The sequence below is a fragment of the Crinia signifera genome, chromosome 5 (genome assembly GCF_055691185.1).
Source record: "Crinia signifera chromosome 5, ASM5569118v1, whole genome shotgun sequence".
Lineage (NCBI taxonomy): Eukaryota > Metazoa > Chordata > Amphibia > Anura > Myobatrachidae > Crinia > Crinia signifera.
In genome coordinates, this window is record NC_139221.1 from 232,433,822 (window position 1) to 232,722,179 (window position 288,358).

The 288,358-nt window shown below is 43.6% G+C and overlaps 1 protein-coding gene across 3 annotated transcripts; it reads right to left on the reverse strand.

Moving 5' to 3' along the window:
- Nucleotides 1–1,158: 1,158 nt before the first annotated feature.
- Nucleotides 1,159–243,100, reverse strand: GADL1 (GAD like acidic amino acid decarboxylase 1). 3 transcript variants are annotated; one of them, XM_083188646.1, is made up of 15 exons: nucleotides 242,852–243,100; nucleotides 195,182–195,354; nucleotides 184,686–184,812; nucleotides 165,325–165,415; nucleotides 156,487–156,593; nucleotides 156,185–156,300; nucleotides 144,982–145,061; nucleotides 130,937–130,991; nucleotides 125,006–125,122; nucleotides 118,224–118,288; nucleotides 118,052–118,133; nucleotides 93,182–93,381; nucleotides 66,262–66,313; nucleotides 61,010–61,099; nucleotides 1,159–3,491 (listed from the first exon to the last, which is right to left on the reverse strand). In XM_083188646.1, exons 1-15 carry the CDS (start codon nucleotides 242,892–242,894, stop codon nucleotides 3,318–3,320), a joined length of 1,572 nt encoding a protein of 523 aa, XP_083044772.1. In that variant the 5' UTR covers nucleotides 242,895–243,100; the 3' UTR covers nucleotides 1,159–3,317. The 3 variants fall into 3 exon arrangements, with proteins under 3 accessions (XP_083044772.1, XP_083044773.1, XP_083044774.1); XM_083188647.1 differs by lacking the exons at nucleotides 184,686–184,812; nucleotides 195,182–195,354; nucleotides 242,852–243,100 and adding an exon at nucleotides 178,740–178,847; XM_083188648.1 differs by lacking the exons at nucleotides 144,982–145,061; nucleotides 165,325–165,415; nucleotides 184,686–184,812; nucleotides 195,182–195,354; nucleotides 242,852–243,100.
- Between the last annotated feature and the right edge of the window lie 45,258 nt (nucleotides 243,101–288,358).

A 288,358-nucleotide genomic window follows, 5' to 3' on the forward strand; every position in this document is an offset into this window, starting at 1 on the left:
TATATGCAAATATTTCTCTACACAGTAATATAATTACATGTTACTCAAATGTTCCATCTTCATCAAACAAGGGCCTGATTTAGCTTCATTTGTATTTTTTTGCGAGGACTTGCAAAATTACAACTGCCGGCGGTAGCCTGCGGGAGGCTGTCAAGCACAGGGGAAGGCCGGCCCATATGCCAGGACCTTACCTGCAATGCATTTACAAAATTTAGCAAATGCATACAGTAGTTACTGTGTGAGCTCTTTGGGCCACCATCTGTTGGATTTCTGTGTGTGATATCACACAGCCCCCGTGAACCCCTCCCCCCCCCCCCCCAACATACCTGCATTGTCCGGGCTGTACCCTCGCAGTGCTCCATTAATGCCCAGCAAAAACTAAGTCACCACCCGGTCGACACAACCCGCTGGCCCTTAGACCTCGAGACAATGAGATTGCAGTTTGTCACTCGTGCATGCACCGATTGACAAAAAATATAGATTAGCCATTTTTGGGAATAGTAATTGAAGCTTAATAAGGCCCAATATGCTGTCCTTAGAGACTCTTCTGCTAAATTAAGCTACAGTATAAAGCATTTTATGCAGAAAAACACATAAGAATATTTGTTTTGCCTTTTAACACAAGCTTTAAAGTCATAATTGAAATGATAAACTAGGGAAGCATAAATAGAAAAGTATAGATTACTTTTTGGATATCCATATTCAATGAAAGAATGCTTCCATGTTGGACTGAAATGTAATGTACTGTTGGTATCACAATAACAGGTACTTGTGTATTATCTAGGCGCCCGATTTTTTCATTGCATGCCACTACTTAAGGCATGCGATGGGATGCGATGCGATTTTTCATTGTAAAGACCAGATTTTAATTGTATAGTCACCCATTGGTGATTCATACCCCCACTATCCAACTACGCACGGAGTTGATTTTATATAGTGTGGCGAGCGCAGCGAGCCACCGAGCCCGAAGCGTGGCGAGCGTAGCGATCCCCGCGAGGGGATGCGGATTACTTTACATGTATTCTGCGGCTGCTCGCCACGCTTCGGGCTCGATGGCTCGCTGCGCTCGCCACACTATATAAAATCGACTCCATGCATAGTTGGATAGTGGGGGGATGAAATCACCCATGGGTGACTATACAATTAAAAATTGGGTCTTTACAATGAAAAATCGCATTGCATGAATTGTATGCCACTATATTGCATGCGATGCGATGCAACGAAAACATCGGGCGCCCAGATATTACACAAGTACCCAATAACATATTAATCTTGGTTTCCATTGTCCGCTACTCCTACAAAAAAACTGTATTGTGAATTGACCAATCCTGGCTAAAGTAGAACATCACTGCCCATTCCATAGGGAATTTGAAAAAGTTTATATTCTTTCTCTACACACCCTCTGTTGTTGAGAGGTGGGTGGGTAACTAATTACCTGATGGAGGGGCCCTAGTCTGCCAATAACCCCCTTACCTGTGGTGGTGCAGTGTCTTCCTCGGAGGAAAGTGGGGGGGAGCAATCACACTGAAGTTGTCTCCTCTAGATTTCCCCTGGCTGAGTGGCACAATAGCAACCTCAAATCAACCAGGAGGCCTGGATACGCCACCCACCATTAGGCCACGCCTCTGAAAATTTACCTGGGCCCGCCACAGCTCTCTACATTTATTTATTTATTAACAGTTTCTTATATAGCGCAGCATATTCCGTTGCGCTTTACAAAGGGGACAGTCCCTGTCTACACCCGGACATCACTAAAACCTCTACTCTATTACCCAGTCAATTAAATCAGGTCATCTGACATGTTTGTGTATTCTAGTTGTAACATCAAAACACAATATATAAAACAAGCAGCATTCTGAAGATACACATATATTGTTCTGGGAAAACATTTTAGCTATTCTAGGAAAGGTAATTCATTATTTTTAGAAAATTGTCTTCATAGAAAGCACAATATTAGAAAACAAAAAATTCTGCCTGTAGTTTTCTGAATAAATAACCATATGGACACATTTTTTAATAGACAACATGCTTATACAGTGTGTCCTAATATAGTGGGTAGGATGCAGCCAGCATCCTGATACTCCCGCATGCAAATCAGCTTCTAGTAACGCCACATGCATGAACATTTTAGCAGAGACAGCTCCAGCTGTAAGAATCGTCCTATGCAATAGTTTCAGTCTTATATTTGCGCATGCGCTGTATAGATGCTGGGAGGGATCTGATCGGATCCCTCACAGCCAGGAGAAATAGAATCCCATAGGCTACGCCAATCTCAAGATGGCGTTGCCCACAGAATCCAAGCCCCAAAATCTATTGAATTCTGAGCATTGTGCATACAGTATGTGGAGCATGACTGAACCTCCAAAAACTACATTTTTGGAAGTTTGGCTGATTTTTAAACTTTCCTGCATCTTGCCCTGTGTATTTTTTATGTTATTCTGATTTCTGCCATGCTTGTTCCTTAGCTATTTCCTCTTCACTTCAATAGCAAAAGTATGATAATGATCTAAATTGTATTGGTCACCAGTGAAGCATGAATAGAATACTTGTACGTATTTAATTGTTGCAGTGAATTCCACTCCATCTGTTACTAATGGATATTTCCAAATAGTGTTACAATGTGTTTTGTGAACAGCAAGTAACCTTCAATCCAGCATTAAAAGTGAATAAATAAAATATCTCTTTTGTAGATAGATACATACATTCATTTAGTTAGTTTAATCCTTTCCTTTTCTTTTAAATGACATTAAATGTTTTTCAATTTCCTTTTTGTACTTAAATGTAGCATTAAGATTCAATAGGGTATATGTAATAGGGTTCTAGCTTGCCTTAGGTGGGGGATATCATCCCATAATAGCCATATTTTTAAATTGGCAATCATTTACAAGGCAAAACCAACCTGGTAACTGTCATTTAAATATTTCACTTATTAATGGTGTATGATTGTAAGTTTAACAGCAATAGCAACGGTGCCACTGCTTTACTAACGATGTGTCTGGTGATATTACTAAATACACATGAAACTTAAATAATCTGATGTTAGACATATACATATCATTTTTTCCTATAAGGTAAACTCTTCTGAAAGCTACTGAATCCCTCAGCCAGTGTACTGTTGTTTTTCAGCATTTATGATTCCTGATGATTATGTTTGATTACAATGAAAACATACACATAAGGTATCTGCAAGAGGTTACAGACCCCTAGCTAGTAGTCCTGACTAGATCTATGCTACAGTGGTTTATAAGTAATTAAATCTGAAGTCTCTGTCATGAAGAACTCGTAGAAGAGCAGCACCAAGTGCTGCAATGCCACAGCTACAAGTCTTTGCCAAGTAGTTCGATTTCGTCCAACACAAAGTCCATGTCTTCTCGGCTCACTTGGGGACTGATGATAATTTGCCGGAAGAAGTTAACTTTATCACGGTGAGGCTGATATCCGATCATCATGCTTCCTTTCCTCATCATTTTTTCTTTAACCAGGGGTGCAACCTGACAATAAGATACAAAGAGAATTATGTTAAAGAGTATTGGTTATTGACCATTAGTAGAGAATAAAGTGCAGTTGCAAGGCATTAGAGATCCAGGGTTTAGCATTAGTCAGTAGTTAGCATTGAAGTGTGGTGGGCCTGTAGCTAAAGGTCCCTGCTATTCTTGGTTATGCTCTTATAGAAGTGAAGCCTGTTTAAGATGTACAGTGTACAAACAGATATTGTAGGAACCACTATAAGGAAGCTAATAACCACTGCTATATGCTCCAATCAAAATTAATACAGATATCAGTCAACTACTCTTGGCATTTGGCCCAATCTTCCCCCCTATTAACATGTTAGGAATCCAGTACAATTCCAATGATCTCAGCGGTTCACCAAGCCGGACTCACAGGATGTGTTACTCTACACTAGCTTAAGTGAGCATCTAAAGCAGGGGTGGGGAACCTTTTTTGTGCCAAGGGCCGTTTATTTGGGGAAAAAATCCTTCGGGGGCCATATGTAAAAATTTCTCTTACAAATTGTCCTGCTGCAGCCGTCCCACACTCCGGCGGCTGCCGCTGAATAGGTCTGATCGTCTCCGGCTGCTGTTGATTAAGAGGACTCTCGCGAGAACTACCAACGTCCCGCGAGAATTCCGCTGTACTTGACTCTCGGCAAAGCCGCCGTGCAGGTGGGTGGGCCACCAAGACCGGCTATGGGGGCCGCATATGGCAGCTGGGCCTGAGGTTCCCCACCCCTGATCTAAAGCATAAAACTCTTACCACTGCCCTAATGATAAAAACCTCAGAACACCCATGCACCATCTGTTTTAAGGGGCCGATACTGTAATAACCAAAATGCTACTTCGTCATTTATTAAATGGCAAGGGAAGTGCAAAGCCAGTACGATGATGTAGGGGGGAGCATAGAGCTTCTGAAGAGGTGCAGTAGACAAAAGAGCAAAGGAAGTGGCAGAAAGAAAACAGAAGATGCGTTGGCAAGCAAGAAGTCTCCAGAATGGTTATGGCTGGACGGCAAGGGGGCTCTTACAAAATAACTTATATTGGCTCCCTTGTTGTTCAGGTGATTCAAATACAAACATATCCTCATACATCCTGGCTTTGATGCGCCTGATTCTGGTTTATAACTTGGCTTTTCCAAGTGTCATAAAAATTATATTCTAATAACTGATTTTTGTGCTACAATTTCCGCATGGTTTAATCTCTTTGAGGAGTGTTCTTAGGGGTGTTTTCTGACTTTTATTCATAACAACCTTCTTCATGAGCTTTATTAACTGTAACTGATAATGTCATTCAACCACTGGGTCAGCTTTAGATGTTGTTCATAATTTATTGTTGCTTATACCCTATTATAGGAAATTATTCCAATAATTCAGCATCAATGTAACCAATTTCACCTTAGTATATTTCCTAGACTCTTTAACAGAATACTAAACAATTAGGGCCATATATATCAAGCTTCAAAAATAGTGATAAAATGGAGAGTGATAAAGAGCCATCCAATCAGCTCCTACCTGCCATGTTACAGGCTGAGTTTGAAAAAAGTTGAGCTGATTGGCTGGTTGTTTATCACTCTTCACAAGCTTAGTTCATCTGGCCCTAAGGGAAGTGAGAGGCAGTGTTGTATTGTTACTGTATTTTACGTATCAGTATAATATTTATAAATTAATGGATTATTTTGCTACAACGTATTCACTGACTCTTTTGAGGTGTTACAACTTCTATGCAATTAAAAGTCTAGTGGGGTATCACACCCATTCTCTTCCTATCCTTAGTGATTGGGCAGATGCCCAGCTCACACCACAATAATACTAATACCTAGAAAACTAGCCATAGGCATATACTGAGACACCATACCTAGATTAATAATATCCTTACACACTGAGGCCTGTCAGATAGCTAGGCTAAATACAAGAGGGTTCATCATCTTGTTGTGCAGAAATCATTTCCTCTACCCTGTCGCCAGTCATATGGGTAAATTAACTAAAGGTTCTAAAAATTAAAATATGTGATGTTTGCCATTGCCACCAATCAAACTCTGTCCATCATTTCTTAATCACATCCTATAAAATGATAGAACCTTTTGAAATTATATCCCATACACTGCAGAGATAAACCCAGTGCTAGCCATGTCTAAGGGAATAACCCCTTTCCCCTCACAGAAACAGAATTCAATATTGTAAATGATATTACATTTATAGTCATTACACTGCACAGACAGGTATGTGAGCAAAACTGTTTGGGTATAAAATGAATAATAATACCATAGCAAAAGAAGAAAGAAAACAAATACAACAAATGACTTTGTGAAAGACACACTGTAAGTTATTTATACATGCTACAGTCCATTAAGCAATACACGACATTCACATCCTCTTATACACATAATAGAACAGATGACTATTTATAGAGTGATATATAAATAAATGACTTATACAGTAGTTTGATGGATAGCTACCTGTGTGCGGTTTTTACGTAATGAATCATTCAGGGGAAAACTTGTTCAAGAAGAAAGACTGGCATTACCAACAAGGTTGTGTTTAAAGAGATATCCGGAGAGTGCAGGTTTACAGCTCGGTACTGCAAGCTCAGTCCTCTAATCAGCTTCCAAGTGGAATGTACAGTATTCACATTGGTTATCAGCAAAAGCACTGAGAAATACAAACAGGCCTGCCGCCTAACTGAATTCATGCAAATGGAGCTAGTCCGATTTAATAATTAGATTCTATTATGATTGGTGGTATTTTCTTATTTTTGTGCAATGGGGGTAATTCAGATGGTTGTGAATTCACAGCAGCCAATGATCAGTTAAGCCGCTGTCCTGCTCCAGTGAAATACAACCTTGCAAATTAATGTTCTTGCTGTGCAAATGGATATCGACGGGTGCACATCCATTTGCATCTGTGCGAATATGTCCGAAATCCTTTGTTACAGGCTCACCATCGAATGTTATTTACATAGGGCGTAAGTCATCGCAGCCGCTGCATAGCCTGAGAATTACTTGGCGCTGCGATAAAAAAATGAGCACATCCAGGCTGACGCTGATGTCACAAAGCACTTATTTACGTTATTCGATTTTTTGGGGGGGGTTTTAATTGCAATTTTTGGGATATTTTTGGAAAACCTTTTAGCCAGTTACGTGGTTAAGAACAGGTATTCATTTTCTCAATAGTACGGTGAAAATCATTAACATGGGGTGATAGCATACCCTCCCACTGTTCCCCTTTTAGTGGGACACTCTTGCTTTTTAGGCACTACCCTGTTGTCTGCAGGCCAGTGACCTGGTATGAGGTCATTAGGTCTACAGCCTCTAGGTCAACAGTCAAAAGGTCAACCAATATTGGTCGACAGTCAAAAGGTGGACATATGAAAGGTCAACATGCATTAGGTTGACATGGCCAAAAGGTAGGCACAAAGGAAGAATATAATGGTGTGCCAAGTGCAGCGAGCCATGCAAGGGGATGTGGTAAACTTTTACGGTGTATGTGTCGACCTTTGTCGACATAGACATCAAAAACATGAAAGAAAATCAAAACTTTTTCCATGTCAGCCATGCCAACATTTTGACCATGTCAACCTTTTCATGTGTCAACCTTTTGACTGTCGGTCTAGACATTGTTTACCTAATGATCCATACTCCAATGACCCATGGGGGAGGGAATGTTTTGAATGCACTCTGTCACTGCTGCCCTGCTATGCATACATGCAGTATCCATGCACAGCCTGATTGTGCGGGTTGGCATGCAGGCAATATTGTCTGTACACACTGGGAGTTATTCTGGTCCATTCGCATGGACCAGGACATTCGCACAGGCTAATGGTGGGCGTATGCAGGGCTGGCGCCTCCACTAGACAGCTTTTGGCGTTTGCCTAGGGCGCCGGCCACTGGAGGGCGGCACTGAGTTGCTGGAAAGAAGCTGCACACTGTGCAGGAAAACAGCCGCCACCCGCCCATTTATCATCTCAGCCGGCCGGGGCATGCCGCACTATCTCCAGGGAAAAGTATGTCTCCCGGCCCCAGCCATGAGTTGACCACACCCTTGTGTGTAGCAGGTTGTCGGCGGCTGCCTGCAGCACTCCCCTGCCCCCCCCCCAGCACAGATATCAGGCTCAGCGCCACGGTTGCTGCGGGTTGCTCCCGCATCTCCTCCCCCCACTTGGAGCAGGTCGGCAGTGGCTGTCTGCAGCACTCCCTCCGCATGGATGTCCAGCTCAGTGCTGGCTTCGGGTAGCTCCCGCACTCCCCCCCCCCCCCCCCGTGGAGCAGGTCAGTGGCGGCCGTCTGCAGCACTCCCCCCACAGCATGGACGGCGGCTTCAGCATTTTCTAGTGAGGTGCCAGGTATGGGGGGGGGGGGAGTGGGGGGTGGAGAGAGAGGTACAGTAGGAGATACACTGAAAATTTGCCTAGGGTGCTTAGGGACATGGGACATTGCACAGGCCCTGGGCATATGCGCATGCACAGGGTCATTTCTGCCCATGTGCATATGCCAGGTGCATGCAGCCACAGCGAACAGACAGTTTGCTGGGTGCACACACCCAAGGCTGCGGCTGGGTGGCGTGGGGCGGTGGGGGATAGTCATGCCTATGGGAAAGCCCAGCGTTTCATGGGCGTTCCCATGTAAATGCTGGCCATTCCTATGGTAATCAACCCGTCATGCCCACTTCCTCCTGAGTGTGTGCGCATCTCTAAGTGACCTGAGAGTCACTTAGAAATGTGTGCACGTTCCACATCATTCGATGATCGGCCATTTGCAGCCAGTGCGTGTGAACACACGCTGCAAATGGGTGGCAGCCAGGCCACCATTCGCAAGGTGGGTTTGGTGGACTCCCAATCAACCAGAATAACCCCCACTGGCCAATATGATATTTTTCAGTGACATCACCGGGATCTGCATGTTTGAAAGACATCAATCATCATTAACGACGTGCAGTACCGTGCATAGTTCAATATTGAGTGTACACATACTAGACGATATTGTAAACAATATCGCTCAGAAGCCCCTTTCTGTGCGATATTGTTCTCAATATTGTCTAGTGTGCATGGAGCTTTATAAATATATCCCTTACTGTACATCATACTTGCCTACTTTTGAAAATGAGTTTCAGGGAGAATATAGTTTGTAATATAATTGTGCAAAGTGCCCCATTGAGGGGTCATGTCATGCTCCACCCAAAGGGCGTGTCTAGTTCCATATATGGAGAGATTGTGAAAAGAGATTGTCAATGAGGCATCTAGAATCGTGGGTGCTACATCTGAGAGGACTCTTTTAAAATGACTTATATCTAAATGTAGATGAGCCCCAAAGCAGTTAGTAAGAGCTACTATACTTGGTAAAGTGCTGGGAAATGGTGCTGCTGATTCAATGTAAATGTATCTCTCTCATTACTTTTTCCCCCAAAATATAACAGTGTAATGTGGGATAGGAGAAATGAGGGAGATTGCTAGACTAATGAGGGAGAGTGGGAGATTGCAGTTATTTCAGGGAGTCTCCTGCAGAATGCTGGAGTGTAGGCAACTGTGCTGTACAAGAACAGTTGGCTGAGTCAAGTAGGGTTAACAGTACAAAGAATTAAACTTCACAATCACGCAATCATAATATTATGCTAACCTGCATTTACACCGTACTACATGCTAAGCTGGGTTTCAAGTGTTTGCAGAGAACTGTTGTAAGAACCTTTGACACATGCAGTATCAGAGAGCCATTGAGGCATCAACTGAAGCAGCCTTTGTATTGTGCGTGCTCAGTGAATCTGCAAGCAATAAATACTTGAAAAGAACATTTTATCCAGCATGTGTTAATCTGTGATTTAGAAAAGGACATTTTGTTATGTTTAGCTATAAAATTAGCAGCAGATTCAGATCACTTGCAGAGTTTTGTTATGCTAATTCAAAACAAATGCCATCATTTGTCAGTTGTCATCTGGGACAATGGAATTAGGAATTATCTGCATGTCAGACATGTCTCCTCTTTTGGCTGCTGATTTGTGCAAGTCTGTTAGTGCTAGCCTGCAGCATACATAGGCCTTTAGTATAGTAACAGATGATTCATAGCCCACTGCCCTTCCACAGCAGTGTTATCGGAAAGAGAATGACATAAACTTGCAGCAAACAACTTCCCGCCACATCCACTTTGTATATACTGTTGCTAGCGAAGCGTATCTAAACATAACAGCACACCTGTGCTTGTAAAAACTGTGCAAGAACCTTTGAAAGTTACTTTCCTCATACATTTGCAGAATCCCGAATCACTAAATCAGTTATATATATATATATATATATATATATATAGACAGACTTTTTCATCAAGCGGCACTCCCCTTCAGCAAGTTAGCAAACAGGTGCCCTCCGTGTAGATAGCCTATAGGAGATAGGCGCTGTACAGGATACTGGTGGACGGCGGCACTCACAAATAATGACACAGACTCAGCTGGATAAGTGTCCCAACGTTTCGGAACCTAGTGGTCCCTTTATCAAGGTGCAGAGATTAACAAGTGATACAAACAAACACATACCTTTTTATGCCGTCCTGGAGCCCCCGCCGGCGCACCGAGCGTCCCGCCCGGAATCACAAGATGACGTCATCCAAGATGGACGAACGGTGAAGCCGAAAAGGGCAAACCAGGACTGCCCACACATTACAATAACCTGGAATAAATAACAACAACATTAAAAACGTGCATAATACAAATGTAAGGGCTCAATATGAGCCAATAGGATGCATAAATTGCAAAAGAAAGTGTAAAAGTGAAATATAAGATTAAAAAACACTGATACCCAGGGAGGTCAATCAATAAATGTGACCTCTGGACTAGATTGGAGCACTCTGCAGTGCTACAAACTTTATAATTAAATAAGGCACAAGTCAGGTAAAGTGTAACACACTGTGCACCTTAAGGCAAAAAGGACACAATGAGATGCCAAACAGCGGCACACAAAAATACTAATACATAAAATAAACAGCTGAACCAATAAGGGATTACAGAAACACTGACAATCCTGCATGTTCATTTAACCCCTTAGGGGACAGGGTGTCTAACCGGTGAATCCACCGGCTTTCAGCTCTGCTCAGCATTAACCCTCTGTCACCTCCACGTTTAAGTACGGGGATCTGTTCAATGATTCTATGTCTCAGGGAGGACAAAGAGTGGCGTGCGGCAACAAAATGCCTTGCCACGGGCTGGTCACTGCTGCCTGACAAAAGGGCTTGTTTAATGGCCGATCTATGTGCGGCAGCTCTTTCTTTAAAAGTGCGAATTGTCTTGCCGACATAGTGTCGGCCACAGGGGCAACTGATTAAATACACCACGTAATTGGAACTACATGAGACCCGCTGCCTGATTTTAAAGGGTTTCCCTGAATAAGGGTGGCAAAATGTGTCACCTACAACCATGAAGCCACACGTAGTGCAGCCGGTACACTTAAAACAACCATTTTTTCGAATTCCCAAAAAGGTGGACATAGGAGTAACAGGAATGTCGACCACATCATTTTTAACCAAAAAATCTTTCAAATTCCTGCCTCTTGTGTATGCACACATGAGGGAGGAATTTTTCAAAGACTGCAAGGTCGGATCAGTCCGGACCATGGGCCAGTAAGATTTGGCCATTCTACTGATATCGCTGCTTTTCGGGTGAAAAGCATTAACCCAGATAAATTTTTCTGCTTTCTTTTTAGGGCTAGAGGGAGTCAAGGCTTGTTCTCTGGTAAGAGATAGCACCCTCGATTTAGATTTAAGGAGTCCCTCCAATTGGTAACCCCGTTCTCGGAATTTATTGATCATATTGTCAAGGGTTTGGTCCAACTCACCCGGATCGCTAACGATCCGGTGTACCCTTAACATCTGTGAAAACGGGAGCCCGGCTTTCAATGGGGCCGGGTGATGGCTGGACGCCAAAAGCAGATTATTACGATCAGTGGCCTTGCAGTACAAAGATGTCACAATTTTACCCCCCACCAATCTAATATTTACATCTAAAAAGTTGATGCTATCATTACTGATGACATAAGTAAATTTAATTGGGGAACTGGTGGCATTGTGGACATTGATGAGATCTTCCAACTCGTTTTGGGGACCAGACCACAGGATCAGCAGATCATCTATATACCTAGTATACAGCAACAGGTGACTGCTGACCCCGGGATTGCTGATGAATAACGCATGCTCTACAATGAACATAAAGCTGTTAGCGAGCGATGGGGCCACAGAGGACCCCATCGCACACCCACACAGCTGTAGATAATACTGGTTGTTAGACATAAAAAAATTCCTCTGTAATGTGAGGCCCAACAATGTAATAAACAATTCAATGTCAGGGCCGGTGTACAGAGGGTTGTCTGTAATGAGTGCACGGACCGCCGCGAGCCCCCCATCATGTGGAATACATGTGTAGAGGCTCGCGACGTCCACTGTGCACAACAGACACCCTTCAGGTACTGTGCCCAATTGTTTTAATTTCAGCAGGAGGGCATTGGTGTCCTTTAAATACGTGGCTTGGCCCTGCACACAGGGCTGTAAAAAGCTGTCAAGGTATATGGAAATGGGCTGATACAATGACCCCCGGGCAGAGATGATGGGTCTACCCGGGGGGTCCACCAATCTTTTGTGGACTTTTGGAATGGTGTATAGCAGGGGCACAATAGGGTACGGTGTGACTAATGCATCTCGCGTACTTGCATCAATCAGTGACTCGCGTACCGCGCTGTCCAAAATCAAGTCCAATTCCTTTTTGTAGCCCACTGAGGGGTCTTTAGATAACGGTAAATATACCTCGGGGTCAATCAGTTGTCGCTGGATTTCTTTAAGATAGTCACAAGCATTCTGTATAACAATTCCACCCCCTTTGTCGGCTTGGCGAATTGTAATTGTAGGGTCAGAGCTCAAGGATTTCAGTGCTTTCCACTCAGCCGCAGAGAAATTGGAATCGGCTGTATCAGCAGAAGCAAGAATCGCTGCTGTATCTTGTACAATGAGACGATTAAAAGTCTTAATGGATGGGTTTGAAGATAAGGGGTCAAATTTAGATTTTTTCCGGATCGCTGCAGGTAAAGTTGATGCAGGAACTGCCGGTGATCCCTTATCTTGAAAAAATTCTTTCAATTTCAATTGACGATGCAATTTAAACTGTTCCACCTTTACATTAAAGGGGTCCACTTTATTAGTAGGAATGAAATTGAGTCCCTTGCTTAGCACCTGAGTTTCCTGGGGTGTTAGGGGACGAGAAGACAAATTGAAGATCGGGTTGGTTATTTCTTGTTGGCCGGAGGCTTTGCTTGTCTGGGGCGTCCTTTTGTTTTGGCCTCCACGTCTGGTAAAGCGTCTCCTCCTTTGGCCAATTGTTTGCGGGTGCGCACCCCACCTGGGATGCGACCCTGGGAGTTTTTTGCCCCCTCGACCTCACTGTTAGAAGAACCGTCGTCCCTTGAGGAGTCCGTCTCGCGAATATTACGTTGAAAGCGATTAAACTGCCTCTTTCTGAATGGACGAATGCCAGTGTCTCCCCCTGTCAGCCAGGGGTACACCTGATGGCGTTCATAGTCATTATTGACGCGGTCTTTTTTATTCTTTTTATAGGCAATGAGGTCATTTTTATACTTATCAACCTGGCCCGACAATCTCTCCATCCAATTAGTACTGGCATCGCTCGATAAAGTTGGAAGGTTAGCTCTTTCAAATACCTCAATCTTACTCCGGGTGACAGTGAGTTCTTTTGTCACCTCCTCGATGACCAACAACATGAGGTCAAACGAACATTTGTTGAGTATCGAGGTCCAAGTCTTACAAAAGGGGATGCTGTACCTGCCAAGGGTTGGCACATTGTTGATGCGAAACCCTCGCGGTATTTTTTTCTCCCTGATGTAGTCGGACAGTGTCAGTCCGTGGTAGAAAAAATCCATTTCCTTACGTTTAAGGTTGAGCAGTTCATGGAACACTTGTGTGTTATCCAGGATTGCATGATTAGCCACCGCGTCCTCCTTGAACAATAGTTTTTCATAATCTGTGTCAGAATAACTAAAGGTGGCACCAGGTGTTAACTCCACTCTGGACTGTGCAGAAGCTGCCATACCTGCAGCAAATGATGTTATGTCCAAGTTCAAAGGATCCATGTGTTAGTGGGTGTAGATTCCACCACCTGTGCACTGCGTCCACCGTGTGTGGGGGCAGGGGTAGTTCGTTTGATCTCGCAAAAGAAATGAATGTTGTAAAGTCCAAACGAATTTGGGTGCTCGGGGTGCCCGCAGCAGCAGCCGATGTTCTCACACAGGTTGCAGATATGCAGACTTTTTCATCAAGCGGCACTCCCCTTCAGCAAGTTAGCAAACAGGTGCCCTCCGTGTAGATAGCCTATAGGAGATAGGCGCTGTACAGGATACTGGTGGACGGCGGCACTCACAAATAATGACACAGACTCAGCTGGATAAGTGTCCCAACGTTTCGGAACCTAGTGGTCCCTTTATCAAGGTGCAGAGATTAACAAGTGATACAAACAAACACATACCTTTTTATGCCGTCCTGGAGCCCCCGCCGGCGCACCGAGCGTCCCGCCCGGAATCACAAGATGACGTCATCCAAGATGGACGAACGGTGAAGCCGAAAAGGGCAAACCAGGACTGCCCACACATTACAATAACCTGGAATAAATAACAACAACATTAAAAACGTGCATAATACAAATGTAAGGGCTCAATATGAGCCAATAGGATGCATAAATTGCAAAAGAAAGTGTAAAAGTGAAATATAAGATTAAAAAACACTGATACCCAGGGAGGTCAATCAATAAATGTGACCTCTGGACTAGATTGGAGCACTCTGCAGTGCTACAAACTTTATAATTAAATAAGGCACAAGTCAGGTAAAGTGTAACACACTGTGCACCTTAAGGCAAAAAGGACACAATGAGATGCCAAACAGCGGCACACAAAAATACTAATACATAAAATAAACAGCTGAACCAATAAGGGATTACAGAAACACTGACAATCCTGCATGTTCATTTAACCCCTTAGGGGACAGGGTGTCTAACCAGTGAATCCACCGGCTTTCAGCTCTGCTCAGCATTAACCCTCTGTCACCTCCACGTTTAAGTACGGGGATCTGTTCAATGATTCTATGTCTCAGGGAGGACAAAGAGTGGCGTGCGGCAACAAAATGCCTTGCCACGGGCTGGTCACTGCTGCCTGACAAAAGGGCTTGTTTAATGGTCGATCTATGTGCGGCAGCTCTTTCTTTAAAAGTGAGAATTGTCTTGCCGACATAGTGTCGGCCACAGGGGCAACTGATTAAATACACCACGTAATTGGAACTACATGAGACCCGCTGCCTGATTTTAAAGGGTTTCCCTGAATAAGGGTGGCAAAATGTGTCACCTACAACCATGAAGCCACACGTAGTGCAGCCGGTACACTTAAAACAACAAATGGTTGTTTTAAGTGTACCGGCTGCACTACGTGTGGCTTCATGGTTGTAGGTGACACATTTTGCCACCCTTATTCAGGGAAACCCTTTAAAATCAGGCAGCGGGTCTCATGTAGTTCCAATTACGTGGTGTATTTAATCAGTTGCCCCTGTGGCCGACACTATGTCGGCAAGACAATTCGCACTTTTAAAGAAAGAGCTGCCGCACATAGATCGGCCATTAAACAAGCCCTTTTGTCAGGCAGCAGTGACCAGCCCGTGGCAAGGCATTTTGTTGCCGCACGCCACTCTTTGTCCTCCCTGAGACATAGAATCATTGAACAGATCCCCGTACTTAAACGTGGAGGTGACAGAGGGTTAATGCTGAGCAGAGCTGAAAGCCGGTGGATTCACCGGTTAGACACCCTGTCCCCTAAGGGGTTAAATGAACATGCAGGATTGTCAGTGTTTCTGTAATCCCTTATTGGTTCAGCTGTTTATTTTATGTATTAGTATTTTTGTGTGCCGCTGTTTGGCATCTCATTGTGTCCTTTTTGCCTTAAGGTGCACAGTGTGTTACACTTTACCTGACTTGTGCCTTATTTAATTATAAAGTTTGTAGCACTGCAGAGTGCTCCAATCTAGTCCAGAGGTCACATTTATTGATTGACCTCCCTGGGTATCAGTGTTTTTTAATCTTATATTTCACTTTTACACTTTCTTTTGCAATTTATGCATCCTATTGGCTCATATTGAGCCCTTACATTTGTATTATGCACGTTTTTAATGTTGTTGTTATTTATTCCAGGTTATTGTAATGTGTGGGCAGTCCTGGTTTGCCCTTTTCGGCTTCACCGTTCGTCCATCTTGGATGACGTCATCTTGTGATTCCGGGCGGGACGCTCGGTGCGCCGGCGGGGGCTCCAGGACGGCATAAAAAGGTATGTGTTTGTTTGTATCACTTGTTAATCTCTGCACCTTGATAAAGGGACCACTAGGTTCCGAAACGTTGGGACACTTATCCAGCTGAGTCTGTGTCATTATTTGTGAGTGCCGCCGTCCACCAGTATCCTGTACAGCGCCTATCTCCTATAGGCTATCTACACGGAGGGCACCTGTTTGCTAACTTGCTGAAGGGGAGTGCCGCTTGATGAAAAAGTCTGCATATCTGCAACCTGTGTGAGAACATCGGCTGCTGCTGCGGGCACCCCGAGCACCCAAATTCGTTTGGACTTTACAACATTCATTTCTTTTGCGAGATCAAACGAACTACCCCTGCCCCCACACACGGTGGACGCAGTGCACAGGTGGTGGAATCTACACCCACTAACACATGGATCCTTTGAACTTGGACATAACATCATTTGCTGCAGGTATGGCAGCTTCTGCACAGTCCAGAGTGGAGTTAACACCTGGTGCCACCTTTAGTTATTCTGACACAGATTATGAAAAACTATTGTTCAAGGAGGACGCGGTGGCTAATCATGCAATCCTGGATAACACACAAGTGTTCCATGAACTGCTCAACCTTAAACGTAAGGAAATGGATTTTTTCTACCACGGACTGACACTGTCCGACTACATCAGGGAGAAAAAAATACCGCGAGGGTTTCGCATCAACAATGTGCCAACCCTTGGCAGGTACAGCATCCCCTTTTGTAAGACTTGGACCTCGATACTCAACAAATGTTCGTTTGACCTCATGTTGTTGGTCATCGAGGAGGTGACAAAAGAACTCACTGTCACCCGGAGTAAGATTGAGGTATTTGAAAGAGCTAACCTTCCAACTTTATCGAGCGATGCCAGTACTAATTGGATGGAGAGATTGTCGGGCCAGGTTGATAAGTATAAAAATGACCTCATTGCCTATAAAAAGAATAAAAAAGACCGCGTCAATAATGACTATGAACGACATCAGGTGTACCCCTGGCTGACAGGGGGAGACACTGGCATTCGTCCATTCAGAAAGAGGCAGTTTAATCGCTTTCAATATTCGCGAGACGGACTCCTCAAGGGACGACGGTTCTTCTAACAGTGAGGTCGAGGGGGCAAAAAACTCCCAGGGTCGCATCCCAGGTGGGGTGCGCACCCGCAAACAATTGGCCAAAGGAGGAGACGCTTTACCAGACGTGGAGGCCAAAACAAAAGGACGCCCCAGACAAGCAAAGCCTCCGGCCAACAAGAAATAACCAACCCGATCTTCAATTTGTCTTCTCGTCCCCTAACACCCCAGGAAACTCAGGTGCTAAGCAAGGGACTCAATTTCATTCCTACTAATAAAGTGGACCCCTTTAATGTAAAGGTGGAACAGTTTAAATTGCATCGTCAATTGAAATTGAAAGAATTTTTTCAAGATAAGGGATCACCGGCAGTTCCTGCATCAACTTTACCTGCAGCGATCCGGAAAAAATCTAAATTTGACCCCTTATCTTCAAACCCATCCATTAAGACTTTTAATCGTCTCATTGTACAAGATACAGCAGCGATTCTTGCTTCTGCTGATACAGCCGATTCCAATTTCTCTGCGGCTGAGTGGAAAGCACTGAAATCCTTGAGCTCTGACCCTACAATTACAATTCGCCAAGCCGACAAAGGGGGTGGAATTGTTATACAGAATGCTTGTGACTATCTTAAAGAAATCCAGCGACAACTGATTGACCCCGAGGTATATTTACCGTTATCTAAAGACCCCTCAGTGGGCTACAAAAAGGAATTGGACTTGATTTTGGACAGCGCGGTACGCGAGTCACTGATTGATGCAAGTACGCGAGATGCATTAGTCACACCGTACCCTATTGTGCCCCTGCTATACACCATTCCAAAAGTCCACAAAAGATTGGTGGACCCCCCGGGTAGACCCATCATCTCTGCCCGGGGGTCATTGTATCAGCCCATTTCCATATACCTTGACAGCTTTTTACAGCCCTGTGTGCAGGGCCAAGCCACGTATTTAAAGGACACCAATGCCCTCCTGCTGAAATTAAAACAATTGGGCACAGTACCTGAAGGGTGTCTGTTGTGCACAGTGGACGTCCCGAGCCTCTACACATGTATTCCACATGATGGGGGGCTCGCGGCGGTCCGTGCACTCATCACAGACAACCCTCTGTACACCGGCCCTGACATTGAATTGTTTATTACATTGTTGGGCCTCACATTACAGAGGAATTTTTTTATGTCTAACAACCAGTATTATCTACAGCTGTGTGGGTGTGCGATGGGGTCCTCTGTGGCCCCATCGCTCGCTAACAGCTTTATGTTCATTGTAGAGCATGCGTTATTCATCAGCAATCCCGGGGTCAGCAGTCACCTGTTGCTGTATACTAGGTATATAGATGATCTGCTGATCCTGTGGTCTGGTCCCCAAAACGAGTTGGAAGATCTCATCAATGTCCACAATGCCACCAGTTCCCCAATTAAATTTACTTATGTCATCAGTAATGATAGCATCAACTTTTTAGATGTAAATATTAGATTGGTGGGGGGTAAAATTGTGACATCTTTGTACTGCAAGGCCACTGATCGTAATAATCTGCTTTTGGCGTCCAGCCATCACCCGGCCCCATTGAAAGCCGGGCTCCCGTTTTCACAGATGTTAAGGGTACGCCGGATCGTTAGCGATCCGGGTGAGTTGGACCAAACCCTTGACAATATGATCAATAAATTCCGAGAACGGGGTTACCAATTGGAGGGACTCCTTAAATCTAAATCGAGGGTGCTATCTCTTACCAGAGAACAAGCCTTGACTCCCTCTAGCCCTAAAAAGAAAGCAGAAAAATTTATCTGGGTTAATGCTTTTCACCCGAAAAGCAGCGATATCAGTAGAATGGCCAAATCTTACTGGCCCATGGTCCGGACTGATCCGACCTTGCAGTCTTTGAAAAATTCCTCCCTCATGTGTGCATACACAAGAGGCAGGAATTTGAAAGATTTTTTGGTTAAAAATGATGTGGTCGACATTCCTGTTACTCCTATGTCCACCTTTTTGGGAATTCGAAAAAATGGTTGTTTTAAGTGTACCGGCTGCACTACGTGTGGCTTCATGGTTGTAGGTGACACATTTTGCCACCCTTATTCAGGGAAACCCTTTAAATCAGGCAGCGGGTCTCATGTAGTTCCAATTACGTGGTGTATTTAATCAGTTGCCCCTGTGGCCGACACTATGTCGGCAAGACAATTCGCACTTTTAAAGAAAGAGCTGCCGCACATAGATCGGCCATTAAACAAGCCCTTTTGTCAGGCAGCAGTGACCAGCCCGTGGCAAGGCATTTTGTTGCCGCACGCCACTCTTTGTCCTCCCTGAGACATAGAATCATTGAACAGATCCCCGTACTTAAACGTGGAGGTGACAGAGGGTTAATGCTGAGCAGAGCTGAAAGCCGGTGGATTCACGGTTAGACACCCTGTCCCCTAAGGGGTTAAATGAACATGCAGGATTGTCAGTGTTTCTGTAATCCCTTATTGGTTCAGCTGTTTATTTTATGTATTAGTATTTTTGTGTGCCGCTGTTTGGCATCTCATTGTGTCCTTTTTGCCTTAAGGTGCACAGTGTGTTACACTTTACCTGACTTGTGCCTTATTTAATTATAAAGTTTGTAGCACTGCAGAGTGCTCCAATCTAGTCCAGAGGTCACATTTATTGATTGACCTCCCTGGGTATCAGTGTTTTTTAATCTTATATTTCACTTTTACACTTTCTTTTGCAATTTATGCATCCTATTGGCTCATATTGAGCCCTTACATTTGTATTATGCACGTTTTTAATGTTGTTGTTATTTATTCCAGGTTATTGTAATGTGTGGGCAGTCCTGGTTTGCCCTTTTCGGCTTCACCGTTCGTCCATCTTGGATGACGTCATCTTGTGATTCCGGGCGGGACGCTCGGTGCGCCGGCGGGGGCTCCAGGACGGCATAAAAAGGTATGTGTTTGTTTGTATCACTTGTTAATCTCTGCACCTTGATAAAGGGACCACTAGGTTCCGAAACGTTGGGACACTTATCCAGCTGAGTCTGTGTCATTATTTGTGAGTGCCGCCGTCCACCAGTATCCTATATATATATATATATATATATATATTTAACCAGCTGGCAATCTTTTTGCTTCTCTACAATAGCCACGAGTGCCCCACCGCAAGTCTTTTATATTCGTTTTGTGTTGGCACCGGCGCAGCTGCATTCGTTACAAGGAGTGCCAAACCCCTGCCCTCTATATATATATATGTATATATTAGGATGCGGTCAGTACAGGTGTAAAGTGCAGGTGAAAGAGACAAGCCTGCACTTTTCACCTGTACTGACTGTATCCTGATGAAATGGCCGGTGAGCCATGAAACGTTGATGGAGTCATCTGTAATGTATCACTGAAATTCTTGAAGAAAGTTTTTTATTTGTAAATACCGTCTTTTATTGCTGACTGCAAAAGGAGTGTGCACCATATCGCCGGGTGTGTGCTCCCGTTTTTTCCCCTGTAGTGATCGCTGGTCTGCTCCTGCGATCAGCTGATTTCCACTGCCAGGCTCCCCCCGGCAGTTTCTTTTTCATCAGCGACCATCTCTGGTCGCTGATGAACAGGAGACACAGAGCAATATATTGGCCAGCAATATATTGCTGAGCAATATATCTCCCCTGTGTGTACACAGCTTTATAAGTCTCAAAGGACCATCAATTACAGTTTAACCACTTGATTAACCCAGAGAGGTAATTTTAAAGCAATAGGTCTGTACATGCTTAAGAAAATACTGCAGATTGGATGCAAATCTACCAGCATAATCAGCTACAGATGTTTATTAAAGTTTAACTAATTAAATCCTTTATACCTGGATCTTACGGGGATACTAAAGGGCATACTGTGACAAAACACCACACTACATGTTACACAGAATCTGACTGACTCCTGATACATTACCCATAGGGCATGGCAACAAGTACCAACGTGTCAGTATACAAAGTATCAGTTTCATACTAATCATCTCTAGGCTGTATGCCAACAAAGTGATGAATTAAAACCCCCTATTATAGGGATAGATGACAGTGGCTCCATCTGTACATACACACACACACACACACACACACACACACACACACACTGACACTTGCACCTCCTTTCACAGTCCAGCCAGTCATAGCCTAGTGATAGCAGTGATGTTTTCATGCTGTGTCTAGACTATGAAGGTAGGTCCAGGAAACGTTTTATATTGTAACTGGTCTTGGGGGTGGGGGTGTAGTGAGGCTCATCATCATCATCATCAAAACTTAACAGCATGGTGATATGTGATATGTTTAACTTAGATGATCTCGACATTTGACAATCACCATGCTCGCTCATAACAGGCTTACTTCACTCAGATACTCTGCACCACATACGGGCCCCATCCAAAAGATTCTGGGGGCCCAGAGCAACTCATTTGTGGGATCACTCTTATAGGCTATTGCAGCTCCTCACCTCTATCGGGGGAATTCAAGTAGCAATTCAAGTGTTAATCTTATGTTGTCCCACCATTTTGATGGGTTGGTAACTAGTCAGCAATGAAATGACATTATGGCATACATTGTCTCCTTTTCATCACTCATTAGGCGACACAACATTCACCTAGTATGCAACACAGTGTCTGTTACTATGGCACATGCTGTCCCTTATTATACCCAGTATTGCTACAGTAATGTTAGCCCAGGTGGACTCCTGCTGAATGTGAAACAACAAGCTTGTTACGTCCATGGTCCAGCTGAGGTAACGGCAGTACTATGCACACAGAGATGCCTTCAGCTCCCATAAGCATCACAAATGCTTAAGAGACCAGGTAATTACTGAAGTAGCCACTTTGCCAGCTGCCATGTCTGGGAACAAGTGCCCCTGTTTCATCCCTGATAGTGTTCTGTTCGAACTTGGCTGAAATCCGGTTAATCCAGTTCTGACAATGGGATACTGGCACGGCACACCGGCAGTCGGGATGCTGGTGGTAAGGATACTAAAACCGGCAACACAACTGCCTAAAATCCCTATAGGGGTGCTCAACCCTAAACCACACCCCCCACAGCCTATCCCTCCCCTCTAGCAGCCTAACCCCGCACAGTCTAACCCTAAACCCAGTGAATCCACCTAATCTAACTGCTGCAGTATAATGCTAACACTCCCTGGCATACTTCCATTTGGGATTCCAGCTGTTGGGATTATGACAGAATTCTGGCACCTTTATCTTGACCATCGGTATACTGTCCATCAGGATGCTAACTACAGAACATCCCTAAAGAAGTCACCTAAGAGTAAGCACAACAGTGTACGATTCTACACTTTCAAACTGATTCAAGTCACTTGTATGCAGCTCAAAATATATATATTTTTTAAAACTTGAATATTGCCAAGGGAACTATGTCAAAACTGATTTATCTAACAGTGACAGCAGAGTTTGGCTCTGTACACACAAGCCCATGCTGTGTGTGTGTGCTTTGTTCTGTTTACCCTGGGGCACAAAGGAGCATGGCTACAGATGAGAAGAGATCATTACACCTTCAGGGGGTCAATACATTTACACAAATACTTTTATCATGTGCTTGATGTTCCTTTAAAGCAGAAGGTTCTATTTTTGGTCTGTTAGATGTTTCATAAAATCAGGTTCTTGCCAAGGTTGTCAGTAAGCACTTTATGCTTGGTATATTCACCTTGTGATAGTCAGAGGTCAGGCGAATTGCAATGCACTATGGGAGGTAAATGCCCATACAGTAGCATTGAGACTGTAACATTTGCTTACCACTTCTTTCCTCACATTGCTTATCATGTGGATTTTCCACCAAATATTCTGTGCATTAAATACAGCATCTGCCAGCCAAAAGTACAACATAGCGATTGGCATGGGCACCGTCATTGTTTAAAGTTTATTTCATATAGATCCAATTTCTAAATTCCTTGTTGACAATTTTCTTGTAATGATATGTTTAAAATAATATTACACTCCTGTTCTGCTTTTATCCTAGCAGCCAGGGTTGGACTGACCCACAGGTACACAGGGGAAACTCCTGGTGAGCACCCTTGTCTGGAGGGCCCTTGTCTGGAGGGCCCTCATCCAGTATAGATCATTGTCCAGTCTGTGCTCTTGAATTATACTTATGTGACCTTATACTGAATGGGACTATAATGTATTGTTGTTAATCTGGTACATTACCATGCATACACTAGCAGTATTTAAACAGTACAGTATATATATTTATCAAGGGGCCTAGACCATGCAGACTCTGTTGTGACTGGCCACACCTCTCTGGAGACTGGCCACACCCCTACACATGGGCCACTATCCCTGCATTCCCCTAGTGGGCCCACCATGCCCCAGTCTGACACTGCTGTCAGCATAGTTATAGGTACAGTATAGTGTACGTTAAAAGCAGAATACTGCTATAATCTACTCAAATGACAGTTACTGTCTTGGTATGTTCTAGAGAGCCTGCTAGGAATTAGTTTCCTATGGAGCTGTCTTCCTGCAATCTCTTCAACATCCACAACAGAATATCTATCAATCCTTATCCCAAGAAGTGTCAGCACCTCTTGATGTGGGTGGCAAGTGAAGTAATTGGCCTTTTCATTAGAGTAACTGGAGATGAATGTACAGTAATGTTGTACAAATAGAGTTTTACAGGCAGTTTCCCCAAAGCCTGACGTCCCAGCAATGCAAATTTATATTCTGATTTCATTTGCTCTTCTACATTGTATATAAACGTATATGTACATTTATATTTAATAGAATTCCTAGTGGGACAAAAACGACAACTCGGGGGGGGGGGGGGGGGGGGGGGGGGGGCATATGGGAGTCCCCCTGTCACTCATGGTGAATAGAGGCTTAATGCAATTAAGTATTAGCAATGTAGACTATATTTTAATCTGAATTTAACCCTATATCATGACCTTTTTATAATTTTCAACAAGACAGCTCAAGTCACTTAACAAGCCTGAGGAGGTCATTTACTAACAGGAAAAATGATGATGTACAGATGATACATTGTATTTCTCTGACATAATCGGCCTATTTATATGCATATGTGCCTGTTTTCTTATGAATATGAGCACAGTTTAGCAGAGCAATACAGCACAGATAGTGAGGGAAGCAATTATTGCTCCTAGCGAGATGCTGCCAGATGTGGGAGGATCATGGCGTTCTATAGACAATGTGGGCTAGTACAGTGCCTGCTTCTGTATTGTTCCATTACTGCTAACGGACTGCAGCTTTTCTCTGCACCAAGCAATTCTGTCTGCATTACATCACTGCTCCTTTGTCTCAAATCTATGATACAGATACTATTTGTGAAAACAGTATCCATACGATATCCCAGCACAGGGATGCCGAAGGGCCAAAAGACAGACCCCGTCATTCTAGTACAGAGAATCCCAACAGGGGTTCCATAGACGCCCTAACCCTCTTCCCCAACCCCCTAACCCTCCCTTGTTGCAGCCTCATTCACCCCCGCCTCCCCCGCAGCCTGACCCTAACCCTCCTTGCTAGTGCCTAATGCTTACCCTCAGACCTTGCCACCTAAACCATTTCCCCCAGCCTCATAGGTAAACACCAGAAAACAATAGATCAGTGGTTCTCAAATGGAAAGATTAAAGCTACTGAGCAGGAAATGTTTATCGGAATGGAAATGGAAAGGTTAGGCAACTAATGAGGAAGAGTCTGCGTTCCAGGCTACTAATAATAATTAGCTGCACCCGAGAGACAGCCCAGGGAAGACGAGAATCAGGCTGTATCCTCATGGACCTGTCTAGTTGTCTAGCTATTTCTCATGCCGGTCCATCAATCTCACCAGTCCCATGAATTTGCCCAGTTTACATTTATTCAATCACTTAGGAAAAGGTAGGAAGTTGAGATGATTGGCACACATCGTAAGCCTTTAAATAAAGTCCAACACAGACACAGCTATGCTACACCATAGTAGAGGTATAATAGAGGTTTAAACGTCCTCATTTTTTATAGTAATCATTTGTTTTGTCATCTGCAACAGGGAATTCCTTTGATGAATCAGAAATGTTGATTAAAGTAAATTATTCTGATTTCTTTTTTTTTTAGTTTAGTTTGTTTATTTGTCCTACGCTTTAATTTCAGAGTACAGTGAGACATTAAATTTAGCAAATTCCCCAAAAACTGGAAAGATGTGGTAGGGAGTTTCTAAACCTTTTGATCAGTAGTGTACAGTACATTGGTGCATTCAGTCTGTCAATATTATGGCTTAGTCTCTATCTGCACCTATCTTCAATCTCTGTCTTCACAGCTCCCTGTTAAGAGCCACCTCTGGAGGGTCTGTGTTACTGCAACCTAACTTTCTTATGTGCAGTCTCACCTGCCATAATTAGGCCATTAGCACTCTGCCTGGTTGTTTGCTCCCTACATTACCCTGCCTGCCCTAGGCTCTGTTCTGGTTATACTGCTAGTTTCTATAGCTATTGCAGGTCATACCTAATTACTCCTGTATTCTTTGACTATCTGTTTCTTTGCCTGTAAGTGTTATTGTGCATATCCTATGCACTCCAGCCTGTATGCACAGGATAGCAGCTTGCCAGACTGCCTTAAGCTACATTAGCAACGTAGCGCCTGTTTGAATCCTGGCAGCTCACCAGCTGCCTTACTTCTGTAATCTATGTTATCAGCATCCTACACTGACTCCGCGGCAGCCCAGCGCTGCTACTCCTAAGCTCCTGTCAAGCCTAGTGAGCGCCTCTCACACAGAGCTGGCGCCCGCATGATATCCTCTCTTCTGTGGAGAGGGGATCATGCGGGTGCCGACGGAGAGGCGTTCCATCTGTGTGATACGTAGGAGCGTCTCCGATGCTCCAGCAATCAGACGCTCCTGCCTCTGACCTCTGAGTAGCTATTGCTCAGATGTATGATATGGCAGGTGTGAATGTGTTCCTGAAACACCCCCACTATCCACAGCAGCCCGAAACGTGGTGAGAGGATGCGTGACGCGTCCTCACGACCTTTTCATACCCCCACCATCCACCTCGGCGTGGATTTGATTTTATATAGTGCCGGGCTGCCGTGGATAGTGGGGTTATCAAATGGAGGCATTTTCCAGTATGTAACATGGAACACTGGCAAATGCCTCCTTCATTGTGCATGATACGCAATTGCATCCGCACCCCCTCTTTGGACAGGAGAGGCATTCACTACTCAGATGCATGAGCGTCTCATTGCTGGAGCATCTGAGACGCTCCTACGTATCACAAAGATGGAGCACCTCTCCGCCGACACCCACATGATCCCCTCTCCACAGAAGATAGGATATCGTGCGGGCACCAGCACTGTGTGAGAGGCGCCCACTAGGCTTGACAGGAGCTTAGGAGTACCAGCGCTGGGCTGCCTTAGAGGAGTCAGCGTAGGACGCTGATAACATACATAGTAGAAATAAGGCAGCTGGTGAGCTGCCAGGATTCAAACAGGCGCTACGCTGCTAACGTAGCTTAAGGCAGTCTGGCAAGCTGCCAAGATTCATAGCTAGAGCAGCACGTGCTGCCGCTGTGAAACTAAACAAGTACCATATCATCTACAGCAGTGGCCCATGCCAGTTACCCATGAAAGTGTGCTAAAGTTCTGTTTGTCTCGTTTGTTTGGTTCTTCCTCTTGTAACTCTGTCTAACTCTAGTTCCGTAATTATCTTGAGCAGTCTCCAATAGCAGCCTTGTCCATGGAAAAACCAGGCGGCAAGGCCGGACTGGCCATTTGGCACTTCTGGCAAATTCCACAGGGCCCGATGGCAAGGTGGACCGATTTCTTAGTGCAAGGTGGAGGCTCTGCCTCCTGATCTGTGCACAGAGAGAGCTGCTGGACTTGCGCCGGGTCTGGCGGCTCTCTCTGTATGCCGCTGACGTCCACGAGAGAGGGAGGCATCACACGCCACTATTCCCCTCTCTCCTGCAAGCCAGGAGAGGCAGCGCATGAAAGCGTGTCCAGAAAAAGGTCACACACATGCACAAATGCCAGGGCCGATGCGGTGGCCCAGTCCGTCGCTGCCAGCTGGCATCCAGGATAATTGGTTGACCTAATCCACAGAGGAAAGGGTGCTGTTACGGGCGATGGTTTAGTTAGCACTGTGCAAATGTAACAGCTCCACCTAGTACCATCTGGTGGCAATCACAATGCTACCTCTGTCCATATCCAGGAAGTTTGAAACATATAATTTTGTTTTCACTTTCTGTTAAGGAGTAATTTGGTCTGTCAAGTGGCCTCTAGTGGTCTCTGGTGGTACTTCACCTCAAATGGTAAGAATGTAGCCTTATATATAGGGATTTATATTCATTTGCAAGCCTGCATTTTAACTAAATAATATTTTCAAGTTGTAAAATGTGGAAGAAAAACTGGGGGACATCGAGATATTTGCAGATTGTCACCTTACAACAATGTTTTCTTAACATGTACATTACTATATAATAAAGCCATGCAAAATGGCTTGGCTCACTGGGGCAGATGTATTAAGCCTTAATAAGAGATAAATTCAAGTGTGATTAGGAGAGATAAACATCCAGCCAATCAGCTCCTTACTGACTTTTTTCCAAACACAGGCTGTAACATGGCAATTAGCAGGTGATTGGCTGGGCATTTATCTCTCCTTATCACCCATGCATTTATCTCTTGTTAAGGCTTAATACATCTGCCCACTAGGCCTTGATAACTTTAAATGTCAGGTTAAAAAGAACAGGGAATAAAAAGTAACCAGTTTTGAAGTGGTCAAAATCCATAAAACCTGATTGTGCCTAGCAGATGCAATAAAACGGGTCAGTCTTTTATTTCGGTGTCTTTCATCTGGATGCCTTTAAGCATGAATCAGCTGCATAGTGCAGCATTTAAGAGCACTTTACAAATGAAATGTTATTCCCCGATACTGGTTGCTGACATTCCCATTTGAAGTTGTTTAGCAAGAGACCACTTTTGAAATAAAATATACTGACAATAAAATATAGCACAGCACATTTAGGAAAGTGACCTTTTTATTTATTCAGTTTTTTACAAAACAATAACCAATTGTCTTTTCTTGTAGTCTGGAAATTAATCCAAAAGGGACAAGGTTGAAAAGGAAATAAAAGCCTGGAATCCCGAAAATATATCATTCTTCCAACAGGAATGTAACTGATTTTAAGCATTCCTCAAATATATACTGTATACACAGAGATCAAATGGGCTGGGAGTCTATAGAACCTGATGGTAGATAAGAACCACTTAGCCCAGTGGTTCACAAACTTTTTCGAATCACGGCGCCCTAGAGCATCAGAATATTTTCAAAGCACCCCTAGGGTGAGTTATTTTGTTTCTGTGCAGTATTTTGTTACTGTTCAGTGATTTTGGACTATATTTGGACATGTCTCCTTTCTGCTCACTACCACTGGGTGTACCTATATATCAGAGAGGGATGCAGTTAGAATCCCGGCGGTCAGAATCGCGACACTTTAGTGTAAATTATAAATTAGTGTGCCCCCCCCCCATGTCAGGATTTCCAGGGTCGGGATTCTGGGGCAGGGATTTTGACCGCCTGCATTGGCACATCAAGCAGTGACCTTAGACCAATGGTTCCCAAACTGTGTGCCTAGGCACCCTGGGGGGCCTTGGTAAGCTTGCAAGAGTGCCTTGGGTTGGGGGGTCCATGTCCAAAAAAAAATACTTCTGCTCAAAGTGATAGACAAAACTATTTTATTTATTTATTTATCCACAGTAAACTTTTTTGACTATGGGTGCCTTGAACAGATACTGATAATCTTGGGCACCCTGGTTCAAGAAAAATTGGGAACCACTGCCCTAGACTATGGCTGCTCATAGCAGATCATCAGCCTTCCTGGACCCTCCACAGTCTGTGATTGCCTTCCCAGACACCGCCTATAGGCCTGGGTAAGTAGTATTCCCTGCCCCCCTCTTTGCACCTCTGGGGGTACATGTAGTGGTGGATTTGCCACTAGACATATAAGGCACTTTCTGGGAGCAGTATAATAGCCCCCCCCCCCCCCCCCCCCCAGCAGCTATGCATTGGTAAGCTGATAAACTGATGGAACCTACTGGTGACTGGATGATACCTTTTATCTGTCACTGTGGCTTTTATTTGTTTCACTTTGTAACCAGTAGATGTAGATTGAGGCATGGGGGGCAGGTGGGGTAAGGCGTGGGCTGCCTTCGCTGTTCAGAAGCATCAGGAATAGCTCCATTATAATTTTGTCAGAGTCATAACATGAAATTCAGGGAGGTGGCCAATGTGTGTGTGTGTGAATTGTAAGGCCAATAATGTTGTGCGTAAGGGCAGTTTGACCCTTAAATCCGCTTATACTCTGGGCAGGTGGCTCAGTGATGCAGACCTTTAAACATGACCTCTTGTTAATCAACATTATTTTAAATCGCAAGTCTTTGAACCATCTTCACTTTGTTTACATACCATATGAGAAATTAGAAATAAGGTAGTGTATCAAGTCGCTTTGTGCAAATCGAACATTAGACACTAGTGCTATCTGTCCTGTTAGGACTTAATTCAAAATAATGTAAATATTTATTAGGGAGACAACATTGTCATATTAATTTTGGGTGCAATAATAATATATTGAGGAACCAAAAATAACTTATTATTTAAGTATGGCGGTAATACTGTATTAACGTATTATTAGAGCAATACTGTCTGATTTCTGAAAATGATGGACACTAAGGCAGGATTATAAGGGGGGCGCACACAAGAACTGTTGGGTTACTGGAACTGAGGGACTCCCACAGCTGAGAGTGAAGGTTTATATGTGGGTGTGTATGGCTGTTCATTCGGAGCTCTGTAAGTAATGCATAGCGGTGCACATTCCTTTTCAGAATACTGTAGCTCAAACTGCCTCCCATGCCTGGGATGTGTCTAATCTACTTTTTATCTGGTGTTATTGTCTAACTGCATGTGGTTCGGGACTGTTAACCACTGCTTGTCACATGCAGAGTGAGAACTGCTGTTTCCCTACATGTTTCATAGCAATTTCACTTAATGTAAGGCTACACATAAAGCCTATTGCTATTGTTCATGTAAGCTTTAATACCTAGTCAAGTATTAAATAAGAACCTCATGTTAATAGATAACAGTATAATGGTCCAATTTATTCCGTCACTGTTGTATGTACTGCCTTGTATGTACTGCCTTGTATGGTCATTTACAGGGCCGGCACCACCACTAGGCAGCTCTAGGCATTTGCCTAGGGCGCCGGCACCTGGAGGGCGGCAGTTCGCCCCTCACCCCCAGCGAACTGTGTAAAAAACTTGCGGCCCCGGCGTCTCTGCAGTGCTGGGGTGGTCAGGGGTGTCCGTGCCGTAGGGGTACCTGCGGCGCCGTCATGTGTATAAAGCTGGCTGTGGCCGGGTCCCTGTAGTGAATAGAAAATAACTAGCGCTATGCGCGCGACGGCGCGGGAAGCGCTAGTTATTTTCTATTCACTACAGGGACCCCGCCGGCTGCAGCCAGCTTTATACACATGACGGCGCCGCAGGTACCCCTACGGCACGGACACCCCTGACCGCCTCAGCACTGCAGGGACGCCGGGGCTGCAAGTTTTTTACACAGGTACCACCCCCCCTCCCCCTGGCACCGGGGCGCCCCCACCCCGACTCGCCTGGGGCGCTCCGGTGCCTTGCACCGGCCCTGGTCATTTATTTTGATCCCAGAGTGCTTCAATTATTTCCAGATACATTCTTACTCTGCAAGTTGCAATGCTGCTGTTATAACAAGCCACATGGAACATCCCTTTGCAGTGAGGCTATACAAATTGTTTTTGCTAATCAATGTTAACTTATTTTTTTTTTTGTCTGGAACAATCTGCAGCCTCAGAAAACTGCACGCACTAGAGACGGTTCTCAGCCTGTGTCCTCAGAGAGCTGTGCTTGAGCATACGTGAAATCTCAAGCTTTTTCCATTGGAACTGATTTGTTGTAAGCATGGAACAGCGGGGGTAATAATAATAATAATAATAATAATTTACTTGACCTTGATATCCACAAACAAATGTTTTTTAAAGGTTTGACCTTTTTTACAGTATATGCTTAAGGATTTGTTCCACTAGAACAGCCCATGACAAACCCATAATACTCCCATGAGTTGGCCTTTTGTTAATATATATAAACCATATTGCTCTATTTATAAAGCTTTTTCACTGTATCCCCCCTGCTGAGTAATGAAATGCCTAAACTTCAGTTGGGCTGCACATTCCCAATAGTCTCAACCCCCTCACTTATCACAAAACGCCCGCATATCAGCCAGTTGGGCAGGTGTATTAAGCCTGGAGAAGTGATAAAGTAGAAGGTCATAATACACCAGCCAATCAGCTCCTATCTGCCAAGATACAGATTGGGTTTGAAAAATAACAGGACCTGACTGTCTGCTGTGTTATTATTACCTTCCACTTTATTACCGTTTTATCACTTCACCAGGCTTAATACATTTACCCCAGTGAGTCAAACCACACCCATTTGGCCATCAGAACCTCTTTAACCTGCAGGCATCTCTCATACCTTCCACTATTTACATTTCCTCAGTCGCCTTCCTGCAACGTGCATAGGAACTGGAAGTCACGTCATGTAGAGGTTACAGTAGCTGCTCACCAAGAATGAACGTCTTATGCCTTATGCGTCACTCGCTGCCCTGGCTATTATTAGACAGATAAACTAAATTTGAATTTAGGGTGTTGTTAGGTATAAGTACCATGTTTTATTATGTTGCTGCCCAGTTGGTAAAACCAAATGACCGTGGGTTTGTATAATCAGAGTCCTCTAGACTGCAGGGTCCACAGGAGTTTTGCAGGCACATTATAGTTGGCCAGACACATTTCAGAGGTTTTCGGGTCCACACATAGCTGTAATGGGCAACTGCCTGATATCACCCAATTTATTGCTTAGTATGGCTCAAATTCCCCCCCACAGTGGACTGCCATGGCTGCTAACAGAAAGTTTATGAAGAATGAGACTAGTTATTAATAGTAGTAATATAGTACAGTGGTCCCCTGCCCTGGTCCTCAACAGTTCATGTTTACCAGATCACCTGGCAGGTGCACAAGTGCGCTCATTATTCAGATACACTTTAAAAGATCCACAGGTGGAGCTAATTATTTCACTTGTGATTCTGTTGCGCGATCTGGAAAATGTGCTCCGCTGGGGGTCCTTGAGGACCAGGGTTGGGAACCACTGAAGTAGTACATGCTTTGAAAAGCAGCAAGTGGCTGAAAAAGGTAATTCACATTACATAAGATCAGTGAATAAGGTAAATTGCTAAGTTTTGCTCTATAAAAATAATATAATTAATAATAATAACAATAATACAATACACAAAAAGTTTTTAGTTATGAAGATAGAAAAAAAAATTCTATCACAAACTCATACATTTGCTTTCCAAACTTTTTGTCCAAAATAATAAAACCAATAAATGAAATGTATACATTTTGCAGCTTAGCTAGAATGTATGTATGCTGTAAGGGAATGCTCTTTACTTTTCAGATACCATTATTATTGTTGGCAGGATCACCCCTTCAGTATCGGGAAATGAAGGTGTTCCTGCCAAGAAAATGCAGCTTCTGCCTTCGGAACAATGTTTCTTTGGTAGCAAATGCATTTCTACTCTAGATCATAATTCTCTTGTGGACATTTGTCTGAATGAAGATATCTTGTATTATAAAGAAGTCTAGGGCTAGGTCAGAAAACAGTACGCTTTCAGTTGCACCATTTGTTTGCTGAATGGAACTCCTCTAATAAATAATAACAGTTTTTAACATATTCGTCTGCTTTATACACAAACACTATACAGCAGTGATATTTCTTGTGTTACAGCTGTTTAACTCATTGATAGATGGTAAGACCAGGCTCATCTGCAGGAACAGTATTTGAAGAGTTTTTTTTTTTGTGGTACTTGATTTGGCACCCAATTTTTCATTAGTTTGATTAGTTCTAGATGATTATCTGCACACCTATCCAGATTGTGCAAGATACTCAGGGCTGCCATTAGAAATTGTGGCGCTTGGGACTGACAGGATTACTGAAATATTGCCAATGCATGTTGTTCGACAGTCATTAGGTCGACACCATTAGGTCGACATGCATTTAGGTTGACATGAGTTTAGGTCGACATGCAGGAAGGTACCTCCAAGTCTGTCTCTTGTTACCCAGTTTGTTTTATCTCTATTTAGAATTGTACAGCGCAACAGAATCTGCTGCGCTATATAAGAAACCGTAAATAAATAAATAAATAAATAATGAGTCTAGGTCAACATGGGTTAGGTCAACTGGGTCATTAGGTCAACATGGGTTAGGTTGACAGACAAAAGGTCGACATGGGGTTTTTCATATTTTCTTAAACCATGTGTCTAGGGCGTGGTGGGATAATTAAATAGTGTGCCGAGCATAGGGAGGCTTCGTGCCCGAAGCAATGCGAGTGTAGCGAGCCATGCAAGGGGATGCGGTGCTACATTTCAGTGTCCATGTTGACTGTATCGACACCCGGGACAATTTTTTTTGAAAAATCCCATGTCAACCTTTTTTCTGTCGACATAACCCCATGTCGACTTAATGATCCAGTTGACCTAACCCATGTCGACCTAGACTGATGTTGACATTTCTATATGTCGATTTAGACTCATGTCAACCTAATGACTGTCGACCAACATGTTCAAAAATTGGTCAAAAAAATTGTACAGTGTGTATGCACCTTAAGACTCTATGGCTGTCTAAGGGTGCATACACACTGTGCAATTTGTTTGACAAATTTGGTTGAAAGACATTTCCATTGAACCTAGTGTCCTGGACTAAAGATGTTGACTAAAGATATTGACGACAGATGAAAGAAGAAAGATCTAGCTACAGTTTATAGGCTCTTTTTGAAAGATATTGAAATTGAGCTGCATGCACAGTTGACGAACAATCTTGATGAACAACTGGCGGGTATGCGCATCATCATTCATCGTTTGTTTGTTGACAATATCTTTTGTCAACATCTTTCGTCCAGGACACTGGGTTCAATGGAAATGTCTTTCAACCAAATTGGTCAAAAAAATTGTACAGTGTGAATGCACCTTTACAGTGTTTTTTCCTGTAAATTCTAGTTAGATCCCTGATAACCTGGCATACCTAGAACACATCAGAGAGTAATACAATCTTGTTTTGCTCACACCTGCTCTAGGTATGTCAATTGTTAGAAACAGTGCCTTAAAAGATTTATTGGAGGTGGACTTTCTCTAAGAGTTTTTTATTCCTCTTCCTTTTGGGCAGCAAACACTAGCAATTGATTGGACCAGTGGTGGTTTTTTACCTATCGGTTGCAGGGCTGCAGCCCCCCAGGTAATATCCGCCAATGTTATCTGCCTAAGTGAAGCCAGATGCGGACTGTTAGACTGCTCTGGCTTCACTGTGACTGGCAGTGACTTCCTTTTGGAAGTCACTCAAGGCAGTCCCATTGGGAGGTGTTCCCTCCCACCGGGATGCCTCTCTGGGCGGGATGTACTAAGGGAAAAATGCAGTAAAACCCCCATTTTACCGCATTTTCCTATGTATTAAATATGTATTAAATATGTATTAAAACGCCGCCGCGATACCCTTTGCCGCCCGATGCCTCCGCCGTAAACCCGCCACCCCCCCCTGCCCCCCTCCCTCTGGCTTACCTTAGTCCAGGTCCTCCCCTAGTAAAGCAGCCGGATATCCTTCCGGCTGCAGGGGGAGGAGGAGGCGCCAGGGACAGCTAAGCAGGCGTAAGGGGAGAAGCAGGCGGCAGGGAGATGATGGAGAGGCCCTGCACACCACAGTACAGGTATCGCGGGGGGGGTCTCCGTCACCGCACCGCGATGCCAGCCCCATATGTTAGTACATATGCGCTGGCATCGTAGCAGCGAAGGGCGGCGATGTATTTTAATTTATCCCACCCTCTATGCGCAATTTTTTTATTTTTTATTTATTTACAGATTCTGATATAGTGCAGCAGATTCCATTGCGCAATTGTGGGGCAGCCCCAAAAACAGTTTCTGCGCATGCGCAGTACCATGGACGATACTGCGCATGCACCGGACCCGGGACCCTGAATATGCCTCCGGAGGCTGCTGCAAAAGCAGCCTGGGATTTGCGACAGCAGCGGGGACCATGAGCACAGCAGCGGCAGCGGATGGGGGCCCACATAGTAGCAGCCCCCTCCGTAGTAGAGGGAAGAGCTGCTGCTGGGTTGGACTGTTCCTTCAGTGAGGACGCACAGATTCTGCCTTTCGAGGCTCTACTATAAATCTTTTATTAACTTTCATTGGAAAAAAGAACAAGTGATATCTGATGCATCTTGTTCCAGGGACCATATTCATGTTTTATTAATGACATATTAGAACAAATATATATTTTATTTTAACTACAACATTCAAGAAACCCAAGCAAAATAGAAAGATTCTGCATAAAATAACTTTAACACAAATTGCAAAACCTCAGTAATCTTTACCAAGCTTTCATGAACTAGTTTTTCTGATTTAAAGAATAACAAATACCTTTACTTGGAGCCAGAATTTGGATTCTCCGTAATCTGTATCAAATTGTAATTGGCAAGACAAAATTATATCCAGGATTTCTAGATATATTACAGCATCAAATGTGGATGCAGGAACCAAGCGAAACATTTGGCAAGCACTAAGCACTAATGAAGAGCTTGTCATTGAGCCATATATAACTGGTGATTTAGGAGACGGCATATTTCCAAATGTACATTTAAAAACCACATAGTCGGAGCCATGATATCAGTGTCACCATTGGGATCTAGTCTTACTTTCTGGAATGATGTCTCGATTTATATGAATGAAGAATTGTGGTTACAGCAATCGAACACATTTACTATAGGCGCGACCAGTGGGTAAGTAGCCATGATGTCGGTGTTCAGCATGTTCAACAGCAAAAGGTTGACATCAGAAAGGTTGACATTGTCATAATGTTTTTATTATTCATCATTTCTGCATTTGAAGGAGCTCAGAGTTAAGTTACGGTAGAGTTAACGCTATGGTTAGGGTTGCTATTAGGGTTAGATTTAGTGTTGGGTTACCAGCAGGCCTCAGGAAGAATGAGAAGAACCCTATGATGTTACCATGCTAATAATGTTGGTATAACAGCCTTGTCGAAGTGCTGGATGCTGACATTCTCAATGTCTATATTATACGCATGTTAATCATGTACAATGTTGATATTACGACCATGTTGACATTCTCATGTCAATATGATGAATGTCAAAATTATGACCCTTAAAACCAATTATGTACCATACCCAACCAATAAAATACCTTAAACTTTCCTACAGTTCTTTAATAGAGCAATAGTAAAGGGAAAGGTAACAGACCTGGCCATGCTATATAACCCATGTGTCCAACTGATGCAAGATTTCCATTGCAAAAGTTTCCATGTATCTATTATTACCTAAATGGATATGTTTAAACAGTGCTATTTTTCAGCAGGAATTACCAGGAACTCAGCTCCTGAACCTCTTATTAACCCCTTCCCGACATTTGACGTACATGTACGTCATGGTCGGGAAGTACTTCCCGACATTTGACGTACATGTACGTCATGACTTCTAACTGTCACTGCGTCTAGAGACGCAGTGACAGTTAGGTGATGTCTGCTGTCCCTGACAGCAGACATCCCCCCTCGCCGCCCGGGGGGGGCAGGGATGCCCCCACCGGTCGGCGATCGCTGTGATTGGCTGTTCAAATGTGAACAGCCAATCACAGCTATTTCTGTGTTACCGGCGGCTAAGCCGCTCGGTAACACAGGGATCGGCGGTGATCGGTGCTGGCACCGATCACCACCGATCCGCAGCTCACCCTCCCACCCGCCCGGCAGCCGCTCTAGCCCTCCCTCCTACCCGCCCGGCAGCTGCGCTCACTCCGGCAGCAGCTCCCCCTACCTCGCTGGCTCGCTCCCTGTCACTGTGATCAAGGAGCAGCAGCAGCGCTCCCCCCCAGCTCAAACCCCCCCCCGCATGTAAAAAACGTCAAAATGAATAAAATGAAATCATATATATATATATACACATATATATATATATGTATATGTGTATATATATGTATATGTATTTGTGTATATATATGTATATGTATATATATATATATATGTATATATGTATATATATATGTATATATGTATATATATGTATATATATATATGTATATATATATATATATATATATGTATATATATATGTATATGTATGTATGTATATATATATATGTGTATATATATATACACATATATATATATATATATATGTATATATATATATATGTATATATATACACATATATATATATATATATATATATGTATATATATATATATATATATATATATATATATATATATAGACAGATAGATATTCCAGACATATGACGTATATATACGTCATGGTCGGGAGGTACTTCCCGACCGTTGACGTATATATACGTCATGGCTTTGAACTGTCACCGCGTCTATAGACGCGGTGACAGTTTGGAGATGTCTGCTGTCCCTGACAGCAGACATCCCCCCCTCGCCGCCGATCGCTGCGATTGGCTGTTCAAATGTGAACAGCCAATTGCAGCGTTTTCTGTGTTACCGGCGGCTAAGTCGCTCGGTAACACAGTGATCGGTGGTGATCGGTGCTGTTAAGTACAGCACCGATCACCACCGATCGCCAGCCCCCCCCCCTCCCACCCGGCAGCCCCCCCTCCCTCCCACCCGGTAGCCGAAGCGCCAGCACCCCTCCCACCCCCCACCAGTCGCAGCGCCAGCCCCCCTCCCCCACCATTCATTCCACCACCAAATATCACTCCTTCCCTTCTGAGTCCTGCCATGCACCCAACTGGTATTTTTTGGTCACATATGAGGCATTGCCGTACTCGGGAGAAATTGGGGCACAGATTTTGGGGTGCTTTGTCTCCTTCATTCCTTGTGAAAATGAAAACTTTTGAGCCAGATCTGCATTTTTGTGTAAAAAAATTTAATTTTTTACACAAAAATGCAGTACTGGCTCAAAATTTTTCGTTTTCACAAGGAATGAAGGAGACAAAGCACCCCAAAATCTGTGCCCCAATTTCTCCCGAGTACGGCAATGCCTCATATGTGACCAAAAAATACCAGTTGGGTGCATGGCAGGACTCAGAAGGGAAGGAGTGATTTTTGGTGGTGGAATGAATGGTGGGTGCTATGTCGCATTAGCAAGACCCCTGAAGCACCCATACAGTGGAACCCCCCCACAAGTGACCCCATTTTGCAAACTACACCCTTTAGGGAATTCATCAAGGGGTATAGTGTACATTTCAAACCCCCAGGGGTTTCACCAATTTTGATACAACTGAGCTGTGAAAATGAAAAATTAAATTTTTACATTTTCACAGCCCAGTTGTATCAAAATTGGTGAAACCCCTGGGGGTTTGAAATGTACACTATACCCCTAGATGAATTCCCTGAGGGGTGTAGTTTGCAAAATGGGGTCACTTGTGGGGGGGTTCCACTGTATTGGTAATGCAACATAGCACCTACCATTCATTCCACCAAAATCTGTGCTCCAAAATCCAAAAATCACTCCTTCCCTTCTGAGTCCTGCCATGCGCCCAACTGGTATTTTTTGGTCACATGTGAGGCATTGCCGTACTCGGGAGAAATTGGGGCACAGACTTTGGGGTGCTTTGTCTCCTTCATTCCTTGTGAAAATGAAAAATTTTGAGCCAGAACTGCATTTTTGTGTAAAAAAATGTAATTTTCCATTTTCACATCCCAGTTGTACCAAAATTGGTGAAACCCCTGGGGGTTTGAAATGTACACTATACCCCTAGATGAATTCCCTGAGGGGTGTAGATTGCAAAATGGGGTCACTTGTGGGGGGGTTCCACTGTATTGGTGCTTTGGGAGTCTTGCTAATGCAACATAGCACCCACCATTCATTCCACCAAAATCTGTGCTGCAAAATCCAAAAATCACTCCTTCCCTTCTGAGTCCTGCCATGCGCCCAACTGGTATTTTTTGGTCACATGTGAGGCATTGCCGTACTCGGGAGAAATTGGGGCACAGATTTTGGGGTGCTTTGTCTCTTTCATTCCTTGTGAAAATGAAAAATTTTGAGCCAGAACTGCATGTTTGTGTAAAAAAATGTAATTTTCCATTTTCACATCCCAGTTGTACCAAAATTGGTGAAACCCCTGGGGGTTTGAAATGTACACTATACCCCTAGATGAATTCCCTGAGGGGTGTAGATTGCAAAATGGGGTCACTTGTGGGGGGGTTCCACTGTATTGGTGCTTTGGGAGTCTTGCTAATGCAACATAGCACCCACCATTCATTCCACCAAAATCTGTGCTGCAAAATCCAAAAAACACTCCTTCCCTTCTGAGTCCTGCCATGCACCCAACTGGTATTTTTTGGTCACATGTGAGGCATTGCCGTACTCGGGAGAAATTGGGGCACAGATTTTGGGGTGCTTTGTCTCCTTCATTCCTTGTGAAAATGAAAAATTTTGAGCCAGAACTGCATGTTTGTGTAAAAAAATGTAATTTTCCATTTTCACATCCCAGTTGTACCAAAATTGGTGAAACCCCTGGGGGTTTGAAATGTACACTATACCCCTAGATGAATTCCCTGAGGGGTGTAGATTGCAAAATGGGGTGACTTGTGGGGGGGTTCCACTGTATTGGTGCAACATAGCACCCACCATTCATTCCACCAAAATCTGTGCTGCAAAATCCAAAAAACACTCCTTCCCTTCTGAGTCCTGCCATGCACCCAACTGGTATTTTTTGGTCACATGTGAGGCATTGCCGTACTCGGGAGAAATTGGGGCACAGATTTTGGGGTGCTTTGTCTCCTTCATTCCTTGTGAAAATGAAAAATTTTGAGCCAGAACTGCATGTTTGTGTAAAAAAATGTAATTTTCCATTTTCACATCCCAGTTGTACCAAAATTGGTGAAACCCCTGGGGGTTTGAAATGTACACTATACCCCTAGATGAATTCCCTGAGGGGTGTAGATTGCAAAATGGGGTGACTTGTGGGGGGGTTCCACTGTATTGGTGCAACATAGCACCCACCATTCATTCCACCAAAATCTGTGCTGCAAAATCCAAAAAACACTCCTTCCCTTCTGAGTCCTGCCATGCACCCAACTGGTATTTTTTGGTCACATGTGAGGCATTGCCGTACTCGGGAGAAATTGGGGCACAGATTTTGGGGTGCTTTGTCTCCTTCATTCCTTGTGAAAATGAAAAATTTTGAGCCAGAACTGCATGTTTGTGTAAAAAAATGTAATTTTCCATTTTCACATCCCAGTTGTACCAAAATTGGTGAAACCCCTGGGGGTTTGAAATGTACACTATACCCCTAGATGAATTCCCTGAGGGGTGTAGATTGCAAAATGGGGTGACTTGTGGGGGAGGTTCCTAACTTTTAGCACTTATGGTGCCTAGAAACCTACATGGTGCCTAAAAAAAAATCTCATAAAAAGGAGGCTCCAAAATCAAGTAGGTGCTCCTTCTATTATGAAGCCTGTGGTTTGGTCAACGTGCACACTAGGGCCACATATAGGATATTTTTGAAAACAAAAGAATTGGGGGAATCAATTTTTAGTCACATTTCTCTAGTAAAATCTACTGTATTCGTTAGAAAAATGTATTAAAATTGAAACTCTGCAAAAAAAAAGAAATTTTGAAATTCCACCTACACTTTGTTTTAATTCCTGTGAAACACCTAAAGGGTTAACAAACTTCCAAAATGCTGTTTTGAATACTGTGAGGGGTGCAGTTTTTGAAATGGCATCATTTATGGGGGTGTCTCACATACAAGTCCCTCAAAGTCACATCAGAACTGAACTGGTCCCTAAAAAAATCAGTGTTTGAAATTTTCTTGAAAATTTGAGAATTTGCTATTCATATTGTAAGCCTCCTAGTGTCCAAAAAAATTAAAAGGAAGTTGAAATAATGATGGAAATATAAAGTAGACATATGGTCTATGTTAGTTATTAACTATTTTGAGTGGTATGATTATTTGTCTCACAAGCAGAAAATTTAACATTTTGCAAATTGCTAAATTTTCCATTTTTTCACGACATTTTGGTATTTTTCACAAAAAAACACAGACTGTATCGACCCAAATTTACCACTAATTTGAAGTACAATGTGTCACGAAAAAACAATCTCAAAATCACTGGGATAAGTAAAAGCAAAAAAAAGTTATCCCCACTTAAGTGAGACATGTCAGATTTGAAAAAAATGGCTCTGTCAGGAACGCCAAAACTAGCTCTGTCAGGAAGGGGTTAAGGGCGGGATGTATTACAATACATCGTCGCCCACCCGCCGCAATGCCAGCACATATGTAGTAACATATGCGGCTGACATCGCCATGCGGTGACGGAGCCCGCCCCCCCACGATACCTGTACTGTGGTGTGCGGGGGCTCTCCATCATCTCCCTGCTGCCTGCTTCTCCCCTTGCGCCTGCTTAGCTGTCCTCGGCGCCTCCTCCCCCCCCTGCAGCCGGAAAGGACGTCCGGTTGCTTTACTAGGGGGAGGAAAGGCTTACCTTCCGGGTCCAGGAGGACCTGGACTAAGGTAAGCCAGAGGGAGGGGGACAGGGGGGTCGGCGGGTTTGCAGCGGAGGCGTCGGGCGCGAAAAGAAGCCCATAGGCTTCTATAGGGTATCGCGGCGGCAGCGTTTTAATACATAGGATACATCACACTGGCGTACGCCAATTTATATATAGAGTATTATGAGTGTATTCATAATGCACACATCTTGTCCTACAATATATATAAGTGATGTAAAAAAGAAAAAAAGAAAAGAATAACAGACTGACTTTTCTAAGCATGAAGTTTGCTTTGTATGTCTCGCCTACCATGGTAAGATGACCTTTTTCAAATGGAAAACTACACTAACACTTTTTATTTTTAATATGGGACTTTCCATATTTTGGACGTGTGAAATAAGAGTTACTGTATGGTAAATGGTTATTTATTGGTGCAACCTTTTACTTTCTTGTGTTTTTACAGTATGAAAAGTATTGTATTTTAAAGCTGATGCACTAGATTTCAACACCATCTAGTGAGTATATATGCAAACTGCATGCAATATTCAGATTTATTTTTTATATTTTTGTTACAATGCAAAATTGTAATTCAGGCATTGGGGGTTATTCGGAGTTTATCTCTGTTGTGCGAATTCGCATGGAATTTGATTATCGAATGACTGCATATGCATAAGGATCAAAGCACATATACGCAAGGTTAAGCAGCAAAAGAAAACTAGACAAAAATCTTATCGTAATCCCCTCACAACTTGACTGAAATGAAACCCCCCATTATGGGCAACAACCTGCCATTTTCTGGGAGTGTCTGAAAAAAACTCAGTCAAAAACCACAGACATTTTTTGCTTTGCCAGTTGTATGTGTGTTTTTTGTAAACCATGATATTTAGTACCAATTCTAAAACTGTGCATGAAATCTCATGCTGCCAAATGTAATAGCCTCTGAGTTTGATGACCGTGGGGGATACAGTCCAGGTAGGACTGCCATAAAAGGCATTTTATTACTTGGTGAAATACTAAATTGACAGCTATCTTGCCCATTTGTAGCATACGGGGGATTTACTAGGGTGTGAACCCTGACATTAAATGGGAGGCAGACAGTCAATTTATCGACAGTCAAAATATCAACGGCCAAAATACTGACAACCATTGGCAGGCAGTCAAAATACCGACATGGTCAAAATGTCAAAGTCAAAGTCGAAATGCGTTTTTCATGATTTTTTTCTTTGAAACCGACTTATTCTTACTTTACGATCCAAGTGGGCATAGAGCTAGACTACAATAGTGAGCCAAGCGCAGCATGGCGAGCACTGCGGGCCATGTGAGGGGATACGGCATAGTTATACGGTCTCCATGTTGACCTTTGTCAACATAGACAACAATAAAGCCACATTTTTGACACATCAACATTTTAAATGATGCACTATTGACCAAGTTGACATTTTGACCGTGTCAGCATAATGAATGTTGACCTATTGAACCTATCGGTATTTTGACTGTCTAACAAAGCTTGTTGGTTTTTTGGACGTCACTATTTTGAATGTCGGGAAATCATACTGACTCCCATTAAATATGGTGGAAATAGTTACTTATGAAGCAGTCAATATTATTTAATGGTATAAATGTATTGTTTTATAACTCAGGCAATATTTCTTTATTATCAAATAATGGACAATATAAATGTATTACTATATAATGGAAGCAAAATAAACCCGTTATTTAATGATGAGAGCAGAAAAAATGTATACATTTATAATGCGATATATAAAGTATTATTTTACAGCAGAAGAAAAATCAATGCATTAGAGTATATAAATATGAGGCAATACTATATATTACAGGTGCAATAACAATGCATTTATCATAAGGGATATAATCATTATTTTAAAACAGGATCACTAATGATATTGTACACTTGTGGCCCTACAAGTAATGCATGCACATGGGCTGCTCTGTAAATCTTCCCCAACGGCTTTTGCTTTATATTTTCGATAATGACAATAGTAAGCAGTACACCCAATTATTGAGTAGTAAGCTAATAGAAATAATCTGCAGGTTGTTACTTGAATATAATGTTCCATGTAATGGGTGCTGGTGCATCCTGAAACTGAGAATCCTGATGGTTTACGCCAACCATCTGCCCCAATGCCTCCCTTGAAATTTTTTTTTTTATAGTCTTGTAGTGAAATCTACAACCTGGCTCTTTCAAGTAGCCACATAATGCTTTTATACATTGAATGTGTGTAGCTTTATTGAAAAATGCGTCACTTAAACTACATTCTACATTGTCCATACTGCAAAACTGTCCCACTTTCCGCGGGAATGTCCCATTTTTTGGGGACGTTCCCACATCCCGCCCAGGGCGAGCAGTGTCCTGTGGTGGTGTGGGGGCAGTTGGGAGTCGCCACTGCCACCTGCTGGGCATCAGTGAGTAGCTGCTGTGCACATGCACACTGCGTCTATTCCCCGCAAGCAGAGGGGCAGCAGTGGCAAAACTGGGCAGTGGCTTCGTGCGAATGATGCGATATGAAGGCCACGTCCCGTGCCACATCCCAAAATCTTGGGTGCACGGCTACGCCACTACAACCACCATTGTCTCATTATACTACACCACATATAAACACACAGGTATGACAGCTGCCAATTGCTATTTCAGTATCAGCAGCTTATAGCACCCTAGCCAATCTGGTGCCCTAGGCAAGATTTTGGCTGGTGCCCCCTAGTAAACTCTTCCAGCTGTCCCCTGCCGTGCTGACACACCAAAAATGTGTGCATCCCGGGAACCCCTAACTTTATAAATTTGGGGTCCTACTGAACTGTTTCTGGGTCCCACCAAATAATAATCTTTTGAGCTACCCGGTCCCATTGGTCGGGGTTTGCGCATGAACGAATACGCACATGTGCAAACCCCCGGAGTGAATGCTTACTAGCGGGCATGCAGGGTTCCAACAAAGAAAGGAGACCACAAAAAGGGTGGGTGCGCCCATGAATATGCTGGGCAGGCACCTGCGATCGCAGGCATGCCGATGCCTGCTTGGGACAGATGGCTTGCGTCATGACGTCAGCATCCTCCCCGAATTTGGCGGTTAGCGGGCATCTGAAGAGTGAGTATAAACTTACTTTTCATAGCGAAGGCTAGAGAAATCATTCGATGGTGAGCAACCATCAAAAGATTTCTCCTCCTTGCGACCACATGCAAGGGGATGTGTTAGTGTACAGGAAGACAGCAGGAGAGAAAGAGGGGGGCAAGGGGAGAGTGATGGAGCAAGGTGACAGAAAAAAGATGAGAGAGAGAGAGAGAGGGTGACACATTTGGTCAGAGTACAGGAGACAAAAAGAGAGCAGAGAGAAAAGGGAGGAGAGAGGAGAGAGCGAAAAAGAGGAAAGAGAGAAAGAGAAAGAGAGGGGTGATGTGTTGGTGGAGCAAAAGGGAGGGGGTAAAAGAGGGGGTAAGGTGATGGGGCTGGAGAGGGAGGAGGTGACAGGGGAGGTAAGGTGACGGGCAACAGAAAGGGTGGTGAGGGGGCAGCAGAGGGGTGAGGTGATGGGGCTAGAGAGGGGGAGTGATGTGATAGGGCGGGAGAGGGAAGAGGACAAGGTGACAGTGGTGACAGGGGGTGTGAGGGGACAGGGTGAGAAGACAGAGAGTGTGGAGAGGAGGCAGGTCTGCTCACCAGCATTGGCGGGTCTTCTGCTCCCTGGTCACCAATCCATACTTGCCTTCTTTTGAAAATGAGTTTCAGGGAGATTATAGTTGGTAATGAAATTTTGCACAGTGTCCCATTATGGGGGCGTGTCATGATCCACCCAAAGGGTGTGTCTAATTCCATTTTTGGGCAGATTGTGAAAATAGATTGTGAACGTGGCACCTAGACTCGGGGTGTACTGCTACATCTGAGAGGAATCTTTTGAAATGACTTATATCCAAATGTAGATGAGCCCCAAAGCAGTAAGCAAGAGCTACTATACTTGCTAAAGTGCTGGGAAATGGTGAAGATGATTCATTGTAAATGTATCGATCACTCATTCCGTGTTTCCCCAAACATGTAAGTGTAAAGTGGGCTAGGTGAAATAAGGGAGATTGCTAGACTAATGAGGGAGAGAGGGAGATTGCTGCTATTTCAGGGAGGTAGCTATCCACCAATCACCTACTGCTCTCCAGCCGCCTGCTGCTCCCCAGCTGATGACTGCCTCCTACTCCCCTCCAGGCAGGTCCCACTCCCTGGCTGGTGAGCGTCTGCTGTTTACCTGGCTGGTCCTGCATCCAAAGCCACCAGGCATCTGCTGCTCCATGAGCGGCTCTTGCTGTACTGCAGCCGGCCATCCACTGCGGGGTCCAAGAGCGTATTTGCTGCTCGGAGCGACATGTTTGTTACTGCAGCAAATGGAGCTTCGCCACTAGCTCAGGGAGATGTTGGTGCAGAGGCTCCACTCACTGCAGTAATAATCATGTCGTTCAGAGCAGGTTGGTCGCCAGAAGTGCGGCGGAGCTGACTGCTCAGGGATCATGGGAGGAAAGGTGTAGAGACTTGACTGCACAGTGTGAGCTGTGTGCGTCCCCTGATCACAGCTCAGGCAGGCAGCGCCAGCAGGTGCTCCACAAACCACCAATGTAAACATGAGTCGCCCCTAGGCCTTGCAGACGCCCTAGGCAGTTGCCTAGTTTGCCTTTGCCTAGGGCCGCCTCTGCCTACAATTGTAATTCTATTACAGTAAGTATCAATTGCTTCCCACAAATGTAATACTGTATGTTTGTATTACGATCCTATGAATTTTCACTGCTGCATAAAATGTCAGAGCTTTATTAATAAAGGATAGTGGTTAAAAATATTTATAATGATAATTAAAATGATAAAAATATAACATCATTAGTATAAAATCAACTCCTTGTTTGAAGAATACTGTACTTTGCTCTATTATTTTGCTTTAAAAATGTACTGTACCACAACTGTTAGCAATAAAAGTTCTTTCATTTATCATATATACTATATCACCCAGACTTTCTTGTACTCGAGAGGTATTTTTTGTTGGAAGAGAGTAAATAAAAAATATGCCAGAACTCTGTTATCAAGAAAAAAAAATAACGTTCTATATTTCTGAAATCAAAAATTCAATCTAAACTACTACCAGGTTTATATCTTCAGAGTTCCTCAGGCAAAACTATTTGACTTCAAACAACACATTATTTTCTAAGGGAAATGCAGTACAAAGTTCACGTAGAAGTACATCTGATAGAACTAAAAAAAAGTTTTTTACTTTTTGAGAACACAATGCTTTGGAATTACTGTAGTACTATATTTAATTCTGTATGTCATTAAACAGATAGGAACAAAAAAGGTTGTTTATTATTTCTGTGCAGAAACTACAAAGGGCAAGTTGAACCTTACAACAAGTATCTGCAATTATTCAATTTACATGTAGTAAAGCTTGGCAGTGAATGGCACATTTAAATGTTGTTTCTCTCTAATTTTATATCTATATATTTTATTTAATATAATATTTTACAGATTTTTTAGCGGTTTGGAAAGGTCGATGCTGCCTTGAATCTAAGGGGGTTATTCTGGTTCACTCTTTCTGACAAAGACGGACAAATCCATGTGCACTGCAGGGGGGCAGATGAAAAAGGTGCAGAGGGAATTAGATTTTGGGGGAGTTATTTTGTTTCTGTGCAGGGAAAATACGGACTGCTTTATTTTTACACTGCAATATAGGTCTCACTTTGAAGTAAAACCTCACCCAAATCTAATTCTATCTGCACAGGATGCGTATTTTCAGATAGGAATCGAGTGTTCTTAGCCCCGCCTTCCATATGGATCACTCACACTGTCCGAATGCGATAAGATGCCAACCGAATGTACCGCAAGTGGATTTTTCATGTGAACACCTCCTCCATTTGTGGGAACCTCCCCCATCATTCGATGGTCGCCGACCATCGAATGCTGGACCGAGTGGTCAGGCAGCATTGAGTGCTCCAGACCACTCGGGCATTTCTCCGTGCAAAAGCAGGAATATGGGCAGGCAGCTGGCATCCGGCTATGTCATATGTCTACCCACCACACGTGCATCACGGCCGTATTACCATACGTACGTCCAGCGTTTTCACGGGAACGCCCATAAAATGCGGGGTGTACGCATATGGTAATGAGCCCAAACAGCCCTTCACGCCCCTCTCCACCCCCTGTTCGGATAGTTTTCTGTACATAATTCACGCCGTATTCGGACGTGCGTGGTGTTCGCACATGTGCATATACGCCTCTGCACATGCGCAAACACCAACCATCGGCCATCCATCCGCATTCGGAGCCATCCGACTCAGAGTAAGGGCCATGGTTTTGTCCATCTAAGAAGGAATTTGTCAGAAAGAGTGAACCAAAATAACCCCTATATCCTCTTGCAAAGAGTATCCTGTATATATACAGGTGCACCACCGATTTTCTGTCATCCTCGGTTCCATTGCCACAATGGATTACTGATTTGCGGGATTATGGGTGGTACCATTTTAAAGCAGGGAGCCCCCCTGCAGCATGACCCCCACGCAGGCGCGTCGCAGTTGTGTGACATCATGAGGACTGGACAGAAGGTGTGTGGCAGGCACTAAGGCCCTTATTCAGAATCGTGCGGTACGGCCCGCGTGCGGCCGTACCGCCGATGTTTTTTGTCTGCACATGCGCAGAGGTCATTCTGCGCATGTGCAGCCCCCTTCGCCGCAGACGGATTTCGTCCGCCGCAAAGGGGGCGGATAGGGGCGTGAGGGGCTTCAGCCCCTCATTTCCCTATGTGTACGCCCCGCGTTTCATGGGCGTTCCCATGCAAACGCGGGGCGTATGCATGGTAATGAGGGCATGACGCCCTCATTACCATGACATGGGGGCGGAAAGCTGACGTCGCCGGATGTCAGCTTTCAGCCCCCTTACAAGCTCCCACACGGACGATTGTCCGTGTGGTCTGAGCTTGCGGGAGCTGCCGCGGCGTGCGGGCCTGCCTTCGATGGTCGTCGACCATCGAAGGCAGGGGGCAGCTCCCACCATGGTGGAGGCGTAGCCTCCACCATTTTTGAGCGGATCGCCAGCCGTCCGTGTATGGACGGCCGTGGCGATCCGTCTGGTGGGCGGCCCTTGGTTTGTGTGGTCGGAGCCCCGTGTGCGGCTCTGACCGCACCAACCAGAATAAGGGCCCTGGTCTTGTTGGTGGCGGGGGTATATAGGTAAGCTTTTTTCATATTTTTATTGTTCAATCTGATGAAGGTCCAATAAAGACCGAAACATAATTGCAGTAGACAGTCTAATCTATCATTTTTTTATGCTGAGTAAGCCCTTGGAGTGCCGCCTCCATCCCCCATGCTATACATTGTGCTACACCACGGAAGGCACCCATGCAATATACAGTATTGAACCAGTGGAGTGCCGGTGTATATATATATATATATATATATATATATATATATATATATATATATATATACATACACACACACACCTCCCAACATGAATTCCATGAGAAAATAATATTTTTTCCTTCTTCTCTTGCACTTACAAAAGGGTGTACAAGTGTTTATGGTAATAGGGGAGTGCTACATATTTTTCATATTAATTCTGGGTACTTGTGAATTTGCAGGGCGCCAAATTTACATACGTACGGCACCGTAGGAAAATCGCATTGCATGCAATTTTGCGGTCCAATGCGATGCAATGCAATTTTCCTTAGTTAATGTTTAGTGCCCGCGGATCGCATTGCATTGCATGCCATTTGCGGTGCGATGCGATTTCGCATCCTCTCGGTTACATGTCCTCCCGACTTTTTCATACCCACACTATCCATGTCGGCGTGGAGTTGATTTTTTAAAGTGAGGCGAGCGCATCGAGCGACCAAGCCTGAAGCGCGGAGAGCGCGGAATACATATAAAGTAATCCGCATCCCCTCGTGGGGCTTGCTGCGCTCGCCACGCTTTGGGCTCGGTGGCTTGCTGCGCTTGCCACACTTTATATAATCAACTCCACGTCGACGTGGATAGTGAGGGTATGAAAAGGTCGGGAGGAGGCGTAACTGCGTTCCCTCGTGGGGCTCGCTATGCTCGCCACGCTTCGGGGTGACGTAGAGAGTGGGGGTGTGCTAAATGTATACTGAGGGTGTTGTGCTAAAATTTTGTGTGCAATGTGATGGCATGTGATTTTGCGTGCAATGCGATCCGCGGCCAGGGTGCAGTGAATAAATGATCTAGTGAGATCGCAATGCGATTTCACTAAGCAGAATAGCCCACTAAGCAAATAGCTTAGTGTGCGCCCTGCTAATACACAAGTACCTAATTATGTTTTGGCTACACTGTAGGAGGAGACACTGATCACAGACGGTCACCATGGCCAGGTCGCATCTCCCATGCCCCTAGAGTGCTGATAATTGTGGTCCAGGCAGTAAAGACACATCCCTACTTGTGAGGTCATGCCCATACTACCGAGGCCATACCTTCTATTCATGTGGTCACATCCCCATTTTGCCTTGGGTGCACAAATGGCATATCCAGCTACACCGGGAAACCACTGCCATACCCAGTGGCATATTTTTAATGGGTGCAGTGTGCGTAGTGCATACATTCTCCTGAGTCCCAGGGGGGTCATATTGCCCACTCTGCACCCATTTTAGTAATACTTACTCTCCAGAGTCACGCAGCAGTAGCAGCAGCAGGAGTGCTGCAGAAATTGCCAGAAAAATGGTGCAATGACCATTTTCCTGGCGAGCTGCCCATGCACAATGGAGTCTGAGCACTAGAGCACTCAGACCCTACTGTTCCCGATGCCAATCCTGGCAGAGAGGAGGGCGCCCGGCCGAGGAGGCTTCACACAGGCCTCCTCCTCTCTTAAGATGTCCCTGGCCATACCATTTTCCTGCGCTCATCAAACTTTATAAAATCAACTCCACGCCGACATGGATAGTGGGGGTATGAACAGGTCGGGAGGACACATACTGCGTTCCCTCACGGGGCTCGCTGCGCTCGCCATGCTTTGGGATGACGTGGAGAGTGGGGTGTGCTAAATCGCATCGCAGATCGTATACGATTGCATTCGATCCGCTAGTAAGTGCCGCCGTGAAACTATACAGATACCCAGCATTCCTACTTGTATTTTATGATCAGTAACTGTAACTATTGCTGCATAAATTAATAAAAGTGATCCAATCAATAGAGCAGTATTTACTATCCCACACAGGGGCAAACGCAGGATTTTCAGAAGGGGGTTTCCAGAGGGGCGGAGCAAAGCACGGAGATGGACACTTAGGTGACCCAGTTGTATATATATATATATATATATATATATATATATATACATACATACAGGGGTGTCAACAGCAGTGTAGACCCCTGGGCATAGCAATGTATTGGGGCCCCTACTGAACCTCCAGCGGTAGGGGTGGGGGAAGCTTTGATGTCCCGTGGGTGGTAGGGGGTATTATATCAACCGCTCAGCATGTAGGGCCTGTATCAGTAATTTCCACTAATTACCCCTTTACTGCACAGATGGTGGGAGATGGGGTGGGAGAAGGGGGCATTGGGCTGAATGAAGGGGTCCTGATACATAACTTCCAGGGTGGTAGAGGATGTTTAATACACAGAGGAGGGGTGTATAGTGGAGTGGGCTTATTATTCATAATTTTCTGGTGGGAGGACACCTTGCTTGACTGCAGATATCTCCAGTTTCCAGAAACAGATTTCTTAGATTGTAATGGAATTAAAAACTAGAGAATCCCACCTACCAAATTATATTGGGGACTGGGGGATCAGAGTTCAGGAGGCAGAGCAATTTGCCAACGAGAATATAAAACTACATACCAGGTGTGTGTAGCTGGAGCAGTAACCAGCAGCTGGAAGGCTGATATCTCTGGTTCTGGGAAAAGTAGAGACAAGCTACTAGTGTCCATTAAAGGGGGAGAGTCCCAGCTTTTGGAATATACCCTCAGAAAAACTCCAAGTCAGACAGAACCTGAAATATCTGACTGGGAAGAGCAATTAACAGGCTTGGATGGGGACCACTGCTTTGAAGTCAGATATCTCAGGTTCCCAAGGGCCGATTTTTGAAATTATTGTACCCATGGAAAGAGGGGACACTCAGCTTTCAGCATAGGGCCCCTAGACTCCTGGGGGGGTTTCTGGGTACTCAGAAACCCCCCCTGCGTGCGCTACTGCCACAATATGAAGATTTGAGTAGGATACAGTAGCAATTGCATCACTATATGACTGCCAAATCCATTGGAAGTCATATATATAAGATATATTGTAGATTTTGTGCTATCCATTGCAGACAAAGAGCCAACACATAGTTGTTTGTCATCTCATTGCCTATTTTCTGTCATATTTCAGCAATCTGGACCTTGAACAAGCTCCCAATGACATCATATCCCACCTCAATTATGTCTTATCCACTATTTGCTACTTGGCGATGCTCCAAATCTATTATCTTGTGAGAGAATTATAACACATGAAGAAGATTGATAAGGAGCTTTAGGAGGAGATAAAGAGGTTATAAGGTCATGCAAACATAAAAAGAATGTCCACTGAGAATTCCTATATGAGCATCATTATAGAGCTAGCTGCAAATGTCTTCATTAGACAAACACAGCAGGAAAATTCAGTAAAGGTGCCCATACACGGCGCTCCCGTGGGCATCGCAACGCACAGTACAAAAAGTATATGCTGCACATACTATTTGTACTGTCTTCTGACCGCAGCGCATCGCATTGCATGCAAAACGCATGCGTTGCGATGCGATCCAGCCCATAACGGGTGCGATCATCGCACCGTGTATGGGCACCTTAAGTCGAGATAATTCAGAAAGTCTAGATTGAGGCACTTTTAATTGTGCATTTTGCATAGTGAGCACTTTTTTAAATGTATAAAATATGGTTTATATTTTCCATCCCCAAAATTTGCTTTAAAAAATGTACATTTTAAATCCCATGACACAAATTGCTGAAAATCAGCTATTATAACGAACCTTACTTCAATAAATAAACACCTTAGCTGCCTTTGTGTAAGATCTGAACATGATATAAATAATTTACATTGTGAAATCTCCAGCAGTACATCTATAACTGCTGAGAGCCACTTCCCTTAACGCCTTGAAAGCAGATACAGTATACCAGGTTTTTTTATTTAGTATTTTTAAATATTTAGATTTAAATTGCAAAAATAGGAGGTCAAAATAACTGAAAATGCTGAAATACTGTATGTTCAGATTTACACTGAAAGGGCACAAATGACTAGAGTGGCTGAATGAAGGGGAAGCAGTCATCTATTAGAATGAACTTAGGTCTACAGTCATTAGGTCGACCCCACTAGGTTGACTGGCAGGAAGGTCGACCTGACTTAAGGTCGACATAGGCCAAGGTCGACATGACTTAAGGTCGAATTTGCATAAAGGTCGACATGAGGAAGGTCGACTGGTCATAAGGTCGACATGGGTTTTTCACTGTTTTTTGAGCCGACATGTGCCGATAGGCGGTATTTCATGCCCTACCATCCACTAGGGCGTGGAGGAGGTTATTAAAGCTGTGGCGAGCGAAGCGAGCCACCGTGCCCGAAGCATTGCGAGCGAAGCGAGCGATGCGAGGGTCCGATTCTCATTGCCAACTGTGTCCATGTCGACTGTGTCGACATTCGGGTCAAAAAACGGTGAAAAACCCATGTCAACCTTATGACCAGTCGACCTTCCTCATGTCGACATTTATGCAAATTCGACCTTAAGTCATGTCGACCTTGGCCCATGTCGACCTCAAGTCAGGTCGACCTTCCTGCCAGTCAACCTAGTGGGGTCGACCTATTGACTGTAGACCTAAGCGTGGTCTGACAGATATACCGATTCCGAATGAAGATGCGTGTCTGAGAGAAGTGAGTGCAGTGCACTTTTGAATAGCATGGTCACTCTTTTTTACGCTGCAAACTTTTAAAATTTTGAACCCCTTAACTGATGGGATGCGCACGGGATGCGACTGCGCCCAGTGAGAATTTCACTGACATAGTGGAATCCCATGCAACTATGCCATCCATGTCCTTCTGCAATTTGTACTGTATCTAAAATAAATTTGTCCTGCACATGTGCAAAATGTATCTTTTCCTGCTGCTGAGGGCCAATGACAGTGCTTTATAAGGTCTTTGACTGCCAAAATTATTGCCAAAATCACTCCCAGAATGCTATGCAAATTGTGCTCTGGGGCATATGTGCTGGGAACATGGTTCCAACCCAGCACTCTTATGGAAGGTATATACAGTGAGATATGCACTATTTTTCTATCTGATTTTGTTTATAGAAGCAAAATCAAATCGGAATTGAATAGAAAATTGAATGAGCATCGAATGGTTTTTCTACATCCGATGCAGATTTAAATAGGAAAATAGTCTGGGCTGATTTCTGCATGTGCACAGATCAGCTTTAGCAGAGAGGACTGACCAGCACCTCCCAACTTATGCCCCACTGTGCTTTTTTATAAGGGTCCTGGCAATCCACAGGGTGGAGGGACACAATAGGAGGAAGGCGGTGTTCTTTTGGCATTTGTAGAATAGTAGGTGGATGATAGCCAACAAAAACATGTATTTGCCTTGGAGGTAGGTAATACTAGAAAGATAGATATAGACAGTGATCCAAATGGGTAGGAATGCGGCATTATGGAATACTACCACCTTGATATGGTAATTTAATTGTGCTCCAGCTGCAGAGGAAGGGGTTAGGAAACCAATGAGAGTGTGCTGCAGGAGTCCAGGGAATACACACCAGAGCCAAGGGCGGATGGCTATCAGCAGATTACACAGTAAAGCTGGGTACACACGGAACGATTGGAAGCCCAATGTGGGTGTTCCCGATCGATTGGAACGACCAATCGATCAAATCGTTCCATGCATTGTTAACGTACCCGCGAATCGTTAACGAGGGTCTATGATCTTTCCTGCATTCAGAAAGATCATTTGTCAAGTGTAGCAAATCTATATATACCATGTGGTTAAATGCAATTACCCGAATGAACTTTATTCCAAACACATGCCATATTGCTGAGAGTCCCATTTATTCCTGCAAGTGTGGAACCTGCATAATTCCATTCCTATTTCTATTTTAACTATGTGTCTGTTTATGTCTTTTTGAAGTTAGTAAAATATTTATTTATAACATTCACTTGATCACTATTATTATTATCAAGTGCCAGGTACACATTTACCGGGATGCGGTCATCTATTAGAATGAACTTAGGTCTACAGTCATTAGGTCGACCCCACTAGGTCGACTGGCAGGAAGGTCGACCTGACTTAAGGTCGACATGGGCCAAGGTCGACATGACTTAAGGTCGAATTTGCATAAAGGTCGACATGAGGAAGGTCGACTGGTCATAAGGTCGACATGGGTTTTTCACTGTTTTTTGAGCCGACATGTGCCGACAGGCGGTATTTCATGCCCTACCATCCACTAGGGCGTGGTGGGAGAATAAAATAGTGTGCCGAGCGCAGCGAGGCACCGTGCCCGAAGCATTGCGAGCGAAGCGAGTGATGCGAGGGTCCGATTCTCATTGCCAACTGTGTCCATGTCGACTGTGTCGACATTCGGATCAAAAAATAGTGAAAAACCCCATGTCGACCTTATGACCAGTCGACCTTCCTCATGTCGACCTTTATGCAAATTCGACCTTAAGTCATGTCGACCTTGGCCCATGCCGACCTTAAGTCAGGTCGACCTTCCTGCCAGTCGACCTAGTGGGGTAGACCTAATGACTGTAGACCTAAATGCAGTCTGACGAATGATCCCATTCCCATTTACCATGGTCTTCATGGAAGAATTGTAGTCAAAAAGCCATACCTTTTGATGTGGAAACAAGGCCAAGCAACTCAAATACATATGCAAAAACATAGGAACTGGGGTGCAGAAAAAAGGCAGCAGATACTCTGGACTAATGAGATAAAATGTGAAATATTTGGCTGTAACAGAAGGACCCTTTGTTCATTGGAGAGTGGTACAATAATGAATGTATACAGGCACCAGCAAACTGAGTTGGGCATTTGGTCAGCATTAATGGTGTCCTCAATGCTGAGAAATACCACTTCATCATGGTAAGCATGTGATTGACTCCAAATTTATTCTGCAACAGGGCAATCACTGCAAACATACAGCCAATGTCATTAAGAATTATCTTTTGCATAAAGGAGAACAGGAACTCCTGGAAGTCATGATATGACCCTCAACGAGCTCTGATCTCAACATCATCAAGTCTGTCTGGGATTACAAGAAGAGACAGAAGAATTTGAGCAAGCCTACCTTGTGAAAGTCTAGGTGCACACACGCCATTTTGTGATAGTATGGCCGCCATTTATGTTCGCAGAGTTGCGCAAATAAAGTTTCCATACCCGAGTATGTGTGACAATGTGGACCAGAAGAGTAGACATACTATCACACATAAATTCATAATAACACACTTACACGAAATGAAATATAGTTAAAAGGTTTAGAACGCCACACATAGCTTAGTTAGCCCTGCACACACCTGTCTGTATCGTGTTTAGTACCGTTCCGCTCAGTTCATTATGCGAAGTATTCCGGTCATTGCGAATATGTCGCAATGTACATTGCCCGATAGTTATGGACATAATCCATATTCCAGAGACAGTTTCTGTTGTAAGTAGTTAACAAAGGAAACTAGCTCAAACCGGTTCTTATCCTTGCTGACGCCGAAACCACCAAACAAAGGACTCTTAAAGTTCACTCCCCTGCACCTGGTCAGACCAGGTACAGCGTCTAACCTCCAATCACAGTGGACCGGACATATGATCTCTGACCAATGAGAATGGCCTTTGACCTCCCCCTTCTGACCCTATAAGATAGGCGACCCGGAGCAGGCTCGGTCTCTTCGGCACATCTACTTTCCCTGGACCTTCCTACCGGACTATAGTTCATTCCTGAACGATAGTGAGCTCTGACCGGACTGCGCTTCGCTTACTAGATGACCACGGTAAACGGTTGCATTTTCACGGTATTTATTCTTATAAGTATTGTTGGCTGATTGTGTCTTGTAACTGTATTCTTTCCCCTTAGTAGAGTCTGTTTAGTATTCATTGTTAGTATATTGTATTACCTGTTATACCTGTTTATTCTTATTTCTGTAACCCCCTTTTTGTCCGTTAGGGACTTAAATACAAACCTTTTTATGGAGTTCTAATCTCCTTATTCCTATTCTGTGGTCGTGACTGTTTATTCGCATAGTAGCGATAAGGTACATTGCGGACTCTGTCCTTTAAGGTATATTCGCAGATTAGAGACAAAGTACTGCGAAAGGATCTCGTATTAAGGTATTGGTTCTTGGTGCAAAATACACAATAAAAGGTACGCTACGCTGCGCTACGTTTTGTTCGCACGTAGTTAGGTATAAAGGGTAAGCAGGTTACGGACACATTACGTAACCTGCACTTTTCACTCATTGTCTCTCTGGTCATATGTAATGCACTTTAACAACCTCCTCAGAAGTTCTGTGGTTAGTGCTCTAAGATGTATGGACAGAGGCAGATTTAAACTTAATGGGGCTCTAGGCAAGATACCAGTTTGGAGCCCTCCTCCATCCAACAATCAATAGCACTATATTTTTGCTGCTGATTGCATGTGGCATTGATAGAGTACCTTGATGCGTGCGCAGTCTACTGATAAATGCTCAACTACGTAAACATCGGCATTGTGTACAAATCTGAATCAGGTTCTAGGAAGTAGGGTACACACGCAGCCCAGAAGCAATTCTCTGCAGTGAGCATGCCCAGACTTCAGTGAGTCAGTGTGATGCAGCTGAAGGAAGGTATGCATTGCATCAGAGAGGTGCATGGAAGTTTATTTTATTTTAATTATATTTGTGTGTAAATCTTTATTAAGAGTATCATTTTGTGTACTTTAATTAATATTAAAGTTATTAAAAGTGTGTATTTTCCTCTGTACCTGTGTTTGTATGCATATAAGTACATCATGTATTTACAGTAAATGCACACAAACACTGGTACAGAGCAAATCAAACTAATAACCTGCAAATAACTAATGACCATTTGCAATGAGCAGTACCCAGGAAATTGCAGACCACCTTAAGTTTAAAGGCAGGAGCCACCACTGTGTCTATCTATCTATCTATCTATCTATCTATCTATCTATCTATCTATCTATCTATTAGCCCTTATGAAATGGTGCACTGACTGACATAATGATATCTTTCACCATTTATTGAGGATCCGATGACAAAGTTTGGTGAAGACGTAATGCTGCGGTTTAAACTTTTCAGTACAATCCTTTATTATAATAGGTTAATGCTGCTCCTACATTGCAGTGAACGGGTCCCGGATCGCATCGACCTTGGTTACCTGTTTCCACTGCTTCTGGAACCGGGAGCATCCCGGGTCCGACCCTGGTAACTACCCAGATTGGAGCCCCAGGATTTCTCCTTTGGACGCATTTCCACGAGAATCGACCCAGGGTATTTTTGCTAGTGGAAAAGAGGTATTGCATTTGATTTGGTATATAAAATGACCACTGTTTACACTTTTGAATAGGTTATAAATTCTCAACTCCTAGTCTAAAGTTACACTAGCATATCATGTTTTCAGGATTTCTGTCTGTGGAAGCAGGTGGGTTCCTGACTGCAGCGGTGTAGCCAGGTGCCACGGTGCACAAAGCAAGGGCATGTCCCCCCCCTGATTTGTAGTAGGCGGGGCTCTTGCGTGGTGAAAAGGGGACGCGGCCTAACATTACACCACACACCGTAATGCCCATTGCACATAAAGCCACATGCTGTAATGCCAATTACACATAAGGTCACAAGATACCCATTACATACTATATAACAAACCATAATGGGTATTACACATCTGTCACATAGGTTCCACTTACCTACATGCTCATTGTTAGGAACTTGATGCTCGATGCTAGGGGCTTCATGCTCGATGCCAAGGAGCTTCATGCTCGTTGCCCAGGGGGACTAAAATTGCTCATTGCCCAGGGGGACTAAAATTGCCCGTTGCCAAGGGGGACTAAAATTGCTCTTTGTCAAGGGGGGGGGGGTAAAATTGCTCATTGCCTAGGGCAGGCATTCCCAGCCATGGTCCTCAAGGCACACCAACAGTACAGGTTTTAGTGATATCCAGGCTTCAGCACAGGTGACTTAATTAGTACCTGAGTGATTCTGATTAAATCATCTGTGCTGAAGCCTGGATATCACTAAAACCTGCACTGTTGGTGTGCCTTGAGGACCGTGGTTGGGAATGCCTGGCCTAGGGGGACTAAAATTGCTCGTTGCCTAGGGGGATTAATATTGCTTGTTGCCAAAGGGGGACTAATATTGTTGCCAAGGTGAACTTGTTGCTTGTTGACAAGGGGGACTAATATTGTTGCCAAGGGGAACTTATTGCCAAGGGGGACTGAAATTGCTAGCAGGGAGGGAAGGTGGGAGTAATAGTGCAGATCAGGGAGGGTGCGAGTGATAGTGCAGAGCAGGGACAGAGGGAGTAGTGTGGAAGAGGGGAGGAGGGAGGGAGTAGTTTGGAACAGGGGGGTAGGGTGGGAGTAGTAGTGTGGAGTGAGGGTGGGAGGGAGTAGTGTAGAGAAGTGTGCCGTCGGCACCCCCGCCCGCTCAGGAGAAGTGTGTGGTCGGCACCCCCACCCGCTCCCTGCTCCCCGCTGTACCTGCTGGGAGACATGCACTGTGCGCTGCTATTTAAAATTTACATCTCCCGCTGGCCCCCGCTAGCCAATAGGCGCTCGCGGTCCAGCAGCCACGAGTTGATTGGCTGCTGGACTGCAAGAGCCTATTGGCTAGCAGTCCAGCGGGAGATGTGATTTTTAAATAGCACCACGTCTCCCATACACAGCGGGGAGCCGGGAGCTAGTGGGGGAGATGGAGTGGGCGGCACCGCGGCAGAGGGCAGACGAGTGCAGGGGAGCAGGCGAGCTGGTGGTGCCGGAACGACTCCGGCACCATGATAGCTTCTAGCTCCCGGAGCTGATGCTCCACCGACACCGCCCTCACTATGCATCTGCCTGATTGAGCATAACAGATAAACTCACCTGTACACAATCAAATACAATTTTGAACACATAACTTAATAGTAAGTATGAATTGAAACAGAGTTATCATTATCTTTATCATGAGTGCTTACTACATATATAAAAATTAACATTCATCTAAAAACCAATAGCAAAAGAAATTATGGTATGTGTTCATTTTCAAACTGTCTTTGCTTAGTACCTATTCCCTTGAGCCTGACATACTGTAAGTGGTGGATAACCACTTGTGATAGTTATGAAACCACTGGTGGCAGAGTCATTAATTTTATATAGCTTTTGAATGAATAATGCGGAGCATCAAATGTGATGCTGTCTCTTCAACTAAATCAGCTCAGACAAGGACGTGAGTAGCTATCAATGAATGATTTAGCAAACACTATCTTTTCTTAGTTCATTTCACACTACAAAGATTATCAAGTATCTCCTTTATTACGTTTACTACTATTTCTCTCCCAGGAAACTGATGCTGGAGGTAAAGTAACCAGGGCTGGCAACAGAAATCTTGGGGCCCTGTACAATGATATTTCTGGCGCCCCCCTCCTAATCCCAAATCCACACAACCCTCTTCTGGATGAACCTCATTCAACCTTTCGCTGCTCCAGATCCTGTTTTCAGGTGGGGACTTCTCTCGTTCTCAGTCCTACTGGCCTGGTTTCTGGCTGCTGCTTCCTGCTGGCTCCCGGGTACTGCTGGCCTGTCACTTTTACCAAATAATGCCAAGTACAGGAGCCAGAGACTGAGGCCACAGTGCCAGCAGCGGGTATGTCTGTGCGCCTGTGGCCCCAGGCCATATGCACACACAGAGTAGATGGCTGAGCGCCGAGCAGCAGGGCGCACACACAGTAGACAGCAGTGGCACACAGTGAGTCAGTCAGACTCAGCCACACACAGATGGCGCAAAGTAGACGGCCGGCCGTGAGTGTTACTGATAGGACAGCTAGTACAGGCTGTGGTGTTAGGGCATGGAGGCTCTGGGGCCCTTCGGATCACTGAGGCCCATCACACTTGTCCCCCTTAACCCCCCCCTGTCGCCTGCCCTGAAAGTAACACCACATAATGCACAAGTCAATAGTAGATGGCCCAGTAATCTGGACCACAAAACTGTTTCTTTATACAACATCCATCTAAGCTGCTAAAAAAATATAAATTTTTGCAAATATTTAGTTCCAGGTAAATCTATATGACATACATACATTAAACTAGCACTATAAGTAAAATACATACAAAATAAAAGAAAAAAGTCATACAGAGGAAGGCTGACATACGGTATGGGTAAAGTACAATCTGTGTATATGACACATATAGTTCATTTGTTTTTAACATTTAAATATAAGTGAATAAAGATCATTTTACTTCCACTGCAGTAACTTGCATTTCCTTATTTAAGTGTAATTTCTTATTGACCACAAGGGGGAGTAAGAAATTTGATCAGCCTTAAACGATGACTAATTTTATAGTTGTTTTAGATCTCACATTTTACTGCAGACGTTTAATGTGGAAACATACAATTAGCAGGCAATTACCATAATAGGTACTGTGAACAGCAATTATTGTTACCTTGTCCAGTTTCTGCCAGTACTCTGGTCCTTTTGCCATGTTTCTTAAACTTGGTGGAATGTACCAAAAGCATATATTTGCATACTCCGGCTAAAAGAGAAAGTCAGTATATTTGAAGCATTTGAAAAAGTGTTTCACAAATGTAATTCCCTATTCATTTTGAAATCTATAGTTGAAATTATTAGATACAAAAATGTGCTACGTGCAAGGTACTATTGTGGCTATGTTAATGGCTTTCATCTACTTCATATCAATGAAAAACAATCTACAGTACATTGATGTTCTGTTTCAGGGGCTATACCACACATGTACTGTACTGGCATATGATTTTCGATATTCAATTTTAAATGTTAGTATTACTCCTTTCACACAGAAAGCAAATTACTGGGTCAAATATTTCTGCCTACTAATTTGCTGTTCAACATTGGCCCTTTACTTGTGAAAGGGTCAACCCGGGTCAAACCTTTTACAAGAGTTGAAGACCTGGGAATTTCAACCCGGGTTGACCCTTTCACAGAGAAAAAAATGGCTGTGTTGATCGGCAATTTAATGGGTAGAAATGCTTGACCAGGTCATTTGCTTTTCTGTGTGAAAGGTGGGTCAGGCTGGGACTGGCAAAACAACCCGGTACTCCAATGCTGGGATAAAAGCCAGGATTTAGGGGCTATTCTGTCTAAAAGTGGTATGTGTGTTTTAGCCCCAGAAATACAACATTGATTTAGATTAATTCAAATCTATTTGAAGTCAATTAAAATCAACCTATAAAAAATATGTATCCTAGTTCTTTGTAAAGAATGTTTTTAACACCAGTGGGCCTTACAGTTGCAGAATAAATAGTTACATTTATATAAAACAACTATATTAATTGCTGCTTCATCTATTCTGTTGATTTTTTCTGACAGCTTCTAAATATAAATAAAACAGTAAATGTGAATTATATCATAGGGATCATCATCCCCAGACAATCTCTTTGGGGCCCATTTATAATTCCATATTTCGAGGCTAGCCAAAAATATAAAGTATCCCCCAATTGCAAGAAGAAGAGACTGCAGCAGGTATCTGATTCTCACGGACAGCCGCACCCCCCATAGATATCTGTGGGGGATGCAATGCCAGATTCCACATTCCAGATATTTGCCCCTGCATAGGGCCTGATTAAAGGTTCCAGGTGCCCTAGGCTAAAACACATGTAGATGTAATACTACTAAAAACATGTGTATGGGTGCTCAGGGACTCTCCATTCATCCGGCCCCTGTGCATGTAACCATGCAACTGGCATGTATGATCTAATGCTTGTGGTGTATGAAGGAAGTTTTGGCTCTAGGCTGCCCAGCTGGCACTGCAGCACAATGTACATTAAATAATGGTTCCATCAATAATTTACATGGTCACATTGGCACAGCCTTTGTCTTAAGTACCCTGGGGCCTTCTGCAGTCTTAGGGGGTTATTCTGGTTGATTAGAAAGGCTGCGAATTTGCAGCCTTGCGAGTCCACCAAACCCCGCCTTGCAAATGGTGGCCTGGCCACCACCCATTTGTAGCGTGTGTTCGCATGCACTGGCTGCGAATGGATGTTTTACATAAACATCCATTCGCAGCCTGCGTGGGAACACCCACATCATTCGATGGTCGCCGACCATCGAATGATGTGGAACATGCACACATAGGTTACTCAGAGCAACCTTATATATGCATGCACATTATCAGGGAGGAGGGCGGGCAACTGACATCCGGTGATCCCACATCACTGACCGATTACCATCGGTCAGTGATGTGGGGCATGAAATGCTGGGCATTCCCATGGGCGAGTACCCCTACCCGCCCTCCCATGCCCCCCGCCCACCAGCCGCATGGTTGGGTGTGTGTACCCAGCAAACAATTTGTTCGCCCAGCGGCTGCACATGTGCAGATGCAAAACATCGCCCCTGTGCGAACGCATACTGCCATCCTTACGGACCTGAATAAGATCCTTAATCCAGGTCTACATGGCTGACCAGTCTGTCTGCTGCCCCAGCAGCGTACATCACAGGGACGATCTCCTTTCAGAGCCCTTTTCCCTGAGTCTGCTTAGTAATACATGCCGACGGTGGGATCGCATATTGCAATGCTATCCTGGGCTGTAAGATCCTGCCAAAATCAAACTGAATATGTGATCCGCAATAAACTGACCCTTTGTCTCCCTATAGCTTCTCTCTTTCTCCTGCTCCACTAATACCCCTTGTAAACAGGGCACTAAAAAAAAAACCAGGTCCATTTTCCATTTAGGGTAGTGGGGCAGTGTAAATGGGTAACCTGATTCAATGCGACCTGGGACTCGTTCACTGCAATGTTAACCTACAAACATCTTATTATACCCCTGGTAGGAGCATCTGATTGACTCAATGCTGCTAAATCCTAGTGATGCTAATATAGTGGCTCTACATTTTTTATTAGAAGTCCTCACTTGGGCTCCACCAAATCAATTTTGCCCATAGTCAACATGAAAATAGGCAAGATTAAAATATCACTACACCTGTGTGGAAGCCTTTGGCAGTCTAGCGGTCCTCAGACCTTTAAGATGCTGTGACAAACCACAACACTTCCCATTTCACATAACTCTGCCTCCCTCCATTGACACTGATTACAGACCCAGAGCCCTCCATTAAACAAACAACTCATTACCATAATCCTCTGAATATTACAAATATCCCCACTCCTCCCAGATATTGTTACAGCCCCACATAGTACCTTCTGTCCCTTTAACTGATTTCACAATGAATAGGTGGGTGCTCGCCTTAGATAAGTGTTTGCAGCATCGAGTACTCCGCTTTTCGAACTGGCAAAGGTTGTTTGTGTGGTAGACAGGAGGGGGATGGGGAGTGAAATGTGCGACGGCCTATCAGGAATCTTCCCTGGGAGGCCTATGGCCAACCCTCCCCTGCCTGTCATCGTGTTAGCAGGATTAAAGTGGAATGAGGAACCAGTTTGCAGTTACAAGATATGTTTCCCAAGACAGCTTGTAGAGGTAAAGGTTACTGATATTGTTATTACTGTGTACAAACATAATGTTGTATTGCATCTTGTTCGATTTTCATTTGATACGCTCCCTGCAACTTTATTACATATGAATTACACTGGCCATGTATTATAATGCATTATGTACTGATTTTTAAGTATTCTTTACTACCACTGTAAGGCCTGTTGTGCTGCATCTGCTCCTGCTGTCTGCTGGAGATTGCTAGGGTACTATATCAGGGCCGTAACTAGGGGGGGGCTGGGGGGTCACGCGCACCGGGCGCTGGAGGTGAGGGGCGCTGTGAGGTCCGGTCAGTGGCGTAACTACCGAGGGTGCAGGGGATGCAACTGCTATGGGGCCCGGTGGCTTGGGGGGCCCCATGGTCCAGCAGGCTATCCCCTGCACCCTTTAGAACTGTAATGGAGCCAGCGTTAGTGTGTGGTGAAGGTACGGAAGCAGGGGCTGGGAAGCGCTGCTGGAGAAAGGGAGACGGAGAGAGGAGCCGCTGGCGCTGCGGCTGAATGGAGGCACTCACTGATGACGGCACTGTGGGAGGACCAGACGCAGTGCTGCATGAAGATGCTCCATGGTGCTGGGGAGGAGAGCCCCCTATACTGCCACGGAGCCACTCTGTGCAGTCAGTGACGGGACCTGCATTCTCTCTCCCTTCCTAGCTTCTCTGTGGAGGGGGAAGGAGTGTGGATGCACTACTGGAGCCGCTCCGTGTAGGGCGGGCACTGGGGCAGCAACATGCCGCCCATGTTGCTTGGTGGAGGAGGGACCCCCTGCTGCTGCCCCGAGCCGCTCGGCTCCGATGTGGTGGGGAAAATCGCGAAGAGGAGACGATACCTGAAAGGAGAAGGTGCTGCTGTTGCCACTGCTCTGAGCCAAGGCATAAAGTAGAGGAAGGAAGGTGTACACTGTTCTTGGCAGACCTGGGGAAGGTAAGCAACCACCACCTTCCTCTTAGTCTGTACCATCATATGCTGCTATGTTCTCTCTCTCTCTCTCTCTCTCTCTCTCTCTCTCTCTCTCTCTCTCTTCTCTTGCTTTCATTCCCTTTTTTCCCATGAAGCCTTCTCTTTCTCCCTGACCACCCCTATCTCCTGTTTTTTCCATTCCTCACTTTTGTCTTTATTTGCCTAAGACCCTGGTTGTCTCTCACTCTCCTTACACTTTTCTTCACTGTCCATTGCATTGACAGTGGTGGGATGGTGGGGGGCCCTTTCAGTATTTTGCTATGGGGCCCACAGACATCTAGTTACGCCCCTGGGTCCGGTTTATGTGGACGCTGTAGTGTAGCGGCGGGCATGTTACTTTGACTCCGTCGGAGTCCGTCCATCTCCTACTAGCGCGGCTGCAGGAAGCTCTGATGACTTCGAAAAGACTTGCCGGACGCTGATTGGCTGAATTCAGCCAATCAGCGTCCGGCAAGTCTTTTTGAAGTCATCAGCGCTTCCTGCAGCCGCGCTAGTAGGAGATGGACGGTGAGAGGACTGTGCGGGGAGGGGGGGGGTCTCCGGCTGTGCGGGGAGGGGGGGGTCTCCGGCGCCAGGGACAAGGCGTCATTTGGTCGGTCCCCCCTGTCAGCTGCTAACTAAGCAGCGGGGAATAAACGCTGTGCGCATGCGCACAGCGGCTATTCCCGCAGCCAGGGGGCTGGGGGCATGGCTAGAGGCTCACAGAGCCTCTGGGTCATGCCCCCATAGCGGCAAAATGGGGGCGTGGCCTCGCGGGAGAGCAACGATTATAGGCCACGCCCCCAAATTAGGCCACGCCCCCCCCCCCCCCCCCCCCCCCCCGAAAAATTTCGGCGCACCTCCGGCGCGCAGCAGCATCGCTGGGGGGGCACCAAAAGACTGCCTTGCCCCGGGCGCCGGAAACCCTAGTTTCGGCCCTGACTATATGCCTGCATGGATAGCAAAAATTAGATTAGCTTCAGAGCACATTTTACATTTGTGATGACACTATACACCTTATTGTCTGCGATTTATTGCATGTAAAAATGGCACATCAAGTGCCAAATCGCAGGTGAGACTAAGGGTAAATTGGTCCTAAGGACAAGTCAAACAAGTATATGGTGGCCTTAAGCAATCTTACTAGATGGCTTAGAAAATGCTCTTCCATCGCTCTGTGTGTAGGGGCTATAGCGACAGCTGTGCAGCGCTGTGTGCTGAGCGATCTACATTGCCCGGTGTGTAGCCCCCTTAGGTGTGTTATAATGAACATAGTAGAAGTAAAGAGTGAGATAACATACCTCCCAGAGAAGTTCAAACCCGTCTCTTTTCTTAATTTCATTTGCTAGGTATCTGCAGGATAAAAGTGACATTTTATGCATGATAGCCGGAGGTACAGAGTATTATGTTCCCCTGTAATGGAAGTCATGTAAAGGTTAAGGAGTAAATGGAATCCTAAGGCATTCATATGGCGTTATCTATAAGCAGTACAGCAACAAATGGAAAATTCGGCACATATTATATTATATCATTTGCTGTGAATTGGGAAAATAAACATGCAGTCTATTATAACACCGTATAAAAGCATTTCCATATCTGTTAAAGTGTGTCTATGGTAAATATGTGGACTTTATTACCAATGTATATATTACCTGAATGTACCAGTGCTATTTCTATACAGGTTGCATTATGTCTTGCAAATAGTAACTGGCTAAAAGCAAACTCACCGCTGTAAATGATTGCTGATATTGAAAGTCACCTTGGAACTCTATTACTTATATGAAAGCAATCAGAACTCTTTTACTGACTTGTAAGATCCTGAGAACGTACAGAATATTATCTTGCGTTATTGTTTCTTATGCTAATGCCCCTGTGACAGAGGATTCCTGTAAAACAGTTATTTTATATTCATAGATTTCATCTATAATATTCTGCACAGGGAATTTAGCAAAAGATCTAACCCTAGAATAATCCATTAACCTGAATTGGTGTAATAAATTGCAAGAAGCAGGGCTTAAAGATGTAGGTGATGGAGGTACAATGGATTATGTTGTGGTAGATGGCCCCGGATATATGGTTCTGGCCCAATCAACTGTTACATTAGAGACAAATTATTGGCAACAAAATATACGTTTTTGAGCCAATGGTTCCTAATGATCACCATACCCTCCAGGCTGTTCACGTATAATTGGCTTTTGTTTGTTCAGCCTATGGTGCCCATATGGTCATACCCTTCCACACCGTGCATGCAGTCTAGGTTACTCATAATGTGGCCTTATTGGGGTCTGAACTTACTTATGGCTTTGGTTATAGGAGCAAGAAGCACTAGCTCCTTGCCCTAATTACCAGGAAATCCTTAGAAACAGGGTTTTTACCACATTTCCCCATGCACGATTGTCAGTTTTTCGCAATGTAGACTAACGCCAGCAAAATGGTGTTACCCTATAGAAGCCTAGGACCTACTGGTTGAAGCACTGGTTGAAGGATCCATCACGGATTCTTTACAGCATGCCCCGAAACCTCCGCTGTCACTCTGCGCATGCACTGAAGGACTCATGGCTCTCAGACCCGGAAGTCCATCGACAAATTTGCTGTGCCGCATTGGAAGAGTTGTCATTTGCGATAATAATCGAATTGTTAGTGCATATGCCATTATTAAAAATGGCAGAAGATGTTAGTGCATCCAACCCATAGTCTTACTCTGCACTCCCACCTATGCTTATACGACCCACTTTGGTTTACTCCTGTTGCCAAGTGGGATAAAAACATGACCTATGGGTAATCCAAAAAAGGCCATTACATTTTTACCTATACAGTATCTGCTGGTGATGTCCAAATGTCTTTTATTCTGCACCCAAGTGAGCTAGTTCTAGCTAGTGTAGCAGGTCCAAATTCTGGTCTTGTTTGTCCCTGGATAAGCTGTATGGAATGTAACATGTTATCCTGGTGCAAGATTCTGTTTATATCTAACAACTATTTCTCTGCATGAATTTAAGTGACTCAATGGGTGAGATTTAATAGGATGAGAGATTCAGAAAGTGAGAGATTTGGTGAGAAATCTCCAGGTTTTTTTAAAGCGGCAATCATTTACACTGCAAAATCAAACTGGTTTTGCAGTGTAAATGATTGCCGCTTTAAAAAAACTGGAGATTTCTCACCAAATCTCTCACTTTCTGAATCTCTCATCCTATTAAATCTCATCCTATATGTTAGTGTTTTACCAATTAGGATGTTTGGGTCAACCATAACTTGGTTGATAATCCATAGGCTGACCACATATGTTTAACATGCCAAGGTTGACAGGGTCAAAAGGTCAACAGGACAACAGGATCAATATGTTGACATATGAAAGGTAGACACATGAAAAGTTTGACATGAAAAAGATCGAAACAAAAAAGGTCATCCATGTTTTTTTTCCCAATCGTAGTCCACATGGATGGTAAATGATGAAAAAGTTTGAAAGGGGCCTAATTGTGTTGGGGCATTAAATGGTGTCAGGAGCATAACTGTGTGGCATAATGTTTAATGGGCATAACTGTGTTTGGCATATTGCGTAAAGGGCATTACATACATTATGTAGAATCATGTATAATGCGAAGAAAAGAAAAATGGGTAGCAGCACTTAAAAATATGGAAAGTAATCCTAAAAAAATTATTGTACTGATTTTACAAGGTAGATACATTTAATAAAGCTTTATAAAGCTGTTCTGAGATGGCAAAATGCGTCAAAATATTGCCCCACAGTGATCCTGGACTGATATACTACATTCCAGCTCTACATTAATTTGTAACTGATCCAGACCAGCCCCAGATAACCTCCATGTGCCCTCCATCTTCAGGAGTAGAAATTTCCTCCACCTGATTTCTTTCCAACCACCAAGCATATCCTCCATGGTAGACTGGACTCCTTGTTTGGCCTAGCTTGAAATACCAACATTAGGAGGCGAACAGAATTGCGGGACTGCTTATTCTACATTGGTGGACGGTATTTAACACTACTCTATTCCATTCAATTCAGGCACAGTATATACACTAAAGGGAATATAATAGGAATAGACAGATTTCTTATTATACTCAACAGGAACTGTGTGGACCATTTCATCTATGCTTTACATTTAACTGTGTTTTATATATGCATAATATTGATTGGTCACTTGTGTTATTAACTGTATTTTTATTAAATGTATCTACCTTTGTAAAATCAGTCCAATTGATTTTTTTAGGATTACTTTCCATATTTGTAAGCGCTGCTTTGCATTTTTTCTTTTATTCTGAGTTCTTGCGATAGACTGTCCCACTTCCAGCGGCTGCTGGTAGATGCGCTCCTGTCACAGCGCCACTATCACCCTCGAGAGGGCCCCAGATAATCCATAATGTATAATGGGCATTACAGTTTGTGGCATAATGTGCAATGGACATATCAGTGTGTTAAAAAATGTATGGGGCATTACTATCAGGAGGAATAATAACAAATAATGTAATGCCCCTTTCCCACTGCAGCCTTAAAACGGTATATTGACGATTTTTGAGGGCAAAATACCGTTTAAGGCTGCAGTGGGAAAGCGCCAGAGTTGAAATACCGTTTAAAGTTAAACGGTATTTCAACCCGTTTTCCAAGCAGGGTTTTAGCCGGTAATCTACCGTTTAAGAGGCAATGGGAATGCATCTTAAACGGTATTCTTTGGTTTTACCAGCACGTCTGGCGATGAAGGCTCATATTTGAGCCATCATCGCCAGGTGTGTATGGCAGCCGGGCTGAAAGATCAGAGACTTTCAGCCCAGCTGACCGGCTGCTCCCTCCCCCGGCTGACACCCGCCCCCCCCGCCGTCCACACCCCCCGTCGCCCCGCCGTCCACACCCCCCGTCGCCCCCACTAGTGCATATACTCACCCCGCCGCCGTGCCCACGCTGCCGCTCATCGGATCTGCTGCGTCTCCCCGGCCAGGCCATACAGCCCGGCGGAGCGCCCCGCCCCCGGCAGAACGCCCCGCCCCCGGCTGGCTGCTCTGCTAGTGTGGAGTGACTCGGAGCATGTAAACTCCACTGGCCACCAATGCGTTTTTTAAGCAAGTAATATATAGATTGCTGGCATATGCCAGCAATCTATATATTACTGATACCACTGGGCACCAATGTGTATATATATATGACATTAATATATACATTGCTGGCACATGCCAGCAATGTATATAATCACTGGCACCACTGGGCACCAATGTGTTTTTTTAAGCCAGTAATATATAGATTGCTGGCACATGCCAACAATCTATATATTATTGATACCACTGGGCACCAATGTAATATATTTAAGCCAGTACATATATACATTGCTGGCACAGACCAGCAATGTATATATTATTTGCACCACTGCCCACCAATGTTTATATTTTGATATGCCCACTGCCACCAATGTAGTGAATATATACTGTATATACTGGCTAGCACCAACTATATAAATATATATATATATATATATATATATATATAGGCAGTTTGCATTTAAATATACATTGGTGGCAGTGGGCATATAAATATAATAAGCAATCAGGGCCGGCACTTGGGAGCAGGTCAGTGGCGTGGAGCAAGGTGACTGGCACCCGCACCCCGTCCCCCCTAAAGCCAGTTGAGCCACACTGCACCACAGCTGACTTGCTCCGGCACCCGCACCCCCCACCCATGGACCGTTCACCGCGCCACGCTGTCGGAGCGGCGAGGCTGCACACACATCACCCCCCCCCTCTGTGGAACTACTCGCTGGCGGCTGCATACTCCCTACCCCCGTGTCACTGCCAGTAACGTAAATATGGAACCAATGGAATTCAAACCCAGCCCATTATGTAAATAGCCTTTTATAATGAAAGATTTTCAGCAAAGTCTTTCACCTCCTGAAAATCTCTTGCTCTTTGGGGAAAATAGCTCAGTGTGTACGCACTACTTTGGTGAAAGATATATGTAACAGAGATTTTGGCCCATTAAAGCCCATTAAAGTCACAGGCACTCATTTGTGCTGTAAAAACGTTTTGAAGAGCTAAAACATTTTACCTGCAATGGGAATGGTACTTAAATGGCATTTAAAACTGTAATCTGCTGCAGTGGGAATGCTAAATACCGTTTAAGATTACCCGTAACTTAAACGGGTCTGCAATGGGAAAGCAGCATTAGGGGCATGAATACTGGGGTAGAAGGATAGATTTTCTGGCAAGGTCATGCCCCAAATACCAAAATGCCATGGGGGCATTATTTTATTACATCAATATGAAAGTGTAATGTCTGCATTGAATTTTATGAGTTGTTTAAGAAAATGATATTTAGTTCCTTGTAAAACACTTTCCAGTGAATATGTTATAGTGTGGCACATTCTCTGAATGACTTCTTTTCATGTCAGACAGACAATTTATTTCAGCTAAAGCACTCCGTTAGAGGCTCCTGTAGTACACAATTCCATACCACATGAGGGCGTGTGAGAGGGCTTCAGCTTATCAAAAGATACTTGCAACACTTTGACAATTTAATTGCTTTCATGTGACAAGGAGACAGCTTTACCAATTTAATGCTGCATGTCAGAAAGAAAGGCTGTAGGCAATTTTAAAACACAGTATATTCTCGGATGAAAACACCACAAGTTTCCTGCATTCGTATGGTAGGAGCCTCAAAGCATTACTCTGTGCTATTGTTATCTTACAAAGACGGTTTGAATTAACTAAATTTTAGGTCCTCCCACAACATGTCTGCATACAGGGATAGATGTAATCTTTAAAACGAATAAAGTGAAGAGAAATAAAATCAGCTCCGGTTCTTGTGTAGTTTCACGGCGCCAGCATGGGTTCTGGGTTCTACGCTCACCAAACTATCTAAAATAAAGTAACTTAATTCCATGCCAACGTGGATAGTTCATACCCCCACTATCCACGTTGGCATGGAGTTAATTTTAGATAGCGTGGCGAGCGTAGCCACCGAGCCCGCACCGTGGGTGCCGTGAAACTACACAAGTACCTCAGCTCCTAACTGCCATGTTGCAGACTGTATGAAAAATAACAGAAGCTGGTTTGTTGGTACTTTATCTTCACTTTGGGCCAGATGCACTAAGCTTCAAAAGTGATCAAATAGAGAGTGATAAACAGCCAGCTGGCCCTTTATCACTCTCCAAGACTTAATACATCTGGCCCACAGGGCATTAATATTATGTGTGCAAGTGGTACTGCTTCCCAGGTGCATGGATGGTGGGACAGTTAATGTACAGTACATAATATCAACATTGTAACTGTGGGAATTTATAATAACAACATAATGACCACGTGGGCATTATATCCATTTTTACATTGAGAATGCTGTCATATTCAGTAAAAACAATGGGCCTGATTCAGACCTGATTGCTCATCTGCAGTTTGCAGTTTTGAATGTGGGTCAGACAGGGACAGGCTGATCGAGGCCGGCATTGAAGTCACACACCCTCCCTGAAATTACCTGGGCTAGCCTGCCTTTTTTCTCACACTCACGAAAAACCACCATTTACCACCCCCAAATGCCGGTTTCCTGTCAGTCAAATTGTGAGGGAATTGCGATTACATCCATATGCTATTTCTGTCACTATTTTGGCTCACGCATGAGCGCTATAATCCATAATCATGCGCAGTCATTCGATAATAGCTTGTTGTGCAAATTTGCACATCATTCACCAACTCAATATTGGTGCCAGATGACCTGACAACATTCGGGATTCCGATGGTCAGTATACCGAGATCGGAACCCCGACTGTAAAATGACCAACAGTCGGGATCCCGACTTACAGGGGCTATTCTCCATCATGGGGATCCACGACCCTCCTAGAGGGAGAATAGAACCTGTGGCAAGAGTAGCAAGCCACATAGCCTGCAACGGGCTTTGAAGCACTCGCCCGCTGTCTGAGTATCGGCATCCTGGCTGTTGGACCGGCATACCATACCCCTCTGAATAACCCCAATGTCCATTTTGTAACAACAGTTTGATTGTTGAAAATGATGACTGCTTTCCTCAAAGCTGTACATACAGTACTGCTTATGGGTCCCTGAGAACTGGCTACATTGATTACTCTGCATATACCTGTAGGAGTTCAGTGAAGGGAAAAGGGTGCTGCTAATTTGGCACCTCTGGCTGCACGTCCCAATGCAACCACTTCTGAAGATAAATAAATACCACAGCTGTTTTGACCCTAGCAGCTTGTCCCTAAAATGATACAATGCTGATAACAAGAAAACTAAATGTACATATTTACACATGAAAAAGCTGAAGCAGTTATGCCCAACATGAATTTAATTAAACTGTTACAATTTTCAGAACATGCGCACAACTGAGGCACCCAGACAAAGTATAAATAGTTTTCCATCTTAAGAAAAAAGTTTACACACACATCGTTACTGAGCTGCACAAAATGCAGTGAAATCCAGGGATTTACAATTTGAGAAAAATGGACTTGTTCCTCTTAAGCTTGACAGGCAAAGATTATATATCTCCCGATGGGCCTTAAACATAAATTCAACTAATAATATGTAATTGATGTAACCAAACCTTTGGTGGGATAACTTGCTCGAATGAGTCAGTGAAAAAATGACACTTATGACAACTTTAACACCTCAGAGCTTGCGTCTCGCAGAAAAGAACTCTCCTTAAGTTATAAGGTCAGTAGACGGGCTCTGAAAGCCAAATCTATTTTCAGAAACTGAGGCACATTAGTTCTGTATCCTTCAAGTAATCCCTAAAGTAATATATCAGCAAGACGCGCACAGTTCAGATAGCCAAAACAGCTGAAAACTTGGATGAAAGAAATCGAAAAATAAAACAGACAGTTGGCAGATACAGTAGCACCCTATCAAATCTCATCATCTCAATGGTCTTCAAAAGCAAATCGGAGTATTTTGTGGAACTGCATCAGATAACACTATTGCTATTAAAGCCTTGACTGATGCAATAATCTCATTAGCTCTGCAAGTTTCCGTAGAACTAAGCTGAAGTAATGACAGCGACAAGTTATAACCAGTAGACAAGTGGACAAGAAGTATTGCTAAGTGTTTGCTAAAAGCCTTATCACTGTATCTTGTTTTCAATTAGAGGGTAAAGTCTGATAGTTCGACTTTATTCATTCCACTTCACTAATAGCTTAGTGGATTGATGGAGACATCAATGCAAAATATTAATGAGTGTAATGTCGAGAAAATTCAGCAATTGGAAAAAAAGCCCAATAAATAAACAAAAAACAAATCCTATTGAACTGAAATAGTCACCATGCACATCTAGCTCCACTAAGTGCTGAGGCCTTGTTACTTCACTGTCATCAGTCGGGAAAAGATTGCAGATACAACACATACAGTACGAGCCCTTATTCAGATCTGATTGTAGTACAAATTTGTTCTCAAAATTGGTAAAACCATGTGCACTGCAGGGGGGGCATGACAGTTAAATTTGGGCAGGCGTGGCAGAGAGTTAAATTTGGGTGGGGTGTGTTGAAACTGAAATCTAAATTGCAGTGTAAAAATAATGCAGCCAGTATTTATTCTGCACAGAAACAAAATAACTCACACAAATCTAACTCTCTCTGCACATGTTACATCTTTGAAAGTGCCGCCAAGGGGATTGCTGCATGTGACCTGCAAGCAGATCACATGCAGGAATCCCCTTGGCGGCACTTTAAAGGTGGAGGAATGTTGTTAGGGTATGCTGGTTCTACGAAGGTTGTGTCACAAAAAAATAAAATCTACTATTACCCCAGTACCTCCCCCATTCCACCTATATAGATGCAAATCAGGCATATGAACATTGTGTATTAAGGTAGCAAGAATATGCCAGCAGCACTCTGGGAGCTGCTGGCTATGCACCCTGATCCCCTGAATAGATGATGTGTGCATACACATGTATCCTGTCATGGGGAAGTAGGGTTGCCATCCCGGAGCATTTTTTCAATCATGGAATTCGGGATTGAAAAATGCCCAATCCCGGGATTCTCTGTATCCCGGGATTGGCTTCCCTAATTAAATAAAACCCGCCCCGGCCGCCCCGCATATTTACTTAAATATGCGGTGTGGCCGGGAAGGTGGGAGGCTGATTACTGATGCCGGAAGGCGAGCGGGTGAGTGAGCGGCCACATAGTGAAGCTGCGGGTAGGCAGGCGGGCGGGCGGTGGGGGTCGATGAAGTCATGCTGCGCACCCAGGATGGGTCTGTGCAGCTGCTTGGCCTGTGCAGCGTGACCTCTGGCCTCGTCACGCTGCACAGAGCCACACTGCCAGGGAAGGGAGAAGCCGGGCAGCTGCTGAGCACCCGCTCAGTCACTGCCCGGCATTAGACTGCGCATGCACAGTCTAATCCAATCCCGGGATTGAAATCCCGGCATTTTAGGGGCCAAATCCCGGGATCCCGCCGATCCCGATCCCGGTATTGGCCTCCCTAGAGGGAAGGGTGATCAGCTTTAGGCCTTAGCGGGTGAAGTTAGGGTTTGGCTGCTGAGGTGATGGGGATAGGGTTAGGCTGGGGGAATGGGGGTTAGGCACTAGCAGGGAGGATTAGGGTCAGGCTGCTTGGGGAGGGGAAAGGTTAGGGTTTGGCTACTACAAGGGAGGGTTAGGTTTAGGAGGGGGGAAGGAGCGGGTAAGTGTTCTTACCTGACCCCTGTCAAGTATTCCCTCCTTCAGTCATCTGTATGAGATGCGTGGCTAGTATCCATTCTGCTATGGGTCGTGATTTGCAGATTTTTTTTTTACTTTTTCCTGAATTAAGCATCTTATTTGCATTGTAGCTCTATACAAAGTTGCTTATAGTGTCCTAGGCACTTAGAATGAGTATATTTATCAATTGGTATAAAATAGTTGAACAATGCATTCATGCATTATGTATATATATATATATATGTACATATCTATCTATAAATGTGCACATACCTGTAATAGAGCCTTTTTTACTCCATCTGCACTTTTGAGAAAAATTCATCCATCGCTAAATTAACCTAATTATTTCAAAGTATGTGTAGTACTAGGAACTCATCTGCAGTCTCAGCATGTTTAGCCAATAAAAGTAAAACGGCCATAAAAAGTTAAATGTTTTCATAAGCAAAATAATTTTCTAAATAATACATTTGGTTTGGATATAGAAGAGATTTGACTTTGACAATGAGAATTTGTTTTACAATGCTAATATGTTTACAAACTTTCACATAACCCATTAACAAACTCTATATCAGCTTTTATTTCAACAACTTAATTGGTTATTAGACAGAATAATGGTTTAGGAATATATAACTACCACTGTTGTAAGACAAAAGGAGGTCTATTGTTCTGGGCAATACTCAGGAAATTGGAAGCCAACTGCATTTCTTTTCCTCGACACAATTGCCCCTAAGGGGCTAAACTAATGGAATACTCTGAATGTTTTCAATGTTAAGCATTCATTAAATTTAAGTTATGTCTTTACACACTTCAATTGTAGATCTTTTTGAATCGGTATGCAGTTAAGATCCCGGCGGTCGGGATCCCGGCGTTCAGAATCCCGACACCGGAATCCCGACCGTCGAAATCCCAACACATTCTCCCTCCGTGGGTGTCCACGACACCCCTGGAGGGAAAATCAATTAGTGTGCCAAGCGTAGCGAGGCACCGGGCCCGCTGCGTGGCGAGCGCGGCGAGCCCGCAAGGGGGGGCGATCCCCGTCCCCCCCTTGTCGGGATTTTGGCGGTCGGGATTCCGGCGTCGGGATTCTGAACGCCGGGATCCCGACCACCGGGATTCAGTACTGAATCCTTTGAATATACTTTTTACATTCCTTATGATATTTTTTTCTAATAAAATAGATTATTAATGTTTGGTGTAGAGCTCAGAGGCACCGTATTCAATGCGGCTGGCGAGGATCGCCGAAAACAAGAGATCCTCGCGGTTTAACCCCCATGCCGGCCCCTCACTCTGTCAGAGGACAGCGAGGATTCCCCCAAACAGTGAGGCTCGAGGATAATGCAGGGAGCCGGCTGCATTTAGCTGCGAGCCTCGTTGTTTTAGCAGCCCCACGCGCCGTTTCTCCATTGCTACAAAAACCTAGCGATGGGGAAATGGCGTGTGCAGGGGGTCAGGTAAATACTGACCCTGTGAGCTGTGGCAGCGAGCAGTCAGCACTGCTTGCTGTCACAGCTCACAAAAATCATTGAATACACCCCTTTGTCTCCCTAGTGCCAGTGTTTCTGATATTATGGTCCAAATGTAATAGGGTGTGAGAATCAGAAAGAGAGATTTTGAGAGAGTTTTCCCATTTTTTTAAAGCGGCAATCAATTACATTATCAATACAACTAAATCCACCGCACTAATTTAAACAAAAATATTGCCATGGAAGAATACAAAATATATTTCTTTAGTCTAAATTAGACCTTTTTTTATTTTATCAATTACAATTACATAATTCATATAATCAAATTTATACACGAGTTGTGTGAAAAAAGCATAAAAATAAATAAATAAAGTATACATACAATAACCAAATTACTCATATAAAAATGTGAATATATATATATATATATATATATATATATATATATATAATAGATAGATGACCCGGCACTGTGTAAGATAGGGGATACTTGATCCGGTGCCCCCACTTCCAAACAGGATAGATAGATAATAGCAATCGAGTGGCACTCTGGATACTTTCTTGTAAATAAACGGCAGACACTATAGTCAGTTTCAACGTTTCATTTCTTTATAGAAATTTCGTCAGGATACCTGACGAAATTTCTATAAAGAAATGAAACGTTGAAACTAGAGATGTGCACCGGACACTTTTTCGCGTTTTGGGTTTTGGGTTTTGGGTTCTGATTACCTTCAGGTTTTGGGTTCTAATGGGTTTTGCCAAAACACCCCCTAAAGGTTTTGGGTTTTGGGTTTTGGGTTTTGGGTTCTGATTTTTTTGAAAAAAGCATAAAAATGGTTAACATTGCATAATTTAGGTGTTTTTTTGCTCCTATGCTATTATTAACCCCATCAGCTTTCTTCTCCACTCATTTACAGTCTATTCTGAAGACCTCACACCTCACAATATTGTTTTTAGGCCAAAATGTTGCACCGAGGTAGCTGGATGACTATGATAAGCAAGACAAATGGGCGGCACAAACACGTGGCCCATCTAGGAGTGGCACTGCAGTGGCAGATAGAAAAACTAGGCCCCAAAGAGCACATTATTCAAAAGAAAAAAAGAGGTGCAAGATGGAATTGTCCAAGGGCCCTCCCACCCAAACTAGGCCCCAAAGAGCACATCATTCAAAAGACAAAAAAGAGGTGCAAGATGGAATTGTCCTACGGCACTCCCACCCAAACTAGGCCCCAAAGAGCACATTATTCAAAAGACAAAAAAGAGGTGCAAGATGGAAGTGTCCAAGGGCACTCCCACCCAAACTAGGCCCCAAAGAGCACATTATTCAAAAGACAAAAAAGAGGTGCAAGATGGAAGTGTCCAAGGGCACTCCCACCCAAACTAGGCCCCAAAGAGCACATTATTCAAAAGACAAAAAAGAGGTGCAAGATGGAATTGTCCTACGGCACTCCCACCCAAACTAGGCCCCAAAGAGCACATTATTCAAAAGATAAAAAAGAGGTGCAAGATGGAAGTGTCCAAGGGCACTCCCACCCAAACTAGGCCCCAAAGAGCACATTATTCAAAAGACAAAAAAGAGGTGCAAGATGGAATTGTCCTACGGCACTCCCACCCAAACTAGGCCCCAAAGAGCACATTATTCAAAAGACAAAAAAGAGGTGCAAGATGGAATTGTCCTACGGCACTCCCACCCAAACTAGGCCCCAAAGAGCACATTATTCAAAAGACAAAAAAGAGGTGCAAGATGGAAGTGTCCAAGGGCACTCCCACCCAAACTAGGCCCCAAAGAGCACATTATTCAAAAGACAAAAAAGAGGTGCAAGATGGAATTGTCCTACGGCACTCCCACCCAAACTAGGCCCCAAAGAGCACATTATTCAAAAGACAAAAAAGAGGTGCAAGATGGAATTGTCCTTGGGCCCTCCCACCCACCCTTATGTTGTATAAACAGGACACGCACACTTTAACAAACCAATCATTTCAGCCACAGGGTCTGCCACACGACTGTGGCTGAAATGATTGGTTCGTTTGGGCCCCCACATCACAAGCTGCCATTTAATATGTCCCTGCACAAACTGGCTCTACAGAGGCAAAAGGTCGTCCTCATCCTCATCCAGCGATTCCTCACCACCATCAGTATCTTGTTCTTCCTCACCCTCACAGAGTATTAATTCGTCCCCGCTGGAATCCACCACCACAGGTTCCTGTGTACTTTGTGGACGCTGGTCTTTCTCGTAGAATTGATAATTCATTTTTATGAACATCATCTTCTCCACATTTTTTGGAAGCAACCTCCTACGCTTATTGCTGACAAGGTTCCCAGCTGCACTAAAAACTCTTTCGGAGTACACACTGGAGGAAGGGCAACTGAGGTAATATAGAGCCAGTTTGTACAGGGGCTTCCAAATTTCCTTTTTTTTCTGCCAGTACTGGTAAGGACTCTCTGACATGCCTACTTGGGTGCTGTCACCCATATAATCCTCCACCATTCTGTCAATGGTGATAGCATCATAGGCAGTGGAAGTAGACATGTCAGAAATTGTTGGAAGGTCCTTCAGCCCAGACCAAATGTCCAAACTTGGTCCTTTATCACCACCAGCGGGGGGTTTAGGAAATCGCAGTTGTTTCCTTGCAGAACCAGTTGCTGGAGAAAATGAAGGAGAAGGTGCTGCTGAGTCACTTTCCACTTCAGAAGATGACAGTTTTCTAACCAGCAGTTCTTTGCACTTCTGCAGGCTTGTGTCCGCCGGAAAGAGTGACACCACGTAGGCTTTAAACCGAGGATCGAGCACGGTGGCCAAAATGTACTCCTCTGATTTCAAAATTTGTACCACCCTCGAATCCTGGCAAAGCGTATGAAGGACTTCATCCACAAGTCCCACATGCTTAGAGGACTCGCTCCGTCTCAGCTCCTCCTTCACTTTCTCCAACTGTTTCTGCAAAAGCCTGATGAGGGGAATGACCTGACTCAAGCTGGCAGTGTCTGAACTGACTTCACGTGTGGCAAGTTCGAAGGGTTGGAGAATCTTGCACAACACTGAAATCATTCTCCACTGTGCTTGAGTCAGGTGCATACCCCCTCCTTTGCCTATGTCATAGGTGGATGTATAGGCTTGAATGGCCCTTTGCTGCTCCTCCATCCTCTGAAGCATATAGAGGGTTGAGTTCCACCGCGTTACGACCTCTTGCTTCAGCTGATGGAGGGGCAGGTTCAACAGTGTTTGCTGCCGCTCCAGTCTTTGGCATGCAGCCGCCGAATGACGAAAGTGGCCACAAATTTTTCGGGCCACCGAAAGAGTCCCCTGCACAGCTCTGTTGTCTCTTAGAAAACTCTGGACCACCAAATTTATCGTGTGAGCAAAACAGGGCACATGCTGGAATTTGCCCAGCTTTAATGCCCGCACGATATTGCAGGCATTGTCTGACACCACAAATCCCCAGGAGAGTCTAAGAGGGGTAAGCCATTGCCCAATGATTACCCTCAGTTTCTGTAAGAGGTTATCGGCGGTGTGCCTCTTACGGAAAGCGGTTACACACAACGTAGCCTGCCTAGGAAGGAGCTGGCATTTCCCAGGTCCTACTACTGGTGCTGCTGCTGTTGTTGCTGCTGGACAAGGTGATTCATCTACCCAGTGGGCTGTCACGGTCATGTAATCCCTAGTCTGCCCTTTTCCACTTGTCCACATGTCCGTTGTTAAGTGGACAGTGGGTATGACCGCATTTTTCAGGGCACTGAGAACACTTTTATGCACTTTACTGTACAGCTTCGGTATCGCCTGTCTAGCGAAGTGGAATCTTGACGGTATTTTGTAACGGGGACACACTAAGTCCATCAATCGTCTAAATCCTACTCCAGCAGTTATGGACACCGGAAGCACATCTAATACAATCAGATCTGCTAAGGCCTCAGTTACCTGCTTTGCCATTGGATGACTGCTGTCATACTTCATCTTCATGGCAAAGGACTGTTGGACAGTCAATTGCTTAGTGAAATAAGTGTTCCGACTTCCCCTCCGGGATGATGAATGACTCCCAGCAGCAACAGCAGCAGCGGCAGCAGTAGGAGGCGTAGCAATGCAGGATCCTCCAGAAGAATCCCGGATAGGAGAGGAGTCAGTCAGGCAAGTAACATGGCCTATAGGACTACTCCCAATCCTCATTGAGGAAGAAATTGACAAGGAGGGACTTTGCGGTGTAGTTGGGCACGTGGACACAACAGGACAAAGGGATTTAGTTGTCCCTGGACTGTGTACATTCTTAGCCACAGTTTCTGAACTAAACAGCAACTTATGAACGCTCTTCAAGTGACGTAGAAGGGAGGATGTCCCTAGGTGGGAAACGTCCTTACCCCTGCTTATTTGAGCTTTGCATAAGCTACATATGGCAAAACAATTGTTGGACGGTTTGGGATAAAAATAATTCCAGACCGAAGAGGTGGATTTATTGGTCTTCTGTCCAGGCATGGTGATGCCCTTTGGGATCTCACGGACAACAACTGTCTTGCCCGGTGCCTCATTTAAGCAAACCGCATCAGCATCGTCCTCCTCGTCAATTTCTCCCTCAGCACCAGCTTCATCAATATCCTCCTCCTGGTGTACAACACTGACACCTTCATTATCGACATCTGCAACTGCACTGTCTGTGATCCTTCCAGCACATGCAGAGGGTGTGCTGCGAATGCTGAAAGGAGCATCCTCTTCCCGTACAGTGATGAGAAGGTCAGGCATCGCAACCACCAACACCCTTGGACTCTCCACTGGGATTTGTGATACCATGTCTTCTTTGGAAGGCAGAGTTGTTTGCTGGATTTTTGTTGGTGACACCTTAAATCTCTTAAATTTTAAAGTGGGAGAAGGAGGAGGAGGAGGAGGAGGAGGAGGAGGACTTTGATCATCTTGTGAAGCTGAGCCACTAGTCATGAACATAGGCCATGGCCGTAGCCGTTCCTTGCCACTCCGCGTTGTAAATGGCACACTGGCAACTTTAAGTTTCTCCTCCAATGATTTGCTTTTTCTTTTTAAGGGCCTTTTACTCAACTTTGGCTTTTTGGATTTTACATGCCCTCTACTTTGACACTGGGCATCGGCCTTGGCAGACGACGTCGATGGCATTTCATCGCCTATGTCATGATGACTAGTGGCATCAGCTTCAGAAGCACGACGAAGTGGCTCCTCATCTTTTCCTTTTTTTTTATCCTCCATATTTTGGATATCTAACGGTAGGCAGCGGTGTCAGCAAACTGGATACCGAGATATCAGCTGGTTGTTGTCACTATCCAGTGACAACAGCAGCAAGATACAAAAGTGGATATATATCAGTAACACAACAAGTGGCGTCAGCAAACCAGAGTTATGTACTGCGATATCTAACGGTAGGCAGCGGTGGCAGCAAACTGGATACCGAGATATCAGCTGGTTGTTGTCACTAGCCAGTGACAACAGCAGCAAGATACAATATTTATTTTGTGGATAGTTACACTGGTAGGTAACACAACAAGTGGCGTCAGCAAACCGGAGTTATTTACTGCGATATATGTAACGGCAGCGGTGGCAGCAAACTGGATACCCAGATATCAGCTGGTTGTTGTCACTAGCCAGTGACAACAGCAGCAAGATACAATATTTATTTTGTGGATACACTGGTAGGTAACACAACAAGTGGCGTCAGCAAACCGGAGTTATTTACTGCGATATATGTAACGGCAGCAGTGGCAGCAAACTGGATACCCAGATATCAGCTGGTTGTTGTCACTAGCCAGTGACAACAGCAGCAAGATACAAAAGTGGATACACTGGTAGGTAACACAACAAGTGGCGTCAGCAAACCGGAGTTATTTACTGCGATATATGTAACGGCAGCAGTGGCAGCAAACTGGATACCCAGATATCAGCTGGTTGTTGTCACTAGCCAGTGACAACAGCAGCAAGATACAATATTTATTTTGTGGATAGTTACACTGGTAGGTAACACAACAAGTGGCGTCAGCAAACCGGAGTTATTTACTGCGATATATGTAACGGCAGCAGTGGCAGCAAACTGGATACCCAGATATCAGCTGGTTGTTGTCACTAGCCAGTGACAACAGCAGCAAGATACAATATTTATTTTGTGGATACACTGGTAGGTAACACAACAAGTGGCGTCAGCAAACCGGAGTTATTTACTGCGATATATGTAACGGCAGCAGTGGCAGCAAACTGGATACCCAGATATCAGCTGGTTGTTGTCACTAGCCAGTGACAACAGCAGCAAGATACAAAAGTGGATACACTGGTAGGTAACACAACAAGTGGCGTCAGCAAACCGGAGTTATTTACTGCGATATATGTAACGGCAGCAGTGGCAGCAAACTGGATACCCAGATATCAGCTGGTTGTTGTCACTAGCCAGTGACAACAGCAGCAAGATACAATATTTATTTTGTGGATAGTTACACTGGTAGGTAACACAACAGGTGGCGTCAGCAAACCGGAGTTATTTACTGCGATATATGTAACGGCAGCGGTGGCAGCAAACTGGATACCCAGATATCAGCTGGTTGTTGTCACTAGCCAGTGACAACAGCAGCAAGATACAATATTTATTTTGTGGATAGTTACACTGGTAGGTAACACAACAAGTGGCGTCAGCAAACCGGAGTTATTTACTGCGATATATGTAACGGCAGCGGTGGCAGCAAACTGGATACCCAGATATCAGCTGGTTGTTGTCACTAGCCAGTGACAACAGCAGCAAGATACAATATTTATTTTGTGGATAGTTACACTGGTAGGTAACACAACAAGTGGCGTCAGCAAACCGGAGTTATTTACTGCGATATATGTAACGGCAGCGGTGGCAGCAAACTGGATACCCAGATATCAGCTGGTTGTTGTCACTAGCCAGTGACAACAGCAGCAAGATACAATATTTATTTTGTGGATACACTGGTAGGTAACACAACAAGTGGCGTCAGCAAACCGGAGTTATTTACTGCGATATATGTAACGGCAGCAGTGGCAGCAAACTGGATACCCAGATATCAGCTGGTTGTTGTCACTAGCCAGTGACAACAGCAGCAAGATACAAAAGTGGATACACTGGTAGGTAACACAACAAGTGGCGTCAGCAAACCGGAGTTATTTACTGCGATATATGTAACGGCAGCAGTGGCAGCAAACTGGATACCCAGATATCAGCTGGTTGTTGTCACTAGCCAGTGACAACAGCAGCAAGATACAATATTTATTTTGTGGATAGTTACACTGGTAGGTAACACAACAGGTGGCGTCAGCAAACCGGAGTTATTTACTGCGATATATGTAACGGCAGCGGTGGCAGCAAACTGGATACCCAGATATCAGCTGGTTGTTGTCACTAGCCAGTGACAACAGTAGCAAGATACAATATTTATTTTGTGGATAGTTACACTGGTAGGTAACACAACAGGTGGCGTCAGCAAACCGGAGTTATTTACTGCGATATATGTAACGGCAGCGGTGGCAGCAAACTGGATACCCAGATATCAGCTGGTTGTTGTCACTAGCCAGTGACAACAGCAGCAAGATACAATATTTATTTTGTGGATAGTTACACTGGTAGGTAACACAACAAGTGGCGTCAGCAAACCGGAGTTATTTACTGCGATATATGTAACGGCAGCGGTGGCAGCAAACTGGATACCCAGATATCAGCTGGTTGTTGTCACTAGCCAGTGACAACAGCAGCAAGATACAATATTTATTTTGTGGATACACTGGTAGGTAACACAACAAGTGGCGTCAGCAAACCGGAGTTATTTACTGCGATATATGTAACGGCAGCAGTGGCAGCAAACTGGATACCCAGATATCAGCTGGTTGTTGTCACTAGCCAGTGACAACAGCAGCAAGATACAAAAGTGGATACACTGGTAGGTAACACAACAAGTGGCGTCAGCAAACCGGAGTTATTTACTGCGATATATGTAACGGCAGCAGTGGCAGCAAACTGGATACCCAGATATCAGCTGGTTGTTGTCACTAGCCAGTGACAACAGCAGCAAGATACAATATTTATTTTGTGGATAGTTACACTGGTAGGTAACACAACAGGTGGCGTCAGCAAACCGGAGTTATTTACTGCGATATATGTAACGGCAGCGGTGGCAGCAAACTGGATACCCAGATATCAGCTGGTTGTTGTCACTAGCCAGTGACAACAGCAGCAAGATACAATATTTATTTTGTGGATAGTTACACTGGTAGGTAACACAACAGGTGGCGTCAGCAAACCGGAGTTATTTACTGCGATATATGTAACGGCAGCGGTGGCAGCAAACTGGATACCCAGATATCAGCTGGTTGTCACTAGCCAGTGACAACAGCAGCAAGATACAATATTTATTTTGTGGATAGTTACACTGGTAGGTAACACAACAAGTGGCGTCAGCAAACCGGAGTTATTTACTGCGATATATGTAACGGCAGCAGTGGCAGCAAACTGGATACCCAGATATCAGCTGGTTGTTGTCACTAGCCAGTGACAACAGCAGCAAGATACAATTTTTATTTTGTGGATAGTTACACTGGTAGGTAACACAACAAGTGGCGTCAGCAAACCGGAGTTATTTACTGCGATATATGTAACGGCAGCAGTGGCAGCAAACTGGATACCCAGATATCAGCTGGTTGTCACTAGCCAGTGACAACAGCAGCAAGATACAATATTTATTTTGTGGATAGTTACACTGGTAGGTAACACAACAAGTGGCGTCAGCAAACCGGAGTTATTTACTGCGATATATGTAACGGCAGCGGTGGCAGCAAACTGGATACCCAGATATCAGCTGGTTGTCACTAGCCAGTGACAACAGCAGCAAGATACAATATTTATTTTGTGGATAGTTACACTGGTAGGTAACACAACAAGTGGCGTCAGCAAACCGGAGTTATTTACTGCGATATATGTAACGGCAGCGGTGGCAGCAAACTGGATACCCAGATATCAGCTGGTTGTCACTAGCCAGTGACAACAGCAGCAAGATACAATATTTATTTTGTGGATACACTGGTAGGTAACACAACAAGTGGCGTCAGCAAACCGGAGTTATTTACTGCGATATATGTAACGGCAGCGGTGGCAGCAAACTGGATACCCAGATATCAGCTGGTTGTTGTCACTAGCCAGTGACAACAGCAGCAAGATACAAAAGTGGATACACTGGTAGGTAACACAACAAGTGGCGTCAGCAAACCACAGTTAAAAATTTAATTACTGAGTCTGCGATATCTAACGGCAGCCAGTGGTGTCAGCAACAACAACAACTTAATTATTTTTTTTTATATTTTTATATATTTTTAATTTTTTTTTTATTTTTTTTTATATACTCTGAGAGGTAGGTACAAGGTAGTGGCACTGGCAACAACAGAGGTGACTGCCTGGTAGGTGTTTACAACCATATAACAGGTAGCCAGGCAGCACAAAAACCCTCTCTGGCAGCACAATAAAAATTATTAAACCCCCCTCTGTCTGTAGTATTCTGTAGCAGGCTAGCAGCAGCAGTGACACAATTAGAGATGAGCAGGCTATAGCAATATAGAAAGAAAACCCCCTCTGCGGCAGTACAATAAACCCCCCTCTGTCTGTAGTATTCTGTAGCAGCAGCAGTGACACAAATTACAGATGAGCAGGCTACAGCAATATAGAAAAAAAAATCACTCACCAGCAGCACAATAAAAATGATTAAATCCCCTCTGTACTTGCAGCTCTTTAGCAGCAAGCAGCACAGTGACACACACAACGCTCCAGCAAACCCCCCTCACGGAGCAATAAATAAAACCCCCCTCTCTGGCAGCACTGCTGCCTGCTCTGCGTCGCCCCACAGAATGAAGATGGCGGCGGCGGGTCCCGGCTTTTATGTAATCCGGATCTCGCGAGAATCCGACGTCACCAATGTGACGTCGGGCCTCGATTTCGGCTCCGGGCCTGCGCGGGAGTCCGCGGACGTCCTGGATCCGGATTCGGATTCAGGACGTCCGTGCGGATCCGGATCTCGGAGATCCGGACCCGCTCATCACTAGTTGAAACTGACTATAGTGTCTGCCGTTTATTTACAAGAAAGTATCCAGAGTGCCACTCGATTGCTATTATCTATATATATATATATATATATATATATATATATATATATATATATATATATATATATATAAATAAAAAAACCAAATGAATCTCCTTTGAATAGATACTGGATACTGGAATATCTTTCTATATATTATATTTCTATATGTTGATTTCCAGACATAGATAAATGTTGTAACCAAGAAAAAAAGAGAAGTGCAGCCCTAATGAAAAATATTAGTGTACAATTGGATGATCTTTACATAAATATTCTAATAGTAATATATGATAAGATTAAAAATGAATGGCCATATTAAAAGAAAATATTTAAGAACAAATACAATAACAATGCCTGCTTCCTATAGATATAATAATCCTTATTTATTGCACTTAGGCCCCGATTCAGGACCACTCGCTAAGCAGCGGTCGTTTGCTGCTTAGTGAGCGACTAAACGGCTTCTGCCGCCCTCTCTGCTTCGGGAGCAGCCCATAGAAGCTAAATCGCGGTCCTATTGGAAGTATGACCTGCCTGTACACTGCAGATGATAGGCACCAGGACCAGCGCATGCAAAGTATCGGATGCTCATGCTCAGATGTGCATGCTCAAAGCTCGGAATCGATGGGCTGCAGCCAAAGCAGCCCATACAGGCATCCCAGAGGGAGGGAGGGAACAACAGGGAATCCAGTCACAGACTGCATTTAGCCTCACTTGTCAGAGCACAGTGGCTGATTTTTCCTGGAGGGTGGGGGGGGGGGGGGGGGGGCGGCTGCCACTGGATACAATGATTGCACTAATCCCGGAATAGCAGCATATATTGGCAGCAGAATATTACGCAGAGTTGTGTTAATTATGTGACTGTTGTCACTTGGCTCTATCAATGAAATTGGGAGCCGGAGATGTATTGCTATACTCACAGAGCTCCTGACCCTATGCCTAAATTGGCGGTGGCGGACATATTGTAAGCAGTGTCCGAACAGCATGTCCGTACACACAGTGTGCTGGCAGTAGCCGCTATGGCCTAAGGATAATCAGCCCGGCATTGACTCCAGGGATCTCTGCTGATGCAGTGATGAATTCTGCCTTCAGAATAATAGTGTAGGTTCGGTCTCTTCAATCAATTACATGGCAAAATGAACCTGGTTTGTTAGTGTAAATGATTGGCGCTTTAAAAAAATGGGAAAACTCTCCTAAAATCTCTAATTTTCTGATTCGCACACCATATTACATTTGGCCCCAGCCAGCTTAGGGGATTCCCTGAGCTGGCGCAGTCTGGCGGAAATGCGCTCCATCTGATCGGGAGGCGCCAAGATGGTGATTCTATTGCCAGGAGCAGCTCAAATGAGAACTGTTCCATCTATATGTTTAATCATATCTTATAGTGCACCAATGGCTGTTGCACCAATGCTAGTTTCATGTAACAGTGATGTGTTCCATTGTGTAGCTCATTTCAATGTCTGACATCTGATATGTGCATTCCATTGTAGTGCACACTGTATTGTATCAATAAAGTTTGTTGATGTTCCAGTCACGTTGTGTGCACGTGACAACCCTAAACATTAAAATACAGATGCTTCCCCACATCTTATGCTTGTGACAGGTCGTTTGTCTGCCTTGACAGCATTGTTTCATGTGTTTATGGATCTACAATGCACAATAAGGCACAGCAAATCCAACACGCTATGCGCAGACCGACAATTAGTTTGTGCTGTACTGGGATATTTTGTGTCCAAACTATCTTCAGCTGTATTCTGTTCCTGAGCCTCTTGAGAAAAGTCCTGAAAACCTTGGACTGAAACTTTGAGCTTTTGCCTCTGAATGGCCCTTATTCTGGTTGGTGCGGTAATATCTGTTCGTGCCGCCGATGTTTTGTGTCTGCGCATGTGCAGAGGCGTCTCTGCGCATGTGCGAGCGGGGCGTACGGCCAAATCCCGCACGAAATGTGAACACTCCGAACAGGGGGTGGAGTGGGGCGTGAAGGGCTATTTGGGCTCATTACCATATGCATTCGCCCCGCGTTTCATGGGCGTTCCCATGCAAACGCTGGGCGTACGTATGGTAAAGCAGCCGTGACGCACGTGTAGGGGGCGGACATATGACATCGCCGGATGTCAGCTGCCCGCCCAGATCCCTGCTTTTGCACGGAAAAATGTCCGTGTGGTCTGAGGTTGTGGAAGCTGGCGGACCACTCGGTCCTGCATTCGATGGTCTGCGACCATCGAATGATGGGGGAGGTTCCCTGAGATGGAGGAGGCGTATTCCGTGAAAAATACACGTGCGGTCCGTTCGGCCAGCTTCTTACCGCGTACGGACGGAGTTGGCGATCCGTATGGAAGGCGGGGTTTTCGCACGCACGGTCCTGGCCGCATATTCGGATCCGGCCGCACCGATCAGAATAAGGGCCAATATGTAACGATTAAACCCATTTATTTATTTTTTAACAGTTTCTTATATAGCGCAGCATATTCCGTTGCGCTTTACAAAGGAGACAGTGATACAACAAACTGGGTATTTACAAACATTCAAAGGTATGAGGGCCCTCATTTTGCAGCTTTATAGGCATACAGTACTTGTGCATACTCATAGTCATTTATTTTGCCATGGAGATTGGTTGTTACAATATCTATCTATCTAGCAGCTCCTGTCATCTTTCAAAAGGGATACAGTCATTGGGTCTACAGCAACTAGGTTGACAAGCATTAAGCCAACACCACTAGGTCGACAGGCAACTCATGTGAACCTAATGCTTGTGTCGACCTAATGTCCTGTCGACCTAAGCTCCTGTTGACCTAGACCCATGTCGACATTGACCCATGTCGACGTAGAACCATGTTGACCTTGACCCATGTCAACCTAGACCCATGACGACCTTGCTGCCTGTCGACCTAGTGGTGTCGACCTAATGCTTGTCGACCTAGTTGTTGTAGACCAAATTATCCCAATCCAACCTTGCCGGACCCTGAACCTAGATATAGCCCCCAATACTCAGAGAGGCCTTGACGATTGTCTTGGGGGCTTCCCATGTCTTTGCAAATATATGTAACCAAGATCTCAAAAACTGATTGTACATGATAATATAATTCAGATATCACACATTGTTGCTGGGGAACCAAATGAGCTTTTATTTACTTAAGATTACCCCCCCCCCCCCCCAGCGAGCACTGTGTGATATCGCTTAACTAATTAAGCATATGCCAGTATATATATCTCTTAAAAACAGTCTGTTAAATGACAGTTAGGAGCTGAGCGATGGGCACTTTGTGTCTCTCTGCTTTATCTCTCTGTACACTACGACGGTGTCCATGTTGACCTACAGTATGGGCCATTACGTATGGGCGAGCGCTCTGGACTTGCCACCCAGCTAGCCCCTGGTAATCGCACAATTGTAGGTGTGTATGACATCACAGAACAGTACATGTATGTGTGTCTGTGTGTATCTAAAGTTTGCTTTGGCAAATTGCATTTTTTTTTATGAAAGTAATTATAAATGTTACATGTATAATTTTGTTTACACACTGCTTATTTCTATGTAAGCCGGCATATTAATATGCTGATCGAAGATCTCCATTCAAATTAAAAACTCACCCAACATTCGTTCATGACTCTATTGCTGCCTTATTACTTTGGTTTTTATTTTTAATTACCTATCCAGCAATACAGCCTGATCTAGTGGCTTATACAATCTATATGCCACTCAGTTCTCTGTTCCAGTCTGCAAGGCAATGGATTTCATTGATTTGTACAACTACATTTCCATGCAATGCGCTGCAATAAGTTATATTTGAAATAATACTGTAAATTACATATTTTGCCCACAACCAAAGACCACAAAATACGTCTAAGCAATATACGAGTCAGTGTTATAGTAGTAGATTACAGATGTCATGCTTAACTAAAGACGAAAAATATGTTTAAGCTGCTATACCTTGCTAACATGCATTTCACTCAACATTCCTTATTTCCTAAAGATAATACTTGGAATAAAAATGTCTATGTTCTAGTGGCAGATTTTCCACAAGGCAACTTAGGTGCCTGTAGCTGTCTCCCGCTCCCTGCCCATGACCACTGCTCACTGCCCGCTCCCTGCCCATCTCCCTGAATCGGAGACAGGCAAGAAAGAATCCTGTCCCTGCTGCTCAGATGAGTGCTACGTGCATCCCCCCCATCCCCCAGCTCCGCCAGAAACTGTGCCATGGCGAGCTGGCTGAGAGGGGCTACATCTGTACTTCCAACAGACCAAGAGCCTGATTCAGATTTGTACACAATCCCGAAATTCACACAGCTGAGCATTTATCAGTAGAATGTGCACACGCCAAGGTACTCTATCAATGCCACCTACAATCAGCAGAAAAAAATATAGTGCTATGGATTGTATGAGGAGGGCCCAAAACCAGCATCTTGTCTAGGGCCCCATGAGGTTCAAATCTGCTTCTGCTATCTTCTGGATGTGGACAGGGCATTAGAGAGCCTGGCCAGGCCAAGGTACTTTTCAGGGGGCATGGCCTAATCACAGGAGGAGTGGCCATGCACCCAAAGCAGCATCTGATGGGTTGAAAAGAGCTGCTGCTGCCAGGAAAAGGGGGACCCCACTGGGCCCCTCCGTCAGACCTGGACCTAGATAATTAGTAGACTCTCCTTATGCAACCCTGCCTTTAAGTCACCTGAATTAGGGCCTCCTAGATTTCTTTCCCCCTCGATAGTTTCCAGTACAGTGCCATTAATATTATATTTAGCCTTTGGATTTTTTAGACCCAAGTGCATGGTTTTAAATTTTTGGGCAATTAACTCTATTTGCCATGCTCCTGACCATTACTCTACATATATCATCTATACTTTGTTTTACCCATCCTGGCCTTTCTACCCTGTTGCATACCTTTGTGTCATTTGCAAAAAGGCATACTTTCCCTTGAAAACCATTTGCAATGTCACATTAAAGATATTAAAAAGGCACTGGTCCAAGTTCAGAAACCTGGGGTACCCCACTGGTAATATATTCCCATCCTGTCAATGCACTCCATTTACTAAAACTCTGTTTTCTATGTTTAAACCAAGATGTTATAAATTCAACCATCTAAGTATGCAATCCCACGCTTCTGAATTTTTTAGCAGTCTCCGAGACTTACTAAAGTCTAGATAAGCTATATCTATGCCCCCTCCTTTATCTATTACTTTAGTTCCCCAGTCCAAAAAGTCAATAAGGTTTGTTTGATATGATCTCTCCTGAGTAAATCCCCAAAAAATTATTAGTAGCTAAACAAAAATGGCAGGTTTTCGCTGTGGGGGTATCGCCAGCAAAAACTGGCGATACCCCATAGAAGCCTATGGGCTTCTTAACTCCACCCACACCTCCTTGCACGGACCCATGCCGCCTCGTACCGACCCCCCCTCACCTGTGTATGGGCAGCACAGCGCTGCGTTGCCCGGACCAGTGACCTCCTCCTCCCTGCACGGTAAATCCTCTTCCGCGTACAGGGAGGAGGAGGAGAGCCTGTCCGCAGCAGCAGCATCCGGCCAAGTAAGGGAGGGAGCCACTGGGACCCGCTGCACATTGCCGTCCACATGTGCGGCAAAGTGGGGGCGCGGATGTTAGTGCATCCCGCCCCCAGTCTTAGGGCCAGATGTATCAAGCTTCAAAAAGTGAGAGTGATAAACAACCAGCCAATCAGCACCCACCTATCATTTTTCAAACCCAGCCTGTAACATGACAGATAGAAGCTGATTGGCTAGTTGTTTATCACTTTCCATTTTTTCACTGTTTGAAGCTTGATCCATATGGCCCTTAGACCCCTAGTCTCAGTCAGACTTGAAACCGCAATATTAAGATAAAAGGATCTCCCTGTGCTAGAGACTGAATAAGACACTGAATAGATCTTTCTGGAAGATCACTGGAAGACACTGGAAGATCTACAAATAGATCTTTCCTCGTTGAAAATGTACAAACACATGATTAATAAGTACACAGGCAATATGAAATAGAAGGCCTATTTTGAACACACAAAATGAAGATGATTTGATTTTAAGGTGAAGAGTTATATAATGATCTTACCTTGATAACGCAAGGGCACGGTTTACCCTTTCCTCAAGTCCTATGGTCCCTAGAGCTTTCCACATCATCCAGAATTTGAAGGCATCTGGTCGTCTACTGCACTGAATAGATTTGTCCCCAGTGTCATACTGAACATCGTAGAATTTATCCTGCTGGAAGAGATAGGAGGCTTCCGCTGAATGACATCTCTTAAGCAAGTCCTGCAAAAGACAAAAGGCCATAAATATTCAGACACTGACATAGTGACAGTGAATGGTGTCTTATTGTGAAGGATATAGAGAGAACTGTGTCATGCTTATGTACACTGATAACAAATCGGTAACAATTTGTATTGTACAAATACTTATGGATTTTTAATGCTTAAAAGTGAAAACAACAGTATTATCTTATATTAAGAATTAATCTAGCACTCAATCATTTGCTACATTTACTATTGTACTAAAATAACTACCAGGGCTGGTTTAAGAAAGGCGAGGGCTCTGTGTGCCCCCTCCTCTCTGGCAGCGCACTAGACTCTGGATTTGTACCCTGTATGTGCAAGTCTTTGGGAACATGGTGCCCTTTCCACCATCCCAGTCACTTCTCTATCGTGATTGTGCTAGTCACTGTGATGATACCTGTTATGCCTTTTCCCAGTGATTTTCTGCTGCTTTGCAGCTAAGATGTGGAACACTAGAGAGAAGCATTCCCCTGTCCATCTCTCTCAGTGAATAAGCAGAGCAGCTAGTGACAGGAGGATTTCCATCTGCCCTTCCCCCCACCACTGAACACTGCTACCCATGGGCAGGACAGTTAGGAGGAATGCCTTTTTTTCAAACTTGCGTTTATGGTGGGGATCAGACAGCAGTCACAGTTCCGTATACACAATTGGGGTACAGACAGCAGTAACAGTATGGTATACACACACTAAGGGGGTATTCGATGTTGTCCTTAGCAGAAGTCCACACATGGGAAATCAATACATGCCTCCACCTCTTAAAAAATTATTGACTAAGACTAAGATATGATTCTATTGAAGCTGGGATGTTGCCTATAGCAACCAATCAGAATTTACTTCTTAATTATTTAGCACCTTCTACAAGATAGTAGATAGAATTTGGTTGCCCAAATAACATCCCATCTTCAATAGAATAGCCACAGTTATAGACACACAGGTACAGAAATACACACACACACACACACACACACACACACACACACACACACACACAGAAGAAAAAGTTGCACTTGCATAATAGAAGATTTCAAAACTAATTTTTAAATGTTTTTTACTTTGTATCTACAGTTTTACTGTCCAAATAGTTTTTTTTTATTGACCATTTATTTGATTGCTTAGATCCAATATGTATATACTGTTGTAGCCTATATTTTGAATATGAAAACTTGACAGATAATAATCTTACACTGCAGTTAAACTAAAGGGGCCTACACACGGGGAGATGTTGCAGAGCAATCTGAGCAACCCTCAGGATCAGTGGCGGTTTTTACCTATGGGCTGCAGGGCTGCAACCCTCCCCCAGGTAAAATCTGCCACTGTCTCTGCCTAAAGTGATGCCAGATGCAGTCTGTAAGACTGCTCTGGCTTCACTGTGACTGGCGGTGACTTCCTATTGGAAGTCCGACCTGCCAGTCAATCAAGGCATCCCATCGGGAGGTGTTCCCTCCCTCCGGGATGCCTCTCTGTGCGCAAATGCGCAGCAGCCCTCAATACGGGTTCTGCACATGCGCAGTACAGTGGACCATACTGCGCATGCTCATGTGGCCGGGAACTTGATTTAGCCTCCGGGGGCTGCTGCAAAGGCAGCCCCCAGTGGCTTGGGCCAGCGCATGCGCAGTATGTATGAAGCTACTGCGCATGCGCTGGCCCTGTGCAGGGGAGCAGCGGCAGTGGAGCGTGGCGGCAGTGAAAGTGGCAGCAGAGGGGGGGGGGGGGGAACACATTGCGGCAGCCTCCCTCCTCCAAAACAGTAAGATCCGCTTCCGCTCAGGATTACTCAGCAATATTGCTCAGCACACAGCATTGCACAGCAATTTTTCAGCGATGTGTCAGTGCTATATGATCTGACAGGACCTGTGTTCTCTGCGAATCTGCTGACCGGTGAATAACTACATTTATCCATCATGGTGGTTCTTAATCACCGGGCAATAGTGATGTCGCGGGGCCTTGCATTGCTATCACTATAGCCCAGGGCTGGTCAATTGCGGCCCTCCAGATGTTAATGAACTACACATCCCAGGATGCTTTGCATTAGTTTTGCTATGTGGCCATGCTGAAACTGATGCAATGCAAGGCATGCTGGGATGTGTAGTTCATCAACATCTGGAGGGCCACAATTGCCCAGCCCTGCTATAGCCCCTACACACGGAGTGGTGCAGGGGCATTTTCTAAGCAACCTAGTAAGATCGCTTACAAAATGTCCTGACATCATCCCATGTGCAGGCCCCATAAGGTTCTCAGAAACCTGTTCACACAATTATTTTGGCGTCAGTGCCCTTCATTATCTACCTAACTTTGTATTGGGTATGAAATATACAAATATGTTAAGCCCTATTCCTCTTCATCATACTTTCAGAGCAGCTGCTGCCGGCTTTAATGATCATATACTGTAGATGGCATTTACCGAAATGATAAAGCAGACACAATTTCTTGCATTAATCATAGTTTTATGAATAATGAGAAATGCAGCAAATCATATTGGGCCATGATAGGAAATTCTTTCACTCGGCATAATGCAAACCAATCCAATCTCAGTAATGATTGCTGTAGTCCCCAAAGAAATGCCATCTGTTTTGTAAGCCTTTGTTTTATGCTATAAGTTGGCGGTTCTGTACATTTCTGCTGTAAAAATTGACAGCATTTCAACAGTACATTAAATACAGACAGAAAAAAAAATTAAAACAATTCAATCTTCTTCGAGGATTGCGCAGATTACATTTTGCTGTGTTTCAGCTGAAGAAACGACAGACTTTAATTTTCTTAATAACACGCTCCTGAAATGACACCTTGTGTGTTGTAAAATAGAAATGGAAAGGTCGCAGCAATGGAAGTGTAATGGAAATATTTAGATATATAAGATCTTTTATTGAACATTCTTTTTGCTTGTTATTCTTATTTATACTAGACAATAAATACACAAATAAACAAATAACTTAGCAAACCTACACATTTGCCAAATGCACCAAATAGTTATGGTATACGATTGTTGGCTGGACACATATTCGGTCGACAGATGTAGTGCCTCTCAGCCAGCCCAGGGAATTGCCAGAGCCTCTCACATGCATGCGCGTCCCCAAAACTCAGGGCTGCCACTAGGAATTTTGGCCTTGGGACTGATTTCCAGTCCGGACCCTCCCCGGGAGCTGTTAGTGCGCTCCCATCCCCCCCTCTTCACCGGGAGCAGTCAGTGCACTTCCATCCCGCCCCCCCCCCTCATCCCCCCCTTCCCTTAACTTACTGCTAGACTCCGTCCTCACTCAGCAGGACCCGAAGCACATGCTTCTTCAATGCAGGATGCTGGTGACCAATTAAAATGCAGCACCTGCAGAGCTCATGTACCGGCAGCCACTCTGATTGGCTCAAAAGTCGGTGCAGCATTTTAATTGGCCGCCGGCGTCCTCCATTGAAGAAGCCTGTGCTTCGGGACATGCTGAGTGAGGACTGAGCGCAGTGCAGGCAGCATACAGTGGAGGGTTGCTGTGGACAAAATGAGCTGCAGGAGACCGGGACAACTGTATCCACAGCACCCCCTGTCAGCGGCCCTGCCTACATTTGGCAGGTGTCAGAATCCCTGCCCGTCTCCCCTTCAGGGAGACGGGCAGGGTTAGGAAGGGGGTGCAGGCAGTGGCGGGGGAGTGGCGGAGAGGTGGCAGCAGGCTCCGTCAGAACGGGGCATGCATGGGTCTAATGCATGCGTGCCGCTTCTGGCAGCTGATGGCAACGGATGGCGATAGAATTTCCAGGAGCAGCTCTAATGAGAGCTGCTCCATCTGTACATTGGGTCGACCACTTAAGGTCGACATGTCTTAGGTTGACACCTGAAATAGGTCAAAATGCCTAAGTTCGACATGGTTGGAAGGTCGACAATGGCTAGGTCAAAATGGCGGTATATCATGCCCTACCAATCACTAGGGCGTGGAGGGAGAATAGAATAGTGTGACGAGGCACCCTTGCAGAAGCATGGCAAGTGCGCGAGCCATGCGAGGGGACGCGGTACACCGATACGGTGTCCATGTCGACATTCAGGACAAAAAAAGTGAAAAACTTATGTTGACCTAGCTATTGTCGACCTTCCAACCATGTCGACCTTAGGCATGTAGACCCATTTCAGCTTTTTACACGGTTCTCCTAAAACAGCAGTGACAAGTACCTCTTGGAGCACTTATGTCAGGTGAGGACAAGAAGATACGTATAGAAAAAGACAGACACGAAAACGCTGAGTGGCACATTGACTAAGAGCCTGAAAATGAGAAAGCCTGTACTGATTATACGGAAGAACAGACTTGCTAAAGATAATGAATTCATACAAGTGACGTTTTTTTTTCTCACTGTGATAGTCACAGGTTGATCCAGGTAGAAAATTACTTTTTGATTGCAGAACTGCAGTTCTTTAAACGACAGGTAAATCGATTCGTTTATCCTACAATGGAGAAAGCGCTATGGTTCCTTAAACCAAAAAATTAGATGGCAACAATTCTATTCCCGGCTGCAACAAGACCGGTGTTTTTTTTTTTTTTTTAAAGATAAACATGGTCATAAACCAGAACTAAGAGATCAGATTAGAGCGTCAAAATATTGTACAGATAAAAAATATATATATTATAGGCCCGACTCGCAATGCAGATGTTCACTGATTCTATATCTTACTAACGCTTATTAAGCGTTCACAAAAATACCAAGACATTTGTACAGCACGTGTGTTCACAAAGGCGTAGTTGGGAATGAGACAAACGGTATCGGAAATATCTTGGAAAAGTGCTGGGTATTGCTTGGCAGTTACTGGGAAGTGGATATTAAGACATGAATAATGGTCCGTTATATGGTCATGTTATGGAAGTATCACAGGTGTGTTGTTAGTAGTGTTAGTATACACAGTAACACATGTCATTGTTCCCACTGGAGGCCATACTCAGATGGCTAGTCTGCACCTGCCATAGTACTAGTGGATCTGGATCTGAAAGTGAGGGCTACTTTTACCAAAGTGATGGCTGGGGCAACAATTTTTGTCTTTTTTCTTAACAGTTTCTTATATAGCGCATAAATATTTTGCAGCACTTTACAGAGAATATTTGAACATTCACATCAGACTCGGCCCCAGTGCAGCTAGACTATATTTCCTACCACATGAACATGCACACACATTCACTCTGTACCTGGAGAAAACCTACGCAAAAACAGGGAGAATATACAAACTCCGCACAGTTAGGGCCATGGTGGGAATTGAACCAATGAGCTCAGCACTGTGAGGCAGTAATGCTAACCATTACACCATCCATACTGCCACAACAATGTCCTTTCCATTATTATATCCCCAGTCTGCTGCTTCTGTGGATTTATGCTTTCACTTTCTGGAAAATCAAGAGGTTCTTCTCTGCAAGGCATGGGCCGCTGTGTAGTATTAAATCCTTACCCATAGGTGATGCTTTGCCACCATTGTTACAGTTGTTTAGTGAACGTATAAAGCTACAAGCTCACAGGCTTTTGTTTTGGTCAGAGAACTCCTAGGTGACTTCTGGTATTCTTAATGTTTAAAGAAGAATGACTAACCCTAACCATCCTCCTTAGTGCCTAAACCCAACCACCCTTTTTAGTGCCAAACCCTTAATCTCCTTCCCCGCAGCCTAACCCTAAAAGTCCCCTCCCCCCACCTCCAGTGCCTAAACCTGAGCTCCCTCCTTTTGTTTAGCCTAACGGCCCTAACCCTAACATTCCCCGGCATACTTATGATCGGGATAGACCTTTTGACCAGGTCAATCTATTGACTGTCGACCATCTGGTGTCAACCTATTGACTATATGCTGACATTCATTTAATCCAATGGGAAAAAAGAGGGATATCCAAGGGAGGATATCAAAAAGTCTCCCGGGTGGGGCACAGCCTTCTAAAGATGATTGATAATTGTTAAGATTAAATTTTATTATTTCTAAAATTGATCCTTGGGTATAGGATCAGACAAGACGTAGGACAGAGACAAACAAACAACATTTACAAAAACATGTATTAGAGAAAGTAGTGAAAATATAACTTTCTTAAGTGTCTGTAAGTTTAAGGAAAATAGTATTTTATACCTTAAAAGAGTCAATAACCAATATGAGGATTATATTTAAGGTATTTCAGACACATAAGCCGTCAAATAATTTCTAATAATGGATAGAATGTCAGTTCACATAATGATATTACATGGGTTGCCCCCTGCAAATAACGACACAGCTATTTACACCTGCTAAGTATTAGAGGCCTAATAGACTATAAAAGTGTACAATATCGCTGCTTGATAGTTCTACTGAAGCTTAAATTATTTGGACAGAGTAAAAATAGATGATATAATGAAATACTTGAGTTAATGGTGCTAAGGGAGTGGCTGCTGCCTGTGCATGTGACGATTGTCAGTGAATGCGCAGTTGAGCGGACCCCAAGAGCGTCACAAGTATTGGAATACAGAAAAGAAGGTTTCTGCTGTTGCCAGGGGTAACCTAGCTGGCTCTGTTATACACCTCCACAACCATATCATATATTTAAATTTAATTTTGTTGATTGGAGAACGCCTTCACCCCCATCGTCAAATTAGTCCAGTGCCCTTGGCCTCCTTCCCACCCCCCCTCCCCATCTTTCATATATTAATTTAATCCCAAATCCACATCCATTTTCAACTGCCGCCCGGAAATTGTGCGGGAAGTGGTTCAGGATCAATTCCAGACCTGTTAGCAAAGCACATTTTTTTCTCAAATGGACAAAACCATGCTGCACTGCAGGTGAGGAAAATGTAATGTGCAGAGAGAGTTAGACTTGGGGGAGTTATTTCGTTTCTGTGCGGGGTAAATACTTGTTGCTTTAATTTTCTGAACCGGTCAGGGCCCACTCTGCAAACAAATAGCAACACTCCACTTAGCCAACATGCATGGCACACGCAACGCCTGTCACTTAGCGCATCCTACCAATCAAGATGACCAGGAATGGCGGTGGGCCATAGAAATGAGAGAAGGACTGATATCAGGAAGGAAGGAGAGAGATTGAGGAGTAGAACAGCCACAGAGCGAGCAACATGAAGACAACCAAAGTCCGTAACCAACAGTATATGTGTGTGTGTGTGTGTGTGTGTGTGTGTGTGTGTGTGTGTGTGTACCTATATACACACAGGGATAGATGCCTTTTGGGCAATTCAATTGCCACCTGTTTTTTTCACACTAAAATTGACCTGTGTTTGTGTGAAAACATGTCAGCTATCTGGGATTATATTTTTGGCTGACTCTGCACAGGTGATAAAAAATCCCAGATAGTGTGTAGTCCCAGGGGATCAATTAACTGTGGTAATTTTGCCTCAGCTACATTAATTCCCCCCTTAGTGTGGTCTCTTTAGTTTTCCAATTAATTAAAAACTCTGGTGTGCATTATTCAGGTAGTCCATTATTAAATAAAGAATAAAGAAGTAAAATAATTACTTTTTTATATAGTGTATGTTTCAGAATACTCACACATCCATGTCACCTAAGTAGAATTTATGACACCTTACAGTAAGTCACCGATTTGTTCATTGCTTATTATTTGGAATGTCTGACAAATGGACCAACCAATATCTATCACACATTCTCATCAGAGGCGATTAGGATTCTAGACCACTTTCTGGAGTACAGGAGATAAGGGAGTTTTTCCTCCCTATTATTGTGTTACTTATCTGACTGCAGACTAGTTATTACAGATGATACTAATGTGAAATGAGTCCCAGACGTGGTCGTAGCCCGCTGTTATAAAAATTGATGTCAGTATCTCTGTCACAGCAGAATGCACAAGAACTCCCTTCAATCTCTGCTATGTTTATTAAATGCATTTTGCATTTCAAACAAAAATAGGCTGCTTTCATCAAAAGTGTTAAGCCATTTCCGTGAAGTAAATATAAATACTCACGCATTATCTAGCTTAAATCTGTCTTCAGTAGCTTTTGTTTTAACAATATTGTAGCTTATACATATTAAATAAAACAATATACTGTTATGTTGAAGAAATACTAACTACAAAAATAGAAAGATTTAACTTATACTGTATACAGTATATGAAATGATTGTATGATCAGCCCGAGAGTGCCACCATCTACCATGGGAAGGCACCCGGCAGAATTGTGAATATACGAACACTAGGAGTGCCAAGACCATCTCTAGCTACCGATATACTGTATAGTATGAGCACACTCTACTTTCTCTTACTATATACAGTGTATATAGTAAGAGAAAGTAGAGTGCGCTCATACAATACCTACTGTAGAATACTGTTTAGGCACTATGGGGCAGATTTATTAAGCTTGGAGAAGAGATAAACTGGAGATAAAGCGGAGAAAAGGTAAAAGGAGATAAAGCACCAGCCAATCAGCTGTGTTTGAAAAAGACAGTTGGCAGTTGATTGGCTGGTGCCTTTTACCTTTTCTCTGCTTTATCTTCAGTTTATCTCTTCTCCAAGCTTTATAATTCTGCCCCTATGTTGGGCTGTACAGAAAGAAAAACCTTCATACAGTAATATAAAAAAAAAAATTCACAGACTTTGTAGCTTAATATATACAGTATAAAGGATTCTTCCTAGTATATATAGCCATTAGCAGTTGTTTACTGATCAAGAAATGTAAATATTGATTCCAAACTCTACATGTTTCGTCTAAGCAGACTTTATCAGGGGCTTTATCTAGGTGGCAAAAAAAAAAAATACCATTAAAATTGATGGATATTCCATTAATTCACGTTAGAATTTATGAACATTACAGATCCTCAGAAGGAATGTATATCACACCTCATATGATATTCACCCTCCAAATAATGGGGGAATATCCATCAATTTTAATGGCATATTTTTTCATAAGCTTTTCTAAGCTGGGTTATGTTGACTTTTTGGGGTGCTGTACAGATATAGTGCTAGGGACCCCCAATACACAGAGAAGCCTTGCTTTAGGGATTATTCATACATTTCTGCAAATATATGTAACCAAGATCTCTGAATTATGTTACCATATAGATTGATATATTGTTACTGGTATCATTGAGGTTGCTGGGGGAAACAATGGGCCAAATGTAATAGGGTGAGAGTTTCAGAAAGTGATAGATTTTGGGAGAGTTTTCCCATGTTTTTTAAAGCAGCAATCAATTACATGGCAAAATCAACCTGGTTTTGCAGTGTAATTGATTGCTGCTTTAAAAAAAAGGGGAAAACTCTTCCAAAATCTCTCACTTTCTGAAACTCTCACCCTATTACATTTGGCCCAATGTGTGTTTTTCCTATATAGCCAAAATAACCTGCACGTTAAGCAGAAAGCAAGGCTCATTAATGACATTGTCAACGATATTGAGTGTACACATTAGATGATAATGTGAAGATATTAAGAAGGACCATTCACAATATCCTCTAGTGTGCATGTGATCTTACAGTTCAAGAAAGTACAGGACAAGTACAGGGTATATAAATATATCTGCATCAGCAGACGATACTGAAATAAGTATTAGGATGGCGTAAAAACGAGGGATTAGTTGCCATTGAAGGAAGTACAGTATAGAGGTGGTTTAGGTAAAAGAAAGAAAGGCACATGAGTAAAGAGGACCATGTTCAGGAGAGCTTACATTCTAAAGGAGGTATACATACACTTTATAGAGCATCACGGACGGTGTAATGGTTAGCATTACTGTCTCACAGTACAGAGGTTATGGGTTTATTTCCCACCATGGCCCTAACTGTGCAGAGTTTGTATATTCTCCCCATACTTGCATGGGTTTCCTCCGGGTACTCCGGTTTCCTCCTACAATTTCAAAAATATACTGGTAGGCTAATTGGTTCTCAACAAATGAACCCTAAAATGTCTGTGTGTGCGTGTACATGTGGTAGGAAATATAGATTGTAAGCTCCACTGGGGCAGGGACTGATGTGAATGTTTAAATATTCTCTGTAAAGAGCTGCAGACTATGTGTGCGCTATATACTGTATGAAACTGTTAATAAATAAAAAATAAAATGTTACCTTTGTTAGTTGCGCTTGTTAAAGCATAAATAAATATAATCAGCCAGTCATGTGGTACAACTCATTGCATAAAATCATAGCGACATGAGAAAATTCATTATTGAAGAACAGGAAAATATGGGACATAAAAAAAGAAATAACCTAAGTCTGGCAATAGGAGTAAATACAAATATATATATATATATATATATATATATATATATATATATATATATATATATATATATATATATATATATATATATATCTGTAGAATGCTAAAAAGTTTTAAAAATAAAATAGAAGCTGCGGTGGCCAAGAAAACCATACTTTCAAGATGGATTCATAATGATACATTGACCTCACAGTTTATGCTTCCAAGACTGCAATTTCTAATTCAAATGGACTGGATTGAATGTTCAGTTTACATAGAATCAAGGGCATTGAAATTCTTTCATGTCTGAGTACCGTGTATTCTTTCACTAACAGACTTTGTAAAAGAACCGTATTTGTATGACTACTGTATCTACTTGGTATAATGGGGCAGATGTATTAAGCCTGGTGAAGAGATAAACTGGAGATAAAGTGGGAGATAACGCACCAGCCAATCAGATCCCAACTGTCATATTTCAAACACAGCTGATTGGCTGGTGCGTTATCTCTTCCATGTTATCTCCACTTTATCTCCAGTTTATCTCTTCTTCAGGCTTAATACATCTGCCCCAATATATCTACTTTAGAACAGGGATCTCCTCACTTTTGAGGAAGGTCTTCCTATACTGTAGTTTTTTTTCAAGATGTCATATATTGTTTGCCTCACTGTAACAAGAAATGCCATTTTATTGTTCCTGGCTGTTCTTCAGTAACCATACTGCCTTACCATGCATGTACCTACTTTGTGACTATTCATTTCTATCAATGTACCATTTTTTTCTTTTCAATAAAAATATAAAAAAATAAAATAAAATAGAAAGACACAGGATGATGGAACATTTATAAATCCTTGAGAACAAACCCAACAGAAAACTTAAAAAAAATTGTTATCTCATGTAATCAACAAGGATTTTAGATACGGTAATACAAGAAAAACTTACATTTATAAAAAAAAATCCATCTACATCTGTTATCTGTGTTCTTTAAAAAGTAAAAAGAGCTCCCCAGGTCATTATATAAATTGTATATAAATTGCAGGTGGTAATAGTGTAACCAGTAGTTGAACGGCTTTGATTGACCATGACCTCCAACTGTTCCATCATACATAAAAGATACTAATGACTTTACATTGTATCACATAGAAGCACTGCACAGATCTCACTGAACTATTCAGGCTTTGGCAGAACACACAGCTCGCAGGCAGGTCTTTTGAAATCGGGCACAATACACCTCAACTTGCACATGACTGAACATGATTGCATAGACCATCTACAAACACAATTCTTCCAAACATGATTCTTAGTAAATTTGAGTGTTTGATCTTGCAAAAACTCTAAAGCGTTGCTGCAATGCCCAGCAGGTTTAGTAAATTTACACTGAGGAGTTTATATTTTCAGGAAACACAAAGCATTCTGTAAAAAATAAAAGGGTACTTGTTTCCTAGCACGGCACCCATCGTATGCCATCGCATACCACTAATTAAGGATCAGCACACACATGTAACTGTTGTCTCCAATTGTAAAGTGCAACGGAATATGCTGCGCCATATAAGAAACTGTAAATAAATACTGTGGGCCAAATGTAATAGGGTGAGAGTTTCAGAAAGTGAGAGATTTTGGGAAAGTTTTCCCATTTTTTTTAAAGCAGCAATCAATTACATGGCAAAATCAACCTGGTTTTGCAGTGTAATTGATTGCTGCTTTAAAAAACATGGGAAAACTCTCCCAAAATCTCTCACTTTTTGAAACTCTCACCCTATTACATTTGGCCCTTTTGTTTTTGCATGACATGAGCCCCACAGTAGCTACCAGAAGTGACTTTTTCCCCTTTTTGAATATTGTTTTTGATTTTTTTTTTTATAAATCTCCCTGCTACTTCTTACACTGTTGACCATACTCTTCTCCTACAAAAACTGCAATCCCTATAGGTCTTAAGGATACAACTCTTTCTTGGTTTCTTATACTACCTATCTAACTGCTCCTCAGGGCTTAGTTTTAGGTCCTCTTCTTTTCCCAATCTATACCTCATCTCTTGGCAAACTAATCAGCGCTTTTGGATTTCAGTATCATCTGTATGCAGATAATACTCAAATCTACCTACATGTATTCTCCCCAGACCTATCACAATCTGTATTGGGCAATGTCACCGAATGCCTTTCTGTCATTTCATCTTGGATTTTATCTTACAACCTCAAACTGAATATAAAAAAAACAGAATTAATTGTATTTCCTCCAACCAATAGTAGTTAACAACCTGATATCTCTATCAATGTTGAAATTATGACATTTAATCCTACCCCACAAGCTCGCTGCCTAGAGGTCATCCTTGACTCTGAACTGTCCTTTGTTCCCCAAATTCAATCTGTCTCAATATCATGTTACATGCATCTAAATATATACCAAAGATAACCCTACCATACACAAGACACTGCTAAAACTGTTATCCATGATATCATCATCTCCCGCATTTACTATTGCAATAGTCTCCTTACTGGCCTTCCCCAATACAGACTCATCACTACAATCCATCATGAATGCAGCTGTGAGGCTAATCTTCCTCGTTAGATGTTCATCGTCTGCAAAACGACTCTGTCAGTTCCTCCATTTGTTTCCTATTTGTACCGTATTCAATTTAAAATACTTTTACTTACAAACAAGGCCATAAGCCAAACTACACCAGGATACATATATTCGCTTAATTCAAAATATCTCATAACTCTACCTCTTCCCATGATCTTCATCTCTCATCCACACGCATTACTCGCTCCCATTCACCATTGCAGGGTTTTTTCGGGCTGAACCCACTCTTTGGAATACTCTTCCAAACACAATAAGACTAGCTTTCAAACATTCAAGCATTGCCTGAAAACTCACCTCTTCAGGCAATCTTATCATATTCCAAAACCGTCCACACAACCTTTGTAAACCTTTTCTATCCAATTACTTCCCCACTGTACAGTACAAACAAATCCTCACTTATATTCTCTCTCATCTTTCCATCCTCATGACTCCTGTCTTACTTTGGTGGGCACCTTATCATACAGCCCACCAAGAACCTTTGCAATCTAGTGGACCATTATGCAATAGATAACTATCCATGTGTATCCTTTCCCACATAGATTGTAAGCTTGCGAGCAGGGCCTTCCTACCATTTTGACTGTATGTTACTACCCAGTTTGTTTTATCCCTATTTTCAGTTGTAAAGCACCTTGGAACTTGCTGCGCTGTTTAAGAAACAGATGATAAGTAAATTATGTAAGAAAATGTGAAAACAAGATGGATTTATTTAGCAAAAAATAACTCCTAGATTTTTTTTTTCATACTGTATATTCTATTTTTGTTTTGCTTTTTGGTGGATGGAATGTACAATGTAATACTGTTTTGATATTTAAATATGGTCATCGCTAGAGCCTTAATTCTCATCCATGGAGACTTCATTTTCCAAAAATGACAGGCAGCAATCACTGAGTTACTATAAATTCTTATTGATACATGTATAGATAAATTCAATACAGAACTCATTAAATTAGACAACAGTAACTGGGATTACAGATGACAAGGGAGATGTTTTGGTGTGGTATCACCGTCGCCAGGAGCATCACACCGGAACAGCTGTCGGGCATCAGTGACCTGGCCCTGGACCATCATGTTTTTCCATATTTGGATGTGGTAACTAGCTGACAACTTTATAATGGACTATGTGATATCTGACGGTTTTTTTATTCACTGATGTGTCCAAGTCATTGTTCCCTTGAATGGGTTGAAAATGTCTTTACCTATATAAAGAACCTCTTGGCTTTAATTGAATGTGCTGGCTTCCAATATTTCGCATATATATATATATATATATATATATATATATATATATATATATATATATATATATTTATTTATATATATAGAGAGAGTGTGAGTGAGTGAGATAGAGTAGTGTATATATATACTGTAGATATGTAAGTGTGTGTCTATATACAGATGGAGAAAGGTATGCCAGCGCTGGCTGTGAGCAATAAATTAAGAAGGTTCTCATAGATAAATAATAGTTATTAACTCTAATAATATAAAATGTAAAAAGCAATATAATATGACTAAGGCAATGCAAAACACAATATATAAAAATTAAGGTACTTATGTAATATCTGGGCTCCCGTTTTTCTTATGAGACCACGTCCCCGCGCGGGGCTCGCTGCGCTCGCCACGCTTCGGGCACCGTTGCTCGCTGCGCTCGCCACACTATATAAAATCAACTCCATGGGCGAAATGTAATAGGTTGCGATTTTTGGACGAGTTCCAAACTCGCCAGAAATCGCACCTTTAAAAATCGCGTTTTTTGCCGCGAATTCGCATATGTAATGAGATGCGAATTAGCGGCAAAAAATGCGATTTGCCGCGATTTCGGGCGATTTTCAGTCATGAAAATGTGCGCATTTTCATATATGCGATTTTGGGTAAAAAAATAAAATAAAATAAAAAAACGGCGTGGGGTCCCCCCTCCAGAGCATTACCAGCCCCGGGCTGAAAGAGCCGGTCCTGGTTTCATAAAATCACAGGAACAAACAAGTTGGGGTTCCGTGCATTTTATAAAACCAGCACCAGGCTCAAGGGCCGGTCCTGGTTCCCAAAATACGGGGGACAAAATGACTAGGGGTCCCCCGTATTTCAAGAACCAGCACCGGGCCCAACCAGCCAGCAGGGTAATGCCACAGCCGGGGGGAGACTTTTTATACAAGTCCCCCCGGCCAAAGCATTCAGCCCTCTGACCGGTCAGCATGGGCAGGGGTCCTGGGGGAGTGGGGACCCCCCCAAAGAAGGGGTCCCCCCCCTCCAGAACTTACCAGCCCATGCTGAAGCCCGGGGCTGTCCTCGATGCCCCTGGGCTGTGGGCATCGAGCTGATTAATTGTGTAAAAAAATAGAGAAAATCCTATTGTGTATTGCTGTGGAACTATGAGTCCCAGCAAGCCTGCACCACATGCAGGGACTTGGAGAACCACAAGTCCCAGCATGTGGGGCAATAAAGGGCCCGCTGGGACTAGTAGTCCCACAGTACTACAAATAGTTAAAAAAGTACACAAACACACATTCTACTGGACAAGCTTCGGTCCCCTTGTCCAGTAGAATCCAGAGGGGAGGCTGTGGAGAGAAATCATACTCACCACAGACGTCTTCAGCGCTTCTCCGGGTGCCCAGCAGCATTCTTCCAACGGTCCGGTGTTCTGTTGACATCTGAGGCTCCGCCCCCCGACCGGGACTTAGGCCCGCCCATCAGCCAATCGTGGTCCTGGAAAACCGGCATGCCGGTTTTCCAGGACCATGATTGGCTGATGGGCGGGCCTAAGTCCCGGTCGGGGGGCGGAGCCCCAGATGTCAACAGAACACCGGAGGACGGTGATCGTGGGAAGAATGCTGCTGGGCACCCGGAGAAGCGCTGAAGACGTCTGTGGTGAGTATGATTTCTCTCCACAGCCTCCCCTCTGGATTCTACTGGACAAGGGGACCGAAGCTTTGTGTCAACATAGGTGAGTATGGATGAATGGGCTTGGTGTGTATTAAACTTGTACTGTCAGTGTGTTTGTGTACTTTTTTAACTATTTGTAGTACTGTGGGACTACTAGTCCCAGCGGGCCCTTTATTGCCCCACATGCTGGGACTTGTGGTCCTCCAAGTCCCTGCATGTGGTGCAGGCTTGCTGGTACTCATAGTTCCACAGCAATACACAATAGGATTTTCTCTATTTTTTTACACAATTAATCAGCTCGATGCCCACAGCCCAGGGGCATCGAGGACAGCCCCGGGCTTCAGCATGGGCTGGTAAGTTCTGGAGGGGGGGGACCCCTTCTTTGGGGGGGTCCCCACTCCCCCAGGACCCCTGCCCATGCTGACCGGTCAGAGGACTGAATGTTTGGCCGGGGGGACTTGTATAAAAAGTCTCCCCCCGGCTGTGGCATTACCCTGCTGGCTGGTTGGGCCCGGTGCTGGTTCTTGAAATACGGGGGACCCCTAGTCATTTTGTCCCCCGTATTTTGGGAACCAGGACCGGCCCTTGAGCCTGGTGCTGGTTTTATAAAATGCACGGAACCCCAACTTGTTTGTTCCTGTGATTTTATGAAACCAGGACCGGCTCTTTCAGCCCGGGGCTGGTTATGCTCTGGAGGGGGGACCCCACGCCTTTTTTTTTTTTACTTTAACTTTTAGCCTTTTTTTGGACAGAACCATGCACAGATCACACAGATTTGTGCATGGTTCTGTAAAAATCGCCAGCAAGAAGCTGGTCTATTTTTTTTGCGTTTTTTGGTAAGGTCCCATATGCGACTTTAGAACTCGCATCCTATTACATATGCGAGTTCTATAGTTTACAATGGGAAAACATCTGGATGCGATTTTCAGTGTGACTGAAAATCGCATCTTTAAAATGTGCGATTTCGCGGTAAAAAGTGCGCTTTTTACCGCGATTTTGAACCTATTAAATGTGCGATTTTCGGAAAATGTGCGATTTCGGCCGTTTTTGACCAAAAATCGCACATGTCCAAAAATCACACCCTGGCCTATTACATTTCGCCCCATGCGTAGTTGGATAGTAGGGGTATGAAAAAATGGGGTGCATTTAACATGGGAGCCCAGATAATACATAAGTACCCAAATTAAAAACCTAATACTTAGTCACATTTGTGTGGGTGGTATATTCAATAAAAAGATTTTTGTTGAAATGAGTCACTCATTAGTAAAAAGCTGGGTAGGAATTTTTACATATTACCATTGATAAGGTCTCCATATATTTTGAGGAGTATTGAAGAGAGCAAGTGAGGAAGCCAGAGGTCACCATTATCCGGGGAAATGCATTAAGCTTTTTAACCTATTTACTGCACTGGGACTCTATCATCTACCATGAATTGTCTTTCATCTACCACCATCTGATACCTGAATCTATAGAGCGCCATCTGAAAAACTGGTAAAGTGATCCTACAGACATCTGGGATACCTAGCCCAATTCCTAAATACACATACCAGAGGACAAGTGGCTGCCATCAGGATACCATATTATACACAGACATTGAATTGAACATTTATCCTTTCACGATTAACAAAGGAAACTTCATCATTCTCTTCGATACTCCTCAAAATATATGGAGACCTTATTAATGGTAATATGTAAAAATTCTTACCCAGCTTTTTACTAATGATTGACTCATTTCAACAAAAATCTTTTTATTGCATATATCACCCATGGTGTCACAAATGTGAATAAGTATTAGGTTTTTTTCACTTTTATATATTGTGTTGTGCATTGCCTTAGTTATATTATATTGCTTTTTACATTTTATATTTTTTGAGTTAATAAATATTATTTATCTACTGTCTAAATGTATTGCTCACAGCCAGAGCTGGCATACCTCTCTCTGTTTTATTGCCATTTGGGGACCAACCACCCTCTGCAAGCTGCTGATAGTTGCGCACCACACACTTTCTTTTTATTCCTATATACAGATGGAGCAGCTCCCATTGGAGATAAAATCACCATTTGCCAGCCGTCACCAGCTGATGGAAGGGGACTTACACAGGAGATGCTCATGCGCCCCGTTCTGTCGGACCCCTCTGCCGCCCTCAGCAGCTCCCCTGCAGCTCCCTCCCCCCAGTTGCCCTCAGCCCCCCGATCCCCGACCATCTCCCTGAAGCGGAGACAGGCAGGGAAACCGCTTCCTGCCGCCGTGCTGGCGAGGATGCGCCTGTGAGACACTCATGCATCCCCATAAGATGGCGTGCCTCTACGCCAGCCTGCGCCAGATTAGGGAATCTGGCGATTCCCTGAGCTGGCTTGGAGGTGCTTCATCTGTATGCGTGTGTCATTTATATAAATTAAATAATAATTAATATACATGAAATAATCAATAATGTACTGTATGGTGACAAAGACAGGATGTCAAGTTGTCTGAGCAAATCCTATGCAACAGCAAATGCAGTGACGGCAATGACTTCCTTTGGTGCCTTTTAACAAAATAAATGGGCTTCCAACTCACATTTAAACAAGAAACCAACTTGCATACTCTTAAGGTGACATAGTATTCATTGTAAGGTGAAAATGCTTTTGTATGTAAGTTCACCTAAATGAACAAAACACTACTCTCTAAGCTGGTGATCTGCTGTTCTCTCCAGCCACAGCACGGTTCTGCTTACAGAACCACAGCACTGCCACCTTACACCAACCTAAACCACCACAGAATTGCCTTTTAACTGAAATTATTAAGATGCAATGGAAGTAGACAAAGTACCATATCAATATTCACCTTCGACATAACGGTGCCCACATTCTGGACCCTTACCAAATCCAAGAACCCCACTCTATAGGAATGGCATCGCAAACATGGGCAAGAGAACTACTGAACTGCTTTTATTTCCTAGTTATTTTTTTTAAATTTCCTACTGGAGAAAACACTAAGGGATGAATTTATTAAATTGAATAATTATTAACGCCGCAAATTATGGCAATAAGCAGGGGAGGCTCCAGAGGGAGGGTGCTGCGCAGTTCAAAATTCAAAAAGGGAAGGCACAGCAACTGCCACCAACTGCCATTCCAAACTGACTCATTGGCAGCTGGTATTGCTCCCCTCTTTGAATTTTGGACTGTGCTGCAACCCCTCTGCTGGAGCCGATACTGGCTAAAAGGATTCCTGATACGCTTAAATGCATACATTTTAATTGCTGGGAGAAAGGCTATATTAAGAGATATGGATGAAGTAAAGTGATTGCAATCATGATCTACAGAAACCTTGCGGCTTCTGCGCATGCTAGTCTTTTAGGCTGTACATGTACATGCTGCAAAAGCCACAAAGCACTTTGGGACGTACTGCAGCCCACTGGAGAGGGTTTTCAGGATCTCTTTCTGGCAGAGCAGCCCCATTGCAAGTAATGGGCTAACGCCATCTGAAGATGTAATATCAAATCTGTTTGGGTTTCTTCTGTATAAGGAAACACATGAATGATATTATACATGGCTACCCGGATTTGGGGTAGGTAGTGAACCATTTCACAAATAAACAGCTCCACTCTTTAAAAAAACTTTTGCCTAAGTTTTTGAAAGTGCTATCAAAGCTAGGGAATCTATAAACCATTGTAATGTGTTATCATGCTGTATTCTCATAGCTATAATATATTTTCTGTCTTTCTGCTTTGGCTAAATAAGTAAAAATGATCTATGGTTAGGGAGCATTCAGTATGCTTGGTGTCAGCACGGCTTAAGTGGAAATATATCATGGTGGTGGCATAAAAAAACGAAATGCCTTAATGATGAAGAAAGTTAGAGCTTATAAAAAAAAAAAAAAAAACATATCGTAACACAATACAGAGTGTGTTTGCTACAATAGTCAAATAGAAATGTAGCACAATACAGAGTGTGTTTGCTACACTAGTCAAATAGAAATGTAACACAATACAGAGTGTTTTTGCTACACTAGTCAAATATAAATGTAGCACAATACAGAGTGTGTTTGCTACACTAGTCAAATAGAAATGTAGCACAATACAGAGTGTGTTTGCTACACTAGTCAAATATAGTTGTGCAAAGAGTAAACTGTCAAATACAGTGATCAGATGTGAACTTTTCCACTGTGAGCAACCTTTTTGGGCAGCACTAAAAATGGGCGGACATAGGAGCCTATTCTAGGCTAATACTGTAGTCATTTATGCGCATGTGCAGCCGCTGTGTGCGAGCGGCCATGGCAAATAGATTATTTCAACAACAGTGCGGGCGTGGGGTGGTGGTCCGGAGGGCATTCTCATGGTAATTCCCCAATGATGCCAGTATGGGGGGTGGGCAGCTGATGTCAGCTGCCCACCCTCTTCCACCACAGAGGTGTCTCAGATCTGTGAGCGCTTGCAAAATAATTCCATAGTCGCCGAGCATGGAATGATATTGTCCCCGCACGCAAGGCTGCAAATGGATGTTTATGCAAAACATCTATTCCCATGCCTGTGGGGGATCGCGACATGCAAAGGGGGGGCGGACAGCCATGTGAGTGGTGGGCGGCGTCTGGTGGTCCCGCAAGGCTGCGAAATTCACAGCCTTGCAAGTCAAAATAACATTAGCAACTGGCTAATAGCGAATTGCAAAGTGTTGGAGTCCCAGACATCCTGTCTCATTGTAACTGAGGGGATGGGTAAACATTGAAGAATGTGACTGACAAAATAACTAATCTGTAACAAGTCAGATTGAAATTAGGGGGTTCTCGCACTCTGTAGCAAATAGAGATATGAGACGGAGCTTATAATGCAGCAATATGTATCACGGAACCATGTAATTGTCATAATAAGATACTGTACTAAGTAATTAACTATATCATGATAGGCAGTGAAAGATACAATTACATACTTAAAACCACTCATTTGAAACAAAGGAGCAATCTTTTCTATGCTACTCGTCTTATAGTGATAAAACAATGATTAACTCGATCATCGATTTAACAAAAAAAAAGACATTTTGAGAAAATATAACTTATCTTAGGCAGGTTGATTTGCACAGCACATTTGGTTTGCTAATGGACAAAACCATGTGTACTGCAGGTGGGGCAATTTTGTTTCTGTGCTGGGTAAATACTGGCTCCCTTATTTTTACACTGCAATATAGATATCAATTTGAAGTACACACCCCACCCAAATCTAACTCTCTGCACATGTTACATCAGCCCCACCTGCAGTGCACATGGTTTTGTCCATAAGCAAACCAAATGTGCTTTGCACACCGACCTGAATTAGACCTTTAATCATAAAAAAACCTGCAAGTGCTGTTTCCTGTACAAAATCATAAATTCCCCCTCTCCGGACAATGGGACTTACCGTTTGTGAGTGGGCTAATACCCCATTCACACCAAAAGCAAATTACCGGATTTAAGCTTTTCAACCGGGATCTTGCTGAAAAACCCAGGGTTTTCTTTGGTTTGAAAGGGTCAACCCGGGTCTTATATTCAGGGTCGCTGACCCTGCTCTTTACCAGGGTCAGCAACCTGGTATTTAAGACCCAGGTTGGCCTTTTAACACCAAAGAAAACACCTGGGTTTTTCAGCAAGATCCCGGGTTGAAAAGCTTTAAACCAGTAATTTGCTTCTGGTGTGAATTTGAGTCAGATTGCACCTGGCAAAATGACCCAGCACTCAAAAATGCTGGGTAATTTCCGGGTCGGCGGTATAAAAGGGATATCAGTCATGATATGTATGGAATTCGGAATATGTGGCTTTGGCTTCTATTTGTTTTATTAAGATAGTTATCTTGGTGGAGTTTCTAATCGAATAAGTATAGAATACTTACTTGTCCAGGGGTTTGCTAATGGTGCTGTTGGGCTGATTCCTTACTTCTTGATGGCTGTGCTGAGCCTTGTGCACATAACTGGTTTACCATTAGACAAACCTTAAAGGTTTAAGAATGCCTAAAACAATGAAGGAGTAACGTAGTGTCACTCATCCAATGCTTTTAATGCCAATACAGTGCACCCACAAATAATTCTAACAAAAGCAAAACCATCCAGCAGGAGTTTTGTACATGCTGCTCCTCAATGCCACTATTGAATTGGGAGCTTTGCGATATCACAGCCAAGAGCCACATTCCCGGTATAAGAAACCACATTATTCACAATATGTTTAGGCTTCCTAATATTAATGCTATTGGTTGGATTGTAGTTTTGTGCCAGATATTCCATCCAACTTTTCTACCTTGATGTTCCACTACTTTGTTGTGTTTGACCTCAATGAGGCCTGCCTGACCTCATTTGATTTTTATTGCCCGATGTCTATGCGTGTGGTGTAGAAGATCTACAGTAATTAGATAGGCAGTCTAAAAGTCAACATGATCAAAAGGTCGAGATGGAGAGGGTAGACAATAGAGAAGGTATACACAACTTTTTTACATTTTTTTTGTGTAATTTTCAATCTTTCATCATATGCAACCACAATTAGTGCAAATGTATAACCTTATGGGCTCACTTTGATCAAAGCGCCTCATTCCACTAATACTGTGCTTAGCACAGGTTACTATTCCCAATCCTAGTCCAATGGATATAAAATCAAGCAAAAGTTAAAATATATGTGAAGACCCTCAAACAACTTGTGTCAACTATATATGTAAGATGTAATATAGTTGTCATATCAACTTTTTTAAACTGTCAACCTTTTGTACCTGTCGACATTAAGTACTGTGTACCTTTACCTTCTGACCATGTTGTGCTAATGCATGTCTACATATTGACTGTCTGTCTATACACTGCTACACGTTGGAAACCAAAGTCCATACTGGTGATTGACATAAGCAATGCATACAAAAGTAGGCACCAAACATTGGGGCAGATGTATTAAGCCTTAACAAGAGATAAATGCAAGGGTGATAAAGAGAGATAAATGTCCAGCCAATCAGCTCCTTACTGACTTTTTTCAAACACAGCCTGTAACATGACAGTTGGCAGGTGATTGGCTGGACAATAATCTCTCCTTATCACCCTTGCATTTATCTCTTGTTAAGGCTTAATTCATCTGCCCCATTGAGTGCTGTTGGAAAGAGGACTGACAAAAGACCACTATTAGCTGGGCTATAATGTTTTGTCTACAGTGTCTGCCCTTTGTGATAATTGTAAATATATTTAGTGTAGGCTTGTACATATATCTGAATAGCATATGAATGTGTCTGTACTTATTATCATAGCTGGTCTTTGAGTACTTTGGTATTTAGGCTCCACATGTTATTTTTAGTTCATGTAATGAAATCTCAGGTGAGTCATTACTTTAAAAACATTGTGTTCATGTCTGCTACTTTGCATAAATGTTTCTGAATCTTCATCACACAAGATAAACTAGCATCTTCTGCACTAAATCACAAAATCACACGAATGAGCATCCCATTACAGTCAATAGATGCCATTACTTTATGCAACACAATTGCGGCAGTATTATGCTACACAATATAAAAAATCAATTGCATAACTCACCCTAATGGAGAATCTGCAGCAAATAGGTGATTGTTGGTTAGCAACTAATTGCCCCAATCAGATGAAGATTTTACTTCAGCTTAAATTGTTTATTTGTCCTCATATAAGGTGTGCCAAATGAAAAGGAGACTAAGGGTGAGATTTAATTGGATGAGAGATTCAGAAAGTGAGAGATTTGGGAAGAAATCTCCAGTTTTTTTAAAGCGGCAATCATTTACACTGCAACACCATTTTGATTTTGCAGTGTAAAGGATTGCCGCTTTAAAAAACTGGAGATTTCTTCCCAAATCTCTCACTTTCTGAATCTCTCATCCTATTAAATCTCACTCTATGGCTGTGTGTAAAGAATCATTTAATTAAATAATATTTAATCACAGTTCATGTGTAACATTATTGGTGAGATGTACTAAGGTAAAAATGTACTTATACCTGGCTGCCGCGTTTTCGCAGGGCAGGGTATCGCCTATGGGCTTCTATCGCCGCCCAATGCCCGCCGAAGACGGCAGACAACTGCCCCCTCCCCAACCTCCATCAAACTTCTCCTCCCCCTAGCAGAATGTCACAGCCAGATGTCCTTCCAGCTGCAGGGGGAACGAGGTGGCTCCGGTGACAGCCGCTGATCTGGGGATGTGATGGAGACTCCCCGCACACCACATAATAGGTATCGCCCGGGCCTCCGTCACCGCTTTGCGATGCTAGATGTATATGTTAATACATATGCGCTAGCATCGCTGTGGCAGCATGGCAAGGGGCGGCGATGTATTTTAATACACCCCGCCCTATAACTGCACATAATTGCCATTCATATTGATGCACTGATCCCAGTGCGTAGGAAGGGAGTGGATGGCTTCAGTGTTGAAACTCCTGGTTTGCTGACGGATCCAGTTTTCCATGGTGTCCTGCACCTCCTTGTCACAGGTGAACCATTGACCTTTGAGTTTTTTTTTATGGGGCCGAAGATATGGGAGTAACATAGGGAGATATCGGGGCTGTATGGAGGATGTTTCAGGACCTCTCATAAAAATTTTGCCAGCTGGTCAAGGGTCTTATTGGCCACATGTGGCCTAGCGTTGTCCTAGGGTAGCACTATCCCTTTCAAGAGCTTGTTTTTGATGGCCTCAGCAATGTCTTGCAGTACCGTTCAGCGGTAACTATTCCACACCATTGCAGCCAGTCATTCTGCGATAAATTCCTGAAGCATGCTCACCTTCCGCATGAAGAAATTGTATAACAAGTCTTTGAGCTGATCTGGAGGAATCCATCATGCATCCGACCGGGCAAAACAACTTTCCAGGAATGAAGAAACTTAGGCAAAGCCGTTCACTACACATTCGCAACTAGGGAAAAATGCCACGCCATCTATCGGCAAACACATGAACCCACTGTGATTAGATACAACGCCGCTACAGCAAAAGTCTACTTTTCATTTGGGCACACCTTATAATAAATTGGATATGGCAAATAATGACATATGAATCTATCTGATTTTCTTTCAGAAATTGTCTGTATGTTTGATGATTCATAGTGAATGGATGTTGTAGTGCAGCAAAAATGATACTTTATTGTTAAACTCACAGAATTGTCTTTCACCAGCAGGGCGCAGCACTGGATCCCAGCCATTAACATTTTATGAGGATTCCATGCAACTGAATCAGCCCTAGTTAAAAAGAGATATGTCTGCTATCAAATGAACTGCAATGCAGCCAAAATACTTCATACAATATGTGATGAACAGATCTGCACTTACTTGTTAATGCCATGCAACAGTTTCCTATATTTTCTTGACATTAATGCTGATCCTCCCCATGATGCCTATAAAAATAAGAAACAACCAAGGTAGTATGTATTGTATGACATATGTGTACAGGAAATAAACTGTTTAATTATTCAATAAGTATTACTTTTTTCTGAATAAATTTTTTGTGAAGCCAATGCATTAAAAACAATACTAACGGGTTGACTTCAAAATGACCCTTTATTAGAGATACATGTTGTCATTGGTTAAATCTATAAATTACCTGGAAATCACTCTATTAGAAAGAAATTAACAGAGAGATAGCAGTAGTGTGAATGGAATTATGTGGGAGAACAGGTTTTCTCAGAATAGTTTGAAGTCAGGAGACGACTCTCCACTTTATTCAATTCTTTATCATGGTCTTCCTAGATAACTTCTCTTCCTGGTTTTCCCACCTTCTTTACTCTGACCCTCTTATACTAAGTGTAGTACATAGTTTCTATTTTATTGTTTCTATTATACCATTCTGCCCTCTGTTTTGGTGATGTCAACACTGTTATCCAGGGGCGGATTAAGGTCTGTGGGGGCCCTGGACAACAAAATTGTGGGGGACCCCACAGAACCCCCCCCCCCCCCGGGAGGCTGGCACCTGGGCAGTGCAGGGGGGCAAGGGGTCTGGGCAGTCAGCGCTGGGTTCCCTGCAGTGTATGAGAATTTAGTAGATGTATTGGCTACTAGTTCCCTTCTGCCACAGGGACCCCGCTGCTGACTTCCCATCCATGGCAGGGACTCCGGCGCTGACTGCCCAGCCCACTGCAGGGACCCACTGCCGCCTGCATTGTGCCGCCCGTCTTCGCTGCCCAACCCTGCTGCCTGAGCACGGGGTGACAGGAGCCCCACACCAGCAGCAGTGCCTGTGTGGGGGCCCCTTATGTGTGGGGGCCCCAGGGCGTCCACCTCTGTCGTCCCGTGCTTAATCTACCTCTGCTGTTACTTCTAACGCTCATAACCACTGCATGTTTGCCATTATCAACTTTGCTCTTCCTATATCCATGCTTTCAATCCTGCTGCTTCCACCTCCACAATAATTCTTGTATCCAGCACTTCTGTGTAACCACCAAAACTCTCATCATAATTTTCATCATCTCCTGTTTATACTAATTTAACCACTTCCTTGCTGGCCTCCCTTGTACTCACTCCTCTCCACTTCTGTGTTTAATGCTGCTTATCTTATTTTCCTTTTTTAATCATATAGCAGTAGTCTCCCCTATTCAACCAGCTACAGTGGCTCCCTATATCTTTCTGGATCCAGAAGAAACCCCTTTCTCTCACATATAATACGGGGGTCCCTGCCGCGAATGGGAAATAGCAGAGCCGTTCATTATATATGTGCATATTTAATTAGTGGCTCATTAGATATGCACATATGTAATTTCCGGGCCCGCTATTTCCCATTCGCGGCAGGGACCCCTGCCGATGAAATGACAATCTCCTAATGGACCTTCCTCCGCTTCCTCCTCCTGAGCACGGACCTGCCCACATCCCCCAGTGCCCCCGCTGTCTGTGCACCAGCTGCAGCCTCCTCCTGAATCATGCTCCTGCATCAGTGGGGGACCTGCCGACTAGGAGCCCTGGCATGCCGCTGCCTACTGCACTGCCCCGCTGCCCGGGTGCTGCCAGTTACCAGGGGAGGGGGGGAGCAAGGTACCAGGGCAGGGGGGTACCAGGTACCAGGGCAGGGGGGGTACCAGGGCCGGCAGGGGGAAGCGAGGGTACCAGCTGGCAGGTACGGGAGGGGAGGGGAGGCAGGACAGCTACCAGGGGACACGAGGGGATTAAACGGCATGTGCAATGTACTTAAACGGTATTTAAAATGGTAATCTACTGCAATGTGAAAGCTAATACCGTTTTAAATACCGTTTAAAAATACGGGTTCTTTAAACGGCTTGGCAGTGGGAAAGCAGCATTGGTCGCAGTATATGCCTGTGCACATTTGTGGGCACACTAATCATGGCAAATGAGTTGTGTTCAGAGTAACTTGTTTGCAAGCTGAGGGTAGCCACATATTTAGTTTTCCAAGTTTTAAACATGTCTTAAAGACACACATATATATTACTGTTTACCAGCCATCTTCCTCAGGGATGTGGAGAGTGCTGGTGGGCCTGGCTGCTGGTAGGGGGCATGATCACTAGAGGAGGTATGGCTACACTTCCTTAATTATCTTAACTATATATGCAAGGCTGTCACAACTGAAGGGCTGGATGAAGTCGTGTGGTGTGTAGCAACCGGAGACGGACCAGAGGAGGAAGGATTAAATCGTGCAGGTTTAATAATAGAATTCATAAATAGAACAATACACGCTTGAATACTTTGTTAAGTGGCAGTTTAGCAGTAATAAGAATTGAGCCGGCACGGCACTTTGTAAAGAAGAAAAAGTTCATTTAAATAATGACAGTTCAAGCACTGCGGACTGCAGGTTGGGGTCTTGGGAAATGAAGAAATCCGGAAAGAGAATGCACTTGATGGTAATGAGGGATCCTTGAAGACTGAAAGAAGATGGATGATGACAGAAGAATGGGAAGTAGCTTGGAAGCAGACGACTTGAAGAACTTAGGCCAGGAAGCTCAGGGATGCAGGCAGAGACCAGACTGTGGAGAGATCTGGCAGCGATGGGGTTAAGCTGAATCGAGACCAACACAGAGCACTGAAGCAAGGCACCAAGTCAGGAGAGGTGAGTCAGAGAGCCGGAGTCAGCTGGGAGCTGTGAACGCCTCTGGAGACTCTTTGTACTGACACTGAACAGGCCTAGGCAGATCCCCTATATCCCTAGAGGGCGGCTGCCATTGGCTGTCAGGTCAGTATGGGCGGAAACCTCAGACAAGGACCAATCTGCTATTTGCCCTTAATCAAGATGGCGGCGCCGGCCTCCCGGCGCCCCTACAGCACATACCGCTACACTTGCTGGCGTCCCACGCTGCCTGCTGCCCACCAGACTGCCACTGCCTGCTGCCGCTGACCTGGAGACCACTACACGCTAGCCGACGGCGGGCGCGAACGGGTGAGTAGTAAGCCCGCCGCGCACCGCCGCGGCTGCGTGTGACACAAGGCTATGGCATAGCGTGTCAAGGCTATGGTTCCCTGCAATTTTAGGCCCTTTCATAGACCCAGGCTTAGATAATCACTACCTTCTATTCCCTCCCTCTCATTACCCGTGATCCTCATAATGGTCTTACCTCTGCTACTCCTCAACAATGTATCTTTCCCACCCTCCTACCCTCCCACCCTCCCACTGCTCAATTCTTCCCCTTTGTATGGAAGCTCTCATGAACTGGGCCATCACACTACTTGTTCTCTTCCTTGTACTAGCCATGTCACTATGCTCCCCTCATGTGACTCCTACTGTTTGCTAGGTTGGGTACACAATCATACTCCCTCTTTTATTCACCAATGCATGTTCCTAGCAACAGTATCAGTGCCCTTGTTATTCAGCCTCCACACTCTGTGATGGTATAGTAGTATTTGGTTCTTATGTACAGTATGTTACACAATGGCTACCTACTGTATTGTATACAGATGTGTCCTCATACATTTAGCCTCAATACATCATGCAGTGTGAGATGTCTGGCAAGAGAGTCACCAGGTCCTGTGCAACACTGCTTGCATCAGGTGTCTTTTTTTTTGCTTCTTAGTCACAATAAGAGGCATCTACGACACATCAGGAGATTGCCCTGAATTATTTGATGTAAAACACTTGTATATTGTTTGTGTTTGAGTTGGTATATGTAGCTGGACAAAACATGTATTGGAAAGAAGTAGAGATGTGCGGGTTTGGATTAACTCGGATATTAAAGTGGGATTTTATTGGTTATTGGCTGTCACATGTTTGGATAGCCAATAAGAACAGTTTGGATAAATCTAAACATACCCGAATTTGGCAGTTAGAACCTAGTAAATCTGAACTCGGGCACTAGAAAAAGCAGTGGACAGATTCAGAGACTCAGTTGCACATAGATATAGTCCTATAGATTGTAAGCTTGCGAGCAGGGCCCTCCTACCTCCACAGATGGAGCAGCTACCATTGGAGCTGCTCCTGGTGATCGAATCGCCAGCCTCTGCCATCCACCGGAAGTGGGCATGCGTGCACAAGATGCTCGTGTGCCCTGTTCTGACTGAGCCCTCCTCCGCCCTCTGCAACTCCCCCGCTGCCCCCCCCCCCCAGATGACCCCCCCCCTGATCCCTTTCAATCTTCCTGAAAGCGCACCTCTCTGCTATGGTGACGGGTACATGTGGGGCAAATTTAAAGGATGATAATATTATTATTAATAATAATAATAATAATAATAGTAATGTGAAACCCAGGGTGGTGTAAATAAAAGTGACAACAAGGAGAATAAATACAATCAAATAAAACTGTTGAGAATGAAGTGGATACTGAGCATTGTTAAAGTTGTAAGGATAACAGCAGCTGAAATATGGATCTGATCTTTGTAGAAGTAGAAAGTAGAAGAAAATGTGAATCTCAGATCTGCACCTACTGTGTCTTGTGAATGAGGAGAACAAGAGGTGAAGCTTTCCATCCTCCTTCTTTAAAGGTGCCAGATTTGGAAATAAATTGAGCTGGCACAACCACCACATTAACAATACATGTGACAGAATTGTAACTGACCGAGTAACTGAGTGGGAATATTCTCAGAAGCTGGAAGTTCAGATCACAATCCTTTGTGATAGTCTAAGCCTAATATTATAAATAAATAAGTGGGAATATATAAAAACGTTGCTTGGGAGTTGTGACTATGCTTTGGAATAAGATGTGATCATTTTGTGACTTTTGTGAGGTAAAATAATCATTACTGCGCTGTGGGTGGAGGGCTGGGACAACGATATACAATGATGATGATGACTACAGGCAGCATAATTAGCAACTTCTAATTGGCTGATTTCAGAATGACTCCCCGAAGTTAAACCATTAGTACTACCGGTACTCTTTACCTAGAAGGGCGCCCGTCGCGGGCATCGCGGGTACATTTATGTCTGGCCGCGACGCGACCGACGCGATGCCCGCGATTTCCCATTGAAACCCATGTTAAACATGGAAATCGTGTCGGTCGCGTCGCGGCCGGCCATAAATGTACCCGCGATGCCCGCGACGCGATGCTCCCGATTTCCCATAGGAATCAATGTTAAAAGGCGCGATGGACCCGATTTTACTGTTAAATGGCTCAATGGACCCGATTTGGCCATAGAAATCAATGTTAAATGGGCCACAGAGCCCATTAACCCTTAAATGTCCCCCCCAATTTTTAACGCCACCCCACGATCCACGCGAACCCGAAGCGTGGCGAGCACAGCGAGCCCGCGAGGGGCGGCGGTACGCGTCCTCCGACCTTTTCATGCCCTACTATCCACTAGGGCGTGGAGTGAGAATATAATAGTGTGGCGAGCGCAGCGAGCCACCGAGCCCGAAGCATGGCGAGCGCAGCGAGCCCCGCGAGGGGACGCGGATACCTTCACAGTTATACGCGTCCCCTCGCGGGCTTCACAGGTGTCCGTGGCGACGCCGACACCTGTGAAGCCCGCGAGGGGACGCGTATAACTGTGAAGGTATCCGCGTCCCCTCGCGGGGCTCGCTGCGCTCGCCACGCTTCAGGCTCGGTGGCTCGCTGCGCTCGCCACACTATTATATTCTCACTCCACGCCCTAGTGGATAGTAGGGCATGAAAAGGTCGGAGGACGCGTACCGCCGCCCCTCGCGGGCTCGCTGCGCTCACCACGCTTCGGGTTCCCGTAGATCGTGGGGTGGCGTTAAAAATTGGGGGGGACATTTAAGGGTTAATTGTGCTTATTTGGGCTCTGTGGCCCATTTAACATTGATTCCTAGGGCCAAATCGGGTCCATTGAGGCATTTAACAGTCAAATCGCGGTCAATCAGCCTTTTTAACATTGTTCCCTATGGGAAAATCGCGGTCATCGCGGGCATCGCGGCCATCCCGATTTACCCGCGATGACCGCGATTTTTACCCCCGACGACCGCGATTTCAATCGCTGGCGCCCTTCTAGGTAAAGAGTACCGTACTACCAACTATATTATATATATTAGCTGGTTTACATTAACTCTTTGAGTGCCAAAACCTCTGTGAGAGATGTGCAAAATGTCTGCGAAAATTGCCAGCATTGCTCAGGTTTGATACATAAATTAAAAAAAAAATGTTGTGTAAAAAACGATTTTTTTTTTTTTTATATAAGATAAACATTACAGGTCATTACGATGAATAAAAATGTTTTCTTGCCAATTTTCACACCTATTTTGACAAATTCACTTGATCGTTATCATCGCTGGGGGGAAAGCTGCTTAGTGCATACACGCTGAGCAACTTTCCCCCTGCCCGGTGCTGTCAGTGGGGGGCGGATGGCTTTGCATAGTGCAGCGCTATGGAAAGCCGTCCACAAAGCCGCTCATCTGCTGGTAATACCTACATGCAAAAGTAGCCAGTATTTACCCAGCACAAAAAAATATAAATGTATTTGCACTTCTTACTTTGTATCATGAACAAATCATGTTGAAAAGTGCATTTTTTGCTTAACATCCAAATCTGATCAGGTCGTATCTCTATGCTAGTAAGGGGAGAAAGTATGCACACTTTTCCGGCATACAATTAGTTAAAATGATACTGTTTATATCATCATGAGTTGACTGCCACATGTGTTTCCTTTGGACATACAGTGCCCAAGCGTCCAACGCTAAATGAGCCTCTTTAGTTAGTCTGACCAGATATTGCATTGTTTAGTAACTTACATCCACATGGAACCAAAGTTTATGCTTCTCACAAATGTTCCCAATATCATCCAGTGGATCAAATGCTCCTAACACTGTAGTGCCAGATGTGGCAACGACAAGGAAAGGAACAGCTCCCTGCAAGATAAAAGGATACAAATTCAAAATAAACAGAGACACATATCATTTGCTTTGCTCATTTCTATGGAAGTTGACATTTTATAATGGGATTTATTTCTTCATATGAACAATTGTTTTTCATCATGCCTACTAATTGATAATAGTTTTAAGCTATTGTTTTTCTTTGTTACAGCCATCACCTATAGCTGCCGTTATTTCCCAGTATGATTTATGGCATTCTCCATACATATAGTCCTAATCCACACAAACCCCTGACTTTCATGGGATGGTATATATGTAGATGATGTTCTAGGAAAGCATCTCAGGGCAAAAATGGAAGCTACCATTAAAACATGTAGAACCTTAAGTAATCATTGGACTGTTCTTCTCTGATACCTTGGTTTCCATTATCTTAAAGAGGTTTACACTTCATGCACACAGAAAAGGCTATCTATTCACTACAACCAGACACTACCTACTTTTCACTTCTTTCTTTGTCATACACTTTTCCTATGAAGAATCCCACCCTCTCCAGTTTTTTTGTACATAACCAGGTATTCAAAAATCTCAGGCCACATTATGGTCTTATCTTCGGTTTCTACAGAAGTAGTACTATAGGTAGTAGGGTTGTGACCAAAAACATTAGAGAACTATTACTCTTTGCCAATGGTTCCCAAAGTGTTTGTTTAGGCACCCTGGGGTGCCTTAGGACACTTTTAGGAATGCCTTGGGTTATTGGTCCAGGACCAATTCAAATTATGTATGGTCAATGTAACAGGCAAACCCAGTGCTGGTAGCTGTCAGTAACATATGTGTACAAGTAGAAGCAAATTCTGTCCCTTGTCACATATCTGACCCTAAAGGGGAGTACGCATGGTGCCATTGCCTTGCTATTAAATCTCGATTCGATTGGGATCAAATCGGGATTGCATCACACGGCAAGGCCAACACATATTTTTGGACTACAGATCTATACCATATAACCTTGCCTATCTTTCGATTTGATTTTTATGCCAAAGGGCCACGCATCGGGATTGAATCAAAATGCATTTGATTTCCGTTATATTTCAATTAGATTTTGCTTATATAAACAAAATTTTGCAGAAAAATACAGTAGATCAAATTGAACTGTGTGTACAGGGCATAAGGTTGATATTATAAATGCTATTTACTTAATTAAATATTTATTTCTGAATTTCTCAATAAGAAAAGTTTGGCACACTGTAAGGGTGCTTTGAAAAAATGTTGATGCTCTAGGGTGCCATGATTCATAAAAAGGTTTGGGAACCACTGGTCTATGCAGTCACTTTTGCTAATGGCTCACCAATGCATAACAAAATTAAAAGCCAAACTATCTAGTTACTTATGTGAAAATTGATGGCAAAATTTTAATGAGTATTATGAACTACTTAGTTTGAAAATATATATTTAACATATCAGGAATCCATTTTTCAAAATTTGTAATTTAACGAAGCTTCAGTCAAAGATACAATGAATTTAGTTACCAAAAACTATAATTGAGCTTAAAAAAATGTTTACATTACATTTGGCAGTGCTCAATAATGAGCACACTTGGTAATGAGATGCTTTCTTGCTGATGGATTCTCTGCATGATCTGTACCTCTGTCAGTAAGACATTATTCAGATTAACTTTTCTTTCCCTGTATAATAAATCTTGTGGAATTGCACTGAAATTTGTGATTGGCATTTTCAGCTACTCAGTACTGAAAGCTTGCAGCTTTTGGTGAAGTAAATATGGTAATGGATACATTTTTTTACTTTCATTATATTACTAATGAATTCTGAATTGTGTTATTTTAATTTGAGCTAAATGTATTGTCAACAGTGCACGAGTACAGCAATAAGTATATTTATATAATAAAAAATAAGAAAAAAAAATTAACAGAAACTAAAAACAAAAACTAACAATAATTATAAACAGAATAATGATACATCTATAACCATAAACGATAATAAACAGTGAAACACAGATATTAGTACATAACATTAATTTATTTATTAGAAATAGATTTCCCCACAGTGTGGCGAGGCTGATATGACACGATCACCATCCATTAATTTCCCTAATTGAATAATTAGATTAATTTCCCCGATTATAGGTTGTTACCATTTACCCGATTGTACATATCATACTTAGTCATCCTGCACTTCGATTGTGGATTGTAGATTATCCATCAATTAGCCCCCGTATATATTATATTACAGTTTGCAGGTTAAAATCCGGTTGCTGAACTTCCAGTATAACCGGAAGTCACTCAGCGCGTCACAGGTGCCGGAGATCTGGTCCTGTGCGCTAATAGACACTAACAGCCCATTAACACAGGTATATACAGTATATTGGGTCCCAGGAGCAGCCCAATTGGTAAGTTGAAACGAACCCTCACTGGGTTACATGCGACACTGACTGATTATACCACTGATGGCTAAGTAATTTAATTTCTTTACTGCGTTTGATGTTCACTTAGTTCTCTGAGACTGGGTGCATTTACAATACTACATTTTTTTTGTATGTTGTATGCTCCTTGATAAAGGTCCATGATAAAGGTCCATGATTGGGGACCGAAACATTGTGGCATGCATACCTAAATAAGCTGTCTATGCTGGATATGCTGGCAATTCATTGGCTGAAATAAAACGCTTTACAATTTATCACAAAGCTTGTTTGTGATACTAGAGAGTGCTCTTCACTCCTCACCTTTTGGTATGGAGACCAAGGACTATATATATATATATATATATATATATATATATATATATATATATATATATATATATATATATATATATATATGAAATAGAGGTGTAGGCCTGGCACTCCTTCAGCAATGATGATAACCCAGGTGCCTTCAGGAACAGGTAAATGCAGGTAGGTGAAGAAACAACAGCGGCACTCTGGGGATTTTTGAAACAGGTATATTACAGCTTATTTTTGCTGAAATATACCTGTTTCAAAAATCCCCAGAGTGCCGCTGTTGTTTCTTCACCTACCTACTGTATATATTATATATATATATATATATATATAAACATACAGAGATTGTGACCCTTGTGTTGCACTGAATATGGCAGCACTTCTATAGAACCTCGCTGTTAGTTGAGGAGCAAGGGAGTATATAGAAAACAAAAAGATATAGAAGTGCGCTCTATACAATGTTCACCACATTATAATTAATAAAATAATAGATAAAAATGTAAACACATATAACAAAAATGATTTAATCCATTTTATAGCAGATTAAAATATTCACTTTTCACAGAATTTAGATCCAACACCTGTATGGCTTCATTTCAGCTGAGAAACCCTACGCGTTTCTTTCCAAACATGGACTTCATCAGGGGTAGTAGGAAGAACGTTATTCTTTCTATTGTCTATTCTGTATCCTTCATTAAGACCCATATAGGGGCTAATCCTTCCACCTCTGTGGTTACATATACCACACCCATGCATCGAATGAACAGATTGCTGAGGCCATGAACTTGGTTTTCAAGTAGTGGTTCGATGGTCTTCCTACATCTTGTGTTTTACCTGCAACAGTCTTGCCTGATTAGTTTTTCTCTGTCTGGGTATAGTTTACATAATGTATGTTTGATCCCTACATTTTACAATGCTTGCTCTGGACTCCTGACCCTGATATGCTCCATCAACCTCCTTACAGTATGTGACTCTTTCCCTTGGTTACAATGTTAGCCTTGGTATGTATAGTACTTAAAGTCATACATCTTTGCATAATATACTAAATGAATTGTTATATGTATTTATGTCACTTCCTGCACTGAGATACCATTGTCTCTCCTTTCTGATCATTAATATCCAGTTGATAGCTACATTTGCTGCATAGGTTAATCTGCCAATCTGATTTGTTTTATTATTTACAAAACATTGCAGATATACTTTTTTCAGCATAATACTACAGGTTTGGGATAATTTGGTCTACACCATGATTGTTGACAGTCATTAGGTCGACACCATTAGGTCGACATGGGAAAATGTCGACATATGTCTAGATAGACATGAGAAAAGGTCGACATGGTTATAGGTCGAAAGGTGATTAGTTCGACAGGTTGTTAGTTTGACCGGTCATTAGTTCGACAATGTCTAGGTCGACAGTCAAAAGGTCGACATGGGGGTTTTCACTGTTTTTTTAGCTAAATGTCAACACAGTCGACATGGACACAGTTTAAAGTGCACCGCATCCCGTCGCATCGCTCACTATATGTCGGGCACACTATTTTATTCTCCCAACACGCCCTAGTGGATGGTATGATATACCGCCTGTCGGCACATGTCGGCTCACAAAACAGTGAAAAACCCTATGCCGACCTTTTGACCGTCGTCCTAGGCACTGTCGAACTAATGACCTGTCGAACTAACGACTTGTCGAATTAATGATCTTTCGCCCTAGAACCGTGTTGACATTCTCCCATGTCGAACTAGACCCATATCGACCTTTTCCCATGTCGACCTAATGGTGTCGACCTAATGACTGTCAACCATCATGCTGTAGACCAAATTGCAGCATCCCAAACTACAATAGGTTTCTATTGTTGCAAATTCCATTACATAAACTATAACGTTATTGTGCTGGTTGACCAATGAGGAAGATTAAATAATTCTATAAATATGGAAGTAATTTATATTATTCAAAAATAAATCTGTGTATTCATCAAGTCATTTGTCAATGTAATAAATGCTTAGAGATTTTAAATTTTTTTTGACATTGTATTTTTTTATTCAATATTTGTTAATTATTAATTTCTTAACAGTTTCAGCGCTTTACAATGATAAATGAGGATAAAACAAACTGAGTTGTTACAGTCAAATGGTAGGAGGGCCCTGCTCACAAGCTTAATTAAAATGTATTAAGTTATAAGTTACATTTAGGCCCTTATTCTGGTTGACTCGCTCTGGCACGAATTTGCAAGGGGGACCAATGTTTTGCGTATGTGCATGCACAGCAGCATTTCTCCACATGTGTATACGTTAGGTGTACGCCCCTAACCTTTCGAGCGGGGGTGGGGTGAAGAGGGACCATTAGCATATGTGAACGCCAAGTGTTTCATGGGCATTCACATGAAAAAGCTGGGGGTACTCATGCTAATGCGTTCATGGTGCCTGTGCGAGGGGCGGACAGATAACCAGATGTCAGCTGCCCGCCCAATTCCCTGGAAATCTACATGCATATGTTTGAGTGGTCTGGACCACCCTTACATATGCGTGCGCTTTCAGCATCATGCGATGGTCGGCGACCATCGAACCATGGGGGAGGTTCTGACTGGCATGCGAATGGATGTTCAGGTTAAACATACGTTCGCAAGCAAGAATGCATCCCTCGTGCGAATGGGTGGCCCCTGCTAACCATTCCCTAGGTGGATTTAGAGGGACTTGCCAGGATGCGAATTCGCATCCGAGCGAGTCAGACAGAATAAGGGCCTTAATTCTAAACAATTAATTACTTTTTATTTATTTTCTATTGTTGATTCACTAGGAATTGCTTATTCATTTTTTTTACTAAATAAACTCGCCACCTGCATTCTGTGTTCTGAACATGCAGACAAAATACAAATTAAAATAGGGAACACTACATTATGTGAAATATATTCTTAGGATTATATAGTGGTTGCCACTTGTCATTTATCGTTTCTGCATTTTTTTTGTGCTTTTCTTTTTTAACAGAAGTGACAAAAAAAAAATACAATTTGAATAACCTGCATTACATTAAAAATATATTGCAGAAATTGTACTCTGTTTCATAAACTATTGAAGCAAGTCAACAAAAGCTCTTTTAGAATTTAAAAATTTGGCCCACTAACCTCTTCCTTTGCTTTCTGCACCTGCTTCTCCAGCTCATCTGGTATCATCTTGCCTCTAAATAAAAAAAAGAGAGAGATATTAAAAATCAGACATACAGTACAGTACCTGTAATACATGAGAAACTGCATAAATGAACGAATGTACAAAATAAATAAATACAAAATCTTTCTTGAAAAACACATTACTAAACCTAAAAAAGGTGCTAAAATACAATAAAAGGTAAAAAAATAAAACAACGTTATAATGCTTTAAAAATTAGCAATTAATCAGATTCAATTGCAAAAGAACCTGATAGAACATAATGTAGATACTCTGGGTGAGATTTAATAGGATGAGAGTTTTAGAAAGTGAAAAATTTGGTAAGAAATCTCCAGTTTTTTTAAAGCGGCAATCATTTACACTGCAAAACCAGTTTGATTTTGCAGTGTGAATAATTGCCACTTTAAAAAAACTGGAGATTTCTTACCAAATCTCTCACTTTCTGATTCTCTCATCCTATTAAATCTCACCCTATATCTCTATGTATTTATTGGCCATATTTGATCATACAGAAACAGAAATTATAGAAAAGTCATATATAACAACATTTTATTGATTCATTTAATGATTGTAAAGGATCACATTAATATTCAACAGTTACACTTGAAAGAATGCCCACCTAGAGTGATGTTCATAAAATATGTATGGTTATTAATTTAGAGAATATAAATATGGATATGTAATAGTTGAAAATTACACACACACACACACACACACACACACACACACACACACACACACACACACACACACACACACTTGATCTTTTATATGTATATATGCAGGAAAAAACCCAGAGAAGCACACATGAAAGCATAAGTCCGCGTCACTGTTTGGTCCCTGACTGCTGCCGCCTGGGTTAATATTAACTTCTACCGCATGTTTGCTGTTTTAAACTTACATGTATGTGAGCTTTATTATTTCAGTAAAGTGTTAACTACCCTTATGCTTACATGAGCGCTTCTCTGGTTTCTTTCCTGCATGTTCTCTCTCGGAGGCGTTGGTGAGCCTCACTCTGGAGTTATAGCTGCACTACATGATAATTCATTTATCTACGGACGGATCCTTATCCCAAATTGGACTGTGCGCCATTATTGGACTTCTTGTATGTATATATACGAACATTAATTACATATACTGTACAGTGTAATACTATCACAGTCCAGCACCAAAATACCAGTCGGAGGAGCAGAAGATGCCTTCCCACCACTAACCAGTTAAAGTAAGAAGCATAGCTTGCTGGGGATCTATCAGTTCCTGAACTGGAGAGGAATGCTGCTTCTGAATAGATGCCACATAAGGCGCTCACAGAGTTTTCACACATCTTTTCATGCCAATCAGCCTGCGCTGTGAATTCTAAAGCTTGAATCACTTTTTGGGGGTCTAGGGGTTTTATTTTTTTGCCTTAATTTGCCTCATTTGCTACAAAAGTCTTTATTTAATATGTAATTACAATTTATTTGCTTATTATACAGACTGTATGAAATCATTATATAGCATAGCAAAATGTACAAATTAGACAAGATTTAAAAAAAAAAAAAGTTGAAAAAAAAGAGTTGCTCGTGGTGACACAAAGGGTGAGATTTAATAGGATGAGAGATTCAGAAAGTGAGAGATTTGGGAAGAAATCTCCAGGTTTTTTTAAAGCGGCAATCATTTACACTGCAAAACCAGTTTGATTTTGCAGTGTAAATGATTGCCGCTTAAAAAACCCCTGGAGATTTCTTCATAAATCTCTCACTTTCTGAATCTCTCATCCTATTAAATCTCACCCAAAATCTCAAAACCTGGTAGTTACCTGGGCTGCACCCGGGACACTTCTGGGTCCAGGGGCAGTGGAAATGGATAACTCGAGTAGACATGATCCGAGTGCCGTTCAATGCACCAAAAAGGCAACACTGGGAAATGCTCTCATCTCCCAGCGCCGCCCCGGCCCCACCTCTCGATGACGTCACTCACCTGGCTCAATGCCGGGTTGGGCTTCTAATGGGAAAGCATTTGCAATCAAAATCCCGGGTGTGACCCAGCTTGCTAGTGGAAAAGGGGTATTAATGAGAATTTTATTCCATTTGTTCATGACATTTTGGCATTGTTTGTTTATTCAAATACAATTTGAGAGTCTGAATAAACCACCATAACTTGTTCTCCTTTGTTGCTAGTTTTTTTTTTTTAGTTGTTTATACAGTATCTGGTGAGGAAGTTGTTTGGGAGAAAACCTGTTCTGCCCTTTATTCCCTTACATGTTTGTCACTCAATCATCCCATATGTGTTGGTGGTATGCATCTCTTGATGCAGGTGTTTTAACAATTTAAAGATCAAAATGGTTCACAAAGACTTTTCATAATAAGCATAATTAATATGCTATGTATTTCTTACAGTCTGTATAATAAGCAAATAAACTGTATTTACTTGCAACACTCACAATAACATTATTGATGTTTTTACCTTTTTCCTAATAAATATATCTAGATATAATATGTGATTACACTTATATACTAAACAACTCAAAGTGCCATCAACATATACAAATAGAGGCATAGAGCGCAGTTTCAACTTTTCTTTATTTACAGTTTACAAGTCGAACAACCTAGATATACTCGCAGCACGCCTTGTACAAATAGAAACATTCTCAGGGCGCAGGTAACTGTAAAACTTTGTGTACATATGTACAGTATAAATGTACAGTATAAATGTTGTACAGTCTGCATATGTGATCTAATGATTTTAGATACAATTCTCAGATACACTTCTAAAACACTTTGATTCAACTATCCTTCTGCTTTCTTATTGGTTATTTACGTATCGATCCCATCCACTAATAGCCCCTCATTTATGGGTATATTAAATCAAGTCACAGCTGTAAATTCACAGTATTTGTGCTCTAATTTCCATTTGGACTATGGCAGATTTCTTAATGTAGTAAATATGGGTGTGTTTGTATTACTTTACTTGGAAAATGTACTGTAACTTTTTCATTTAGAAAAACAACAGTATTTCAGGAGAAAGAAAAACAGAATGAATGAATTATATAGGGCCCAAGTATTATCTTAAAAGACTTTGAATTGAAGTTTTAACTTTTTCTGAAAAACATTTCTATCTTGCTCAGAAAAATTTACTGAAAGTTAAAGTATGTGTCTACAATGGAAGTGGATATGCCTCTGGGTGGGGTAGGCTAGGGTTGGCTACAGGAGGGTGGGTTAGGTTTAGGCTCTGGGTGGGGTTGGGGTTAAACTGCATGAAAGGGATGTCAGGGTTAGGCTGCAGGAGTGGTGTGTTAGGATAGGGATTAGGGGTAAGATATAAAATACGTAATGGGATGTTTCTGGATTTTGACCATCAGGATCCCGTTGGCAGTGTTCGGGCTGTATTTTATCCTCTTCCCTTGTTGACACATACATTCCCTTTCAGATAAATTTCTTTAGTCTTATCACAGTTGGGAACCCAAGTGACAGAATTTCGTAGCCAATCTGCCCACAAATAAGTACATTATTCCAATATCAAATGTGTTGTACTTTTGCACAATTTTGCATATAGTAAGTGACTGAGAAAGTGTGTAAAGAACATTGCGTGAGAACAGGTAACTGCTAGTTAAACTGTCCTTTGACATGTATTCTCTGGGGTACATTTCATAAAAAAGGAAAGAGATTTAATTGAACATGCCTAGAAAGTAGGTATGCTCTGGAAAATTCATTCCTCTTAATGTCCAAGATTCTCATCACCAAGTGACACAGAGACAATCTGAACACATTACTAAAGGTAAGTAGCACATTACATACTGTAATTGTGCTTGTGTATTATGCCTGAGGATTGGTAAAAAAAAAAAAACAAACATGTAAGGATGTAGTAGAGGCTGCTGGTGATTTTAATCGCTTACAAGGAAGTCCATTGAGAACCATTATTTGAGTGCCATTATTTGGATATGTATTGACTTTGGGTGCACTATGGCATAAAAGCAGCTGGTGGAGGTTGCTGTCTATCTATCTATCTATCTATCTATCTATCTATATATATATATATATATATATATATATATATATATATATATATATATATATATATATATATGGCCAGTTTTGTTGACTCTGTGCATGTGCATGGGACTCATTATAAACCCTACATATTGCAAAAAGGTTTTCCCTGAAATAATCTGGATGTTTCTACAAAAGCAAATGGCTTTTCCTGAAGTTGGAATAAAGTGAGATAACGTTGAACTCCAGCATGGAAGTTCATTAACAACCCATATAATGAGCACAAGCTTTTTTTTTTACATTGCAGGTGTCAATTTTGGAGTTTTGGTTGTAAAACTGGAACAATCTCAATGAAATACTTTTAATCCCCTCAGAAGGAAAGTATCTATTATAAATACTTAGATAAATAGTGGTAATAATATAGGGATATATTGAGTTAAACCTTGGTTATTGAATACCAGAGGACAGAGGATGTAATCAGCAAGAGCTAAACAGTATAATCATTGTTACGATTATACAGCACCTTTGTTGAGTATGTACATTTTTCTCTGACATGTAGTTGAAGTTGTTATCTGAGTAACTGCATACGAACTGCCAGTAAAATACAAATCCCCTTAAGCCTGGCTTCTAAAAAATATACAAATCTTTAGAAATAAAAAAAAAAAAGATTTTTTTATTGTCAACTCAAAGACCTGTCCATTCTTAGCACAACATACATATGACTGTATGTGGTCTAACACCATATTGGCTTTACACATAAACGTGTCTTCATCAGCACCCAGCACAAGAAAATGAAAATGACTCAGTTGCTGTCAGTGCAAGCCTTAAAGGTCATTTGAATGATAGATATGCATTGTAACCATATTACATGGCAGATTTTCACAGCTATTGGAAACAGTTGCTACAGAATATAATAAGCAGTTATGCTTAGATGTTATTGTCAAGAGAAGTATGGAAAGTTGGCAACATGCTACCCAGGGGTGTAACTTCCAGAGACACGGAAGGCATTGGCTACAAGGCTCCAGTTGTCAGAGGGCACCAAGAAAGAAAGACCAGCCGGGGGTGGGGTGGGGGGGGGGAGTGGGGCTGCTGAACAAGTCAGTTTTGTCTTTAATCATTTCAGGGAGATATTCTACAGACACTCACAAATCCCCTTTGCAGCCCTCTTTAGCTGATAAGTTTTTAGAATGTGTGATAACAGAACAAAGTGTGTATATCAGTTCAAACTTTTAGGAATCACAGCACCCTATAGTGCAATGGTTCCCAAACTGTGTGCCTAGGCACCCTGGGGTACCTCAGGACACTTGCAGGGAGGGGTGCCTTGGGTTGGTGGACCAAGATCAATTCATATTATTTATGGTCAATGTACCAGGCAAAACCAGCGCTGGTGGCTGCCAATCATAATATATGTGGACAAACAGGAGCAAATCCTGTCCCTCACCAGATAACTGTGACATACTGTATAAACACAATGCACTTAATTAAATTTTTTTTTTCTGAATTTCTCGATAAGAAGCATTTGGCCTAGGGGTGCCTTGAAAATATGTTGATGCAAAAGGGTGCCATGATTCAAAAAAGTTTGGGAACCACTGCTATAGTGTCATGATTTTTTTCATGGTACCGCTAGGCCAAAAGTTTCCAATGGAGACATTTAGAAACAAAATCTACAATTAAGTAAATTGTGTTTATACAACATATTTAGCTCCAATTATGTAGTGATGGATAGGATTGATATATATTTTTCTATATATTTTATTATTTGCACAAACAAGTACTGGTTTTTTTTCTGTTAGTTTGACCATGAATAATTTTAATTAGTCATGGACATCCAATCCCAGGGGCGGATTGGCCATTATATTTACCGGGAAGTTTCCCGGGAGGCCGACATCAGTGAGGCCGAATAACAGTAAAAGATAAAGTGACTCCTCCCTGGCCATCCCTCCCCCCGTGTTTCATTCAGCAGCAGCGCTGCACAGTGCCCCGCTGTTGGATGTGGCCTCAAATCCTTCCACCCGCTCTCCATATAATAAGTCCTGCTGCGAGAGCTCCGGGGAGGAGGAAGCAGGACTGCTTTACGCTGCGGAGGTCGGTAGGAGGAAGTGGGGCTGCGCTGTGGTGGGCGCCGGAGGCAGGAGGAAGCAGGACATGTCGGAAGAAGGAAGCGGGGCTGTGGAGGAAGTGTTGCTGCTGCAGCCTCCAGCCTGTCATACTGTACGACAGGCAGCAGCAGCAGCGCTGGCAGCGTTATCTCCTGTGTAAGGAGGCTCCCCCTTCCCTCTCCTCCGCGCTGCCCTGTTGTCATTCTAACAGCTAGATATTACAGACAGGCAGCGTCTCCGGGTTCCCCCTCCTCCCTCCCATCAGTGTAAACACAATGCCACCTGACCTCTGGCTTCCTGAACAGGAAGTCACAGTGTGCAATGGAGGAGCCCAGCAGACTCAGAGCAGCAGCCACACTACAGAAGCACAGACTCGGGCAACAGGGGCTCAGGCAAGTCCTGGTGAGGATACCAGTAATGTTTGTTGGGGGGGGGGGTTGGGTTGTCAGCAATGTTTTGCTGGGGGTGACAGCAATGTTTACTGGGGGGTGGGGTGTCAGTAAATTATATTTGCTGGGTGGTTGTCATTAATGCTTTGCTGGGGGTGACAGCAATGTTTACTGGGGGGTAGGGTGTCAGTAATGTTTTATGGGGGGTTTCAGTAAATGATGTTTGCTGGGGGGTTGTCATTAATGATTTGCTGGGGTGTCAATAATGTTTCATGGGAGGGGGGTTGTCAGTACATGATGTTTGCTGAGGGGGGGTTGTCATTAATGCTTTGCTGGGGGTGTCAGTAATGTTTACTGGTTGTGTTTTACTGTGTGTGTGTTTAAATATGGGTCACTAAGAGGGTGTGGTACAGGGGTCCAACAGTCGGGATCCCGACAGTCATTAGCCCGACGTCGGGATCCCGACTGGCCGGACCCAGACAGCATGGTGAGCGCAACAAAGACCCTTGCGGGCTCGCTGCGCTTGCCACACTGCGGGCACGGTGGCTCGCTACGCTCGCCACCTATTCTATTCTCTCTCTATGGGGGTCGTGGACCCCCACGAGGAAAAATAGCCGCCGGCCATCGGGAACCCGGCTGTCAGTGTTTTGACAGTCGGGATCCCGACGTCAGGTAAATGCCTGTCGGGATCCCTACTGTTGGGACCCTGTCTGGCACCCCACTAAGCGTTGTGTAATGTAAACATGTAATGTAAACATGGGACACCACATGCTGTGTAATATTAATATGGGTCAGTATGTGCTGTGTAATGTGACTATGGGTCACTACGCGCTGTGTAATGTGACTATATGTCAGTATGCGCTGTGTAATGTGACTATATTTCAGTACGCGCTGTGTAATGTGACTAATGGTCAGTACGTGCTGTGTAATGTGACTATGGGTCACTATGTGCTGTGTAATGTGACTATGTGTCACTACGCGCTGTGTAATGTGACTATGGGTCACTACGCGCTGTGTAATGTGACTATATGTCAGTACGCGCTGTGTAATGTGACTATAGGTCACTATGCGCTGTGACATGTGATTATGGGATACTATGCGCTGTGTCATGTGACTGTGGGACACCATGCGCTGTGTAATGTGAATATGGGTAACTACACACTGTGTAATGTTAGTATGGGTAACTAGGCACTGTGTAATGTGACTATGGGTCACTACAGGCTGTGTCATGTGAGTGCAGGACACTATGCGCTATGTCATGTGACTGTGGGGCACTATGCACTGTGTAATGTGAGTATGGGTAACTACGCACTGTGTAATGTGACTATGGGTCACTATGCGCTGTGTCATGTGACTGCGGGACACTATGCTCTGTGTAATGCGAGTATGGGCCACTACGTGCTATGTAATGTGAATATTGGGCAGTATGGATGGTGTAATGGTTAGCATTACTGCCTCAAAGCGCTGAGGTCATGGGTTCATTTCCCACCATGGCCCTAACTGCGTGGCGTTTGTATATTCTCCCAGTACTTGCATGGGTTCCACTGGGTACTCCGGTTTCCTCCCACAATCCAAAAAACTTAACCCTAGAATGTCTGTATGTATGTACATGTCGTAGGGAATATAGATTGTAAGCTCCGCTGGGGCAGGGACTGGTGTGAATGTTCAAATATTCTCTGTAAAGCGCTGCGGAATAAATAATAAAATTAATATGGGTCACAGCGTGTAGTGACCTTTATTTACATTAAACAGCACATAGGGACCCATATTCATATTTCATTCTCCTGGAATTCCTGTCTCCAGGATCATGGTGCCCACACTGCTTGAGGACACCTCTATTGCACATGCATGAATCACCACAAAGCGTCCACAGCGGACATATTCCCAGTGATCTTTACAGCTGTGATGCTGGACCGGGGGAGAGGTGAGTAGAATGAAATAGGTGCAGGGTGTACAGTGTGAGTGGGGCCCCCTGGACCCAGGGGCCCATGTGCACTGCACACCTTGCACCTACAGGTATTATATGTAGATACGCCAGTGGATGGTGAGTGTTGCTGGCTGCTGCTGGGATCTGTGCTGCTGGGTTATGAGTGCCTTGCTGGGTGATGGATGCTGGGTCAGAGGTGGAACTAGCGGCAGTGCTAGGGGGCACCAGGCAAAATTTTGCCTAGGGCATGAAATTGGCTAGGGCTGGCTCTGGCTGTGTTGGGCTGCAGGAGGAAGCAGGGCAGCCACAGCCAGCAGCGGTGACAGAAAGCAGGCGCCCTGCTCCTCCAAGAAGAGCAGGCACAGCAAGCAGCACCAGAGGAAGGAGGACAGGGTGCCCGGGAGAGCCTGAATGCGGATGGTGAGCAAGGCATTCCAGCTTGCCCTGGGTGCTCCCCGACTCCAAGCTGGACACCCTGCACCTAGACTTCAGGTACATGATGCACCTGCGGCCAGTACCATACAGCTAACACCAGTCAGTGACATCCTGTACTGTGTATGCTTTCTGCCTTCATACACTGTACTGTACTGTGCTAATGAGTTCTCCCTATGCCGTGTGTATAAGCCCTATGCTGCATAACTATGCACAATAGCCTGCCGTCTTCATTCACTCTGCCACAATGCAGCTCACCTTCCCACCTAATGTGCTTGACTCCTCCCATTCCAAGGACTAGACCCATCCCTGTCTTCCCCTCTAACAGCCCCAATCCTTCCCCTCTTAAGCCCCTACCCCACTGAAGTCTGTGGAACCCCCACCAGGCAGAATGGTGCTTTGGGCATGACCAGTGGAGAGATTAGAGAGAGTCAGTCCTGCTCGCTGGAGTATTTGGCGCCATGTGAGCAGGTAACTGCCGCCCCCTGTCCCATGAAAGCCCACCTTACGAATCTGTTTGCATGGGCTGTGAATGGATGTGTACAGGTACACATCCATACGCATGTGGCCGTCTAGAGGAAAAATCATTTGATTTTTCACTCTCCTTTGGATGATTTTTTCCTCTGGTCCCTGGTCATCGCAGCCGCCATGTAGCCCAGGACTTACTCAGCGGCTGTGAGCAAAATAGCCGCTTCTTGTCGGGCAACGACGTCATTCGCCCACCGCTAGCAGGCATAAGCTTTCCTGAATTTTCCTGGACACTCCCAGCATTTTGTTGGGCACGCCCACCATGTGCACTGCAGGTGAGGCAGATGTAACATGTGCAGAGAGAATTCGATTTGGGTGGGGTTTTACTTCAAAGTGAGATCTATATTGCAGTGTAAAAATAAACCAGTCAGTATTTACCCTGCACAGAAACAAAATAACTCACCCATATCTAATTCTCTCTGCACGTGTTACATCTGCCCCCCTGCAGTGCACATGGTTTTGTCCATCTAAGAAGGAATTTGCCAGAAGGAGTGAACCAGAATAAGGCCCTTAGTGCAGGGTATAGAGGGATGTAGTGTAGTAATGTAGTGCAATGTATAAGGGGACTGTAGTGCAGTGGCGTAGTATGTAATGTAATACAGCATATAATGGGGGACGTAGTGCAGTGAGGCTGTATATTGGGGAACGTGCTGCTGTGGAGGGAGCATGTTAGTGAGACATTTGGGCAGCATGTGGAGAAATGCTGGGCACTTATTGCAATAACGTACTAACAGTCCTGTTTTCTTTAGTGGGGGGTAGTGGGAACGCCGGTTGGTGAGGGTCCAAAGCATATGTTTGAACCTGCTAGTTCCACCGCTGAATGACACACCAGGAGCTGCTGCACCTCCATGGGACATTGGTTAGTCTAGCCCTTAACAACAAGTTCACCCCTCTTGCTCATGAGCACACCCATCTTTACAAGGAACCGGGGACACAAAGTAGGATGCCCTTGCTTACCGGTAAGACAGTGAATGTGGATCTTGATGCTGCACCCATGCACACTTTACCAATGCTCTCTGTCCCCCACCTATTTCTCACACTCACTCACTCTCCCCCCATTCACCCCCACCCCCACTCTCATCCCCTTGCTCCCCCTTCCATCTCTTTCACTCCCCCTCTCTATCTCCCTTCCCTCTCACTCTTCCACTCTTTCGGTGTCTATCACCCAGTATCTCTTCCCCCCAATTTCCCCGTCACTCACCATCCTCTCCCTCTCACACACTCTCCCTCTCTCTCTTTCCTTTCTCACTCTTTCCCCTCCCCTACTATCCCCACCCCCTCTCTTTCTCTTGCTACCTCTCTCTCACCCCTGCTCACTTACTCACCCATCTCATGCACCCCCCCCTCACTCTCTACATTCTCTGTCTTCCCTCTCTCTCCCCACTATTTTCATGTCTCTTACTCTCGCCCCCTCTCTTTGTCTTACTCACTCTCCCTGTCCCCTCTCTCCCTGCCCATCACTTTTCCCATCTCTATCCCCCTGTCTCTTACACGGTCACCCCCCTCTATCTCACTCTCCCCTTGCTCTCTGTGCTTCACTGACTCACTCCCCTACCTCTCACCCACCTACTCTCTCTCCCGTCCCTCTGTCCACCTTCCCTAGCTACCTCTGTCTCTCCCAATCACCCCCTGCATCACCATCTACCTCTCCCCTGTGGCACTATCTCCCCATTTTTCTCTCTCTCCTGTCACTCAGGCTTTCCAAGACATCACCCTATCACCTGTTCACTGTTACCCACTGACTCTCCTCGTCATTCCCTTTGAGACTATGCTTTTGTTTTGAGGCATGTCAACTGTTTTGGGAACATGCACAACCCCAACCCCCCGCCCCCCCCAATCCATGTTATGGTGCCCCTGTCATTTTGTTCTGAATCCGCCCTTGCCAGGCCATGTATAGCGGCGGCAACACTGCACAGTGTCCTCTTTCTCCCCATACCCTGCAGTAAAAATAAGTCCCAGTGCTGCTGGATGCGGCTCCGCCTACTGTTATGCTGGCTCCACCCATTAATGATTTGCTGCCGCCCACATGAGGCCACTTCCAGAAAATTTCCAGGGCCACTTTCAGACCCCAATCCGTCCCTGTCCAATCCAAGTGCTTTGAGGCACCCCAGTTTGGGATCCACTGGTGTATATAGTAAGCTACAGCTTTGCTGTGGTGTCTGATACAACACAAAAAGTAATGCAAAAGTTGTTTTAAAGAAATGCACAAATTATTACAATAAAATGTTTAGGGTGGGGTTTATCAAAGCTTGGAGTTAAAATTGTGATTGAAAATTACAGAAGCAAATTGGTTGGTAATTATCTAACACAGCTTGTAACATGTCAGGCAAAATCTTATTCCTTGGTACAGTACTTCACCTTTATATCATTTGCAGACACTACCCAAAAATAAAGATTCTTTATTGCCACAATTAGTGATAATAAGGAATCTTTATTCTCCCGGATTTGCCATTGGGGAGTAGCTGGGATGTCAGTAAATGTGCAAGATGGAGCCCACTGGGACATTACTTTCTATTACACAGAAGTTGCTCTTGTGCTGCAGTTTATGGAAATTAGCCTAATGTGGGGTACACACCAGGACGATTTGGCCCAAAATGAGCCAATTTCGATATAATCTCGACCGATTGTATTTAAATTCGCCATGTTTTGGGCCATTTCACTGCCGTTCTGATGCAATCCCCATCCGATGTGTGGCCCCATGGGCCGTTTGGTCTTTTCTGAGATCCTACCTGCAGCAGGTAGGATCTGAGAACGACCATTGAAGTGGGTGTGGGTCACGATCGGATCGCGATCACATCAGGTGCATTTTCTGAGCAGGTCGTAGGCGGGTCCTAGGCACCGTCAGCTCGTGAGCGGGTCGTATGTTCCTGTAATGATGCGCTCACGAGCTGCATCGGGGTGGTGTGTACCCATCATAATAGTGCATTATCCCAACTTAATTTTATAGAAGTAACTCATTATCTTCAATTTTACTATTATAACCACTGGCAAAATTAAAAACATTTAGTCCTTCTTAGTCAGCTATAGTGGTGAGAAAATATTGCATACCCTAAGTAATACCCCTTTCAGACAGAAAAGTCTGAAAATCCTGGCAAATACACAGCATTTCAAATGCCATGTCATTTTGCCGGAAACAGCCTGACCCCCCTTCACACAGAAGAACAAATTACCTGGTTGAAAATTTCTACCCGGGAATTTGCTAAATGACACGGGTATTTCTTCTGTGTGAAAGGGTCAACCTGGGTCATAAATCCCGTGTCCTCGACCCTGGTCATTTCCAGGGTCGGAGACACGGGATATACAACATGGGTGTGCCCTTTCACACAGATAAAGGACTCGTGTTATTCACAAAATTACCGGGTGGAACTGTTTCTCCCGGTAATTTCGTTTTCTGTGTGAAAGGGGTATAACTGTTTTCTTCCAACAATCTACTTTAGGGTATAAAATAAGAGCACATAGGAATGCTATATCATACTTTCAAGGCTAGAAAAAGTCTCTATTTGACATGAGAACTTTGTATAAAAATGCGGTACTTATGTATTATCTGGGCTCCCATGTTAAATGCACCCCATTTTTTCATAACCCTACTATCCAACTACACATGGAGTTGATTTTATATAGTGTGGCGAGCGCAGCGAGCCACCGTGCCCGAAGCGTGGCGAGCGCAGCGAGCCCCGCGAGGGGACGCGTCTCATTAGAAAAACGGGAGCCCAGATATTACATAAGTACCAAAAATGCTGTTCCTTACTGAGCTTAATCATTTACCCTATAGATTGTAAGTTTGCGAGCAGGGCCCTCCTACCTCTATGTCAGTCTGTTATTACCCAGTTTGTGTTATCATTGTTTCCAATTGTAAAGCACAATTGAATATGCTGCGCTATATAAGAAACTGTAAATAAATAAATATACATCAAATAATTGGAGTGACAAACTTAACCAAGTATGTTTATTCTGTTTTTGTTCTGCTTTTCTGCTTCAGACTTTTATGGAATTGCTTCTCTAACAGAAAGGACAAAGTGATTGACAGTTTGACAGACAGGATTTTTAGGAGTGCTCTAATGACTTCATTAGCAGCTTTTTGACCTCCATCACATACATTCCAGTAGGACTTTATCCTAAATATTTGGGAAGATTTTTAACTGTTTGGAAGGAAGAGGGAAAATGGGCTAATATATATGGTTTTAAGCTTTAACCCTTTGCGTGCCAATTGAAATAGTCAATAAAATAGTTTATTCATCCTAGAGATCTGTGATGTTTACTTTGTATAGAATATATAAACTTTTTTTTTTTACACAACATTTTTTATTTTAATTTATATAACAAATGTGAGTGACACTGGCATTTTTAGTGGCTATTTTGTGCATCTCTCACAGAGATGTTGGCACTCAAAGGATTAAATATATTCCGCTTCCCAATTTGTATAAAAGTGCATAAATGTTGTAAACTTTTAGAAGGAATTTAAATTGTAACTTTTTTTTTATGCATTTATCCATAAGAGTCAATGATAATTGAAAATGCAAACTACCATCCAACTCCCATTCTTTTTGAGTCAAGTATCTGTCAAGAATATGCTTATAAAGCATGTGAATGACACTTTGTAAAATTACAAACACTTTGTATAATTAAAAAAAAATGAAGGTTTTAAATTGCATATCCACTTACTGATCATCAGCCTTAACAAAATACACATTGTGTGTGCCAATACCAAGGAAAGCTGCTGCCTTCTTCATAGAGTAGTGACACTGTTGAAAACAAAATAATGACTGTATACACATAAAAAAATAACAATACATTATCAATGTGTCTCATGAAGTAATGATTAATGCAAAATAATATATTTGGCAAATGCAGACTCATCAATGAATAGAAATATAAAAAAGTGGGAAAAAAATGTATATCTACTAAATTAAATTCACCATTTTCCAAAAATTGGGAAAAAATGCAGTATTTTTTTAATACAAAATGCTTCAAGGTACTTTGTGTTAAAAATGTTCATGTAAGCATATCTACAATCTTGACATAAATGTCTGCCCTTGTCAGATAGGAATTTGACCTTGCTGTATTTTGAAGTGAAAACTAGTTTTTAAGATTCTGTTATAATAACAGCACTTTATAAAATAATATTATAAATAATAATAATAATAATAATAATAATAATAACAGTGATAATAATAATACATCATTTTACAATGACTTTTATTTGCTGCATTTTATTAAATTAGACCGCTTTCACACCAAATGTCGGACCTGGGATATTGCCGGGTTGTTAACGTAATGACCCGGGTCGAGGTTCAGTGTGAAAGCACAGGGGGCCAGATTCTCTAAGCTTCAAAAGTGATAAAATAGAGAGTGATAAACAGCCAGCCAATCAGCTCCTACCTGCCATGTCACAGACTGTGTTTGAAAAATCTCAGGCAGGAGCTGATTGGCTGATAACTCGCGTCAAGCAACCTGGCAATTCGACCCAGGTTGTAAGAATGGTTAAAATCGGGTTTCTCTCTTGTGTTTAATGAAAATGTGCAAGACCCGGGTTGGAGCAGGGTCCAAACCGTGAATGAAAGCGGCATAATAAACATTAAGGTACTTGTTTCCTAGCACGGCCACCCCGATTTCCATCGGGGTGGTCGTGTCTGAAAAATTGCGTCGGTCACATCGCATGCGATTTGGTCGCATGCGATGCGACCGACGCGACCGACGCAAATGTGAATAGGGTCCCTGGGACCCGATTTTACATTGGATTCAATGTAAAATATTCCCTAGACCCCCAAATTTAACACCGTAAACCCCACCCCACGATTGACGTGAACCCGAAGCGTGGCAAGCGCAGCGAGCCCGCGAGGGGCGGCGGTGCGCATCCTCCGACCTTTTCATTCCCCTACTATCCACGTCGGCGTGGAGTTGAGAATATAAAGTGTGGCAAGCGCAGCGAGCCACCGAGCCCGAAGCGTGGCGAGCGTAGAGAGCCCCGCGAGGGGACGCGTATAACTTCACAGGTATACGCGGCCCCTCGCGGGGCTCGATGCGCTCGCCACGCTTCAGGCTCGGTGGCTCGCTGCGCTCGCCACACTTTATATTCTCAACTCCACGCCGACGTGGATAGTAGGGGAATGAAAAGGTCGAAGGACGCGCACCGCCGCACCTCGCGGGCTCGCTGAGCTCACCACGCTTCGGGTTCACGTCAATTGTGGGGTGATGACGGGGCCATATATAATGTGAAATGGGTCATATTGGCCCATTTCACATTTTTTTACTATGTGAGATGGACTTAATCAAGTCCATCTCATCTTGTGCCATTATAATGGCACAAGACCGACGCGATGCTCCCGATTTCAATGTTAAAAATTATTTTAACATTGAAGCCATGGCAAAATCGGGGGAATCGCGTCGGTCGCGTCGGGGCCAATGTTAATGGTCCCGACCGACGCGATGCCCGCGATTTTTCCTTTGCCAGCAAAATGGACCTGATTTCAAAGGAAATCGGGTCCATCGTGGGCATCGTGTACCTTAACTTAAAGGTACACGATGCCCAAGATTGTGGCCGTGCTAGGAGACAAGTACCAACATTAACATATAGGTTAATTAAGACAGAATCTAAACTTTTATAGGATGTCGTCTATAAAACAATTTTCATTGGATTTGTTATTAAAAAACCTCTCTCTCTCTCTCTCTCTCTCTATATATATATATATATATATATATATATATATATATATATATAGTATACTGTATATAACTACACAGTTTAGTTAAATGTATTACTGGCTTGAATAGTACAAGCATCTCTTATATTATATGCAAGTAAATACAGAACATAGCATTTGAGAAACAAACAAAACAAGAGGCTGACTGTTCAACTGCAAATTTGGATCCATATACTAGTAGACTACTGATTTTCAAGCACCTGATGGTCCCGAACCTCTTTTAATCCTAACACATCAGGTCCTGTTGGAATTTAGGCTATGAGAGGGTTTAGAGGCTATGGTAAGGAGCCACTGTGCAGGTGGAGAAGCCACCCTGTGGGCAGGGGGAACCACACTGCAGACAGGGAGCCACATAGCAGGAGCATAGGGAACGCAATGGGACGGTCTTTCAGATGGATGGAGGGGAGAAGGTGCAATGTGGCGCATGGGACATGTTTGGAGGGGGGCCAGAGGGGCTGTCAGCTCAAGGGGATACCATTCATAATCCGGAAAAACAGGTTATCCGACACAGTGCTGGAAGACAGAGTGCTGGCTTATCGGTGGTCAACCTGTATTAGCCAATTTTTAGCTAAACAATAAGTTACCTGGCTTGTTTACTAAGATACATATGGCTTCACATCTACAGGATTTAGAGAAAAAAACTGTATCTGGGACAGGGGAAATGGGATAGGTGAACGGAGAGATGCTATGCATTAGGTAATTGAATGTCTAGCAGAGGTAAATTTTGATGGAGAAAGACAGATAAAAAGAAGATAAGCTATACATTTTGTTACACACAGCATGAAAATTGTAATGTGCTGTACTGTATCTTGTCACTTGCTAAAATAGGCAAAAAGTGGACATGCAGTGAAATAAATTGACTTTGAAAAAGTTGACAAAAAAATTGATATTTCATAGTTTAAATAAAACTTCAAATAACTCATATATTCTATAAAATAATATATGAATTCACAAACATGCAAATGAAATAATATACTTTTTTATTATAATAAAAAAAAAAACATTGTGTACAAATTTAAAAATTGCTTATAATTTAGGTATGACTTATTTATTTCACTCTACAATATGCATTTTACATAGCTCGAATTAACTATGTATGCCTATTAGCTATATGTAGATCTATCTGTATATGTAATCAATCACTTCTAACTTGTGAGAGGCAAGCACAATTATGTCATACTTGCCGACTTTTTTAAACTCCTCTCCGGGAGAAGCCCGAAGCAGAGTTAAAGGGGGGCGGGTAGAGGCTTAGTTTTGGGGCAGGGTGCAGCTGATGTCACCAAGCCCTGCCCCCATGACTGGCTGCAGCATCAATTTGCGGGTCTGTGGATGGGGGGAGGGGCTAAAATGACGCAAAATGATGTGAATTGCATCATTTTAGCCCCACCCCTCCCCGGGAACCCGCAAAATCGTAGTTTTAGACCGCGGGGAGAGGGGGAGCAGGGGCTTTGGTTACAAAGCAGGAGACTTGCCCACCTTCCCGAGAGGCCGGGAGGGGGACCCGATTTGCGAGACCCTCCTGGCCATTTCGGGAGGTTAGGCAAGTATGAATTATGTGCATTTACTAATAACAAATAGATGTGAAGGGAAGCAACCACTTCCAATTAATAATGCTTAATTACAAATATATGTATGATCGGAATGTCACAAAGAAACTTTTCACTTGTTGACATCTAACACAATGAAGCATAATAATGTATTGTACAGGGAAATAAAGATTACATACAGTCTATAACAAAATGTATCTTTTCAATATGTTCATTCATGAGCTCATTTAAATACATTTAAATAAAACGAATTCACAACATTGTCTGAACTGTATTTCCCTGGAGTATATATAATTATTTTCTCAAGACAAGCCAATATGTTTTCTGGAAAACCGGTCTCTCCAAATTTATCATAGAACAGGATCATAAAATGTTCATTACAAAGCCATTGTTTGCCTAGCTTTTTGTTGTACTTTTCTCCGAAATGATTATATAAAGTCTGTTTCATAAATATAAAAAATCTCTTTGAATTGCACAGACCAGGCTGTTAGCTGTATGAAATATTTAAAGGATCTGTGTGGCATTCACTGGCATTTTAGAAACACCACTTTAATAATAAATATGTTTCCTTTGAATTCATGCAGTCTCTTTCTGTGTCCTAATTTTATACCCTCTATTCCCGATATTTTTGCTTAGAAAATGTAATTGTTAAAATTATACTGTAACACTAGCATGGGTGTATTTATAATTGGTGCAATGTGTGCTGTGCATATGGGGGAGATCGAGGGGGAGCCACATCACACAAACAGAACCCATTTTTTTAAATACTTACCATCCGGAGTCTGGCTGCAGCGGAGGCTAAATAGAATCAGAATCGGCTTTATTGGCCAGGTATACTTGCATAAGTAAAATTTGGCCTTTTGCCATTGTCCCGGAGATTTACGCATGCGCAGTAGGGTCTGAGTGTTCTAGTGTTCAAACCCTACTACACACTGCACTTCTCACGACAGAGAGGAGGGGGCCCAGTTGGCAGAGGTTGCATACAGGTCTCCTCCTCTCTTAAAATGCCCCTGAACACTAGTAATAGGTTTATTGAAGCTAAATATTTTTCTATTGTTTTGGACTTTTATTTTATATCATACAAGTAAAAATTGGTGTACAATATTCACATTACATTGTACAATAGTGTCCGTTACTCAAATTACACTGCACAGTAGTACCCCATATACACATGATACCACATAGTTGTGCTGCTTATACATGTTATGTCTCACAGTACACACGTTAAAGCGCCTTATACAAGTTACAGCATAATAGGACTCATCCTCATTAATACTCCTCTGCATTTCTCTACCTCCTCATTTCTCATCACCCCAGCTATCCACACCACCACTGGTTGCCTTTAGTAACCAGGTGGCGAGCGAAGTGGAGCGAGCCACCGTGTCCGAAGCGTGGTAAGCGAAGCGAGCCCGCGAGGGTCCATTTGGGACCATTCTTCCAACCTCTCCTCCCCTGTGACGTCAGGAGGTCCCTTAGCCCACTTCAATTTAGACCTAACCCTGGACACATGGCAAGGGTTCTGAATTACTAATTACTTTTAGGGGACTGTTCACTCACCGTGTTCTTATGATTTACTTTAAGCCAGTTATCAAACAATTAATTTACACATATCTGATTCCGATTCATTAGTATATTGAAATCTGCTATACAGTACATTGCCTCTGAGCCAACCCCCTATCCAAAGCATTCTTTATATAACAGAATCAGGTACTTATGAGTTATCCGGGCGCCCGATTTCTAAATCGGGTCGGATCGGGCACATCGCATCGCATCGCATGCGACCATCGGATGCGATGCGATGCAATGCGATGCGATGACCCGATTTTTCCATAGGAATCAATGTTAAAATGGACTGAGTCCATTTTAACATGGAATTCAATGGGAAAAAGGGGTCCTTTTCATACCCCTACTATCCAAGTGGGCATGGAGTTGGATATAAACCTGTGGCGAGCGTAGCGAGCCACCGAGCCCGAAGCGTGGCGAGCGTAGCGAGCCCCGCGAGGGGACATAGAATACCGTCCCCTCGCGGGGCTCGCTTCGCTCGCCACGCTTCGGGCTCGGTGGCTCGCTACGCTCGCCACAGGTTTATATCCAACTCCATGCCCACTTGGATAGTAGGGGTATGAAGAGGACCCCTTTTTCCCATTGAATTCCATGTTAAAATGGACTCTGTCAATTTTAACATTGATTCCTATGGAAAAATCGGGTCATCGCATCCGATGGTCGCATGCGATGCGATGCGATGCGATATCGCATCGCATCGCATCTGATTGTATGCCTTAACTTAAGGCATACAATCAAAAAATCGGGCGCCCAGATAACTCATAAGTACCCAGAATCACTTCTATTATGGTTGGATAATGGGGGAGGCGAAAAGAAGGGACTGCAGGAAAATTCAAGTGTATTCATATTAATAGCATGCCCTTTATCAGAGACGATGTATTCAGCTGATTTTCTAGCTTCATATTTGCTTTGCAGACTCTGTAAAGTTTGAGAGCAGTAATCTCATCTCCCAAATAACTCCATGTACAGCACAAATGTGGACTTCCATTTATTCAGCTCAATGTGTAATGAATATACTATATTCAATCTGTTTTTTTTTTTTTTTTGCAAGTCTTCACTGGAATTATATGTCAAGAAATGAAAATTACCTAATTTAATTCCAGTTTAATGATACATTTTTTTTGCACACAGTATTGGCAATTGGAGAATGTCACCCGGTTGCCTGTAGCTACTGTACTTCTGCTATGTTCTCAGATTTTTGTTTGTGACTCAGAGTAAATCAGAGCAGGTACAGACAGAGATGGATTCAATTATTTCACTAGAGATACAGGTAATATTTTGTGCTGCTGTGGTAGGCAGAGGAGCTGTAACTTATATGTACTGTATAACGGTAGTGGGAGCTTCAAGAATCATTGATTTAGGAGTCAGAATTTAACAGTGACATTCCGTAAAATGTTAAAATAAATGAAATACTCAAATTATGTATTGTTCTATACAGATACTGACAGACAGGTGTGGGGCATTAGTGTTCTGTTTTCAAAGTTATCCATGCAATTCTCTTGGGGTCCCTTTGTATTTCGGTAGATGGGAAAGTATACATATGCTGCCTGTATCTCAGCCAATGCTCTTAAAGGGACATGAGGAATACATTCACAATTTGTTGATATTGTTGGAAAGTGCCTACCCTTGTAAGTGGGATTGTCAAAGGGCATATGGGTATGTAGGTAAGTTGCCGTCAGATGGAATACTGATTGACAAAATCATCACAAATCCCTACAACCAAATTCAGATGGACATTGGCCGTCATTCTGATTTGATGGCTCTCCAGCACGTTCACACAGGGGAGGATGGTTTGCAACTGCGCATGGACATAAGCATTTATGCACACGTGCAGCTGCTTTGTGCGAGCGGGCGTGGTGAATTGATTATTTGACGGCCCGTTCGCACCTAGCAATGCGGGTGGGGGGAGCGTGTGGCTGCACACTGCAGTCGCGCCAAGCATTTCATGGGCGTTCCCATGAAACCGCTGGGTGTTTCCATGGAAATTTACTGGTGACGCAGATGTCAATGGTGGGCAGCTGGCATCAGCAGATGTCAGCTGCCCGCCCTCTTCCCATACAGGGGCACTACAGATCTAAGACACCAGGGAGTGTTTTAGATCTGCGAGCGCTAGAGGAATCATTCAATGGTCGGCGACCATCGAAAGTTTTCTGCGTTTAGATGACCCACAAAGCTGCGAATTTTACAGCTTTGCTGGTGAACCAGAATGACCTCCAATTTACCGACATATACACAACGCCGACAATCGAAACACCGGCAACATGAAAATACCAACAAGTAAAACACCATCAGGAAGAAAACAGCAACGCAACCACAATGCCGCCAAAATAATGATACAAATAATACCGAATAAAGTTTTTCATGATTTTTTTACAACTAGTGGGCTGAGCATAGTAAGGCACTATGGGGCAGATGTATTAAGCCTTAACAAGAGATAAATGCAAGGGTAATAAGGAGAGATAAACTTCCAGCCAATCAGCTCCTTACTGACTTTTTTCAAACACAGCCTGTAACGTGGCAGTTAGAAGGTGATTGGCTGGATATTTATCTCTCCTTATCACCCTTGGATTTATCTCTTGTTAAAGCTTAATACATCTGCCCCATCAGAAGCAGGGCGAGGAGATGTGGTACACTAATACGGTGTCTATGTTGACATTACAATAGTGTCGGTATTTTAACATGTTTGGCATTATGATCATGTCAATATATTGACTGCAGGCATTTAAACAGTCGGCATTATGTATGTGTTGGGATATTGGCCATAGGTATTTACACCCTGCCGGTATAACTGTGTCAGTCAAGTAATTGTCAGTTATTCAGTTGTAGGTAAACTGATCCCAGTGTGTGTGTATTTATAATTACCAAAGATGTATTATCAGTACATATCGCAGCTGGTAGTCAGGGGCGCATCAAGAGAGGAGGAGGCCTGTGTGCAGTATTTTTCCAGGTCCAAAGCAATAGACTGTGGGGCCTGGGGACTGGGTTTACTAGGATGGGACTAAGTAAAAACCCGAACCCGGACACGACCCCGGAACGGACATCAAACTCTGCATTCTGGGGCTTGGAGTGTCCCGGGCGGGTGGGCGTAGTCTTGTCCAGGGGGATACCTGTGATAGCTTTTACCAGGGACATGGGGAAGGGGCGATTACAGCCTCTCTGTGTGTTCCGGACAGTTCCGCTTTTTGCTACATGCCTGGACCATACAGGAAGCCTTTATTCTCCCCCTGCTCCTGTCCTTGGTTACAGGTATCACAGGCAGCCACCCTGGACAGGACCAGGGGCGTAACTATAGCACCGCAGCCCCCGCCACCGCGGGGGGGGGGGGCGCTGTGCATGTGGGGGTGCCGGGGGATGCGGTGCATTAGGTCAACATCATTAGGTCGACATGCAGGAAGGACAACATGACTGCAGGTCAACATGCAGGAAGGTCAACATGACTGAAGGTACACATTGGATAGATGGACAGGGTGATTAGGTCGACATGTTGAAGGTCGACAGTCAAAAGGCTGACATGGTTTTTTTTACTGTTTTTGTGCCGACAGGTGGTATTTCATGCCCTACCATCCACTAGGGCATGGTGGGAGAGTAAAATAGTGTGACCGAAGCATAGCGGTGCTACGTTTTAGTGTTTATGTTGACTCTGTTGACATTCGGGTCAAAGAACAGTGAAAAAAACAGTGAAAACCCCATGTCGACCTTTTGACTGTTGACCTTTCCCCTGTCGACCTAATGATGCTGTCAACCTACCCCATCTTGACCTTCAGTCATGTTGACCTTCCTGCATGTCGATCTAGTGTTGTCGATCTAGTGCTTGTCGACCTAGTTGCTGTCTACCCAATGTGGTGTGAAAGAACCACACCTAATAACCAGGGTCACCCTCTGTATAATAGGCAACCCGGGTCTAGTGTGAAAGTGGTGGGTCGTAGCCGGGCTAGACCCGTCTTTGAGTTTTGATGAAAGCGGTATTAGTGTGCAACACCCCCTTCCCCCCCCCCCGCCCCAAAACTCAGTAATATACATCAAAGGACACAGGTGTCCAAAACAAACATGTATCTGACAAAGGGGACAATAAGTCCTTATCTGGTGGGCCCATTCTTGACATAACACAATAGTTATTCTCCCATTCTATCCCATATACCTTGTGAGATGACATAACATCTGAAAATCCAGGAGACAACATTGCACATTGTGACCACTTGTGAGTATCGGTACAGTAATAACCAGTTGGTGAGAATATTAGGGGGTACATTTACTAAATCTTCTAAAATTGAAGAATCCCATCAGATTCTGTTAGTCATTTCTTTTTTGCATCATAGAAAATGATACAGACTCTGATTGGCCGCTATGTGCAATATCAACTTTTTTCAGGTTTAGAGGGTGTGGATCATTTGGGCTACAGTGGGCTAGGTCAACAATAACAAAAGATTAATACAATGAAAAGGTCGACATGGAAATGGTCGACAGAGAAAAAGGTCAACATGACGTGTTCTATTTCTATGTTGTGAAGTAAGAACAAGTCAGTTAAAAAAAAAATCATGAGAAATTCATTCCGACCTTTTCATGTGTCGACCATTAACCATTTGACATTTTGCTTGTGTCGACCTAGACTATGTTGACCTTTTTCGTGTGTCGACCTATTGACTGTCGACCCATTGACCGTATACCAGTTATAGAAGCTTTAGTAAATGTATCCCTGTGTGTTGGATGGCTATAGTCTACATTTCACAAAAGGACTAGAACTAACAAACTTTTTATATTAACAGGTTATGGAACTTTATTGGTTGAAGTTCCTCAGTCACAGCAGCGTATTTTCTACCTGTGATCAACTTTATCATTTGGCATAGTTTCTTCCTTTCCTATCTACATAAAGGGGTCACACATAGACACATACAGTATATGCACAGGGGGCCACAAGAGACACACATGTATACAGGGAATCACATACAGTATAGTCCAGTATGGCCAGTATGGTGAATTTTAGCTGAAAGCAGCACATACAAACACACAGATTGACCATTATCAATAAATTAACTCATGAACTCAGTGCTGTGAGGCAGTAATGCTAACCACTACTAAATCTGTGCTGGAAACCCACTTCCAGTGCGGTGGACAAAATTGACTAGAAATGATTGGAGTTTAATGCTACTGATTTATATCATATATTTTAGGGGGATGCAGTTGAAATCCCGGCGGTTGAAATCCTGAATACCACCAAAATACCTGCACTTTGTCCCTCTGTCGGTGTCCACGACACCCATAGAGGGAGAATAAATTAGTGTGCCGAGTGTAGCGAGGCACCGGGCCCGCTGCGTGGTGAGCGCAGTGAGCCCGCAAGGAGGGGGGCGATCCACGCCCCCCCTTGTCGGGATTTCGGCGGTTGGGATTCCGGCGGCGGGATTTTGACCGCCAAGACTCCAACCACCTGGATTTCAAACCAATTCCATTTTAGGAACGAAATAGGCCTAGGTTACATGATTTTAGTTGTTTTTATCTGTTTTTAAGGAGATCCAGAAAAAGAAAGCCCACAACTGAACCCAAAACAATTAAGCAGGGCACACATTAGGCAATATGTACCCAACACAACATCTCTGGCAATGGGACCCAACAGGGGAGCCAGTAATGGCTAGTGCATACAGACTTGTCGATGCCAAAAACGACAGCGGGGGCCATGCTGCATTTGGCAGCATTGTCCTCGCTATCAATGTCCTCCAATTGAGCTGCATGTAGAGCCAATGGAGGATGTCATGGTCAGCAACATAGTGTGTACACACTGGACGATTTGAACATTTTGTCATTCTGAACTGTTGGAGTCAGCAAAATTGCTAAAAAAATTATTTAATGTGTGCCCGGGTAAAGGGTGGTCTTGCAAAACCGAAACACAATTTAAAACCAAAACCCACACGCGCAGGGACTGTACACATCTTTATTCTATATACAGTATAGTACCACAGCCTTCAATAGATAATGGTTTTTATATTTTTTGTTGTTTGTTTATTTTTCACTAGTCAGTTGATAGTAAAATGAGAAAGACAAATCATCAGGTGAGCACTGTACCTCTTCCGATGTAAACATGACCAGCCGGGGAGCAGATGACAGTCCATACTCTTTTATGTCAGGACAATATTTGTACCTTGCTAAATTGACTGCATACATATTGGACACTGAGCCACCTGGAGACAAAAGCAAAAATAAAGTGGTCACTATTTTTTGTTTTTCATAGGTATTCAAAAAGATTGACCCATTGAACCCCCTACAATACACTGTACCACACTACAGATAACGTAGACTGAGAGGAGTCACTCTGGTACTTAAGTTGATTACCTTTATTTTGCTAGCCGTAACTAGTAGTAACTTACCTGGACTAAATATACCATCACCTTTCTTCCAACCTAAAAACTCTGCCATTTTTAACAGAACAGCCTCTTCAATTAGAATAAATACAGGGGACACTTCATACGTATATCTACAAGAAAACACAATGGATGTGGTAAATAAAGGAAAAATTGTTGTAATGTTTGCTGCATGAAAGAGTTAGAATGCACCTTATTATATTCTGGACTAGGGATTAGTTATTATAAAGAAAAATACTGTAGATTGTGTATGTACTAAAATATATGCCATATCCACAATGGCTTTAAATTACAGAATAAACACATCTTCAAGTGTCCTTAACTCCCATCAGGCATCCCATAGTACTACTCAATGGCTCCTCGCTGGGGTTTATTTACTAAGATGGGAGTTCTACAGTATTTAAGATGGGATATTGCTATGGGCAACCAATCAGATTCTATCAATTATTTTCTAGAAGGTACGAAATAAATAAGAAGTAGAATCTGATTGGTTGCCCATAGCAACATCAATTCTTCAAAAGTTCTCCCATCTTAGTAAATAAACCCCACTGAGGCAAAAGGATTCCATAATGGATTGAGCTTTAGATATTGCATTATTGTAGGAATACTACCTACCTAGAAGAGCTGTATGAAAACATGGTGGATATTAAAACTAAACATAGGATCTGATTTTCCTTTCTTAGCAAAGCAAAAAAGCATTCAAATGGGTAAAACCATGTTACACTGCAGGGGGTGGAGGTGGAGGCAGATGTATATTCAAACTGAAATTCAAACCAAAATCTAAATTGCAGTGTAAACATAAAGCTGGTTTGCCAACTTTTAAAGCCTCCTTTCTGGTGTACATGTGATTTGCATATTTTGCCCCGCCCACCCTGAAAAGCCGCGAATTGCGGCAATTTACGGGGGGCCGGGAGGGGTACCTATTTTCAGGAGCTTCCCAGCTATTCCAGGTAACCCTGGTTTAACATGTACAGACTACATGCAAAAGCAGACAGTATTTACCATGCAGAAAAACAATATAAAAGTATTTGCGTCCCCTGTATAGCATTCCCAAGGATGTGTGCAGGATGATCCTGCACACATCCTTGGGAATGCTATAGGATCTGCCAGGATCAGAGGTGATGTGTGACAAATTGCATGAACCTGGTGGAAGAATGAGTTAAATGGGCACTGTACAGCAGCGAAAGGGGGCTGTGAAGACGTGATTCAGCACAAATTGTCCCCTTGGCTGAACCACGTCTACACTATAGTGAGTGGTGAATGAGGGAGGCCTCCTGGCCATTCTAGGAGGGTAGGCCATTCTAACTATCATCCATCCCAGCCTCAGACAGATTGCTAAAGACCCTCAGGGAGTCAGGGAAATTACCGCCGCAGTATTTCATGGAATCTCGCTGATATTCTGAGAGAGTCGGAAAGTATGATTTGGGCACACAGCTTCTCCCAAGAGAATCTGACATTACACTGAGCTTTGGATCTATTGCCTTTTTAAATTAAGCCCATATTATCTAATCAGTGGGAAAAAGTAAAATGTAACATACTGCAATCAACTTATTTCTGTCCATTTAGTATTAATAATTGCAGGCCTAAAGTATCCCAGTTAAGTAGCACATCTTATTTATGAGACAAGTGATTTTTACTATAACAGCATCACTAAAGTTGTTCAGTTTCACACACTACAATAAATGAGATTTGAAGGGGAAATGCACTTGGGAAATGTAATGAAAGCCTTAGATCATGTGTAGAAGCTATGCTGAAGTACTGTACAAATGAACTAGGGATAAATTATATTAATGCCTTTGGAAGAAGAAATTGTACCTTGAAATTCTGTGAAATATTAAGCAGCAAGTATGAATCTATATATAAAAGCCTAACTACTCCTCACCTTTTTTAGGTAAAGTACCGCCAGGCCAGGGCACTAGAGAGCACTTGACGGACCAAATTACTCCTTAACACAAAGTGATGCCAAAATGATCTGTTTGAAACTTGTTGGATAGAGAGAGATTGAGCTGTGAAGACAGAGGGCCAAACGCACACAAAAGGGATAAAATGGAGAGAGATAAGCAACCAACCAATCAGCTCCTGCCTGACATTTTTCAAACACAGTCTGTGATATGGCAGCTAGTTGATGATTGGTTGTTTATCACTCTCCACTTCATAACTTTTAAAATTTAGTGCATCTCGCTCAGATACTGGAGGTAGGAGCATATAATGACTGAGCTGTAATTTTGACGGGCTTTTAACTAGTGTATACATAAATACTGTACATATACTAGTGCTAGTGTTTATTACCATCTATAGACCTGCTTAGGACACGTTGTTGGAAGTATGCTTTCTCTTTAATGGGCATTGTCTAGTTGGGCAAGTTGGGTCTAGTATACATTGGGCGTTAATCAAAATAAACTATTTGATGACAGTTACGGAGAGTCTCATGGAATGAATGTGACCATAATCACTCTCACACTGTGGCCATATTAGATGTGCTCTTATCTTTTGCTACTTGTATTGCTAGTGTTACATGCATTCTCTTAGTCATATGATGATAAGCGAAAAGATCATTCAGAAATTGGATTGTCAACGAGAGAACTGTGCTGAATGAACAGCTGACCGGCTCAGAGAGAATGACTGCAACAGAGTGCTCGTTATCATGAAGACAGGGGAAGCTGGGATCATTTGGGACACCAGCTGTCAGCAGTTCGGGAAGGCAAGCGGAGTAAGACACAATCCTAACTATCCCAGTGACATATTCAAGTTACAATGGGAGGCGAGTAAGAAGCCAGATAGTTTTATAACACATTTAGCAGCCTAATGTTGATATGCTTATAGTTCTGAACCAGGAAGAAAGACCCACTTCACATTGTGCACTCTTTTCCTAATTTTGAACATATTATTGTGTATACATATATATATATATATATATATATATATATATATATATATAAAAATAAATATATTTATATATATATATATATATAGGGTGTGGGAATCAGGCGGCACTCAAGGACTCAATTTCCTGTGCAAAAGTGTTGTTTATTTATCCAACATGTTTCGGGCGTGCTGCCCGTCCTGGAGGACGGGCAGCACGCCCGAAACATGTTGGATAAATAGACAACACTTTTGCACAGGAAATTGAGTCCTTGAGTGCCGCCTGATTCCCACACCCTATAACAGGACCGGAGGGTCCATGCTGGAAGGCACCAGGCCAGCACACATCGAGCCTGCTACTTGGGAGTGCCGGTCATCACACAGTATATATATATATATATATATATATATATATTTATATATATATATATATATATTTGGTTCTTTTTATATCAATACACTACAGGCATTTGGAAAATATTATTTTCCGTTGCCAACCTCATAATACCAGCTTTCCACCTGCCCCATGCCAGTTTGGTCAAACAGTGGGCATGGCCTCACAACAGGTGGGCAGTGCAGGGGCATAGATGTGTGCTTGCACCATCATCATCCACCCCCCCCTCCCCCCCCCACACACACACACTGTTCAATGTCAGATTACCAGCATTGTAAAGAGGGCAGTTGGTTGCATCATTGGCTTCCTCAGACTGTATATTTTCAAGGATGGCTTTGGGGTACACAGGGGGCTGTGGCCAGCTTCAGGAGTCATGCCTAGTCTTCCAGGAGCTATTTTTAGGAGCCACATAGCCAATATGGGAGAGTGGGCAAGGATGCGAACCCTACAGTATAAGCGTTTTTAGATAAAGTACAAGGTGCAGTTGGACTGACTGTAACTTATAGAGCCACATGTAATGGGGCCTGTGTTTCCGAAACTGCGGACATTTCAGCAAGTTAGCAGTCAGGTTTCAGCGGAAATCAAGTTGTTTTGCTGTGATAAAGCTAATGGGGGAAATTTACTAAGATGTGTGTTCTGCTTCAAATGTGATGTTGCTATGGGCAACCAATCAGAATTTACTTATTAATTTAGCAGCCTCTAGATAGAAGATAGTAGACAGGATCTGATTGGTTGCCCATAGCAACATAACATGTGAAGTAGAATACATATCTTAGTAAATTTCCCCCAATTACTTTAACTGTGAGTGCTAATTGGCCAAAATCTCTGCAGTGTCAGAATCCCATACCCTACGTTTGTCCTATAGTCTTTAAGCTAATTAATATTGTCATCACATATTTACTGAAACAGATTCCAAGGTTCAGTAACTGCCTAAGGGCATAATTCAGAGAAGTACATTAATTCAATATTAATACTTCTCTCCAATGTTTTGTTTTGTGCAGATCTGGGACTGCAAAGTCACCTGTAATGGCCCAAAGACATTAGTGTGCTTGGTATGCAGCGGGCATTCAGGGGTGGGCTCTGGTTTATGGGCATGCTGCTACCAGTGGCTCAATCCTCAGATGCAGCTTCACTGAGCCCAGCAGCATGAAATCACTGGACATCCTGAGAAACCGGAGTGTTCACATGTCTAATCTTCATGAAGATGATCTGATTGTGCATCCTAGGACACAGCAGCAGATCAGAGACACCAGCAGGAGGCGTCTTGAACACAACCTCATGAGACATTGCCATACTGTATAGTTACAAAGCTGTAGGGGCAGTAACAATTTTCTCATCAGCACTCCACCAGAGTGAGGGGACTGCCTAGTGGGCATGCTTACTGCCACCAGGACAGAACTTGTATTGGAAACAGCTGCATCCGCTACATTGTAGCACTTCATATACAGAGTCAGAGATTAATGCTGGGCATACAGGCTATGATTATCTGGCCGATCCACCCGATATTGTGTGTATGCAGGAAGCTTATTCAAAAATATCAATTAGTTGGACATGAAATATATTTCAGCATCTCCCTCCAAATCAATATTTTCAAAGTGTTACAGTATGTCAGTCAGCAGCGTCGTCCAGTGTATGCCCTGCCGCAGCCAAGGGGCAGACATATCTCCTGTTTCTTTACATGGGAAGGAACAGTTAAATGTCTCCCTGTGAGAGTAAAGGCCCATACAGACACTACGATGATTCCTTAATGATGATGAACGACCCCATTATAAATCACCTCCTGAACAACTCAGAACGACTTCGTTCAGGGTCGTTCAGGAGGTGAATCTTTCAACATCGTCTAGTGTTTATGCTGTGAATGATGGACGACTACAAACGATGCGCGTACCCGTGGGTCGTTAAAGACCATAGCCATCGTCCTTGCATGCAGGTCAATTTGGCTATGGTCGTTAACAATGTTTGTTTTTTCAATAGAAAAAGGACCTGCATCGTTTGTGGTCGTTTCTCATCTGTCGTGCACCAGCGATCACTGCAATGCTGAGGTCTTTCATTTTCACTTCAAGGGTGAAAATGAACGATGGTAGTTAAGATGTGACACATCGTAGTGTCTGTATGGGCCTTTACTGTACACTGTAAGAGCTCTCATGTGGCATACATTGTGAGAGTTCTGACAATGTAAGTCCCAGACATCTGCTGTGTCACATAAAATGCATGTCAGCTGGCAGCCATTTTATCTGACTGTGCATGCCTGACATACAGTACAGTAACATAGGCGTGCGCACGGGGGGTGCCAGGGGTGCACAGGCACCTCCTAATGACCGGCACCCCCCCGCACGAACGCAGCACTGTCCTCCCCTGCCAGCAGCAGTGTGGAGCTGCCCGGCGGCTGCCTGTCGCCGGAAGCAGTTTCCGGCGCCAGGACCTGTAACTATGCGCTCCGGCCCCTACAGCCAGCGGCTCCTTAAGCAGGGAGACGGGGTCACCTGCGGCAGCGCTCCTCACTACGAGTCCTCCTCCCCGCTTACTAACCAGGAGCACCATCTGACACGGGGGTCACCTGCCGGCTGCAGCAACGCTCCCTCCTCATCAGCCAAGTTCCTTCCCCCGGCGCCCCCTCCCCTCATCTGCCTGGCAGCAGCAGCTTTGTCCCCAGCCCACACACTGCTGCAGTGGTAGCTAGCTCTCGCCTTCCTCCACAGGCTCCAGGCTGCTCTGTCATTTATACATGACACTGCATATATACTGTAGCACAATGGGGCATTAAATGTGTATGTAACTACAGGGGGCATTAAGTATGTGGCACTACAGGGCCATTATATGTGTGGCACTATGGGGGCAGTATGATGTGTGGCACTACAGGGGCATTATGCATGTGGCACTATGCGGGGCATAATGTATGTAGAACTAAGGGGGGCATTATATGTGGGTAATGAGCTTGTAATCCCCCCCAGACAATGAGCATATATCCCCTTGCCCCTTGGGCAACAGGTATGTAGTTCCTATGGCAATGAGCATGCAACCCCCCCCCCCCCATGTGAAGGGTCATGTAACCCCCTGGCATGGAGCATGTAAACCCTGGCATCGAACATGTAACTCCTGACAACGAGCATGTAGGTAAGCGCACTTATATGGCATAATAAGTAATGGGCATTATGGTGTGTGGCATAATGTATAATGAGTAGAGACAGGATTATATGCAACATAAAAAGCTTGAAATATGCATGCAAATATGCATGAAAAATACTTAAAATATGCATGAAAAGTGTTAAAATATGCTACATTAAATAATAAAAGTAGTACTTTTTAACTTATTTATTTAAAAATCTGCATACAATTAGTTGCAAATAATCCTCAAAAATAGGCCCACAGCATCTGCAGATGTCTAGTGCTGTACACAGGATTTTTTTTCTTCCTGGCTGCTACAGCAGACTGCAGCGTCCAAAGCTCTTCTTGCATCAACTACACGGACCCTTATCTCCAGAACCAATGGATCAAATGTCAGCATAGCGTGTGACGGTGGTGCAGTGGAAGGCTTCCTCCCTGTGCTGCATACTCACTGTGACACGCCATTTCTTCCGCGCTGCGTGATGTCACAACCCTTCCGCCCACCTCCTCTGCTGCAGAAGTCTGTCGCTTGGTGTAAAGTCCCAGGCCAGGGGCAGGCAAAGGTTCAGGGGCTTCGTAATGCCATCAGCCCCAACTGACTTTTATCAACATGGATTGGCAGCCTCGAGCAGTATCAGACATAGCGTACATCCAAGGTTCCCCACTCTGCACACATATTGCCCCAGCCTGCACACTCTACCACTACCTGGCCAGCAGCAGCAGGGCAAAGCAGTGCTGTGACTCACGGGTGGGAAGGGGCCAGGGCCTAAAATATGCACCATCACTAGATTTTAGGTAAAATATGCAATAACCAGTGAGAATGGTCAAAATATGGAAATGCATATGCAAATATGCAAATGCATATAATCCTGTCTCTAATAATGAGCAATATGGTGCATGGTATAATATGTAATGTATACACTTATACACCATATAAGTGTGGTGTAATGGGTAATTTGGTGTGTGGCATACTGTGTAATGGGCATTGCTGTGTGTGGAATAATGTGTAATGAGCATTACAGCATATGGTATAATGTGTAATAGGCAATTCGGTGTGGGCGTAATATGTCATGGGCATTATGGTGTGGGATGTAATAGGTAATTGGCATAACAGTGTGTGGCTTAATATGTAATGGGTATTATGGTACCTTTATGTGGCCTAATATGTAATTGGCATTATGGTGTGAAGCAAAATTGGCATAACAGTGTGAGTCGTAACATGTAATGGACATCACAGTGTGGGGCGCAACGTGTAATGGGTATTACAATGTGTGGTATAATGTGTAAGGCATATGGTATACTATGTAATGGCTGTGTGATGTGCAATAGGTATTATGGTGTAAATTTTTGGCGCATGCCTTTGGCGCGCACTGTCGCTATTGTCAAGTCCTAGCATAATGTGTAATGGCATTATGGTGTGTGGCATTATATGTAATAGCCATTACAGTGTGCGGAATTATGTGTAATGGTCATTATACTTTAAATTTTTGCAGCACTCCTTAGGTGCACACTGTCCCTGTTTATAGTATATGAGGGGGGGGGGGATGATTCACTCTTAAGTGCATATACATAAATAAGTCACCTATTTATTTTGCATTTATGGCCATTAGGTCGTGATGGACACGCCCAGTAGGCGGCGATGGACACGCCCCTCCAATGGTGCACCCCCTAAAAAAATGGGCTGCGCACGCCTATGTACAGTAAGTTGCACACTGATACACAAGTGTCCTATTGTATATCATAATAATCATCACAGACTCATTGTGTGTCCTAGCCACATTATGTTGCATCTAAGACACACATTTGAGAAAAAAAGTAGCAAGAAAGAGGCTCAACACCAGATTATTTCTGTATGAGACCCGCGTCATGGAGGCCTCAGTGAGTGCTGAACTTTACAAAGTTGCTGACAGCACTCCAAGATTGTAATATCTTTGAACCAAATTCGTTACACTTTTAATTGTCTCTTTAATTTAAACTACCTTACATTTGGCTACAATACACTATCCACTGTATAATGTGCAATGTATCATACATTACTATACATTGAGCCATTTATTATTACTACAATTTGAGATCTATCAATAGTCACCAGAGAAAAATGTTTCATCCTATTATGCTAATCTTCCCATACTGTACAGTCAGAAACTCTTAATTATTAAGCACATCCTCTACTACCTAATTGGACTTAAGCTCAATTTCCATGTCTACAGGTTACAAGTGCCCCGCTTACTACCTGCAGGAGCAATTACATCCCCCTAGCTACTGTATATACCCCACTAGACTGATTAGAGCATCTTAAAACCCAACCAGGCTAACCTTCCAATCCTAATAATCTTACATTAACAGCCTGATTTGGCGCACTGCATCCCAGTGAGGGAAAACCTAGAGGCATACCTACTCGAATCCATTAATCATTCTCTAAGAAAGATTTCTTTCTAGACTATTTATTGATTTAATTTATTAATAACTGTAATGTTACTTACACACTTGGGTTTAATGCTTCTGTAATAAAACGTGCTGCAAGAGAGTAATGATCCATTCCGGCATACAACTGATTGAAGAATCTTGGATGACCTTTAAAAAAAGATTAATATTATAAGTAATAAATTAAACCACATATATAAAAAGTATTTGTACAATATTGGTGCAAAATAACACATTTAAAAACTACTTTCTATATTGTTTACACACTGGAGGAAGAAATTATTATTGCACTTTCAGTGAATTCAGTAAAATGACTGTATCATAAAAATCAGCTCTGCTATGATTTTACCGTGAAATCTCAAAGCCAACAAAAATGTTTGAGTTAAAACACGACTTTTTTTATGATTTTGCATTAATGGAAATTTAACCCTGAACATGTTAAAGGTTCATGTAAGAAATAAGGAGTTAAAGGACATCTCCAATCTTATATTCCCAGCCCATTTATACTAGAAACGTCCATGGGCTCCCGTGTGTTGATTCTAAATACTCATTGTGTTTGGCTTTGGCAAAAGCCTCCATCAAACATTTTGGTTTTGGATCTGGATTTCTATAAAATATGGTGGTCATATAATTTTGATATGCTTTTGTCTCTACGGTATTATTAACATCAAGTGCATTCATTTGGATGATGGGATGTTGTGCTAATCATGCTTAAAAAAGAGTTGGGCTTCCAGTTCTCTATTAGACGGTCCCACCTGCTCATTTGTGCTACAGAGATAAACCTACTGTCTAAACTTTTATTGCCTTCGGTGACTGCCAAAGTGACTAATCAGAAATGGCCAAAAATATCCATCTAAGATTCATCCAACTCTATTTATTACCAGTTTTTTTTACATAGAAATAGGTGGATCAGTTGGTCACCAGCAAGTTGCTAGAGAGTCATTAGGTCGACACCATTAGTTCGACATGCATTTAGGTCAACATGTGTCTAGGTCGACATGCAGGAAGGTCAACACGAGTCTAGGTTGACATGGGTTAGGTCGACAGGGTCACAAGGTCGACAGGGTCATTAGGTCGACATGGGTTAGGTTGACAGTCAAAAGGCCGCCATGGGGTTTTTTACTGTTTTTTGACACGAGTGTCAACACAGTCAACATGGACACAGGTTAAAGTGCACCGCATCCCCTCGCATGGCTCGCTGCGCTCGCCATGCATCGGGCTCAGTGCCTCGATAAGCTTGGCACACTATTTTTTTCTCCCACCACACCCTAGTGGATGGTAGGGCATGAGATACCACCTGTCGGCACATGTCGGCTCGAAAAACAGTGAAAAACCCCATGTCGACCTTTTTACTGTCAACCTAATGACCCTGTTGACCTATCCCATGTTGACCTAGACTCATGTTGACCTTCCTGCATGTCCACCTAGACACATGTCGACCTAAATGCATGTCAACCTAATGGTGTCGAACTAACGACTAACACTTGCTGGTGACCCAATGACCGTATCCAGAACACACATATTATAAAGAACCAATAAAGACTATGCTTAAATCCTAGACTTGAATGGAGGAATTTGTGAGCCTACACCTTACAATATTCAATGTCCTAATGCAGAAATGCCCCAATTTATTGCTGCTGTATGGGACCTCTTAGTTGCACTACTATATTATATAACAATTCTTATATAACTAAATTTTTATGAGAAAATATAGAAATAAAAGGAATACTCTAATATTAGAAATTTTGAGAAGTGCACATGAATTCATAGCATACATTTCAGCACTTTATATATCTTTGAAGTTGAGATGATTGAATGCATTCAAATATAGAGTCTGCCACGTTTCCAATTAACCTTGTCACTTTGAGTCTCTGCCTCTTGGATTAGCATTCATCTATGTCACTCTGACCATCTTTAAAGGGGTCAGTATATTATTAGATAAGGCAAGACTGAGGCAACAGCATTCAATCATTGTATACTGTATTTATTGTCATATTTTGCAAGAAAAGGTACAAAAAAAATCAACAAATAAATGAAAAGACAAGTAATAAAATCTACATTTGAAATTTGATAAAAAGACACATTACTTAAGCGGGAGAACTTTTGGAGTTTATTATAAATACTGATTTTAATAAATGTAAAATGTACAGTATTTAATGTACTACTTCTCTTTTATTAATTACGCTTAATTACAGGATTTGTAATTAACCAACAGAGTTAATTGTTAAAAAAATAATTAAAGTGAAAGATTTTCAATTTCTAGGAATTGACCACTCTTGTTGGATGTTTCTAATGACGGAGCTTGATATGGCCTGCAGATACTGACATGGGTTAGATTTATGTTCGCACAGTTTTACCAAATGCATTTTTTTATATTAATATATAATATCACAGACAAGAATACTGTGTAATGCTAGCCACACATCAGACCAACTTTTCTCCAACCAACCAACTAGTTGGTTGGATGGAATAAAAACCTGGTACTGGATAGGAGCAAATGTAATTTGTAATAAAGTCATTTGTTTCCCAAATCTGAAAATGGACAACAACTGTCACTCAGACAATGTACTGTAGTTGGACCTATTTGATTTAAACAATTTCACTGAATGTTTTTGTCCATTCTCCTGAGTTTGTGAGCAAATTGCTTATTGGCAATTGCCCCCATACAGCACCAGATTTTCAGTCCAACCAACCAACTAGTTGGATGTTTGGAGGAAAGTTGGTCTGATGTGTGGCCAGCATAAGTCAGCAGACAAGATGAACAGTGCCGGTAAGATTCAGCAGAGTTTGTACTGTAAAGATCTTGGATCAGTGGCATCACTACCAGTGGCATCACTACAGTACTGGTGTGGAAGTTCAGTCCACACCCAGGTGTCACCCATCGAGGGGTGACACCAAAATGCCAAATCTTTCTCAGTGACAGAAGTCAGGTGTCATCGAGGTAAGTGTCACCCCTGTACCTAGGTTCAGGAAACTAGAAATATTAGAGCACAATGACTGTAGCTGTCCTATTGGAGAGCTGACCAATTTTGAACTGTGTTGCTTTATGACTTATGCATCCATATAACTGCTCCATTCAATTATGCAGAACCACACACATACTGTATTTCCTACTAAATAAAGCAGCACTGCAAGTCAAGGCCATGATGGGTGAAAGGAGAAGCTGGGACCTGAAGTAGTGATGGTTGTAGGTAATTCAGTAGCTACTGGATATCTCCTTTGTGTCTTCTGAGGAGACAATATATCATATCTTACAACTTTTTTTGTATACATGCATAAGAAAATGTGTAGCCATTCATCTCAGGGTGTGGTTATGTTGGATCATTGCTTTTGATGCATACAGTACTACCTACATAAGCCGTACCTTGACTTTTGTGTAATGCAATTCCTATCCTAAAATTTACCAATTTACCTATATAATATTTTTGTTTTTACATTTTACTCATCTTTGATAATTATTAGTTTAGTTGGCAGAGACAGTATACCTCCACATGAAGGTAATGTGGATGATTTCCAGCTGTAACAGGAAAACGGAAGTAATCAGGGTTGGGCTGATTCGTAGCACCTTTGCTTTCCTGATATAAGTGTTTCCAGGGCAGAGGGTCAATGTTGCTGATGGAGGAATAGCCGCCTAGGTGATAGGCCGGGCGTGTGGGCTATGGGAAAGAACCATTGGAACATTGTGAGGAGTATGGACTATGCTTTGACACCTGTATGCTTGCCTGACAAGTGTATTTCTGCTTCAATCTTCCAGATCGAAGGTAGTTATATGCTGCTCTATGCAGTACTACCCCCTTTCCTCCCCCTGCAAGGTTTCCTTACGCTGTCCTCCTGCCGTACCCTCCCTCCCTCCTATTAGATGCCGGGTCACTGCAGCTGAATATATCGAATCGTTATCGATGGCCTCCACATCGAAGCGTGTGTACATGCCTTTACAGTGATATACAGATTTATTGTGGAGACACACAAGGGACTTTGTAATGTACAGTATATGTTATATGTTTGATCCTTTAAAATACTTCTACTACACTACTACTACTACCAAAGAATAATAAAATAATAATTTTATTGTCACTACAACATTAAAAATGTAAAGTGAAATTCACAAGGAAGAAAAGAAGAGAAGAAGGGAATACTCATATTCAACATTCATATATCACAATTCAAACACAAAATAACAGATGGGAAAAAAATGTTCCGCAACCTGCTAGTGTGGCAACTCAAGCACCTGTAATGCTTCCAAGAGGGCAACAGGGAGAAAAGAGAATAGCAGGGATGATTAGGGTCTAAAATTATTTTTTTAGCCTTCGCTTTCTCCCTTCTTAAACAAATGTCTGCCATCCTAGGGAAAGGTTGGCCAATGACCTTTTCAGCAGCATTAACTATCCTATCTAGGGATCTACGATCAGAGCACTTTGAATTCCCATACCATACCGCAATGGCATAAGTCAACAGACTCTCGATTATGCAGCAGTAAAAGTTCATAAGCATAGGCCTAGATAGGCCGGCTGCCCGTAATCTTCGCAGAAAAAAAAGGTGTTGCTGAGCCTTACCAACTGCCATTGCGGTATGTGTGGACCAGGACAGATCTTCCGAGAACGTAATGCCCAAGAATTTTGTATTTGTAACCCTCTTCACCTCTTCACCATTTAAAATCAATGGATTAATAATCGACCTTCTTGATCTTCTAAAGTCAATAACCACCTCCTTGGTCTTTTTACCATTTAGGAGAAGGTTATTAACCTCACCCCATTCAATTAATTTCTGCACCTCTAACCTATAGCTGTCTTCCTTTCCTCCACCGATCAAACCCAACACTGTAGTGTCGTCAGCAAATTTGACAATGAGGTTGGACTCTGAATTTGAGAAACAATCTGAGGTATACAAAGAGTACAAAAAAGGACTTAGAACACACCATTGAGGGACACTTATGTTTAGGACAAGTTCTGATGAAGAAGTGGAACCCACCCTAACTGATTGAGGACGATTTGTCAGAAAGTCCAACAGCCAGTCACATATGGGAGGATTGTAACCTATCTCCCGAAGCTTCGTGATCAATACCGCAGGAACGACGGTATTAAAAGCGGAGCTATAGTCCACAAATAATAATCTAACATAGGAGTCCTTAGTTTCCAAATGACAGAGAATCTTATGAAGGACAGTAAGAGCAGCATCCTTGGTGGATTGATTTGACCTATACACAAACTGATAACGGTCAAATTCCACCGGGATTACATCCTTTAGGTGATGCAAGACCACTCTCTCAAAACACTTCATCACTAATGAAGTGAGGGCAATCGGGCGGAAGTGGTTCAAACAGGATACTCCCGCCGATTTAGGGACAGGAATAATTGTAGTGACCTAAAACATTGTGGAACAACACAATACACTAATGATAAATTAAAGATCTTTGTAAAAATTCCTGCTAATTGGTCAGCACAGGCACGTAAGACCCTACCTGGGATACCGTCTGGGCCAGGGGCTTTCCTAACATTAGTTTGCCTTAGACACAACCTGACTTCCGATTCTGTTAACTCCAATGGGAAATCTGACCGCTCAAAATTTTTAACTGCAGGGATCAGATTCTCCTCCTCAAACCTGGCATAAAATTGATTAAACTCGTTTGCAGAAGGCCCATTGGATTTACAAGCACCAGAACTAGAAGCACTACGATTTGTAATATGTTTAATCCCCTGCCACTATTAGTACAAATTATAAAAATAATTAAATATCTGATACTAAATAGTTGCTGGCATGTATAGGCGCGGTCTCTTTAACTACACTACACTAAATCTTCATGACAATACTTTTTGTAGAGATTAGAAGACTACTGTGCCATGTTCTGCTGGCAGGATTACTTTATATGCAGAGCATGCTGTATATGAGAGTAGAATCAGGAGAATGTCACATTTCCTACACACAGCATGCAGTATGCACAGTGTGCTTGTAATGAGCAGATACAAATAGGATTTGACACTAGGTTAGAGACAATCAGAGCTTAGTCACAAAGGAAGCAAAAGAGTTGGACACTGAATGCAGTTTGCATTGTACGGTATGTACAGTACATGGACGAGAGTCCTTATATTTCTGTATCTTCTATAAGGGATTTTGTGATCCACGCTGGCATAAGTTTTCTTGCACTATTCATTATCTTGCTGGTAATAATGATAGTAAATTCAGTTAGAACCATATGTAGATTGTAAGCTTGCAGCAGGGCCCTCCTACCTCCAAATCTGTCTGTTGTTATCCAGTTTGTTTTATCACTGTAACGGTATCTGCTGCGCTATATAGGAAACTGTAAATAAATAAATACGTACTGCACTAATATCATAAGGTTCTACAGTATGTGAATACCCAAGAAAGTGAAGAATTGGCTGCTATTACATCTTTAGACGCAGCCAAAGCATATAATAGTATACATTGGGAATATCAGTGGACATTATTAAGCAAGCTTGGTTTGGCCCACAATTTATAAAATGTTATTTAACTTTTATACTATGACCCAAGAGCAAAGATACATGTAAATGGGTATACCATGGCTCCATTCAAATTGGCAAGGGGAAAAAGGCAGGGATGCCCATTGTCCTCTGCCTTGTTCAACTTGGCAATAGAGCCCCTTGCATGTATCCTCAGGATATGTCCGGATCTAAAGGGACTGGGCCGGGTTGGGGGTTTGGGGGAGCAAGCAACTAATATCAGTGTATGCTGATGACATGTTGATTTATCTTGCCAACTATCTAGCAGAATTGGCAAGAGTATTAGCAATCAAAGACTTTGAGAGGCTCTCTGGGCTAAGAATCAAGTCTAAAGGAGCCCATACACGCTCCGATTTGCCGGTCTGTTTTGTACTTTTAAAGTACACATCGTATAGGATCGCATGCCTTGTGCATGCAATGCGATCCGATATGATGTGTACCTAGTACAAAAAGGATGTGCAGCACATACTTTTTGTACCGTACTATGTGATGCGCGGGAGCGCGCATCGCATAGTACAGAACGGAGCCGGTCCACAATGGACCATGTATGGGCTCCTTAATACAGTATCTACCCTTGAGGGGGAGATGCCCTAGTAATGGGGAGAATGAAGTAGCCCTGAAATGGGTGGACAGTATGAAATATCTAGGGATAAATATATCCAACCAAATTGGGGACTTTATAAAGTTAAATGTAGACCCTCTTATCAAATGATATCAGGTAAAAACAAAAATATGGGTAAAACTTCCCTTAACAGTCACAGGTAGAATCAACTTAATAAAAATGGTGATTCTTCCTAAATTCCTGCATGTTTTTTACCATTCCCCTATCTACGTCCCAAAAAAGATATTAAAAAAATCAACAGTATTACATTGTCTTTTATTTGGGGTAAAAAAGGGTAAGAATCAAAATAGACACCCTGACCAGAAATGTAAAAAACAGAGAGGATTGTGGCTTCCTCACTTTAAACTATATTATATGGCCTCCCAGCTATGGTATATAGGGAGTTTGCGATGAGAAAATAAATGAATTGGTAGGGCAAGTAGAAAATAGATATACCCCAAACAGGCCGCACTTGCGAAAAGTAGGGTAACACCATTAGGTCGACATGGGAAAAGGTCGACATTGGTCTAGGTCAACATGGGAAAAGGTCGACATAGTTCTAGGTCAAAAGGTCATTAGTTCGACAGGTCATTAGTTCGACAGGTCATTAGTTCGACATTGTCTAGGTCGACAGTCAAAAGGTCGACATGGGGTTTTTCACAGGGGGTAATATTAAAAAATTTAACCAGTTGAAGAGTGAGTATAATATATAGAACTATGTTCTTTTGCTATTTACAACTAAGAATTAGTTTGAATGAAACATACGGCAGGAGTGATGTGAAAATACAGGAGTCCCCAATGATGCTAATTCTAGGCCCAAACAGTAATGTGAGGGTGTCTGGTATATACAGTATAAAGTATTGATAAATTAATTGAAAAATCCCCAGGTAGATCAGATCAAGGGTAAATGGATTCAAGACGTGGGAGCAGGCTCGGACTGGCCTGGCGGGGGACCGGAAGATTCCCGGTAGGCCCCAGGGATTTATAACCCCACCGACTTTTAAAGGGGGTGGGGCCTCACCAGGGCTATTTTTGTGCAGGCTCCAGCAGGAACTGTGGCCCTTATTCTAGTTCACTCTTTCTGACAAAATATTCCTCAGATGGACAAAACCATGTGCACTGCAGGTGAGGCAGGTGTTACTTGTGCAGAGATAATTAGATTTGGGTGGGGTTTTACACCTGCCTCACCTGCAGTGCACAAAGTTTTGTCCATCTAAGAAATATTTTGTCAGAAAGAGTGAACTAGAATAAGGGCCACAGTTCCTGCTGGAGCCTCCACAAAAATAGCCCTGGGCCTCACACTATATTTGTGATGCCCCGAAATCCCCAACCAACACTGACCAGGCGATATGGGGTTAATGGAAGCCGGGAGCTGCAGCAGCAGGCCTGATTGACAGGCGAAGAGAGGATGGTCAAGATTGGCTAAAAGGGGCAGGAAGAGGCAGGAGCCGGCAGAGTAAGGCAGCAGCACATGGTGCAGAGAGAAAGGATAGCCCTGGAGAGAGGAGATGAGCGTAACTGCCGGGTCCAAAGATGCTGCCGCACCAGCGAACAAGAGGCAGCAGGAGGAAGCACCAGCTGTCGGGCGCGGGTGACATCATTGGTCACTAAGTGCCGCCTGGAGCCAGCCACACAGGACCAGCACAGCAGGGAGAGAGGGGGCACTTATCTACAGGCCATCCACCTCCGACCCTGTCAGAGCCAGAGTGATGCAAGGTGCCCGGCACGGAGAGAGATGTCAGCAAAGCTCGCCAACAGACTGACACGTGGACAATTGGAACCACCGCCAGCTGCAGCAAGGGGCTGGCGGTGCCCCCTCAGACTATACCCTCTCACAGTTTGCAGTGCCCAAGTGATCCTGCCTTGTCATCTCCCCCTTGCCTGTGACACACTCCTGGAATTAACCCAGCTCAGGAGAGGCCCTGAGCCCCATAGACTTCAACTGCGAGTGCCCATACAGTAGCCCCTGACAGGGAAGTACATTGCATAGCATCGTGTACACATGTGTAGTACAAAAGTACACAACCCCCGGTGCCTATCGCACCAGGGCCCTCATTCTGATTGACCCACAAAGCTGCATAAACATCCATTCATGCGTGCGGGGCAGAAACCATTCGATTGTAGCCGACCATCGAATGATTTCTCTAGCGCTTGCAGATCTAAGACAATTTGTTGTGTCTTAGATCTGCTGGTCCCTGTGCGGGAAGAGGGCGGGCAGCTGACATCCGGTGATGTCAGCTGCCCACCCCTGGTACCAGTGTCACCTGCAAATTTCTATGGGAATGGTCAGGTGGCCACACCCCTTCACAAAAGACCACACCTCTTGGTGGGCCCCTGTGAGTGCATTTCCCTGGTGGGCCCTTCATGCCCCAGTCCGACACTGTGTGGGAGATATCTCTCATGAGTGGAGTAAGGCACTAGCAGGTGTGGTACATGGGGTCCCGGCAGTCATTAGCCCGACGTCGGGATCCCGACTGGCCGGAACCAGACAGCATGGTGAGCACAACTAAGCCCCTTGCGGGCACGGTGGCTTGCTATGCAAGCCACTTATTCTATTCACCCTCTATGGGGGTCGTGGACCCCCACGAGGGAAAATAGCCGACGGCCGTCTGGAACCCGGCTGTCTGTGTTTTGACAGTCGGGTAAATGCCTGTCGGGATCCCAACTATCGGGACCCCGTCCGGCACCCGGCACTAGCATCCCCGACAAGGGCAGCACAGGTAAGATATCAACAAATACAATTATTCATCTTACATAGAGTATATGGTGCCCTTGTAAGGCTGCGACAATTTGACAAACACAGAAATAATCTCTGCCCAAAATGTAGTGTCTGCTGTGGTACTTTTATCCATATGATCTGGTACTGTTGGCGGGTACAAAACTATGCGGTCAGATAGGGCAACTGATAAACAACTTGGGTATACCAGAATTTGATGTAAATGAAAAAAACAAATACGGCCTGTTGAGTATTATGCCCCAACAGGGAATAAACAAATACAAAGTACAGTAGTAATAGTAAGAAAGTGCCGCATGATAGTGCGCATGATAGTCCAAGCTTTAAACAATGGAATAACCTTGTAAATGCTACAATTAGACACAAAAGATATATGTATAGCAAACACAAAAATATGAGGACATTTCACCAAATATGGAATAGGTGGATGAAATCAAAGTATTATAATGCTGAAAAGTTATAGAGCACCATATTATAGTAAGGACTGACATACTGTACAAGTAAAAGGTTCTGTAGCATGATATGAAAGACTAGAAAATAAATATGAGACAAATCACTGCCTAAGTATTAGTGGTATAATCACTGGCACAAAATATAAGAATAAAGAGAATCACACAAAGCAATTCATTTAGCTGTCACGCACAAAGGGAAAAAAAATCACACGACTAGGTAGATAAGGTTAGGCTAATGCGGCTGTGAGAAACCCTCTGGGGATGCGAAAGAACACTGAATAACAATAAACAGTGGAGATAAATAATAAACAAACTATAAGGATATTTAATGACAATGTCAGGGAGGGAGGGGGGTGGATAGGGAAGGGGATCGGTGGATCACAGTATGTTGAATGCTGTTTCTATGAATATGTAAAAGATATGTAACACTATAACAATGCAGTATTGTAATGTTACTGTATATGATAAAATGAGAATAAAAAGTCTCTTTTTAAAAAAAAAAATAACCACATGCTTTTTTTAATCAGTCCAACCCATTGATTAGGTAGTGCAGACTTCTGAGTCTTCTTAATGCTTATCTGAAATCCCTGTGGCTATCCACAGAAATGAAACGCATCTGGTATGGCTGTCTGATGATTGCTTTCCATTCTCCATGCTGTGCAGTGTTGTGTTCTTTGCTCTATACCCTGCTGTGAATGTCACTACTGCACAGCAAATTCTCCTTGCAGTGCCTCCTTATGAGTTGACAGCAGCAGCAGACACCAGGTGCTTCATTCTCAGCAGCCCACAAGTGGTATTTCAGATAAGCATTCATACGTTTAGGCTTTGTAGAATACAGCTCGCTACCACAAGCTCGCCCTTTTTATCTGTAGTATCTGGTCTAAGGAGTGACAGATGACTTTATCCTAGGAATCTGCCAACTCTTCGAATCTCAGATTTCCCCCCCCCCTCAGATACTGTAAGTAATGTATCAAAATTAGACTTTAAACAGATGAAGAATTTCTGCTTTATTCCTTTAAGTACTCATTTAAACAAACTATAATGTGATCAAATATAATAAATGCAACCTGGGGACTATACCCTTTATATATTTGTCCACATTGAGTTCAAGTAAGCTAGAAACCTATTTTCCTTAATTTACATAATGAAATACTTCATTCTCAAATAAGCTAATGCAACCATGATACCCCGTCTGACTCAGGAGGATTCACATTAAGCCTGGGTCACTTGAAGGCAAAATGGCGTTAATTTGCTCGCTAGGTTGCCAAAACATACAGTTTATCAAGCGGGTCTGAATCAGGACCTACAGATGAAGCCAGTCTCCCTTTGCCACCAGCGTGCCAGATTTCACTAGTTGGTGGGCGCTGGTGGAGGGCGGACCGGCGGATGTGGATGCGTGAGCTTCCTACACGCTCGCGCATCCATAGTAGAGAATAGAGCATGTTAGCTCCTGAGACTCTTGTGCGCCCTGTCTGCCAGATGGTGCATTGCAGTGTAGCAGATGGCACGATGGGAGCGACTCCATCTGTATAGGCACTCTGTATTATATAGTGAACAAAAAACACCTTTGTACTGTATGATGATCAGAGGTGCTCTCTGTTTTACATTTCGATTACATATGCTCTCTGTTATATAGTCTGCCATATAACAGCCTATTGCCTGGTATATAATGTCTATTATATGGTGATTATTCAAGCTCTCTATATTATATGCTCTCTGTAGTGCGTGGTGGTTACTGGTCTTCTCTGTATCATATGGCAATACAATATACTCTGTATTATATGGTGGTTACTGATGCTCTCTGTAGTGTGTGGTGGTTACTGGTCTTCCCTGTATCATATGGCAATACAATATACTCTGTATTATATGGTGGTTACTGATGCTCACTGTATTATATGGTGGTCACTGATGCTCTCCAGTGGCGGCTTACCTCTGTGGAGGAGGGGCGCTGCCACGTTGCTAGGCTCCCCCCCCCTCTGCTGCTGGTCCTCACCACTGGTGACCACTGGTCCCTGCCCCGCATTTGCAGCCTTGCACAGGGGCGAGGGAGAGCTTGGCAGGGCAGCGTCGACCTGCTCTCTGGGCTCCGAACACTCACAGTCCAGCGAGCAGGTCCATGAAAAAACGGATATGCCACAAAAGTTTGCTTATTATTCTTTTTAATAACATGGTGTATGGCGTCATGTTTGCAAATATTATGTAGAATGGTGATTTTTATGTACATTATCTGCTTTCATACAGATGGAGTGCCTCTCAGCCTGCTCAGGGAATCGCTAGATTCCCTGAGCTGGCATAGGCTGGCAGAGAGGCGCTCCATCGGGCCGCGTGGGGAGCGGATTCCCTGCCGTCTCCGTTCAGGGAGATGGGCAGGGCAAGTGGGGACTGTGAGGGGCTACGGGCAAGATGGGGGAGCTGGCTGAGGGCAGTGGCAGGTTCTGTCAGAACGGGGCGTGTGAGCATCTTGTGCCCTTCTGGCAGATGACGAGCAGCGGGTATTGGCGATAGAATCGCCAGGAGCAGCTCTAAAGAGATCTGCTCCATCTGTACATACTGAAGTACATCGTAAGTCTAAAATAGCGCAGGCTGATTTTAGTTAACCAGATAGGCTATTGTTGGCTCAACATGTTTATTAATACACAGGCTGATTAGCAGGAGCAGATCCATTTGCTCTAGGAAAAAAATATATTTTTCTGCAAAGGGAACTGTAAAATGTGATTTAACGTTATAGTTAAATATAATAACTTTCTTTCTTACTACATGCAGCCATGTCTTAGAATAACTGTATCTAACTGTATCTAGAACAAATATCACAAATCAAATTCTGAAATAAAAATGCGCTGCTCGGATATGTTTCCTATATACAGTAAGTATTGAATTCTGTAAGGTGGCTGAACAATCTCTAAATTGGTGTGCCCAGAAAGTAATCTGTTCAATCTGAAATCAATATCTAAGTGACAATGAATTGCTAAAAGATTTAACAGTAACCAAGGTCCAGGGAAACAAAATGAACACATCGTTTCCTGAGTAAACAGCTGCCCTATCAACCAAGACGAATAAAAATAGTGAATATTACCCTGTTTAAAATAGCTCGGTTACCATGTAAGGGCTTTATTCTCTACAGCACACTGATGAGAGCATCAGTCTATCTCATTAGTCAAGCTAATAAAGCCTGTTATTGCTTCGGGGACGAACGTATGGAGAGGATACTTACATTCCTCATGCCGAGGGACTGACAATTTTTATAACTTGTATTTCTCCAACAATTTGGTCACGCAGGTACTGAGTAAACAATGACTCACTCTTCAGCAGCCCAAGCAGCAGAAGCATGAAGGAGATAATGGTATGAATCATATGGAGAGGTATTTTATTCATAGAACACAAGTTATGATTTAAGGAGGAAAGAATACATTAATATCATGCACTGTCTTAGTTTATTTATCAAGCTTTTTTAAGTATTGCTTTTAAGCAGGTAGGAGGCAATGGGGGTGGGGATAGGCTTATTGTGTCATTTGCACACATTTGCATAGAGGTGGGTCACAACTGCACAGAGGCGGGGCTAAATGACACACTTAGCATATAATCACTTCAATAGGCTGTCCCCGCTGACCAGATTAGCTCCCAGTTCTGCCCCCAGAATGTGGTAGAGGTACCCACTCTTCCAGAGGTGCGAGGAACTACCCCAAAATCATCCTGGGCCCACAGGATTAAGGAGAGTAAGAAAGTAGGGCCTATGATAATGCCAATGATAATATGGAACCAAGTAGAGTAGTATCCAAATAACATTCCCTGCCTGGGACCAGAGTGGACAAAGAGATCTCAACTAGGTTCTAGGTTTGGGTGATTCTCAGCTAAATACTAATTACTAACTACTGTTAGTTTCCTCACTGCATGTGGAAGAGAAGTGCTATTGACATGCAGGCTATTATTCAGCTGTTCAAGACAGCAGAAGTACTGTAGCTGATAACAGCTAATGGGTCAGATGCACTAAGTGATAAAATGGAGAGTGAAAAGCAACCAGCCAATCAGCTCCTGCCTTGCATTTGTCAAAAACAGTATGTGACATGGCAGTTAGTAGCTGATTGGCTGGTTGTTTATCACTCTACATTTTTACACTGTTTGAAAATTAGTGCATCTGGCCCATAATGTGTGTTGACTGTTGTGTTTTGCCAAAACTATCCAAAGTGGAGTTATTTGGTAAAAAGACCCTCGAGTGTTTTGGTTTAGTTTCGGTTTTGGACTTATTTTTATTCTCACAGTATTAATAAAATCAAAACATTCATTATTTTCCCAGGCAATTTTGTCCACACTCTCATGTGAAATGGCATCTGAAATCAAGATGGAAGAATTTACAAACAATCCAAAACCCAATAATAATGATTTAAAATCCAAGTTCCAAAACAAGGGAAGCTCCTAATTGTGGGGCTCAATTTGACCCAGGCTCTCAAAAGGGATCAAAATCAGGACTTGGTTAGACACAGATGCCCTAAATTCAGGGGAGTTTGGATTTCTAAAATAAAGGAACTGCACATCTCTAAAAAACAAAACAAAAAACACAGCTGGGTTTCAATGTTTCAGAAAAAAATCGAGTATTTTCATTATTTGCTCTACATTTGCATTTTTGCACCACTTTGTGACCAAAATTAGAAAGAAGCTTAGGGGGAAATTTACTAAAGGAAATTTGTAAAAAATAGGTGTATTTGTATCCAGAAATACACTTATTTTTGACATTTACTATCCCGAAAATACAGCAATTCGTATTCGTATTGATAGCAAATCAATACGAATACGAATTGCCGTATTTTCGGGATAGTAAATGTCAAAAATAAGTGTATTTCTGGATACAAATACACCTATTTTTTACAAATTTCCTTTAGTAAATTTCCCCCTTAATGTCAAGTGTGAATTGTATAGTGTTTCTTAGCCACTGTAAGGTTTATTTATTAAGATGAGAGTTTTATTGAACATACAGATGGAGTGCCTTTCTGCCAGCCTGAGGAATCACCAGATCTCCTGAGCTGGAGCAGGCTGGAGGACAGGCCCTCTATCTGACGGGGATACATAAGTATGGTGGCAGGGAGTGGTTTCTCTGACCGTCTCCACTTCAGAGAGACAGCGGGTATTGTGGGGAGCTGTGGACAGCTGGGGGGGCTGCAGTGGAGCTGCTGAGGGCTGCAGAGGGCTCCGATGGAATGGGACACGCAAGTGACTCATGAGTGCGCACCCCCTTCCGTCGGCTAGCGAATGGTGATTCTATCTCCAGGAGCAGCTCCAATGAGATCTGCTCCATCTGTAGGATGTGGTCCAGGGTGCACTCACAAAAAGATTGGATCCGGACTGCATTGATGTCATATACGATGGTCACACCACAGGTCTTACCTTTCTCTCTCCCTTAAATAAAAATGTGATAAATAAAAAAGTGTGCCACATTTTTGTTTAAATAAGGGAGAGAAAAGGTAAGTGGTGTGACCATTGTGTATGACATCAGTGCAGTCCAGATCCAATCTGTTTGTGAGTGCACCCTGGACCATCGAGGACACCACGTTTGATGTTAAATGAGTAAAAAAATATATATATATTTCGAATAACTGCATGTCATTTGAATGAGAAGAGAAAAGATACCTTTATATGAGGATCTAAATCTACATCATCGTGAGTATGGGTATGCCACCCACATCTATATTTAAAGAAACCCTTATATGTGTCATCCTACGTTTACATCTGTAAGTTAGGTACGCCCTATTGGAGATGTACTTAGCTGACTGCAAGTTTTACCAAGCAGGCTCACACATTGCTTTTTCTTTGGTCTGTTCTTGTTACATATGAAAATCCCCACCTGGAGAGGAGAATCATAAGAACAGCATAAAGAAAGGGAAAAAGTAATCCATTCGACATTTGGCCAAAGAAAACAATATAGGACATTTTTTAAGGTGTTTTTTACAAAGGAAGCGCCCACTTTTGTTATACTAGCCCCCATTTTAGACTTTGATTGATTGCCCATAGCAGCATCCCATCTTTAATAGAACTCCCGTCTAAGTAAGTAAACCCCTGTGTGTCACCTCTCTTATGAACTCAATATATTCACTTTAAAAGGTTGTTGAATATATGGAAGTCTAAGTGCAGTCACTGTATTCATAGACACTGTTACCAAACTGTACTCTACTTTCTTTACAAAACAGACTGAATAGAAGCTTTACCTTTCATACTATCTCTGGGCAACTTCTTGAACTTTCATATCAACAAACAGTATTTGAAGTTGGAGCTTTCAAAATACAGTGAATGTAACATCGATAAAAGCAAAGCTAATGTCTTTCAGAAGAGTTTCAGAAACTCCTTAACCCTTTGAGTGCCAAGTGAATTTGTCAAAATTGGTGTGAAATTTGCCCTGCAAACATTTGTATTCATAGTAATGCACTGTAATGCTTTACCTCACTGTATATAGGAATTCTAATCTTTTTTTTAAGAAATGTTTTATTTGAATCTATATAACAAATGTAAGTGATTCTGGCATTTTTAGCTGATACTTTGCCTATCTCTCACAGAGATGTTGGCACTCAAAGTGTTAAACATTGTTAAATCCTTTTTAGTGTCCCTGATTTGTAAACATTATTTCCCTTACCCCATATTAACAGAGCCGTAACTAGATTTCATACTCTGTGCTCCCCTTATATCTCAAATGGTGCGCACTGAAGGAGAGGGACGAAATAAAGGGGCATGGTCTCACAGTCAAGGAGCTTGGCTACACCAATTGAAATAACACCTCACAGCAGTCCAAGTTATTCACGTTCAGGTTATTCATTGCACAGTAGTCCCTGTTATTCACATCATACCATATAGTAGTCCTTATTTTTCATGTTACTCCACATATAGTAATCCCATCATTCACATTACAATGCAAAGTAGTCCCTGTTCACCCCCTCCCCCAGGCTTTTATGGACTGCATCAACTGCAAAGAGCAGCAAGAAGCCAGCATTCTGGAGCACATGTGTTGGTTAGTAAAAGTTGCAATCAAGTCCATATATAGAAACTGGTGCAGAGATTACCCGGGGGACTTCAGATCAGTCCACTCCAAGATCAGCTCTGCATGAGAGGGAGTTTTGCAAATGTCAATGGGGTGGGATCTATGGTCACAGGCAGTTGTGGTTACTTTTTACCTATGGGCTGCAAGGCTGCATCCCCCAGGTAAAATCCACCGCTGGGGCCAATCATCTCCTTACTGACTTTTTCAAACACAGCCTGTAACATGGCAGTTAGCAGGTGATTGGCTGGACGTTTATCTCTCTTTATCACTCTTGCATTTATCTCTTGTTAAGGCTTAATACATCTGCCCCAAAATTGTAAAGCCAGATGTAGTCTGTGAGACTGCTCTGACTTCACTGTGGCTGGCAGTGACTTTCTATTGGAAGTCCGACCTGCCAGTCACCCAAGGCAGTCCGTTTTCAAGGTGTTCTCTCCTTCCTGGATGCCCCTAGGGGCTGCTGAGGTAGAAGCCCATAAAAACAGGTTCTGCGCATGCACAGTACCAAGGATGATACTGTGCATGTGCTGGACCCGAGACCGTGAATATGCTTCTATGGCCTGCTGCCAAAGCAGCCCATAGAGGCCGGGGGACAGGGCGTGAACAGTACAGAAGAAGCTACTGCGCATGCTTCGGTCCCGCAACCATGACGGGGTTTGGAATTCGGACTGGCAGCGGGGACCAGCTGGCACCTGCGGCAGGGACCAGCAGCCCTGGCAGCAGAGTGGGTGGGGGGGGGGGTGCAGCATTGTGGCAGACCCCTCCTCCACAGAGGTAAGAGCCGACATTGATACAGACGCACCGATCGTGGCTAATTAATTTGATATGCATCTGTGTTCGACTGAGTCTGCATATGGAGCACAATGAAACTTGGAATGAGGAAATCTATGGCTGCTGGGGGTGGGGCATGTTGTACACAGATTCAGAAACTCTCTTGCAACTAAGAGCTGCACATAAAGTAATTAGCACTTCATCTTGGTCATATTTCATTGTGAATAAGACACATTTTCATTAAAAAGGACACAAAGACAAAAAACTAGCAGAGTCTCACAAAAACAAGTGGCTGTTTGGTGTGACCAGAAAAAAAGACACTAACAGTAGCGCTAGGAACAGATAAACTAAAATGATTATGAAATTATTAAATTAATAAAATATTACTAATCAACAATAAGAATAAGTTAATAATGCCAGTCATATGAGGTATAGAAAAATACATTTATGTTAATTTCTCAATGTAAATAAAAACATATTAGATACATAAAAAAACACATAAAGAAATATAAATAAATACAGAAAAAGTATATAGCAATGAATATTTATACAAAAAATGTACCGGCCGATACAGTAGATTGTGTGTGCATGTGTAAGCAATTGGTTAAAAAATGGATAAAAATGGAACTTGTAGGAATGTTGTTGGCTTCCCTGGTGGGGGGCACCAATTATTTTTCTATTCACAGTCCCAACAGTGCAATCCACTAGTCTTTCAAGTGCTTGTGCATAATGAACCAAAGTCCAATGAGGGAGTAGTGATACATGCAGCTGTAACAACTGATAGACAGCCGGAGTACCTTAGTTTGTGGTTTGCTCCGGTCAGAGTTTAGTAGTCCAAGCTCCAGTGTGCCGGCCGGACACTAGATGGATAGGCAAGTGAGGACTGACACGTTTCCCTGCCTGCGTCTGTCGGCGGCTTTATCAAAGACCAAGTGTGTTTGGTGTGACCCAGTGTCACTTTTCCTATTGCAAAATAATAGCAGCGGATGAAATCACCTTCATATGTGACAATGGCGGGTCTGGGTAAGCCACGATCTAACACGTGTCCCCCCCTTCACCACCAGCATGCTGTACCACAACAGGGATTAGGACCGTGAGTCGCGGCTACTGCTGGCTGGTTTGCAGGGAGGACCGGGGTGCGTGTAACACAGCACCGTCCATCCTCTGTCTGCTCCAGAGTCAGGGACTAGCGGTGTGGACGTCACACGCCGCATCTCTGGCTCAGTGGACCCAGTAAAGACTGGCGTCCGATCTGCTCACTCACTTTTAGGCTAATAATATTAGCAATCAAAGTGATTATATGCATAAATGAGTTCCCAACTAACTTTCAATAATAAAATGCATCACATGATGATGTATTTAAAGTCTTACTTGTTTTGACACTGTACTTAATGACATTCTGACAAAGTTGCAGGAGTTTCTGATGAGGCTCTCCAGTGTCTCTGATATTAACATCCAAAATTTTCTTAAGTTGTTCAGGTTCTTTCCACTCACAGACCTAAAACAGCAATGACATGGAAAATTATTGTTTCTGTTTTCAGTGACAATTGCTATATTAAGTTGCATTTATAGAGATAATAGTCATAGAGCCATATTTAATGCGGTCAGCGAGGCAGTTAAATGGCGAGGATCGCCGGAAACATCGCCGTTTAACCCCTGCGCTCGGTCGCTCAGCCTATTTATTGTTCTGGGGGAATCCTCGCTGTCACAGGAAGGTAATGATTCTCCCAATCAGTAAGGCTCGCGGGTAATGCATGGAGCCCGCTGCATTTAGCCGTTAGCCTCGCTGTTTTAGTGGCCGCATACTCCATTTCCACCTTGCTACAAAAACCTAGCGAGGGGGAAATGGCATGTGTAGGGGGTCAGTTGAATACTGACCCTGCGAGTTGTCAGAGCTCGCAAAATTCATTGAATACACCCCCATAGTTTATACTAATTCAAGTAGTGAAGCCTCAATGACAGCAGAAGGAGAAGTTTGTCAGTGTTCGGGGTGACTTTTGGTGTGGCTGCCGTTATTGAATTTTGGACTGAAGCCACCATTTGTTAGTGTACATTTATAGTTAAGAGTCAGACCCACCTGATGAGGTTCACATTGATGTGGTATGTGGGCATTTATTTTGGGCCAGATGTGCTAAGAACCTCAGTTGTTGTCCATGTTATTATAATTGTTCTGATTGCCAGTATTTTAAGTACTTACAGTATGCACTTTCTTAAGCATGGATATTCCTAAAACCAGGACTATAATGGTGGAGTTTGAGAAACTCTGGACGATACTATTTAATGAATTGTAACATTTTAGAAAAAAAAACAAACTGTATATATATAAATATATATATATATATATATATATATATATATATATATATATATATATATATTAACCAAAATAAACCATATAGTGACTCCATTATTATCACAAATGTGTTTCAACACAAACTGGTAATTTTTACCAAAGCTTCTGAAAATAATGCCCATAGCAACCAATCAAAATCTGTCTATCATGTCTCTTTTTCATCCTAGAAAAGTAATAGACAGAAGCTGCTTGATTGCTATGGGCAACATCCCCTCTTTTTACTTTTACAAGCTTTAGTAAACTTAACCCAAATAATAGCACCGATCAATATATGTACATTAGGTTAATATAAGTTAGTATTGAATTTTGATGGATCCCATAATAATCATTGTCCATATCTACATTCGGTACTGCTTTCCTAGCACGGCGCCCACGATCTAGATTGTATGTGTGGGGCTGATATCTCAAGCATCTCATGCATCTTATGTGTTTGTGCGGCATAAGATGCATGAGATGATGCAATCGACGCGATCGACGAGATTGACGAGGTTTTTACATTGCAAGCATCTCATGCATCTTATTGTTTGTGCGGCATAAGATGAATGAGATGATGCAATCGACGAGATTTTTACATTGGAATCAATGTAAAAAGGCCCCAAAACCCCAATTTTAATTGCTAACCCCCCCTCATGGGTGAAATGGCCCCCATTGTTAACGGCACCCTACTATTGATGCCAACCCGAAGCGTGGCGAGTGCAGCAAGCCCGCGAGGGGTGGCGGTACGCGTCCTCCAACCTTTTCATACCCCCACTATCCACGTCGGCGTGGAGTTGATTTTATATACTGAGCCCCAAGCGTGGCGAGCGCAGCGAGCCCCGCGGAATACATTATACACTACACCAGGGGTGTCAAACTCAAATTCATCGGGGGCCGCATCAGCGGTTTGGTCACCCTCAAAGGGCCGGTTGTATCTGTAGGTCCCCCTGTATAATTATAATGCCATGACACCACAGGCTGCTCCCCTGTATAATATAAAATGAATGCCATGACACCACAGGCTGCTCCCCCTGTATAATAATAATGCCATGACACCACAGACTGCTCCCCCTGTATAATATAATAAAAGTAATGCCATGACACATAAATGATTATACAGGAGGAGCAGCCTGTGGTGTCATGGCATTATTATTATTATACACGGGGACACCTCAGGAAACAGCAGATATATATATTTTTTTTTTTATTGTGAGTGTGATCCTCATCCTCACTTACTGTTTCTCCATCTGTCCTGCAACTTTTCTTCACTGCTTGCTGCGGCCACACTGTCCCCGACTCCCGGTCCAGCTTCCCTGCCTGCTCCTACTTCTCTACAGACGCATGGGCGGGCGGCGTCATCGTCATGACGTCCCCACCCAGTGTCTGTCACTGCCGGGCATCAGAGGGAACATGCGGCCGGGCCCTCCTCCACGTAGACGTGGAGGCCGGCGGCCATGTTTCTGTAGCCGCATACATATGTGCCTACAGGAACATGGCCGCCGACAGTGGAGGAACAGGTAAGGCAGCCGCGGACATGGACGCGGCCCGCAGCACTCCTGTTCTAGACACACTGCCCCTGCGTGCTATCTCCTCGCGCGGGCCACATGACGAGGTCTGGCGGGCCGGATTTGGCCCGCGGGCCTTGTGTTTGACACCCGTGCACTACACACTACACACCACATAAAATCAACTCCACGCCGACGTGGATAGTGGGGGTATGAAAAGGTCGGAGGATGCGTACCGCCGCCCCTCGCGGGCTCGCTGCACTCGCCATGCTTCGGGTTGGTGTTGATAGTGCTGGTGGCGTTAACAATGGTTATTGGGGGCTCACGATTTTTTATCTTATGGATCTCATGGATCTCATGCATCTTATGGATGCATAAGATCCATGAGATTAAAAAACCGGGTCCATTGCGTTGATTGTATGCCTTAAGTACCTTAAACTTAAGGCATACAATCAATGAGACGGGCGCCGTGCTAGGAAAGCAGTACCCTACATTCAAATATCCTAGATCTCTTTATTTTATTTGTCGATTTTTGACCATGTCAAAATTATGACATGGTCAAAATATTGACATTCAAGGGCCAGATGCACTAAGCTTCAAAAGTGCTAAAACGGAGAGTGATAAACAGCCAGCCAATCAGCTCCTGCCTGACATTTCTTAAACACAGTCTGTGACATGGCAGGTAGGAGCTGATTGGCTGGCTGTTTATCACTCTCCATTTTATCACTTTTGAAACTTAGTCCATCTGGCCCTAAATATAGTTAACTACACAAACAGTAGTTTAACCTGCATGCCAAAATACAGACTGTCGGCATTATCACCATATCAAAGTATAGACATGATCACAATGTCCATGTTTATAATGTAAACATCTCTATATTTGCATATCCACATTTTAAATACAGGTAACTTCACACGAGGACATGCACTGAAACTGGAGGGAGGGAGGTTCAGGGGAAATCTGAGGAAAAATTACTTCACAGAAGGGGTAGTGGATAAGTGGAATAGCCTCCCATCAGAGATGGTAGAGGCTAAGACCGTAGAATCATTTGAACCAGGAATGGGATAGAAATAATGATACCCATGCAAAGGGTAATGATGTGTACACATGGGTAAAATCACCCTGCGATTCTGACTATATAGTCAGAATCGCATCGGTATTGCATGCAAATCGCATGCAAATCGCATGCAGATTGCAAGGGTTTAAACCCTTGAGATCCTGATGCGCACTCCCATATTGCACGGCAGAAAGTTTTGGCTGCCTTGAAATTGTATGCCACTGCACGATGCAATGCGATCTGTTCGCATCGCGGATCGCATCGCATGGCACATCTCACCGTGTATACACACCATAAGGATCAAAGGGGTTTAAGATAAGCAATATGTTGAAAAGGGCACACTAGATGGGCCTAATTCTATGTTTCTATGAATGAGTGTACTGTATGGTGTTGCAAATAATGGGCGAGCAGTTAGTCTGAGCAAAGTTTTCCAGCAGGGGATGTGACCAGTGGCGGAACTTGTGGGTGGTAAGCCTAGGTGAAAAAGATAGATTTTGGACCCCCCTCCTCCACCCCAACCCAAGTTCACAATATGCAACATGGCAGTCGGTGTCAGGGAAAGGTAGAGGGAAGCAGAGGGTGACAGGGAAAAAAGTCGGTGACAGCAGGAGGTTGAACGGTGCAGCAATGGGCCCCATAGTCCTCTGGGGCCCTGGTGCACTGCATCTGCTGCACCGATGGTAGTTCCACCTCTGGATGTGACAGTGATTTTTAGTATGTAGAATTTAGGGACATGTGACTGCATGGCTGACATAATAGGATGACTGCACATGCACAGTGCTCTTTAATCAGCAAGCTAACTTTGGCACTGCAGCTACTGCAGTACTACACATGCCAGAGTATCCTGCAGTAAATCTGTGGAAGGGCTTGCTAGCGAGTGTAGTAGTTCCATAGCAGCTCAAGTGTCACATGCCATCTCTTGATATGGCAATTACTGTAGGCAATTAATGTAAAGCACTTTGAGTCCCTTTAGGAGATAAGTGCTATATAAATAACATTATTATTATGATCATTATTATTAGGCACCTCAGACTATGTAACTGACATGACTAGCTCACTGTTTGCATATGCGCAGTGCACCAGCACTATCTGGTTCATTCATCCATTATGAATAGTCACCATTATTTACTATTTTATGATTTGACTGTCAACATTTATTTTTTCATTGTCAACATTTTCACTGTGATTACATTTTAACTGTCGATTTAATGACCCTGTCCACCATATCAACATCAACATTTTAACGATGTTAACATTAGGACAATTGTCATTTTGGTTTCAACCCTTTGGCTGACTATGTTTTAACTAGTTCCCTCTGTTTACAATGCCCATAAAACGATACATGCCCCATTCCTCTTCCTAAATAGCAAAATTGCAATCAGTCATTTCAAAGCAATTTTCATCACTATCTAAATGATGACTTTTTTTTAATTTTGGAAATACAGCTCATTGGAGCCTAATTTATTTTTAACTAGGTCCTGAGAGCCATTAGGTATGTTTTTTTTTTATTTCATGTGACCCATTTGCATGTTTTAATATTCTTATTAATTTATGTGCACATATATTTTTTTTATAAAACAAGTTACTTGATCACTAAAAGTCAGATGACCTAAATAATATCTATTTTGTATACAGAAGTAGCGCTATGGACTGTTCATACAGCTACTGAGCTACATAAAGGCTTACTCCAAACAGAACTTAATGTTTCGTGGAATGTGATAAAGTCAAATAATCCAAAAGTTAAGGTCCTATAATGATTTTTACAGACTGAGCAGGATAGCCTCTCCCCAGGTATATTGGGCCTTGCCCATGGTTGTATAAGGTAATCTACAGTACAGTATATTAATGCATTAGAAAATGTAATACTTTGTCTAGGGTTGGACAACAACCATTGATAATTAGAAAACCTTTACTCTTGAAGGTTTTTAAGATTGATGGTGGAAGCCTGATGGCAAAAAGATCTTTCCTCTCTGTATTGATCATGCTCGACCATGTCTCTTGTAATCTGCTTAATATTACAAGATCAATGGATTTCCCGGAATGATTACAAACTCTTGATCATCAACATTTACTCTATTGATGGACAAACCCAACATTTGACCTGGGTCACCAAAAGCTTGAATGAGCACCAACTTTGGTGGGACATACAGTTCTGTTAGATGAAGCTATGAACTTTGCATATTTAGGGGGAAAATTATTATGCCATCATGTGGGTAGATAATTACGCCTCCCCAGCAAGGCCAAGTATCCACCATTCTATTGCCCCTGCCTTTAGCTATGTCTGGGGTAGCCAACCCTAGTCCTCGAGAGCTACCAACAGTGCATGTTTTGCAGGTCTCCTCACAGAATCACAAGTGAGCTAATTAGCTCCATCTGTGTATCTTTTAAAATATAAAAGAAATGGAGTGGATTTTCAAATTGAAAACTTTAATCCCCCATGGTCTCAATAAAGACTTTGAACTTAAATGGTTCTTATAATCAGCTGCCTAATTTTATCTCAATTTTATTTCATTTTCCATACCTTAGATGAATTGTTTTTTCTACTTCAGATGAATTGTTTTTTTACTTCAGATGAATTTTTCTATTTTTCTATTATGGAATTTTATTGTATTGAATTTTTAATTAATTTGTAATGAATTTTTATTGTATGAATATCGGTATTTATTGCCTTCCTAATGATGTCCTTTGTTTTATCTTGAGGTACTATTCATTCTGGACTCCTCCATTGTGACCGCACTAAAGATGGCCACTGCCATTCATTTGGGACTTCACTATTGTGACCACACTAAAGATGGCCACCGCTACAATAATGAATAACCCGATCCCAAGATGGCGCCTGGCGATTCCCATACAATACGAATCTTTCCCTTATCCAAAATGGCCGCAGATGTAGTGAATGAACCTCCGCAATGAAGAGACGGAGTTCCTACTTCAGGAGTTTGACGCCGCCTCCTCACCAGGACGATTATTAACATTACCCGACACTTCGCTCCGTAAGGACGGAACTTCAACTTCTGGCGGAAGTTGCCGCGATCGCGTCAGTCACATACTTCCGGTAACAGGACCGGAAGTTGCGCTGATGACAGACGGACATGACAAATCCGGGGAGGGTGTCTGGAGACACACCTACTCCCCGCCTTCACTATTTTCCCGCCTTTTCCTCCATAAATAGGAAATTCCCATAGCAATCCTTAGCCTTGAAAAAGAGTCTTCTAGACTTGAAACGCGTTGGCCCAACAGGATTGCAGCTTACCACGGAGGACCATTTGCCCAGCTTAAGCTTGTGGAGCCGACAGGGTGAGCCCTCTTTGTCTTGGACCCCCTGTCAACCTACCATCCTGGCTCCATTTCCTCAGCTGGGTGAGAAGGATTTTAATAATATTGCATTTACCATTTTGATGTTTTAATCTGTGCCCAATATTGCCCAGTCTAAAGTCAGTGGAGCCTACAGGGTGTACCCTTGGAGCACTCTGTTAACACCATCCTTGGCTCCACCTCTCTAGCTGGGTGAGGAAGGATTTCTGATGTTTATTATATTTGTTTTTTTCTTGCCTATGTCTTAATAAATAAATCTTTGGATTAACTGATTGGAAGACATCTTTATACTCTGTGCGCCAAAGGTCACTTCCATCCATTCTCCTACTTCAGTTCTTTTTGGTGCCCTTTGGGAAGACACCAGGAAGTTTTTGACCCAGGCAGCAAGGGGGTGCGCAGGAAACACAAGATCACCACTTTTTCTAAATCTTTTAAAATGTGTCAGTGATTAATGAGTGCAGTTGTGCAGCAGCTAGGTTGTCTGGAAAATGTGAACTGTTGGTAGCTCTCGTAGGCTAGGGTTGGCTACCACTGAGCAATGTCATTAAACTCATTGGAAGACGTTTTATGTTAATGAATCATTAATATTCAGAAAAGTAAAAGCTATGGTTTTTACATACCTTATTCCACTCAAACTGTAGGCCTCTACAAAACTATTAGAACTGTAACATATGTGAACTTACCTGATTACCAAAACAATCATATAAGTTATACATACAGTAGTAAATTGTCATATTCAATACTTATTTTACCAAAAAGTTGCTAATGCCCACATTTATCATCTTATTTTATTTGGCTAAGCATGCCATTATAATTAATTTGCATAGGAATTATTTTGTTATTATATCAGCATTTGAAAAATGGAATGACTGCAATAGGCATGAGGAGGGTTAAACATCCAAGGCTGTGTGTACCTAGGGAAGCATGTGACTCGGATAACCAATAAGGATTCAGGGGATTGCACAGTTAGCTGGGATATTAGGAACAGGAAATGAAGTAGTCTTCCTCTCTTTCCTGAAAGTTTTCCCTCCCTCCCCTTGTTGGCTTGCTGGTAGGTGGGTCTTAATTTCTTTGGCTGATAGGCTGGAAAGAACGGCAGGTTAATTGATTTAGGTATTCATTAAGGGATAATGCGGTGTATATGGCTTGTTTTCGGTGCGCTCACCTCTCATTGACTATAGGCCTTCGCTGGATCACCAGCTCGGGGACAGTGACCACACCCGGACAGGTGGGCAGTCAATGCAGTAGGTGAAGCGGATACTGCTTTATAGAGAATGTTTGATATATGTATGTATGTCAGTTGGGGGGTGGAGCTTATATAATTAGCCATTTTTTCTTGGCCACCATTAATTATAATAAATGAATTAGCTTAAAGTGCTTTAAATAAATGTATCTAGCACTTTCTGCCAAACCTAAGTCTCTGAGTCTTTATTTCAGGTTTAGATAAGTAAGATCATTAAATGTGAAATGTTATAAATGCTAGAGGTCACACATCAGATGCTAGGATGTTTAATGGATTCATTTTATGCAAAATATAAAATGATACTTTATCCTTTTTTCCATCATTAATTACATAATTTAAGAAAGATTTTAATTATTTTTTAATTTTAAATAAGAAAATAAATCAAACATAAAGCTAATGACTTGAAAATAATCAAATATTTATCCAAGTATAACATGTAAATATATATAAAAAAAAAAAACCATCACAAGTCTATCTATCAAAGTCTAACTAAGCAAAATATCTCTTGCTCTTTGGTAAGCGGCACTGAATAGGATAATATTTTTTCTTTAAAGTGTTTTAATAGTTAATATGGCTCATTTACCATACTGAGTTTCAAAATGATATGTGAATTGTCCATCATTCAGCACTTTCTTGCAAAAGTATTAAGTAAACTTAAAAGCCTGCCTTGAGCAAGCCGAAGGGCACAGCAAGAAATAAAAGGAAAATCTGTCTATACAACAGCTATTTGTGAGCAGGAGTAATTGGTGATTCGAGAACACTGGCTTACTGTGAATTACAAAAATATGTTTAACAAGGTCTATATAGTTGTTGTAAGCTGCCTACTTTATAAATAGGAGTTTCTTTTAACCCTTTCGGTGCCAACGTTGCTGTGAGAGATTCTCAAAATATCCGCAAAAAAATGCCCGTGTCGATCACACTGATGTTTCTTTTCTTGGGTGCAATATTTAATCAAACGTCAATTTATTCAATTGGCTATATTTGTATTTATTTATATTAAAAGAACAGTCGCTGTGAGCGACACGCACATGTTTGGCGGATATTTTGTGGATCTCGCACAGCAACATTGCCACTCAAAGGGTTAAAATCTCTACTTCCTTTAAAAGTTGAAGGCAAATATACTGCGTATGACTCTATGATTAAAATATCATCTTCCTTCCTTGGAATTATACAATTTTTGGGGATGTCTTCCAATATACTGTATAGCTGCTTTAAGATCAGGACATGGTGCAAAACAAATAATATGTTTTTTTAGTATGCAATAAAATAAAGAATAAACTGTCTAAAGGCCCCCATACATTAGGCCGACTTGTCCGCTCGGCAGCTCCCTGGGAGGCTCACATACAATTTGGCACTTGATGAGCCAATTCTACATGTGATAAATCGCTTGCGATTTATCACATGTGCGAGGATCTGCAGCGGGCGGTGAGGAGCAGGGGGGCGGGCGGTGATCCTCATCAGGGGGATGCCGGAGCGGGCAGTGGGTCCTGACGCTTTAACTAGCTGGCAGCGCCGGCGAGTGCTGACCTGGCTGGGCGGTGTGATCAGCAGCGCTGCGGGACGGGCAGTGCAGTGGCAGGTATTAGATTTTTAAAATACCTGTCAAATGACTGGCCGTTCTCTGATTGGCTGAGAGCTCGGATCGGATCAGATGTCACACACTTGCGATTTTGGGCCGATTTCACCCGGTTATCGGCCCAAAGTGCCGAAATCGGTGAAATCGTCCCAAAATCGCATAGTGTATGGGAGCCTTTACATGTTACGATCTGAGGGTCTTTTTTTATCAATGAGAGATAAAACATGCTGTGAATGATCAAACTCATTGCCTATTATAAATGTGCTTCCGCCAATCAGCCCCCAATTGATATTTTTCAAATATGTGACTAAGTAGATGAACCTGTGATAGTTTGGAGCTGATTACAAGAAGCACTATTTATTATACGCAACAAGGTTTTTCATTCACTCCAAGTTTTATCACTCATTGATAAATAAGCCCTTGTTTTGAAAAATGACAGTTAGGTTGTACATTATCTTGCTCCACTTTATCATTATACAAAGATTAGTGCATCTGTCACTATGGCCCGTATTCTGATCTGATCACAGTGCAAATTTGTTCTCAAAATGGGCAAAACCATGTGCACTGCAGGTGGGGCAGATGTAACATGTATAGAGAGTTATTTTGTTTCTGTGCAGGGTAAATACTGGCTGCATTATTTTTACACTGCAATTTAGATTTCAGTTTCAAAACAATCCACCCAAATCTAACTCTCTCTATACGTTACATGGTTTTGTCCATTTTGAGAACAAATTTGTACTACGATCAGATCTGAATAAGGGCCTATATTTGGTAAAAGTATAGTGAAAGGCAAAATTATATCTCTAAAATATATGCAAAGGGTATATTCTACAATTGTTACCTTCTCAGTTACATCGGTTGCTTTATACACAACCTCATTCATCAGTATCCTGTAAACCTCTTCAACAAATTTTTCTCCAGAACTGCTATCAATAATTGGTCCATTTAATACGACACCTTCCACTAGTACTGCATTTTTCTTCATTCTCCTCGCTTCCCATGGGCTTGAATCACCTGAAACAAAATGATCTCCATTAGAATTGAGAATATTCTAGAGAATTGTACACAATGCTAATAACATATTCTGCTTTTATTACTACATTATTCTTGTCTAATGCATAGAAATTCGATGGAAATTTACCATTTTAATATCTGAAAATCAATGCATTTATTCATTAACATTTACATACACAATTTCATAGTTATATAATAATATATTAGTTCAGCCAAGTCTTAGACTTGTGCTGTAAGTTTATATGTTATCTTTTAACTTACTATGGGGCTGATTCAGCAATAATCTGCTGATTATTAGAGGACTGTGTATGCTCACGGTCCACAGTGCTCATGTATGAGCCCTCAGTGAGGTCACAGCCAGCGATAGCCTGTAGACATAGGCCGTACGCTGGCTGATTGACAGCTGGCTGGCGTTTGTGGGTGGTAGCCCAGCGGTTACTGAAAGTGCCGCGATAAAACACAGACTGGCCCGGCAGTTGGGGGGAAGGGATGCTGATGTTAGTAGCGGCACTGATCTCCCCACAGCAGTGCAGAATAAGTCTTAAGGTGCCCATACACGTACCAATTACCCAGTACTTTTTGTGCTAAAATAGCATCGTTGTGCATATGTTGTGCATGGGATGCGATGCTATTTTAGCACAAAAAGTACCGGGTAATTGGTACGTGTATGGGCACCTTAAGTTTACATGACGGTGCAGACGGAGGGGTGGAGGTGGGAATCCATTCGATGGTGAGTGATTGCAAATGTATTTCTTCCTCTTTGCACGGCTGTGATGTAATTTGCCATTAACTATTTTGTTAACCAGGCATGCAGAAGTGGGGGGCTGGGTGATGTCACTGATGATAACGTTAACCAATATCATTTAGTGTACACACAATATAGTTTTCCTGGTCTTACCGCTGATATCATTAATGATATATGCGGTAGAGTGCGTCCTCCAGTGAGGAGTATGTGGCTTTAGTTCTTTGGAAGCATATCCATATGCCTATCCCGGGCAGGGCCATAGCAGGACTCTATACCACCCTGACAGCTCCGCTCCCATACCTGTGATGCTATGACATCACACATAGGAGGTCAGCGATGCTGGGAATAGGAAGAACAACACTACAAGGAGCATCGTTAGGAAGTACCAGCCAGTTTCATGGGTGCCGATCAAGCTGGCTCGCAGGCCCAATGCCAGTTCTGTGGATCAGTGAGAGAGCCTCCCCAGGACACAGGGAGTGTCCAGAGTCTCCCTTAGTTATACTGGATGCATAGTGCTGCTTTAGCACTCAAATGCAGGAGCCATAGGGAAGTGATGGTGCTGCCCCCATGTCCCTACTTCCTGTGTGACAGCACCTCTTGTTACGGGTCCTGTCCCACACCTAATTGTTTTGCAAACATAACTGATCTAGTTTAGTTCACTTGCTTTCACTGCATATCAATACCAACTTAGAAAGCACTGCTCGGTTTTGCTAAATACTGTAAGACACAACACAGTGACACAGTAGTTAGTCGGGCTGCATCTCAGCACTGAGGTCATGGGTTCCATTCCGACCGTGATGTTGCATGGGTTTCCACTTATTGCCCCATTTTCCTTTGACAGTTACTTACCGCCAGGGTCATTTTATGAGAGGAGGAGGCCTGTATGCAACCTTGAGTGCACCCCTGCCCACTCTGGCCAACACATGCTCTGTGTAGACCCTGACTCTGTGTCAGAGCCTTCAGTACTATGCAGGCACCTACTGTGTATATCCAGAGAGATATCTTCAGTTGTAGTCACAAGGTATAGTACATATATGTTCAGTGGGCATGGGGTGTATGGTGTGGGCTCTCTTCTACTCTGTACCCTGCATTCATTATAGCTTTGACAATTATACTGGATGGTTATTTAGTTTTGGAGAAATGGACCTTAGTATATATATTTTTGTGGTAGTGAATATAGAGTGTAAACTTACTATGTATGAGTAAATCCTCTCTGCAAAGCGCTGCATAATACTGTGTGGCTACATAAGTGAACAGTAGGAAGAATAGGCTCAAGCAGACAGTTGCTCTGTGATTTCAAAAGGCTCAGATCTCAGCAAATAAAATGTATAAGGCGTATACTGACCAGTGGGAAGGGAATATAGTTTCTCATTCTTTATATGTAATCTTATGTCACACAGACATAAAAGATTGTCATTGCCCTGGGTCTCTTACTTGGAACCCTCACCATTAACAAGATTCAGATGCCTCTGTGTGTCTTTGCTGCAATGATTTATATCTCCGCAGCCTCTACAAAGGGACCTGACCCATTTCTGATATGCAATGAACTCAGAACCTTTTCACTCGCTCAATTTAAAACTCTTAGAAACAGGCTTGTTTTCTAAAACTACTTGAATTTCAATAAGAATTACAAAAATAAAAGGTCTCTTCAGTCTACATTTCTGCACATTTTCATCACACATGAAGGATAATTTTATTCAAATATTCCGAATTTAGTAGATTATGTCATACATCACAGCTGAACTATTCTGTCTCTTCCACTTATCCCTCCAGGAGAAATTTTCTGTAAAGAATTTGAGCATTTCTTATGAGGGATGCAGATAAAGGATTTCTTGTATTATTACGGTGAGGATAAATATATAAAAAACAGGGTCACATTATTATCACATAAACAAACTGTAGAACATTAATAAACCTACTACAACATTTTTGTGTTAGAATTGAATTCTTCAACTGACTTTTCAGGCCCCCGCGTTGGTTAAACAGAAGCAGCAGTCATTTATTTTAATTTAATTTAATTGATATTTTTGATGGTCTGTTAGCATCAGGCTTTTTTTATTTCCTTTATCGGGTTAAGAGGAGACTAGGTGGCTCGTGCGAAAATTTCACTTGACAGCGAGGTGGGTGGTTTGTAGTAGGATGAAAGAAGAATTTATAATGTATAGATATTTTGAGTGGCTGAGCAAAACTGATCCATATTGACACATCCAGGGAGAGAACTCTATGGGAATTTGTTAACCTCAATTTTTAAACAAGCAATATAATGTGCAATTGTAAATCCACAAATTGTCAGAAGTATGAAGAGAGACCTTAATCTTTAAACTGGTACCTCATTTATCGATTTTGGTTAAGGATGAAGGGAGAAAATCTATATAATAAGTTGAAGAGTGTGTGTGCGTGTGTGTGTGTGTGTGCGTGTCCGTCGCATTGTGTACACACCGTGGCACTCAGAGACACCAAATTCAGCAACAAGATACCTCTGGACCCGGGGGTGTGCACCTCAAAGCCGTTTTTGGGAAATTTCACATAGAAATTAAAAAAACACCAAGTTTTAATTTTCCTTCATTGATGTTCTGGGGAAAAGATTGACGATCTGGGAAACCGTTGACGAACAACTCCACACCTGATTTCATTGCTGTCATTGAGTATGAATGACACATTTTAACATTATGGTGAAGGCTTTAAACAATTAGGAAATAACTGAGGATATACATAGACCACACATAACACACACACACACGTACACATTGTACATGTACATGCACACACACACACAGAGTACACCACATAGCACACAACACACACATTTATACGTAGAGCACCTCACACACTTACACTTTGGACAGATACACACACACCACATGCAGTACAATACAAATCCATACACACTACAACACACACCCAAAAACAGTACAACAAACACACAGAACACACACACTTAAACATTGCACAGGATACGCACAGCACACTACACACACATATATACGTAGCGCACCTCACAAACTTACACATTCGGCAGATACACACAACGCACACACATAACACACCACTCAAAGTACACCCCCACACACCCCCATTCACTACAACACACATCCCAAAACAGTACAATACACAGAACACACACACTTAAACATAGCACAGATACACACAGCACACTACACACATACAGATTTATACATAGCACACCTTACGCACTTACACATAGGGCAGATACACACAACACACACACATAACATACCTCTAACAGCACAACACACCCACATTCACCACACACACCCATAAAACATTACAACACACACTTAAACATTGCACAGATACACAAAGACACAACACACACATACTGTATATACATATGTAGCACACCTCACACACTTATGCATTGGACAGATACATACAATACAACACACACAACCACATACACTACAACACACACACAAAAACAGTACAACACACACAAACACACAGAACACATAAAAAAGAATTTGCCGTTTATTTAACAGTCTGTACCGGCAAAAAAAACCTGTACCTAATGTACCGTTTCTACTTTGTTCCCCATATCCGTCTCTCCAGTCCTCCAGCCTATCACTGCGCTCCCCGGCCAGTTGCACTGAGAAATCTTTGTCCTGGTCAATGCACACATTGATCAATACAAAGTGGGTACACTGAACTCACCCTGTTAGTCAGTTGGATATCAGGCACTGCTCTGCCTTAAAGGTTTCCCAGACTCTTTTGGTTCATAGATAATGTTTGGTCGATGGGCATGAGCGCTGAATGCATTTGTTTGAATGTTATGAGTGTAAGAAGTTAAAGAATAAGACTGAGATGAAGATTTGTCACGTTATAGTGTACAATTTACTCAATAAATTGTGAAAAAAATATGTGTACATAGAAGTACAATCAAGAAATGAAAGTAGGATTAAAAAATAAATTCTGATTCAAACTGATAATTGTTTGGATGGGGATAGGTTGCGAAACAAATCTATAGGTGGAGGGGGTATGGATATTGTGGGCATAATTGGTGTTTGGTACACCTACAGGGGGTCCCCAGTTGAAGAGAAATTTTCACTACAGTGTCACTGTAGGGGGATTTCCAATTGGGGATCAGGTGGTCTTTTAGGGACCCCTTTACAATCCCGTCGGTCTCTTCTCCCGGAGCCTACGGTCTCCTTCAGTGATTGACTATCATTAAGGGAGACCGTAAGCTCAAGGAGAAGAGACCTACAGGATTGTAAAGGGTCCCTAAAAGACCACCTGGACCCCAATTGGGAAACCCCTATGGTGATACTGTGACCGTGACACTGTAATGAAAATCCCATCAATTGAGGGCCCCATGTAGGTGTATCAAACACCAATTATGCCCACAATATCCATACCTCCACCTATAGATTTGTTTCACAACCCACCCTATCCAAACAATTATCAGTTTGAATCAGAACTTATTTTTTAATCCTACTTTCATTTCTTGATTGTACTTCTATGTACACTTACAATTTTTTTCACGATTTATTGAGTAAATTGTACACTTTGTAACATGGCAATTCTTTTTCTCAGTCTTATTCTTCAACTTCTTACACTCAAACCTTATCAATGCACCCAATAATGATTGTGATGGGGTGGATCAGTGGATTGGCCCGGCGGGTGTAGGGAAGAATTTGGCCCATTGCACCCATTCCCAGTGATGCATTACAGTGGTGCGGGTAGCGTGCGTCGCGTCATGACATCATGTGGCCAGGCCTGCGGACCTGCTCCCACTGTTTGGTAGAGATGCCCGGTGCATGTGCTTTACAGATCCCCTGACCTCAGAGACTGCTGCAGGCAGGTTCGGTGAGGGGAGTGGCAGTGGCAGGGAGCAGTGAATTTTTAATTAATTATGGAGCGGTAAGTAACACCCATCCTAGAAACTGTACCATTGAAAGTATAGAAATGGAGGTGTGGTCACGTCCCTTTCTGATTTTGTACTGATTTCTGCCCCTCAGATGTTGGAGGATATGTCATAGGTGCTAAATCTCAGGAGTGGATATGGAATTCATCAACACATACAAGTTATCAATGCAAACACATTCTAACATTATGGTGGAATCTATAACAAATTACAATCTTACGTTTTTTGCACAGCATACTGTAAGATGACATTTTTCAGCAATTTTGGAAATAAAGAAACCCCAAGGTTTTCCCGGGCAACACCGGGCAGGTCAGCTAGTATATTAATATAGAAGAGGGTTCCAGGTCTCTGAACGTCCTGTCTGCAGGGACCGGGAAGGTGATGCCAGGTGATGCCCACTGTTGGCTACACCTGAGGTCCAGAAGGTAAGCAGCCAACCTTCCCGCTACCTTTGGATGCCCCATCTGTTAGCCCTCATCAGCGGCTTTGCAAACAGGGATGTGGCGCAGGCGGCCGGTTCTCTGGCTTGTACTGAGGTGCTCGTGTACTCGTCCTGCTGCAGGACGGGACACAGGGGATGGAGCAGCTGAGGGACAGAGACAGATGTGTACAAGCAGCACAACTGTGGACATTATGTGTATAAGGGGCACTAATGTGTGATTTAATATGAATCAAGGTCACTACATGCGGTGTAATGTGTATATAATTGTGCTAGTATGTGTTGTCATTTTATTAAGTGTTACTATTGTGTGACCACACCTCTTCCTTGTGGGACCAATATCCCTTTATGGGAGGTAGGGCACAAATTCCCTTGTACTGGTCTACTCTGCCTAATGAGAGAGGGGAGGAGAGGCGGTGTTAGAGGAAAGGAGTAAATGCAGTAGCTGACAGCAATCAATCGAAAAAAAAAGCTTCCAAATTACATGTATCTGACAGCAAGTCCCATGGGAAGCACAGTCCCGTACACATCGCATTGGAGCCTGCGAGTTGCACCGCCAGGGATCTGTCAGGCAGTCTTGGCCTGGATCGCATGCTATATATCCTCTACAAAAGGACAGAATACGATATATCATATGTGGTCCTGCCGTCTGAGAGGTTCCACGGTGGCTCAAGGTGGGATCGCGGGCAACATCTCTGCTTCCAGAAGTTGCCTAGGGTAAGTTCAGATTGATAACAACCCTTTATAAATGTAGTGTTCTTGAACTGAAAGTAATCGCCAGGCCATGGAAGAGATGTACTAAGCCTTGACAAGTGTTAAAAATAGATAGTGATAAATCACCAACTAATAAGCTCCTACTTGTCATTTTTCAAACCCAGGCTGTGACATGGCAGTTGATTGGCTGGGGGTTTATCACTCTCAATTTTATCATTTTTTAAGCTAAGTACATCCCGCCCCATTTCCGATCCTGTTTTTTTTTTTAAAGCAGCAATACTATGGCTCAGTATGTCATTCAATTCCCAGGATTACTTAATTTTTGTTTCTTAATTGCTCGCTTCATTAACAATTAAAATGTGCATAAAAAAAACCAAATTTCATTAGTCTCTAAAAAACACCTGTCAAGAAGCAATAATGTATGAAATGGCTGCGCTTCCCGAAAACAGAAATATTTGACACAAATTAATTGCTTCCTCATCTTTTAATTACATAAATCCTTTCTGCGCCCTTTGCAAATATGTGTTAGTGCAATGAAGCTGTAAAGCAATGATCCATCTCTAACATTGTTCGTATCACACATCATCAACTTCTTCGTCACCTGTGTAACCAAATGATGTTCATCTGACAGAAAGCCTTTATTGTATTTTCCCTTCTGTGTACTCCCTTGTGAATGCTAGATTGATTCAGTTCAGCTAAACTGACATGAGAAAGAATGCAACTTTTTTTTAGGAGTTCATGGACCAGATGTATCAAGCTTCAAAAGTGATAAAATGGAGTGATAAACAGCCAACCAATCAGCTCCTACCTGACATGTTATGTGCTGGGTTTGAAAAATGACAGGTAGGAGCTGATTGGATGGCTGTATTTCACTCTCTATTTTATAACTTTTGAAGCTTAGTGCATCTGGCCCCATATCTGTTATACTAAGATACTACTTGAATTATAGGGCCTTAATCAGGTTCGTTCGGACACCTTTGTTTGCAAGATGTCCAATGGTGGGTCGTATGCGCATGCGCAGGGTCAGGGACCCCGGGTGCGTGTGGCCACGGTGAACTGGGTGTTTGCTGGCGCACGTACCCAAGTGTGCGGGCAGGGGGCGGCAGCGAGGGCCATTTGCATATGGGAACCCCCAGCGTATCATGAGCGTTCCGGCTAGAACACTGGGCGTTCTCATGCAAATGCCCCGATGAGGCGGGTGCGGGGGGGGGGGGGGGGGGGGCAGCTGCCCACCCACTTCCACACATATGTACTGTAAGTGACTTTAGAGTCACTTTTATATGCATGCACCTTTGCTATCATTCAATGGTCACGACCAACGAATGATGCGGGTGGATCCCACTAGACGGCGAATGGAGGTTACTGTGTAACCTCCATTCGCAGGGCCTGCAAGGGCCACCATTCACAAGGTGGGGTTTGGTGGACTCGCAAGGCTGCAAATTTGCAGCCTTGCGAATCAACAAGAATAACCCCCATAGTGAGAAGTATAGTTCAGTGAATCTACAGACACTGTGACAACAGCAGTTTTATTTCTTTTTATATGTAACCACCTGAGAAGAATGTACAATCGTGCAGTAAACACGGAGAGAGGAAAGCGGAGTCATCCACTGGAACCTCAATTACATAATGCAGGATTAGGAACACTGATACGTTATCAAAAAGAAATAGGCTAAGCCAGGGATTCTGGATTACCAACAGCAAGGTGAGTTCAGATATTTAATTCTGTAGCGTTAATGCTTCAAATGCCACTATCTCAGAAGATCAGATAAAGGAAGTATATTACTGATAAGGAGGTAAACAGAGAACACACAACAAGGTTAGGGGATTTAATCAAATACATTTTACCCAATAATATCTAATGTAATGGTCCAATAATAACTAATCTTGTGTAATAAAGAGGATCAAACTTCTCCCACACTTTGCACTCAATGCCACTAATTGAATTGCCCTCTTAAAATCTAATGGGTTGATTATGGTTACAGGACATTTAATAAGTCCTGCTGATTTTTAAGGCACCATTAACTTTTTTGGTTTGAAACCTTAAGGGGCCTACACATGGGGAGATGTTGCTGAGTGCTGAGCGATCCTGAGTGATCTGTCAGGGCCAGCATTCTCCAATTAACTAGATTTATCCAGCATGCCCGGATGATAGCGACTGGCGGGGCCACACATAGCTTAGAAATGCCCTGAAATTGCCCCATGTGTAGGCCCCTGTTGTAGGTTGACCTTTAGCAAGAAGAGCATAATACACCACCATCAACACGCAATTCATTAACCCTTTAAGTGCCAAGTGAATTTTCAAAATTGGTGTGAAAATTGGAAAATTTTGAACTGTGAATGGCAACAATGGGGCAGAAGAGATTATTCCAGCCTATAGTACATGCCTTTGTTGTGTCAGCTCACCCAGTAGGGAGAACAGATGCTCCATATGATCTCATATACGTCTCTATTACTTCACGCAGGGAGTTTTATATTGCAAGTATATTAAAGTAAACAGCAAGAAGAACACATCCAAAAGTTCCTCAGAATGTACAAGATCCTACTCTATGACTTTGTCTCTCCTGTTAGTCCATGCTTGTGCAATTATAGTGTTACCTGGACTCTTGGTAATGGTTCAACCAACTTTACTCTAACACATAATTACTGATAAGTGTGAAGTGTTGTGAAAGTGTATGCTGATACTTGTGGTATACCTAAATTTAGCTTCTAGGTTCTCAAACCTTAATGATCTGCTATTCAGTATAAGAATCTTTGTGGTGTATTGACAACTTCATGCACTGTACATATTATTTGTTAATACTGTACATGTAAGTACACAACTAAACACAGATGGACTGAACCACCACCTCCTTATTTTGGTTCCAGAAACTATACTTTACCATCTAAACAGATGAACATTTTCATTCAGCACAGCTGCAGAAGAGGGCTAATATGGAGCTAGGAGAAGGGGGATCCAATCAAAAGTGACAATAACAGAAACTCACTCAATCCTCTCCTTAAGGCAAGTATTGTATCAAAACCTATGTCTCACTGAAAAAAAAAAATCTTATGCAGTCCTACAGTATTGCCAAATTGCATTATATTATGGCCCATATATTCCATAGGGTGTATTAAAAAAGTTGTTTTATTGAAACAATATTAAATAAGGCTTTGCATTTCTACCTTTCTCTAATGTTAGGTAAAATATTCATGAGCAAATCCAACCAGCAAGGGGTCAGATGTGATGAATTCTGGGTTTGTGTGGGATGTGGGCGGAACTTTATCTTTTTTTTGAAAGGGGCAATCATTTACATGGCAAAACCATGCTTTGTAAATGATTTCTCCTTTAAAAAAAATGTCCGAGTATGGTCGGGATCTTGTACGGACGTCAAACTCACACTTCTATTTTTCCAGCCCTAGAACTGTTGAACCCATTTAGGGATACCCTTTGGACATCTGACAGTTTATCTATATAATGAGCCCAGATGAGGAATCCTAATAGATGCAATTATACAATAAATAGATAGCTACTGTAGATAGAAATAGAAATTGAAGAATTGGAGAAATTTATAAGTTCTCTACTAGTAGAGGTCCACCTAATTGGTGCAGCTGAACTGCGATATAAGGATTCATTTTTATATATTTTTGATGTGATTTGTGATTTTGATGTGATCAGATGAATGTTGTTTGTCTTCAGACAGACATTGTTTTAACTTTCTGTTATGACATTTTTAGCACACAAGGGTGTAATTTGTTCTGTCGCGTGGCCTCCAGCGGTCAATGGTGGTACTTCACCTCATAGAGGAGAGGAGTAGTTAGCCTTTTATTTATATAGATGACAATATAAGCTTATACTACTGCAGGAAAAATATACCAATAACAGGTAAGAGAAAGAATTCATATATACTACTTTTTATACAATGTAATTCAATACCTATCGTCAATTTAATGCAGAATTGAAGTGCCTCATGCAGTCACTTTTCTTTCAGCCCTTGCCATTCTGTATCATCTCTTGTAACCACTTTGAGTGAAGTTGCCAATGTACAGCAACAACATACATACATACACAGCAACAACATACTCACCACTACAAACCCTTATACTCTGGCGCTCAATCGGAGTCAACATTAGAGGTCACCACAGCTGTTGTCTTCCGACAAGTTACTTAGTAATTTCAGGATTTAACTTCCCAGTACAATACATTACATTTAATCTGCCTACCAAATTTGTGCCTATTTTTAGGTATTTATTTTTGATGTTATATATAAATGTATATTTTTTAATGCAATTATTATGTTATTATATTCTGTTTTATTGTTGTTCAATTTTGCAGACTCCCCTATAACAAAGTACTGCCCAGTTGTAGCTTCGTTCTCATGATTCACCCTGTTTTGACAATGTATTTTTACTTATCCTGAGCCTGAAGAATTTATATAGTGACAGAGATTGAGTTTCAGATCGCTGTTGATTGTCACTTATTGTGGCTTGTCCGGCTTGCACGTTCTCAAAACTTACTCTAAGTTTAAGTTTAGCAAAACGCTCCAGCTGTTGGGGTTTGGTAAAAGCACTGACGTCAGAAACTCTGCTCGAGTTTCTGATGAATAATGTGTATTCCAAGGAAGGGACCTTTACATTCTTTTAGTTGTAAAGGAGGTTATACAGTTTCTCTTGTTTAGGCAGCAATATTTATAGGGTTATTCGATGTTTGATTCCTGACTGAGGAATATTCTCCTCAGGCTTAAGGCCCCCATACATTACTGCGACTTCTCAGAGGAAAGAAGTTGCAGGAAATCCCCCTTGATCCAATGAGGACCACATAGGATAAATGGTATGTGATCCTTTTGCATACAATATATTGTATTCAATCCTATTCACTGCTGCCAGACGCTGTCCGATTCGACAGATCTTATGATCTTCGACCGATCTCCGATAAGATGCACACAGGACCGCACATCGAATCGTAATCAGAGACAAAAGACATATGGGGTGAAATTTAATAGGATTTTAAATCTCTCACTTTCTGAATCTCTCATCCTATTACATTTCACCCACGGTATGCCACTTTTCATCCAATTTCTCAGCCTGATCCATCGGAAATGGATGAAAAGTGGTCAAATCGCACTAGTGTATGACCAGCTTTACTTGAGAAGTAGTAGCCTGCAATTCTTATAATCTGGTATGATTTGCAGCTCACCAAATGTTCCAGCAGGTCAATTCAACATGATGGGTATCTGGATGGCTGACAGGCAATGTTTAGGTCGACACCAAAAGGTTGCCATGCAAATGGTTGATATTTGTCAAAAGATCAACATAGAAGTGGTTGACACATGAAAGGTTGACATGTTTTCACTTTTTTTTTATTTTGGAGTGATTTTTTTATACTTTAAAATCCATGTGGATTCCAATTGGGAATGGATAAGTGTGCCGTGGGAAGCAAGCCATGCGAGGGTACACATTACACTATAGGGGTCCACATGCTCAGGAGGTGACAAAAATTGTGAAAAACCTTTTCATGTATCAACTGTTTCCATGTAGACATTTTGCTTGCGTGGACCTTTTGTCACGGTCGAACTTGTGCATGTTGACCTTTTGTCAATGTTGACCATGTCATGTGCTTGACCTTTTGAGGTCTACCTATTGATTGTCGACCTAGACATTGTTTTTCAGTTGATCCTCATCCATGATGATTAAAGATGGTTTCACCAGCATATTTATGGGGGTATTGGGGTTTTTCAATGTGCAACCCCCCCACCCCCTTCCCGTAATAGGGTAACAATGCAATTGAATTTGGGGAGCACTTCGGGGGCTTCTTCTAGGCATCGCTTAGCAGTATTTTACCCCCCCCCCCAAAAAAAAAAAAAAGAAAAGAAGCCAATATGATGGGATAATCATGTTTAGCTCCAATTGGGCCAACACAGAGCAAGATATTCATCATAGAACCACTTAAGCTGGAGACACATTCAAATTTACGATTAATATATTAAAGGCATATTTTAATTACTAAAAAAGTTTGTTTATAATTTAAAATGATGTAACTGTAGAATTCTCTTATATTTAAGTTTTTTTTTGTTTAAGAAGCATAGCGTTGGATAATATGATTTTGTTTTGTTTACACATTTATCACACATTTAGCATTAACAAGATGCTCATGATACAGCAGTAATCCCGCTCTTTATTCAGCTATATACAACTACTGGAATGAATACATTCATTTTCTTTTTTTCCCCATTTTTAAAATTGCATTTGAATGTTCATTTGATGAAATGTGAACATTAACGTTTCAATAAATAGCAGCAATTTACTGAATTTTAATATACCGTTCTTAAATTCACATTTCAATTCTTGTCAAAATGTCAGAAAAAGTAATTTTCTTGTTGAAAAAGTTACATTATAAACAGTAAGAAGAGGGGCCACATCCTTCCTGCCATCGATCACCAAACTAATATACTGTAATTATTATAATTTTTAGAGGAATTTTTAAAATTCTGTATGTAATATATAATTGCCAACAGGATGTTCCTATTCAGTCTGCTTTCCCCTACAGTAACTCACGTTGGATTACGACAACCTAATATTTAGCAAATAGCCCTACTGTATGTTGCTGTATCTGTCATGCATTAAGAATCATTTATTTACTTTATTTGACCTTATTTCTGAATGTCTCTCAGTAACGGTGTCAGGTTTTTCCTAGATTATTTCTCATAGCCTGAGGTACTGTCAGAAATCTAACGCACCCAAGTGTTTTCATCTCTATTCCCTTGAAGCAGCAATGCTAATCACATGACCATTTATAGACCTGAGTTGCTGCTGGTAACTTCACTGAAGTCACAAACATGTCATTCATACTCTTTACTTTGGACAAACTACATCAGTCATTATAACAGGTGTCTGAGCTGAACCAAGGACCGGATTCATGTTTGTAAGGAATTGCACAGCTGCATGGAAGCAGCTGTGCAAGACCATTGAAATTTGAATCCAGTAGGAGGCGACTGCAAGGACCCGAGTTCTGCATCTGAGGATCACTATGGCAACCAATGGTCGCAATTCTCAATGATTTTAGCCACCAGACAGCCTGTGGTTACCCAGGTTGGCCATTGGATCTGGACACCAATAACCAATAGGCTGATTAGGCTTGCAGTTTTACATGAAGAATAAAAATTTAGGGTGAGATTTAATAGGATTAGAGATTCAGAAAGTGAGAGATTTGGTGAGGAATCTCCAGTTTTTTTTAAAGCGGCAATCATTTACACTGCAAAACCAGTTTGATTTGGAAGTGTAAATGATTACCGCTTTAAAAAAACTGGAGATTTTTCACCAATTCTCTCACTTTCTGAATCTCTCATCCCATTAAATCTCACCCATATAATTTATTCCCTGTTTCTCAACTATCACCTGTTCCGATGAACTGTGGGTAAAGTTCTTAAAGGTGACCGCCAGATGGCTGTGCTGTGCCAATGTGACACCATGTAACTTATTGATGGAACCATTACTTTATGTACATTGTGCTTCAGCGCAAGCTGGGCAGCCTAAAGATTAAGCCTCCTTCATACACCACAAGCATTAGATCCTGCATGCCATTTGTAGTTCATTACATGCACGTGTGCAGTATGAATGGCGAGTCCCTGAGAGCCCCATAATGGTTTTTTAGCAGCATTGCAAGGAGTGCTACATGTGCATTAGCCTAGGGCACCTGGAACCATTAAGTAGGCCCTGCTGGACATCCAGGTCGTGAAAGTTGGTGCCGATGCATTACCTGTATATGTCACATCTCCGAAACAGGGGTGACTATTTTAAAAATGATGGAGAGTGCCACCCCCATACACCACACCATGTCAATTATGCTGAGGTTGACAAGGCGCCATGCAAGCAATATTGCAAGACCCGTTCTAAACTGGGTCTTGCACCTGCACAGACCTGCCATAACTATCTGTATGATGGTTTGCGTACAAATATGAATAAGGCCCCAAGAGCGGTTTAGTTGATAGTACCTCTGGATTATGCTATGGAAGTAAACCAGGCATCCTTCAGTTTTAGACGTTCTTCCCCTCTACATCCAGGGTTTGGCTCATTAGTGTTATACTTAAAAGGCTTTACAGTATATAAATATAATTTGTGCCTGACCTCTCTGGCCATAGTTATAATACAGTAGCTAGAACTTGGCGTGTGCTGGATCTCCCTTCCTTGAATATACTGTATGGCTGGCTCTTATTAATGACACTGAGGGCCATGGGCCGATTCAGACCTGCTTGTAGAGCAGAAAATTCAGAACCTTTGTCCATAGTGGGGTCGGCATAGTCACTAATGCACATGTGCAGACCCACGTTGTGCTGGGCTTCCTTTTGGCTGTGTGCAGAGGAAAATTCCTTAGATGGTAAGTAGCCATCAAAGGATTTTTCATCTGTGCGTACACATCTGCATGTAGGGGGAGGGGGGGGTGTGCCTTCGTCGAAGCGGCATTATCCTGCTTGCTAGGCTCCGACTAAATGCAGCCTAGCAAGCAGATCTGAATAAGGCCCCATGACAGGTAGTAATTAACCCTTTGAGTGGTAAGGGAGTTTGTCATAATAGGTGTGAAAATTGGCAAGCAAACATTTTTATTACTCATAATGACCTGTAATGTTAACCTTGTATAGGAAATATAATCTTTTTTATTATTTTTTTTAAAACATTTTTTATTTGGATGTATATAACAAACGTGAGCGACACTGGCAATTTTGGTGGATATTTTGCGCCTCTCTCACATAGATGTTGGCACTCAAAGGTTAAAAAAATCATAAGATCTGGGATCTACAGTGTTAGCCTCAATACAGCTCTGGCGGGGTGGGTATAGTGGTGTTTTTTTCTATTTATTTTCTGTTCTCTGCACACCATGTAATGGTTGATATATTTATACATCATATTGGAGCAATGTCTTCTACTCAGTACGTTTGTAACCGTTAATAACCCGCTTAAAATTTCAATTTCATTTATTTTTTACCTTGCATTGGAACTCTTATTATTTGTATTACAGTATATGCTGATTTATACACTACTTTTTTATGTCAATATGTCTTATTTACTATAAATGACTTCATTTATAATCCATTCACAATTGCAACTACTATCTCAGGCTATAAGTGCTCACTGTTGCTGACATCAGTGCACAGGGTAAAGGGAAATCATCAGTATGGATCGTTGCACCAACTCTTCAGTAGTCACAAGAGATATGATTCTGCACAAGTGTATATGCAGCAGTGAACATGGGTGCTGTTGGCATGGCAACAGGAGTGGGTGTGGCTATACTCCCTTATTCAGTGTATACAACTTGCATATGCTGGCAAAAATATATAGTAGGTAAATTGGTTCCTAACAAAATTAACCCTAGAATGTCTGTGTGTGTACATGTGGTAGGGAATATAGATTGTAAGCTCCACTGGGGCAGGGACTGATGTGAATGTTTGAATATTCTCTGTAAAGCACTGCAGAATATGTGTGCGCTATAGAAGAAACTGCTAATAAATAAATATAAGGCAGTGTAACCAATTGGCGTGGTTATGGCATCACAGAGGCGTGGGTACAAGTTCTGCCGTCAGAAATTGTGGTGTCTGGGAATGTCAAATAGACAGGTCTCCGGGGGTGGTGCAGCAGTGGCCAATGTGGGTGGAACTACAGTTGGGGTGTGGCATCAATTGGTGCATAAACATTGGGTTTTGGGGGTGGGTTTTATTATAACATGTCAATCTATCCTATAAATTATAGGTTACCCTAGCCCCTCACCCACCTCTGAATGATACATAAATAGACTCATAGCACCTCCACCTCTCTCTTTCCCTCTCAAAGACACACGCACACACACACACACACACCCCAACCACCTTCCTCCCACACATATACCTAGCCCTGCCCCAGCCACCTCCCTCTCACACATATATTCCAAACCTGCCCCATCCACCTGCCTCTTATACATATAGATACTGTACTAGAGCACTGTCTCACCACTGTCATAAAGAGTTTCACAGTATGCAACTTGGTCTGCCATAATCCTGCAGACATAATACTGCATTCTCTCTGACTCTAAAACTGTGTACACACGGGGGCGATAGGGGCAGAAATCTCTGGAAATATGGTCGCTGGCAACCATATTGCCAGTGATGGGAGTGTGCCCCGGCGATAAATCGCCGGGTGCGCGCTCCCGTTTTCTGCCCGTTCTAATCGCTGGTCGCAGGAGCTTGCTCCTGCGACCAGCTGATTACCTCTGCGACACCGCCGGCAGAGGTTCCCTTTCATCAGCGACCATCTCTGGTCGCTGATGAAAAGGAGAAACTGAGCAATATATTGTTGAGCACGTGATGATTCCATTTGTCCATATTCTCACTTTTTGGGCAGTATTCAATGAAGCTGATTCGCCATGTTTTATGGCGATTTTGTGCTATTTTCGTGCTGTACGGCGATTTTTTGACTAAAACGGTGAATCACCATATTCAATGACCAGATGGCGAATACATTTCAAGGTTTTTATCGCCATGAATCACAGAGTACCAATCGCTATCTTTTTATGGTGAAGTGGATTGTGAACTTTTAAAATAAAGTGTTTTGTTTTTTACATTTGGTGTAAAAAAATCAGGAATTTTATTCTGAGCAGGGGCATGCTATTTTTATTCATGTGCTGTAAGCACATGAATATATATTTAATAAAAAAAAATATATATATATTTTTTTACACAGAAGCCAGCAGGGGGCCGGGAGCGGTGCCGCTCATTAGATATTCATATATTCACTGCACCCGATCATTACATATGCACGATCGGGTGTAGTGAATACCCGGTCCCCTGTTGGCTAGCCCGGGGGGCAGCCTGTGCTGCCTGGCTCCCGGGGAGCCCACCTCCCCCCCACAAACGTTCTGGGGCAGGCAGGGAGACTTCCATCTCCCTGCCTGCCACCGTCCTCAGGCTCCCTGCGGCATCGCCGCAGGAGTTAAAATTCGCCGGTCAGGGGCAGTGAGCCCCTGACTCGTTGAATACTGGAGCCGGCGAGGCTCCGGAATGCGGCGGGCAGTGGCGAATGTGCAGCGAATCCTAAACAGGATTCGCTGCACATCGTCAAAATTCTCATTGAATACTGCCCTTTGTCTCCTCCACCCAGCATCAGGCCCCTGTAGGGTTACCACCTCATCCCTTTAATTCTGAACACATATTAATTACGCAGTTTAAAACCAGGGGAAATGAGTCTTGAAGTGTGGCAGTTTAAAACCAGGTGAAATTGAGTTTTGAAGTCAGCCAGCCACAGAACCTGTGTAATTAATATGTGTCCGGAATTAAAGGGATAAGGTGGTGACCCTAGGTGTCCAGACCTGGACACCGCCCCTGGTGTCCAGGTCTAACACATCTTTGCTGTAACACAGTTTATGCTTAGCCACCACTCTAATCACAATTCCACGTATCATAGCTAAAAGAATGTAAGATGCATCTGTATTTGTATATAGAATTATGTATCTGTATTTTTGTGCAAATGCACAGCACAAAAATTCAAATGTTGTTCCAACTCAGCATGAAATCATGGCCGCCAATAGGGGGTGCTGTGGGTACAGCTGTCCTGGGCCCTAGCCTCTGGAAGGGCCCGGGCAGCTAATTTTGCCCACTGTAACTCCCCCGGCTGCCGTGGCTGCACTGCGCTCAGTGCATTGAACAAAGCAGGTCCCGGAGCACATACTTATTCAACCCAGGACGCCAGCGGCCAATTAAAATGCTGCACTGACTTTTGAGCCAATCAGAGCTCTCATACCGGCAGCCAATCAGAGCGGCTCTACACAAGCTCTAATAGGCTCACCAGCAGGTGCTGCATTTTAATTGTCCGCCGGCATTCAGAGTTGAAGAAGCCTGCGCTCCGGGACCTCTGGGCTGCAGCTCAGCGGAAGAGGAGATGGGGGAGCAGGAGCCGGGTTACAGTAAGTTGTGAGGAGGGTGAGGCCCCGGACTGGAAATGAGTCCCGGGCCCCAAAATTCATGATGGCAGCCCTGCATGAAGTTGCCTTGGCTTAAACTCTGGATTACAAATAAAAGGTACATGTAGTCAATATGAAATCTGCCTAGCTTTTGTTTTGTTATTTAGGATACACTGTATATGACTCAACACATACACCATGCTATTTTCTTCCCGACTTGGGTATATAATTTGTTGCCAACAGTATTGAAATTATTTGGCATTTTGCCGGTATGAAAAGTGGCCTCTTTAGTATACAGTTTATTATATCACACTAGGCACGTTGCCAGGCCTGTAATGTAATAAGCTTTACACTAAATGTTTATAGATTTTTGTATCACTGTGTAGTAACACTATTCTGGGCATAGTGCCCAAATCATTTTCCTATGCAGATGACATGCGTCTCACATTTTTACTGGTATATTGTAATATGTCTATAGTTATATATTTTATGAATTGTTAACACATTAAACAATTTCTCTCATCTTTAATTTAGCTTTTTTTTTGGTAAGATTAAAATGTTGTTTTTGATGCCTAGGTTATATGATCTACAGTATAATCATTAGGGACAATGGTACAGTGCCCCTGGTGGCAAAAATATATTTAGCAATTAATTATTACTGTATTATTTACTGTGCGACATCTATATGAAAACATTGTTTTAGTCACCAGGAATTACACTTTTAAATTAAATGGATTTTAAAAATACTATTAAAGCATAATGTTCTATTTAGACTGCGTCTACACAATGCTTTTTTGACAGGTCGCTTTTAAAGGGACCTGTTAGGCAGGATGGAGCCTTCACATTTAAATCTATGGCTGCATCTACACATTGTGTTTTAACAGGATGCAGTCGAACAGCAGCTGTTTAGCAGGATGCTTACGCAAGAGGAAATATACACAAGCCTGCTGCATCCTGCTAAAACACAATGTGTAGACACGAGAAAGTGAGAAAAGAACCAAGTGTTCTTAGCCCCGCCTTCCGTACAGATCGCTCACACCGTCCGAATGCCGTAAGACGCCGACCGAATGGACCGTGAGTGGATTTTCCATGTGAACACCTACTCCATCTGTGAGAACCTCCCCCATCATTCGATGGTCGCTAACCATCGAATGCTGGACCGAGTGTTCAGGCAGCACCGAGTGCTCCAGACCACTTGGGCATTTCTTTGTGCAAAAGCAGGGATATGGGCGGGCAGCTAGCATCCGGATATGTCATATGTCCGCCCCCCACACGTGCGTCACGGCCGCATTACCATACATACGCCCAGCGTTTTCATGGGAACGCCCATAAAATGCGGGGCGTACGCATATGGAAATGAGCCCAAACAGCCTTTCATGCCCCTCTCCACCCCCTGTTCGGACTGTACAGAATTCACGCCGTATTCGGACGTGTGCGGCGTTCATACATGCGCAGATATGCCTCTGCACATGCGCAAACTCCAACCATCCGTCCGTACGCATCCGGAGCCATCCGAACCAACCAGAATAAGGTCCCATGTGCACTGCAGGTGGGCCAGATATAACATGTGCAGAGAGAGTAACATTTGGGTGGGGTTTTTCTTCAAAGTGAGATCTATATTGTAGTGTAAAAATAAAGCAGTCAGTATTTACCCTGCACAGAAACAAAATAGCTCACCCAAATCTAATTCTATCTGCACCTGTTAATCTGCCCCCCTGCAGTGCACATGGTTTTGTCCATCTGAGAAGGAATTTGCCTCTAAGAGTGAACTAGAATAAGGCCCAATGTGTCTTAGAGCAGTGTCTAATAATACTGCAACTGAGCACACAGAAAGAATGACAGAAAATCTTTGCATATATGTATATTGTGACAAGAACACTGGAGTAGTGTTTGAGGGCAGGTATATTTGTCCCAGGTTCTTGTCCTACACCTTTTAGAAACAGGTGTTTTGCCTCACAGAGGGCTAATCAGCAAGCAAGCTGTGAAAATGTTGCCAGAGTGAGCAGTGTCTGCAGACTGCCTGGGGAGACTGCAGAATCTCTGTGTGAGAAACAAGCTGCCTTATACAAGTGAGCCACCCAGTGTTGACTGGGAAACTTTGTGTTTTGTTTAGAGATAGTTAGGAATATCCTGTGTTTAGTTAGTGCCGGACAGGCAAGGTATTTTCTTTTGTTGTTTATTTTATTTTCTGCTGAATAAAACTGGTTGCGGCCAGTTGCACCACAAAGACTGGACTTGTATGATTTCTCAGCTGCTGCTGGCTGCCTTCTACCCCAGGAAAAGGCATCCAGTTCCCCTACAGTGTTACAACTTGGTGGAGAATGCGAGCAACCTGTTCTGCGCATAAGTGAGAGCAGCAGCTGTGTGAGGCCTGCAGTAAACTGTGGTTTATGCAGATACAGCCCAGTGTGAAGTTGCTGAGACTCACCTGAGGATTTGATATATGTCCTGGGTGAAAGCAGCTACAAAACCACCAGAAAAATCTGCCAACATGGAGGAACTGCTTAAAGCCTTGCTGCAAGCTACAGCGGGAGGCCACAGCAGCTCAGCAGGAGGCCACAGCAGCTCAGCAGGTGGCAATGGAGGCAAATAGGAGACAGCAGCAGGTGACAATGGAGGAACTTTGCAGGCAACAGCATCAGGATAGAGAGGCCTTAACCGAAGTGGTGCGAGCCTTGGCAACAGGGACCGGTGATGTGGCCGTCGGTGCTCCAGCCAGCTCTAGTTCTATCCGGGCCAGTCACTTCCTGCAGAAAATGACAGAGACTGATGATGTGGAGGCCTATCTGACCACGTTTGAAAGGACTGCTGAGCGTGAGAACTGGCCGGAAGCACAATGGGTCTGCTAGCACCTTTTCTTTCGGGTGAGCCCCAAAATGCATACTTTGATTTAAGCCCTGCAGATGCTCGGGACTATGACAAGTTAAAAACTGAGATCCTAACCCGCCTGGGAGTCACACTGTCCGTAAGAGCCCAACGGGTGCACCGCTGGGTATATGCCCTGGAGAAGCCTCCTTGCTCACAGATGCACGACCTTATTCAGCTAACCAAAAAATGGTTACAGCCAGAGACATTAACTGGTCCCCAGATGGTGGAAAGAGTCGTCATGGACCGCTATTTGAGATCCTTGCCTGTGGTCCTGCGCAAGTGGGTGAGCCATGGAAATCTGGATACTGCTGACCGGTTAGTGGACATTGTAGAGAGGTATCTGGCGGCAGAGGAATTACTGATGACCACCCAGCACCCCACAGATCCCAGACAGCGCCCTTCAGTGAAGACTGGTAAGACTGTTCCATGGGAAAATGTTGCTGGGCGGTTAAGAGAGCGCAAGGCTGGAGAGACTGTAAACACTGGCCCTGGAGACAGGCCAATGGGACTAGAAAGGTCTATGCTGCCCAAATGGGTTGATAATCGTGTGATTAAATGTTTCAGGTGTGGTATGCCAGGTCATATTATTGCTAATTGCCCAGTTACGCAGGAACCCATGCAATGCGATGCTGCATTTGAAAATCGCAGAATGTCTTTCTTTGCTAGATTAGCTTGTACTGTGGTGCCTTCTCCTAAACTCGAAAGACAAATGTGTGATGTGTTCTTAGAGGGTAACCGGGTAGAGGCTTTGCTGGACTCAGGAAGTTTGGTTACCCTTGTGAAAGCGGGATTAGTGAATCCCTTAAAGGTCCAGCAAATACCTATATGGGTTACTTGTATACATGGGGATACCCAACATTATGCCACTGCTGAAGTACATATAGAAACTTGTTGTGGGTCAGCAATTGTGAAAGTAGGACTGATCCCCTCTTTGGTGCATGAGGCCATAATAGGGAGAGATTTTCCTCATTTTTGGAAGCTGTGGGAATCACGTTTAGCCACAGATGGGAGAAGTGATGAGTCAGTAGTTAATGCCAATGATTTTGTGGATGTATGTGGGTCCTTTGAACCTTCTGACCCTTTACCTTTTGCTAGTTTGGCTGGGGAGGGGACAGATGGAGAGTCCAGTGAGGACCCTCTTGCTGGAAACGGAGAGGTAGTAGTGCCCGATCTAGAGGTAAAGAAGGATTTATCTATGTCTGAACAGTTAAAAGGACCCTACTTTATTGAAGGCTAGAGAAAATGTTAAAGTTGTTAATGGGGAACCCGTGGTACCAGGTGCCAAGATTTCTTATCCCCACATGGCTATTTGTAATGAGCTTTTGTACCACGTTGTCAAAAAGGGTGAGGAAGTGGTGGATCAGCTGGTAGTTCCCCAGCCCTATAGGAGAACGGTACTAGATTTTGCCCATAGTCATGTTACAGCAGGACATTTAGGGGCAGAAAAGACCACTGAAAGAGTTTTACAAAGGTTCTTTTGGCCAGGGGTGTATAAAGAAGTGTCTGAATATTGTTCTTCCTGTCCTGAATGCCAGTATCATGCCCCTAGACCTCATTTCAGGAGCCCACTAGTTCCCATGCCTATTATAGAGGTCCCATTTGACAGAATAGCCATGGATCTCGTGGGGCCCTTGTTAAAATCCGCTCGGGCCATCAGTATATTTTGGTAATAATGGACTACGCCACTCGATATCCTGAGGCTGTCCCTTTACGCACTATCACAACCAAAGCGATAGCTAGGGAACTGGTGCTGGTTTTCAGTAGAGTGGGAATACCAAAAGAAATTTTGACTGACCAAGGTACTCCATTTATGTCAAGGGTCATGAAAGAATTGTGCAAGTTGTTTAAGGTCACCCACCTCAGGACGTCTATCTACCATCCCCAAACTGATGGGTTGGTGGAAAGATTTAATAAAACGTTAAAAAGTATGTTAAAAAAGGTTGTTGACAAAGATGGGAAAAACTGGGATTGTTTGTTGCCCTACTTGTTGATGGCCATCAGAGAAGTTCCGCAGTCCTCTACTGGGTTTTCTCCGTTTGATTTGTTGTATGGTAGACACCCCAGAGGGCTGTTGGACATTGCCAAGGAGACGTGGGAAGGACAACCCACCCCTTATAAAAGCGTTGTTGAACATGTATCACAAATGCAAGATAGGATTGTAACCGTGGTACCTATTGTCAGAGAGCACATGGAACAAGCCCAAAGTGCTCAACAGAGGGTATATAACCGGAGTGCCAAGATACGGGAATTTGCTCCAGGGGATAGAGTTCTTGTGTTGGTGCCCACTGTGGAAAGCAAGTTCCTAGCTAAATGGCAGGGACCATTTGAGATTTTGGAAAAAGTGAGTGAGGTCAATTATAAAGTATACCAACCAGGTAAGAGAAAACCTGAACAAATCTACCTTGTTAACTTAATCAAACCCTGGAAAGATAGGGTGTCTCTGTCAGCGGAGCCTTGCGCTTTGGCGTCTTCACCTCAGTTGCTTCCCGCGGTGAAGGTGTCGGAGACATTGTCACCTGATCAGAACAATCAGGTTAAAGAATTTCTCAACCAAAATAGGGAGATATTTTCTGAGCTGCCTGGCCAAACGACCATAATAAAACATGACATTGTCACTGAACCAGGGGTCAGGGTTCATTTAAAGCCATATAGGATTCCTGAAGCTCAGAGAGAAGCTGTCTCTAAAGAAGTTAAAAACATGTTAGAACTAGGAGTCATAGAGGAATCCAACAGTGAGTGGTCCAGTCCTATAGTTCTCATCCCGAAGCCAGATGGTAGCATACGCTTTTGTGATGATTTTCATAAATTAAATGAGGTGTCCAAATTTGACGCATACCCCATGCCCCGTGTGGATGAGCTTCTAGAAAGGCTGGGAACAACCAGGTTTCTCACCACATTGGACCTGACTAAAGGTTACTGGCAGATACCCCTAACTGATAGAGCAAAATAAAAAACAGCCTTTTCGGTTCCAGAGGGGCTGTTTCAGTATAAGATGTTACCTTTTGGGTTGCATGGGGCTCCAGCAACCTTTCAACGGACGATGGATAAAATTCTGAGGCCCCATAGAAAATATGCAGCTGCATATTTGGATGATGTGGTAATTCACAGTACGGACTGGGGGTCCCATTTGGTTAAAGTACAAGCAGTACTGGACTCAATCAGAGAAGCAGGGTTTACTGCTAACCCAAAGAAGTGCTGCCTTGCAATGGAGGAGGTTAAGTACTTGGGCTTCACCATTGGTAGAGGTCTGATTAAGCCCCAATTAAATAAAATTGATGCTATTCAAAACTGGCCTCGGCCAGTGAATAAGAAACAAGTAAGGGCTTTTTTGGGAATAACTGGGTATTACAGACGATTTATTCCTAATTTTGCAGCCACAGCAGTGCCGTTGTCAGACCTTACCAAGGGGAAGCAGTCAAATACGGTGAAATGGAACCCTGATGCAGAAAAAGCGTTCCAAGCGTTAAAAGTGGCTTTGTGTTCACAACCTGTACTGATAACGCCAGATTTTTCAAAATAATTTGTTGTACAGACAGATGCCTCAGAGGTAGGGATAGGGGCTGTGTTGTCCCAAACCAGAGATGGGGATGAACACCCTATCATCTATTTGAGTAGGAAACTCAATGAGCATGAAAAAAGGTATGCCGTTGTTTAAAAGGAGGCTTTGGCCATTAAATGGGCATTGGATACCTTGAGGTATTACCTCTTGGGAAGACAGTTCAGGCTAGTGACAGATCACGCCCCTTTAAAATGGATGCATGTAAACAGAGGTCAGAATGCTCGGGTAACCAGATGGTTTCTAGCATTACAGGATTTCAAGTTTAAGGTCGAACATAGACCAGGTTCACAGTTGGCCAATGCAGATGCGTTGTCCCGCACCTTCTGTTTGGGGGCTACAAGTGTTCCGGCCCCTAGGTCGAAACAGGGGAGGGGGATATGTGACAAGAACACTGGAGTAGTGTTTGAGGGCAGGTATATTTGTCCCAGGTTCTTGTCCTACACCTTTTAGAAACAGGTGTTTTGCCTCACAGAGGGCTAATCAGCAAGCAAGCTGTGAAAAGGTTTCCAGAGTGAGCAGTGTCTGCAGACTGCCTGGGGAGACTGCAGAATCTCTGTGTGAGAAACAAGCTGCCTTATACAAGTGAGCCACCCAGTGTTGACTGGGAAACTTTGTGTTTTGTTTAGAGATAGTTAGGAATATCCTGTGTTTAGTTAGTGCCAGACAGGCAAGGTATTTTCTTTTGTTGGTTTATTTTATTTTCTGCTGAATAAAACTGGTTGCGGCCAGTTGCACCACAAAGACTGGACTTGTATGATTTCTCAGCTGCTGCTGGCTGCCTTCTACCCCAGGAAAAGGCATCCAGTTCCCCTACAGTGTTACAACTTATATTAGAAATGTGCAGACTCGGATTCCAGGGATCCGAGCCCCCACGGACGTCATCATTCCGAGCCCGGTTCCGAGCAGCGCTCGGAGATTCCGTCCTGACTCGGGTCCGTCCGCGTGGTCAGAATGTCATCTCCCGGTGCCAGATTTCGCGAGGCTTTAAATAGCGGCTGCTGCGCCTGCCATCTTCACTCCAGTCTAGTAGTGGGTTGGGAGAGGGTGTGTTGGTGCTGTTGCTGCTGCTGGGGCTTAAGCTTGAACGCAATATTTTTTATTCGCTGGGGCTGTCTCTCAGTGCTGCTGTGTAGTCTAACTGTGTACTTGTAGTAATACTGTCTCCTCTGTGCGGTCTACCTCTGGTGGGCTGTGCTGTAATTATTTTATTCGCTGGGGCTGTCTCCCTCAGTGCTGCTGTGTACTCTGTTCTCCTCTCTGCTTAGGGTGGGCTCTCCCTAGCAAGGAGGACAGTCTAACTGTGTACCTGTAGTACTACTGTCTCCTCTGTGCTGGGGCCTACCTCTGGTGCTGTGCTGTAATATTATATATTATATTAATAATTAATTATATTATATACAGCGGTGTAGCTAGGTGCCATGGTGCCCGGAGCAAGGGCATATTTTGCGCCTCCTCCCGGTAATGAATTGGGGGCGTGGCTAACATGTGTTGGCATGTTACATTTGAAATATATAAGACACTGCTGTAATGGAATCTGCTGCGCTATATAAGACACTGTAACGGAATCTACTGCTCTATATAAGAAACTGTAACGGAATCTGCTGCGCTATATAAGACACTGTAACGGAATCTGCTGCTCTATATAAGACACTGTAACGGAATCCGCTGCGCTATATAAAACACTGTAACGGAATCTGCTGCGCTATATAAGACACTGTAACAGAATCTGCTGCGCTATATAAGACACTGTAACGAAATCCGCTGCTCTATATAAGACACTGTAACGGAATCCGCTGCGCTATATAAGACACTGTAATGGAATCTGCTGCGCTATATAAGACACTGTAACGGAATCCGCTGCTCTATATAAGAAACTGTAACGGAATCTGCTGCGCTATATAAGAAACTGTAATGGAATCCGCTGCGCTATATAAGACACTGTAACGGAATCTGCCGCGTTATATAAGATGCTGTAACGCAATCTGCTGCGCTATATAAGACGCTGTAACGCAATCTGCTGCGCTATATAAGACGCTGTAAAGGAATCTGCTGCGCTATATAAGACACTGTAACGGAATCCGCTGCGCTATATGGAATGTACACTGTACACTGTACACTGTAATGGAATCTGCCGCGCTATATAAGATGCTGTAGCGGAATCTGCTGCGCTATATAAGATGCTGTAGCGGAATCTGCTGCGCTATATAAGACGCTGTAACGCAATCTGCTGCGCTATATAAGACGCTGTAACGGAATCTGCTGCGCTATATAAGACGGAGTAACGCAATCTGATGCGCTATATAAGACGCTGTAACAGAATCTGCTACGCTATATAAGACGCTGTAAAGGAATCTGCTGCGCTATATAAGACGCTGTAACAGAATCTGCTGCGCTATATAAGACGCTGTAAAGGAATCTGCTGCGATATATAAGACACTGTAACATCCCCCCCACCCCCTCCCCCTGGCCCCACGAATCCCCCAAACCTCAAGTTTATTACTATGTTCACTAACAACATTAATTAGCTGTAAAAAAAAAAAGAAATCCACCTTGAACCAACAGATAGATAACAGGGCGGCACGGGCGGCAGCAGAAAACCTTCTCCTCCAGGCAGTGGCGTAACTACAACTTTGTGGGCCCCATAGCAAAATTTATAATGCCCCCCCCCCCCCATTATGCGCACACCACAATGCCATTACACATTATGCGACACACCATAATGCCCTTACACAATGTGACACACCATAATCACTACCTATGAATGGTTACAACGCGGCGCAGCAAGCCATATTTCAGCAAATACTACTTTTCTATAGCTAAGACAGATAAACACATATTAAAAGAAAATAAAACATTTGAAACAAGTTATTTCAGTATAATAATATTGCTGCTGCTCATCAAAGAGAAGCTGCAGCAGCACCCAGCATGTCTTCACATAAGCACATGTGGGGGAGGGGGCTGAAGCAAAATGTAATGGAAAGTGAGAGACTGCAGGTGGTTCGATTTGGGAGTACCTCTGTCTTGTGCTCCGCATGTAGTTGATGCAGTGCCTGCCTTGCAGTGCCAGTGGAAGAAGCAGGCAGGATGGAGGAGGAGGACGTCGAGAAGGGAGGAAGGAACTAGAGAGCACAGTTGGGGGTGGAGCTACTTCAGAGCCAAACTGATAGGGGAGCCTGAGGGGTCTGGAGTGCAGACGCAGCAGCAGCAGCAGGGCAGCAGGAGGCAGGCGCCGGGCAGGGCAGCCGCCGGCACACGCTGCCCGGCGTTACTGTATGATATACTTGCAGGGATCATTTGCGGAGGGGGGGCGGGCCGGCGGCACCATTCCACCAACTGTCGCCCGGAGCATGGGCTCCGCCCTCCCTACGCCTCTGATTATATATATATATTGTCCACTGGTGCTGCCTGCACTGAATCTGCCAGTATTATTTAGTTACTCAGTCCACTGTTGCCACTGGCAGTGCTACTGCCTAAGTGTACCTACCTAGTACATACTAGGCTGCTATATATAATTTAATTAAAAAATAATACTTGTGCTGTGTGGGACTGTAAAAAATAATTCCATGCTGCTGGTGCACTGACGTGTGCCAAGCAGTACCTAATCATAAAATTAAACAATCAGATCATTAAATTAATTAATAATAATCATAATCACAATCAAGCCAGATAGGGGTCTTGTTGGATGTTAAAGTGATCAAAACAGTTATACACTTGCAGACAAACTCTGTGCTGCACAAAATGCCCACCGCTCCTTGGCTGCACATGGTAAACAGTGCACGATCAAGCCAGATAGGGGTCTTTTTGGGGCCTAGTTTTTTAAACTGCCATCCTGTCTGTCGCTGCAGTGACACACTTACATAAGCCACGTGTTTGTGCCGCACACTTGTGTGGCTTAGCATAGTTATCCAGCTACATCGGTGCAACCTTTTGCCCTAAAAACAATATTGTGAGGTGTGAGGTGTTCATAATAGACTGGAAATGAGTGGAAATTAGTGTTATTGAGGGTAATATAGCATAGGAGCAAAAAGAAAAAAAAAAACAAATTCTGCAATTTTAGCAGTTTTTATGCTTTTTTAACAAAAAAATCAGAACCCAAAACACAAAAAATCCAAACACAAAACACTTAGGAGGTGTTTTGCCAAAATCTATTAGAACCCAAAACCCGAAAAGTGGCCGGTGCACATCCCTAATATATATGTGAGTGTGTCTAAAAAAGGTGAGAAGAACAACAAAAAATACATATGAACAATCACCAAATGGTCACCCTAAAAAAATGAGTGGTACCATTATAAGCAGTTCCCAGACCACTTGTGTAGCATTTATAAGCCAAATTCCACGATAACAGCACTCATTCAGAGAACCTCAGTCTTTCCATTAATACTGTATTATTGTTTCTGTGGTGAAAATGTGCAATTGTGTTTGCTAAACCATTGGTTCAAATCCATCCTTTATATGCCATGCCACACAATTCTTTTACAAATTCACATCTTTCCTAATGAGAGCCTCTGCCTTTTGTCCTGGACCTTGAGTGCCCTGTTTGCTGTATTTACTGTCTTGAAGGGTGAGCTGCTAACAGGCTGCACTCTGTGCTGATTATATATATAGCTCAAAACTGAAATAGTTTAAAGATAATGGGAAAAGTTGCCCTACATTTATAAAATTGTATTAACAGTTGTAATATATGTCTACTAAAAAATATCATTTCAGTTTTTATCAGAGCAAATCAGTACAAGAGAAGCCAATCCTGGGCCGTTTTATTTAATCCTGGGATTGGCATCCAGATGTCACGCCATGCTGGGAACTGTTGTTTAGCAATCTTTAAGTTGGCATGCCGATGTGGGTTAAGGGGGCAAGGACTTCTGAAGGTGGCGGGCAGGAGCGTGGCTGTTTAATATGACCACTAACATCATGTCGCACAGCCATACAATCTGATCCCAAAATCATGGGATTGGAGGCTCAAATCCCAGAATTGAAATCATGGCAATTTTGGTCCTAAAGCCAAGGATCCTGCCAACCCCAAGATTGGCCTCCTTAATCTGTATTTATCTGATAGTAGAAGCCTCTTTTTTATCCCTTTTCAGGTGTGATGGGTGCTGCAATGATTACAGGCGCGTGGGGGCAACAGCCAAAATTTTGCCTAGTGCAACAAATTGGTTAGGGCCAGAACTGCTCTTCTTATAGCAAGAAACACAATTACCATTGCTACAGTTTTATTTCAGGACATTTTTATTTCAGGAAAACTCTCAATAATTTTGGCCCCTGATATTAACTCTCTCCTTGGGGCCCTGATATTTACTCTCTCTTTAGGTCCTGTAGCCTTCCAGGTGCACAAAATAAAATTTGATGTATGTTCAGTCACTTTGAGGACTTACAGTGTGCTATAAAGATTGTGAAAAGTTATAGAATTAAAAAAACTCACATTAGGATGCTGATAAGGACATTTCCTTGCTTATTTTCAAAAAGCAACTCATTGTGACAGGGGTCATAAAACCATACTGGCCGTCTTTGTTTTTCTCCTCTCTGGTAGAAGCCTAGAGAGAAGATTTTCAGCTTGCTTTGGCTTTGGGGGGCGAGGGCCGGAGAATGACATCATCAAGCCCATCCTCTAGAACGTCACGATTTGCGGGTGTGCGTTGAGCACTGCCCACCCTTCCGGGAGGCCTGGAGGGGGTCCCGAATTTTCAGGGGCCTCCCAGCCAGAGATACTAGTTTGTGTTTCATTAATTTCATATGACCTACAATGTTAGACCTCTTCTGTGACCAACTGAAAACTCAGCTTTGCACATTGAACATACAGCAACACAGTTTGTGTCATTCTCTTTAATATCTTTCTACAAGGAAAGTCAATTTGCATATTAATCAGTCAACGGTCATATACAGTACTCTAGGCATTGACATTATAAATTAGAACTAGAGATTTGTTTACAATTAATTATTGTATTTTGGGGGGGGGGAACCATTATAAAGTGTTTATCATTTTTTTTTAACCGGACCAAAACCAAATCCAAACCTAATCATTGGATGAAATAATGATAAAAATCTATAAAAAAAAAGCTAAAATCATGTAACAAATAATTTTAATTTAATATCAAAATTCTGAACAGAGGGAAAATCCAAAATGGGATTCAAAACGGATCTCCTCAGAACATCTGGACCTGGTTTGGCTCAGTTTGGATCCACAAAATTCTGGTGGATTCAGACTTCTGGAAAACTGAACAGCACATCCCTAATTAGAAACAAAAGCTTAAATGCAAAATAGAATTTAATATAACTACTGGGAGACGGACTTTTGAATCAAAAGTCCTAACACTGCAGTAAGTTAAATTTAAATATTTTCTTATCCCTTATTGCAGGGTAAGAATAGTCTAGTAGTTTATTTAAAGTATACTAGTATATGGAATAGTTTACGCAGCAATTAGTAAAATGCTAATTATTTTCCAGACTCAGCGTTAAAGTATGTGAATCAAGTACATCCTTAATGCAAGGTAATGCCATACCTTCCAACTGTCCCGATTACAGCAGGACAGTCATGGTAATTGGAGATGGTCCTGATGTGGAGATGGGGAACAGTTTGGGGAGCTGGAGCTCACTACTGCTCTGCTTCGCAAAACAGCCGGTGATCACTGTCATGCGCATGCACATAACATCTATAGGTGTAGGCTAGGAGCCTGGGGCTACCCAGCTGTTCAGTGAATGGTGCGCATGCCCCCATCATGACAGAAATAGGGGTAAGAATAGTCTAGTTAATATCATATTTGCCTACTTTTTTTCTCCTATGTGGGAGAACATGGAGCTAAAATGATGCAAAATTAGGTGACGAGATGGATGGTCAGGTTTCCGGGGAAGGAGGGCCACCCGATTTTTGGTAGCCTCCTGGCCGTTCTGGGAGGGGAGGTAAGTATGATTTATATTTAGGTTTGAGTGTTTTGCACAGCACTTAATAGAAGGGCCAAGAGACAAAGATAAGTGCAAGTTAAAATAAAACATGTATACATTTTATCCTTTATATTGCAGTGCACGATTTGTCAGATCAAGTCAAGAACTTAAACCCTATACACACGAAGCGATCTTACAAACAATATCCCTAATTGTGTTCCTTCTATGCAATATAGTTTGTAAAATTGTCCAGTGTGTGCTTTTGACTATATCGTCATTGACTACATGAACAGAGCGGGGACCCGATCACGTCACTGAATGATACGGTTAACAATATCGCTCAGTGAATATGCACAATATCGTTCGCCTGGGAGTTCAAGGGAAATCATTGAATCATTGACGATATAATTCATAAACGTTATTGTCTAGTGCATATGGGGCTTTAGGGGTAAATTCAATGGCCTACCAGGAATCTTCACTGAAAGGCCTATAGCCAATCTGCCCCATCTCACACAAGATAGTGGTGATTTACAGGAGCCCAGAATCCAGAATCTTTTTTGCTGGGAAGTGATTTATAGACTTTTTCAGACCAAGGAGCGGTATTCAATCCCAGGCACTATTTCCGACAGGGGATATAATGCCCACCAGCAGTGGCGTAGCTACGTTTTGGGTGCCCCCCGCCATTAGGGGGGGGGGCGCCCATACCCACCCCCCGCCGCCGCCCCGTCGAGCACCCCCCCCGTCCGCCCCGTCACTCCGCCGCCTATGCTAACCCCCTCCCCCGCAGTCTTGCCTATCGCGCTGGTCCCGGCGGCTCCGTCCGTTCATCTGCTGAGGACCACCACAAAATGGCCGCCCCCGTACAGCAGACAGTTTCAGAGAACTGTTTGCTATATGGGGGCGGCCATTTTGTAGTGGTCCTCATCAGAAGAACGGAGCCGCCGGGACCAGCAAGATACGTAAGTCTGCGGGGGATTGGGGGATTGGGGGGTAACTATAGCACCGCAGCCCCCGGCGCCCCCACATGCACAGCGCCCCCCCGCGGTGGCGGGGGCTGCGGTGCTATAGTTACGCCCCTGCCCACCAGCTATTCAAAGTTGCCGTTTCCGACAGCATTGAAGGTGGATTTCGACAAAACAGATCCGACTTTAAAACAAGTCGGATCTGTTTGGTCGGAAATAGCCATGGATTGTTGTATTCATGGCTGTTTCTTGACAATCCATGGCCGTTTTTGCTGATATGCCCCTTTTCGACACTCGACAGGTGGAATATTAAATTTCGCCTGGTGAAAAACTGACAAACTGGGTGAAAATGGGCCAGGATTCTGACTGTTGGAACGTTCCGACTGTCGGAATCCAAGATTGAATACCCCCCTATGATGTATACTTCACAGTATATACTGAATTATGTTATTGTATGTTAAAGAAGGCAAACTTTAACTCCCACTATGTCGAAAGCATGCACTTGCCATCATTGTTCCTTGGAATGATAGTGAACTGTACTGTTGTGATGTTTAGAGTAGCTGTTATATAAATTCTACAGTATGTATGGGCCAATTAATTTGTCTTTCCTTATTGCCCCAGCTATAACCTGCCAATATGCCCCAGCACTAGGATTGCAACCTCTCGCGTATTTCCGGGATTCTCCCTGAATTGGTGGCAAGCCTCCAGAAACCTTTTCATGTCTCCCGGATTCTGGGATTCTCCCAGAATCCGGGTGACTTAAAAAGCCTCCACAGCCTCCCCATTGTGCGCATGATCCTGCCGCTGCTGTGGAGCTACAGATGGTCTCGCGAGATGATGATGGCATCATCTTACGAGTCTTTGTCTGTGGAGGCAGCGACAGTGCGGCAGATAGCCTGGTGTGGTGTGGCCGGGCAGCATGCAGTGAAGTCGCGTCTCTCCTCATTTTCTGCGCTGCATGCTGCGGCTGCCTATTCTTTACCCGGCCAGTAAGCTGTAAGACTCCGGGACTCGGCAAAGGCACACCAGCCACCAGAAGATGGTGAGTGGTGCTGATGTGTGCTGCTGCGACTGCCCCTTACCCACCACATGCAAAGGGACTGGACCAAGGGCAGGTAGGGCTGACTGTGAGTGTGAGTACTGTACAACACAAGTGCTCCCAGTATAGTTGTGTCAGGTGTGTGTTGCTGTCACAGTGTGTGTGACAGCTACACACACCTGACACAACTATATTGGGAGCACTTAGCCTTCAGTAAATGCATGTACAGTACAAGGCTTGGCTGCCAGTCAGGCCCCTGTAGGACTCTTGGCAGTATGAAGAAGAAGGAAGGGGGGCTAGCTGTCATTATGTGCTTGTGCCACGGTTATTACTGGGCCCCGTTTATTTCTGACAATGTCCACTTTTAGTGTCTTTATTGCAGAGGCCATGCCCACTTCCCAAAGAGGCTACACCCATTTTATGAGGCCACGTAAAATGGGTGAGTATCGGGAGGGGGGGGGGGGGGGGGGCAATCTCCAGGAATCAATGATGTGGGAGGTGGCAACCCTACCCAGCACTGTAGTATTGTACAATATTACCAATATATGAAACCTGCTATAACATATAAAATTAAATGGTTCATAACACCAATGTAATTCTCTGAATCAAAGAAAAAATGAGTACTACAGTATGAACATTATACACATATTTTAAGTATTTGATACATATATGCTCTTTAATAATGAGTTTTGTAAATGTCCCATACATTGGAGGCTCCTACCTTAGCATTAAAAGCTAATTGTCTAACAAAATGACATATGCAAAAGCTGCTTAAAAGAAGGTAAATTAAATGATTGGCAGTAGTGACATTAACCCTATGGATAAGCTCAGCTCAGCAATGGCTGGAGAGTTCTAGTCAATGAGTACTGTACAATGCTTGTTATCAGCAGCTCACATACATGCAAACTAATCCACATTCAGGCTTTATTAATGAGAAAATAAAACATTTAAAAACAAAATTATTTTCTATTGTAATAAAATACAGTAATCTAAATAAAGACGAATTTGCATATACAAAACTGTACAATTAATTATATACTGAATCCATGGATTAAAGGGACTATGTAGCATGGTAAAGCACAGGCTTTTCATGGAACATAAATGTGGTAAACCCCCATCCACTATGAACACAAATCTGAAGTTACAAATCTCATCAGATTTCCCTAGAACTCTCCCAGGAATCTGATCTGACCCTCGGCTAAATTTTCTATTCACTTCAGTCACATCTTATCAATTCTATGTTAAACCCCTGACAGCTTCAGATCAGACTGATCTTTGGTGCAGCATGTAAGATTTTTTTGTCAGATGGATCTCAGACTCAGCCGCACATCTGATGGAGCCCTCTACACACACATCGATTTGCTTTTGATTCAATGTTAAATTTCGATTTTCTATTAGATCTTTCCATTCGATTTGGCATTAGATCTGTACTTTTGCATTAGATATCGAATTTGATATCGAATTCGATATTCATTCATGGTACATTGTACACATTCGATTTACTAGATCAAATTCAATATTTCCTTGGCTGCACAGTAGATTTTTCTGTTCGATTTTGTGAAAACGGGAGCACGCATCTAATCGAATGTAGATCGAAAGTGACACAAAAATCATTAGATTTTGTTTAGGATTCTAATCGAAAATCTGGAAAAATCGATGCATGTGTACAGGGCTTACGCCTTTTAACTTCAGATCGGTGTGTCAGATCCATCTGAAGAAAACAGGCCATCTGTGATATTGAAGCAGTTCCATTCCCTTTCTCCAACCTGCCAAATAGCATTTCTAGGGTTAGTGCAAGGAAAGGTATATGAAATACTGAAACATTAGTAATATCACCACTTGCATGAAACCGGCTTGATAAATACCTTTGTGGACTGAAACATTGCGGTTTCTGCAGACAAACCCTTGCATTCATGCTAATATTGGAGTGCCATTCTGTATCTTCTGCTACATTACATATATATATATACTGCTCATGTGCCAACAGACTTCCATGCCCAGTACATGCCACAACACCCACTTTAAATGGTATCTTCCGCCACTGAAGCACTATATACTTTAAACAAGGCACAATATCAGGGAAGACATCCACTGCCAAATGTAAGAGCCTACGTGTTCGGCGGATGTGCAGGATGCCGGCTGAACTCGGACACTATTACATTTGGCTACCAGTGTGCAACACAGGCGTAGAATCTGGTATCTGGCATGCTGGTAACATCTAAACAGTGGGCAACATTGTTGCAGATAAGAGAAGCCGATGGCCCACTTGGGTCCCATTGCTGCGCTTACTGCTCTGCTCAACGCCTGCACCTGCAAACAGTCACTGGGCCCAAAACCACTGGAAACATATAGAGTAGTTGGATAAATGAAGGTTCAAACTGTATTGGAGAAAACACCACTTGGCAATAGACTCTGCATGTCAACAAATGACATTCCAGGGATGCAGGGGCTCTGTTATGGTGTATGGTGTTTTGAGCATTCATTCACCCCTGATACATATGCAGATGGTCTGTAACCACCAAATTATTGCTGCAACTCAATAGAACACACATAAATTAACAGTTCAATTTGCGATCAATGATTGGGTTTCACAACCAGTGAATATTAGGCAACTGCAGACTATAATGTAGAAGGCATGGTGTACACCATTGGTTCCCAAACTCGTTCCCCAAGGAGTAATAGTTCATGTATTCCAGGTCAGCCGGCAGGAGCGCTGTGTATCACCAACTGTCACTTTCTAAAAATTCACAGGTGCCCTGGAAAACATGTAATGCTTCGGAACCAATGCTGTACACGATTTATATAGAGAGAAAGGTAGAACTGGTGGCTGCCACTATATCACTTTTGCGGTTCAGCAACCAAAAAGTCAAATACAGTTTGTGGTCTATACTGTGCAACGAAAAGCTGTACACAAACGCTGTGGTTTTATGGTTCCTGTGCACAGTTTTATAAGTAATGAATTCATAAAAAACAAGGTTCATGAGATGATTAATATAACTTCTTTATTTAAAAGTACAGTATACTGTACAGGATTACATCAGCTTCAGAGACATAACTCTACAGTGCAGTACAGTGTAGATTCCACATGGTCTGGCTCAGACATGGGAAAACTCCACAGTATAAATAGAAGTACTTTAGCTGTTCTCATCAGTGCAGAGGCTCAGGGCTCAGTAAGGAGAAGTTGGCATTGGGAGATTTTTGTAAACTTCTTATTACATACCTCCCAACATTTTCATTCAAGCAATCAGAAAGCTTGAGAGCGCTCGAAAAGGGCACGCCACGCCCCCATTTTTCGTTACTACATGTTATTACATATATCGGTCCTGCGCTTTAGGTCTCTGTTTACAATACTGCAACTCCAAACTCCAAGCCAGAGGGTCAGATTTCTGAGGAATTATAATAGCCATGGATTACTATCAGGGCCTTTTTTACAGGGGGATGAGCCGCTAGGCATGTTAGGGAGGGGGGGTTTCAACCTCCCATTTAAATAGAAAAAAACAGAGGAGCCGAGATAAGCAGGGGGAGCAGCAACCAGGAGCCCATGGCCAGCGGCAGTGTTGTAGTACAGTCGGATAGGACGGGGGAGGGGGGGGCGCCTTAGTGCTTGCTAAAGCCTGCCCAAGGATGCGCAGTGACTGCTGCTACTGTCCGAGCCATCCCCTGCTGCTCACATTGTAGCTGCATGCCCATGCTCATTGCTGGCAGCGCCTGGGGAATAGATACTGATGAATGGTCATTGCTGCTACTCCTGGCTGATGCCCCAGTATCCTACCTTGGCTGTAACTGACATTGTGTGTGCTGACACACAGAGTACTCACCACTATGCACATGATGCATGCAGGAGAAAGACTGTCAAGTGATGGGCTGAGTTGTACTGAAGCTTGTACTCCCCAATAGCAACAAGCATGTCATCTCCTGTGGCAACAAACATATAATCTCTGTGGCAATGAGCATGTGATCCCCTGTGGTAATGAGCATGAAACCTCCTGGCAATGAACATGTATCCCCTGTTAACGAGCATGTAACCCCTAGCATCAAGCAAGAAAACCCTGACAATGAGCATGTAACTCATGGCAACAAGCAGGTAGTTAAGCGGCACTTATGTGGTATTAGATATATATAATCGGCATTACAGTGTATGACATTATCTGTAATGGCCATTATGGTGTGTTTTCATAATAAGTATTAGGTATTACGGTTAGCGGTATAATGTGTAACGGGCATTACGGCAAGTGGAATAATGTGTAATAAGCATTACGGCATGTGGTATAATGAGTAATGGGCATTATTGTTAAACAGTGTATATTTAAGTTGGCTGGCGATCTGTGCAGCCTGCTGGGTCACTGTGTGAGCCTTCATGTTTATATGTCACTGTGAGACCTTCAGCCATCCAACTTAAGCAACGGAGGACAGCGACTTTTCCTGTGGTTCCAATGTTTGGACATGCAGTTTGCAAAAGTGAGATTACTTTACATGTATTCCGCTGCGCTCGCCACGCTTCGGGTTCGGTGTCTCGCTGCACTCGCCACACTATATATAATCAACTCCACGCCAACGTGGCTTGTGGGTTAATGAAAAAGTCTGACGACGCGTTCTGCCGCCGCTCGCCACACTTCGGATTGACGTGGATAGTTGGGGGGGGTGCGTTAACCTATTTTTGGCGACATACAGTCATATGATTGCATACCTAATGTCATGGCATCAAACACACTATAAAATGACATGCGACGCATGCGAATAAAAATCGCATGCGATTTTGCGGCAGATGCAATGCGGTGGCCCGGGGCTGAGAGAGCAGTGAATAAATTACATAGGAAAATCGCGTCGCATCGCACATCGCATGGCCCTAAAATGGCCCATGCAATGCGATTTCACTACGCAGAATAGCCCACTAAGCAAATTGCTTAGTGGGCGCCGTTCTAGGAAACAAGTACCAAAAAGAGTTGCCAGACGAAAATATTTTGACTACATTGCTGGCTGTCTAGTCCAAATCGCTGGTATTTACTGCTGAGAGAGATATTCACTAGGCGATCTGCAATGAATACCAACCAAGTATTCTAATTCTAGTTTAGTCAAAATCGCTGTTGCATCTAGTCAAATCGCTAAATCAAAGTAGCTCACTAGCAAAAATCAATCCGTGTGTACACCCCCTAAGACCTGGCATCATAACCTCTCCAATTTTTCCTACAACTGATCTCCTGCCCTACTTGCAAGCAAACACCATGCCCTTCTGCCCTGCTCTAGACAGTTCTGACATACAGTATCTCTGTTTTATCTTTCCTCTTCCCATGTTATTTCAACAGTATTTAACAAGTTTAACAAGTTATGTCATTAGCATTATTTAAAGACACGCTCAGTGTAAATCCTTACATTGTAATATCCAATATAACCTGTCCGTTCCTCTTTGTAAAATCAATTCACCAAAAACTGAGTTTAAATAAACCTGACATTTATACAGTTTCATTGAATTCAATACAGTATATTGTGTATTATATTGCCATTGTCCTCAGAATGCCATGTTTTATAAACTGATTACAACCACTAGCACAAATGCACATGTTTTTGTCCTTGAATAGGCTTCCTTTGAAAATGTCCATCCAATGTTGCACTTATTAATACTATCATCAGCCATAATTATTTTTGCTGTTTGCATGAACAATTTTTTTTTTACTATTACGCTGACCTACAGTACTCTGTTCAATGAGCAATGTTGTTAACATGAGCATTATGGTTTGTAGCTAGATTAATTAATGAATAAGTATTTGTGTATATTTTTAGACCCAGGCAGTGTGCACAATAAAGGCTGTGACTGTTCTGTGCATTCTTTATTCTTCCCCTTCTGATGTTAGGGTTGTCTTATGCGGGGTACACACCAGGACGACCCGCTCACGATGCACATCGTGAGCGGGTCGTCAGTGTCTCGTCCGACCCGCTCACGGTGACGCGGGGGGGGGGGCACGACCCGCTCACGATGTGCACCGTGAGCGGGTCCGATCCGATGGCGACCCGCACCCGGCTGTATGGTCGTCTTTGAGATCCTACCTGCAGCAGGTAGGATCTCAATAACGACCGACCGACCCGCGGGACCGCGCATCGGATCGGTATCGGTCCACAGCAGGTCAGAAAAGGGCCCAATCAGCACACAATCTACATCCAATTGATCAGAATTGGATCGAGATTGTGGGGATCGGGCCCTAGTCGTCCTGGTGTGTACCCAGCATTATAATATGTTTCTTTTCACTTATACAGTGATCTGCTCCAGGTGTAGCCACTTATCTCCTACAGTATAAAACTGGAATTAGAGGACTAGCTATAGTGTGTTCCTGCGGCCTATACTATTTAGGCCAAATGACTTGTACTGTAAGTTCAAAAGCTGCCCATAGACGGTCCGTTCCCGGACGGTCCGTTCTGTACTATGAGATGCGCGCTCCCGCGCATCTCATCATACGGTACAAAAAGTAAGTGCTGCACATACTTTTTGTACTAGCTGTTCATCACATAGCATCGCATTGCATGCACACTGCATGCACAAGGCATGCAATGCAATGTAATGTGTACTATTTAAGTCCCGAACGGATCCGTTAAACGGACCGTGTATGGGCAGCTAAAGAATGATTGGGCACACATCGTTCGGCTATTAATATGATCGGGCTAAGAGGCTCCTGATCAAAGAATCCCAATGGATTATTAGATTGGCCTGAATGAAACAAATAATTGGAATTGTCTATTGTAAGGATCTGGTGTTCTTTTGGTCTTTGAAGTTGATGCTCCAGTACATTCTCCTAGTTTATGTTGTTTCTGTGTTGTTGCATTTGCGATATACAGTATGTATATATGTTGCTTTGATATGTATATATGTTGCTTATATATGTGGTTTTGTGTTGTGGGTTTTGTATTGCTTGGTTATTTTTCTTGCAGGGCGATGGGGTCTGTCACTATGGAAACTGGGGAGCGGGGTCCATGACAGAGTCTGGTGGAATGCATGTAGTAAGCATCGCAGACTTCTGGTTGTTGTGTCACAGGATTTGCGCTCCTGTGCGTTTCCATCGAAGAGGGATCAGACACCCAGGCGTGGGTATTTAGAAGCGTAAATTATGTTGTATATTTGTTAGCTGTATGTCTTTGATGTAGCCCTGGGGACTAGGATTGTGCCCCAAAAGCGCTTTGCTAAATACATTACGGTGTTGCTTTGTCTGGGCGCCTTCTTCCTATTGGAGATTATATATATATATATATTTTCCAGGGATCTGCACTCACATCCGGTAGAGTATAAGAGAGGGGTGCTCCAAAGGGAATCCAGGTTCCATAATATCGTAACAGTTCCAGTCCAAGAACCAGAAAGGGCACTCACCACCAAATGCAGGTAAAAATTGCTTTTAATCACAGAGAGGCATTACTCCATGTCGACGTTTCAACCCCGTAGGGCCGTTAACAAGACAGACAAAGTTGTTCAGTGTGTGACCAGACTAAGCCAGGCCTACACTGATACTGCAGTAGAGTCCATATATACCTTAGCCAATCAGTGATAATCACATATAATGAATCTAAAACAGATGTGTAGGGGCGGACTACCCCCAGCAGGACCCATCACAATGTAAACCACTATGCAAGCACTATCCTGCAGTGACTGCACACATGCAGGGGCGTAATAAGCGCAAACATAATGTTACTAACGGGACCAACACATAGATTACCTGGCCGTGTATAGTACAGAATCTAATGCAGGAGCCAGCGAGTCCATGTGTCCCGAGATCGCCATAGTTTCACAGCGATACCCGGAACCAGACAGATGTGGCTCAACTGGGTTCCACCATCTACGGATACCCGCAGGGATCATTGCTGGTCACATGATCATCCCAATGTCTTGTGTAATGCGGCTGTGTATTACTACAGCCGGAACCCGGAACCTGGGATGCGTGTCATATGCTTTCCAACATAATCTATTTCAGAAATTAGATAAATGAGATAATGCGCTATAATACCCGATCCTACCATTAGAAATGGCGGTGTCCGGTAATTATATTGGCATGATTAGAGCAGCCACGGCATGGTATAATATTATTATGGACAGTGGGGGGCGTGTGAAATTAACATATTATACTCAGCTGTGTTTTGGGTTGGGACATATGTATAGCTCTTAGCTGACCTGATATCACACTCTAAGACAATTAATAAAGATATAGAACAGAATACTAATAAACGATTGACTCCACCAATATATATGAGCTCTATAGCAGTGTACAATTATGGGTATGGATTTAGGAAATCCACTCCAAACTAAGATTATAAAGAAAACAATTAAAAACAAGACTCAGTGTACACATGTGACACAAACAATACTGTTTATATCACAAAGGCACACTGTAGTCTATACCACCATGGTCTCTACTTTTAATCCTAAATATAATGTCATTAATGTAAAAAGGGTTATTTTCATTTAGACCATCGGGATCAATGGTATTTAGCCAGGGCCGGTGCAAGGGTTCTTGGCACCCTAGGCAAAGTGTCTGCCAACGCCCCCCAACCCCTCCTCCCCATATTACCCCTTGCCTGGTAAGTCATGTGAAGATTTATTAAACAGCCATATGTATACACACAGCCATACACTGCCTCTGTCATCCATCTACTGCCTCAATACATACACACATACTACATATGCCTGTCATTCATACATTCATACATACATACATACATACATACACACACATATACATACATACATACATACATACATACATACATACATACATACATACATACATACATACAAACAAATAAATAAACCCCCTCCCACAGGCAGCCAGTACTACGAATACCACACCCCCACATCAAATGAGCATCTTACCGTGGTCGTGTGGGGGGGTAACTGCTCCCCGCCGCTTCTACTGGCTCATGATACAGCTGAGCTGGCCGGGGTGACACACCGCTGCTGCCAGGGAAGGGGCACTGCTCCCTGTTGGTTCTGCAGCTTCCGGCTCCGCAGCGCCGATGTTCGACGCTGACTCTGGGGGGCCTGGGCACCTGGTGAGGGATGACGAGTGGATGGGCGCTGGGCGGCTGCTGCCTGATTGATATAATTATGCACTTAGCGCTCAGATGCTCTCCCCCTCCTACCTCCATCATCCGCGGAAATGTATTTTTTTAAGGTGATGAGAGAAAAGTAGCGGCCGCTCACAAGACCCATGGCACTGCTACATTTAAATGCTCAATAAATAAAGAGCGCCCTCCAGTGGCCAGCGCCCTAGGCAGCAGCCTAAAGCTGCCTAGTGGTAGCGCCGGCCCTGTATTTAGCTCGAAAATCCATCGTGCCTCACGTTTCTTAAGGATGAGTTCTCGGTTACCTCCACGAGGGAGTTTGGGTACATGGTCAATTAGCATACAGCGGAGGGATGCAATTTGGTGTTTATGTTGGAGAAAATGTCTTGCAACTGGCTTATCAGTGCTTCCCATTGAGTGCTTTTCTCCCGTAGGACTCAATGTTGCTTAAAATACATCAAAAACATATTATATTATAATTGCATGAAGTTGAAAACAGAGATAGTTGATGACTTAAAATAGAGAGCACAAGAAGCATACTCTGGGGTTGGTGCAGAAATTTTGGCTAATAACTTATACGGGTCATATTTTCCAACCATAAAAGGTACCAGGCACAGCAGCTGTCTTGGGTGCACAATGTAGGATTACATTTGTCGGAATAGGTCATGCTCAGAAGAGATGACACAAAATGGGTCGTTTCAGTGTCCTAGTGCTAGAGGTAGTGCCCAGCATAACCATCGGGTCCATGTGTTTTTCATCCTATCCACTGGCATACCAAATTAGGCAGCTATTTTGGGTGCACTACGAAGTTAATGCTATAGGAGATAAGCCACACATGGACGCTATGTGGGAAAACTGATGTGTGTAATAGTATGATAAACTCTGCATTAATAGATCCACAAGAAGTACATACAACTGCAATAGGAACTGGCTTAATAGGGCTGAATATCCCATCTTCATATTGGCCGTGACTTTGGTATAAGCAAAAAGGTGTAAATGTGTAAGTTGTATGCAGCACTTTGTAAGGTTTGTGACTACAAGATAAGGGTGATTAAGATTAGCTTTCAAGAATGCTTGTCATGTAAAGAAATTCTATAGCTGAATTAGTCTCATTATTTTGTAACATGATCATAAATGTGTTAAAGTTCCAGGTCTCAAGAAAAGCTAAGAAATGTCAATTGCATTGAGTCCAAATAAAAAAAGACAAAATGCTTTGTTTGCTCTGCTTGGTTTCTGAGTAGATTATGTACTATAATTATAAGGATTGTATTGGTCCATTCCATAAAAAAATGTGTCAGATACCTGCAGGGCAAAATATTCTAATGGTCTTCAAACAGAGCGGCAGGATCGCATGCAATCCTGCCGCCATGGAAGGTTCCTGGCAGCTCAAGGGGGTTTGGATGGACATACACTTCTTCGACTTCTCACAGTAGTTTATGGCCACCTTTGGACATACAATAGATTGACATATTTTAGACATGCATTAGTTAGACATCCCAATGCACGCAATCAGTGGCGTAACTAGCTTTTGGGCGCCCACCGTTAAAGGGAGGGCGCCCACCCACGCACCCCGCCGCACCAACCCCTGCCCGCCGCACCAACCCCCCGCCCGCACCACCGCACCAACCCTCGCCCGCCCCACCAACCCCCACCTCACCGCCCATGCAATCCCCCCCATCCCCCGCAGTCTTACCTACGCTCAGTACGCGCTGGTCCCGGCTCCCTTCTTCTGCTATGAGGACCACCACAAAATGTCCGCCCCCATGCAGCAGACAGTTTCAGAGAACAGTCTGCTACATTTTGTTGTGGTCCTCACAGCAGAAGAAGGGAGCCGGGACCAGCGCGTACTGAAGAAGACACTGACAGGTAAAGACTGCGGGGGATGGCGGCGGGGCAGCGGGGTGTAACTATAGCACTGCAGCAGCCCCCGGCGCCCACACATCCACAGCGCCCCACTTCCCCCCGCGGTTGCGGGGGCTGCGGTGCTATAGTTACGCCCCTGCACGCAATATCCTGACAACTACTTTTTTTTAGACTGACTTATTCATACTTTACCCTCCCAGTAGTCATAGAGGGAGAATCGAATAGTGTGCCAAGAGTCCATGTATACATATTGATTTTCCATGTCAACATTTTACTTGTGTTGTTACTTTTGTCTGTCAGACTAATGCATGCCTAACGTTTTGTGTCAACCTATTGTCTATCTGACTAGACATTGTCTGTGAGATATGCCACACCCCCTGGACCTGCCCCTTTCAGGGTATTAGTTTACTTAACAGAAGTTGATTTGAATAATGCTAAATGAATCATGTATTGCGTTATCATCCTCAATCGTTAGGAAACTCTGGAGATGGGTTTATGGAATCAAAGGGGTAGAATTTAAAATCAAGTTGTGACCCTAAATGTAAAGGCATATTTGATGTTAATAAAAATAGCTATTTAAGATAAATACATGTTATGGGGGGGGGGGGGGGTGGGGGGGGGGGGGGGGGGTGGGGGGGTGGGGGTGGGGGGGGGGGGGGGTGGGGGGGTGGGGGGGGGGGGGGTGGGGGGGGGGGGGGGGGGGGGGTGGGGGGGTGGGGGTGGGGGGGGGGGGGGGGGTGGGGGTGGGGGTGGGGGGGGGGGGGGTGGGGGGGGGGGGGGGGGGGGGTGGGGGGTGGGGGTGGGGGGGGGGGGGGTGGGGGGGGGGGGGGGTGGGGGGGGGGGTGGGGGGGTGGGGGTGGGGGGGTGGGGTGGCCAGCTGATCTCAGACAACTGTTAACATTGGGTGTCTTTTTTAGCCCAGAATGCATCTTATTCACATTGCTATGTATATAATGTGCAAGCTGTTCAAAAGATATGCAGCATGCCTATGTTCTGTGTACGACTACAGCTGTATTTGCATACGAAAGGTTACGTTCCAGTGTTTTCCAGGAAAGCACTGTAATGTAGCATTTCACATGCAGATTACAGAAAAGTCGCATGAAAAGATGCTTGGCGCTGTCCAGTCACTATAAGGCCATTTTTATGTGACTGAAGCAAGGATGTAGGGGGACACATCTGTAGGCGTGACACAGCTTGGCAGCCTATTGCATCCTACCCATCAACATCTTGGAGATGAAAACCGGTGCAGATTAGCAAAAGGAGCGTGGCCCTGGGAGAATGGGCCCTGGTATCGCAGCTTTGAAATCTATAGCAATCAGGAGACAGTGCTATAGAAATCTATAGCAATCAGGAGACAGTGCACCTGGTACAGAACTTGCTTAGGCTGGTACACAACATAAAAAATGGTACTGTACCAGCTAAAATGGTACAGTTGGAGGGTATATTGTACAGAATACAATCAAAAATGCATAAAATGACATGTGCAGTATCTTGCCTTCCTATGATGATCACACATTATAATTCCCCTTTAAAACTATTGAGACTGTGTATTGTGTTAGACTAGAAACTAACACGCAGTGCAACTTTATCACTGCACTTAGTGCCAAACAGAAATGAATAGAGTAGGTGACCATTACTGTACAGACATAAATCTTCCTATTTAAAAGGGCTAGCCTCTGTGGTGTAAGGGTCTGAGCTTGTATGGCGAAAATCCCAGGAACAGTCAGCTCTGATGGTGCCCATACACGGAGCGATGCGCTCCGTACTTTTTGTACTAGATGCCAGCCATTCAAGGGGAAATAACATTGAATAATACTTTAATTAAACAATGTCATACATTAATTTTTCAGGCTAATAGAACCAAAGCGGTATCGATCCAATATTGTTAGTATAGGCTACATTGTGTAAAACGACAACATTTCAGCTTGCCTAGAAAGTTTCCATCCATGTGTGAATATTGCTGTACTATGAACCATTATATATATATATATATATATATATATATATATATAGTCACAGTTTGGATTATTGTGTAGCACTGCTAACACCATCCAATTTGAGTGATGCCTGCAAAATACTTCCCAGGTATCTGTGCAAAATAAGGCCCCATAACACCCAATCAGATGTTTGGTACTGTAAATATGACAATTATAAGACTGCTTTAAGCTTATCAGTCACAGGTGTTTTTAGTTTAGTAATTTATGTGCAAGTTTTTATAAATGTCCCTTATAAGGTGACAGAAAAGTAAAAATGATTCCCGCCTTCAGGCGCATAACAAATTAGCCGCTGAACATAATGCAACCAGTTTATTTATATAGCAATCTGCTCTTTTGCAAAGTTAGTTCTTTCACCAGCCAGCTCAGCTGTCAGTAGATGTGACACTCCCTTCAGTGTCACCTTGTGCAAATTACATTAACAAGTTCTTCACAGACACAGCAGGGAAAGCAATACACCTAAGTAAAACCGCAAACGAGTTATAGGCACACCATTAAGAAAATAAATGTTTGAAAGTGCTCTTATTGTCATTGTAAAATCAAACTTTGTATATGGATCTAAGCCTTTGCATGCTGCCTAATGAACTGATGCTGGAAAGATAGATAGAAACAGTCTGTTACCCTCCATCTGCCCAGCAGTGTGTGTGTCCTGGCTGCTGCTCATTGCTGTCTCTGGTCGTTGAAGGTGACTTCTGCTTAGGGCTCCCCAAAAGAAATCCCAGTCTCTGGAGAAATCACTGCGGGTGTTCACTGTACAAGTGAATAATTTACAGGTGTCTGGTGTCAGTGTGGCTGTCTCCACCCTGGCTGTAGTCTGTTCTGCCACTGCAGCTGCTGCCTCAGTACTTCTCTCCAGTAGCTAAGCCGGGCATCTATTAATACAAATACCATCTGGCCCTTATCCAGTCTGTACAGAATGGGAGGATAAAAAATTCCAGACCAGATGGTCAAGAGGGAGGTGCAGTACTTAAAGCTGCAATGCACACACAGGTCTGACCAGCGCTGGGTGTGTTTGACAAATTTAGCCTTTTTACATTTTTCAGATCTATAATAAAGTTGCTTATTGTAATTTATTTTGAGAATTGATTACAATTCAACATAAATCTTTGATTTGTGCATTTAAAAAAGTTATAGAAAGTTCTGTTTATTGTTATAGTTTCATCACATCCTCATGTTTATTATACAATTCTGCAAGGTGCGCAATTTTTCTGTAGCCCATTACAAACAATTAAGCATTTTGGCTTTGTCAATTTTCTAACCTGCACTAGGAAAATGACAGCAACAATTTAAATTGGTTTCTATGGGTTACTTACATAACAGCATATTACAGCAGCAGAAATGAGTGTCATTTAGGGGAACCAGAGTGCAACTGTCAGCATATTGCATAGCACCATTTATTATTATTATTTTAGTACCAGTTATTTATTGTATATAGCGCACACACATTCCGCAGCACTGTACAATATTTTGAACATTCACATCAGTCCTTGCCCCAGTGGAGCTTACAATCTATATTCCCTACTATATGTACAGCGGCGTAACTATAGCACCGCAGCTCCCGCCACCGCGGGGGGGGGGGGGGTGCGCTGTGCATGTGGGGGCGCCGGGGGCTGCGGTGCTATAGTTACACCCCCCCCCCAATCCCCCGCAGACTTACCTATCTCGCTGGTCCCGGCGGCTCCGTTCTTCTGCTGAGGACCACCACAAAATGGCCGCCCCCATACAGCACACAGTTCTCTGAAACTGTCTGCTGTATGGGGGCGGCCATTTTGTGGTGGTCCTCAGCAGAAGAAGAACAGAGCCGCCGGGACCAGCGCAATAGGTAAGGCTGCAGGGGGTTGCATGGGCGGCGGGGGATTGGGGGTGCTTGGTGGGGTGGCGGGGGGCCCTAACGGCGGGGGGGGGCGCGCAAAACTTAGTTACGCCACTGTATATGTACATGCACACAGACATTCTAGGGTTAATATTGTTGGGAGCCAATTAACCTAGCAGTATATTTTTGGATTATGGGAGGAAACTGGAGAACCCGGAGGAAACCCATGCAAACTCAGTGAGAATATAAAAACTCTGCACATTGCTCCTTGTTGTCTGCTGTGTATATTTAAAAATGTGCATAAAATTAGGTTTTCCCTGAGTGTTTTGTGTGTATCAGTAGTACATATGTGTGTGTGTGTGTGTGTGTGGGGGGGGGGGGTACCCAGAATTCCCCGGCTAGACAGAGAATAGAGACTGGACATGATGGTGTCTCTTCGGAGAGCCAGGGAGATTACTACTATTTCAGGGAGTTTCCCTGACAATCGGGGACAGTTGGCAAGTAAAGTATGTGTAAAGTACTGCATAAATATTCTATTTAAATAAATGCCAGCTATTGGCATCCATTTGTGTATTTATATGCCTTATGTTTTGTTTAGATTGGTAACGATGGGAGATAAATCCAGCTTATAAATGCAAGCTTAAAAGAAAGAAAACCTTATCTATTGTAATGACCTGGCACAGTTCTTAATATGTTTTCTCCGTCGCCTCAAATATATAGCTTTTCATATAATGTTACATGAACTTACAGTATGTCAGCAACTTTAAGAAAAACGTACTTTAGGAAAAAAACAAAACATAGGCTCCTAAGATGATATCAAATTCCAGACTTAGGACAATATTCAATGTGAATAATTGCGATGTGCAGCGAATCCAGGTTTAGGATTCGCTGCACAGTTGCCGTGTTCCGCAGGGCTGGAGCATTTGCTGCCAGCCCTCCCTGTCTCCGTATTCAATGCCACAGGGGCTCGCTGATGGTGAATTTTAACCCCTGCGGCGGCAGGCAGGGAGATGGAAGCCTCCCTGCCTGTGCCGGACACAGTGGGGCAGAAGGAGGGCTCCCGGGGACACAGGTAGCAGAAACTGGCAGGGGACTGGGGTAGGGAGCCGCTGCACTGCTCCCGCTCGGCATATGTAATGAGCGGAAGCAGTGAATATATGAATATCTAATGAGCGGCTCTCGGCTGTTATTTGTAAAAATTAAATAAAAAAAAAAATTAATATACATTCATGTGCAGTAAGTACATGAAAAAAATAGCATGCCCCTTCACAGAAAAAAAAAAAAATACTGAATTTTTGACACCTAGGGTGACATTCTATGGGATGAGATAAAAGTGCAATTTTTTATCTCGCTCCACATCGCCGCTCTTCGCACTTTCTGAAATCACATTTTTTGTAATAAATCGCATATTTAATGAGATGCACTTTGGAGGCTGAAAAGTGTGATGTAGTGCAATTTGCTGCGAAGTGGTGCGATTTTATGACACATAAAAGTGTGATTTCTTCCGCCGGTCATGTGCGAGTTTTGGCCAACTGGAGTGCGATTTACAAGACTGTCTCCGCATGACTAAGAACCCCCTAACCTATTGGCCCACCTCGGTCCCCTCCATTATGCATCACACACCCTATATAAAGGGGCACTGGCGCCATTTCACTCTTTGATAGGAAGTAAGGAGCATGGAGAGGAGCAGTGGCAGTGTGAGCAGAAGAAGAGGTGTTGGTGGCAGAGTGAGGATTGGCAGAGGGAGCAGTGGCAGATGGAGCAGTGGCAGCAGCCAGCCAAGAGGAGCCATTATCGTCCTCCATTACAGGGAGTGGCAGCAGTGTGGCAGGCAGCATGGCCACAGCAAGGCCAGCCCCAGACCAGGCCCTGGTGGACCAGCCCCAGCAGGAGGAGATGAAGGATCTGCTGGCATCCCCATCCTATACCCAGGACCTATTCCATACACCAGAGCAGCTGCAGGAGGGCCACATGTCAGAGGTGGGGGAAGATGGACGTGAGGAGGAGGAGGAGGAGGACGACACTGGCATGGAGGAGGAAGGGTACATGGCTGGAGTAGAGCAGGAGGAGGTTGAAGCTGGCCGCACAAAAAGTGGCAGAAAGGTGAGATTCTCCTACGAGAAGAATGCTGCGCTTGGCCGGGCTATCATACCCCTGTTTGACCGGTTACTGGGGAAAAGTCACCACAAGACCACTGCACAGCGCAAAAGGGCTATGTGGAAGGACATCACCCAGGCGGTGAACGCTGTAAGTCACCACAAGCGCCTGATCAGAAATGTCAAGAAGAGGTTCAACGACACAAAAAATAAAATGGCCATGGAGTTGGAGGAGGCCACCAAGACTGGCGGAGGAAGCCCCACCACTGTCTGCTACACATACTATGAGGTCAAGTGAAAAAGAATCATACCCACTGAGGTCCTGCCACTCCAACTCAGACCGTGGGAATCTGATGTATGTCCGCCACAACTTCTTTAAAGCAAGTAACACTTGAGTAAAATGCTTAGAGAAAGTGGCTTGTGATACCCCCAAGGACCATGAGGTCACAGACTGAGTGGAGCCTGTAGCCAAATAGTAGAGGGTACACAGAAACTGCATAGTCCCCCCCCCCCCCCCGAAAGGGTCCAAATCATCTCTCACCTGCTCATATAAGTCCAACAGGTTAATGTGGTTCAGCCTAAACATCCCCACAACCTGTTGATCCGATCCGAGAGGGAGTCCAGGTACAGCCTAGCCCGATACATACATGGGGTACCTGGATCTGGTGTGCAGCTCCCTCCCTCCTGCTCAGCTCCTCCAAATGGGCCACATCACAAATCAGCAACTCCAAACCACTCTGCAAAATCTCCATGTCTCAAACCCTCACAGGTGTCCTTAATGATGTTGGGGTATATGTAGGGGTGTTTCTGAGTGAAATTGAGGCCACCTGTGTTGAAATTAACCATCTGTGCACTTGACCAAAGTGAGTTCTGGGCCAAATCGCCCAACATAACCTGGTCTGAAAAAAGTGCGATTATTAGACACCTTAAAAGTGCGATTTCCTAAAAGCGATTTGTGTACTTCTCTGTACGAAAACATCTGGATGCGATAAAAGTGTGTTTTTTTTCAACACTTTCAGTACGCATGAGTTATCGCACAGAATATGCGATATCCGGCCCTTAGCGCATCCTATTAAATATGCGATTTCAAGGAAAATGCAATGTCGCCATTTTTTTTACTAATAATCGCCAAAAAACACAAATCTCCACCCATAGAATGTCACCCCAAATAATAAAAAAAAAACTTTATTTTAAAAGATCACAGTTCAGTTCACCATAAAAAGATGGCGATTGCTACACGGTGACACACGGCGAAAATCACTTAGAAAGCAATTCACCATCTGCTCATTGAATACACTCACGGCGAATCACATTGAAAAACCACAGCGAATTACGGCGAGTATTAGATGGCGAATTGTCCGTCATTCACTGTTCGCCGTCGGTGAATAGTGCATGTTGAATAGTGCAAATCAGTTATTCAGTAAAAAGATTCACCTTAAAGCACGAAAATAGCACACATTCGCTGTAGAACATGGCAAACACTATCCTATCTCTGCACTAGCTGGGGCCACCCGCGCATCACAACAGGAGCATTGCTGCTCTTCACAGAGAGCACCAAGGCAGCAGAGTACATTACACAGGCACAGATGAGGAAGCTACTGACCATTTGCAGTCATAGGATCAGTAGCTTGGCTTACATTGAATTGCAGTGACTGATCTTATCCTGTCCTCTCTTGGGCCCTTATTCTGATCGGTGCGTACTTTCCCGAATTCTTTCGGATCGCGTTTTTTACCTGGCTGCGCATGCGTGGGGAACGCCATGCGCATGTGCCACGCATGGTCTCTGTACTTGTTCTCACTAATACCGTACAGAAATGTGCACCGCAATCACTCGGCCAATATGGGCGTGTTATGGGCGTCATGCGGAATGACACAGGGGCGTAGTTTCAAAGTGGGCTAAACTGGGCGGAAACATGGGCGGACACGGGGGAGTACACTTATTTTGGTAGGCGTGCATTCGGATAGCACACCGAATGCACGCGAACAAAAAGGGAAGAAATGCGCGGTGTCCAAAAGGCTAGTATTGCTTAGCGGACACCACTCGGTCATGCGCTAGGCAATCGGAACGCCTAATCAGGACGGACGCACCTCAACCAATGTCAGCTGAACACAATACAATCACCTAATTTACTCATTACTTGTAAAATACACACTTCTCACTGCTTCAATTGAAACCAATGCACCTTAAATGGACCATTACTAAAGACACACATATATGCTGCAGTTTTCACACACTTTAATGAACACAACTTCATATTAATAATACTAATACACATGTCACTTCTGCATGTATCAATTAATCCAGACATTTGGGGTCCAAAAATAACATTTATTAAATCAACGTAGAAAATAATTTCGAAACCATCACAAAATAAATGGTACCATAACAGGACTAAAAGTAAATAATATATAATAAATAGCTACAGCAGAATCATTAGGAACACATCAGGTGGCTTCACAACAAAAGTAGAGCACCAACACTTCAAGTACAGCACACAGTAATGCTAGCCCAAACAGGGCAACAGGGGAACCAAACATGACATTATAACCGCGGGCAAATGTGGTGACCCTCGGCACTGAATTTGACACAGGATGCTGACACACACAGCTCAATGGAAGATTTGGGAAGACATAAGGGTGGAGACTAATGGGGACACAAGTTCATTTGCGGCCACGTTTGCCCCTGGCAGGCTCCTTGCCACGTGCAGCAGCTCTTCGGCCTCGCCCACGGCCACGCTCAGATGGTGGGTCACGTGGAGCACATGCTGGGGAGGGGGGGATGTTCTTCCCCCTCTGGCAGCAGGGAGTGATGATGTTGTGACTGCATCAGAAACGGGTGACATTAGGACCCTATTGCTGGTAATTAGCTCCACCATAAGTTCATTATGGCGGAGGAGGAGTTCATTTTGCCGCAGGGCTTGATCAGCCAGAACCTGCAGGCTAGCAGCAATAGCCTGCATGCTCGCAGCAATACTCTGCTGGCTGGTGGTCAAACCCTGCAGCACCTCCTCGGCCCTACGCACCCGCTCTGATGCCGACTCTCCCTGCTGCACAATATTTTCAAGCACATGCCCCCACGTGGACAATTCAGCCGCGGACATTGCCGCCTGCTGCTGCACGGGCCTGCTACTGGGGCCAGGTGGCACGGACTCCACAACCTCCTCAAGAGATTCTTGACCAAGCGGTGGCGATGCTGTTGAAAGAGAAAATACCAATTACCACACATTCCATGCAAAATTCAATACATCTACTTATGGCCTGGCAAATATTTACCTTCAAGCATAGAAGCCATGACTTCCACTGGGGACTCGCTGTCTATGGTGCTCACCCCCCGGACCTCCTCCACTGCAATGCAGCACTCGGCCATCTCTTCCAGGGGGGTGAGCTGCAGCTTTGAAGGCATGGGGCCAGCCCCAGAGGTGTGGCTGTGTTCCCACCGCTGGGTCAATTTCTTCTTGAGGTTGCCCTTGAAGTCATGCCACCTGCAATCAAAGTGTACATATTAATACATGTCACTCCTCATGTTTGCTGTAGCACCCATTGCAATCTGAAACATAATACAACATGTGCCTCCTGACACCAAACTTACATTATATTCATTTTCAAAAACAACCCTTAGAAGATACAACCACAGTCACCCTACAATAACTATCAATTCAATGACATGGCAAACATGTCTGTGCCTCCAAGCAACGTGACCACCCATTGATCAACTCCATCTAATATTGAATGTAAACATTACTGGACTTGTACTGCTCAAATGTAACACACATGAACTTGCCTCTTCTTAACGTGCTCCGCCTCACGAACTTGTGGTGCCACCGCATTAATTTCCGCCGTTATCTCCTCCCAGATCTTCCATCTCCTTGTGTGTGTCAACTTTACCGGTGGGCACTCGATCAAATCCCGTGCCCGGGTCACCAGGATGGCAAGCTCCTGCGGTTCATATGCCATGTTTCTGGTGGTTGGTTCCTCTGTTGCCCGATTGCGGCCACGGGCACGACCACTGCCACCTCCACTGCCACTGGCACTACCACGGCCACGGCCACCGGTTGCTGTACTTGAAGTGCTGGCCAGGCTACTCTGTTGGGAAGCCACCTGCTGTGTTCCCAATGATTCTGCTGATGCTGAGGATGGGCCAGCTGCCGATTGTCGTGATGTTGATGGCCCATCTGGCTGCTCTGGGTTGAGGGGGACATAGGTGGTGTTGGACTCCATGCGGGCCAAGAGGTTCTGCACCACCTGTTCTTCCTCTGACTCTGAGTCAGCCATGTTTGCAACAACTGTTTGCCTTTCTAGCACAACTTTAAATACTATTTCTGTAATTGGCGTTAATCAGCTACAACCTGCGTTCCGTATGATCGCGTTCCGTACGGCAGCGTCAACCGTGCGCCGCATAGGCCACGCCCCTTGCTGTGCAAAAATATTTCAAAATAACCTGGCAAACTGAGTAAGTCTGATTTAGTAGGTAAATGCAGATTTGAACACCAATGACCAAATAAAACTGAGGTCACACATGAAAAGTATTTTTGAATGTACATCTGTACTGTGCACTTGTTTGGTATGTAGTACAACTGACAATACCCATTCCATATGTAAATCCAGTCCACCACTTAGGCACAAGTAATCAGTGCTAGCATCCAATTCACATGTGAAAGCACTCCAAATTCAGCCTTGATGCTAGCTACTTTTTATTCCACCTCTCTAGTATGGCCCAGTAGAAGGTAAGTGTACACATGGCAGCATGGCCTAATTTTGGGAAAGGGCCTGGCACTATTTGCTATGTTTCTGCTGCATAGCTTTCATTATAAAATAGCTGTTTAGTACCTTGTTGAGTTAGGTGTAAGTGTCTAGTGATGCAGACTATTTCACCTGTTGCTTTTACCCATGTTTGGTGAATGTTATAGATTCTATATAATGGGTTCCACTCTTATTTGACACTGTCTGTTTAGGATGGTGTGTTAAACTATGCAAAGGTACAGCAAGTGTGGGTGTGCGATGCAATGGGTTAGCCGTCTGTTCGGGCGCATACACGCTGTTAGTGTAAAAATGAACAATAAAGTTAATACCAAATATCGCTCTGATCAACCAATGACAGCACGTGATTGCTTGATTTGTGCCATTGATAAGATGGCGGCTTATGGAAGAGCAGCACCCTTCTCAGCTGCGGAGCTGAGAACACTGGTCTCCGTTATGGAGACCAGGCTGGGCCGTGCAGGGCCCTTCATAACCAACCGGCAAAAGCGTAATGCCTATGCGGTGGCCCGCCGGCGCATATACGCCCGCACGCAGGTGCGGCGGACCATCGCACAGCTGGAGCGGCGGTGGTCAGACTTGAGACGTCGCCAGCCGGATTTGCTCCAGCAAATCAGGGCCAGCATAGCGAGATGTGAGTGTTTATACATTAAATGGCCATTTGTACATGATTGCTTACATGACCTTATTTAAGGCAATAAGGTCACCAGCCTGATCATGAGTGAAACATGGCATACACTATATGTGTGCTACTTCCTGTTTGACACCCTGTAATGGTGATAAAATATGTCATTGTGTAGGATTAATGTTTGTGATGCTTACAATGGCCCAAATGTCACAGCATACCTGCCATGTTACAGGCTGTGTTTTGTAAAGGCCACTTAGGAGCTGTTTGGCTGTACAATTATCAGTACTTATAACCTTTGCATTTATAGGTTGATAAGGCTTAATACAAATTACCACTAATTGGCACTTTTTTGACTTTTCCCAAACACAGCACGGGAACAAGCAAGACAGGCCCGAGAAGACTCAGAGGCCTCCCAGGCCCAGGAGGATGCGGAGGAAGTAATGGCGGAGGAGGTTGCCATTGAAGAAGGGGTGGCGGAGGAAGTAAAGGAAGAGGAAAGGGAGGAAGTGGAGGAAGAGGAAAGGGAGGAAGTGGAGGAGGAGGTCTGGGCAGCGGAGGTGGTGGCAGTGGAGGACGAGGTGGCAGAAGAGAAGGAGGTGCCACATGTGGAGTCCACAGAAGAAGAGGAGGCCTGTGAGGTGGTGCAGGCACCAGAAATTGGTATGTATAGATAAAGATTCATTATTCCTTTTGTCATCTTCTATTTGCTTTGTAGCACTGGTGATTCAATTGTTTTTTTCAATACTATAAAGTGATAAAACAAACTGGGTAGCAACAGACACACTTAGGGGTTAGATAGGGTGGGCAAACCATCCCTTTCATCCTGGACACATATTAATGACACAGGTTGTGCGGATGGCTTTCATCTCGATTTTAAGTGCCACTGAACCTGTGTAGTTAATCTGTATCCTGGAAGAAAGTGATGACTTGCTCATGTAAGGGTTACATGTCTCTGCTGCAAGCATACAATCTGTAGCCTCATATAGGTGAGTAGAGTTTACTGGTGATTGATCTTTGTAAACTAGATTCAGTATGGCATAAATGGAGTATGGACAGGCGTGGCTTAGACTGGAGTAACAAGTGGTCAGTGCCCCTGGGCCCTCCTCTAGCTAACCACCCCCTGCGGTCTGCATGTATGTTTTGCACCATAATTGTGTGTTGATTTGGTCTTAGTAATGCTTTTGAGCATGGGAGTGGGTTAGTGCTGCAGCTTCCCCTAACTGGCATTATGACAATGATTTCTGGAGCAGACCATCAGCAGGCAAGCCATGCTTAATTGCACCAATGTACTGTGCATTCCTGAGAGTTGTGTAACTCCCCTGCCAGGCTCCATCATATAACAGACACTGAACTTTGTTTGCAGAATTGTGATTGGTGCAGCGCGTGACATGCTTCTCAGAGCTTAGTCATGGGTGGGTTTGGATTGAGAAGGAGCAGTATGACTGTGAGGTGTTCTACAGAGTAAAGGGTATAGGGCAAAAATCAGGCTTTCCATGTAGTATGTATGCATGTATGTATAGGTGTATGTGTCATATATATAGTTATATATGTGTCTCTCTCTCTCTCTCTCTCTATATATATATATATATATATATATATATATATATATATATATATATATACATATACACACACACCTGTCACGGTGCATGTTTAAAATGTAGGTATGACTATGTTAAATGTATGCATGAATATCATTATTAATTTTTCAATTTGTATTTCGTCCACAGATGAGCCTGCCCAAGCAGAGGAGGGTCTCCGTGGGGCCCTCCTACAAATGCGAGGCCACATGCGGATGATGATGTCTGAATTGGACAGACTACTTGATGGCGGAAATTAATGTTTTTTTATATTTTTTTTTACTTTTGTTAATTATCATAATAAATAGTTATTTACAGTTCTAAGTTGTCCGTGTTTTTTTCTAACATGCAAAAGTATATGTGTAACTTGTTTAAAATCTTTTAAATAAGCAAAATGTAAATAGTGTATATAGATGTATGTTAGGGTCACATGCTGTAAGGGTTAATGTGTGTAATGAATGTAGTAGGAATGAGGTTCAGTATAGATTAGCATTTAATTGATTGAAATAGATAACAATCCCTTTTTAATGAGGTTGCCTAATTGGCTAAGTGGGTCATGTGATCGCTGTGTGTACTCAGTAAAAAAGTGTGGGATTTAGCGTAAATACTCCGCATCGGTGCGTACGGACAGCTTCCCGTACGTTCTGACGCGGTAAGACCGTGCTTACGCGGGAAGACCGTGCAGAATCTGTACGTGTCCAGCGCACACGCACGGTTTGTATGTCGTCCGTACACACGCCCTGTTCTTAAAGAGTGAGTCCGTCCGAATGCGGAGGACACGTGGGCGTTTCTACGGACGTTGGCCGTACGCCACCGCACAGCGTGGCGTGCGGACCGCACCGTAAGAATTCGGGAAAGTACGCACCGATCAGAATAAGGGCCCTGGTCCGGTGCTGTATCTTGTATGTGTATGAGTGAGTGTGCTTGCATGTTTGTTTGTATGTATTCTTATTAAAACTCAGTAAACCCTCAGTAGTGTATACTGCTGTACATGTGTAAAATGCCGGCATGTTCCCCATGGCTCATATATTGTGTGCAAATCGGACTCTGGTACTTGCCAGGGACATCTCATCCATTTACCTCACCGCACGTCCCTGGTATGTACAGATGGAGCAGGCCTTAACTTTGCAGGGCTGGCGTTTCTATCACCAACCACGTCAGCGGCCGGCTCGCGCGCCCCTTGTCGCATTTTTATTTCTTCGCCCTGGGAGCAAAATTGTCTAGAAACGGCCCTGGTATAACCTCCGTTACATGCACATGAGCAGTATAAATGGTGAGTCCCTGAGTGCCCATACACATTTGTTTAGAAGCATTACAAGGGGAGCAGCATGGATATTATCCTTGGCCACCTTTAACCTTTAAGCCCGTATTTAATCCCGGACGAAATTTTCACCAGGCGAAAAAAAGGCATGTATCAGCGAAATTGCAGCAAATTCACGTGGTTTTGGTGAATTTGCATTTGTTTTCACCTGTTTTTTGTGGACATTTTCAGGGGCGGATTGGCCCACAGGGAAACCGGGCCGTTTCCCGGGGTGCTGGCACATTTTGGAAGAGAAGCGGCCGGCCTCGGCTGTGCCCACAGTTAAAATGGCCGCGGGAGGGCTGGTGCGCATGTGCGGGCGCACACAGCTCCTCCCGCGGTGATTAAAAGGCTGTGGGGAAGTATGGGGCGCAGTGGCGTAACTTGTCCTCCGCAGCCCCAGGCGGGGCGGGGAGGAGCCAGCACCACTGGGCGCACGTTCATTAGCTCTGGGAGCCGGCCAGAGGTAGGAGTCCCTCAACTTAGCTCTGCTGCAGCAGCTGCAGCCAATAGTATACTTCTCTATCTCTGGCTGTCAGTATGAGGATGCGCAGTGACCCTGATGGGGCGGGTCACTGAGCGTCCTCACACTGACAGCCAGAGAGCTCCCCCTTCCTCTCTGCCCACCGCTCCCCCTTCCACCCTGCCCGGCTCCCACTAACCTTCCACTACCCCAGCTGCAATGCATGCCGTGAGAGCGGCAGCCACTGCCCACTCCCCAAAACAGCCCCCCCTTCGGCGGGTGGGCGGGGCTTCGCGGACCCGATGGGGGCGGAGCTAAACGGGATCTGGTTGGGGGGCGGAGCTACATGGTGTGAAGGCTGCCGCTGCTGCTGCCTGGGCAAAGGGGAAGAGATGCTGCCCAAAACCAACCAGACTGCACTCTGTGGATGTTCCAAAGGTAAGAGTGCGGGCTATGGTATGTGTGTTTATTTGGGGGGTGGGTTGGGCTGAGGGGTGGGGGGTTAGGCTCAGGGAAGGGGGGGGGTAAGTGTTAGGCTGAGGGAGGGTTAAGAGTTAGGCCTCAGGGTATGAGGGTTAATTAGTTGGGAGGGTCAGAATTATCCTGTGTGGGGTCAGGGAGCTCGTCAGCATAATAGAGCTCACGGGCAGGGCAATTGAGTGTGTCGTGGGATATTGTGCAGGGTGAGGGAGTGCGTCAGTGTGATAGTGCACAGGCCGTGGGGTGAGGGAGTGTATCAGTGTGATAGGACACAGGCCATGGGTTGAGGGAGTGCATCAGTGTGATAGAGAGCAGGCAGCATGGTGAGGGAGTGCATCAGTGTAATAGAACACAGGCCACGGGTAGAGGGAGTGCGTTAATTTGATATAGCGCAGGCCACTGGGTGAGGGAAAGCATCAGTGTGATAGGACACAGGCCACAGGTTGAGAGTGTGTCAGTCTGATATAGCGCAGGCCACTGGGTGAGGAAAAGCGTCAATGTGATAGGACACAGGCCACGGGTTGAGGGAGTGCGTCAGTGTGATATAGCGCAGGCCACTGGGTGAGGGAAAGCGTCAGTGTGATAGGACACAGGCCATGGGTTGAGGGAGGGCGTCAGTGTGATAGGACACAGGCCACGGGTTGAGGGAGTGTGTCAGTGTGATAGGACACAGGCCACGGGTTGAGGGAGTGTGTCAGTGTGATAGGACACAGGCCACGGGTTGAGGGAGTGTGTCAGTCTGATATAGCGCAGGCCACTGGATGAGGAAAAGCGTCAGTGTGATAGGACACAGGCCACGGGTTGAGTGAGTGCGTCAGTGTGATATAGCGCAGGCCACTGGGTGAGGGAAAGCGTCAGTGTGATAGGATACAGGCCATGGGTTGAGGGAGTGCGTCAGTGTGATAGGACACAGGCCATGGGTTGAGGGAGTGTGTCAGTGTGATAGGACACAGGCCACGGGTTGAGGGAGTGTGTCAGTGTGATAGAACACAGGCCACGGGTTGAGGGAGTGTGTCAGTGTGATAGGACACAGGCCACGGGTTGAGGGAGTGTGTCAGTGTGATAGGACACAGGCCACGGGTTGAGGGAGTGTGTCAGTGTGATAGGACACAGGCCACAGGTTGAGGGAGTGTGTCAGTGTGATAGGACACAGGCCACAGGTTGAGGGAGTGTGTCAGTGTGATAGAACACAGGCCACGGGTTGAGGGAGTGAGTCAGTGTGATATACAGTAGCTCAGGCCACTGGGTGAGGGAAAGCGTCAGTGTGATAGGACACATGCCACGGGTTGAGGGAATGTGTCAGTGTGATAGGACACAGGCCAAGGGTTGAGGGAGTGAGTCAGTGTGATATAGCTCAGGCCACTGGGTGAGGGAAAGCGTCAATGTGATAGAGAGCAGGCCGCAGGGTGAGGGTCAGTGTGATAGAGCGCAGACCAAAGGGGGGAGGGAGTGTGTCCAGTTTATGTCCCAGCATGGGAAGGAATTGATGACGTTTAATGGGGAGGGGGGGGGGGCGGCATAGATAACAGTTTATGGGGCCCCATAATTTCTGTTGTCATCCCTGGCCGTTGCAGAGAGCCCGCTGTGCACGTTTCAACCCCATGTGGGTCTTTGTCAAGACAGCAAGAAAACAGCATCAGTGCATCACGAAGGTTGGAGGCCAAGCCAGAAGCAGACATGTAGAGGTGGGAGCCTGATCCTGAAAGACACCAGGAGCTGAAAGACGCCAGAAGCAAGAGCCGGGAGCTGGAGTCTGAACCTCGCGGGAGTCAGAAGCTGACATCTAGAAGCAGGAGCCGGGAGATGGGGGTCTGACCCTTGCAGCTGCCGGGAGCTGACAGCCAGAGGTAAGTCGAGAGGTCTAGCGCAGCTTAGGATGTGGCAGTATGGCCCTCTACCTCCCAAGCTGCTTCACACCACATTTGCACCAATGTTAGCCAACTCCATCTTTCTCTCGCCGTCTCTCCATCTCTCTCTATCCACCCCTCCGTCTCTCTTTTCCTTTCTCTCCCTGCCTTTACCCCTGATCTCTCCATCCTCTCCATTTCTCTCTCCTCTCCTTCTCTCCCTCTCTCTCCCTCCTTAGCCTCTCTCTCCCTCCCTCTCATCCTCTTTGTTTGTCTCTCCCTCTCCATTTCCCTGTACCCCACTCTCTCTATCCCCCTCCATTCTCTCTACCTCGCTCCCTCCCCGCCTTCCCCTCTATCCCCCTCACTCCTTCCCCTCCCCCCTCCTCCTTCCCCACTATCTCTTTCTGTCACCTCTCTCTCCTGTCATCCAATGCCTCTACCTGCCATCCTCTGACACACATTGCCTTCTCCTGGCATCACCCACTTGCTACCTCTTTTACTCCCTGAGGTCACCCACTGCTTCTCACTGTCACCCTTTGTCTCTCCCTGTTAATCACTGCCCCTCTATCTCCCATTATCTCTCCCATTTATCAACTACATCCCCATCTACTTCTCCCTGGTGTGACTGTCACTATTTCCCTATTTCCCTCTCTCTCCTGTCGGTCTCTTCCTCTTTCAGACATCACTCTTTGCCTCTCGCTGTTACCTTTTCACTGTCCACTGCCTCTCTACATCATTCCCTTTAAGATGACACCATTGTGAGGCCATGGCCACTGTTCCAGGAGCTCACACAAATAACCTCTCCCACTGTCATGGTGACCCCCCTGTCACTTTGTTCTGGATCCACCTACACTGTGTGTCACTATGGGCCTTTTTCTAGCGCATCCTATTAAATATGCGATTTCAAGGAAAAATGCAATGTCGCCATTTTTTTTACTAATAATCGCCAAAAAACACAAATCTCCACCCATAGAATGTCACCCCAAATAATAAAAAAAAAACTTTATTTTAAAAGATCACAGTTCAGTTCACCATAAAAAGATGGCGATTGCTACACGGTGACACACGGCGAAAATCACTTAGAAAGCAATTCACCATCTGCTCATTGAATACACTCACGGCGAATCACATTGAAAAACCACAGCGAATTACGGCGAGTATCAGATGGCGAATTGTCCGTCATTCACTGTTCGCCGTCGGCGAATAGTGCATGTTGAATAGGGCAAATCAGTTATTCAGTAAAAAGATTCACCTTAAAGCACGAAAATAGCACACATTCGCTGTAGAACATGGCAAACACTATCCTATCTCTGCACTAGCTGGGGCCACCCGCGCATCACAGGAGCATTGCTGCTCTTCACAGAGAGCACCAAGGCAGCAGAGTACATTACACAGGCACAGATGAGGAAGCTACTGAGCATGTGCAATCATAGGATCAGTAGCTTGGCTTACATTGACTTGCAGTGACTGATCTTATCCTGTCCTCTCTTGGTCCGGCGCTGTATCTTGTATGTGTATGAGTGAGTGTGCTTGCATGTTTGTTTGTATGTATTGTAAGACAGTGGCAGGGAAAGTCATAGACGGCAGGTACCTTTCCCCTAGAATCCTGTCTTATGGCATATAGACTGCAGGCTGTTTCAATCTGTGTGGTAAGTTTCGGCTTACAAAGGGTGTTCTGTCCTGGGCTGGCGATCAGGAGAGCACCTGATTCTTTAAAAAGGAGTCAGCCCTCTCCATAGGTCTCTCTCTCTCTCCCTGGGTGTTGGAGGCAGTAAGCTGCTGCTAGAGAGAGACAAGGCTGTAAGTACTGAGTTACTTGATCTATATCTGTTGTGTGTGTCCAGTGTCACATAGTGTGGCCCTGGTATAGAGAGGGACGTTTATTCTGTTTAGTTAGAGCTCAGACGAGCAGGTTTTATTTTTCTGTTTTGCCTGAAGTGTAAAGGCTGTTTTTTAAGTTTCTTGCTCTGTGTGCTGCAATAAACTCAGGCAAGCCCTGTTTTGGACCCAAGCCATGATGTCACTGTCTAAGTCTGTGCCAAATCCTCACCTGTGCCTACCCGTTTGACACTAAAACCCCACAGTATCTTATTAAAACTCAGCAAACCCTCAGTAGTGTATACTGCTGTACATATGTAAAATGCCGGCATGTACCCCATGGCTCATATATTGTGTGCAAATCGAACTCTGGTACTTGCCAGGGACATCTCATCCATTTACCTCACCGCAAGTCCCTGGTATGTACAGATGGAGCCGGCCTTAACTTTGCAGGGCTGGCGTTTCTATCGCCAGCCACGCCAGCGGCCGGCTCACGCGCCCCGTGTCGCATTTTTATTTCTTCGCCCTGGGAGCAAAATTGTCTAGAAACGGCCCTGGTATAACCTCCGTTACATGCACATGAGCAGCATGAATGGTGAGTCCCTGAGTGCCCATACACATTTGTTTAGAAGCATTACAAGGGGAGCAGCATGGATATTATCCTTGGCCACCTTTAACCTTTAAGTCCGTATTTAATCCCGGACGGAATTTTCACCAGGCGAAAAAAAGGCATGTATCAGCGAAATTGCAGCAAATTCACGTGGTTTTGGTGAATTTGCATTTATTTTCACCTGTTTTTTGTGGAGGAGTAGGCCCATGCCTCCTCCCCCCCCCCCCCCCCCCCCAAAAAAAAGTGAAATGACTTTGGTGAAAATGTACTCAAAACGCCAGCGATTTGATACTGAAAGCCAAATCTTTGCCGTTTTTTTTCACGTGGTGGTGAAATACGCCCCTTAATCGGGCCCTGTTATACAAGGATCCTAACATTTCAGCTGGCCACCCACTTTGTAGGATGTGAAGGCATATGGTGGAAATAGGGAGAGGATGTCACAATGTATATATAGCAGAGAGGTGTTCCAAAGCAATCTGCTCACATGTGCCATGGAATGTGGTTGACATGTTAGCCATGTCATTTGGAAACATTTTCACAGTTATTAATCATTAGTAGCAGTTTTAAGAATCCAAGGAAAAAAGTGAATCAACACACTGGTTCTTATAGCCTGCCACAGAAATGTATGTCAAATGTAACATATGGAGAACTCATTATAATTTAATTTAATTATGTAACATCTAATGGCTTTAGTAAGGCAGCAAACAATCTGATTGAATCATTCCTGACACCAACTATTAGGTTATGCAAACCTTTGGATAGCTTCATACATGTAAGCTGACATGAGATCTAAATAAGATTAGATTGAACAATGTTAGTATGGGGGCAATTTATCAAAACTTGGAAGGAGATAAAGAACCAACCAATCAGCTCCGGTCATTTTTCAAACACAGCCTGCAAAATTGCAGAAGCAGATTGATTAGTCTTTTGTCTCTCTCCACTTCCTCTCTTTGGCCCTTATTCTGATCGGTGCGGCCCGATCAGAAATATGCGGTGATGTCCGTCTTGGCGAATCCCCGCCTTCCATACGGATCGCCACCTCCGTCCGTATGCGGATATGTGGCGGTCCGCATGAATGTGGACGGGGATACGCCTCCTCCATGGTGGGAGCAGCCCCTGCATTCGATGGTCGCTGAACATCGAATGCAGGGCCGCACGCTCCACCAGGTCCCGCAACACAAGACCACACGGACACTTGTCCGTGTGAAATCTTGTATGGGGGCGGGCAGCTGACATCCGGCGATGTCAGATGGCCGCCCCGTACCCACGCGTCACGGCCTCATTACCATGCATACGCCCCGCGTTTGCATGGGAACGCCCATGAAACGCGGGGCGTATGCATAGGGTAATGAGGCTAAGTAGCCCCTCACGCCCCTCTACGCCCCCTGTGCGGCGTATAAAGAATCCATGCGGCGAAACCGCCTGCACATGCGCAGAGTGACCTCTGCACATGCGCAGACGATAAACATCGGCGGCCCGTACGCAAGCGGGAATATCCGCACCGATCAGAATAAGGGCCTTTAAGCTTTGATAACTCCCCCTGTATTTGATCGCACACTTTGATCGAATTTCTAATTAATAAAAAAAAATTCCCCTAGCTTGAGAATTCATGCAGAAATGTGAATATTACTGTATTGCAACAGACTCATACAGACACCACTCAATATTTTAGTGTGTATTACTATATAATGAACATACGTATATAAATAATATGTGGCTTATTTAAATGGGGAAAAATGATGGCAACAATTTTTTTTTCACATTCTGGAAACTATGTTTTACAGAATAATTTGGATAAAGAATATATTATATTACAGGTGGAGTATCCCTTATCCAGATATCCTTTATCCAAATTATTCTGTAAAACATAGTTTCTAGAATGTGAAAAAAAAAATTGTCAGACAAAAAAATCAGCATTTTTGTCTGACTGTCTGGAGGAATTTGGATGGTGTTTTTACAATTAGATATATATTTATATATCTACCTCAGCTATTTAATTGTAAAAAACACCATCCAAATTCCTCCAGTCAGACAAAAATGCTGATTTTTTTTGTCTGACAATTTTTGTCCATAAACAGTTTCTAAAACTTTTTTTGAATCATGGCACCCTATAAAATTGGGAATTATTTTCACAGCACCCCTACACCTAACGTTTCTTATTTATAAATTTAAAAATATATATTAAATTAAGTAGATTTTGTTTATATGTTATCCTTAGTTTAATTAAGTGGCGAAGGCAAAGGCATCCCTGGATGTAGAGATGTGAGCAATCTGCACTGTCACCCCCGCTGTCACCAAAGTAGGGCATGGTTTGTTTTAGAAGGGGTGTTGCTTCACGGGAGCCCGTTTGTGGCACTCCAGGGCATGGCTTCCCTCACTGTGTGCAGTAGTGGCTCTTTTGTGGCACCCCTTTTGAGGGTGACACCTGAGTGCGGGCCGATTCACTTCTGTTTGTCCACGTATTTGATGATTGGCAGCAAATAGCATTTGTTTTGCCTATTACATTGACCATAAGTTGAGTAGGTCCTGGACCACCAACCTGAGGCATACAATACCTCCCAACATGACCCTCTCCAGGAGGGACACATTGCTCTGCTCCTGCACTTCCCTATTAATGTATGATTGCCATCACCTTGTGGTGAAACACCTTTCTTATCAGTAAACCTGTTCAACACGAATTAAGGTAATAATACATTAAGAGGGAAGTGCAGGAGCAGAGCAATGTGTCCCTCCTGGACAGGGTCATGTTGGGAGGTATGCTCAGGTACCTCTTCAAGTGTTACAAGGCACTCCAGGGCACTATGGCACCCAGTTCGGGAACCGCTGCCCTAAAGTATATTTTTTAAAATTCAATGTACAGACACAACACGTAACATTTTATTATAAGTATAGATTTGGGCAGTGGCGTAGCTTCATGAGAGTTGCCCGGAGGCAAGACAGATGTTGGAGCCCCCCCCCCCCCCCCTACAATCCGTCTTACTTTTTCTACTGTTAAGTGAAGAGGGAGCTGCACTGTGCGCTGTGTCCTCACCGCCTGCTCCTTCCCGCAGCCTGCATGCCACACCTCCTGCTCATTCCCAGCACCCTGCACGTTACATCGCCCGCTCCTTCCCCAGCAGCCTGCACACCACACCGCCCATTCCTTCTCCGCATGCCATCCTGTCATTGAGCAGAAGGCTGTGGATTTACATTTCTTTTGACAGCTTCTGGCAGTATAGCACTGCTCTGCAGCGCCAGCGGCTCTCTATCACTCCCTGCGCTGCAATCTGCGGCAGGTGATGGGGCACAGGGATACTTGACCCCCTGAGCCACCAAGAATTGTGAAGGAATGGAAATGCCCATTTAGGGCTTGGTGCACAGAGGCGGGAGCCTCCGTTGCCTACTGGAATTCCGCCACTTACATTCAATATGCAAAGAATATCAATACAATTAAATGACATTGTTATAAATATACCGTAGATATACCTTAGAACACTGACAAATACAAGTAAATGAGTAATTGTTTTAATCACTTGCATTTTTATTGCTAATAGTTACAAATTAATGTAATGATCACATGGATTCCCCTAGTGATACTGTGTCAGAAGACTGGGTACTCTTTACCTAGCACGGCGCCCATCGCGGTCATCGCGGGCATTGAATGCACTTAAAAATCGGGTGCGACGCGACCGACGCGATGCCCGCGATTTCCCATAGGGACCAATGTTAAATTTCTCAATTGACCCGATTTTTCTGTTCAATGCCTCAATTGACACGATTTTTCCATAGGAATCAATGTTAAATGGCCCACACATGGCAAATAGGCACCCTGAAGTGTGAAATGGCCCCCACAATTGTTAACGCCACCCCACGATCAACGTGAACCCGAAGCGTGGCGAGCGCAGTGAGCCCGCGAGGGGCGGCGGTACGCGTCCTACGACCTTTTCATACCCCCACTATCCACGTCGGCGTGGAGTTGAGAATAGAATAGTGTGGCGAGCCCGATGCGTGGCGAGCGGACGAGGATACCTGTGAAGCCCGCGAAGGGACGCGTTTACCTGTGAAGGTATCCGCGTCCCCTCGCAGGGCTCGCTGCGCTCGCCACGCTTCGGGCTCGGTGGCTCGCTGCGCTCGCCACACTATTCTATTCTCAACTCCACGCCGACGTGTATAGTGGGGGTATGAAAAGGTCGTAGGACGCGTACCGCCGCCCCTCGCGGGCTCGCCACGCTTCGGGTTGACATTGATCGTGGGGTGGCGTTAACAATTGTGGGGGACATTTCACACTTCAGGGTGCCTATTTGGCCTCTGTGGGCCATTTAACATTGTTTCCTATGGAAAAATCGTGTCAATTGAGGCATTGAACAGTAAAATCGGGTCAATTGAGAAATTTAACATTGGTCCCTATGGGAAATCGCGGGCATCGCGTCGGTCGCGTCGCACCCGATTTTTAGTGCATTCAATAGCCGCGATGCCCGCGATTTTTTTACCTGCGATGCCCACGATCAAAATCGTGGGCGCCGTGCTAGGTAAAGAGTACCGAAGACTGGAATGAGCAGGACCCTCTTTCCTAATGTGCTTTCCCTTCTCTTACTTAAACCATCTTTGATGGCACCAAATCCTGCGATTTCATGCCATTTTCTGATACTTATTCCAGTGTCATCTGCTGATGCAGATATGTTTATTACCCTGTACTTCTCCTCTATTGTATTCAACTGTAAATGTATTTATTTATATTATTAACAGGTTCTTATACAGCGCACACATATTCTGCAGCGCTTTTCAGAGAATTGTTATGAGCAAAAACACATAACGAATTACAGCACAAGGCAGTTTAGGACAAGTACATGGTTAATATGGATAGTTGCATTAGAGGACAGGACACTGAAACAATCATCAGGGTGGCAGAGGTTTATATATTCTAAGAAAGGCACATGAGGAGGGTGTGGAGCAGTTGGTCACCAGCAAGCTGTTAGACAGTCATTATGTCGACACCATTAGGTTGACATACATTTAGGTCAACATGTGTCTAGGTTGACATGCAGGAAGGTCGACATAAGTCTAGGTCGACGTGGGTTAGGTCGACATGGTTTAGTTCGACAGTCAAAAGGTCGGCATGGGGGTTTTCACTTTTTTTACTTGAATGTCGACACAGTTAGCATAGACACAGGTTAAAGTGCACCACGTCCCCTCGCATGGCTCGCTGCACTCACCATGCTTTGGGCTCGGTGCCTCGCTATGCTCGCCACACTATTTTATTCTCCCACCACGCCCTAGTGGATGGTAGGGCATGAAATACCACCTGTCGGCTCAAAAAACAGTGAAAAAACCCATGTTGACCTTTTGACTGTCGACCTAACCCATGTCTACCTAATGAACCTGTCTACCTAATGACCCTGTCCACCTAACCCAGGCATGTCCAAACTATGGCCCTCCAGATGTTGTGAAACTACAAGTCCCATCATGCCTTGCCACAGTTTTGCTATTAGGGACTGCTAAAATGATTTCAAGGTATGCTGGGATGTGTAGTTTACAACAGCTGGAGGGCCATAGTTTGGACATGCCTGACCTAACCCATGTCGACATAGACTCATGTCGACCTTCCTGCATGTCCTCCTAGACACATGTCAACCTAAATGCATGTCAACCTAATGGTGTCGACCCAATGACTGTAACAATTTGCTGGGGATCTAATGACTGTTTCCCATGAGGAGAGAGGGCCCTGCTCGTGAGAGTTTACATTCTAAAGGTGAGGGTTAGACAGACAGGGGGGACACAGAAGTGACACGGAAGGGGTAGAAGTGAGCATAAACTGGTTAGGATGAGAGATGGTTGGTTTTTATTCAGGAGGGTGGGAAGAGGTCAGCTTAGTCTTTGATATTGTAAGTCTAAAAAAGCGCTGGGTCATCCAAGAGTAGACAGCAGAGAGACAGTTGGAGATATTAGTGATGATAGAGGGAGAGAGATCAGGAAGTGTGCGGTAGATTTCAGTATTATCAGCATAGTGGAAGTGGAAGTTGAGTGAGCACATAAGCTCACCCAGAGAGGGCATGTAGAGATAGAGAAGAAGAGGACCAATAATGAAATATTGGGGGACACCACCATTTAAGGCCCAGACACACTGGGCAAAACAGCAAGTTTGAGCCCGGCGATGAACGCTGCTGCGCACTCCCACAACATCGCCTGGAAAGCCTATTGAAGCCCCAAATATGTATTGCGTTCTCTGTGGGGGTGCAGCCAGAGACAAAAAGGGGGAAAGAGAGATTTTCCTTCAATTCATGTGCGCCAAAAAAGAAGACAATCTCTCTTTCCCCCCTTTTTTTATACCAGCAGATGAGCGGCTTTCAGGGCGGCTTTGCATAGTGCTCCGCTATGCAACGCCACCCCCCCCCCTTTCCGTCGGCGCCAGTGTATGCACTGAGCAGCTTCCCCCGCGGCGATGAACAATATCATCGCTGTCCAAACACGCTGGGCATAGTCGCCCAGTGTATATGGAAGAGTTATGAGATATTCCTCCCTTCACATAGCCACCAGAGATTTGCTATTTAACTTACAAAATGACCTTTGTCAATTACACAATTTTGATATCTAAAGCAGTGTGCAGAATGAACAATTACCGAAGCATTTAAACTCATCCAGCACCTGAGGTGGAATACTCTGCATCCCTATTCCTCCCTACACACAGGCTGTAAATCACTGTTGTGCTTATTTATTTACAGTGTGTACTATGTAATTGGGTGCTGTGGATCCCCTGTGGCACCATATAAATTCAGCATAATAATAATATTACTAATAATAATGCAATGTAGTGTTATTGTAGCTTTTAGTTTTAGCCTATTGCTCCATTGTAAAGCAACCAGTGCTAAGTCAGTGGTTCCCAATCTTTTTTGAATCACGGCACCCTAGAGTATCAACATTTTTTCATGGCCCCCCTAGGCCAAAAAAATATTTGGTACTTTTTTCCTAGCACGGTGCCCTCACGGGGCGGCGGTACGCGTCCTCCGACCTTTTTATACCCCTACTATCCACGTCGGCGTGGAGTTGAGAATAGAAAGTGTGGCGAGCGCAGCGAGCCACCGGGCCCGAAGCGTGGCGAGCGCAGCTACAGGTATCGCGTCCCCTCGCGGGCTTCACAGGTATCCGTGTACCCTTGTGGGGCTCGCTGTGCTCGCCACGCTTCGGGTTGGCGTCAATAGCAGGGTGGCGTTAAAATTGGGGGGGGGGGGGCATTAACCATGCTTTTTACACATATTCAATGTGAAATGGGCCATATTGGCCCATTTAACATTGTCACCTATGTGAAATCGGGTTTATCGCATCGCGGGCCATTATAATGGCCCGTGACGGACGCGATCAACCTGATTTTCACTTTAACATTGTTCCCTATGGGGAAATCGCGTTGATCGCGTCGGTCGCATCGTGGCCCCTTATTAGAGGCCGCGATGGACGCGATCAACGCGATTTTCACTTTTACCGGCAATTGAGTCAGTTAAAGACAGAAAATCGGGTCCATCGCGTCCATCGCATGCCTTAAGTACCTTAACTTAAGGCATGCGATGTACCACGACGGGCGCCATGCTAGGAAACAATTACCAAATATTTATATTAAATTGGGCTTATATATGATTCCTAAGGTCAGTTATGAGGTCTAGAGCAGGATTTGTTTCTGTTTGTACACATTTTATTATTGGCAGCCACCAGCACTGGTTTTGCCATACCTCCCAACATGACCCTCTCCAGGAGGAACACAATGCTCTGTTCCGGGACTTCCCTCTTAATGTATAATTGCAAGCACCTGTATTGAACAGGGTAATTGATGAGAACGGTGTTTCACCACAGGTGATGGCAATCAATAATTAAGAGGGAAGTCTAGAAACAGAGCATTGTGTCCCTCCTGGAGTGGGTCATGTTGGGAGGTATGGTTTTGCCCATAAATAATTAACCATAAATGATTTGAATAGGTCCTGGATCACCAACCCCGGGCACCACTGCATGTGTCCTGAGACACCCCAGGGAGCCACAGCACACAGTTTGGGAACCACTGGGCTAAATGATTCTAGTTTCCTTGCAGTGGAATGCAGGATTGTGACAGTTAAGGTTTATAGTTTATGGTTTTGTCCTATGCGTTATTGCACACTTCCTCTTCTGTGATTATTTTTGGCCTCTTTCTGTTATTTATATGAAGGTTAATAATATCATAAATTCACCATTGTAACAATAACAACTGCTGAAATATTTCAAAGACTTATACTGATAACAATGGTCTTTTTAAAATGGCCATACTCAAACTAGTCAGACAAAAAAAATAAAGAGATTATAGTAGCTAAGGTGTTCTACTTGCACAATATGTTGAAAATCTGGCAATTTTATGTAACCTTAATTATAATAATTACTCATACATATTATTGTTGCATGGCATAAACGCAAACCCACAGTTGATTACGTTCCATTTTTATTTGACTTTATGTCTCGTGTCTCTAGATCTTGAAAAAATGTGGGTACTTGTGTAGTTTCACGGCGCCACCGCGCCCCTAATTTCTCTGCGCCCCCCCCCCCGCCACCGCGGGGCTGCGGAGCTATAGTTACGCCACTGCTTTGTGATATATAATTATAATAAAGAATTATAGATTTAGCTGTTGTAGCACAGGGGACACTGCAACCCTGTTACAGCGCTGAAAAGAAATGTACATTAAGTAAAAGTAATAATGATTTATACTTATACTTTAGAATGTTTCAAGGTTTACATTGTTTTAGTTTCATTAATTACTATTCATTTTTAATTAAGTTAAGTTTGCAGAACATATGACTTCTCCCTCCGTTTTTAAGACTGCTGCCTCGGTCATCGCTTTTATCAAAAGGCCTGGCTGAATGCCAGCAAGAACCCTTTCTCAGGTCCCATAAATGAAATAGAATATATCATTTTCACATTTGTTAAATTAATGTTTCATGATTTGAGAACTTTACTACATATACAACATCTCATTATTTGATTGACTGACAAAAACAATAACAAAATGAAATATAACTATATGCATTTATCTAAACCATTAATGCTAGTGGTTTAGATAAATGCAGGGGGATAAAACTATTACTATGCTGTACCTTAGTGTGTAGTATGGTTATTTGATCGAGGGCTATTGAGAACTAGTTTAGATACTTCTACAGTACGTCACATTACATAACACTAGTGGTGTCCTATAATGGGTGTAGTGCACATGGACCAATGGGCACAGACAGCCCCACACTGCACACCATGCCCCAAATACTCACCAGAGTCCAGTGACTCTGAGCACTAGATGGAGTGCAGGTCACCGAGAAAATGGTCGGCGCTGTCATTGTCACTGCCACTAACTTCTAGAAAAGTGGGGGCTCGGACAGAGACTGTACTCAGGTCCTCTCACCTCTTAATAAGCCCTTGCCTGCCACAATAACGTACTAGCTCAGAAATATATCTAAACAGACACTTGGCACATGTTGAGGAACAGGGGTGACCCAAATCACACTAGGTGATTCTGGGTTCAGGTGCGCCTAACTTGAGTTGTAATTCCCAGCTGCTGCACAGTGACAGGGTAGTTAGTCCTGTACTGGATATACAAAGAAAGAAAAACAGGGGGTTTGAGCAGCGCTGAATATAAAAAATATGGTAAGCTGTTAAATGTTGATAAAAATAAATGAAAAGATTGGTTAGATCTAGTACAATGATTTATTAATTCTAAAAAAGGGAAATAAACATGTAGCCAGAATACATGGATAATTTTAAAAGCAATTTAAAATGTTCGTGTCTCACCAAACCAAACCATGAAATGAATATGACCAGGAGAGTCCCACAAATCCGAACGGAACTGTAATGGTGTCCCCAATATGACAGTAGGGAGGGAGGACCAGATGTACTGTCCAGGAGCGGCCCAAGGTGGCACGAATCACCGACTCCCTCCGCTAGATGGAATGTAGCGGGATGGTGTCCTCAACCTCTACCTTACTGCAAGATATTTGTAATCCAAATTGGATGGGGATCCAGATGGTGGACAGGCGGGTCTGCACTCACAGGGTCTTTGGTTGTTGTAGGTGGTTTTGGAATTGGTGGAGATGAAATCCTAACCGGTTTCGCTGCTCCAGGCAGCTTTGACAAAGCTGCCTGGAGCAGCGAAACCGGTCCAATTTGGATTACAAATATCTTGCAGTAAGGTAGATGTTGAGGACACCATCCCGCTACATTCCATCTAGCGGAGGGAGTCGGTGATTCGTGCCACCTTGGGCCGCTCCTGGACAGTACATCTGGTCATCCCTCCCTACTGTCATATTGGGGACACCATTACAGTTCCGTTCGGATTTGTGGGACTCTCCTGTTCATATTCATTTCATGGTTTGGTTTGGTGAGACACGAACATTTTAAATTGCTTTTAAAATTATCCATGTATTCTGGCTACATGTTTATTTCCCTTTTTTAGAATTAATAAATCATTGTACTAGATCTAACCAATCTTTTCATTTATTTTGGTACTCTTTACCTAGAAGGGCGCCCGTCGCGGGCATCGCGGGTACATTTATGTGTGCCCGCGACGCGACCGACGCGATGACCGCGATTTCCCATTGAAACCCATGTTAAACATGGAAATCGTGTCGGTCGCGTAGCGGCCGGCCATAAATGTACCCGCGATGCCCGCGACGCGATGCTCCCGATTTCCCATAGGAATCAATGTTAAAAGGCGCGATGGACCCGATTTTACTGTTAAATGGCTCAATGGACCCGATTTGGCCATAGGAATCAATGTTAAATGGGCCACAGAGCCCATTAACCCTTCAATGTGCCCCCCAATTTTTAACGCCACCCCACGATCCACGCCAACCCGAAGCGTGGCGAGCGCAGCGAGCCCGCGAGGGGCGGCGGTACGCGTCCTCCGACCTTTTCATGCCCTACTATCCACTAGGGCGTGGAGTGAGAATATAATAGTGTGGCGAGCGCAGCGAGCCACCGAGCCCGAAGCGTGGCGAGCGGACGCGGATACCTTCACAGTTATACGCGTCCCCTCGCGGGCTTCACAGGTGTCCGTGGCGACGCCGACACCTGTGAAGCCCGCGAGGGGACGCGTCTACCTGTGAAGGTATCCGCGTCCCCTCGCGGGGCTCGCTGCGCTCGCCATGCTTCGGGCTCGGTGGCTCGCTGCGCTCGCCACACTATTCTATTCTCACTCCACGCCCTAGTGGATAGTAGGGCATGAAAAGGTCGGAGGACGCGTACCGCCGCCCCTCGCGGGCTCGCTGCGCTCGCCACGCTTCGGGTTGGCGTGGATCGTGGGGTGGCGTTAAAAATTGGGGGGGACATTTAAGGGTTAATGGGCTCTGTGGCCCATTTAACATTGATTCCTATGGCCAAATCGGGTCCATTGAGCCATTTAACAGTAAAATCGCGGTCAATCAGCCTTTTTAACATTGTTCCCTATGGAAAAATCGCGGGCATCGAGGGCATCCCGATTTACCCGCGATGACCGCGATTTTTACCCCCGACGACCGCGATTTCAATCGCTGGCGCCCTTCTAGGTAAAGAGTACCTTTATTTTTATCATCATTTAACAGCTTACCATATTTTTTATATTCAGTGCTGCTCAAACCCCCTGTTTTTCTTTACTTGGCACATGTTGTTTTCCTAATGCATATACATGATCGACCACTGTTAGTCGACCCGGCTTAGTTGGATGTGTAAAGCTAGCCGGCAGCTGCTAGAGCAGCAGTAACGCTAGTTAGACACCGATGGCTGATCGGCGGGATCATGATCAACAGACACATGGTCGACAGGACTTATACAGGATTTTTGGTGACAAATGTCACAGGGGTCCCACGGGACACTGTATATGTGCAGTGTCCCCTTGCATGGCTTGCTACGATTGCCATGCTACAGGCATGATGCCTAGCTACGCTTTTCCTATTCTAACTCTATGTCCACTTGGCCACTAAACCGGGTCAACTGAGGGTGGTTGACCATAACATGGGTCGATCTATACGCCGTCGACCCGGCATCTGGATACCGTTATAAGTTGGTAGGCCAACATCACATTAAGGGGAGATGTATCTAGCCTTCTTTAGAAGACAAGTGGAACTATCATATTATAGCATGTCCTAGATAAATGATAGCTGCAAGCTGACTGGTTGCTATCAGCAACATCTCCATTTATCTGCTTTTGAAGGTTTGATACATCCTCCCCAAATGAGGTACCTTGCCAGTAATAAGACATCTTGACACATAAGTATATAACATATACATATATATAAACTAACAACTCAGTTATTGTATATATTTCAGATAATCGTTCAATATAATAGTATTCCGAAATTGCTAAGGTCTATCCATAATTCCTACCCTAGTTCCTAAACCTAGCCCTCCCTTCCCTCCCTGGCCTAGCCCTAACCCGCCCATGCACACTTACATTCAGCTTCCCAGCAGTCAGGATTCTGGCACTGGCATCCTCATTGATGTTGGGATTCCAGCACCGGTCTCCTGGAAGTAGTCAGGATGCCAGCATTGGTATAATGAACACCACCATCATGACCGCCAGGATTCTGAACACATCCTGTTCAAATAGATATACAAGTATTACATAACTATTGATAGTGTCCCTGATAGAGACACTATCAATAGTTACAGTATGTAATACTTGTATATCTATATCCAGTCGCTTTTCCCTGATAGGGATCGTGTCCCTAATAGTTCTGTGCTTCCTGTATTGTTCTAATGTGTGACCTATGTACGGCATTGCAAACCACTTGTGGCAGCTTATAAATTAAATGTAATAATATTATTAATAGCATTGATTTAGCAGAGTATAATTTCTTCTGGAACTTATGGAATTGTATTTTACATTCCCTTTTGTATATTACAGGTCTTACTTACTTTTTTATTTGCGATATGTATTGTGGCTATAGTGCAAGATTAAGGTTGCAAATGTATTTCCTGTGGGAACAGCTACGGCGACTGTGCGGGCCGGGGGGGTGCGGTGGCCGGGACGGGTGGCGCCCATGGGAACTCCCAGCGTTTTATGGGTGTCCTCATGAAAACGCTGGTTGTTCCAATGGAATTGCGGATGGGACAAGGTGTGCTGGGCGCCGGCGACTGATTTCACATGATATCCGCCTCCCGCCCTGTCTTCAGTCGGAAACCTGCAAATAAAAGTCAGTCTCCACTGACTTATATTTGCGATCCCTGGAGAAATCATTGGATGGCTGGTGGGCACATGCGAGGGGATATGTCTTCATGAGAAGGAGGATACGGCCATGGGGAGGCGTGTACTCGCTGGGGAGGCAGGGTGGTGTTACAAGTACTCAGTAAGCTGTGAGTTTTGCAGCTTACCGAGTCAATCAGTGCAACTTAAGCCCAATTTCTAAGTGATCGGACTAGATTGCTTACAAATAAAGCACAAAGTGCTGTGTGTGTGTATGACCCACAGCGATAGCGATTGGCTTCCCTGCGCATTGCTATTGCCTGGATGAATGGGATCTCAAGGGAAGGACCTTTTAGTCTCACTTAAAGAAGTATCCAGGTTCAAGAAGTGTTTGTCTCACTTCTAGAGGTTCTCACTTATGCAGGTTCTAACAGTTCTTGTTGCACTTATAGCGGTGCCTAAATGCTAAATAAAATACAGTATGTACATTCAGTGGCTCAAAAGGGGGAGCAGGTACTTTTACCTGGGCCAGGGTCTGCAGGGGGGCCTGGATCCTGCTACCTATCTCTCGTTGCAGGGAGCCAGGCAGTGGGTAGAGAGATAGTAGGCTGCCACCATAGCACAGCCTTTCTCCCCAGCTCAACACTAGCTGCTCAGTGCAATGTGCTGAGCTGGGGAGAGAGACAGCTGCAGCGGCAGCCTGTCATCTCTCTCCCCTGTGTGTGTGTGCAATAAGGATCCCAGCCTGCACCCAGCACATGGTAAGTATATTCCCAGCCTAGGCTGGAAATAAACAGGCGCCTAAATGGGGTGTGTAGTCAAGCGGCTCACACTAGGGGCTGTCTAGTCCCCAATATACACCATATATACATACAATATATACTGCACCCAGCAAAAATAACAGGTTTTTTTTCACAGGGGCCTGGCCACACCCAATGTCTGCTGGTCACACCCCCTCTATTTTACCGGGACCCGGCCATCCTGTCGGTGCTCCTGTGTACATTATGCACATGCTTGTATTGCGTGTCCCTTCTGATATCACTGATTGACATGAATACAGTTTTTGACAAGTCTATACTTCCAGTTACAGAAACTCTAAAGGCTATTTCAGACGCTCCGGCTCCTGCCGGGCGGCAAAACCCTGCACGGCCAAGAAGTCGTGCCGCACTGAGAAGTTTACAATGGAGGGGATGGCCACAACCCGGCAGCCGTACCTTCCAGTGGTGGGATCCAGCTGCAACTGGGCGGGCGGCCGGCCAGACTGTGTTCATCCCGTGTGAATGGACACAATCGTGTCCATTATTAACTACTGTGTGCAGCATGGCTTTTGGCCGTGCGGGGTTTCGTCGCCCGGCAGGAGCCGGAGTGTATGAAATAGTCTCTTTTATAAAGGTTTATAAACCACACCAATCTAATTTAAAGAGGCCCTAACAGCAATCATCTCAGGTACAGAGGTGATTATTCCTAAAATCAATCTCAGTTAAAGAGGTTTCACAGTCTCACTAACAGAGGTTTATCGGTGCAAAAATGCCAGGACCTCACAATTAGTCCCAGGAACAGAGGTTTCCCGCTTATTCAGGACCCAATTATCCAGCTTTGCCTGTATATAGGTAACCCAATATAGTATTAAAGAAGCGTACAAATATTTTTTGCTTATTACTGATCATTCTGCTTCTCGTATTTGATGCTTGTTCCTGATCATTCTGCTTCTCTTGTATAACAAGTTCTACCAAATCGTTTTCTGCTCTTGTTACATGCTATTGATTGAATGATTCAGATCTAACCACATAGGTCAACACAGGTGTAAAAGTAGGTAAAGGGTGGGAGAATGATAACTAGAAATTGCAACTTACAAAAGGAGTAGGCATGTAAACATGGGCGGAAGAAATCAATATCTGAAAAGGTGAGGTGGAAGAAACGGAATATGTAAGGTTGATAATAAATCTGCATATATTAGATAGTTCTCTTACCTTCTATCCGTTTACATTGCCTGCTTCAATGCACTAGTTTTAGCACCATACAGTATGTACTAATACAATATATTTTCTTACACAAAACAGTCTCCTGGGCTCATTAATTCTCAGTATAGTAATATAGTGTATCATTCAATATTTATATTGTAAGACAATAGATGAAGAGCCTAAAGTGGAAACACCAAGCATGATGGAGTCCACTGACTGACTGAAATATGTACAGTAAGTTGATTAATGTGGCACCCTACTGTGCATTGCCATCATTTAGAAAGGTGATAGAATTCTCACAATGCATTCCGCAGCATGGCTCTTGCTCAGGATATCCTCTGTCGTCCTGCATGTACAGAAGACGGGGGACATCGCTAATAATCCTGTATAGTGCATACTCACTAGAATAGATATATGCATGAAATATCATTAACAATGGTCATTATTGTGCATCCCATTAAATATATCAACTAGTGCATACCTTCCAACTTTGAAGCACACTGAAGAGGTACCCCTGGGTACGGGCTACGATCACGGCACTCCTGCAAGTCCATGCCCCCTTTTTGTGTCACAGATCCCAGATCAAATTGGCAGCATGGACAGTGTAATGGTTAGCATTACTTCCTCACAGCACTGAGGTCATGGGTTCGATTCCCACCATGGCCCTAACTGTGCAGAGTTTCTATACTCTCCCCATACTTGCGTGGGTTTCCTCCGGGTACTCCAGTTTCCTCCCACAATCCAAAAATATACTGGTAGGTCAATTGGCTACTAACAAAATTAACTCAATAATGTCTGTGTGTGTCTGTATGTATGTGTGTGTGTGTGTGTGTGTACATGTGGTAGGGAATATAGATTGTAAGCTCCACTGGGGCAGGGACTGATGTGAATGTTCAAATATTCTCGGTACAGTGCTACAAAATATTCTCTATATGCTTGTGACATAATTGTCTTTTGTAACGATTGCAGGCCTTAATATGTCACAAAGCTAGTAAAATTAATATTATGTGACATTAAACTTAGTTTATTAAATTCTGAACCATGGAAATGTGTGTTTGTTTGGGACTTACCAGCCTACTGCTAATTCAGTTCTGTGTGCCGCCTTAGGTGGAGCAGTTCCATAGAAGTTTGTTGTGCAGCAGCTAAAAAAAATCATGATTTTTTTTAGTGATGTCCAAAAAGTACATAGTTTAAAAATATTAAACAATAGGCATCCTAAAGGATTAAAACACTGTCTAAAATGTTATAATTACCGTGCCTACACAAATAATGTTTTTGGTTGTAGGGCCCCAATGTTTGTTGAGGGGTGCAAGGGGGTTATTCTAATTCATTCAGTCCCCTGTGCGTTTGCGTGAAAAACCAATGTTTTACATCTGCGCATGTGCGGTGGCGTGCCGTGGGATTCGCTCATGGGAAAGCCCATCATTTCATGGGCATTCCCATGGAAATCACCTGGGGATGTGGGTGCTGGGGGAGGGCAGATTATGTGCAGTTTTTATCAATTGAAAAAAAAACATCCAAAACTAACACAGGGGTTGACGCACATCTGTAACATTCATTATATATATATATACAGAAGGATCAAGAAAATATATTGACAGGTCACTGTACAACAATATTTAATACAATTTAAAAACAAAGTAAAATAATTTTTGCTTGTATGCAGTCAGTCGAATCGATATGATCAGAAAAAACACCCAAGGCGTTTCGTCAAAAAATGAATGACTTCCTCAGGGGTAACTTTGCTTAGGTAAATGGATAGTGAGTGTAAATGTTCACTCCTGATAGCGGTCTTACTGACAAAAGTATGCAAATGGTTCCCTTGAAGATCTTAATACTGGTATCCAGCTGCAACAATTTCCATATGTATCGCTTAAAAAACAGGTCTTGAGAGGTTCTCTTCAAGCCAGTTCCTCAATATGTGGAACAACAGCAGACAAGTATCAACCAACTGCAGAGAAGGAAGGACTTCGTCCGCCCCCCCCCCTGACAAGTCCTTCCTTGTGACAAAACGCATTGGGCGTGGCTTGTGTTTGGTCCAACGTGCTGACGTCCTCATTCCACCCGTGTCCAGTCTGCCTTCCATCCGACCAGTGTGAGATTGGTGCGGCGTCCTAACCTTAGGTCTTCTGACTACAGTGTAGCGGCGGCTGTTCCATGCACATGTTGTCCGGGCTGTGACTGTGTACTAATCGCCTGGCAAGCATACAGTATATTCTTTTACTTTAATGTATGTGAGCTTTATTACATAGTAAAAGTTTTGCTTTTTTGGCTCATTGGTGCGTTTCTTTCTCTCAATTTCTTAGCAAGTACCTTCTTATGGATCAGTGGCATGATCTTTGAAAGAAACTGCACACATTGTTGAAAGAGTTGTGGATTCATCCTGCTACAATAAGGACTTTGCGCTGGGTATACTGTGTTTGTATATATATATATATATATATATATATATATATATATATATATATATATATATATATATATATATATATATATATATATATATATATATATATACAGGGGTTAAAGTGGGCCGGAACGGGGCAGGACTCAGTTCCGGCAGTTGTAATTGAAGCCGGAACTCAGTTCCGCCTCCTTCCTCCCACCATGCCTGGCCACAGTAACATTTCCCCAGCACAGCAGGCAGGCTGGCTCAGGCTGCATTAAGCACTGCAGCCAGCCATTACTGTGCGTGCAGCCCGCCCAGTGTCCCCCGCCTCCGCAGCCCGACTAGTTTCCCGACGCTCACCCGGCAGTGTGCAGTCACAGTGTATGTGACTTACTTGCCAGTTGCCGCTGATGAGAGGAAGGAGGATGCTGAGAGGCAGACAGTGTAACTCGCTGTCTGCCTCTCAGCATCCGTCCTCTCTCATTAGCCAGCGCCCAGCAGCCTGCAAAGACTATTATGTACGGCTACCCAGTGGAGACCCAACCCGCCAAATAAAATTAATAATAATGAGGTGGGGGGGGGGGATATTGGGGCGGAGCTAAGGGGATGAGGAGACCTGGCCCATAATGCCTCCTCCGTGCCCCTGCTGCTGGCGTATCCTGAGGTGAGGAGCAGCGCTGCCCTCTGCCGCCCTTTACCCACGCGGATAATACAGGTAGGGACCTGGTGCTGCTCCTGGTTATGAATAATGCAGAAATTATACATTTATTTGAAGTAGGAAGTTCCTCGGAGGATAAGGTAGCCAGCTTTGTTTTATTCAGTGATGATAAGTGCTGTGTTGGAGTGATGTTCGTGCCTGTGTGTGTTCCCCCTGGCACTGAACATGTAATGTAACCCCTGGCACCAAGCATGTAATCCCTGGCATCGAGCAATGTAACCCCTGACACCGAGCATGTAATCCCTGGCATCGAGCAATGTAACCCCTGACACCGAGCATGTAATCCCTGGCATCGAGCAATGTAACCCCTGACACCGAGCATGTTAACCCTGGCACAGTGCAAGAAACCCCTGGCACAGTGCTGTAACCCCTGGCACTGTGCAAGAAACCCCTGGCACTGTGCAAGAAACCCCTGGCATCGAGCAATGTAACCCCTGGCATCGAGCAATGTAACCCCTGACACAGTGCATGTAACCCCTGGCATTGAGCAAGAAACCCCTGGCACTTGCATGTAAATCCTGGCACCATGTATATAACCCCTGGCACTGTGCATATTACCCCTGGCACTGTGCATGTAATACCTGGCACTGTGCATGTAACACCAGGCATCGAGCAAGAAACCCCTGGCACTTGCATGTAACCTCTGGCACTGTGCAAGAAACCCCTGACATCGAGCAAGAAACCCCTGGCACTTGCATGTAAATCCTGGCACTGTGCATGTAACCCCTGGCACTGTGCAGGAAACCCCTGGAACTGCATCTGTAACCCCTGGCACTGTGCAGGAAACCCCTGACATCGAATGAAAAACCCATGACACTGAGCATGCAACCCCAGGTTTCGAGCAAGAAAACCCTAGCAATAAGCATGTAGGGAAGTGGCACCTGTGTTACATAATATGTAATGGGCAATATCCGTGTGTGGCATATTGTGTAATGGGCATTACGGCGTGTTGCATAATGTGTAATAGCCATTACGGTGTGCATAATCCCCTGTCCAACAAAGCCATGCCCTAAATTTTTGCGGCGCGCCTTCGGCGCGCACTGTTACGTTTCTTTTGTCTTTTCAGTTGTTTTGCAATGTGGTGCATAATTGTAATTAGGGGTGGTATTACGTGGCCTGCATTCTTCTTTTCATGGGTATGTGGGATAGGCCATAAATGTAAAGCTTACAGGGGGGTGCCGAACACCCTAGGAGGGGGGGGGGGGGGGGGGGGGGCGGCGGGGGAAGTAGTGAGTTCCACCACCTCACCAGGACCACTTTAAGCACTGTATATATATAATCTCAACAATGTTTATACTGCTGTATCTTTGTATAATGTTGGTAAATCTGGTTGTGATACTAGCCAGTGCCTCTCTACCATTGACCTTGCCACTTCCCTTCGGATCGTATCGCATGCAAATCGTATGCAAATCGTGTGCGTTATTTGCATAGGATTCGTATACGATGTGATCGGAAGGGAAGTGCCGCCGTGAAACTACACAAGTACCGTGGTTTATTTTCCACCATATATTGTTTGTCACTGTTTTCATTTGTATATATTTGTTTTTCCATATTATTCTAATCCAGCGACAGTGTTTACAATTTGTTTTCCGACAGGCACTTCTTTTCTTTAGATCAGCTGTAATTTGACATTTGGTTCAGCTGCTTTCAAATATAAGGTCAGAGAGCTTCCTAAATGACCTCTGTTGCCCTTTTTTGTTATTTAATCCAGGACAGCAGTGTTATGTGTTGCCCCTGATGAGAGCCAGTAGCATAGCTGAAAATGTTGCCGCAGTTAGGACATAACCTTTAGTTATGCTAGGTTAAAATTCCATTTTATTCACTACAATATTGAGTGGCAGTTCTGCATCAGGCTGGAAGAGTGTGACAATATTACTATATATGGACCTTCAAAGAACATCAGTGTAAATGTGATTAAACATATTGCATCAGTATTTACATTCACTGTACAGTTTGCAAATGAGGAGGCACAGACAATATAATATACATTCCTACCCATTCAATCTAAAATACGGCTGGGACCAGGTGCCCTAACAGCCAAATTTAGCTGATTTCCTGTATTTTCAAACGGCAACTTCAGCCGAATTCAGCTATACGAATGAATACACCACTGATAGAATTTTGCTGTATATGGCCATAGAGTTTGATCACTTGAGCAATTTTACTATCATTCGTACTGCTGAATTCGGCTACAAATTCAGCAAGAAATATGAACAGAAAATACTCCTCATTTTCCATCTGTATTTTGCTGAAGCCTGCATGGATCAGTCAGATCAGTGAAGGCTTCTCTGTGTAAAAAAATAGAATAAATAAATAATAAATAAATAATTTCAAAAACTGTGTGCGCACTCCCCCCCAGGAGTATAACCAGCCCCGGGCACTATGAGCTGGTGCTAATTTCCTGAATACTGTGGAAAAATCAAATACGGTCAATTGTATTCAAGAAACCAGCACCAGGCTCATAGACCGGTCCTGGTTACAATAATATGGGGGACAAAAAAATAGGGTTTTTGAAAGAAAGCCCCCCCCCCCCCCCTTCCAAGGCACTTGAGCAGATGGCAATTAAATAGTTAAAAAGTGTAACATATATAATGGGTTTTGTAGTAGAACTACAAGGCCCAGCAAGCCTCCCCTGCATGCTGGGACTTGGAGAACCACTGGTGCCAGCATTCGGGGTATAAATGGGCCCACTGGGACTTGTAGTGCCACTATAGAACCAATACCGAAAGAAGTGTCCCACACACAAAGTTTCCCCCAGCTGTGGCATGACACCGCTGGCTGTTGGAGCTGCTTATAAAAATATGGAGGACCCCTACTTTTTTGTCCCCTGTATCTTTGTAATCAGGACCGGTTCAAGACCCCGTTGCTGTTTTTTTGAATACAGGGGACCCTATTTTTTTTCCCCTGGTATTAGGGACATCAGCACCAGCTCAAAGAGCCCGGGCTGCTTATACTTTTTAAAGTATTTTTTATTCTATTTTTTTTCCAAAGAGAAGCTTGCACCGATCTGTCTGATCCATGCAGGCTTCATGCTTGCCCGTAATTGGCTGAAAATGGGATGTTGCCCATTGCAACCAATCAGATTCTACTTTTAATTTATTTAGCACTTTCTAAAAAATAATATATAGACTCTGAGTGGTTGTTATGGCAACATCCCATTTTCAGCATCCAACATCCCCTCCCCCTCCTACTAGATTGTAAGCTCCTCCGAGCAGGGCCCTCTTCCCTCCTGTTGTCAAAGCCCACTTCTCTTCACATGTCACTCACAGCTCTCCTATACTCCAACACTCAGTGACCATCTTTGTCCGCATACTCATCTCCATCATTGGCCTCAAGCCTCTAGTTGTATGTTGATTGAGTCCTCACTACTTACTTTTAAGCTGTAATGTGTATTGATCTGTGGCGCTCTTTATTTGTACTGTATTTTTGTTATTTATTCAATGTTATGCCAAGTTTTGTCTCCCTGTATTGTTCCTTTGTACGGCGCTGCGAAACACTTGTGGCGCCTTATAAATAAAATTATAATAATAATAATAACATCCCATCTTCAAAAGAATTCTCATCTCAGTAAATTTTCCCTGGATACTTTGGAACTTTGGAGTTGACCAAAACATTGTCAGATATCCAGATACCACTCTTTCTTGTAATAAACCCCCATTACCCTCTAAAATATACTACTTTAAAAAGTTACTTTGAGCCTGCATTGTGTATAGAGACATTTCCTCCCATTTATAAACAAGCCTCATATTGTATTTCAATTTGACTCTCAATGAAAATTGGGCAATAAACACGCTAAGGGCTGATAAAGAGCCGGTCATTAGAGCAGGTGATAAGAAGAAAGGGATTGTGTTACAGAGATTAGGAGACAGTATGTCAGAAATTTATAAACAACTTTCCAACAAGGATTATTATTTACAGCTCACATATAATCTGACAAACAGTTATAAAAGTAACATTGATTCAGGTATTCAAATTGTGATCAGTTACAGGAATATCAGTAAAGAAATTGGTAAATTCCTAAAAGAGGAATAACATAAGTCGCCTATTTTCTGTATATTGTCCAAAGTGCACAAAAACCTGTTGCAAACTCTGGGTAGACCAATTATCTCAGCCAGGGATTCTCTATGTCAGGCCATATTGTAATATATAGTGGTATTATACTAGCAGCAGTAATTTACTGCTGCTAATAGGTTGGCAGGGGTAATCAGTGGCGTAACTACAATTTAGGTGCCCCCCGCCACTAAAATATGTGCGCCCCTCCTCCTCCCCCTGTCTGCCGCCCCGGCTCTCCTCCTGTTAGAATGTCACAACCGCTGCCGATTACCTGTTGCTGCCGTTACCTGTTCCTCCTGTTAGAATGCTGCCACCACCACCACCACCAATTACCAGGACCAGCAGAGCTTCCTGCTATCTGCTGTTCCGGCGGTCCTCCGGCTCCTGTTAGAATGTCACCTGCAAAATGGCGCCGCCTTACAACAAACTGTTATTTAGGTTGCAAGAGGCGGTCGCCTCCTCTTCTAGCATCCTTAATAACCATCTGCTGTGAGGGGGGCAGCCATTTTGCAAGTGACATTCAAACAGGAGCCGGCGGAGTGCTAGGAATGCATACAGCAGAAAGCTCTGCTAGTCCAGACGCCTTTCAATAGCTGTGGAGCTATTGTTACACCACTGGGGGGTATCCAATTTATGCCCAGTTTGTATGCACCTTAAGTCCTGCAGCAATTTTTACTTCCATTGAAAAGTAAATAAACAATAAAAAGTAAAAATGTATATAATGTACCATATTCTATTTGAAAAATAGATATGGTTACCTTTTCTTTGCAAAAATCAACTAACTTCATCTACTCACCACACCAACATGCATAATATCTCACATCAAATAAAAGTCCACTCCAGTGGTCAGGAAAAATTAAAGTGATTGCATATTGTGTATCCAACAAGGATGCCCCATTCCATTCCACACTTAGGCCCTTATTCAGATCTGATCGCAGTACAAATTTGTTTGGAAAATGGGCAAAACCATGTGCACTGCAGGTGTGGCAGATGTAACATGTGCAGAGAGAGTTAAATTTTGGTGGGGTGTGTTGAAACTGAAATCTAATTGCAGTGTAAAAATAATGCAGCCAGTGTTTACCCTGCACAGAAACAAAATAACTCACACAAATCTAACTCTCTCTGCACATGTTACATCTGCCCCAACTGCAGTGCACATGGTTTTGCACATTTTCCAAACAAATGTTTACTGCGATCTGAATAAAGGCCTTAAAGTGTACTATGGGCTCAACTTCAGTGGGAAATATCTCCTTTTTTCCTAATGCAGTGGTTCCAAACCTCCATCCACAAGTCCCCCCTGCAGTTCACCTTTCCAGGTCTCACAGAACCGCAGGTGAAATAATTAGCCCCAACTGTAGATCTTTTAAGGCCCTACATGACCAGGGCCCAAGGTACCTGCAGCAGCTTCTGGGTCCTTACTGCCATACTTGATTACTACGATCCGTTGAAGGACTACTGACAGTACCCAGAATCTCCCTGAATTCATCTGGGGGTCGAGCTTTCAACTTCGTTGATCCAACTCTATGGAACTCTCTTCCTCGCACAGTGTGAGAAGCCCCCACTGTAGAATCCTTTAAAAATAGACTAAAGATGTACCTATTTACTCAAGCATTTTACTGATATCTACTGTTAAGCTTGTTTTGTATTTTGAGCTGTAAAGACAATGGTACAGCACTTTGAGTCCTATTGGGAGAAAAGTGCTATAGAAATATCCTTATTATTATTATTATTATTATTATTAGAAAATGCAACAGTTAGCAATGAGTGCACCTGCCAGGTGACCTGAACTGTTGGAGGTACCGAGGTTGAGAACCACTGTCCTTATTGGTACTTTTAAGATACTTAGGACTTTATTCAGGTCTGTACACTCACATCCGAATTCGCATGTGAGCTCAATGTCTTGCATATGCACAGCCGCATTTCTGCACATGCGAATATGCCGGGTGCGTATGGCCAGGGTGAACAGACTGTTCGCCGGGTGCACGCACCCAACATTGTAAGCGTGGGGGAAGGGGTGTGGGGCAGTGGCTGGGGTACTCGCCCATGGCAACACCCAGCATTTCATGGTAATCGTTGGGTGACATGGGCGCCGGGGGGGGGGGCAGCTGACATCACCGGATGTTGGCTACCTGCCCATTTCAGTCCGAAATGACCTAAGAGTCACTTTATATATGCCTGCACGCACCACATCTTTCGATGTTCGGTGACCATCTGAAGATGTGGGTGTTCCCCTGCAGCCTGCAAATGGATGTTTATTTTAAACATCCATTCGCAGCCAGTGCGTGTGAACACATGCTGCGAATGGGTGGCAGCCAGGCCACCATTCGCAAGGCAGGGTTTGGTGGACTCGCAAGGCTGCGAATAACCTCCATAATTCTGCCCTTACAAATGCAAAACCAGCAGTTTCTGCTTACAGTACTTCATTTTTTATGTCAGAATTGATTAATAAATAGGCTCCTTGAATAAAACATTTTCTTTATGACCTTAATACTTAAAAAAAAAATTTTTTAAGGAGTTGTTTACTTGATGTTCTTTAGTCATTTTGACCTTTGCAGATTAAAATGAATAATTTGGAAAACTTTTTCTCACCTTTGGAGATCGAAGCAAAAATAGGTAAATTATTCATGCAGCATTTTCTCTTGTCATATTTCTCACAGGTTTTGCATTGAATAGCTATTTTATCCCTCATGTTAAATTTGCTGGGAAAAATATTGCAAGAGGAGAATGCAAACTTCTCTAGTTAACTCTTGGCATTTGTCTTGGTTATTAAACAATGTTCTAAATATATTGCTTATATTGTTTTGTCTTGTGAAGTAATACAAACATTTTATATAATGCTTACTGCTTGGCAGACTCATTTTATCCAGTTGTTATGTTATCTAGTGATCATTTTTGGACAAAGATAAGTTGTCAATCATTAAAATCACCATCATTCTTTGTCAAACATCTTACCGAGCACCTGTGATGCCGCCCTGCCCCCTCCCGCAACCGAATCACCATGTTAACATGCGAGGGGATGTGTAACGAAGACACATCCCCTCACATGTCTCCGCTGTCTTCGTTGACCATCAAAGGATATCTCCTAGCACCAATAAAAGTCACTGGAAACTGACTTTTATTTGTGAGTGCAAAAACGAAGACGAGAACATCCCGTGACGTCAGCCACCTACCCCCGGCAGACATTGTCCCAGCCAAACACCCATGTGTATGGCCAGCATTTTCTTTGGGATGCCCATAAAACGCTGGGCAGATTTCTCTACATTTTCTCTACATTTTGAAAAATAAGTGTGTCCCTAGGGGCACCTAGGAGCGCGGTGGTGCAGCAGTTTGAGCTCCATTGCTGCATCATCCGTCCATAAGTTCTTCCAGCCGGGTCACATCCACAGTGGACAGCTGTTATCCAGTTCACTTACTGGTAAAGGAGGATCAGTGACGTGCCACCCACAGAATTACACCTGCTTTAGGAGGCATCCCTATCCACAATTCATTGCTGGAGAACACTGACTGTGACCAGGACTGGTAACTATACTAAGGATTACAATTCATAAACAAAGAAATAACTATCATGCCATAATATCTCAAGCCTGCCAAACTGCCTCAAAACACCCAGCCAGCCATATATGTTATTTGTTGTTTGTCATGTATGTGGATTTTATGTATTATTCATTGATTGATATGTTGAAGTGCACTTCATAATAATATGTATCCTATTTTTTAAATAAATACAATTTAATATTCTAATAATTGTGTGAATTACTATTGTAAAAAATAAGGCAGACCTGCGCTTCTTAAAGTGACAGCGTCCCATACTCTGGGACTAAGTCACTCCCTGTTTGTTTCTCTACATTTTGGCTGCTTGACAGATATTTTTGCTACCATAGGCAGCTTTGGCAGCACTAAGGGCCTTATTCTGGTTGGTTCGGTCGGATGCGTGTTTTCGGACAGGAACCGAGTGTTCTTAGCCCCACCTTCCGTACGGATCGCTCACACCGTCCAAATGCGGTAAGATGCCGACCGAATGGACCGCGAGCGGATTTTTCATGTGCACACCTCCTCCATCTGTGGGAACCTCCCCCATCATTCGATGGTTGCCAACCATCGAATGCTGGACCGAGCAGTCAGGCAGCACTGAATGCTCCGTACCACTCTGGAATTTCTCCCTGCAAAAGCAGGGATATGGGCGGGCAGCTGGCATCCAGCTATGTCATATGTCCGCCCCCCACATGTGCATCACGGCCGCATTACCATACGTACGCCCAGCGTTTTCATGGGAATGCCCATGAAACGCAGGGTGTACACATACAGTAATGAGCCCAAACAGCCCTTCACGCCCCTCTCCATCCTCTGTTCGGATTCCTACAACCGATCATTTTCTGCACAGAATTCACGCCATATTCGGACATGCCCAGATAAGCCTCTGCACATGCGCAAACACCAACCATCGGCCATCCGTCCGCATTCAGAACCATCCGACTCAACCAGAATAAGGCCCTAAGTGAACCAGTTATTACTAAGGGGAGAGGTCACTTACCATTGAGTGTATTCTCCAGCACTGGCTTTGTCACTTATAACTGTGAAAAATGGCTTCTCCTTTCCTATAGAAACAGGATTTGCTGCCTGTCAACTTGGATTGCTTGTCAATAAAGTTGTTTTAACGTACATCTTTGTTCTAAGCAGCAGCTGCCCAGTATAGAACTTCAAAGAAAGAGTGAGACCAGTGTTGTGCTGTTTGCTGCACTGCTGAGGGAGTAACTTACTGTTCCCCCTCCTTGACGTGGCTATTATTATACCCACTTCCTGCTTCACAATGGTAGCAGGCAAAGCAGGAGCATCTTTAGCAACAGAGTTTTAGGTTATCTGCCCCTTAATAATCCCATATTTACTGTCTTTTTTTAAATTTATGTTGGTTAAATTTAATTAGTCCAAAGTCAGTTGTTCTTTGTCAGATCTATTCAAAATGGTTTGAAAATAGACTTAATATTTGTCAAAAACTGCAAACATCAACTAAAAATGTACTACTAGTTCCTTCTGATTTTCTATTGGACAACACATACCACATGCAAGAAGCTTCTGTGGTATGTGAGCACATATTCAGCTATTCTTTGTTATTTAATCCAGGACAACAGTATTATATTTTGTCCCTGATGATTCCTGTAGCATGGCTGAAAATGATGGCTTGGTGCATTCCGGTCCATTATTTCTTCCAGCCTGCATCAGACTGGAAGAATGTGACAATATTACTATATATAGACTTTGTTATCACAAAGAACAACAGTCTCACCGTAGTTAAATATATTGCATGAGGAATATGTTTAACTGGGAGAAACATGTGCACTCGCAGTTTACAGATAATCACATAATTGCAAAAACATTGACAAAGTCCAACATCTCTACTTGTATAGGCATCATAAGGAAGAATAAAGCTGGTCATACATCTACAGATTTATTGTCCCATCTGGCTGGTTGGAACAAAAACCTGGTAATGGATGAGAGCAAATGACAGTTGACCATTTGCTTTGAAATCCTGGAAAACTGCCAAAACCTGTCATTCAGATATTACCAGGTTTTCTTTCCAACCAGCCAGATCTGCCAATCAATTTGTAGATGTATGGCCAGCTTTAGTCAATAGAATGTGTTTAGAAGTAATCTATTGTTTGGTGGATTATTACTGGACTGATTGTATGCAAATTAGGCATGTTTTGGCATATTGTCACGATCCGAGCTCTCAGACAGACTTTCTTACCGGCGAAGTGCCTCCGCAGGTTCAGCTTGCGGTCCAGACGTCATCTCTGCCGGCGTCCTGTCTCCCAGTGACAGTCTCCAGTGCACGGCAATCCACCTGTCCGCCGCCATTGCTCCCAGTATCCAGCATGGTGTGCACAAACACACTTTCCCGCCATAGCAGACATGGGGGCTGCCATGTTCTTTCCAGTCACATGTCTGTGCTGTCCAATCCTGTTGGTTCTGATCTCCCTGTCATACTTCCTCGGCCAATCCTGGCCACCCAGTGGGGATAAGTATGCTGGGAGCTCTCAGAATTATTGCTAGTGCTTCAGTTGTCTCCAGTGTATGGTCAGCTGTCCTTGTCTCCGTGCAAGTGTATTTCTCTGCTGGTGTTGTCTTCCATGCTGCAGTGTATTCCAGGTTATTCCATCTCCTGTGAAGTCCAGGTTATTCCATCACCTGTGAGCCTGCCTCTTCAGCCCAGCGACCAAGCCTAGCTCCGGGACTCTGGTCCTCCGATGCTCCAGCATCATCCACCATCGATGTTCCCACATCATTATCGTTAGTCCGATATTCCGGATCTCCAGTCCAGCTTCCGTCCGTCATTCCGGACCCACAGTCAAGCTACAGCTTTCCGTCCGTCATTCCGGACCCACAGTTTCCATATCCGATATCCGGATCTGATGTTCCACCATCGATACCACTCATCTCATCTGTAAAGTATTGCAATCTGCATGAACTGTCATTACTCCTGCAT

Excerpts from the sequence above, each read along its gene's own strand:
- GADL1 (XM_083188646.1), bottom strand. The coding sequence starts at position 242,894 with ATGAGCAGCAGCCAGGACACACACACTGCTGGGCAGATGGAGG. Across the intron at positions 130,992-144,981 it reads TTTGTTAAGGCTGATGATCA|AGGCAAGATGATACCAGATG; the intron begins GTAAGTGGATAT and ends TTTTTTATTTAG. Across the intron at positions 93,382-118,051 it reads TGCTGGTGAAAGACAATTCT|GACTTGCTTAAGAGATGTCA; the intron begins GTGAGTTTAACA and ends TGTCTTTTGCAG.